Raw genomic sequence first — 260880 nt, forward strand, 5'->3', positions numbered from 1 at the left:
AGACACTTGCAGACCTGTGAAGCAACTTCCCTGCAGGTCGAACCGGGATCCTTAAGCCGGACCTTGTGCTTTGCATCATGTGCGCTTAACCCGCTGCGCTACCACCTGACTCCCCAACTTAGGTCCCTTTATATCATGATGCAACAGGACCCCAAGGTTCTCTTCCTCCTTCCCTTCCCCAGGGTCCTTTGTTTTGGTTAAGGATACCACATCCAGTCCAAGTTTTGATTTGTGTTTTCTTCTCTCTGGTCCTACTTTTTTTTTTTTTCATAGGACAGAAGTTGAGAGGGGAGGAGGAGAGAAAGATAGACACCTGCGGACCTGCCTCACTGTCTGTGAAGCAATCCCCCTTCCCGGGGGATCGAACCGGGTTTCTTGAGCAGGTCCTTGCACTTGGTACTACGTGCGCTTAAACCTGGTACGCTACCGCCTGACCCCATCTGTTCCTATTTCTTAAGTTCCGTATATGTATATGTATATGTATATGTATATGTATATGTATATGTATATGTATATGTATATGTATATGTATATGTATATGTATATGTATATGTATATGTATATGTATATGTATATGTATATGTATATGTATATGTATATGTATATGTATATACATATATATAGATATATAAGAGAGGGAGAGAGAGAGAGAGGTAGAGGGAGAGAGAGAGAGAGAGAGAGTGAGAGACAGAGAGAGAGAGACAGAGAGAGACCAGAGCACCAAACCAGCTAGAGATAGAACCAGGTGGTCTAGGGCTAGAACCAGGGGGTCTCATGCACCACTTCCCTAGTCACTGTGATGAATCCATAGAGCATAGCTGATCAGAATGTAGCTCTCTATATATCCCTCCCTCCCTCTCTCCGCCTATGCTTCTTTCTTTAACCATCCTCCCCCTTTCTCCCTTTTGTATCCTACTTTCCACTCCTCAGTCTGTCATCTCTAAGGACACTGGAGTTAAGAACAACACTGTGACTGAGTCTGGAGTGTGTGAATTTCAGGGTATCTTAGACTCTGCAGTGTTGACCAAGTGACCAAGGACAATAGCCAAGTGACCATTCTTGGTCTAGGAAGATGTTTCTTTCTCTTTACCCCTTCTCTTAACTTTCTTCTCTTTACCCCTCATTTTCCTTATTCACAGTGTTCAATAGAATCAGTGGATTTTGGAGACTCACCCAAACTGTGAAGATGATAATATCATTTCACTACTTTGACAGTGTCACTGCATTGGTGCATTGGCCCCAGCCCTGCCACCTGAGACAATCATTGAACAGTTCAGGGTAAGTCATCCCTTGTGTTCTGTCTGAGCAAATGAGATAAGCACATTGTGGGCTGGGTTTCTGAGTGGAAACAGGGTAAGATCTCAGAAGTCCTAGCTTGTTCAATGACTGTTATATATAACTTTCCAAGAGACATTGGTAGAAAAGAAACTGGATGTCTCCACAGACAAGTAAGCTCTATTGTGGAGCCGGGTGGTGGTGCACCTGGTTGAGAGCATGTATTACAATGCGCAAGGACCTGAGTTCAAGCACCCCACCTGCAGGGGGAAAGCTTCATGAGTGGTGAAGCAGGGGTGCAGGTGTCTCTCTGTGTCTCTCCCTCTCCATCACCCCCTTCCCTCTTGATTTCTGGCTGTCTCTATCCAATAAATAAAGATAATAAAAATTTTTTTAAAAACAAAGTAAGCTCTGTTGTTGTGGGACCAAAATGTAAATGAAAGTAATGGGTAACTCTTACAGGATTCCCTATGAAATCAAGGGGTAGATCAAACAAGGCTGGTTTGAAAGTTTTGCAGAAAAGGCAGGCTGATGGGGAATCACTTACACACTACCTGAGGGACTGATCCGAAGCTTTCACTGTTAGATGATCGCACGTGACTCTTTGAGGTCATGCTCTTCTTAATAGGAGAAATATAGCTTTCAAACGTCAGCTAACAAATGCATCATTTGGGTATTTTTATCTGCTTCAACTATTGAGGAATGTCCTTGCATGGCAAGATCTTGCCATCTATCTTCTGGCTGTTAATTAATGGCCTTGCTCCAGGGAAAACACATCCTCTTTTCAATAAGATGATAAAAAGCTTTTTATTTAAAGAACAACAACAATAAAAAAAAAATGTATCTTGCATGGGATTACACTTGAAATTGTCCTTCACTTCAAAAGCGTAAGCTATTATTTTAAGCAAAACTATTGTAATCACAGTTGAGGAGGGTGCTAATTCTGTAGGTTCTCTAAATCTAAGTCAGTCACACCTGGGAGATTTTCAGCAAGTGCTTATATCAGAATATAAACGGAAGATGGTATGTTCGTCGTCACATCTGAGCAGTACTCACTCTCCTTTAAGAACTTCGAGAGCGCTCTCCACACATCTCTGGAAAAAATTCTGCAAATCTCTTTCTTCCATCCGTCCATCCGTCCATCCGTCCATCCTTCCTTCCTTCCTTCCTTCCTCCTTCCTTTCTTTCTTTCCTTTCTTTTTTTAACATCCTCATTGAAATTCACTGGCGTTAACTATACAATTTAATAATGGCTAGTACATTTTATGATTCCTTTTAAAAGTAATTACTCCTGGTTAAAAAGCATGTGCTGAGTTTTTTTCTTAACTCTGTGAATCATTTCTAATTCAGGTATTTCGGCTGCTCCTGTAACTAGGTTACTCATTTGTACAGAACTCAGAGTTCTTGCTAGCTATAAGATTGAAAGGTCTGGGTTTCCCTGATGACAGATTTATAACAAATATTTGGTTGGCTCTGTATTGTAATCAGAACTCTGCCTGGCTAATCCTATTTAACATTACAAAACTCTGAGGACAGACATTTGCAATGCTGCTCATGTCTTGTCTTTTGACATCAGGTTTTTTTTTTCCTTTGCAAGGCATTTAGTAGTCATTAAATACATTTTTCTCTGCTCCTTGGCAGATATACAATGTATTGGTCATTGAAAATATTACCATAGTGTGCAGTGTAAAGATACCATGAAGTCTGCATCTTGCATTGGTGTGCTTAACCACTTGCAGCATGTATTAGAGGTCAGCTGATCTGATTTAGCATTATGACAATCTACTTAGAAAATAGAACTGGGGGGCCGGGCAGTGGCACACTGGGTTAAATGCACATAATACAAAGCACAAGAATCCATGCAAGGATACCGGTTCGAGCCCCTGGTTCTTCACCTGCAGGGGGGACGCTTCACAAGCAGTGAAGCAGGTCTGCAGATGTCTCTCTTTCTCCCATTCTGTCTTCCCTTGCCTCTCACTTTCTCTCTTTCCTATGCACTGAAGAAAAAAAAAAAGAAATGGAGAAAATGGTCACTAGGAGCAATGAATTTGTAGTACCAGCAACAAGCCCCAGAAATAACCCATTGGTAAAAAAAAAAAAAAAAAAGAGAGAGAAAGAGTGAAAGAAAAGAAAATAAAACTGTCTGCTTTCAGTCAACATACATTTGATCAATACCTAGGGAGGGAAGAAAGGAGGAGGAAGAGAATAAGGATGACAGGATGGGGCTTCAGGTGGTGGCACACCCAGGTAAACAAACACTTTACAATGTGCAAGGACCCAGGTTCAGGCCCCTCATCTGTACCTGTTGGGAGAAAGCTTCATAAGTGGTGAAGCAGGGTTGTGGGTGTCTCTCTGTCTCTTTTCCTACCTTCCCCTGCCTCTCAATATCTCTGTTTCTAACCAATAATAAATAAATACAAACACAATTTATTAAAAAGACTAGAGGCAAGGAAAGAAAAAGTGAACGCCTGGGAGAGAAACAATTATTTGACAGTAGTACTTAACTTCTCCCATATGTAGGATGCTCCACTTCCCAGTGGAAGCTCTGTAGGAATACTCAGCACACTCCTTGAAAAAGAAAACACTATTGAGAGATAAGATCATCAAACATGGGATAATGAAGACTATACAATGAAACACACATTTGAGAATAAATTATACAGAAAGAGCTAAAGGATCAAATAGCTTAGAGAATAAAGAACTTCAGAGATGAAAGATCAGTAAGTATTAGGGGAACTTACATGGAGGAGACAGAACAACAAGAGCTGGACTTAAGGGAGGGTTAAGATTGTTAAGAGAAGGGAGTCGGGTGGTAGCACAGTGGGTTAAACGCACGTGGCTCCAAGGGCAAGGAGCCGCTTCAAGATCCCAGTTCGAGCCCCCAGCTCCCCACCTGTAGGTGAGTCGCTTCAGAAGTGGTGAAACAGGTCTGTAGGTGTCTATCTTTCTCTCCCCTCCTCTCTCCATTTCTCTCTGTCCTATCCAACAATGATGATAACTACAACAACAATTAAAAAAACAAGGGCAACAAAAGGGAAAATAAATAAATATATTTGTAAAATTGGACATATTCTTGTTCATAATCATAATGTTTCAAGAATGACACAAGCTATATTAATATCAAGCTAAATTGCCATAGGAATAACACAGAAACAAAAGACTGTATCCATACAGTTATGTTCAGAACAATGGAAGTGAAAGATATAAAAAGTCATTTGCTGGGATGGAGTAGTGGCATACTTGGTAGAGCAAGTTTATCATGCACACGCCTCCAGACGCCACCTACAGTAGCGAAGTTCCACAAGCCATGAAGCTGTGCTTACAAGCGTCTCTCCTTTTCTCTATCCCCCTTCCTTCTCAGTTTCTGTCTGTTTGTATATATAGAAAGAGGACGGGGTGGAGGAGGAGGAGAAGGGTGCCTGGGGAAGAGGAGGAAGAGGAGAAGGAGGAAAATAAATGGTGCGATGGTGTGCTCCTCTTGCTGGCGAGCCCCTGTGGCAATAACCCTGTTGGCTATTCTCATGTTTCTGTGCGAAAATCGAAGTCCGATTATTTAGTGCTAACAGTTTCCACAAATTCCTGAGATGATATTACATTAGATGCCCTAGATATTAGGAGACTATAGGTCTGAGAAATTATGCTGAAGAGGCCAAGTTGCTTATTTCTTTTCACTTTGCAATTGCTAAACCATATTTTTTATTTTATTTTATTTTATTGTTAAATATTTAGGGAATAAATCAATATGACCCACATAGTCAACGACTGCCACCTCTCTAGATTCAAAGGATGTCTCGAAACTTTACATCAGGCTCAACCTGACGCTGTTGACTGGCTACGGAAGAAGGGCAAACGCTAGAAGAAGAAATTGTTGTAGTTATTGTTAATGTCATCGTTGTTGGATAGGACAGAGAGAAATGAAGAGAGGAGGGGAAGACAGAGGTGGGGGAAGAGAGACACCTGAAGACCTGCTTCACTGCCTGTGAAGTGAGTCAGGGGCTCGAACCGGGATCCTTACGCCTATCCTTGCGCTTTGCGCCACCTGTACTTAACCCCGGGCGCTACCACCTGGCTCCCTTTTTATTCTATTTTTATTATGTGTCTTTTTCCATCAAAGAACACACCTGTGAAGGAATTGAATACTACAGATCAACAAACAGTAGTCTAGAACCAAAATAAATAAATAAGTAAGTAAACAATTTAACTTAAAAATGAGCCCAAATCCTTAGCAGACATGTGATACAGATTGCAAGAAACATGTGAAAAGATGTCCAAATCATGTAACATTATGGAAGCTGAAATTAAAGCAACAGTTAGATATCACTACATATTTATTAGAATGCGAACATTGGCACCACTGAAACAGAAACAGAAGCAAAATCTGGTGATGGTGTGGAGCAAGGGCAGCTCTAACTCACTGCTGGTGGGAGAATAAAATTATAGAACCGGGAGTCCTGCGTGCCATAGGGCAGTGGGTTAAGCGCAGATGGCATGAAGTGCAAGGACCAGCGTAAGGATCCCGGTTCGAGCCCCCGGCTCCCCACCCGAAGGGGATTCGCTTCACAGGCAGTGAAGCAGGTCTGTAGGTGTCTATCTCTCCCCCTCTCTGTCTTCCCCTCCTCTCTCCATTTCTCTCTGTCCTATCTAACAATGATGGCATCAATAACAACAACAATAAAACAACAACAACAAAAGGGCAACAAAAGGGAAAATAAATAAATATAAAAAATTTAAAAAAAATTAAAAGAAAAAAAGTTGTAGAACCACTCTGGAAGGAAAACAGGCTGGCTGACAGTTTCTCCTCTTCTCTCCTCTCCTCTCCTCTCCTCTCCTCTCCTCTCCTCTCCTCTCCTCTCCTCTCCTCTCCTCTTTTCTTCATTCTTCTTTTGTTTTTTAAAGATAGAAGAAGAGAGAGATAGAGAGAGAGATCAGCATCAAAACTTCCTTCAGTACCATGGAGGCTGGGCTAGAACCTGAGTTGCATACATGACAAAGCAGCACAATATTCAAGTGAGTTTTTTGCCAGCCCCAGTCTAGCAGTTTCTTACAAAAGAGGCTCTAGAAATCTTACTCCTTGGTGTTTATTCAAAGGAGTTGGAAATGTATATCCATGCAGAAACCTGCACACAGATATTTGCAGCAGCTCTGTTTATCACTGTCAAACTTGAACACAGCCAAGATATCCTTCAGCTGGTGAATGGATAAATAGCTTGTGACACGTAGACAATGGAGTGTAATGTGTCACTAAGACAAGAAGAGCAGTCAGGCTACAGTCTTGGAGCAACCAAAACTGCACGTTACTAAATGAAAGAAGTGAGTCTGTAATGGTTATATTCTGTGTGATTCCAACAATTAGACACTCTGGGGGTAAAAAAAAAAAAAAACTATAGTGACTGGAAAAAAAAAATCTGGACCTGAGCAGTGCTCTGGTAAAAAAAATAGAGACTTTTTTTGGGGGGGTGGGAGGTAGATAGATAGCATCATGGTTATGTAAAGAAACTCTTATGCCTGAGGCTCCAAAAAAAGTCTAAAAAAATCAGTGATTGCCGGGAGTTGGGGAGCAGGGGGTAGGGAGAGACAGATGACTAGGCAAAGCATAGGAGAATTTTAGGATAGTAAAGCTACTGTGAATAAAATTATAATGGTAGCTGCATGCCATTATAAGTTTGCCAAAGCTCTATGACAGCAAGAAGGGTGATTGATAATGCTGTGTCAATGTTGGCTTATCACTTGTAACAAATGGACAACTTTGGTGCAAGATGTTGATAATGGTGTGTGTGTGTGTGTGTGTGTGTGTGTGTGTGTGTGTGTATACCTGTCTAGATACTTGGGTATATTGGGAAATCTCTGTATGGTCCCTTCAATTTTATTGTTATACTATTCTAAAAAATAAAGTCTATCAAAATAATCCATGCAAGGGGATATTACACATTAGTGAGATTTGGTCCACATATATATTCTGTTTGTTACTCTATATTACCTGTTTGGCACAAAATTTCACTATTAAAACAACAACACAGGAGAGAGTAGGGACATCAAAATAGCTCACTAGGATAGTGATAGTGGATAGTGTATTGTTTTGTCATGTGTGAGAACCAGGTTCGAGGTCCATCTTCACTGCATTGAAAGAAACTTTGGTCCTGTGGTTTCTCTCACTCATTTTCTCTCTCTCAGTCTCTCTCTCTCTCTCTCTGCCACCTCAGTTTCTAAAAAAAAATAAACAAATAAAAATAAATAAAACAGGAGAAGTCACTATCAAGAGCTGCTATGTGTCTTGCACAAGTCCCCTTGGCTAGGCTAATGGCAGTGGGGTTGAGGAAAACATGGGATGTCTCAACTCCAACCTGGTGTGTCTCCTACAGAGATGTACTTTACACACAGATGTTAAACTCTGAAATCCTTGAATGACAGGTGAACAGACTAGAACCATTTACATCTGAAGTCGAGAGAAAAAGAAAATAGGAGCCTAAAGCACAAAATACTCGTGGTCATATTTAAGTAATTTTTTTAAAAAGTTATGAAACAAGTGATTTATGGTTTTTAAAATATAAGGGGAGCCAGGGGGTAGCACACCTGGTTAAGCACACACACACACTACAGTGCACAAGGACCCGGGTTCGAGCCCCTGGTCCCCACTTGTAGGGGGAAAGCTTGCTTCAGAGTGGTGAAGCAAGGCTGCAGGTCCCTCTCTATCTCTCTATCTCCCCTCCACTCTCAATTTCTGTCTTCATCGGATAACAAAGTAATTAATTAAAAATATATATAAATCATTTCAGTGCATAGAGATGATCCCAATACAAATGTGTAATAATTACTCATTCCATAAGGTTATCTGGTTTTCACTTTAACCAAACAAATCTGTTCATTCTCCTTAGATACTAATACACTTTTATCTCTATTCCTTCCTTGAAATAGACATTTTAAAATATCATGGTTGAATGCAGCATATGGGAAAAGACTGATTTTAGCCAAACATATTTCATCCACAACTTTCATTTTTCTTTTTTCTTTCTTTTTTTTTTTTCTTTGCATTTTATGGGGCCACTTAGTGATTTACAATATGGTTGCTGGCATGTGGACACATCAATACTTGATGACCCTTTTTTCATTCTTTCCCAATCCCTCCTTCCCCAGAGTCTTTGCTTTGGCGTAATACCTCCTGCCCAATCCAAGATTCTCTTTGTGTTTCTTAAATTCCACTTATAAGTGAGTTCATCTGGTATCTGTCCTTTCTTTATTGAGTTATCTCACTTAACATAATACCTTCAAGTTCCATCCGGGATTGTTTGCATTGAATTTCTTGTATTCTGTACAAGTTTGTTCTTTTGGGACTTTTAGATTTCATTCCTTTTTAATGTCTTTAGCTGTCTAGAGATTCTTATTTTACAATGTCTATCCAGTTCCACTCTCTGAAGTTCCTGGGAGGGAAGCTATTCCCCTTATTTATTAACCTAATGATTGATTATTACACTGCTTGTACTAGTTCCTGGAAAGTTTCACAGCTCCCAATTATGAGTTTATCTACAGTGGGGTTTTGATATTTTTTGTCATTGGCTGAGGAAGGTCCCTTCAGAGAAGTTTGCCAGTTAAAACTGTTTTGCTGATTTAAGTAACTCTGGACCAAGATGAAGTAAAAATTTTAAACTCAATTCTATCTCATTTACTTTATGCTAGGACAGTATTGTTATTATGATTATTGATTTAAAATGTTTTTACAAAATAAAGGACATCATGGATATAGCTTAACACATACACACACACACACACACACACACACACACGTATATTTCACTGTACCCATAGGTCAGGTTTTGTTTGTTTGTTCTGTTACTAACCCATGTAATTAGGTAGATTTTTCTCCAATCCACCACTTATTAAAGGTTGTACCTCTTGGAACATATCTGTTTGATCCAAAATTATCAAAAGATTCATCACCAGCCCCACTGGATATTACAAATCCAATTTCTTCTATTCCTGAAGCTGATACCCATTTTCATTTGTCAGGGTTCGTGTTTCTCTTTCTTTGATTGTAGCTGATTTCTCTCAGAAGAAAGTATCATCTAACTGATGCTTGTTATATATTATCAGTGTTTCTAGTACCACACAACAAGGGGGTCTTGGAGTTTCTTGCTTACCAGATGGCCAGAATCAAATGCGTTTTAGCCTACACTGTACAGTTTCTATTGGACGCTGGGTGAGGAGCTCATGTTGGTGACATTTTGTTATATGTCACTTGACCAACGCTATGAGTACCATTTTTTTAGTACTAACGTTTTATTTTATTTTAAGATCTTATTTATTTACTCATGAAGAAGAAGGGAGACAGAATGAACCAGACATCACTCTGGTACATATGCTGCTGGAGGTTGAACTCATGCTTCAGAGTCCAAATGTTTTATCTACTGTGCCACCTCCCAGACCACAGTACTAACTTTTTACAGTTATTTTAGAAGGCACAAATAAATCATAGACATCTAACACTCAAGGAGCCTACAAGTATTTTTAAAGCTTATACAGTGGGGCTTGGGGGTGGTGGGGTGGTGCACCTAGTAGAGCGTACACATTACATTGCTCAAGGACCCAGGTTCCAGCCCTGGCTCCCCACCTGCAGGGGAAAAGCTACACAAGTGGTGAAGCAGGGCTGTAGTTGTTTCTCTGTATCTCTCCCTCTCTCCCCCTCCTCTCTTAATTTCTCTCTGTCTCTGATAGAAAATAAATAAATAAATTGATTGATTGATTACTGTGGTCTGAGAGGTAGTGCAGTGGATAAAGCATTGGACTCTCAAACATGAGGTCATGAGTTCAATCCCCAGCAGCACATGTACCAGAGTAATGTCTGGTTCTTTCTCTCTTTCTTCCTATCTTTCTCATTAATAAGTAAATAAAATATTTAAAAAATGAATGTTTTCTTTAAAAGCTTATATAGCTGGGGGTCGGGCAGTAGTGCAGTGGGTTAAACTCACATGGGACAAAGTGCAAGGACCAGCTAAAGAATCCCACTTCGAGCCCCGGCTCCCCACCTGCAGTGGAGTCGCTTCACAGGTGGTGAAGCAGGTCTGCAGATGTCTATCTTTCTCTCCCACTCTCTGTCTTCCCCTCCTCTCTCCATTTCTCTCTGTCCTATCCAACAATGATGATGTCAACAACAATAATAATAACTACAACAACAATAAAACAAGGGCAACAAAAGGGAAAATAGTAAAAAAAAAATTTAAAGCTTATATAGCGACATGATTTTCTCTTTGTTTCTTTCTGTTTTTTTTGGGGGGTAAGATAAGGCAGAGAGAGATTGAGAGAGGAGGGGGAAGCAGAGAGAGAAAGAGAAACACCTGCAGACTTAATCCACCACTGGTGAAGCTTCCCCCCTGCAGGTGGGGAGCAGGGGCTGGAAACCAGATCCTTGTGCATGGTGCTGTGTACATTTAACTGGATGTGCCACTACATGACCTCCAGTTAATGTTTGAATTTTAATTACCTATATAAAAGGTTAATACAGGATTAAAGGGAGTGTGTGTTTTAAACCTTAAGGGAAGGAGGCAGACTAGAGTGAAGAAAGAAAAGGGGTGCTAAAGAGAGAGGAAATGCTTTTTCTTTCTTTTTTTAAAATTAAATTTAGTTTTTATTATTGGATAGAGACAGAGAAGTTTAGAAGTGAGGGAAAGATAGAGAGACACTTGCAGCCCTGCTTCACTACTCATGAAGCATTCCCCCTGCAGGTGGGGACCAGGGGTTTGAACCTGCATCCTTGTGCATTGTAATGTGTGCACTTAACCAGGTGCGCCACCACCTGGTGCCAGGAAATGCCTTTTCATCTATTGTGCCTGACTTTTTTTTTATTTTAATTTTTTATTTAAGAAAGGATTAATGAACAAAAACATAAGGTAGGAGGGGTACAACTCCACACAATTCCCACCACCCAATCCCCATAACCCACCCCCTCCCATGATAGCTTTCCCATTCTCTAGCCCTCTGGGAGCATGGACCCAGGGTCGTTGAGGGTTGCAGAAGGTAGAAGGTCTGGCTTCTGTAATTGCTTCCCCACTGAACATGGGCGTTGACTGGTCGGTCCATACTCCCCGTCTGCCTCTCTCTTTCCCTAGTAAGGTGTGTCTCTGGGGAAGCTGAGCTCCAGGACACATTGGTGGGGTCTTCAATCCAGGGAAGCCTAGCCAGCATCCTGGTGGCATCTGGAACCTGGTGATTGAAAAGAGAGTTAACATATGAAGCCAAACAATTTGTTGAGCATGTGCCTGACTTTTTAAAAATCTTTATTGATTTATTATTGGATAGGAGCAGAGAAATTGAGAGGGGAGGAGGAGATAAAGAGACAGAGAAACATCTGACACCCTGCTTCACCACTCTTTTTTAATATTTATTTTATTTATTCCCTTTTGTTGCCCTTGTTGTTTTATTGTTGTAGTTATTATTGTTGTTGTTATTGATGTCATCATTGTTGGATAGGACAGAGAGAAATAGAGAGAGGAGGCGAAGACAGATGGGGGGAGAGAAAGATAGCCACTTGCAGACCTGCTTCACCACTTGTGAATCGACTCCCCTGCAGGTGGGGAGCCGGGGGCTCGAACTGGGATCCTTAGGCCAGTCCTTGTGCTTTGCACCACATGCGCTTAACCCTCTGCACTACCTCCCGACTCTCTTTTTCTTTTTAAAGATTTTATTTATTTATTAATGAGAAAGATAGGAGGAGAGAGAGAGAAAGAACCAGACATCACTCTGGTACATGCGCTTTATCCATTGTGCCACCTCCCACACCACTCTTTTTTTTTTAAGATTTTATTTATTTATTTTTATTTTTTTATATTTAGTTATTTTCCCCTTTGTTGCCCTTGTTGTTTTATTGTTGTAGTTATTATTGTTGTTGTAGTTGTTGGATAGGACAGAGAGAAATGGAGAGAGGAGGGGAAGACAGAGAGGGGGAGAGAAAGATAGACACCTGCAGACCTGCTTTACCGCTTGTGAAGTGATCCCCCTGCAGGTGGGGAGTTGGGGGGCTCAAACCCAGATCCTTACTCTGGTCCTTGCCCTTTGAGCCACCTGCACTTAACCTGCTGCGCTACCACCCAACTCCCAATTTTATTTATCAATGAGTAAGATAGCAGGAGAGAGAGAAAAGAATCAGATATTACTCTGGTATATGTGATGCTGGGGATTGAACATGGGACCTCATGCTTAAGGGTCCAATGCTTTATCCACTGCATCACCTCCTACATCACCTAACCTTCTTTTTTTTCTTCTTCATGGGGCATCACTTTTCCAGACCTTTTTTTTTTTTTTTTTCAGACAGAGAGCTGGAAAGAAAGATGCTGGGAGTCAGGTGGTAGTGCAGTGGGTTAAGCGCAAGATGCTGGGAGTCAGGCGGTAGTGCAGTGGGTTAAGCGCACGTAGCACGAAGCGCAAGGACCAACTGAAGGATCCCGGTTCGAGCCCCCGCTCCCCACCAGCAGGGGAGTCGCTTCACAAGTGGTGAAGCAGGTCTGCAGGTGTTTGTCTTTCTCTCTCCCTCTCTGTCTTCCCCTCTTTCCATTTCTCTCTGTCCTATCCAACAACGATGACATTAATAACAACAACAATAATAACTACAACAACAATAAAAAAACAAGAGCAACAAAAGGAAAAATAAATAAATAAATAAATAAATAAATAAATTTAAAAAAAGAAGGAAAGATGCCACTCCATTGAATGTTCCTCTAGTGTTATGGGGACACGGCTTGAACCTGTGCAGAGTGTATGATATAGCATGTGCACTGATCCAAGTGCTCTGTTCCAAGCACATTAATTCAGTTTCCAGGATTATTGCTGGGGCTCTGTGCCTAGACTATAAATCCACTGCTCCCGGAGGCCATTTTTTCCCATTCTGTTGCCCTTCTTGTTTTTATTGTTATTGTTGCCATTGCTGTTGTTGTTGTTGGATAGGACAGAGAGAAATCTAGAGAGGGGAAGACAGAGATGGAGAAAAGAAGATAGACACCTACAGACTTGCTTCACTGTGAAGTGATCCCCACCCTCAGGTGGGGAGCTGGGGACTCGAACTGGGGATCCTTAAGCCAATCCTTCCACTTGGGGCCATGTGCACCTATCCCGCTGCACTACCGCCGAGTCCCCTAATTCAGATATGTTGCTGACCACCCAACCTTGTTGTTTTTAGTCCTGTATCCTTTACTAAGTAACCTTAATCTAATTTTATAGTTGTAGTTCCCTGATATACACTGGAACTACCTCCTCTACCCATTGGATATCATCTAGATGTTTTATGGGCACTTCAAGAAAAAAATTTTTTTTTCCAATTTATCTTCAAGACTGGCCTCATCATTTCTTCTCCCAAATGACTTCCTCACGTATGTTTCAGTCTATGTGGCAGTAATAACTTCTTAATAATTCAAGCAAAAATATTGGCTATCACTCTGACTCTTTCCTCTTCCTCAAATACCAAGTACTATAATTTTTATCTCCTTCAAGCCTCATTTTTTTTCTCTCTACTGACAATTTCCGAGGATGTGTCAAATTTGCACTTTATCTTGAGTATCCAAAGTTCTTCAGAGTAAAGACTCAAGTGGCAAGGATAATAGATAAAGTCTTCAAGATCACCTTTGGTGTTCTTGCTCTTACCCTTCACCCTTATTCAAGTGCTGGGCATCTTGAAAAAGTCTTCCTTGGGAGTCCGCAGTGGGTTGAGTACACATGGTGCAAAGCACAAGGACCTGTGTAAGGATCTTGTTTCGAGCCCCCGGCTCCCCACCTGCAGGGGAGTCGCTTCACAAGTGGTGAAGCAGCTCTGCAGGTGTCTATCTTTCTTTCCCCTTCTCTGTCTTCCCCTCCTCTCTCCATTCTCTCTGTCCTATCCAACAATGATGACAACAGCAGTAGCAATAATAACTACAACAATAAAAAACAACAAGGGCAACAAAAGGGAATAAATAAATATTAAAAATTAAAATATATATTAAATAAAAAGAAAAGAAAGAAAAAGACTTCCTCTTGGTATTTTATTCTTGAGTTCCAATTACTTACCAGAGCTGGAATAAGCCATTATCTCTCTCGTTCATGACTTTACTTATGTTGATTTCTTATTTGTTTATTTATTAGAAAGATAGGAGGAGAGAGAGAAAGAACCAGACATCACTCTGGTACATGCGCTGCTGGAGATTGAACTCAGGACCTCTTGCTTGAGAGTTCATGCTTTATCCACTGCTCTACCTCCTGGACCACCTTTTGTTGATTTCTTTTAATTTAAATGACCTTCTCTTCTACCTCTGGCATTCTACCCTTTAAAACTTTGCTAACTCTGAACCTTCTTTCATCTGTTGTATACAGCCATCATCTCCTATAGTAAGCTTCCCCAGACCCCCCCTCCCTTCCCCCAGTTTCACCTCTATCTTTACTCTCCATTCCTGGTACTTATTGCAATTAAGTGGTCTTGTTCCCATAGTGACTGTAGATCCCTCTCTCCTGAGGCTATTAGTGTCTCAGTAGAAAGAGATTGCATACATCAGGATAACTCCAGGAGGCCAGTGAAAAGTGCAAGACAATTTTAAGGGGTAGGGCAAGAGCCCTAGGTCAGTAACAATGGAGTGGGGTACTCATTCTAACTCTAAATAGACAATGAAAGAGAGTGGTTATCAATGCTGGACAGAGAAAATAAGGTAGAATAAGTTACCAGGAGAGTAACAGTGGTCTGTATTTGAGACTGATTAAAGAAATCTTCCAGGGAGAAAAACATAACTATCCTGGCTTCATTCTCCTTTCTTCTGCTCACAACCATTCGAGGTTTCTCTATTGATTAGACCAGTCAGTGAACAGATGATACAGAAATAAGTGATCTTATAGCTCTGTCTGTCGACTTGTAAAGGTATAAAACTATAGAGTCAGTTTAGATAGAAGGAAATGAATTTTATCTAGGCAATTACACTTTAATGGAATTGTCTCTTTGTTCATTGGTATCCTTCATTAGACTGAGACTGTGGTCCCCTCTTATCTAAGTTTTCTTTTCCATAGTGTCAGTCAACTGTGGCCAACCACAGTTTGAAAATATTATCTACAGAATCAAATTTTGAGAGCCCACATTCACATATTTTAATTATAGAGTCATGCATATTATAATAATTGCCTTATATCATTATTGATATTAATCTCTTGCTGTCATAAATTATAAATTGAACCTTATTAAAGGTATACATGAAAGAAAAAAATATTCTGTATGACCTAGTAGTCTCCATGGTTTCAGGCATCTACTTAAGATCACAGAGCACACCCCCACCCCATGGATAAGAGGAGAACAACTATAGTTAAAGAGAGAATGCTTCCATTACCTTTGCAACTTTAGGATCTAATATATATGTGGACTGGGTAGTGGTGCACCTGGTTGAGCACACACACTACCATGTGCAAGAATCTGGGTTTGAGCCCCTGGTCTCTCCCTGCAGGGGGGGGAAGCTTCATGAGTGGTGAAGCAGTCCTACAGGTATTTGTTTCTCTTTCTCCCTCTTTATTTTTCCTTCCCAATTTCTCTCTGTTCTGTCAAATACAAAGAAAAGTAAGGGGGCAAAAAAGAAAAAGAAAAAAAAAAAAGGCTGCCAGAAGCCATGGATTTATTGTATACCAAGCCCTAGGGAAAACCTTGGTGGCAGTTAAAAAAAAAAAAAATATATATATATATATATATATCAGTTAATAAATGTTTATTACTTGATTCAGAGAATATGGTGAATTGGAGATTACTTTGAGTGCTGTATTTTCTAATTTTTCCACTAGCTTCTTAGAGTCTATGGGACAACACAGAACAGGACGAGTTCTGTAAGTTTCATTTTCTGATCAAAAAGAAACATTGTTTGGCCAAGGAGTTCTTTCAGTGCCCAAAAGAATTGGAATCAGTTATGTGACTGCCTTCCTAAGAGGCACTCAACTGCATTTTCACCAACAGGAAATGACAGGTGTAGAAGTATGTTTCATAGAGAGATTCAAAAAATATATTAGTCCTTGATAAACAATGACATGTTATTAAAAGTAAACCAAAGGTGAACTGAGCTAATGTGGCATACTTTGACTCATCTTGCAACATCTGAGCCCCAAGTGGTTAAGCTGTAGACTTTAAGCCTGATTTCCTCCAAAAAAAAAACACAAAAAAACCAAAAGCCTCTTCAGTTAAGACCTCCCCAGATGCACCACTCTTTCATGAGTCAACAGAGGAAAAAGGATCAATTGAAAAATTCAGAATCACTGAGGGATCATGGGTCCACTAGAGACTAGAAGCAGATCCAGACTAGAGACTGTGGAATCAAGCTTTCTTCATCCAATTCAAGCAGCTATGCTGGGAAGAACAAATACATCTTCTCTGTCAAATCTTTGAGATCTGTTAGGTTTTATAGTAGCAATTATTTCACTTTGATGAATATAGGTAAAATATATTCTAGATTATACAGCTGAATTTATTTTAACTTCTAGCATCATGTCATGTCTGCCATGATCCACAGCCTACACCACGTTCAGCTATTTTCATAAAAGTCCTTTCCAGGTTGAATTATGAGTCATTTTAAAATTATTATATTATTGTCTTCCACTGGGGAGATATTGCTTGGAGTGCTTCTTGGTTGGAAAATGACAGAAAATATGTCAAATTAATAATGTGCGAAGTCTTGTTTCAGGCATTAACTCTTTAGAGTGTCCCAGCAACTCTGAGAAATATGGACACAGTAGCCTTGATGTGGCAGGTGATGAAACTAAGTAGATTAAAATATAAAGTGGGAGAAACAACTAATATCCGAAGTTATTAGAAAATTAGGTGGAGGCCAGACACTGGTGCACCTGGTTAAGAGCACGTTAGGATGCTCAAGGGTTGAGTTTGAGCCCCTGCTCCTTATCTGCAGGGGGAACTCTTCATGAGCAGTGAGCAGGTCTGCAGGTATCTGTCTTTTTCTCTCTCTCTCTCTATTTCCCCTCCCCTCTCAATTTCCGTCTGTCCTGTCAAATAAAAATAGAAAGAAGGAAAAAGTGGCCACTGGGAGCAGTGGATTTGTAGTGCTGACATGGAGCTCTAGCAACAACACTAATGGCAAAATAATAATAATAATAATAATAGTAATTATTTAAAAAGGTGGAAGAATAATTCAGCCTGCCTGGCATTTGGTTTTAAGTGTTTAATTTTCTTTTTCTTTCTTTTTTTATAATTTCTACTTTTTAAAATATATTTTATTTATTTATTAATGAGAAACATAGGAGGAAAGAGAAAGAGCCAGATATCACTCTTGTACATGTGCTGCTGGGGATTGAACTCAGGACCTCACGCTTGAGAGTCTGATGTTTTATCCACTGCGCCACCAGTGTTTAACTTTCTAACTTTCTTATAACTTATGTCATTTTTTAAATTTTATTATTATTATTATTATTTTTTTTACTAGAGCACTGCTCAGCTCTAGCTGGTGGTGGTAGCGGGGATTGAACCTGGGACTTTGGAGCCTCAGGCATAAGACTCTCTTTGCATAACCATTATGTTATCTACCCCTGCCATAAATTATGTCTTTATACATAACAAAGCATTTTATTTAATTTAAGACAGTAGCAATTTAATTTAAGACAGTAGCAATCATTTATTGTGTTCACAGAAATTAGACTGTGAAAACACAAACAGTTGGGGGTGAGAGTAGGACTGGAGCAATCAACTTCTTTAGGTTTCTCTCTGTAGTTTGATCTCTCTCAATGACAGTCCAGGGTAACCATGGCTGCTGAAGATTTCTAGAGTGGAGAGACGGACGGAAGGAGAAACTATTGCCTTATCACCTAACCTTGGAAGAATGCTATGGAGTGTTAATTCCATATCAGTTTCTTAGATGCAAACCGCTCAAAACCATTCATATTTATTGGAGAAACTGTAGACTCCATTTGCCACCAAAGCTATTGTTGGGCTTGGTACTTGTATGAGGATCCACTACTACAGGTGACTATTCCCTTTCTCCCCCTTTTATTTTTATTTTATTTGATAGGAAAGAGAGAAATTGAGAGGTATAGGAGAACTAGTGAGGGAGAAAGAGAAATACCTACAGCATTACTTCACAAGCACACTGCTTCACTACTTGTAAAACTTGCCCCCTGAAGGTGGGGACCAGAGACTTGAATCCAGGTCTTTGCACATGGCAAAAGGTACACTCTACAAGGTGCACCAGTACACAGTCCCTTGGGTCTACTTCTTGATTTGAGTTTTCAGAAACTGTTTGAAAATGCTACATTTCCCCCCACTATAATGGTTTTATCTTAATTAGCACACTCACAAAGCTCAGTGGTGAGTGACACATCCAAAGTTATTCAAATGCTGAATAGTTCTCTTAATAGTAGATCCCAAAACTGTGATTGTCTTTTCACTACCCCCAGGAAATCATCCAAGAACAGCTTGTCAATAAGGGTAGGTAAGACATATTCATCTTTAGACAAAGTCATTCTTCCTCTTTGGTGTGGACTTACTGCGTAGGAAAAATATCACCCAAAAAAGCAGTTATCACCCAAAAAAGCAGTTATCCATGAGCACTTTCCAAATTCTCCCCAACATCTGTGGTTTAGACCCCCTCCCCTTCTCAACAGATGTATTCATTTGCATTTTCTGCAGATGAATCATTTTTTTTCTTGTTATTTTTGACTGTTTTTCTCATTTCCTAAGATCCTTTTGTATTAATTCTCAAACCCACTACTTAGGCTAACATCATCTCCCAATTTGGAGCCTTTCCTTGATTCCACCATCATGAATTCATACCACTTCTGTGGGTCATTAAATAAAATATTTTTTTTAAATGTATTTCATTTTTTAATGAGAAATACAAAGAGAAAGATACAGAGAGAGACCAGAGCACTGCTCAGCTTTGACTTATGGGGGTGCTAGAGATTGAATCTGGGACCTTAGAGCCTCAGGAATGAATCCTTCTTTGCATAACCATTATGCTGTCTCCCCAGCCCTAAACTGTTCTCTAAGAGAACAGTCTGATATTGCTACCCCTCATCTTGGATGGAGCTTGAAGGAATCATGTTAAGTGAGATAAGTCAGAGGAGGAGGAGGAGGAAGAGGAATACGGGGTGATCTCACTTGTAGGTGGAACTTAAATGAAAACAGGAAGGGAAAATACAAAGTAAAACTTAGACTGGGCTTGGTGTATTGCACCAAAGCAAAAGACTGCGGAAGAATGGCAAAGAGGGAGTGGGGGTGGGGATGGAGGCTTTTGGGTTCCTGATGCATGATGGTGGAAAAGGAACTAAATTAGGGGTGAGAATATTTTGCAGACACCTATCATGGTGAGATGAGAACTTTTACCAATGTGTCAATAACTACTGTAAATAAACCATTACTCCTGCTCAGAAAATGGATTAAAAAAAAAAAAAGACAATCAGACAAATGGTTGGAGAAGCACATTTTTTCCCTCCTAAGATGCCAAAATCTCTATGGTTTAAAATATCTGTTGAACCAGAAAGAGTTTAAATTCTCTTGCTCTAGACAATCTGGGAATTTGAACAGTGATGTACATCTAAACTCTCAGCAAGTTCACAGAAATAGTTTAAAAAAAATATTTTTTATGGGGGTCGGGCGGTGGCGCAGTGGGTTAAGAGCATGGCGGTGAAGCAGGTCTGCAGGTGTCTATCTTTCTCTCCCCTTCTCTGTCTTCCCCTCCTCTCTCCATTTCTCTCTGTCCTATCCAACAACGAATTGCGTCAACAAGGGCAATAATAATAACCACAACGAAGCTACAACAAGGGCAACAAAAGGGGGAAAAAAAATATGGCCTCCAGGAGCGGTGGACTCATGGTGCAGGCACCGAGCCCAGCAATAACCCTGGAGGAGGAAAAAAAAAAGAAATTTTATTTATAAAATGGAAACACCGACAAGACCATGTGATAAGAGGGGTACAATTGCACACAATTCCCATCACCAGAACTCCGTATTTAATCCCCTCCCTTGATAGCTTCCCTATTCTTTTTTATTATTGTTATTTTTTATTTATAAAAAGGAAACATTAACAAAACCATAGGATAAGAGAGGTTCAACTCCACACAATTCCCACCACCAGAACTCCGTATCCCATCCCCTCCCCTGACAGCTTTCCTATTCTTTATCCTTCTGGGGGTATGGACCCAGAGTCATTATGGGGTGCAGAAGGTGGAAGGTCTGGCTTCTGTAATAGCTTCCCTGCTGAACATGGGCTTTGGCAGGTTGATCCATACTCCTAGCCTGTCTCTCTCTTTCCCTAGTGGGGCAGGTGGGATTCCAGGACACAATTGTGGGGTCATCTGCCCAGGGAAGTCAGGTTGGAATCATGGTAGCATCTGGAACCTGGTGGCTGAAAAAGGGTTAAGAAATAAAACAGAGTGGTCCAAGAGGTGGCGCAATGGATAAAGCATTGCACTCTCAAGCTTGAGGTCTTGAGTTTGATCCCTGGCAGCACATGTACCAGAGTGATGTCTGGTTCTCTCTCTCCCTCTCTCTCTCTCTCTCTCTCCCTCTCTCCCTTCCTGTCTTTCTCATAAGTAAATAAAACCTTTAAAAAAAATTATAAAGCAGAACAAATTGTTGACTAATTGTGAACCTAAAGGCAAGAGTATTGCAGATGAACATTTGGGGTCTCTGTTCTGGAAAAAGCTAGTAGATCTATTTTAGGTATCTATTTTCAAGGGACCCATGACTTTACCAGAGAAACTGTTTTTATAATCCTAGGTAGCAAGGTAAGAGTTTGTCCGTTTGGGGATCTACAGTAGTCCCTACCAGATTTTATTCGTTCTGTTCCCACAGATTCCCCGTCACCAAAGGTTTGGTGGAAACATGGGGTAAGACAAAAAGAGAAAGGATCTAGGCCTCCAGCCACCATGGAGTTTCTGAATAGAACAGCACAGTCCTAAAACCTAAAATGCAAGCTAGATAGGCAGCGGGAGATTTTCCAAGAACCACATTCTGAACAGGGAAAGCAGGTAGGTTAAATTTAATGATGCGTTCTAGCACTATCATTTGAGCATGTAGTTAAAACACAAAGAGTCACAAGGTATTTTTCACTCTATTTGAGTACTCTCTTGGAAGTCAATGTGTTTTGCATACACTTCATGAGGAGCTAGCCACATGTCAACTCATCAGTGGTTGGATACCTTGTTGGCTCAAAGCCTTTGTTGCTTCCTTGGATCTGTGAGACCCCTGTCCTTTCTTCCCTGGTTGCATACTTTACCTTTCAGAGCTCAGCTCAAAACACGTGACCTGGAGAGTCACTCCACCCATCTAATCCAGCCCACCCCCACTCCCCAGCTCTTCGTTCTCTATACTGCTGTCTTATTTCATTGTCTCTGTAGAACTTGTCTTTTCTTTTTTTTTTTTTAATATTTATTTTATTTATTTATTCCCTTTTGTTGCCCTTGTTGTTTTTTATTGTTGTAGTTATTATTGTTGTTGTCGTTGTTGGATAGGACAGAGAGAAATGGAGAGAGGAGGGGAAGACAGAGAGGAGGAGAGAAAGATAGACACCTGCAGACCTGCTTTACCGCCTGTGAAGCGACTCCCCTGCAGGTGGGGAGCCGGGTTTCGAACCGGGATCCTTATGCCGGTCCTTGTGCTTTGCGCCACCTGCGCTTAACCCGCTGCGCTACAGCCCGACTCCCTGAACTTGTCTTTTCTAACTATGATCTCATTTGCTTACTCGCTTGTCTGTCTTCCCCACCAGGACTTAAGTTTCACGTGGACAGGTACTTAAAAAAAAAAAAAGACAAAACTGTTTGGGCTCTGTGATTTCTGCGTGCTTAGGACTGTGCCTGGCTCACACTCACACTGGACGTTCATTACACCAGGAGTCACATTTCTCTTAACATTCAGCCCAAAGGGGCAGAATAGCGGCGTGTCACAGGTGGGGCGCCCCCGCAGCAGGCGTAGGTGTGTGCGGGGGTGTGCGCGGTAGAGCGCGCCAGCGAGCCGCGAGCGACCGGGGAGGAGCCGCGAGCGCTGCGCAGAACCAGCAGCACCGCCCGTGCACTTCGGAGGTGGGTGGGCCACAGAGCTAGCCCGCCCGCGGGGTCCCCATTGGCCGCTCGCCGGTCGCCCTCCGCCCAGAAGGCGGTGAGGGGCTCGAGGGGGGCTGCCTGCTCCGAAGTGGCATCGGGAGAACCCGGCCGAGCCGACGCCTGGGCGGACTCGCTCGCTCCCAGCGCCCCCGCCGCCGCCCGCCGGTCTCCGGCGTGGCGCCCCCGGTCGGGCTCCGGAGGGACGCGGGCAGCTCCCGGGCGCCCGGGTGAGTGGCCGCGCGCGGCTCGCAGGCTTCTCCCGGGTCCCGCCGCCTGCTTTTGCTTTCGCTGCCGCCGCGCGGTGGGGTTTACCCGGGTAACGCCGGGAAGGCCAAGGTGCGGGGGACTTGATTGCGAGGGTGGGGTGGAAGGGGGAGAGTGGGGGCCACTCCCACCCAGAAGAAGCCCCTGGCCCTGCGGGCCGGGTGGGAACAGGTGGCGCTGGCCAGGCCGGGCGCTTTGTGTTAGGGCATGGAAACTGCGAGCCGGCGGCCGCGCCTCCCTCGGCCGCTCCCTTCTCTCCCCTGCTCCCCCGGGTGGCCGCACGCCGGGTCGACCGGGTAACGGAGCGGGAGTCGCTTGGAATGTGCCTCTGGGGACAGCCTGACTCGAGGGAGGAGGGGGGTGACCACGACGGCCGAGAGGTGCGGGATCCTAGGGGTGGCGCGAGGGCTGCACCGCAGCCGCAGGCTGGCGAGGGACGCGATGCTATTTCGGCCGGGCGCGCTCCGCCCGGGCGAGGGCTTCATTCTTCCGCCGCGCCCCTGGAGGTGGGGAGCTGGGTGGGCGTGTGTGCAGAGAAAGGGGGAGGCGGGCAGGCCAGTCACTTCCGGAACTGGTTCTGATCCGTGGCTCAGCGCGCCGCTTTCCGCGACCTGGACCCCTGGGTGCGGTGAATTAGACCCCCGTGGGCGCGCCCCTGCCATGCGGGCCTTGGGCGACCCTGACCCGGGTTTAACAAAGGGTGTTCTTCCCCACCCGGCGGGGAGGGAGGGAATGCGACGGCCTGGTCTGCAGCCTTGAACTCTTAGCTCTGGGGAGGTGCTTCCTTTAATGGCTTGCATTATTATTATTATTATTATTATTATTATTATTATTATTATTAGCATTGCTTTTAATTATTATTAATTATTATTATTATTATTTTTGTAAGGTCTAGAGACTGATGTATGAGGGGCCCACGGAAGCGCAGAAACGTTGGTGATGGTTTGGAAAGCGGAGCTGAAGTGCGCTGGGCTTTGGTGAGACTTGACAGTTTATCATGACCGTGTTCAGGCAGGAAAACGTGGATGACTACTATGATACCGGCGAGGAACTTGGCAGGTACTGAGAGTGTCTGAAGCACAAGCTACTGGGTTTGCGGGGATGCATACTATTGGGAGTAGTGGGCGGTAAACAAATACAGTTTGAATCAGGCATCTCCTTAGTCCTTCCAGGAGATGAGCAAATTATAGAGAAAAGAGTTACTAATTCTGCCCAGGATAAGGACCAGAAATAAACCACATAACCCAGGGAAGTGGGAAGTGGAAGGGAGACGGGCTTCAACATTAGAGTATGATACAGAGTGTATTGATCAAGAAAAACCCTTAGACAAAAAACAGATTTAGTAGTCTGCAGTAACTGGTCAGCTCTTGCCTTTCCAGACAGCTGACAGTGTCTTAACAGAAACTAAGACACAACTGCAACTGAATTAAGGTGAAAGTTACACATAAAAATACAAACTAAATGACTTTTAAAATCCTAGTACCTTTATCTTAAGGTTCAAAGTAGCATGAGCGATTGTTGCTGCTGTAGGTCATAAATGGAGGGAGACTTGCCAGACTTTGATATTGCATTGGAGATTTTGAAGCTTCCTGGAATTTAATTGTCCATTTGGTGTTAGTGACTGCCTTGTTTTCATTCATTATGTTGATTGAGGGTCTAATATGGCTATCTGGATTCAAAGCATACCTTCCATTGCTGTGCAAGCTGTATTTCTGACAATGTAAAGTCTTTCAGTTTCTGTGTGAACAAAGAATGGTTTCTTTAGGGGCTCCTAAGGGATGGATGGGTTCCCCTTAGACTGGTTATTTAACAGGATGTATGGAGTTCTGGTCGAGTCTTAGCCAAAAGTACAGTTTCACACTTAAATTTAAATTCAGCATAAATAATATGTGCTTGTGCAATGAGTATATTTGTATTGTGAGTAAAGTAGACAGAAGGATGATTGAACAAACAAGTAAAATTATGTGTTTATGTAAGTGTATCAGAATAGGTATTTTTCCACGCATACCTGATAATCCAGATTCATGGCTTCATGAAAAGGAAATGAAGGAACACCCACACCTTAGAGTACTTCATCAGAATTATGAAAGTTAAGCTTAACTAAGAAGAAAAAAAAGTTCAATAGTAGTATGGAGTGAAAAAAAATCACTGTGTCAGAATATTCCTGTGTATGTATAGTAAGGACTCATTCTCACTTGGGGATCTGTGTTTAGAAGGAGCTTCGGACTTATTGAAGATTTACTGAGTGAAAAAGTGAGAAGGAAAGCTCTCAAAAATCATATTTTATGGTTATGTTTAAGGTTAAGGTTTAAGAGTATGTGGTAAAGATACTTGTTTAACTAGAAATTAAAGTTCTTTGGTTCCTGTGGTTTTCAGTATGAAGAGTGGTAGATGGAGCTTTCCTTTGGGAATAGGGAAAAAAAAACAGTTAGGAAATTCTGGATCTTGGTTGGTAGCACACCTGGTTGAGTGCACATGTTAACAGTGCTCAAGGACCTGGGTTTGAGTTCCTAGTCCCCACCTGCAGGGGGAAAGCGTTGCAAATGCTGAAGCAGTGTTGCAGGTGTCTCTCTATCACCCCCTTCCCACTCTATTTCTGGCTGTCTTTATCTAATAAATAAAAGAAAAACTTCTTAATTCTACCTGCATGGTGTGACCTGTTCAAATATAAATTGCCTTATAAAAAGAAATTGGATGTGATGATTGATTGATAGATTAAGTAAATTTATTTTCATTAAGATATTTTGGTAGAATTATGTGCTAAAAGAAAGGAAAAGTGGAGAAAGAGGAGAGGAGAGGAAGAGAAACTACATGGCTACATGGCTAGTGAGTTTGTGATCTTTACGTCGTGAGCATGATGTCTAACCCGTTGCCTCCTAAGAGGGTTGGGGAGCTCATTTGTCATTAGCATTTTCCTCTGATTTTGGTTCTATTTATATTTCCATATATAACCTTTCTCCCCCCCCCTTACACCAGACAACTTGACAGACTTATTGAATAATTTAATTTATGTGACCTGTGAATTTGAATTCAGGAAGTGCTTTGAAAAAAAAAAAGCAGCTGGGAGTTGTGATTTTCTTGAAAAAAAATACACATATCTGTCTATCTGGTATCACTGCTCTTCTTTATGTCTAAAAATGGGGTAAGTGGTAGATTTGGGGGAAGTTTTCTTCAATTCACGGGACTTATGTTTTGCCATTACCTGAAAGTAAGTCTGAATATAGGGTAGGCATCTAGGAACCATGTGACTTGTGCCACTGAGAGAAGACTGGGAGAAGAGGCAGGAGTTTAGTGGCAGAAAATGGAAATGGGCAGGCAGATGCTCAGTGTCCATGCAAGGCGGTTGTAAGACAGTAGTTATAAGTAGATAAACATCTGGAATTGAAGACTTTACCCACTTATCTTTAGTAGTCATCTAAATAATAGCGCCATTCTTTATAAGTGCACTTTAACAAAGTCCACAACCCAAGGAGGGAAGGCGGATTTTTTAAACAAGCCAAATACATCATTTCTGTTATTGTTACTTTACATTTAGGAAAACAGGATGTATGTGCAAGTGTGTGTGTGTGTGTGTGTGTGTGTGTGTGTGTGTGTACACGTACCCAGGACTGCAGTCAGCTATGAAGAACTTCATTCTGGGATATTCTGATGAATTTAGTAGTGATAGGACAGACTACTGCACTAAAATACCCTGCCCAGATTTTGACTCTGTAACTTGCGAGCTTTATCACCATCTGCAGGTAGATCATTTACCCACTCTGACCCCGAGGCGGATCTTCATCTATGAAGTGAGAGGACTTGTGTTTATTTCATGGCTCTTGTGAACATCAAGTCATCTAGTGCATGAAGAAGTATTTTATCTACAGCAAAGAGTTAAAAAAAACAAACCTAGATCTCATCAGAAGACTGACTGAGACGTGTGGGTGTTCCAGGCAGGCTATTAATGTGTCCTGAAACTCAATATTCTTTTAAAGTTTCTGTTTACTAATTTTGGAGAGGGAGGCCCTGTTGTGGGGAAAGGGTCACCGGGAAGCCAATGCTGACAGGACTGGTCTCCACTCTGATTCTCCATGATGGAGCTCTGGCCTTGAAGCTGCTTACCCTGCAATGGGAACTCAGTCCCTGCAGTAAACAAGACCGTCTTCTCTTTTGTATTGCCTGCCATCTTCAGGGTCCTGCTGTGAATCCCTAGAGGCTGAACAAAGAACTGCTTCCATCAGTCTAGGTCTCTGGGAGGATTTTTTAGAAATGCAGATTTTTTTCCCTTTGCTGTTTAACTTGGGCCCTCTAAGTGCCCCAGGGAGACTTAACTTCCTTATCAGTTGGCATATGGGCCAACTGCCGGCTGGTTTGTCCCACAATCACTGCTCTTACAGGGACAAGTCAGCCTTGGCTCAAGTTCAGTCTAACCTGTGAGACTTCTGAGCACCTTTCTGAACAGTCTTCAGCTTGACTGAAGACTGACCTTTCCTCTTCTGCAGTCTGCCCTCACATGATCCTAAGAACTGTGTCCTACCTCCTAAAAACATCTCTCTACAGTGATTTCTCCCATTAAGAATCTAATAATCTGAGTCATTCCCATGGTCCTTGATAAGTGCCTCGCTGCTTTCCTGCTTTGTGTTATTAATCTTTGCTCCTTGCAGCCAGTTTAAAAGTTCCTTTAAGGGATGCTCTGTGGACCTCTAGCCCAGGGTGTGTACTATGTTAGTGTTAGATAATGCTGGGCAGAAGTTTGACGGAAGACTGACCACATTACTGCAGGCAGGCAGGTGCAGTGTTCAGAACAGAATGGATGCAGATTCTGATTCTAATAGGGAGGCAGTATGTTGTGTGGACAACCAGAGCACACTCATTTGGGAAGTAGGGAGACATCTACCTTTAGAAGGTGTTGTGAAAATCAGAAACGGTGTCTGTAAACATCTGACGCATAGTCACTGCCTAGGATATTGTCGTATGCTTTACATTGGCTTGTTCTAGCCCTCCCCCTCCAAGAGAATTGGATGAGTCCTGTTAATTTCGCGGGCCTGCTTGGCCCCGCCCCAAGGGACCCTGGGAGAGGGTTCCGGAGTCCGAGAGTTCCTGAGTTCCCCAGTGACAGAGTTCCTGGGTTCCTGAGTTCCCCAGTGACAGAGTTCCTGAGTTCCGGAGTTCGAGAGTGCGAGAGTGCGAGAGTGCGAGAGTTTCTGAGTTCGAGAGTAAGGGAGAGGGTTCCTGAGTTCCAGAGTAAAAGAGAGAGTGCTTGCGCCGCCGCAAAGAGACAGCAGAGTTCTGTTTGGTGATTAGTTTGTCTTAGTTTGTGAATCGTTGTTCCTTAATAAAGAAATACAGCTGCCCTGCCCAGCCGTTGTCTCCGCGTCTCTGTTCACCACCGTGAAGCCAGCCCGGCCAGCTGGAGCCGTCCGGAAATTTTAACAACAGGATATTATTTTTAATGACCTGTTTTCTCCCTCACAGCATTTATCACATGACATAGTCATTATTTGTTTGATTACCTGCTTTTCCCACAGGTTGCCACAGGATTGTGACCTTGGACTTGCTCATTATTATTATTACTATTTATCTCGTGCTTGATTAGATGCATGGTACTTAGTAAGTGCTCAGTATATGATTGCTGGTTGAATAAATGGTATAATGTATGTAAAATATCAGGAATCCACATATGCACAGGTATCCAGATGTCTCTATACATATGGCCCTTAATAAACAGTGACTCTGGTAGAAGTGTACTTGGGATATTCGAGACTACAGTCATACCAATAAAAGCTGCGTGTGCTTTTGTGGGACTGAATGATATTGTTCATAGCAGCCAAAATTTCCAAGCACAAGATCCCTTTTTTAAACACAGCATGGTGGCACTTTAAATATTTTACGTTGGTTTGGATGTTCGCTGGGAGCTAATAATTCAAGTTGAAAGCAACTTTTATTTTGGCATAAGATCCATAGGCATTGTAGTTGAAGAAAGGAATTGTAGTGGGCTCTGGAAGTCTAAGCCCATCTTTTCAGTTCGTTTGCTGTGGATTGCAGAGGTGAGTCCCAAGAATAGTGCAATCAGGTGCAGATGGGAGCAGGAGAGGCTTTCAGCTTGTTTTCTTTTTGGTAGTGTGAATCCGCAGGCTCACGAGGTGGACTAACGGACTAATGAGGTCATCCTGGATGGCTGTGTTGATTGTGATTTTATTCTTTGCATTTCTGCTTCCTCATACCCTCAGATGTTTCCTTCGATAGGAAGGGCTGCAAAATTTTAAGAAAGATAAAGCTCAAAATATATGTATTAGAGCTAACGTCAGTGAAGTTAAAGTCCTGTGCGTTTTGGGAAGATCTACAGCCTTCTAGGATGTAAAGGCATGATAGTTGTGAATGGTAGTTTGATTAGTTGCTTGTTTTCTAGCATTCACCATGTGTCTCTGGATTTGTGGACAGGTATAAGCTGGGTTTCATGGGGCCAGGAATGCTGGGGGTTGAGATACTTAAGAGACGGGGAAGCCAAGGATCATTGAACCTGACTTCTTGGGGCTCCTATTTCCTTTTAGACTTATGTCTCATCCAGTGACACAGAGACCCCTGCAAAACCATAAATAACCTGCGGTAAACTTCGTGGAGATGAATGTTCAGGTTAATTTCATTAGTTCCATGTAAGTGTTCTAACAGAAGAGTCTACACTGTCAGACAGGTCTTCTTGTCTCCCCCACAAAATTGTGACTTCTTGAAGACAAAGATAATTTTCCTTCCAGGAGGTGAAGGGATGGAGAAGCAATAATGTTTTCTGCTGGGAGCTCTGGGAGATGGTGTGGTGGGTCAAGGTCAAAGTTACCTTTGCCTGACCATTGTGAAAATCCCCTGGTTTCTTGCAGGGAAATGTACTAGATGTTCTCACATTTAATTTAAGCCAACTGCTTTGTGTTCCTTACCTAACTGGGGATATTGTATAAAAGGAATAAAAGGTGATTAAAAATCATTTATTTCTAAAAAAAAAATCATTTATTTCTTTTTTATTAAAAAAATATTTATTTATTTATTTTTGCCTCCAGGGTTCTTTCTCGCTGGGGCTCCGTGCAGGCACTATGAACCCACTATTCCTGGGGGCTGTTTTTCCCTTTTGTTGTCCTTCTTGTGGCTGTTATTGTTGTTATAGCTGTCGTTTTTGGACAGGGTAGAGAGAAATGGAGAGAGGAGGGGAAGACAGACAGGAGGAGAGAAAGATAGACACCAGCAGATCTGCTTCATTGCTTGCGAAGTGACCCCGCCTGCGGGTGGTAAGCTGGGGGCTCGAACAGGGATCCTTATACGGGTCCTTACACTTTGCGCCATGTGTGCTTAACCCACTGTGCTACTACTGCCCAGCATCCTAAAAATCCTTTCTAAGGGGCCAGGTGTTGGCACACCTGATTGAGTGCACATGTTAAAATGCACAAAGACCCAGTTCGAGCCCCCGACCCCACCTGCAGAGGGAAAGCTTTGCAAGTGGTGAAGCAGATCTGCAGGTGTCTCTCTGTCTCTCTCCCTCCCTATCTCCCCCTTCCCTCTTGAATTCTGGCCGTCTCAATCCAATAAATAAAGTTAAGAAAAATGAAAAAAAAGAAAATTATTTTTAAAAAATATTTTTATTTATTTATTGTCTTTTGTTGCCCTTGTTTTCTTGTTGTAGTTATTGTTGTTGTTGTCATTGTTGGATTGGTCAGAGAGAAACAGAGAGAGGAGGAGAAGACAGAGATGGGGAGAGAAAGATAGACACCTGCAGACCTGCTTCACCACCTGTGAAGTGACTCCCCTGCAAGTGGGGAGCCGGGGGCTTGAACCGGGATCCTTATGCCGGTCCTTGCACTTAGTGCCACCTGCGCTTAACCTGCTGCATTACCGCCCGACTCCTGAAAATAATTTTTTTATATTGAGAGGACAGAGAGAAATTGAGGGGGTAGGGGAAATAGAGAAAATCAGATACCTATAGCACTGTTTCACTGCTAGTGAAGCTTCCCCTCTGCAGGTGGGGACTGGGGGCTTGAACCCAGGTCCTTTGTGTGGTAACATGCTCAACTAGGCATGCTACCACCCAGTCCCCATAAAATGTAATTTTATTTTATTTGTAAAAATATTTTATTTTAATGAAGGAAGGGGTGGGCAGAGAAAGGCGGAGGCATCCTGAGACCAGAGTATTGCTCAGCTCTGCCTTATTGTGGATTGAACCTGGAATCTTGGAGCAGAGCCTCAGGCATAAAAGGCTTTTTTTAAAAAAAGAATTATTTATTTATTTATTCCCTTTTGTTGCCCTTCTTGTTTTCTTGTTGTAGTTCTTGTTGTTGTTATTGATGTCGTTGTGGTTGGATAGTACAGAGAGAAATGGAGAGAGGAGGGGAAGACAGAGAGGGTGAGAGAAAGATAGCTGCAGACCTGCTTCACCGCTTGTGAAGCAACTCCCCTGCAGGTGGGGAGGCGGTGGCTTGAACCAGGATCCTTACGCCTGTCTTTGCACTTTGCGCCATGTGCACTTAGCCCGCTGTGCCACTGACTCCCAAGGCTTTTGTATAACTATTATGCTCTCTCCCCACCCGTTTCCTGGTCATGAGACAAAGTCACCCACTAGTGGGAGGGGCGTGACTTCTTTGGGTAAAGAACAGTTTAGACAACTAGAAGCATGAATGATCAAGTTTTCCTTTCTCATTTCGTTCGTCTGGCCAGTGTTTAGACTGGCAGGTGGCTTTCTTCATGCAGCTGGTCAGTAGGTGGCCAGAGCTGGAGGGGGAACACTGGACAGGACTGTTTTCGTTTTTGGTCATTGAGTTCTCTGCACTTACTTAATGATTTTCCTTTCTTTTTTTTTTAATATTTATTTTATTTATTTATTCCCTTTTGTTGCCCTTGTTGTTTTATTGTTGTAGTTATTATTGTTGTTGTCGTTGTTGGATAGGACAGAGAGAAATGGAGAGAGGAGGGGAAGACAGAGAGGAGGAGAGAAAGATAGACACCTGCAGACCTGCTTTACCGCCTGTGAAGCGACTCCCCTGCAGGTGGGGAGCTGGGGTTCGAACCGGGATCCTTATGCCGGTCCTTGTGCTTTGTGCCACCTGCGCTTAACCCGCTGCGCTACAGCCCGACTCCCAATGATTTTCCTTTCTTGGAAGCCAGATAACGTTGCTCTTCAGGAGAGATGATTTGGACAGCTATCTAATGTCTCTCCATGTCTCTATCTGGGCTAGAGAGAATGGTTAGGAATAAACAATAATCACTTTATGGAAAGTTTTGATTTTCACCCTAGCCCAGGGCTAACACTTGGAGCAGACACTTGATTACACACGGGACCTTCTTGCCTTTTCCAAATGGCCCGCACCTTGCAGTTATGAATGGTGCTAGTCTACACCACAGTTGCTCCCCAGTCCCAAAGTTAATAATTTAACTTTTTAGAAAGTTCACAGAACACACTCATTATTATTTAACCTCTGAGTAATGTAACATGTAAAAGTCTTGGCTCTGCTCAGTAGGACCAACCCCCCCCCCCCCATGATAAAAGTTTTCTGGGTTTGTTAAGTGGCTCTAGTCTGTCTGGTTTAGGGCCAGTGTGTGATGGGTTGTGACTTTGTGTCGATACTTGACTATTCCTGCTTTGATTTGTTGTAAATGATCAAAACGAAACAACATCTTTCAGGCTTGAGGGAGATTATGTGAAAATATAATTATAGTAAATTTATTTTATCACTGTTAACATTCTAAATCAACTTTCTTAAATTTGCAGTTAGTAGAGGGAAAAAGACTGACAGTTCAGTTTTTCTGCATCATCTAACTGAAATGGGTTTTAAGTAACTTTGTCTAATTAATCTTTCCTAGGGAAAACAAAAAGTGTACAAAAAACAGAAAGCTTTTGTTTCATACAATTTGAGCTTTCATACGCTAAAAGGGTTTTTACAATGAAAACCGGTCTGACACCTAAAATCGTTTGTGTCTTATTTTCAGACCCAGTCCAAAACAAGACAAAGAAGACCCAGTCATGTGCTGGTAACTAATTTCCACTGGTAGCTGGCAGGTGTGATCCTCAGTGACTTTTGTTTACCACTTCTGCCTTTTTTAGGTGACACTGAAGGCTTGTGTAGCTTTCCTGAGTACCCAGGTATATTATTGCTTAGCTCCAAGAAGTGCCTCTGTGATATCCCTCTTTGATGCATGGTCATTTCTGTTGGGAGTTTGAAAATTTTTATTCAGTAACCTCTGGTGTGGTCAGAGATGTAAGGAGGGGAAGCAAAAGGGCTTTTTTTTTTTCTCTTAGTAAAAACACCTTCAACTTTAGATGAAGATAATGTTTGAACAGATGTATGCTGTACACTACTGATCACTGATGTTTGGAAAGTTTGGATTGAGTAGTCTGGGAGAGGTAGCACAGTGGATAAAACATTAGACTATCAAGCATGAGGTCCTGAGTTTGAGCCCCAGCAGCACATGTACCAGGGTGACCTGGTTCTTTCTCTCTCCTCCTACGTTTCTAATAAATAAATTTAAGTTAAAATTCTTAAAAAAAAAAAGTTTTTATTGATGGTGCTTCTCTAAGCCTAATGGATACTGCCTGGGAGATTTGATGGTCTCTATTTTGAGGATGCGTTTTGGTTTCTATCAAAACTTTCCAATTATTATTTTGTTTTGTTTGTTTTTTGGACCAAAACACCACTTGAGTTTGACTGCTGGTGGTGCAGGGGATTAAACCTAGGAGTTCCCATGTGTACATCCTGCGTGTTATTACTGCACAATACTCTGGCTCTGATTTACATTTCTATATAGTGTGACTAATGGGCTCGGTTTTTTAAAATATCTCAGTATTAGTTGATACTTAAGTTTTTACCTATAGCCAATGAGCCAATTTCTACCTATTTATTATTATTTTTTAATATTTATTTTCCCTTTTGTTGCTCTTTTTTGTTGTAGTTATTGTTGTTCTTGATGTCGTCGTTGTTGGATAGGACAGAGAGAAATGGAGAGAGGAGGGGAAGACGGGGAGAGAAAGATAAACACCTGCAGACCTGCTTTACTGCTTGTGAAGCAACTCCTTTGCAGGTGGGGAGCTGGGGGCTCGAACCGGGATCCTGAGGCCGGTCCTTGCGCTTAACCTGCTGTGCTACCACCCAATCCCTCATTTCTACTTCTTTGCTTTTGCACAATAGTTATTTCTGTAGTTCCTTACTTTATACTTTGAAGGCATACACACTGTCCCACTTATTTGTATTTATTTAATGTTTATTTTTTAATTTTTTAAATATTTATTTATTCCCTTTTGTTGTCTTTGTTTTATTGTTGTAGTCATTATTGTTGTTGTTGTTGGGTAGGACAGAGAGAAGACAGAGAGGGAGAGAGAAAGATAGACACCTGCAGACCTGCTTCACTGCCTGTGAAGTGACCCGTCTGCATGTGGGGAGCCGGGCTCAAACCGGGATCCTTTTTTTTTTTTAAATTTATTATTTATTTATTTATTCCCTTTGTTGCCCTTGTTCTTTTATCGTTGTAGTTACTATTGTTGTTGTTGTTGGATAGGACAGAGAGAAATGGAGAGAGAAGGGGAAGACAGAGAGGAGGAGAGAAAGATAGACACCTGCAGACCTGCTTCACCGCCTGTGAAGCGACTCCCCTGCAGGTGGGGAGCCGGGGTTCGAACCGGGATCCTTATGCCCGTCCTTGTGCTTTGCGCCACCTGTGCTTAACCCGCTGCGCTACAGCCCGACTCCCGAACCGGGATCCTTATGCCTGTCCTTCTGCTTTGCGTCACCTGCGCTTAACCTGCTGCGCTACTGCCCAACTCCCTAATGTTTATTTTTGAGAGGGAGACCTAGAACCTTCCTCAGCTCTGGCATATGTCAGGCTGAGTATTGAATTTGGAACCTTTGGGACCTTAGACATGCAAGTCCTGTGCTCTAACACTGAGATATCTCCCCATCCTTCATTTTTCCTTTACAGCCAAGGAACCATATTATTTATTTATTGATGAGATAGAGAGGAGGGAAGGGAGAAATGGAGCCTTAGCATCACTCTGGTACATACCATGCCTGGGATCAAACTTGGGACTTCAGAGTTTGACAATCCAACACTTAATCCACTGCACCACCACTGGGGCTACCTACCACTTTCTCTTTCTCTCTCTCTCTCTCTCTCTCTCTCTCTCTCTTATTTTTTTGCCTCCAGGGTTATTGCTGGGGCTCACGAATCCACTGTTCCTAGAGGCCATTTTTCCCATTTTGTTGCCCTTGTTGTTGTCATTATTATTGTCGTTGCTGTTGTATAGGACAGAGAGAAATCGAGAAAGGAGGGGAGACGGGGAGAGACAGACAGACACCTGTAGATCTGCTTCACCGCCTGTGAAGCGACCCTCCCCCCTTGATGGTGGGGAGCCGGGGGCTTGAACCGGGATCCTTATGCTCATCCTTGCACTTTGCCATGTGCGCTTAGCCCACTGAGCTACCACCCGGCCCCCCACTTTCTCTCTCTCCATTTTTTTTTGTCTCCAGGGTTATTGCTGGGGCTCAGTGCCTGCATCATGAATTCCTGCTCCAGTAGGCTGTTTTTTCCCTTTTGTTGCTCTCGTTTTACCGTTGTTGTGGTTATTGTTGTTGGATAGGGCAGAAAGAAGTGGAGAGAGGAGGGGAAGACAGAGGAGGAGAGAAAGATAGACACCTGCAGACCTGCTTCACTGCCTGTGAAGTGACTCCCCTGCAGGTGGGGAGCCGGGGGCTCTAACTGGGATCTTTACGTTGGTGTTCTTGGCTTTGCGCCATGTGCACTTAACCCACTGAGCTACTGCCCCACCCCTCCCCCCACACACTTTCTCTTTTGATCTTAAAAAGTTGTCAGGAGTTTTGAGACTTCAAACCTTTGTGCTTTTATTTTGGGCCCTCCAGTGTAGAATTTTTCATTTGAGAAGAAATGTGTGGAAAATTATCAATTTTTTTTAGGGGGTAGGTCCCTATTTGTCTGCCTGTATGTCTTCCCAGCAACTTGTATGTCTGTTTCTTTCTGATTTGACTCTTGTGTGTGAAAGGGTAGGTATATGTGGTGCAAGAAAAGCTGAGGAGTTGGCCGGGACAAAGACAGAATGGCTTGATTTGGGGTAGAATATGTCAGTGCTGACTCCTCTCTAATATTTCTGGAGCTCCTCCTAAATTGTTTCCTTTGTGTAAAGCTCAGGTTTATTTATTTCTTTTTCTTTTTTTTGGTGATCTGTGGCTGACGGGTAAGCTGCAGAGGTGTTTGTCTTTGGGAAAGTGATGAAAGGCGGCAACTTTTGGGACATAATATTTAATAAGCTAGGAGTTAACAAGCTGCTTCATTTCCCAAAAGCAAAACTATGGGCACTGTGGATATATGGGTACTGTGGAGAGTACAGCTAACTGCTGATGTTTGTAATGCTGAGTTGCACATGACACACAAAGGAGCTGTTTTCAGAAAGTTCGTAAGGCAAAAAAAAAAAAAAAGCCCTGAGAGGTTATTTGTTGTTTTACAAATACTGTTTTATTGGTATATGAATCAGTCTAATTGAAAACAGAAAGCTTTCAGGGGTTTCCACTGTATGCTGGGATGACAGTATAGAAACTTGTCTATCTTATTTATTTATTTATTTATTTATTTATTTATTTTCTCTTTTGTTGCCCTTTTTAAAAAATTGTTGTTGTGGTTATTGATGTCATCGCTGTTAGATAGGACAGAGAGAAATGGAGAGAGGAGGGGAAGACAGAGAGGGGGAGAGAAAGACAGACACCTGCAGACCTACTTCACTGCCTGTGAAGCGACTCCCCTGCAGGTGGGGAGCCGGGGCTCGAACCGGGATCCTTAATGCTGGTCCTTGAGCTTAACCCGCTGCGCTACCGCCTGACATTCAGTTGTCTACCTTATCATTGTCTTTGCCAGTCAGGGCATTTATAATTAGCATGGGAACCACTGTAAAGCTGAAAACTTTCACCAACTTTGTTCTCAGGGCCCTCTGGTTTCTGATCATCTCAAGTTTGTTCTTTCCAGCTGCAATTTATGGAGGGACCTCTTTCCTGACCGACTTATGCTTCTCTGTCGTCGAAATGCATGGTCATCACAAGGCCTGGCCCACTTAAGGCACTTGCGTTCTTTCTTAATAATGCTACTTTGCCTGGTTTTACATTCGGAATGAAGTGACGTCCTAACCTCTTGTCCCATTTGGTGGCAAACCCCTAAAAAAAAGACTGCTTGGTACTCTATTCTCATCATTTCTTTGCACTGTAATTCAAACAAACATTGGAAAGGAAGGGCGACGTTGTGTATAGTTTTTCCATTCAGAGGGTTTCCACTGACGAGGGTTTGCTCTGAGCACCACCAGATATTCCTGTCACATGTAGCTTCAGATAGTAGATTCAGTTGTTTGGTCGAGGAAATGAATTAGTCCTAGTGGAATATTTTGCCGGATGCAGCTTTATCAGTCTGCACTTTTCTCCACACCCCTCCTGTGGCACAAAGAGATAGGAAAGCTTGGCAGATAGAGGTGGACAGGTGAGGTAATGCTAATGTTTTGCTAAGTGTGCTTCAGGCCCTGAATAAGTACATTTTGTTTCATAAGCATTACTGATTAATATGTACCATCCTTTCTAGAGCTCTTTTTTTTTTTCAGAAGCAACTAGGGCTGTGATTGGACTCAGGACTTCACTCTTGCAAGTCCTGTACTCCATCACTGAGCCACCTCCCCATCCATGACACCCTTTCTTAATGCAGATAATTAAAAAAAAAATCCACACTAGGGAGAAGTTATGACATATATGAAGCAAATATAAAGTGACCTAACCAGTTAGAGCCTGAGGCCTTCTCTGGAGCATGTCCCTTACCTAGTCCAATGTGAAGGACTTAGATATTGTATCTAATCACAATGTGGGTTGAGCAGCTTGCCACTTCTGTGACAGCTGACTTAGGCACATGGTTCTTGACTCTACTGATCGCTAGTTTTCTGAGAGCAGAGAAGATGGCTTTTTCTGTCTCCTGTGTTGGATGGAATTAAAAATTAAACTAATTGAAGCATAGGTTAAAAGTACAGAATCACCTCACCAATGTCCCCTGGAACCTCCCCTCCCCAGAGACCAGCCCCACTAAGGAAGATAGAAACAGGCTGGGAGTATGAATCAACCTGTCAACGCCCATGTTTAGTGGAGAAGCAATTACAGAAGCCAGACCTTCCACCTTCTGCACCCCATAATGACCCTGGGTCCATGCTCCCAAGGGATAAAGAACAGGAAAGCTTCCAGTGGAGGGGATGGGATATGGAACTCCAGTGGAGGGTGGTGGGAAATGTGTCTAATCACAATGTGAGTTTTGCCCCTCTTATCCCTTGGTTTTGTCGTTATTTTCTATTTTATAAAACAAAATTAAAAAAAAGTACATAACCAAAAACTAGAATAGTCAACACTTTTAATCCAACTCACTGATCCCATGATGCGTTTGCTGTTACTCTGGAGGAAGTCGCTTGACTATTGTAAAGCTTAGTTTTCTAGCTTGTAAAATGGGGAGACCATGGGGCCGGGTGGTGGTGCACCTGGTTGAGCGCATGTATTACAATATGCAAGGATGAGGGTTCAAGTCCCCGGTCCCCACCAGCAGGGGGAAAGCTTTTTGAGTGGTGAAGCAGTGCTGCAGGTAACTCTCTGTTTCTCTCCCTTTCTGTCACCTCCTTCCCTATTGATTGGATAGAGACAGCCAGAAATCAAGAGGGAAGGGGGTGAGAGAGATGGAGAGAGACAGAGAGATACCTGTAGCCCTGCTTCATCACTCACAAAGCTTTCTCTTTGCAGGTGGGGACTGGGAGCTTGAACCCCGGTTCTTGCACATTGTAACATGTGCACTCAACCAGGTGGGCCACCACCTGGCCCCTGCAAAAAAGTCTCATATCTGAGGTTCTGAGGTCCTAGCACCACCATAAGCCAGAGCTGAGCAATGCTCCTCTTCCTCTCTCTCTGTCCTCCCCCCTCAAATAATTAAAAAATTAAAAGTACCTGTGCATTCAAAACTGGGCTGTTAAGTTCTCTGGGAGGTGGCATAGTGTGTAACAAACACATCAGACTTGTGTATGTAAGGTCCTGAGTTTGATCACTGGCATTGTGTATAGTAGAGAGATACTCTAGTTCTCTTCCTCTCTCTCATCAATGAATGGATAGATAAATCTTTTTTATTATTTATTTATTTATTTATTTTTTTGCCTCCAGGGTTATCGCTTGGGCTCGGTGCCTACACTACAAATCTACTGCTCTTGGAGGCTATTTTTTCCCCTTTTGTTGCCCTTGTTGTTTATTGTCGTTGTTATTATTATTATTATTGTTATTGCTGTTATTGTTGCTGGATAGGACAGAGAGAAATCTAGAGAGGAGGGAATGACAGAGAAGCAACCCATCTGCAGGTGGGGAGCCAGGAGCTCGAACCCAGATCCTTCAGCTGATCCGTGAGCTTTGCGCCATGTGTGCTTAACCTGCTGCACTACCGCCTGGCCCCCTCGACAAATCTTTTAAAACAAACATAAATAGGTTGTTGGAGATAGGATCTATAAGTGTTTTATCATCAAAATCCATCCAGATGCTATGGGGAAAGGGAGAAAGACCCTCATATCAGGGAGGGCCTGTCTAGGCAGAAAGGGAGGCCTTCAGGGAAACCAAGATTGCTAAGAGCTGCACAACAGCCTGGGGGTAGCGGCGCAGAAAAAGATGCTCGGAAATCCTTGGAGGGATGGTCTTCCTGACACTGCAGAGAAACTGAGACTGTCAGCATATAAATCCACGTCTTCAGATGGTGCACTTTAAATTCCTGAAAAGTTGGTTTTGTTGTTCGAGCTGCTTTTTAAATCAAAAATGATGTAAAGTAGCCAAGTAAGACTCTAGGAATTTGATGAGAGAAACAACAATTACTGTTAGGACTCTTGATGGAGAAAAGCAGCTGAAATGAGTGTGTGAGCCCCTAAGCTCCTGATCAAGATGAGATTGCTGCAGAACATTGAGAGAAAAAAAAAGGGGGCAGATCTGAGCCTCTGTTCGTTTCTGACACGTACTGATTTAAGATGTGAAAATGAATGTTTGGCCAAGCCAAAATTGCCCGGGCCAAGAAAAGCCTATTAGGTTGGTGGCTGAAAGGCTGAATTGTTAGGATTTACTTAATGGCAAGACTCTGCCAGCTCTGTGAGTAAATGCCCACTCCATACATTGGAGTGCCCGGCTGTGTTCCCCTCGACAGGGCAGTGTTTGTTCAAGGAACGTGGCTGCTCACGAGAGGCCCCTTGTAAAGGATGCTTTCTTATTTTTTGGGCCCACTGAGTGAATATCTTCAGTTTATCATAGTAACATTAGACATTGACAGATTTGTAGAAGGAAATGACTGGGAATTGGGCTTCTAAAGGTGAGTTCATGTTTCTTTCCTTCTGTCATCTCTTCCACTATCCATTCATCCATTCTGGTCACCCTCTCTTAATGCGTCCCTGCTTTCCTGGGTTTCTCAGTTCTAGTGGAGTATGATAGGAGTCCAGTTTCTTCATTGTAGGATGTTTACCATCATGCCCGACCTCTACCCTCTGGATGCCAGGTGCAATTTCTCTTCCTCTGAAGTTGTAAAAACCAAAAATGTCCCCAGACGTTACTATATGTTTATTGAGGACCGTTCCTCCCTGTGGAAACCAATAGGAAGATGGGAGTGTTAACTAATAGACCTGGTAGTAGGCAAGGAGGATCCTGTACATTGTGGGAAAAGAAAATTCCCCTGAGAGAAGGTATTGATCATGAGTGTTCCAGCTGGAGAAGAGTGGGCTGTGGTATTGATCTGGCCTTTGTATGCTGTCATGTGGAGTGGTTGGGTCTGCTGTATCTCAAGTGACTTGGGGTGGCACAGACAGTAAGTAAGAACTAGAGATTTCTGGATGTCACGTGTTTGGGTGTGATAAGCCGCCATGTCTGACACCACAGCTCAGTCTTGCCTCATCCCACTGATCAGGCTGCTGTGAGTCACAGCTCAGAGCTGTGTTCCCATCACTGCTCGACCTTGGTCCACCCTGCTCTCTCCCAAGGGTGACCTTCTGTTGCTGTGCTGATGACTCTGTTTTTACCCTGTTTAATATGCTTAATATCTGTGTTTTTTTTTCTCCATGCTGATTCCTAATTTTTAGTCAAGGCTAGATAATGCCTTACTTTTTATTCCCTTTTCATTTTCTTAGGCCTGGTTTCTACTTCTCCGGGAGGCTAGATGGCATACCATGCCGTGCTGACATGGTGCTTCCCATAGCTTAGTTACTGCTTCAGATATTTCCTCCTCCTGGGGTGGAGGAAAGTTGAAAGGTAAAAGACCAGGTCCTGGGCACCCCGATAGGAATTGTGAAGAAGGCTTTCAGCTCTGTCCCCAGCTCCTTTGTGGTAGGAGCACTTTTATAAATGTCAGTTGGGACAGCTGGTTAGTGGAAAAGGGTGGGAGAGAGGAAACAGACTGATTTGGAAAAGAGGCATGTGTCAGCCAGGGAGGAAACAGATCTACTCCTGATGGAAAGGTGACAGGATGGCCAGGTGTCCCCTGTGTCTGTGTATTTGATAGCAAGTCTGGGATTGACTTGGAGCCACTGAGGGATGGCTACTGTAACACGCCACATTGGAGAAGAAAAATGCTGACTTTGGGGGCCAGGTGGTAGGGCACTTGGTTGAGCGCACATATTACAGTGCATAAGAACGGGGTTCAAGCCCCCACCTGCGGAGGGAAAGCTTCATAAGTGGTGAAGCAGTGCTGCAGGTCTCTGTCTCGCTCCTTCCCTCTCATTTTCTGCCTGTGTCTACCCAGTAAAAAAATAAAGATGAAAAAAAATTAAAAACAACAACAACAAAACGCTGACCATTCTCTTGTTTTAACCTCCCGTTAACTACCTCCACGGGGTCAGATAGTAAGGCACGAGAGGGCATCTTTTTGCCAGGCAGAGAAGAGTGGGCCAGACACAGATTATGGAGAATAACAAGGGTAGAGATATCCACTAGTAATTTGCTAAATCCTTTCTTATTTTCCATTCCTTTTCTTTTTTTTTCTTTTTTTATTTAGAAAAAAGTAAACCAGGTTACTAATTTGAAACCTTAAGTGTTTAGACTGAAGAAACATATATATATATATATATATATATATGTTCAGAACTGGGGTCTATGCATCAAAAAGTTTGAGATGTTTAATCTATTTTTTTTTTAAGATTTTACTTACTTATTATTGAGAAAGACAGGAGAGAGAGAAAGAACCAGACATCACTCTGGCATGTGTGCTGCCAGGTATCGAACTCGGGACCTCACGCTTGAGAGTCCAAAGCTTTAATGCTGTGCCACTCCCGGACCACACGTTTAGTCTGTTTTTCCCCTCTCATATTAGTTACATAATTAAATAATGATTTATAAGACTATAAGGACTTAAGGGGCTGGGAGACAGCATAATGATTATGCAAAGAGGCTTTCATGCCTGAGGCTCCAAGGTTCCTGGTTCAGTCCCCAGCCCCATCATAAACCAGAGCTGAGCAGTACTTTGGTCTCTCTTTCCTCTGTCTGTATCTCTCATTACAATAAATAAAATGTTAAAAAAAAAAAAAGAGTTTATAGGAGTGTTTATTAACACCATTCCCTCTACCAAAGGTCTGTGTTCCTACCCTCACCCCCTATAGTGAAGCTGAAAATCTACCCTCAATCTCCCCTCAGAGTTTTTTTTTTTTTTTACTTTGGTGCAATACTCCAAACTCAGTCAAATTCTGTTTTCTTAAACCCTCTCTTAAAGCTTCGCTGAGTTTTTCTCCGCCATTGCCCACCCCCACCCACCCCAATGTAGAAGCAGTTGATTAGAATCTATGCTATTATGCTAATAGATACTCCATTGGAATATCTATTCTGAATGCTGGGTTTTTATTCCCTTTTCTCCAGGAAGTCACCACTGACCATTCCACTTCATAGTGATGCTCTCTTCTTATAGAAACTGAGACACTGCCAGGCTGGAGTAGTGGCCCAGCCTGTAGACTCTGAGACAGACAGACAGGGTTTTCAGGTTCAAAACCTGTCCTTCCCTGAAGCTGGCGATTCACTGGAAAAAAAAAAAAAACTGTTAGGGAGTTGGGCAGTAGCGCAGTGGGTTAAGCACACATGGCACAAGGCGCAAGGACTAGAGTACGGATCCTGGTTCAAGCTCCCGGTTCCCCACCTGCAGGGGAGTCGCTTCACAGGCGGTGAAGCAGGTCTGCAGGTGTCCGTCTTTCTCTCCCCCTCTCTGTCTTCCCCTCCTCTCTCCATTTCTCTCTGACCTATCCAACAATGACAATAACATCAATAACAACAACAATAACTACAGCAATAGTGAAAAAAAAAACAAAAAGGGAAACAAAAGGGAAAATAAATATATATAAAAAATTAAAAAAAGAAAAGAAACTGAGGGTAGTTCCTCTTTGCACACTCATCTAGCATCTAGAGTTCCCTATTCATTTCAGCGTTGACTTTTTCTCTTCCTCTCTGCATCTTCCCTAGATGGCAAGCCCCTTAAGGTATCCTAATTTCTTTGTTCCGAGAGACTATATTTGAGAAATCTTTGATGTTTAACTGGGCATAATTGCACAATTTTGAAATGAAGAACTATAGTGATAGTTATTATGAGTTTAAAGGTAATCACTACAAATTCCATTAAGATGCAGAGTATTGAGCTGGGAAGATAACACAGTGGTTATGTAATAGACTTTCGTGGCTGAGACTCCGAGGTCCCAGGTTCAACCTTCGGCACCATTTTTAAAAATATTTATTTATTTATTCCCTGTTGTTGCCCTATTTTTTTGGTAGTTATTATTGATGTCATCGTTGTTGGATAGGACAGAGAGAAATGGAGAGAGGAGGGGAAGACAGAGAGGGGGAGAGAAAGAGAAACATCTGCAGACCTGCTTCACTGCCTATGAAGTGACTCCCCTGCAGGTGGGGAGCTGGGGGCTCGAACCAGGATCCTTACGCCTGTCCTTGCACTTTGTGCCACCTGCGCTTAACTCACTGCGCTACCACCTGACTCCCTAGCAGTGCTTTTCTTATAAAAGAAAAGTAGTAACAACCAGGTTCTAGCAGAGGTGCACTTAGTTGAGTGCACATGCTACCACACACAGTGAGTTGAGTTTCAGCCCCTGGCCCCCACTTGCAGAAGGGAAGTTACACAGGCAGTGAAACAGTGCTGCACCTCTCTCTCTCTCTCTTTCTTTTCTTTTCTTCTCTCTCTCCCCTCCTTCCTTCCTTCCTTCCTTCCTTCCTTTCTTTCTTTCTTTCTTTTTCTTTCTTTCTTTCTTTCTTTCTCCTTCTCTATCTTCCCACCCTATCCTAATTTCTATCTGTCCTGCCAAGTAAAATAAATAAATATTAAAAAAACAACCGTGTTACAAAAAGATGCATAGCATTCATTTTATTCTTGTAATAATACTGCGATGTGAAAAACCCATCCAGGTGTAAAATGAGCCCAGTAGCACCCTAGAGGCTGCACCGAGTAGGATATGGCGAAAGGGCTGTGTTTATTTCATTGCGGTGCGCCCAGATCGACTGGTACCTTTCACCGTGTTGCCTGTTTCAGTGCCACTTACATTTGAGTCTTTTCCAACCTGGTGGTGGAGACACAGGAGTCTGGTGGGAATGACTGGAAATGAGATGTGACTGACCTCATTTCATCTGGTGAAGGGGAAGAAAACAGGTAGCAGAGATAATAGGCACCAGATACTGATCTGCCTGGTGTTGCAGCTAGGGTGGTCCTCGGAGAAAGTGGCACACCTCTCAGACTGCACCTGTGAACAGAGTGGACCCACAGCACAGCTGTTGGCCCTGGGATATTTGCAGCTTCAACACAAACACCTTAGGGACTTGATATTAAGCCTTCTTGCTGTCTTGCATTTTCCCAGCTGTCAGTCAGTTCTGTCAGATTTGCTTCCTCTCTCCCCCCCCCCTCTTTCTCTCTATTTCTCTGATTGAAAATTGGGACTTCAGAAAGGAAATAGGAAGTCTTAATATAGATTTTATTTCTCCCCTCTCCCCCCAGCAAATTATACTTGCTTCTAGCATATGAAGAAAGGTGTACCTTGTGTTCAGAAAGAATGGGACTTAATTATGGTTTCAAATTAGTTCTATAGAAAGTGCATGGAGTTGTACTCAGAGAGAAGAAATAGAGGATCCAGTAGAATTGGGTCAGTGGCTTGGTGGGAAAATCAGCTTCTCTGCTCTGCTGCGCAGGAGCATTGTCAAGACTGCAAAGGGCCAGCCAGTTTCTTGCACTCAGGCCAAGGGGAGTCCCTGCAGACTGAGTGGAGAGATGATCCCTGTTCACAGAGGGACAAGGACAGGGACAGCTGGAGACAGAGGAGCTTCCACCGGGTGCAACCGTTGTCCTTCAGTTTGCATCTTGTTCTTTGTTTTGGGATACTAAGAGGTTAAAGGCATGAGAACAAGTGATTTGAAGGCAGATGAAAATCATTGAGAGGGCTGGCAAGAATAAGGGTATTACTAACAAACAGGATTCCACTTTGTTTTTGACTTCGTAGGTAGGTGGGAAGTGATTTTATTTATTTTTTTTGCCTCCAGGGTTATTGCTGGGGCTCAGTGCCTGCACTATGAATCCACTGCTCCTGGTGGCCTTTTTTTTTTTTTTTTTGGATTTTTTTGGGTAGGACAGAAATAAATTGAGAGAGGTGGGGAAGATAGGGAGGAAGGAAGAAAGACACCCGCAGACCTCTTTCACCGCTTGTGAAGTGACTCTTCTGCAGGTGGGGTAGCCAGGGGCTCCAACTGGGATCCTTATGCCAGTACTTGCACTTTGTACTATGTGTGCTTACCCCAGTTTGCTACTGCCCCCCCCCCAGTGATTTTCTTTTACTTTTACACATTGGGAAACTAGAGCTCATAGAACTTAAACTGGAGACAGCAGACTTGTATTCAGTGTGTATGTATATACACAAATATATAAAAGCTGTATAAAATAATTTACAAATGACAGCATAGTCTTCATTGGGGCTTTGTGCCTGGGTGATTCCACTGCTCCTAGAAGACTGTCTATCTCCTTTCTCTTCCTCCCTCCCCTCCTTCCTTACCAGATATACAGACGGAGAGGAGGAGAGAGGAGGAGAAATAAGAGACATTGCAGTATTGCTCCAGTACACAGGAAACTTTCTCTGCATGGTGCTTCCATGGGGTGGTTGGGGGCTCAAACCTGGGTTCTCAAGCCTGTTAAAGTATGAACTCTGTCTGGGTGAGTTATCCCGACCTCCAATCCTCAGACCCTTTCTTGTACATTCCTTGTAGCTAATTGAGTGTCTCAGAATGTTTTCATTGATTTTGCTCTGCCTGACCTGTGACTGGTACTGTGCTGATAAATGGAGTTGTATGCCAATGTGCTAATACTTTTGCAATAAATCTATTGCCATGGACACTGTAATGTGATTTGCTCTTACTATTGTATAGTTACTTTAATAATACTGACCTCTCAGTTTCAGGACAGCTGGGTATAGTCGTGCTATCTCTTTTTTAGCTTTTGGTGTCATTGCACGATTAGAACGTTGCTTTCTTTCTTTTTTTAAATTTTTTATTTATAAAATGGAAATATTGACAAGACTATAGAATAAAAGGGGTACATTTCCACACAGTTCCCACCTTCAGAGCTCCATACCCAATTCCTTCTCTATTCTTTATCCCCCTGGGAGTATGGACCCAGCCATGGTCATTATGGGGTGCAGAAGGTGGAAGATCTGGCTTCTGTAATTGCTTCTCCACTGAACATGGTGTTGCCAGGTCAATCCATACTCCCAGCCTGTCTCTTTACTTAGTGGGGCAGGGACCTGGGGAGGTGGGATTCCAGGACACATTAGTGAGGTCAGGTTGGCATCATGGTAGCATCTGGAACAAGGTGGCTGAAAAAGAGTTAAGGTATAAAGCAGAACAAATTGTTGACTAATCAGTCATGAACTTAAAGGCTGGAATATTGCAGATGAAGATAGAATGTTGCTTTCTTTTTTTAAAAAAATATTAATTTTATTTATTTATTCCCTTTTGTTGCCCTTGTTGTTTTATTGTTGTAGTTATTATTGTTGTCGTTGTTGGATAGGACAGAGAGAAATGGAGAGAGGAGGGGAAGACAGAGAGGAGGAGAGAAAGATAGACACCTGCAGACCTGCTTCACCGCCTGTGAAGCGACTCCCCTGCAGGTGGGGAGCCGGGGTTTGAACCGGGATCCTTATGCAGGTCCTTGTGCTTTGCGCCACCTGCGCTTAACCCGCTGCGCTACAGCCCGACTCCCAGAATGTTGCTTTCTATCGTATTTAACAGTGGTTGTACTTAATAAACAGTTCAGAATTCTTGCAATATGAACATTGGGCTCTTGGGAGCCTCCTGGGCAGAGCACATCACCATCTTCACTGTTAGGGTCTGGAAAGACTCATTGTTGAGCCCACCGCAGGGACGATGGTGCAGCTGAATCTGTAGTTAGAGACTGAGAATTTTGGTGACATGTACGAGTTAGGTTTCAAAGCTGAGACGAGAAAACTAGTTTGTGGGACAGTTCATGGTGCTTAGTGAGGAGACTCAGGGAAGTTGGGGTGCCTCCTGAGAGACTGTCAGAACCCGGAGCCTTGTTTTCTGGTAGGATTTTATCATTCAGGCAGTGTGACACAGTGGAGAAGCCATCACCTCCTTTGTTGCCTACTCTTTTTCAGCTTTATTTATGTTTCCTTTTCTTTTAAAAAATATTTATTCCCTTTTGTTGCCCTTGTTGTTTTATTGTCGTAGTTATTGTTGTCGTTGGATAGGACAGAAGTGGAGAGAGGACGGGAAGGCAGAGAGGGAGAGAGAAAGACAAGACACCTGCAGACCTGCTTCACCCACGGGGAGCTGGGGGCTCGAATTGGGATCCTTGGTCCGATCCTTGCGCTTTGCACCACCTGAGCTTAACCCGCTACACTACCGCCTGACTCCCATGTTTCCCTTTCTTCTAAGAAAGACCAAGTCTTCATTTATAGCAGTGTGGTGACTGCTGGTTTTGTCAGTACCCACCCATAGGGGAATAAGAGAGTCATATCCCTTTATGTCATCTAAAAATTAATAGATAGTACAGTAACATGACATAGAACTCGAGGAGAATATGCAGGAGAAAGTAGGTCCCTCCTGCCTTGCATCATCAGATTGTCAGCTTCTCAGAGCTCCTTCCTGAGGTAGTCTATTTATACTTACATATGTTGTCTCATAAACGTCATGTTTTCGTTAACGTGGTACCACCTTCATTTCACATATCCTCTTATAGCACTTTTAATGATTTTTATTTTAGTGACGCAACAGTGGCTTTTACAAGATCATAAGGCTTTCAGGGCATATTTTCTTTCTTTCTTTTTCTTTTGCCTCCAGGGTTATTGCTGGGGTTTGGTGCTTGAACCACGAATCCACTGCTCCTGGAGGCTATTTTCCCCCCTTTTGTCGCCCTTGTTGTTTATTGTTGTTGTGGTTATTATTATTGTTGTTATTAATGTCCTTGTTGTTGGACAGGACAGAAAGAAATGGAGAGGAAGGGAAGACAGAGAGGAGGAGAGAAAGGTAGACACCTGCAGACCTGCTTCACCACTTGTGAAGTGACTCCCCTGCAGATGGGGACCCGGGGCTCAAACCTGGGACCTTGTGCACTATAACATGTGCTCTTAACCAAGTACACCACCACCTGGCATCTGGACTTAACCCTTTAAATTTATATTTTCTCAGAAGATGAGGAAAGATTGGAATGATGTAGAAATTGAGTTGAATCATTGCATATACACCTTTGACCATTCTTTCTAATTTAGTGCATTTGAGATTTATCTGTGTTGCAATATAGTTTATCCTCCCCCCCTTTTTTTTTTAAGTTTTTGAGTTTTTTTTTTTAAGTTTTGGAGGCTGTAGGAGTGTCCTGGGCGAGTAATAATGTGGGAAGCATAAGGACAGAGAGAATGCTTAGAATTTCAATTTCCATTTGAAAACCTCTAGAATGCAGCAGCACAAAGAGGACTAATAACTTTTGCATTCAGTGGCAAAGGATCTTGCAGATAAGACCTTAGCTGAAGGATCCTTTTCCCATCCTAGGATCCCCCCCCCCCCCACTTAAAATGAACGCTTCAAAGGGCAAGCATTTTAAATGTCACTCCCCCAAAAAAGAGGATGTGAAATGATCTCCTGAGTGCTCAATAATTCAGCCAGTAACAGCTCAAAATGTAGCTCTGAGTTTGGAAATGGTCCAAAGAAAACATTAAGTTTGTGTTTTGATATATTGAGCTGCCACAAAATTCATGATGTTTGTATTCTTTTTTTTTTTCAAAATTTATTTATTTATTTATTTTCCCTTTTGTTGCCCTTGTTTATCGTTGTTGTTATTGCTGTCATTGTTGGAGAGGACAGAGAGAAATGGAGAGAGGAGGGGAAGACAGAGAGGAGGAGAGAAAGATAGACACCTGCAGACCTGCTTCACCGCCTGTGAAGCGACTCCTCTGCAGGTGGGGAGCCGGGGGCTTGAACCGGGATCCTTATGCCGATCTTTGTGCTTTGCGCCACCTGCGCTTAACCCACTGAGCTACGCTCGACTCCCGATGTTTGTATTCTTTTTGCTTTTCTACGTAAAAAAATGCATCACTTTTCCAACATGTCACTGTTTGTTGCTAGCAAATAGATACTGCAGGGGGCCAGACGGTGATGCACCTGGTCAAGTGCTCACATTACAGTGCGCAGGACCCAGGTTCGAGCCTGGTCTCCACCTGCAGAGGGAAAGCTTCATAAGTAGTGAAGCAGAGCTGCAGGTGTCTCTCTTCCCCTTCTATCCCCATCTCCCCTCTCAGTAGTCTCTATCCAATAATAAATAAGTAAATAATATTTTAAGAGAAGTTAAAAGAAAATAGTACTGCATACACATGTACTTAAGTGACTTTTAAAGATGTGAGGAGTCTCTTTCCAGATCACCTTCTCTTTCAGGCCTGAATTCAGAAGATATCAAAGCTGTTTCCTCAAAAGCTTGCTTGGCGGGGGTGGGGGGGTGGGGGGGGTGGGTGGGTGGGTCGGGTAAGCTCCATTTGCAGTCTGTGAGGGCCAGCTCTGACAGCCCAGACTTGTCACCCTCAATACTAGGGAAGCAGTAACAGAAGTTCAGGCATCCCCATGGCAGTATGCTGTCATTTCTAGGCTTACAGATCGAACAAATGCACAAAACAGTTACATACTAGGGTTCTGATGGTGAGATCAGAGTCAGAGATCCACCTCGCCTATCCCCCTCCAAACATCCCATGTTTGCAAAGATGAAATGGAGGCAATTGGATGAGGCCAAGAACACACAATACTTGAAAGTACACAAGGCAAGGTCAAGATTCTTCAATGTCACTCTTGGAAATTTGTTTATTTATGGGGAAGCCAACACCTAAGGAAGCAGAGGGTCACCTGAGCCTGTCAGTAAAGCATGCAAACATCAATTCTCCTCACTGGAGTGTGAAATTGAACACCAGGCTTTGCTCTCAAAGAATGTTTACGGAATTCTGTTTCCATCAGCTCAGGAATTACAGACAACTAGCAACATCCTCTGCCTTCCACCTTTCAGGCTTCCAAGTTCACAGCCGGACCAGGACTGAAATTTTGGGCTAAGTCTTTCCAGCACCTCTGCCTTGGTCTCTCCCTGTTTAAGAGATGGGCCTCGGCCAGCCTTTGAAGCAGAAAACGGCATATACACAGGCCCTTTGTAATATAACTAAAATATGCCTACTAGCGATCTACGAAACAGAGATCCCCCTCCCAATTCTTCATCTGCACTATTCTAGCCTTTAGGTTCATGATTAGTCAACAGTCTGTTTGGCTTTGTATATTAACTCTTTTCAGCCACCAGGTTCCAGATGCTAGCATGATGCCAACCAGACTTCCCTGGACAGACAACCCCACCAATGTGTCCTGGAGTTCCACTTTCCCAGAACCCCGCCCCACTAGGGAAAGAGAGAGGCAGGCTGGGAATATGGATCGACCTGTCAGTGCCCATGTTCAACAGGGAAGCAATTACAGAAGCCAGACCTTCCACCTTCTGCATCCCACAATGACCTTGGGTCCATACTTCCAGAGGGCTAAAGAATAGGAAAGCTATCGGGAGGGGATGGGATACAGAGTTCTGGTGTTGGGAATTGTGTGGAGTTGTACCCTTCTTAATCCTATGGTTTTGTCAATGTTTCCTTTTTACAAATAAAATTTTAAAAAAATGAAAAAAAAAAAAAAGGAAAACGGCATACAGAGACAGTTTAGTTTGGTGTCTGAATTTTCAAAGAAATGCTTTTATACCATTTCTAATTGGCTTCAACATCAAAGAAGGCCCAGTCACTCACTCAGAAGAGAGGGAGAAAGACACCTGCAGACCTGCTTGTGAAGTGTCCTCACCACAGGTGGGGAGCAGGAGGCTTGAACCCAGATCCTTGCATGGGTTCTTGCACTTAGTATGCATAACTGGGTGTGCCACTGCCCAGCTTCCAGCACTTTCCTTTTAAATATTTATTTTATTTATTACTTAGCTGGACTGAGAGGAGAAAAGTGGGGGCACATGTACATGTTCGTTCCCCCCTCCCCCCAGAGCACCTCTCCAGCATTTGTGCTAGGGCTGAATCTTGGTCTTAAGAGTCCAAGCCATTTCTTCAGTTGATCCATTTAAAAAGTTAAAAAAAATTATTTATTTTCCCTTTTCTTGCCCTTTTTGTTTTTCATTGTTGTAGTTACTGTTGTTATTGATGTTGTCATTGTTAGATAGGACAGAGAGAAATGGAGAGAGGAGGAGAAGACAGAGAGGGGGAGAGAAAGATAAGACGCCTGGAGATCTGCTTCACAGCTTGTGAAGCAACTCCCCTGCATGTGGGGAGCCGGGGGCTCGAACCGAGATCCTTACGCTGGTCCTTGCACTTTGCGCCATGTGCGCTTAACCTGCCGCACTACCTCCTGACTCCCTGATCCATTTTTTTTTCATCCACTGCACCTAGCACTTTCATATGTATTCTAACTTAACCTCACTCTCACCTTTTTAAAATCTAAGTTTCCTCAGTTCTGTGACTCTTAGGTAGAAATTTTTGTCTTTTTTTAAAAATTAATTAATTAATTTTCCCTTTTGTTGTCCTAGCTGTTTTTTCATTGTTGTAGTAGTTATTATTGTTGTTGTTATTGATGTCGTCGTTGTTAGATAGGATAGAGAGAAATGGAGAGAGGAGGGGAAGACAGAGAGGGGGAGAGAAAGACAGCTGCAGACCTGCTTCACCACTTGTGAAGCAACACCTGTGCAGGTGGAGAGCCGGGGGCTCGAACCGGGATCCTTATGCTGGTCCTTGAACTTTGCACCATGTATGCTTAACCTGCTGAGCTACCCGACTCCCAATCTTTGTCGTTTTTTGTCCCTGGCAGTTAGAATTGAGACTGACAACCTAGAAGGCAATAAAAAACAAAAGCAAACAAACAAAAAAACCGAAGTGAATGCATGCCTACATGAACAGATGCATGGCTTTACTTTTCTTCTTGATTAGCGTTCCCATTTTTTTAAAAAAGTTTTATTACGTTTCCTTTTTTTTTTTTGAAGGTTTATTTATTTTCTTGTTATATTTATTTTTCCCTTTTGTTTCCCTTGTTGTTTTTTATTGTTGTTGTAGTTCTTATTGTTGTTATTGATGTTGTTGTTGTTAGATAGTACAGAGAGAAATGGAGAGAGGAGGGGAAGACAGAGATGGAGAGAAAGACCTGCTTCCCTTCCTGTGAAACCACTCACGGCGGGGGGGGGGAGGGGGGCTCGAATTCCCTTCTTGATAGCAAAACAGAGGGAAGGCCTAGGTTTCATGGGAGGAGACAGCTTTGCTAACATATGACCCAAATTCCTTTTCCTGTAGGAACAGGATTCCCTAGGACAGAGCTGCCTTCAGCCCCAGGAGGGTTCAAGGTAGCCTAGCGGGAGCCCATGAAGATGGTTCCTGGCTACTTGCTCCCAGGGCAGGTCAGATCCATCCCTTGGTGCTCAGATGTGATCTCCTGTAAATCTTCTTGTCATTCCCGGCCTTTTAAATTTGGGATTACATATAAATGCTTGGTCTGAAGGAGTATCTTGTGCCTCCCAGAGTCCCAGCTTCTTTACCTGCAAAATGTGATCATAAGAACTGCCTTATAGATCTGTGCGCATCAAATGTGCGAATATTCATAACTTCTTATTGCTATGCTATTCTTAATTGTAAGCTCCCCCCCCTTCCCACTACCATCTGCTATTTAGAATTTAAAAACGCGGCCTGACTTTGCCATTTTTCTCTTCTCCCCAATAAGATCCTATGTGGTTCCTCCTGTGTGCTGTCGTTATCATCCTTTCATTGCATTTCATGACATAGCAACATGATTTTTCCAGAAATTAACTGAACATTGAGACTGCCACTTTCCTGCTGTCGTCAGAAATTTGGGAAATGCAGTGAGAGCGCTTGTACTTTTACTACTAACCTCAAAGATACAGTGTTATCAACACAGGTTGAATGATGCTTTTTTTTTCCTTTTCCCCTCTCTGTAGGCTAACCTTGGGTTGTGTGATTTTTCCATTTTCAAGTTGTTTCCAAGCTTGTTTTGTTTGCACAGTTTATATTTAGCTCTTTGACCTCAGTTTTTCTGACACCATTTTGAGATTAGAAGAGAAAGCTAACATGCAGCTGCATACATTCCTTTTTAGTTTTTATGGTGGATGAAAAGTTCCTGCATTCTCTAGACTTCTGAATTTACCCCCTAAACAAATTTTACTCTGTTTGAGGAGTGTTAATGAGAAGAGTAAGCATACTCTTTAATTTCAAACTCCTTTTTGTGGCATTCTCCTATTTTGGGGGGCAGGTTGAAAAGATATTTCTTATAGCCACTTGACATAGGGCGAGGCCACTTGAACAAGATGCACAGAAGGGGCCTTATTATCACCAGGGAACTGACATCCCAGGAAATCCCCAAGGGACCCTTTTGAAGGTCAGTCTTCCTGGAACAAAGGGCCAGACCAATCACTTCTTCATATTCATGCAAGTTTCTTCTTCAAAGGAGGTTTTTAAGTAATTTCCTTCCCCTGGGGACAGAGCAGCTGTGAGCCAAGGATTAGCAATCAGACCTTTTAAAAATAGAGACTGATTGTATTTAAGAAATGCTTATCTTTTGGAAATACAAGTAGTGGTGTGGGGTGGATGTATTTTAAAGTATCTATCTAGCCCTTTTTCTTAAAGGAGAAGAGTGGAAGAAAGAGAGCCAGGGAGGGGGAAATGTTGGAAGGAGAGAGAGAGAGAGAGAGAGAGATATGGGGGATTGGACAGGCACTATTTAAGGGAAGTGAGAGAGAAGAGTGGAGACGGAAGAGAGAAAAAAAGACTATGAGAACCCTTTGTCAGTAACATTAACTGGGGAGAAATGATTTGCTCTCTTGGTGCTGCATACAAAGAGCCTGACTCAGAGTGCTTTTGATTGCACCCTACCACAGTTCGTGACTTGTTTATAAGGACATCTCTATGCATGGTCCCTTCCCTTAGGGTGGAGGCCTGTGCCCCTATGCCCTATCCCAGGAGTTGGTTGAGTTTCACTCATTCCTGGTGACCCTGTCCTCTGGCCTGGTTATTCAAAGAAGGATACTGATCTAATTTCCCCTTTCACCCTTCTTGCTTTTTTAATTTCTTTATTGGAGGATGAATGGGTTACAGTGGACAGTAAACATACAGTCATTTGTACATGTGTAACATTTCTCAGTTTACCACATGACAATTCAACCCCTTCTAGGTCCTCCTCTGCCATCATATTCTAGGGCATGAACACTCCTCTCTACCCCCTTTCTTGCTTTTTAATTTAAATTTTTTTCATTAAGCCTGTATTTGTAATTAGGAAACAACAGAACAAGTAGTTGATACATATTATGTATTTATTTATTTTTATTATCGGATAAAGACAGAGAGGAAGACACAAAGCACCATTCCACCTTGTCTGAGGTTCTTCTGGTGCTGTCCATGCTACTTCCATCTGGTGCTGAGATCGAGTCCAGGGCCTCACATGCTGTAAGGCATTTTCCTTTTTGCATCATCTCCCAGCCCCTCCCCCACTTCTGTTTTCATATACCCTGAATGTTAAGAATGTTTTTTCATACTTTTAAAGGATTGGAAAGAAAATAGATTCCTTGACAAATGGAAATGATGTGGGATTTACATTTCAGTATCCATAACATCTTACTGGAGCATGGCCACATCCATTTGTTTATGTTTTTGCTCAGCCTGCGTTCCCACTACAGTGCCACAGAGTTGAGTGGTTCTGACAGAGACCCGCAGTCCTCAGAGCTGTAATATTGTCTATCTCTCCACAGATAAAGTTTGCCAATCTCTGATTTACAGCATCGGGAAAGCATATGTCACAATTATCCTGTATTGTTGCTTATAAATTCTGAAATCTGAAATGTGTGAAATTAGTTCCATTTATATTGTAATTTAACCAGTGTTTGGAAAGTACTTCCTGTACTCTTAAGAGTATCTGAAAATGCCAAACACTGTGAGAATGTTTATAGTATTGATCATACACCAGGCATCCATATAGTAATCTTCTGATGGTTTACGAGAGAATGGACCAGTTCCTTTTTTTCTTCCTTCTTCTTTTCTTCCAGAATCCTGTTATGAAAACATTTCAAATACACAAGAGTTGATAGATCCATACAGTGAACAGCGGTATGTTTACCTCCTGAGTTTCATATATTTTTTTTTACATTTTTTTTTCTTTGATCTCATAGGTTACTTATGGACAAATTTTAAGACTTGGCATTTCCCTTTTTAAAATATTTATTTATTCCCCTTTGCTGCCCTTTTTGTTTTATTGTTGTAGTTATTATTGTTGTTGTTGGATAGGACCAAGAGAAATGGAGAGAGGAGGGGAAGACAGAGAGGAGGAGAGAAAGATAGACAAGTACTTGCAGACCTGCTTCACCGCTTGTGAAGCGACTCCCCTGCAGGTGGGGAGCTGGGGCCTCAGACCGGGATCTTTACGCAGGTCCTTGCTCTTTGCATCATGTGCGCTTAACCCACTGTGCTACCGCCCAACTCCCAGTTGTTAATATTTTTTACCTTATTCTCCCTATTTTATTTATCCAACAGTCTATCTTATTTTTGATGATTTTGAAATAATTTCCATTTATAAGTAACTGTCAACCATGAGCTACGCTTAAAATTAAAAAAATAATTTATTATTTATTGGATTAGAGACAAAAGAGAGAAATCAAGAGGGGCAGGGAAGATAGGGAGGGAGAGACAGAGACAGAGACAAACACAGACAGACACACACCTGTAGCACTGCTTTTGAAACTTTCCCCCTGTAGGAGGGGACCAGAGGCTTGAACCTGGGTCATTGTGCATTGTTGCATGTGCGCTCAACTCACTGCACTACTACTTGGCCTTCATGAATTACTTTTCTGTCCATGGTTGAGTAGGCATAGCCTGGAAGGTGTGGGTTATTTTTCTTTCTGGAATTAAATAGAAGGGGTATTACATACAGAGAGGACAAATAGGAAGGTATTAAGTGGTAGTAGAGGCTGGGTTAACACACGCACACACACACACACACACACGCACACACACACAGTGGGGGTGCACGAGGTACAATGCCCATGTTCAGGGACCTGGGTTCAGGTCCCCCAGTCTCCACCTATATGGAGGGAAGCTTCACAGGTGGTGAAACTACTGCAGGTGTTTCTCTTTCTCCTTCTCTGTTTCCCCCTTCCCTCTCAATTTCTCTTTGTTTCTATCCAAAATAAATAAATAAGTTATTAAAAATATCCATGCTGTAAAATGTGTGCATGTGCTAACATTATAAAGTGTTTGTGTGTGCACACTCATATGCACATGGGTCTGATTTCATATACATGTGTGTGTACTTGTATGTCTATTTATAATACAAAGGGAGGAATTTGTTCATGAACCAGTAAAGTCTTCTTTTCTCGATCGTTGGTACGTCTAGAATTTTAACCTACTGATGTAACTTCCACATATTAGCAAAGATACTTGAAGAAACATGTGCACTTTATTTTATTTTTTTAAAATTTATTTTATTTTTTTAAATTTATTTTTTAAAGACTTTTAAAAAATACTTATTTTCCCTTTTGTTGCCATTGCTTTTTATTGTTGTAGTTATTATTCTTGCTATTGATGTCATCGTTGTTGGATAGGACAGAAGGAAATGGAGGAGGGAAAGACAGGGAGAGAGAGACACCTGCAGACCTGCTTCACCACCTGTGAAGCGACTGCCCTACAGGTGGGGAGCCGGGGGCTCGAACCGGAATCCTTGCGATTTACGCCACATGCTCTTAACCCACTGCACTACTTCCCGACCCCCCAGTAAAGTCTTTTAAAAAAATTATTCTCCTTATTTATTTATTGTATAGAGACAGTCAGACATTGAGAGGAGAGGTGGAGATAAAGAGGGAGACAGGGAGACACCTGCAGCACTACTTCACCACTCATGAAGCTTTCCCCCTGCAGGTGGGGGCTGGGGGCTCAAACCCCCCGGGTCCTTGTGCCTTGTAATGTGTGCACTTAATCAGGTGTGCTACTGCACAGCCCCAGTACAGTCTTTTAAAAAAAATTATTGCCACCAGGGTTATTGCTGGGGCTGAGTGCCTACATGACAAATCCTCCACTCAGTGGCCATTTTCTTTCTTTTTTTGCATAAGGACAGAGCAATTGACAGGGAAGGGGGAGAGAGCTAGGGAAAGAGAGACAGTTTTGCTCCACTGCTCGTGCTTCTTCTCTGCAGTTAGGGACAAGGGGCTTAAACCTGGAAATGCGTATTCTCTACTGGGTATGCCACTGCTCACCACCTGCCCAACAGAGTCTGCTGAAAGCCACTCAGAGGCAACTTTGAGGAGAGAACTCCAGTCTCATTTGTGGCCAGACCTATGGCTTTGCCAGGGCAACCCAGACTTTCCTGCATATCACGGGCAAATCTTCCAGAAGTCTGAGCACCCCCCACAGTTATACTGCTGAATTTATTTGGCTCTACTTCATGAGAGCATCCAAGTACTGGAAAGACATAGAAAAAAAGGGGGTGTCTGAGTGCCCCAGATGGCTTCCGATGGGCAGAGAGGTACCTGCAAGACCAGAGACTGGGCCAGCCCAGAAGGTGTTTGTTCCTTTGGTGTGTTAGAGCAGGGGAGAGTTAGAGCAGGCAGGGTGAGGTGTTGCTTGAAATGCATTAGATATCCTGCTAGTCAGAATTAACAGGGGGACCTTTTGATGATTGTGGAATCCTTTTGTGATAGGAGCACTTTTTTCTAATTGATCCTTTGTGTCTATTTTTTTCCTGTAGTATTTCTCAGTTCTTGGTCCTTAAGGGCCATTTAAGTGCATAGTTATGGAGTATTTTACTCTTCAAAACACTTTTAATGGTTAATATTGACCCCCCCCATTATGTTTCTTTTTCCTTTTTTTTTTGGTCTTCCAGGGTTATTGCTGGGCCTCACGAATCCACTCCTCCTGGTGGCCATTGTTTTTCTTTTTTATAGGATAGGAACAGAGAGAAATTGAGAGAAGAGGGGAATATAGGGAAAGAGAAAAGACAGACACCTGCATACCTGCTTTGCTGCTTGTGAAGCGACCTCCTGCAAGTGGGGAGCTGGGAGGTTGAACTGAAATCCTTCAGCAAAAGAAACCACTACCCGAACAAATGGTAAAAGATCTTTACGTGTCATATACCAGACAAGACTTGCCAAACTCAACAACAAGAAAGGTAGGAAGGAAGGAAGGAAGGAAGGAAGGAAGGAAGGAAGGAAGGAAGGAAGGAAAAAGTGGTTACCAGCACTGGGGTGTCAGAGTATAGACTGGTATAAACCTACCTACTAAAAAATATGCGAACTTAGCTATAAGGTGAATCAAATCTCAGAACCTAATTTAATTATCATGGTGATGATAACTGAGGACAATCATATGATACTATTAAAATTTGCTAATAGAGCAGAACTTAAAAGTTTCTCAGCAAAAATGAAATGCAAACTCATTTGGTCTCTGTTAACTACAATGATGTAAGTGAATAAACAAGTGATAAAGAAGTGTGATCCATTTTTCCTCTGTTCCCTGTGTTTCTAAATCCTACTGTAATGGCCCCTGTGTTACAGTCGTGGTGGCTTAAAAGCTGTAACACAGTCGCGGTGGCTTAAAAGCTGCATTTCCATTAGCATCCACCCGCCGCCCCCTTTCTGGAGTTGCTTGCCCTTAGATTATCATTCCCTTAGCAGAGCAGCATCCAGTGGGGAATTAGCTCAGAGATGCTTTTGTACATGCTGTTATCGCTGCTGTTCTCAGGTTTATTGTAACATTCAGTTGTAATGTTCTATGTTTAACTGCTCTGTCTTGGTATTTAGTTATGTAAAAATTATAAGCCCTGCTAAGTTTTGAATGTCGTTAAAAAGGACCGTGTCAGTTTTAAATGGCTCTTACTTGAAGTCAGCATTTTATATCGTAATTGTATAGACACAGAATAGCTTGCACGGTTCAGCTGTTCCTTACTTGGTGCTTTTATGATTAAAGCTTTTTCTCTGATGCCAACTATATTTTGCCTTCCTTTTTTTTTTTAATTCATTTGTTTTTATTTAAGAAAGGAGACATTAACAAAACCATAGAATAAGAGGGGTACAATTCCACACAATTCCCATAACCTGATCTCCATATCCCATCCCCTCCCCTGATAGCCTTCCCATTCTCTATCTCTCTGGGAGCATGGACCCAGGGTCATTGTGGGTTGCAGAGGGTGGAAGGTCTGGCTTCTGTAATTGCTTCCCCGCTGAACATGGGCATTGACTGGTCGTTCCATATTCCCAGTCTGCCTCTCTGTTTCCCTAGTAGGGTGGGGCTCTGAGGAAGCGGAGCGCCAGTATACATTGATGGGGTCGTCTGTCCAGGGAAGTCTGGTTGGCATCTTGCTGGCATCTGGAACCTGGTGGCTGAAAAGAGAGTTAACATACAAAGCCAAACAAATTGTTGAACAATCGTGGACCCAAAGACTGGAATAGTGCAGATGAAGTGTTGGGGGGTACTCACTGCAAACTCTAGTGTACTACTGCTTTCAGGTATATATTTTTCCCCTAGTTTATGGGCAAGTGTGAACATATGCTCTATCTCAGGGGACCTGGACTATATCTAGGTTTGGGGACTTTTTGGGGCGTGGACCACCTGGAATGGAATTAGCAAATACTATGAAAGGAAAGGTCTCACTCGAGTGATGAAGTTGAAGGGTTGTCATTCCACACCTGAAGTCTCTGGTCATAGTCTGAAGTGAAGCATGCTGCGGTGGCACTCTTTGCGTTGATTAGGTTGCGATCCGCGGATGCAATATTATTTGATTTGAATTGAGAGCAGCATGCAGAAAATTCGGCCCCACCCTAAGGTTCCAGGACTGGGGAAAATATAGGCTCTATAGTGGAAATGTGAGGTTCCTGCTGTCTTAGGGTTCAAGAAGACAATGGATAGTTATTGTTATTGTCACATTATTTGGTGATAGGGTTAACTTTGAAAAGTTCCTTTGTTAGGGTTTGGGGTATAATACTCAGCATCTTGTATATAGCTGTGCTACCGGTTGCTTCTGTTGCCTTCCTAATAGGATATTATCTACAAATGATTTTTTTTTTCTCTAAAAGAAGGCTATTGTTTCTAAGTTAATTTATACTATTTCATTTTTGACCAGAGTGCCACTAAGCTTTGGCTTTAGGTGGTGCCAAGGTTCGAACTAGGGCTCTTTCACATTCAAATCCTGTGCACCACCACTGTGCTGTTCCCCCTGAATTTGTAGCTTCTATAAAAAGACCTTCATAGTTTTATTATCCTTTACATCACAAGAACATGTGTCTAGATATCTCAGAGAATTTCCACATATAGGCTTTCTTCTTCAGTTCTTTTACACAATATTGATCCAATATGTTTTATTTTTAATAAAATAAATGTTTTAGTAGATGATCTTTGCCCAAGACATAACGGTTATGGCTACTTGTATTTGGTATGAGGAGGGGCAAGATTAGATATACAGACCAGGTGGCTTATCTTTTGGCAGAAAAATGACATCTTGGTGATTTTCATGCGTCTCTTACTCATTTCTACAAGTTCCACAATAGATATTTTATGTTGATAGTTTAATCCTTCTTGTTAGTTTCTCCTTTCCCAAGTGAGGGAGAGTTTGCATGATCCAACCTGCCTTCCCTCCTTTGCCATTGTCAGGGGCTTCAGCACTCCACATGGACTTTTTCAGATTGAGAGACAGAGCTAGAGATTGGCAGAGGGGGGAAGCACACTATAGTGCTGCAGTTTCCTCCAATGGGATGGGAACTGGGCTTGAATCTCGGTCATGCACATTGTAAAGCAGGTGCACTGTTCAGGTGAGCTGTTTATGTTGCCCTCTTTTAAAACTGTAGTGAGTTAAAATTGACAAAATTTTAACATATGGAAGTGTACTTTGTGATATTTTGATATGCATATTTTTTCTGAATGATTCCTCCAATCTACTTAATTACATCTCTGTGTGTATATGAATATATATATATATATATTTTCTTTGTTCTCTAATAATTAGAGAAAACATTTAAGTTCTACTCTCAGCTATTTAGTGTTATTAGTTGTGGTCACTACTTGAGTGTCATTACTTGTTTTTTTTTTCCAGAGCACTGCTCAGCTCTGGCTTGTGGTGAGGGTATTGGGGTGGGTAGGTGGGATTGATTCTGGGATGTTAGAACCTCAGGTATGAAAGTCTTTTTTGTATAATCATAATGCTGTCTCCCTCACCCCACCACATAGGTTTTATCTTAAAAGTTCTCCATCCTTGTGTTGGGTAGGGCATTGCTTAGATCATCCTGGGAGCTCAGGAATATCAGTGTCGCCCAAGTGGTCCATTGGCAAAGACACTAGTAGGGGAAAGACTTAACGGCTTGGTGGGTTTGCTAAAACTCTTTTTGGCTTATTCGGGAAACAGGGTAGTGCAGAGACAGTGCCTAGGCTTTGGGTTTCCCTGCACATGTGTTGTTAGCATGAGTGTAGGTAGGAGATGTAAGTCATAGTGAATTGCTGTTTTTTTTTTTTTTTCTTTTTGCCACCGGGTTATTACTGGGATTCAGTGCCTGCACAACTACGACATTCCTAGTGACTGTTTTTTAACAGAGGGTGAGAGATAGGGAGAGAGAGGGGGGTAGGCTAAAGAGAGAGATTTGTTGTACTACTTTATCAGATTGTGAATTTTTCCCCTGAAGGTGGGGACTGGGGCCTTGAACCCGGTCCTCATGCATAGTCATATGTACACTGTACTGGGTGAACCACACCTGGCTCCTTTCAAAACATTCCCCCCCCCCCCCCTTCAGCTAAGATAGCAGAAGAGCTTATTTATTGTACATGGGAGACATTCAGCCACAAGGAGAACAGAACTAATCCAGAGTGTCAAGTCCAAGGCAAAGGAGCAAAAGGGATGGGCAATGAAGGTGACTCAAGATGGTCGTGTAGGATCAGATGGTGATGAGGTTCTAGATCCGTTGAAACAAGTTCTAGGCCGCAGCACAGAAGTCCAGTTTGTACCAGTGCCCCTGGCCTCCATCATCCCTTCTTTCTGCTCCCGTGGCTTCCATTGGTGCACAAGTCTACTTGGGCCTCTGCCTCATCTTTCTTCTTTTGTGCTTCAGCCTGCGCATTCGCTTCTTCCTCCACTTGTCTCTCATCGTGCAAAGGATTCTAGGAAGATGGCGCTAAGGCTAAGAGCTAAAAAAAACCCCATTTTTTAAAGGTACAACTTGAATGAAAATGTGACCCAACAGTCGTTAAGTGACACAGATTCATTTGTGCAGAGAAATGTGCCTAACTAAAGCTTTTATCTTTTTGTTCTGATTATTTTAAAAAGCAAGAGCCTAAGATTTAACGGCTAGATTAGTTAGTTGTTTTTTTTTGTTTTTTTTTTTACAGACTGTAAGGAGTAGTTAATATCTGTTTTTTTCCAGCCACTCTTTCCTCTTGTTGCCCCCTACCCATGTCATTTAAAAAAAAAAACTTTTATTTATGTATTAGTGAAAGAAATAAGAGGAGAGGGGCCAGGTGGTGGTGTACCTGGTAGAGTGCAATGTTACAATGCGGAAGGACCCAGGTTCAAGCCCCTGGTCCCCACCCGTAGAGGGAAGGCATCACAAGTGGTGAAGTGTCTGTCTCTCTGTCTCTCTCCCTCTTCCTCGCAATTTTCTTATTATTTTCCAATAAATAAGTAAAAATAATAAAAAAAGAATTTGTTAAAAAAGAAAGAAAGGAAGGAAGGAAGAGGAGAGAGAAAGAGAATCAGATATTACTCTGGTTCCTGCACTGTTGGGGATAGAACTCAAGACTTGATGCCAGAGAGTCCAACACTTTTATCCCTGTGCCTCCTCCTGACTGCTACCCAAGTCAGTTGTACACAAAACTAGTTTTATGCTGCAGTCAGTTCATTGTACAGGTTAGTGCACTTGCAGCTACTCTTCCACATGCCATTTAGCTTTAACGCACATGGTACTGTCCCTGAGAGGATTTTACTCTTATTAAAGTTTTATGTTGTATTGAATCCATGACAAATTTATTCAAAATTCAAACTGGGACATGTTCTGCATGTACAAATTATTGTATTTACTGTTGAATGTAAAACACTAATTCCCCAATAAAGAAAAAATAAATAAAAAAGAGAAAAGAAGGCAGCCATAGAAAAACGGAAAAAATCTAAATATAGTCACAGAATTAATAGTCAACCTTGAGAGAACTACTGCAGTTTTCCATGGAAAAAATAAAATTTTATTCAAAATTCAAATATGGGAAATGATTTTCATCACCTTGCGTCTTTTACATGCTTTTTGTAGTGGCAGAGCATTGCTGGTTTTTTGCATATGGCCAGTAATAGATAAGTTAAATTAGATTTTGATTTGGAAAGCTTTATTGGACATGTAAGGTTTTATTGTGTCTGGAAGACCTATTTAAGTAGCGTATGAGCCCCTACTTTGAGCAGCATCTTGTCTTAGCTCAGCCTGTTGGTGAGGACAGATATCTGGGGGTATGTTTCTGGGTGTGATACTGTGTGTTTATGTGGTGCATGGAATGTGTAGAGAATGTTTTGTGTCTGTGTGGTGCAGTGTGTTAACGTAGTAGATGATGTGCGTGAAGCGTTTATATCTATACATGGAATGTGATCTGTGTGTGTGGAATGTGATCCATAGTTGTGTATACTTAGAGATACGTAGCATTTGCTTGTGTCTATCTGGAATATGGTTCCTGTGAGTGGAGCTTGTGGTGTGTATGTGTATATGTGGATACATGCATTTGTGTCAGTACCCGTCGTGTCTGTGTGGACTGTGTAATGTGTGTGTGTAGAGTAGAGAGGGATCTGTGTAGTGTTAGATGAAGTTTGGGTTTTGTGTGCACGTGAAGCATGTGGTGTGGACCTCAGCGTGTATTGTGGGGCTGCATATGGTAAGTGACATATGCTGGTATATGCATGTATATGTGGTGTGTTTGTAGATTGTGGTGTATACATACTGTGTGCATATGGATGCTTTATGTGACATAGGCTATGCTTGGCATGTGTATACGGTTAATGATGCGTGGCCTGTGCTTAAGTGTATGTAGAATGTAATGTGTGTTGTATGCAATACATGTGGGGTGTGTGTGTGTGCATTTTCAGAAGGAGCAGTGGAAACCACAATGAAAGATTCATTTCTCATACTCCACTCATTCTGAAGGGGAAGATTTTCTGCAAGCAGGCAGATGGTATGAAATGTGCAGCTGTAGAGTTAGGAGAAAATCTTGGTGAGGACCAGATTGGTTCTTAGGTCAGGAAGGAGCTTCGTCAATAAAACCAACCTCCCAGAACTGTAAACATCCGGTCACAGAGCAGGCGGGCCACCCAGGGCGTTGAGAGGAGCTGAAATGTGTTCTCCTCCATTAAGGCAGTGGGCTGCCAGAGTTTTATCCACAATCCCAAAGGAATTACCATTGTTTTATGGTCCAAAATGCATTGTAATTCAGCAGATGGCTGAAGAGTTCAGTATCTTCCCATTTTTACTTTATGGTTGAAAGGATTCTAATTAGAACTAAAGCTACAATCTCAATGCCATTGTTTAAATGTGTTCACCAAGCTATAGTTATGGAATCGTGATGTAAAATGTTCATTTTTCATGGAGGGAAGCATGTTAAAAATTAAGCAAAGTAGTAACCGTGGAGAATGATTCAGGGATCAGCCCTCTTGGGGTGCATTTCTCAAAAGAAAGATTTCCCACCCTAATTATAAAAGTAGTAGGTGGTCATTGAAAAGAAAAAAAAAAAAAAAGAACGAAAAAAGACTCCTGGGCCAAATGGAGAGTGGGACAGTGCTAGTTTGTGGTGAGGGTAAGGTCCTAGAGAGGCCCAGAAAAGGGCCAGCAAGAAGTCCAAATATATTTGTGATTTTTCTACTTTGTTCCATTTGGACTTTGTTGTTGTCCTGTTGTAGCTTGCGCGTCAGAGAGAATCTTTGCTCACTTTATAAAAGACGTGCTGAGACACCCAGGCATTTGTGCTGTGGGTAAGAATCATGGGGTTTGTAAGTGTCAAGTTCTGAACTCAGTCCCTAGCCCCCTATATGGACATATGCCAGAGTGATGCTCTGGTTCACTGTCTCTTTTTCTCTTCCACTTTCTCTCACTAATCTTAAGAAATAGAGGCTATCGGAATAGCTCAATAGAATAAAATGGGTTTTGAAGACATAGAAATCAGCAGATTGATTGGATCCTAAACTTAAGCTCTTACAATACATTCAGCTCTGATAGGAAATAGTCAGGGATTTAGTTAGAGAAAAATAACTTACAGGATTTCTTTAGGGTGAGCAAACTGCACACTGATCTGTACCTATAAGACTTCATAATGATCTGTCTCACTTTGATTCCAGATTAACTGTGAAAATGTAATATTGGGTGGGAGTATAGCATAATGGTTATGCAAAGGGACTTTGAGTGCCTGAGGCACTCAAATCCTGGGTTCAATCTCCCATACCACCATAAGCCAGGGCTGAGCAGTGCTCTGGTCAAAAAAAAAAAAAAAGGAATATGTAATAATTGTGTTTTCTCATATATGAAGTTTACTTATTCATAGTAGGTACATTTGCTGCAAATAAGACAATACTTTCAGTAGATTATCCCATAAATCATCACAACAACCCTGGGAATGTTCTGTTATGACTATTGTACAGGTGGGCAAAATGAATTTGATGGGCTAACTTATTAGTCCATAGTCACAGAGAATAAGGGAGAAAGAAAGCCAGGTCAGGAGCCCAGGTATGTTAATCTCTCTTGACACTGTGTAACTTTGTTGACAAGCCAGCATAAAACTGTAAGCAGTCTTTATGACTTTAAGATGGAAGAATTTGAGCTTGGTGTTTTGGTCCTGTCCTGTCCTGTCTCTTCTTTCCTTAAGACATTTATTTTACTTTAATCATTTCCCCCCTCAAGTCATTTTATGGGCTGACAGGGGATGGGGAAGAGGATCAGGGTTCACAGTTCAATTGGCTAACACACGGGTACAATTTTTCTTCTTATGATAGCTTTCTGCACAACACTCTTCTCCCCAAGTTGGGCCATTTTCCAACATAGTGCACAAAGATTTTTTAAACATAATTTTTATTAGTGATTTAATAATGATTAACAGGACTGTAAGATAACAGGGCTACAATGCCACACAGTTTTGACCATCAGAGTTCTGTGTTCCATCGCCTCCACTGGAAGCTTCCCTATTTTCTACCCCTCTGGGAGCCTGAACCAGAGTTCTTTTTTTTTTTTTCAAAAGTCTTTATTTTTTGGATAGAAACAGCCAGAAATTGAGAAGGGGAGATAGAGATGGAGAGACACCTGCGGCCCTGCTTCACCTCTCGTGAAGCTTTCCCCTTCCCCCTGCAGGTGGGGACTGGGTACTTGGACCTGGGTCCTTGTGCACTGTAACATGTGCACTCAACCAGGTGCGTCACCACCCGGCCCAACCAGAATTCTTTATGGGGTGCAGAAGGTAGAAGGTCTGGCTTCTGTAATCGCTTCTCCGCTAAACATGGACGTTAGCAGGTAGATCCATAACCCAAGCCTGTTTCTATCAAAGATTTAAAAAAATATTTGTTTATTTATTCCCTTTTATTGCTCTTGGTTTTTTTTTTTTAATTGTTGTAGGTATTATTGTTGTTATTGATGCCATCGTTGTTGGATAGGACAGAGAAATGGAGAGAGGAACGGAAGACAGAGAGGGAGAGAGAAAGATAGACACCTGCAGACCTGCTTCACCACCTGTGAAGCGACTCCCCTGCAGGTGGAGAGCCGGGGGCTCAAACCGGGATCCTTATGCCGGGTCTTGAGCTTGGCACCATGTGTGCATAACCTGCTGCGCTACTGTCCGACTCCCCAAGATTTGTTTTTATGAGAGTGAGATCACAACACTGCTCTGTTCTGGTTTATTGTGTGCTGGGGATTGAACCTGGCCTTCTGGGAATTTAAGTTCAGTGTTCTAATGCATCAAACTGTTTTCCTGGCCCTAGAGCTTGGATTTCATTAGCGCAGTTAAGTCTCTATTTTGTAAGGGAATTGAGTATTTTTACCTCGGTAGATTTAGTAGGGCTTCACTTAGTCGCTCAATATAAACCAACTGAATTCTAAAGTTAAGTACTGTTAGTACAGTAGGTACTGTACAGTTGGCTTATATTGTGTGACTAAGTCTCACCGACCTACCTGAGGTAAGATTCACTTCTGGCAAGCAAGATAACTGGGATGGTGCCTGTCCTACTTGAGACCCAACTCCCACCAGACTTGCTGTGAGCTTTCTTACATGCTGTTGGGTCTTCCTCTTTCTCTGTCTCTCTGAAAGAGTCTGCCTGGCTCTGAAAATCAATCCCATTTCAAGGATGAAGACCTTCTGATTGGGGGGGGGGCGGTGGGCAGGAGGTGGCAGACCAGGTCATTTGGCCTCCTGTATCCTGGCCTCTTGTAGTGGCATGAATTTCCCATGCATTTCCTCTTAAAAGAAAGACTGTAATAGACTTTAACTTTGCTCATTGTGTTAGAGGATTGAGTCTATCTGGAGTCCGGTGAGGGTAGCTTGTGTATGTGTTCAATTTTTAAAAATATTTATTTATTTAATCCCTTTTGTTGACCTTGTTGTTTTATTGTTGTTGTTATTGATGTCATTGTTATTGGAGAGGACAGAAAGAAATGGAGAGAAGAGGGAAAGATAGATGGGAGAGAGAGACACCTGCAGACTTGCTTCACCGCTTTTGAATTGACTCCCCTGCAGGTGGGGAGCCGGTTTGAATCGACTCCCCTGCAGGTGGGGAGCCGGGGGCTCGAACCAGGATCCTTAACGCCGGTCCTTGCGCTTTGCGCCACCTGTGCTTAACCTGCTGCACTACCGCCCGACTCCCTAGTATGTGTTCAGCTTTTAACATTTTGCAAAACACCTCCTCTGAACTGAGTGCTGGGTGTCGTGTATCATTTTTGGGTCACACCAACCGTGTAGAGCCCTGTCAGGTAATCCTGACCTTCTGTAGTCACAGTCTCAATTAGCTTTCAAGACCTGTTCCTATCTTGAAGATAATTGTCCGCTTCCCTCGTACTTGGTATGCAAGAAAGGACAGACGTTGTCAAACCACCTGCCGAAGTACTAAACATCTTTTATTTAGAAAACCAGGGACCTGCAGTACCGGGCCTTCCTACTTCTGATTCTGTACCCTGATGAGGTGTTAGGAAATGCTCAGCTTTAGAAATGCTTCTTGAATTTATTAATAATCTCAGCTCTGGCACTTGGGAGGCAGAGATTAATAATCACTGCTTTAATTAAAATGTAATGCCAGAGGGCCATTAGCAGACCGCAAACAAGATTCTGAACCATTTCTTAGTTTTATTGAGTTTTAGATGAATATGGAATGGACTGAAAAGTCATAGCGGACAGGTGACAATAAGAATGTTTGGTTAATGACCTGGTTAAGCACACACAGCAAGGAACGGAGTTCACAGCCCCTGGTCCCCACCTGGAGGAAGGGCTTCATGAGTAGTAAGGCAGGGCTGTCTTCCTCTCTGTCTCCCCCTGCCCTCACAATTTCTCTATCCAATGATAAATACATTAAATTTAAAAAAAGAAAAATTTTAAAAGTGTTTAGACTCATAGTCTAGCATCAGGTATAGAATGGGGGTTTATCTGACCTTTACATAGCTAAGTATGAGTAGTTTTACATGGTCCTGTATGACAGAACACTTTGTTGTAGTCCCCTAAATATAGACACTTCTCTCTCTTGTAAGTACTCAAACATTTTTAGTGTTTTCCACAGCATAGTTGAATAACACAATCCAACCCCTTGACAGGGAAATTGATTTTCAGGTCAATAAATGTGACGTTCCCTCTGGCTAGGGATGTGGTGGAGTGAAACAACATGGAAATATGGGTTTTAATGTTAATCAGAGTTGGTGAGGCCCTCACAGCTCTAGAGACTGTTGTCGCTGAAAAGACACTTTGTTATCCACAGTTCTCGGGGAAGGGGTGTGTGTGGGCACCTTAGCGTTCAGAGTTTGGAAGTAGTACCAGATTGAATCAGGAAGTGAGGGAGAGACTTGAATTTGGAAGTAAAGGATGTGAGTCAGCCAGCATAAGACTAGTAGTCAGTTTGAGTGGTTTCAGATGATTCTGGAGCCTGAGAGTGTGGAAGTAAGGGGAAAGAGGTCTGCAGTGTCAGAACCTCTTGAAGAGATGTGGGCGTATGGATTTCAGGTCGGTTGACTCGCGTGGGTACAATGGACAGGGGAGTTCTTTACTCTGTCTAGGGACTGGCCAACACTAGATGGGACATGCCTTCTAGAGACAGCAAGAGCCCAGATGTTGAACCATCAGAATACAGAACATGGAAGGGGACAGTTTGCTGGCTTTGCTGGACAGAGTGCATGACCTTTCTCATTCTTCCTGTACCCTGTCTGTCTCTGTGCATCCTCCTCTCTTTGTTTCCTTACCTTTTCTTTTATTATTTTTTAATATTTTATTTAAAATGTATATATTCATTTTTACTTATTATTGGATAGAGACAGAAGTTGAGAGAGGAGGGGGAGGTAGAGATGGAAAGAGACTGAGAGGCACCTGCAGTCCCTACTTCACTATTTGTGAAACTTTCCCCCTGCAGGTGGGGCCCGGGGGCTTGAACCTGGGTCCTTGTGCAGTGTAATGTGTGCACTTAATCAGGTGCACCACCACCCAACCCCCCAATTTTTAAAAATTATCATTGTTTGTTTATTGTATAGAGACAGCCAGAAATCCAGAGGGAAGGGGGTCATAGAGAGTAGGGAGCAAAACAGATGCCTGCAATGCTTCTTCACCACTTGCAAAGCTGCACATGGGGACAGGACGGGGTGAGGTGGGGTGGAGTTGAACCCAAGTCTTTGCACTTTGTATGTAACTTGTGCTCTACTAGGTGTGCTACCACCACCTCTATTTATTTGATTGGAAGGAGAAAGATACAAAGAGAAAGAGAAGGGCAACTAGAGAATGGTTAAGGACTGCTACAGAATGACTTCAAACATACACGCAGAATGCAGGCACTTAAATATGCAAATATGAAAAAAAAAACCAAAATGTCAACCTGTTTTCAAGACTGGGAAACTACAGTGCTTATCTATGAAGGTGGGGGTGGGGACACAAGACCTTCATTTATGGGAGTGGTGAAAAAATAATAAAAAAGAAATATACTTTGTAATCTTATAATCTTGTAACCTAATATTAACCACAAATACAAATAAATAAGGAAAGAAAGAAAGACCCAAGCACTGCACAGCTCTGGTTTATAATGGTGATGGGGATTGAACCTGGAACCTTGGAGCCTCAGAATCTTGGAGGCTTTCTTTTTTAAATTGTTGTTGTGGTTGTTATTATTGTTGTTATTGATGTCGTTGTTGTTGGATAGGACAGAGAGAGAAATGGAGAGAGGAGGGGAAGACAGGGGGAGAGAGAGATAGACATCTGCAGACCTGCTTCACTGCTTCTGAAGCGACCGCCCTACAGGTGGGGAGCTGGGGGCTCGAACTAAGATACCGGGATTCTTATGCTGGTCCTTGTGTTGGAGGCTTTTTGTATAACCATTATGATGTTTCCCCAGTATGACCTTTCCTTTTAATAAAGGATTACATTCAAAGCAGAATAAGGTTACTTTGACTGGAGCAATCTGCAATATATATATTTGCTTAATTAATAGGAAACTGATTAGTTCTTAATACTTGTTGTCGTGGTTGCAGTAATATTACCAAGAGGGGGCTGGGCGGTGGCACCTGATTAAGTGCACATAGTATAGAACATAAGGACATGCACACAGATCCTGGTTCGAGCCCCGGCTCCAGATCTGCGGGGGGGGGGGGGGGGGTCACTTCATAAGCAGTGAAGCAGGTCTGCAGGTGTCTGTCTTTCTCTCCCCCTCTCTGTCTTCCCCTCCTTTCTCCATTTCTTTTTCTCCTATCCAAATATATATATCCCAGGAGTAGTGGATTTGTAGTGCAGGCACTTAGCCCCAGTGATAACCCTGGAGGCCAAAAAATACCCACGAAAGTAATAATAACATTATTACTAAGAGCCACACCACCCTCTTAGCAAAGGTTGTACTGATGAACCAGTGACATTCTAGGGAAAAGATTTACTTCTTTCTCTGGACCGGGAGCGTCTGGCAGAGCTCCCTGTGATGATGGAAGTGTCCCGCATCATCACTGCATCAAACAGGAGCCACTTGTGACCGCTGAGCGTTTGAAATACCGTCGGTGTGACTGAGGAACTGAATTTTTCATTGAGCTCATCTAAAGTTTAATTTGAATAGTCATCCTGGCTAGTGCCTGCAGTACTTGGCAAGGCAGGTCAAGAGATAACCTGTCAGTTAAGTGCTAAGGCTTATTCTGTGAACTCTGCGTGGTGGGGTTCCGTCAGATAACTGCTATATTTATTTATTTATTTTACATCCTCTTGTAAACATTCATGAAACCCAAAGTAGGCTTAAGTTACTTGCCTGAGGTCACACAGCCAGTAATTAAGATTGACGCACAGGCATCTGATAACTCCCTTAGCTTTATAGGGTGAAAATTATAGGTCTGCGTTAGAACCCTAGATCTGCCCCCTTAAATGTTGATGTGGTGTGTGAGTCATTATACATCTGTGGACTTCAGTATCAGCATCTATAATGTAGGAGTGATAAATTTCTTTCCAAAGTCTCCTGGATTTAGGGAAAGAGTGGGAGGTGGGTGGGGGTAGATAGCGTAAAGGTTATGTAAAGAGACTCTCCTGCCTGAGGCTCCAAAGTCCCAGGTTTAATCCCCTGCCCCCCCCACACCATAAGTCAGAGTTGAGCAGTGCACTGGTAAAAATAAAAAAAATAATAATAGATAAATACATACATAAATAAAACGAAAATAGGAAGATCTTGACATTTTGTTTTTCTTTTCCCTCTCATTCTGAATTTTGTGAACTTGATTATTTCTTTTTTTTTTTTAACTATTAAAAATATTTTGGGTTAGAGACAGAGAAATAGAAAGAGGGGGAGGGGAGGAGAGAGAGACCTGCAGCATTATTTCACCACTTGTGACGCTGCCTTCCAGAAGACGGGGACTTGAGCAAACCTGGTCCGTTTGCACTAGCATGTTTGCACTCAACCAGGTGCATCACCTTGTAGCCCCCATTTTTCCTACTCTTGTGTCTGTTCTGGAAAATGTAAGCCCAGTGACATTATCAATAAAAGACATCTGGCAATTAAAAAGTTGGATTGCTTTGCATCATTTTTTTTCCCAGTATGGAATGGTTTCCTTAATTCTACAACAGAAAATAAACATATTTAAAGTTACTCCAGGAGGAGAACATGTTATTGTTCTGATCTTATTTGTTTTTCCGAGGTAGTGGCCTCATTGGCTGTTGGCTTTGGGAGTAAGATACTGACTTCCTTCCTGGTATGCATGTTCTCACATGTCCAGCAGAGTCTTTCCATTTCACTATCTGGTTTTTACTTAAGGGGCTGCTGTCAGTGCTGAACCTTTATACCAGGTTGTAAAAAAAATGCACTTTTAGGGAACTCAACACTGATTCTAAATTTAACTCTTTTTTTAAAAAATATTTATTCCCTTTTGTTGCCCTTGTTGTTTTATTGTTGTAGTTATTATTGATGTTCCTTGTTGTTGGATAGGACAGAGAGAAATGGCTAGAGGAGGGGAAGACAGAGGGGGAGAAAGACACCTGCAGACCTGCTTCACTGCTTGTGAAACAACTCCCCTACAAGTGGGGAGCTGGCTTGAACCGGATCCTTAGGCCTATCCTTGCGCTTTGTGCCACCTGTGCTTAACCCACTACGTTACCACCCAACTCTCCTAAATTTAACTTTTTTTTTAAAATATTTATTTTATTTATTTATTCCCTTTTTGTTGCCCTTGTTGTTTTATTGTTGTAGTTATTATTGTTGTTGTCGTCGTTGTTGGATAGGACAGAGAGAAATGGAGAGAGGAGGGGAAGACAGAGAGGAGGAGAGAAAGATAGACACCTGCAGACCTGCTTCACCGCCTGTGAAGCGACTCCCCTGCAGGTGGGGAGCCGGGGTTCCAACCGGGATCCTTATGCTGGTCCTTGTGCTTTGCGCCACCTGCGCTTAGCCCGCTGCGCTACAGCCCGACTCCCTAAATTTAACTTTTTAAAATATTTATTTTCCCTTTTGTTGCCCTTATTGTTTTTTATTGTTACTATAGTTATTATCGTTATTTATGTCATTGTTAGATAGGACAGAGAGAAATGGAGAGAGGAGGGGAAGACAGAGGGGGAGAGAAAGATAGACAACTGCAGACCTGCTTCACCGCCTGTAAAGCTACTCTCCTGCAGGTGGGGAGCCGGGGGCTTGAACCGGGATCCTTGAGCCAGTCCTTGCACTTTGCGCCACGTGTGCTTAATCCACTGTGCTACCACCTGACTCCCTAAATTTATCTCTTATGTGGTTGGTTGGTTTGAATTATCCTCAGGGTATTTCAGAATAGTCATCTCTGAGATGAAGACAAAAATACTTGATACTAACCATGCTTTAAAAAAAAAATTTTTTTTTTAATTTATTTTTCTTTTTTGTTACCCTTGTTGCAATGCTTTGTTTTTAAATAAGCATCTCACAGAACTAAAGTTATTTTTATCAGTAGGTTAGTGTGGGAAAACATTTTTAAATTTTTAAAAATCATCTTTATTTACATATTAGATAGAGACAACCAGAAATCGAGAGGAAAGCAAGGAAGAAAGACAGACACCTGCAGCACTGCTTCATCACTTTCAAAACTGGCTTGAATTTGGGTCATATACATGGCAAAGCAGAATAGTTGTTTCTGAGGAGTGGAGTAGGGAGTAGGGAAGGTGGGTGGGCTGGGGTGTGTGAGTGATGATTGATACTTCTATGCTTGTGATCTTGGCAAGTATTTGGAGTTTGTGACCAGAAGAAGGTAAGGGATAGCAAACTAAGCTGAAGTGCTCTTATATTTGAGATAGAAATTGAGGGAAAGAGGGCCTTTTTCGGGCTAAGGAACAAAATAGGGGCACAGTATGGTGATGACTGAGGGGCTCCCTAACTAGGATGTGGTCCACACAGAACCTAAGGAGTTTTGAAGATGTCCAGTAGAAACTTAGAAATCAGTAGATGATAGTAGATGATAGTGGGTGTTCCCTGGAGCTATACAGGAGGAAAGGGGGGCTAGGGAAGAAGACTGCCTGCCGTGCCTCCAGACAAGCAAATAGTGTAGTCTGATGCCTGTGTCATTCAAGGACCCCGGACCAGGAGCAAAGATGAGGTGTTTTGACACCCAGAAACAGCAGTATCTAGGAAAACAAGAACCAGAAAAGTGGTGCTATGTTTTTATATTTAATAAAATACAAATAAATACAAGCCCTCTTAGGTGGGGCAGTACAATCTGGTGCCCAAAGTAGACATCATGGGGATTTGGGGTGAAGAAAAGTACCTCACCGCTTTGGAACCCAGAACATCAACCCTAAGGATGGGGACTTGTCATCTTGGGTGTATGCTTAAGGTCTTCCTCTCCAAGCTAGAACTCCAGCTTGTAGGTCCACACATCTCCTTTGGGCGGGCAGTAGCCTCAGTTGTCATTGGGACAATAGTCCAACCAGAAGGCAGCAACCAGTGGTCATAGATCTTCCTCCTTTTCTTTCTCTTGTTTTCTCCCCTTCCCTGCCCCACCTCTCCACTCTTCTCCCATCCTCTGTTTGTCTTTTCTCATTCCTTTTCCTTCCCTTTCCTTCCTGCTGGGCTAGCGTAGGGGTGCCTCTTACTGGGTGTATATTCTCTGGGTTGGAGTGAACAAGACTGGAGCCAGCCTGGGCTGCTGCTCACTCAGCGACACAGGAGAGAGATGACCCAGGAACCAAGCTTGTGGCGGCGAGGCAATTCAATTCTTTATTGATCAGAGAGCCAAGGCTTTTAAAAGGCAGACCTGGAAGTGGCAAGTCGGAAACGGAAATGGCTTGACATGGTTTGGAAAGGGGTGGAGAAAGGCAAAAGGGGGCTGGGAAAGGTAACTTCCTTAGCAACTGTTGCGAGGGTTTTAACTGGTAAAATAAATAATAATACCCTGGAGACAGGGAGGGTCTTGAGGGTAGAAAGAAGATAGATGAAAGGAATGGAATGGGTGGGGATCTTTCAGGCAAAACAACGATTATGTAGAAAATAAGGGAGCAGGCAGGCCATAGTATCAGGAATACAGGGTGCTTTGTGAGGCAGGGAAGATGGATGTCCCCTCAAGTCAAACCCTGCCAAGCTCAACCACATCCTCACAATTTCCTGACACCTTCCCTTTCCTGCCCTGCTCTTTCCCTTTCCCTTTCCCTTTCCCTTTCCCTTTCCCTTTCCCTTTCCCTTTCCCTTTCCCTTTCCCTTTCCCTTTCCCTTTCCCTTTCCCTCTCCTTTCCCCCCCCCTCCCCTCCCCTCCCCTCCCCTCCCCTCCCCTCTGTTGTTGGAGTTTCTCTGCCCCATGCTGACTTTTACTGATAGAGAGACAAAGAGATACCACAACATGGAAGCTTCCCTGCAGTGTCATGGGGGTTCGGGGCTCAAACCTGGGTCACACACACTTGAGAAAAACAGGCATGCTCCTAAATGAACTATCTCCCCAATGCAGATCTCCTTCTTAAAACTCCTTAAAATTCTTGTGCGCACCCCCCCCACACACACACACCTAAGTCAGGATCTGTAATTCTCTCTGTTAAATTAGTGATTAAATCCTAAAGACCTTTTTAAAGGGCTTTTTATCTGGGACATCTAAGGGGGAGGGGCTGGGGAGCTTGTCCTGGTCCTTAGATCTGTGGCTGTAGCTGCTGAAGCACAGGAAAGCAGATGGGGTCCCTCATAGCTGTGGAAAAAGTGGGAGAGAAAGGGATCTGGACATCTCTGGGGGCTTTTTTGGGTGATTTAATAATGATTGACAAGATTGTGGGATAAGAGGGGTACAATTCCATACAATTCCCACCATCAGAGTTCTGTATCCCATCCCCTCTGTTGGAAGATTCCCTGTTCTTTATCCCTCTGGGGGTATGGACTCTGTTGGCCTTTTTAGTAGGACTCTCCTGCACTGACCAAGAGGAAGTGATCTTGATCAGTAACGTGACTTCTTTCAGGGCAACTCGGGTCCTGACACATCAGCACAGAGAGGCTGTAGTAGTCACAGCAGCCGAAGGATGATCTTGAAGATAATTATCCACACAGCGAGAGCACTGCTATTATAGACATGCAAGCTCATTGCAGAAGCGAGTTTCAGATCCCTAAGTGATCAGTGGGTGAATCTAGATGAAGAACTGCACCCTGATAATCTCAGTAGCCAGTTAGCCTTCGGCTTCATGAGTGTGGAGTGTGATAACTGTGCTCAAATTCTGAGACAACCTGAGGGCCATGCAACTCTCCTGACCAAGCACCCCCACTAGGGTGGCTCACTTTTCAGGAAATGTGATGCGGTTTGGGCCTCCCTTTCTCTAACCCCCAGCAGGGAACCAGGAAGTGAGCAGGAGCTGCTGTGGTTAGTGCATCTGCTTTGCCATGTGTATGACCCAGATTCGAGCCTGGCACCCACTGCATTGAAGCAAGCTTTGGTGCTGTGGCGTTTCTTACTTGTCTCTCTCTCTCTCTCTTTCATTCTGGTAAAGTCAGTCCAGAGTGTTGAAGTCTTGGTGAAGGAAAATAAAGTAGGAAGCCCATTTAATTTGTCCTCATATCTACAATAGTGAATATTGGGCCTGGCGTATACAGGGTTGAGTATTTCTTCTCCTTCTTCTCCTCCTCCCCCCCTTCCTCCTCCTTTCTAAATTTCCCATAGATAAGTATGATGAGAAGAGGAAGAGAAGCAAAAGAATAGATAAGCTCTATAATCAGTGGATGGAAAGAGAAGGAAGCACCTGAAATGCATGCCGCCCACTGAGTTTTGACATGTTCAGTGCATCAAAGGAATTGAATTGGGACACTTGGTTATAAATTAAGTAAACTGTGCACTTAACTTTTTGGGGGTCATGCTTTAGCTGTAGATTCCTTTCTAAGAAAAAATGCCTTCAAATACTTAAACATAGAGTCCAACATTTATAGTCCAACATTTCAGCTATCTTAGTCCTGTTCCAAGGTATAATATTTTTATTTCCATTTAGTAGCTTCGCTCATAAAGAGGTCCTGATTATAATTTTATACCTGGTTTTGTCATCAGTAATCCCTTTAGCAAAGGCAAGCAGGCTTAATTCTTGGTTCTATTATACTGTTTTGTTTTGTTTTTTCTTTGCTTCCTGGGTTGTTGCTTGATCTCCGTATCTACAGGATGCCACTGCTCCTTTTTTCTTTTCTTTCTTTCTGGATAGTGAGAGACAGAGACAGAGACAGAAACAGAGAGAGGCACTGTAGCATTGTCCCATTGCTTACCAGCTTCTCCTATATGGTGATCAGGGGTTTAAGCCTGGGTCCTCACTCATGGTAAAATATGTCCACTGCTGTTGCTTTTAAGGGTTCTTGCTATAGACTATACTATACTGTTAAAAAAATTTTTTCTTAAAAAATAATCCTAGGGAATCCAGCAGGAAGCTCCTGGAAATTATTAAGCAATATAGTAAGGTGACATGTTACAAAGATCTATAATCTCCAAAGCAATTTTAAGAAAAAAGAACAAGACTGGAGGCATCACGCTTCCAGATCTCATACTATATTAGAATGCTTATTGTAATAGACACTGCCTGGTATTGGAACAAAAATAGGCAGAGTGATGGAATAGAATTGAGAACCCAGAAATAAGCCCTCCCTCTCCACTTCACACACACCTATGGTCATCTAATTTCGATAAGGGGGCCCAAAATACTAAGTGCAGTGAGTCTCTTCAACAATGGTGTTGGGAAAATTGGGTTGAAACACACAGAAGAATAAAACTTAATCACTTCATCTCACCACACACAAAAGTAATCTCCAAATTGATCAAGGACTTGCATGTTAAAGCAGAAACCATCAAATATTTAGAGGGAAACAATGGCAGAACTCTTTTCAGTCTAAGTTTTAAAAGTGTCTTCAGTGACTCAAGTCCATTAACAAGGAACATAAAAATAAATCAATGATACTATATCAAATTGAAAAGCATCTGGATGGCAAAAGAAACCATCACTCCTTTTTGTCATAGAAGTTTTTAAAAAATTTTTTATTAGTGATTTGATATTGATCTACAAAATTATAAGATAACAACTTTCCCACCACCATAGTTCAGTGTTCCCATTCCTTCCATTGGAAACTGCATTAGTTTTCCCAAGATCACAGATATGGGTTGACTATTATTTCTATATTTTTATATATTTGCCCATTTTTTTCTATGGTCTTGCCTTCTCTTCCTTTCTGAGTCACACCTACTACTTCTAAGTGTGTCTCTCCCCCCCTCCCCCTTTTCTTCTCTTTTCTCTCAGAGTCCTGATGGAATTGGAGTTCAGAGCCCTCTGATCATCTTCCCCTAACATTTACCCTTCTGGGAGTATGGACTATAATTCTTTTTGGGGTGCAGAAGTTCTGACTTCTATAATTGCTTCTCCATTGGACATGGATGTTGGCAGGTTGATCTATACCCCCAGCCTGTTTCTATCTTTCCCTAGTGGGGTTGGGCTCTAGAGAGTTGAGGTTCCGGGTCACATTAGTGAGGTCGTGTGCCCAGGCAGTTCAGGATGCACCTGCAACTTGGTGGCTGAAATGCTGTAAGATATATAAAGTGGGACAAAAGGATTAATGAACAGGAACCACAAAAAATGGAATAGCGCAGATAGGAATAGGGATTTTAGTGTGAATAGAATTTAGGAAGTCTATTTCAGGTGTGTTCATAGGGCCCCTTGGATGTGGTGATTATTGGTGGAGCTTAATAGCTACCATGCAGGTCAAGTAAAATTATTGTCTGGGAAGATGGTGTCAGAATCGAGAATAGGACCAGAAAGCTGGATCAGAGGAGAGAGTAGCTCCCAAACTTGAAGAAAATATATAAATACAATTAGCTATTTACCAAGTCAATCTGACCCAGGGCCCTTACCTATTCATATTTCTCACCTCCAAGTCCCTGTCAGTCTGTGTTCACAGTCCATGGTCACAGCTTCAAACATCTAGGCTGCACTCATTGCAGTACCAGTTTTACAAAAGTGGCAGAGTAGAATGACCTCCTTTCAGAAAGTGGGGCAGTCCTTACCATTGGCAACTTATAGTGAGTGTATTGTCCTGAAGAAGCCCACAAGAAGTCTTATAATGACATTCCTCATGAAGTGGCGATGGTGGAGAGAGGGATCTAGTAGAGGTCTAGGCTCATTGAATCTATGGGAGAGTCCAAGAATTCCCTGACAAAGGCCCCAGGTGATGGAGTGGCCTGGCAGTGACCTAGTTGGCCATCATTAAGTGAGCCAGTCTCTTGCCCTTTTTCAGCTTTTGTAGTTTCTTCTTTACCTGACAAGCTTAGGCTTAGGAGAAGATCTTTTTAATGCCATACATCAGACAAGAGTTTAATAACCAAAATAAAGAGATCGCCAAAGTCATTAACAAAAAAACAAACGACTCCATCCAAAAGTGGGGAGAGGATAATAGACTGAATATTCAGCAAAGATGCCATCCACAGGGCCAACAAACATATGAAAAAATGCTCCAAGTCATTGATGTCAAGAGAAATGCAAATAAAGAAAACAATGAGATACCACTTCAACCCTGTGAGAATGTCATACATTAGAAAGGATAGCAACAACAAATGCTAGTGGGGTTGTGGGGCTAAAGGAACCTTCCTGCACTGCAGGTGGGAATGTAAATTGGTACAACTCCCATGGAAAACAGTCTGGAGAACTTTCCCAGGGATATAGCCTAAGGAACCAAACACATTCATCCAAAGAGATCTGTGTTTATCTTTGTTCATAAGAGCACAATTTATAATAGCCCAAACTATTACAGAGCAACCTGTGTCTGAGAACAGATAAGTGGCTAGGAAAGTTGTGGTATATATACGAAGTAGACTACTACTCAGTTATTAAGAATGAATAATTCATCTTCTTCACTTCATAGTGGAATTGAAGGAGTTGAAGGAATCATGATAAGTTGAGATCAGCCAAAAAGAGAAGGATAAATATGGGATGATCTCACTCGTGGGCAGTAAAACTTAAGAACAGAAAGGGGAAACACAAAGTCAAACTTGGACTGGTTTGACCAATTACAGCAAGTCAAACGATTCTAGGGAATGAGGACCAGGAGAGGGGTTCTGAGAAGCAGTGGGGGAGGGGTTTCAGGCCTTCCATGATGTTGGAAAGGGATCTGCCTGGGGTTGAGAGTGCTTTGCAGACACCTGTCGTTAAGGTTCGGGGCTCCAGCAGGCCGGGCTGGCTTTGCGGTGGTAGACAGAGATGACCAGAGACACACGGCTGAGCTGAGAAGCTATCATTCTTTATTCACGAACAACGATTCATAAACTAACCCAAACCAATCACCACACAGATCTGTCCTGCATCCTTCTTCTCCGGCCGCCGCGCCAAGAACTCCGGAACTCTGTCGGGGTTCTGGGGGCGGGGAGAAGGGCGCTCGCAAAACTAGCAAGGGCCAAACCAATTCTCCTGGCGGGGGGAGAGCGAGACCAAACCAGTATGAAACATACCAACAATTAACGACAGACACCTGTCAAGGTGAGATGAGAAATTGTACCCATGTGCCAACAACTGTATGGTGATTCATCAACACCCCCAATTCTTCTTCTTCTTTTTTTTTTTTTTAACCTCCAGGGTTATCATTGGGGCTTGTGAATCCACTTCTCCTGGAGGCTATTTTTCCCATTTTGTTGCCTTTGTTGTTACCCTCATTGTGCTGTTATTGTTGTTATAGCTGTTGTTGTTGGATAGGACAGAGAGAAATGGAGAGAGGAGGGGAAGACAGAGAGGAGGAGAGAAAGCTAAACACTTGCAGACCTGCTTCACTGCTTGTGAAGCAACCCCCCCCTGCAGGTGGGTGGGGACCTGGGGGCTCGAACCAGAATCCTCATGCTGGTCCTTGTGCACTAAACCTTCTGTGTTACCACCCAGCCACCACCACCCCCCCCCCCCCCGCCACCCAAATTATTCTTATTTTCAGCTTTGGCAAGGCCTCCACCCCAAATAGCAATTGTTAATTTGAATAATTGTGAAATACTGGAAGTCATAAAATTAAGATGTTGCACTCTAAAAAAGTCATTTTTAAATTTATCTGGGAAATTCCATTGAAAGGAAAACATCTGTCCCTGATGTGACATGTGACTAAAGCGGGATGCTCCCTTCCATTCAGCCTTCCAGGACTGTATACTGAGTTATCCCACTGACATGTGACTAAAGCGGGATGCTCCCTTCCATTCAGCCTTCCAGGACTATATACTGAATTATCCCACTGACATGTGACTCGGTGCTCACCAAGCTCCCTTTTCTGGCAAGTGTCAGTTGGCTCTGGGAGACTGCTGATCTTCGTGGCAACCTGGACCCAACCAGACAAAGACCAGCAGTTGTTAGGTGGGCTGGAGGCAGCCTGTCCCCCCCCACCCTGACTTCTGAGCCAGCTAGTATACCTAGAACAGGGATTTTCTGTGATCTTCCATGAGGATTTTTAAAAAGAAGTCCTCCTGGTACCGGGACAATTTCTTTGTCTCTTCCTGCAGTGAGGTTGTGATGACGGCTCTGTGAATGATCCAGTGAGCTAGAATTAAGGAGAAACCATGGACTGTCTCATGGAGTCACAGCAGAGCACTTAGGGGAATACTTTGTGCCTGGGAAGTCTCAGCATTATGACTTTTTTTTTTTTGTGGGTATTACAACTTTTAATAACTTTACCTAACATCCCTTTTCTCAGCAGAGTTCGTTATTTCTTAACTTTATCCTCCTAGAGGACCTAGTTCCTGATTTCTCTGTCCTGTTAGAACATTTCGTAATAATTTCATATCCTGTATTGTAGATGTCAAATCAGGAAGCAGTGAGGTTAGAATGAAGGTTGGTTTTGACCTTTTAAAGCAATACATCTGTCTTACCTTTTGTTTTCTGTCATCCTTCACAGACATAGGGAGAACATGGGAATCATGCCTTGGGGTCACCTAAGTAGGCTTCCTTAGGAAGAGTTAGTAATACAAAAAAAAATAAAACTCCCCAAACTTAAAAACTGATTCTTAAAAGCACCCCAAACTTACTACTAAGCACAAAATATGCAACCCTGTAAGAGTACCTTATTAAAAAGCTTGGTTTCGGGAGTTGGATGGTAGCGCAGCGGGTTAAGTTCACATGGCGCAGAGTGCAAGGACCAGCATAAAGATCCTGGTTTGAGTCTCTGGCTCCCCACCTGCAGGGGGGTCGCTTCACAGGTGGTGAAGCAGGTCTGCAGGTGTCTGTCTTTCTCTCCCCCTCTCTGTCTTCCCCTCCTCTCTCCATTTCTCTCTGTCCTATCTAACAATGACGACATCAATAACAACAACAATAAAAATCAAGGGCAACAAAAAGGGAAAATGTGTGTGTGTGTATGTTATATATATATAGATATAGATATAGCTTGGTTTCCTACTAATGTGAGAAAAAGGGTTATTTAAATGAAAGAGGGAGGGGCTGGGCAGTGGCGCACCTGGTAGAGAGCACATGTTATAGTGCTCAAGGACTTGGGTTAAATAAAGCCCTCAGCCCCCACCTGCAGGCTCCTGGGCTGTGAAGCAGTGTTACAGTCCTCCCCCTCCTACCACCCTCTTCCCTCTCAGTTTCTTTCTGTGTCTATATTAAAAAAAAAATGGATGGAGTTACTTACTGTAGGAGCTCCTGCTTTATTCTTTTTTTTTAAAAATTTTTTATTTAAGAAAGGATTAATGAACAAAAACATAAGGTAGGAGGGGTACAACTCCACACAATTCCCACCACCCAATCTCCATATCCCATCCCCTCCCCTGATAGCTTTCCCATTCTCTAGCCCTCTGGGAGCATGGACCCAGGGTCGTTGAGGGTTGCAGAAGGTGGAAGGTCTGGCTTCTGTAATTGCTTCCCCGCTGAACATGGGCGATGACTGGTCGGTCCATACTCCCAGTCTGTCTCTCTCTTTCCCTAGTAAGGTGTGTCTCTGGGGAAGCCTGCTTTATTCTTAATAAGTTCCAACTGGAAGCTTACATCTCATGAAAGAAGTAGGAAGGAGTAGTTTATTTTGGTGATTTCATTTTTCTTAGATGGTTCTGTAAATGAACTCAAAGCCCCTTACATGGGCAAAAGCCACTGAACCTTCCTCATGGTGGGGTTGGGGGTGGGTGAGTGGGGGGAGAACAACAGATACAGGAAGGAAAAGGGAAGACATCTAAAAACTATTCCACCATGGTCCAGGAGCTGGCACAGTGGATAAAGCATCAGACTCTCAAGCATGATTTCAGTCCCTGAGTTCAATCCCTGGCAGCACATGTACCAGAGTGATGTCTGGTTCTTTCTCCTATGTTTTTCATTAATAAATAAATAATAGAATCTTAAAAAAAAATGAATAAAAACTATTCAACCTTTCATGAATTCCATGGTGCTCCCATGAGGTGTTGGGAATCAGACTCGGGCTCAAACGTAGTAAGGTTAAGGTATGCGCTTCATCTGCTGAGCTATCTCAGTGATGCATTGAGTTCATGCATCTCAGTGTAAGAATGTATCCTTATATGCATTCTTATTTTGGTCACCGGAACTCAACAGTTATTTAGATCTCCAAAACAGGAGAAGGCATTTAGTGTGTGTAGACATTTCATCATTAATAACTTACGTGATTGAACACCTGTCTGTGTTGGACATTGTGCAAAGTCTTTTTTTTTTTTTTTGCCTCCAGGGTTATCACTGAGGCTCAGTGCCTGCACTACCTATCCACTGCTCTTGGAGGCTATTCTTTCTCTTTTATTGCCCTTGTTGTTTATCGTTGTTATTGCTGTTGTGGGATAACACAGAGAGAAATGGAGAGAGGAGGGGAAGACAGAGAGGGGGAGAGAAAGACAGACACCTGCAGACCTGCTTCACTGCTTGTGAAGTTACCCCTCCCCACTCCCCCCCTCCCCGCAGCTGGGGAGCCGGGGGCTCAAACGGATTCTTTTTTTTTTTTTTATTGTTGTAGTTACTGATGTCGTCATTGTTGGATAACACAGAGAGAAATGGAGAAAGCAGGGGGAAGGTAGAGAAGGGGAGAGAAAGATAGACACCTGCAGACTGCTTCACCACCTGTGAAGCGACTCCCCTACAGGTGGGGAGCCGGGGGCTCAAACCGGGATCCATATGCCTGTCCTTGTGCTTTGCACCACGTGCGCTTAACCCACTGCGCTACCGCCTGACTCCCTGAACTGGGATTCTTGTGCTTCACACCATGTGCGTTAACCCATTGTGCTACCACCTGCTCCCCCCACCTTTAATGTCTTCTCTTTTTTAAATTGTTCTATTAACCCTGAGGCAAGTTCAAGTATTCAGAAACTGAGGCATGGAGAGGTGAAGTACTTTGCCCATGCTTCCCTAGTCAGAGATGGTAGAGATTGTTGTGCTGCTTGTGTGCTTATAACTATGCTTATAACCAGGCTTTTCCATTATGGCTTTCCATTTGCTCTTTGGTTCATTAATTTATTTACCAGACATTGTTAGAAAAGCAGCCATGTGCTGGTCAGTATTCTGAGGATACAAGAATGAACGAAACAGTCAGTCTGACCTGATGCTTATGTGTGGTGGAGTGGAGGTGGCTATCAAGGAATGGACTGGCTGGGACTGTGCTCTTCTGCCAGATGCTGTGAAACAGGGAAGGGAATTTTGGTTTTTCGGGGGTGAATTGATTTGCTTGAGGCTGGGTAAATTTGGAATTTGGATCCTTGCCTAGGTGTTTTGACTCTTTGGCCTGAGGATTCAGTAAAAATGATGGACTACCTAGTCAAGTTATCATATGCTTTGGGTATCCAGGACTTGATCTCTGGGGAGACGCAATGAATGGTGTGACCAGGGAAACAAACTTCTTAAGGGACTAGACCGATTCAGGCCTGGGAACCCTCTGGACAGCTGAACAGATTCAGAAAAGATAAATTGAGAATCCAGAGGAGAGAAGATTGCTAAGAACTGGGTTCCACATAGCACACGCACTGCTGACTAGGGGGCCAGGCAGTCTAGCCTGCAAGTCTTTGGCCATCAGTTAAGTCTAGGAAAACAACTTGGGTGTTAGTCCTGAATTTGCTGCTTACTCTAGCCAAATGGATCATTCTTTGCATTTCAGGGTGAGGATTGTCTGTAAGATGACAATCTTCTGGTCTCATGATTCAAACTTGGGGAGGACTGTCAGAGGAATCAGGCAATAATATAGTCCTCTAAAACATAGGACTGCTTAAAATAGCCATTTTTCCCCCTTTGACGTAGCAGTTAGAGATCATTCTGTGTTCATTTTTTTTCTTTTTTCAGGAGCATGAGTAGAAGGAATGCTACTATATTAAACAGGTCCAGTGGCTAAAATTATTTGGAGATTACCATATACATCCTGGCTCCAAGATCAAAGCTAACAGAGCCTCTGCTGCTTGGAAAATTACAATCATTTTGGGAGTTGGGGGAGAGAGTGACAAATTGGGAACTGACCTTTGAAACCAGAACAAGTACTTTGGTTCACATTTTAGGGGCCAAATGAAGTCACATAATTAGTTATTCCAAACTTGAAAAGGGCACAGTGTGGGGGATATCATCCTACCCTGTGTTGGAAGGACCCAGAAATAAGTGAGAAGTGACACTGCCGTGGAAGTTATTTTAAAGAAGAGTTATGGTTTTACAGATAAAGGATTCAGAACTGATCATTTGCTTACCCACAGCGTCTATGCTGTTTATACCTGAAGAAAGTTAAGATTGCCCGTCTGACCTCTTACCATATTATTTTGCTTAATTTCAGGCACAATGTCCAGAAGGTAATAAATTTTGCCAAGTCTAATTCATAAAATGATAACATGTCAGCTGCCCAAATTAGGAAGACAGATTGAAATAGCAGTCTGCTGTTACTGCAGACCAGAAACAATTTGCTGTATATTGAACTCTGAGAATGTTTTGAAGAGATTCTGCCCAGACATGATTTGCGCTGATTTTTATTTATTTATTTATTTAAACTCAGTGCTGGCCTCTTGAACTTCTTTACTTTCTTCATGACAAATGACTGGATTTGGAATGAAGGTTGGGAAATGGAAGGAGAAAAACAACTGCCTGGAGATTTCTTCTTGGTGAATTTTCAGGACAGATGCCCTTTTGTGAAAGGGCCATTTTCTATTCTGTCTTCTGGAAGATTTTTTTTTTTGTAAGCAAAAGAGCTCTTGGACTTTCTCTTGTAAATTCCAGTCCCTAAGGTTATAAATATGTACATTTATGAGAATTTACTGTATCCACATGAATTTATTGAACACTACTGTATAAAGGACCATTGGGGTTTGAAGTTAAATATGACTTTAGTTCTTTGAATGCTTTTGAATTAAAAGGGCTCACAGATATACTGAACTTTTCAGTGACAGTATCAATTTCCAGTCCAGGGTACATTGTTATATCCATGACTCCCTGTGACACACCCTTTGGCAGCTTGCCTGTTTTTGCCCTCCTTTTAGGATGGGTGCTGACTTCTAACTTGACCTGGCCAGCAGAGTCCTGGAGATGGAATGTTGTGTGCTAATCTTTGCTCACTGGGAATACTTAGCTGTAACATAAAAACCACTTGTGTAGCTTCTTGGTGAGTGAGAGGTACATGATATGAGACTCCCAGCATATACCTACTTCCAGACCTATGTGCAAGACCACTGGATGCAGCCAGTCCTGGCCAGTCCTACGCAACTGCAATCACAAGAATGAATCGGCTCAATACCATCAGGAGTGGACCACCTCCATTTGAGTTCAACCCTTATTACAGTCCACAGAACTGTGAGTGAGTCAGTAAATGTTATTTATACTGTTGAGTTTGGGATAGTTTTGTGTCCAGTGATTGTTGTCTACTTCCTGCAATTACTCTCTGTGCAGTTTCTGATTCAGTACATGAGAAAAGGGGACCAGGGATATCATTTCTAATGTGTTCCCACAGCCCACCCACAGAATATAAACCACATGGGGCAAGAGAGGTGAAGAGGAATGACATAGATTCTCAGTAGTTCTTGAGGAAGGATAACAGGGATAGATGGTAACAGTCGTATTATTGGTCATACGGTATAGAAAATGGCTAATAAACTACACTGATTAATTTTTTAGCATAATTTTAATTTTTAAAAAAATTTTGGATAGAGGTCAAAATTGAGAGCAAATAGAGCCGGAGAAAGAGAAGAACCTTCAGCACTGCTTCACCACTCATGAAGTCTCCCCCCTGCAAGTGGGGATTGGAGGCTTGAATCCGGGCCTCTGTACATGGCAACATGTGCACTCAACCTCGTGCACCACCACCCCACCCCTTGACTGATTCAGTTAGTGGTGCTCTGAAGAGAAGTTGTGAAAAGAGCTACATACTTATTGGAAAGGCATGTTCTTATATAAGTTCAAAATTTTAGCTATTTGATTAGGGAGATGCAAATTTGTAAATACTGGTCACATTAAAACTAGGTTGTATCATTCTTGGGTGATTGTGCCAAGCACAAAATACAGAGGCAGAACAAATTTGTAGAGCTATGTTCTGACAAAGGTCAAGAACATTGGCTTGGCTTGAAGTAGGATGAAGGAATGAAGCTAGACATACTTAGATTAGCCTTATTTGAAAAGAGCAGTGCACTGCTGAACTGGAACTGTAGTCATAGCATACTTAGGTCTGCAGCGTGCCTGACAGTATCCTACCTGGGACAGAGCCTTGTGGCCAGTGTGGGAAGAGAATGAGTGGGCAATTTTGCATTTTGGGTGACTGATTAGAAAGCAAACTAGCGTGAGAAGTGCCCTAGAATTCTTGTTGGCGCTGCATCTGAAATCTGAATACACAGTCAGACTACTTACGAAATCTATTATTTCTTCCCAAACAAATTACTATGAAATCACAACATATATTCTTTTTATTGGCAAAGTAAGTAAAGGCAAAGTTGAGGGGATTTGGTGGACTTTAGAAATGCTTGGCATCCCCTCCTGTGCTTAATGGTGCCAAGTCAGTCTGTAGCTGCGCATTGTCTTGAATATGCGCTCAAATGAACTGTGTAGCAGGCCATCTGCTGTCTCTTCCAGACTTCAGTGATAGGCCCTGGAAAAGGGAAATTCTGCCAAAATGCAAATAGCCTACGAAACTGATAATATAAAGAAAGGCAGGACCTGTGGGGGGGGGGTGGGGAAGGAAGAGAGAACTATCTTAGAGAATTATCTTCCCAGCCTCTCTGTGTTTTCCCTTTTGCTTTTCTTTCTGTTAAAGAAAGACCTGGTTGAATCCGGAGACCCTCACCTCAGTTGGGAGAGAAAGAGAGACACCTGCAGACCTGCTTCACAACCTGTGAAGCGACTCCCCTGCAGGTGGGGAGCCGGGGGCTTGAACAGGGGTCCTTGCGCTTTGCGCCATGTGTGCTTAACCTGCTGCGTCACCACCCGACTCCCTCTTTTTTTTTTTTTTTAACTCAAGAAGTGGAGTCCTCTTGCTTTTCTCTGATGGGTTTGCTGTCATAGGAGTCTTCAGAACTGCACTCTTTTAGGTGCTGGAACTGTTAACTCTGTCTTCATCTTCAAGGTCCTACAACCTAAACTCCCCAGGTTGTGATTGTTTTAATCCATGATCCCAGCCCCACTGAAACTGCCCTTGTGATGTTCGTGTCCAAGCATAACTCAAGTTTTGAGCTGATTGGACAACTGCCATTTACATGTGTGGACTGCTTTGTAGTTTCCAGATGCTTTTATATTCACATTCTGCTTCGATACACATAAGCATCTCAAGAGGTCATCGCTGTACAGTTGGAATAGTGATGTCAAAGGAACTAAGTGAGAACATGGTGACCATCCACTCCATTCCCACAAGGGTGATAAAAGAAGTGTTTGCAAACTCAGATGTATGTAGTATCTCTGTAGGGAGAAGCACCAGTAAAACTAACCAGCGTTAAGGCAATAGGAAGTGGTCTAGACAGTAGCGGGCCATCCAGAGGACAGATATTATTCACGTTGCAGTTACTGTATGCGAGGATGTTGGCCCTTGCTTCCAGCTCTTCCTTGCTTAGGTAATGCTGAGAATTACAGTTTTTTTTTTTTTTTTTTTTTTTTGCTTCCAGGGTTATCACTGGGGCTTGGTGCCTACACTACGAATCCACTGCTCCTGGATGCCATTTTCCCCATTTTTGTTACCCTCGTTGCCATTATTGTTATTGTTGTTATTGCTGCTGTTGTTGGATAGGACAGAGAGAAATCAAGAGAGGAGAGGAAGATAGGGGGAGAGAAAGATAGACACCTGCAGACCTGCTTCACCGCTTGTGAAGCGACACCCCCACCCCCGTAGGAAGCCGGAGGCTCGAACCAGGATCCTTATTCAGGTCCTTGTGCTTTGTGCCATGTGTGCATAACCCACTGTGCCACCACCGAGCCCCCGAAAATTACAGTTTTAAACTACTGATGACAGATTCAGTTCTTTTCAAATTCTCTTTTGTACAATTCTCCAGTTTTGATCAGTGGATTTAACACCCCATGGTGAAGGAGGCTTAGCTTCTTAGGGGAAGACGTGCATTTTGAAAGAGTTTGCTAAAGTAATTTGGTCTCTGATTAATACAGCCCACAGAGGAGCTGGTTTTTCATCCATGAATTTTGTTGTGCCTGCTCTGGGTTCCCATGCTTAAGCAAGTCTCTCCACTGAAGAGAGTGAGAAGGTGACATTCAGTGTGTATGTTGTCATCTCCAGATTAGCCACGCCCCCTCCCCTCCATTCTGTCTGTATAGGCTTCTTAACCTGTGGTTAAGAAAGTGGTGGGCCCACAACGACCCTGGGTCCATGTTCGCAGAGGGATAGAGAATGGGGAAGCTATCAGGGGAGGAGGTGGGATACGGAGATTGGGTGGTGGGAATTGTGTGGAGTTGTACCCCTCCAACCCTATGGATTTGTTAATTTATCCTTTCTTAAATAAAAAATAAATAAATAATAAAAATAAATAAATAAAAAAGAAAGTGGTGAGCCACTCAGATGTAGAAGGGAATATTTACCCATAAATTCAGAAGTTCTCATTTATTGTGACCCCAACTTTCTTGGACCCTGACAACAAGGAAAACAAGTATAGCAAAAAAGTCCAAATACTGTTTTATTCAACTTTGGTTAGGATTGTTCTTTCTTGGACCCTGGCAACAAGCACAGACAAGTATAGCAAAAGCAAGTCCTCACATAATACTGTTTTATTCAACCTTAACCTTGATTAGGATTGTTCTTCTTTTTTTTTTTCGTAGTTGTTACAGTGAGACAATGTTATTCCAGTACTTTGAGTGATGACAAAGAAGTAATTAAAAATTATTTTTCTGTGGTCTGGGATGTGGTGCAGTGGATAAAGCATTGGACTCTCAACCATGAAGTCCTGAGTTCGATCCCTAGCAACACATGTACCAGAGTGATGTCTGGTTCTTTCTCTCCTCTTGTCTTTCTCATAAATAAATAAAATTAAAAAAAATTTTTTATATTTATTTATTTTTCCCTTTTGTTGCCCTTGTTGTTTTTTATTGTTGTAGTTATTATTATTGTTGTTGTTAGATAGGACACAGAAATGGAGAGAGGAGGGGAAGACAGAAGGGAAGAGAAAGATAGACACCTGAAGACCTGCTTCACCGCCTGTGAAGTGACTCCCCTGCAGGTGGGGACTCGAACCAGGATCCTTACTCCAATCCTTGCACTTCGCGCCACGTGCACTTAACCCACTGTGCTACCGCCCGACTCCCAATAAATAAATTCTTAAAAAATAAAAATATATATTTTTCTAAAAATCCTTGAAAAATGGGCAAGTTTTATAGTTTTGTGATTCATGCAAAACAGGTATGCTTTTAAATTGCACTTTGCATTTATTTTTGTGCTCTGTGTTGGAAGAAGGAACTCTTCATGAGAAGAACTCACTTTAGACCTGAGTTGCACTGTGGACTGATGTAATGACCAGGTTTCACCGTGAGAAGGGAGTTCTAGAGGAATGTGGATTTTCGCTCCTGAGATAAAGTAGCAACTCAGCAGGAGTGATTTTGAAAATATCTGGGGGTGAGAGCCTTATACATGTATATAGGTGTGAAATTATAACTATACATTTCTACAATACTGTAAACCTATTTTAAATCAATAAAAACCTTTGAGGGACAGGAGCTAGGCATCCTGTTTTGCAGAGGCAGCACTGGTTGGCTTGGGCGTGCCCCTGTGGTTGCCAGCTGGTCAAAGGTCCTGTGAACTTCAGAAACTGCTGCTACTGGGTCTCAGCCTCAGGTTTGGTTTGCTTGAGGTCTCTCTGGCTCTCTGCTTTTCTGTGCAGTTCCTTGCAACTCAGAGAAACTCTTTTTAGGTCTGAATTGCCAATCTTATCTCACAAAATCACGTGAGAATATGTTACTATTCTGACTATACACATTATGTGACCCTGCTCCTGCCTGTAGTCAGAACCTAGGGGAAGGCCTGGAATCTGCATATTTAAAGGTGCAGCCGCCACCTTTGCTCCAGGTGATTGTTGGCTTAAGCTGTGCCCTCTCTACACACTCTGTAGACACCCACATCTAAACTCTCTCTTTGCCTCTATGGTGCTGGCACTATGAATCCACTGCTCCTGGTGGTCATTTTCCCCTCAGGGTGATCATCCCCCCCCATTTTACAGAGAGAAATTAAGAGGGGAGAGGGAGATTGAGAGGGAGAGAGAAATATAGACACCTGCAGACCTGCTTTGCTGCTTGTGAAGTATCCTCTCCTGCAGATGGGGAGCTGGGAACTTGAACCCGGATTCTTGCGACGATCTTTGCGTTTCATACTATCTGCGCATAACTGCACCCCATCTCTCTTTTTGTGTGTGTTGGCGACTAATAAATAGAGACACTCCAGTGTCTCATTTTGGCAAAGCACTTGAGAGGAAAATAGGTTTCCCAAAAGGGATGTCAGTTAAGCCTCTAAAACTGTGATTGTCTAAATAATTCTTCGCTGCTGGAGCCGATAGGAGGGGACAGGTGCAGACTGGAATAGTCCAAGCCTGTGGGAGCTCTCTTATTAAACTTAGGCTTTTTCTACACGAGATCTTCCAGCCCATTGATCCTGTGTCATTGCTTCCTGTCTATAATGTTAGTGTATAGAAATGGTGCCAAGCAGCTGTCACTGCAAGACAATGGGGGAGTAATTTGTCCTCTTGTTTTGTTCTTTTTAAGATTCCAGACAGCAGATTTGGCCAATGTGGTGAATTAAGTTTTAGTTTCTTTCTTTTGGGTAAAGAAATCACCATCAGTGGTCCAGGAGGTGGTGCAGTGGATAAAACGTTGGTCTTTCACGCGTGAGGTCCTGAGTTCAATCCCTGGCAGCACATGTACCAGAGTGATGTCTGGTTCTTTCTTACTCTCCTATCCCTCTCATTAATAAATAAATAAAATATTTAAAAAATCATCATCAAATATAACTTGGGACTCTGAATGCCATGATTCTCCTCCTGACAATAGAGTATATGTATTTTGGGGTCTTAGCAGTTTAGAAGAGTTTACCAAACATAGTTCCTCCCATCTGATTCTGATACCCCCTTATCTCGAAGGTTACACTGCCTTTCTAGTGTTGGTCTTTGTACAACCAAGCTACTTGCTAATATTTGTTGTTGTCGCTTTGTGATAAGAGAAGAATGTCTGTGAGTTGTAGTTCAGGAAAGAGAAGGTACAAACACTGCTGATCAAACATCACCTAAGCTTGTGTGAACTCTTAACTTTTCCTCCTATAATCTACAGGAGTCGCACTTCATTCTGTTAGGACTCTCTCTGTCTCCTAGAATTTTCCTTTCTAATTCCAGTTTTACCTAACTATGAACACTGAGAGATATACCACACTGTCAAAACTGGGGGGGGGGGATTATTATTGAGGAACTAATTATATCTCAAAATGCCTTCAATATAAACTTAGTAGATTTGTCTTTCTGTTGTCAAATAATTTTCTTTAACTCCCCTAGTTAGACCATGGTCTTTTCCAGTCTTCCTCTTACTCTGTTATTCAGATAGGGAGTTGCACACCATATGCAGGTTTTTACACTGTGAAGTTCTAAGTTTGTGTGATATTTGTAAGCGGAGGACTGACTTCTGTGTGCAAAAGCCTGCCTAACACTTCGACTTCTCATGTGTCTCTTGATGGGAGGTAGTCATCATTTAGGCAGCCATTTAGAGATTTTGTCCCAAAGACGGAATTTCCTGTGCAAATAGTGGAAATGACTGATTTCCTTAGATTTTAGAGACAGGGGAGAGGAAGAAAAACCATTCTGGAACACATAAGATGGCGGGTATGAGTCTCTGAAGTGTCCTATGTTCAATCTGTTTCCCTTGCTTACATGTGGAACTGACCCTTCAGTGTGCTGATAAGAGAAGAATACGTTACTGAATGTTTTCAGAGCTCGAGGCTGATAGAAAAGTCACTTCGCTTCAGTGAACTGGACTGGAACACGACTCTTTTGTTTGCTGCTGAAAGTTTAGCACTTGAATTTCGGGTTGGGCTGTTCAGTTCATTAAGAAAATGTGGACACCTCATGCCAACACCTGTTTTTTTTAGTCCTTGAGAATGGAAGGCATTGTGTACATACACCAAAAAAAAAAAAAAAAAAAAAAGAGAGAGAGAGAGAGAAAGAGTGAACAGTGACTTACTTGTGTCCTGAGAATAAAAGCTATTACCTGGGGGCAAGATGGGAGGACCTAGGCTTCTGGTCATCTTTCTCTCTGAAAAATCAGCAGCAGAGGAACCTCAGAGCAAATGTTTGAACTATTGCAGATGTTCAGAAGAGAAGCTCTTAGCTCCCTTTGCCTCTTCCCCTCCCTGCCAACCACAGAGACCTTAATCGGGAAGAGGCTGAAAAGGGAAGAGAGGGAGTTTGGTTCCTCCACCCAATCTGCTTGTTCCCCCCCCCCAAAAAAAAAAACAAAACAGCCCCCACTGACACAAATTGTTGGTTGCGTCACGTGGCTGTCCATCTGCAGCTCAGCTTTGGTTAAATCCATCTTAAAAGCATTGATCTCCCCTTGTGCTGTTTAGTTATCTTCAGGCAAGCTTTTCAGCGCAGTGGGAGAATCCAGAGGCATCCCACATTGCAGGTGGTTAGTAAAGGCAGACCTTCGATTTTTCTGTCACACTCATGTCATGTCCCTACCACTTGTTGAATAGTTGTAGGTTTAGCGGAGCGAGGCCAAAGAATTGGCTTCATCCTGGACTTAAGATGGCAGTTTGATTGTTAACCTGAAATCCACAGCATTGAGTTCCCTCATTTTTGTAACTATCTGTTAAGACTTTGTTCATTAGGGAGAATGTTGAACTTGCCAAGGACTGGGAATAATGTGTTTCAAGTAAATAGAATTGCTTCAAAAGTTGAAATTTCTATTCCTTCAGTGGTTTTCTGAAGTTTTCCAAAATATAAGCCTGGGAGGTAGCAGCAGAACTTGGCACAAGTGAGGCCCCACATTTGCTTCCTGGAATCACATGTGGCAGAACTGAGTGGTGCTGTGTTCTTTTTCCTTCTTGTAAGAATGAATGAATGAATTAATTAATATATTAATTGTTATTTGCAAATCTAGCTCAGTGAATTCAGCAGTAGCTTTAGTCCTGGAGGTGGCAAATTGAATAAAATGTTGAACTCTCAAATATGAGGTCCTGAGTTCAGTCCCCGGCATTATGCCAGAGTGATTTTCTGGCCCCTCTCTCTCTATTATTACTAACTTATGGAAGACACAGCTTGTAGGCTGGTATAGTGGTAGGTCCTAGTTTTTGCCTTTTCTAGATCGGTAATGTTTCTAGTTTCAGACCCAAAGACATTTCTTCCCAGTTACAGTGCTTGCCATTATATCTGCCATTGTAATTGCATCTGACAGCTCTCATCGTAGCCACAGCTACCCTGTGTAAAGGTGATACTGCGACCAGAAAGTGTTGCTGTGGAGGAGATGCCGCAGCCTGGCCTTCCCTTGGATAGCTCCACTGGGAGCCTCCATCCTTTTAGACACACCGAGCAAGCAAGAAGACAGCCACTTTAATGGGGTCCGTGTTATGTGCAGTTATTAGCCCTTGGACCTTCTTCTCCACCAGGGCGATGATCACATTGTTACCTTTTACCTGTGCTGGACAATTAGGTGGCCACTTATTAGGGATGTCCCCTTTAGCAGCAGCTTGCTTTTCTTTTTTTTTTTTTTTTCCTCCCCTCCCACCCCTAGCAGCTTGCTTTTCATCCAGACCTTACAAACTCTGTTGCTTCTCTTGTTTGGGTGTGTGTGTGTGTGTGTGTGTGTGTGTGTGTGTGTGCTTTACTTTATGCCACCAGGATTATTGCTGGGGCTCAATTACTTGTACAATGACTCCAGCACTCCCAGCAATTATTGACTTTCCTTTTTTCTTTCTCATTTATGATAAAGACAGAGAAATAGAGATAAGGGTGGGGAGAGACATTTGCAGCACTGCTCCGCTACTCGTGAAATTTCTCCCCTACTGGTGGCTTGGATCTGGCCTCCTGTATGATGACATGCTTCCTCTAGTAGGTGTTCCATTCCTCCTACTCTTCTTGCTTGGCCTTTGTTCTGTACTCGTGGCCCAGCTTGAACAGATGAGTAGCTATTTGAAAGCCTAAGACTTGGCTGAATTCTTCTTTGATTTTTCTTTTTAATATTTATTTATTTTTCCCTTTTTGTTGCCCTTGTTTTTTATGGTTGTCGTAGTCATTATTATTGTTGATGTTGTCATTGTTAGATAGGACACAGAGGAGGAGAGAAAGATAGACACCTGCAGAACTGCTTCACCACCTGTGAAGTGACTCCCTGCAGGTGGGGAGCCAGGGGCTCGAACCAGGATCCTTCTGCCGGTCCTTGTGCTTCGTGCCACATTTGCTTAACCCACTGTGCTACCGCCCGACTCTTTTTTTAACAGGGCATTGCTTAGCTTTGGCTTATGGTGGTGCAGGGGATTGAACCAGAGACTTCGGAACCTCAGACATGAGAGTCTTTTTGCATAACCATTATACTACCTGCTTCCACTGATGGGCAAATTGTTTTATTATTATTATTATCTTTTTATAATTTTTATTTATTGCATCGAGACAGCCAGAAATTGAGAGGGAAGGGGGAGATAAAGAGGGAGAGAGACAGAGAGGCACCTGTAACACTGCTTTACCACTTGCAAAGCACTCCCCCTGCATGTGGGGACCAGGGGGCTCTAACCAGATCCTTGAACCTTATAATATGTGGGCTCAACCGCATGCACTATCACCTGGTCCCTGGATGAATTCTTTAATGGCAGGAAACACATTCCCCTGTCTATAGTGAATGGCTCTTTGCTGCTTTAGCTGAATATATTGGGGCGATTACCCTCTTGGACTGGATATTTTGCCCACTACCAAAATTCTTTTGCCTTTTATCAAGTGGAATTTACCAGCTTTTGGCCTCTAGCTTCTTTACAGTATCAGGGACCAGAGCTGCCTTCTTCCACTTGGCTATGTTTCCTTTGGGCATAATAGGCAGCTACAGTAGAGAGAGAGTGAAGTCCTGGTTGTTTCCTTCTTCTTTTGCTTCTACCCTCCTTCCTCACCCCTTCCACCTCCTTCCCCATTCTCCTCTTTCTTCTTTCCTTTATTTTCCAAAGCACTGCTGAGCTCTGAGTTATAATAGTGCCAGGGAATGAACTTGATCCACGATACTCTCTCTCTCTCTGGCCAGAAATTCTGCATTTCTATCAAACTTTTGAGCAACAAGTTTCCAAGTTAGGGATCACAAAACTTCCCATATCATTAAAACTCTGAAACTCACAACTTCCCCTCTATCTCTGAGATAATGATCTTAACACCCCGCCTTGCTTTTATAAAACAGAGCAAATCGGGGTCCTGAGAACATTTGTATCTTTAAGAGATCTCACAGTGAGACTCCATCTCCCTCTGGCCTTGAGTGCATCCCTACTCTTAAGATTGTATGATTTAACGCTGACTGGCATCATATATTGAAAGGTGTGCACACTTTTGGCGTCTTTTGTGCTTGCAGTGTCTGCATAGCTGCTGATGAACTATTCTGTCTGCTCAGGAGAAGATGTGCCTCACTTCCTGACCATTGCCTGAGCTAGGCTTCCTTCCTGGCGGTTCTGTCACACGCTGCACATTCCTGGGGGTGGCAATGCTGTCTCTCTCCTCAAGATAAAATACTGCTCCCTGCAGAGCCTCTGGCACTTGAATTCTGTCTCTTGTGCACTACCATTTCTTAATATAACATCTGGAGTTGACATGAGGAGAGTAGGAGAGTGGAAGAGCGAGATGAGCATTGAGAGCCGGGGCTAGGTAATTCTGACAAGATCGCATGTTCAAGGTGGTATGGCCATAGACGGGCTAGGTAATTCTGAACGGGGGCTGGCTTGTTTGTAGAGGTGGCAGCATAGCTGGGGGCTTCCCCTACGGCAGCTTCAGTGTTGGTGCCCATCACTGAACTGGGAGACTCAGACTTCTGGAAGTGCTGCTTCTAGTTACAAGCAGTATTTAGAGTCCTCTGTGCTAAAAATTTTGACTTTTTTCATGACCTCTCTGTAACACTAGTAGCCTTTAGTGCTCAGGAGTTCAACAAATTATAGGGAATTGTTGTGTGGTATTTCATCATGTCCTTAATCTCTTATTCCTCTCTTCCTTCCTCCCTTTTTGTTGTTTCTGGAGCGTCACTTTGGGTTGACTTTTTCAGATAGAGAGACTGAGGGCGGGAGAGGGAAAAACGCTGCAGCACTGAAGCTTTCTCCTATGTAGTGGGAACCAGAATCCAACCTCAGGGTCACACACATGGCAAGACAGGTCCACTCTCCAGATGAGCTGTTTTGTTCATTTTTAATCCAGGCCGACCTCTGGAGTTTTGAAGATTCTTTAGAAGTGTTTTTTAATTACTGAATGTTTGTAGTGTGAGTATTGTCCGCATTGACAGGAAACCCAATATAACACTGCTCAAAAACTGTAGTTAAAATAACTGTAGTATAATTACCATCCAGGGTTGATAAGGTGTGCAGAAACCATACTTAGTGGTATGAAGGCATTTTTAAAAATTCTTTTAAATTTTTAAAAATTATGTATATTTATTTATTGGATAGAGACAGCCAGAAATTGAAAGGAAGGGGGTTAGAGAGATAAATAGATAGACAGATAGATAGATAGATAGATAGACAGACAGACAGATAGATAGATAGAAAGAAAGGACGTTGCAACATTGCTTCACCATTTCCAAAGCTTTCCTGCAGATGGGGATCAGGGACTTGAACTCGGTCCTTGTGCACCGTAACATGTGCCTTCAACCAGGTGCATCACCACCTGGCCCTCGTATGAAGGAATTTGTCTTCTTTTGTTATGTTTACTATTTTGAGAATGTTTCTTTCATCTCATGGTCGGATATGATTGCTTGTACTAAATATGTTTTTGTTCCATCTACTAAGAAGGAGCTCTTTTTTTTTTTTTTTTTGAGGGTCAACCTTTTGTGTTGCACACGGTACTTCTGCTTGCATTCTGTTGACCAGAACACATTTACGTAACCACAGCTAAATGTTTACATCACCTTAAGAAAGGCCAGGAATTCCCATCATGTGACCGGATTCCCAGCTAAAAATTGACAATTCTGGGACTCACAGTAATAGAAAAATCAAATATTGTTATAGACCCCTGTCCTTTAGAGGGTGGTAAAGGTCATTTTTAAATGCAGGTAATATTTGCATTAGCTCCAGGTGCTCCTGATGGATGCTTTTAAGCCACTTTATTTACCATATGGGGGTCCTGTTGGATCGCTCAAGCAGTCTTTCAAGAGGAGCCAAAGCTGACCCATATAACTTAGTCAATTAATTATGTGCAGCGCTGAAGAATACACATATGAAGAGAAAGTCTGGCAATAATCAAAGCTAAAAGGCAGAAGACAAGTTCTAAGGATTCACAGTGATTCCCTTGGTGCCATCTTTAGCTTGCTGGTAGACATGTGTTAGGAGACAGGAGATGAGCTTAACAATTACCATAGCACAAAGAGCAAAATGAACCAAGTGTCATCACCGGAAGGAATGTTTGATCCTGAGTTAGCATTGGGTGCTTTCTGGGGGCGTTCTGTAGCTGTTTCATCTTTAGGGCTGTGTGGGTCCTGAGATCCTTATTTAGTAAGCCAGAGGCACTGAACATGCCAGTCTTAAATTTGAAGTGAGATGCCAGTGTTATTCGAACATTGATCACTGAATAAATATAACAGCTAGTGTGAGGTTAAGTGGGCCATATGATGTTTTTCTAGTGTGTTCTGCTTTGTTCCTTGAAAAGACATGGGGTGACTTTTCAGGAGGCACAGAATCTTAAGTGAGCTAACTGCAAGCTACCACACCTCTCCCACTTTATGGCCTAACATTAAGCCACAGTGTTTTACCTTGAGAACAGAATGTACAGGGGGAAAAAGAAAGGTGGAAGAATAAGACTAATTTTGTTTGACCTGAGCATTCCAAACTGGAATAGAATAGCCCTCACATTCCTATGTGTTCTGAAGCTTCCCCCTGGCAAGTGAAACTGGGACAGAACAGAAGTGTAGGTTGAATGTGTGCTCTGTGTACTCCGAGGCACCTCACCACGCCTTGGGAGGCAGTCTGGGAAGATGTTCTAGGTAAGTCCTGAAACCCAAGTAAGCAAATCACATGTCTTTTAACTTTTTTTTTTAATTGTAGCCAGGGCTTTAGCATTCCTGGCTAACCTTTTCAGATACATATTTATATCACAGCAGGTCAGAAGGTGTGGCTAGAATATGTACTCTGTGTTCACGGAGGCACCTCACCATGCCTTGGGAGGCAGTCTGGGAAGATAGTTAAGTCCTGAAACCAACCAAAATAGGCATGGCATGTCTTTTATTTATTTTTTTTCTTGTAGCCAGAACTTTATATTCCTGGCTGACCTTTTCAGATAGAGATGTGGAGGGGGGCTGGAAGAGGAGAGAGAGAGATTGATTGACTCACTTTAGAGCATTGAAGCTTCCCCCCAGTGTGATGGGGGCAGGGCTCTGTAGCCTGGCTCACCTACTCGGTATGCAGTTGTTCTCCTAGGTGAGCTGTCTTCTCTGTCCCGAACCTGACACCATACTTCCCATGGCTTCTTGTTTTGCTCTCCCTGTTTTTTTTTTAATTTTAAAAATTTATTTATTTGACAGAGGTAGAGCAAAAACAAACAAACAAAAATAAAAACCAGAGGTAGAGGTAGAGGAAAGAGGGAGCTAGAGAGATAATTGAAGCACTGCTTCACCTCTCAAAAAGCTTTCCCACTGCAGGTGGGGATTGGGGGCTTGAACCCAGGTCCTTGCACATTGTAACATGTTCTCAGCGAGGTGCACTGCCACTCCTCTCCTGCCCCCATTTTGCTCTATCTCAGGATGTTCATTTAATGCAATCCTTTTTAGAGCTAGCACTCACTATATTCCAGATTTAGGTAGGTTTTTTTTTTTAATTAAAATGCTTTCTTTTTAGTATTTTTTTAAAATATTAATTTATTAGTGAGAGAGAGGGAGCCAGTGAACTCTCACTGGCACTGGTGATTCTGGGATTAAGCCTGGACCTTGTGCTTGAGAATACAATACCTTCTCTACCACATCACCTCCCAAGCTACAAAGCTTTGTTTTTGGTGGTTGTTTTTATTATTTTATTTTATTTTTTCCATTATTGGGGGATTAATGTTTTACATTTGCCAGTAAATACAATAGTTTGTACATGCATAACATTTCTCAGTTTTCCACACAACAATACAACCCCCACTAGGTCCTCTGTCATCACGAGCCTGAACTCTCCCCCACCCACCCCAGAGTCTTTTACTTTGATGCAATACACCAGCTCCAGTCCAAGTTCTGCTTAGTGTTTTCTCTTCTGATCTTGTTTCCAATTTCTGCCTGTGAGTGAGATCATCCTATATACATCTTTTTGTATCTGACTTATTTCACTTACCATGATTTCTTCAAGCTCCATTCAAGATGGGCTGAAAACGGTGAAATCACCATTTTTAAAACTGAGTAGTATTCCATTGTGTATATAGACCACAACTTGCTCAGCCACTCATTTGTTGTTGGACACCTGGGTTGCTTCCAGGTTTTGGCTATTACAAATTGTGCTGCTAAGAGTGTAGGTATACACAAATATTTTTGGATGGGTGTGTTGGGTTCCTTAGGATATATCCCCAGGAGAGGAGTTGCAGGGTTGTCAGGAAATTGTGAGGATGTGGTTGAGCTTGGCAGGGCTTGATCTGAGGGCCATGTCCATCCTGTCAGTCTCTCTCTCTGCTGAGAGGTTGAGCAAGGAGGGACACAACTCCCCCAGATTTGCTCTGTCTTATCAGACTCCCTGCCTCACAAAAGCACCCTGCATTGTTCTGCCTCCGGGAGCCTGGCATTCTTTAAAACATTAAGCCAGCTCCCCCTGCTCCACCCTGCATTCCTGATACCATGGCCTATCTACATAATCACTGTTTTGCCTGAAAGATCCCTACCCATTCTATTCCTCTGATCTAACTTCTTTCTACCCTCAGGACCCTTCCTGTCTCCAGGGTATTATTAATCCTACCAGTTAAAACCCTCACAACAGTTGCTAAGGAAGTTCCTGCTTTTCCCCAGCCCCTTTTGCCTTTCTCCACCCCTTTCCAAGCCATGTCAGGCCATTTCCTTTTCTGACTTGCCACTTCCGGGTCTGCCTTTTAAAAAGTCTTGTCTCTCTGATCAATAAAGAATTGAATTGCCTCGCCACCACAAGCTTGGTTCCTGGGTCGTCTCTGTCCTGTGTCGCTGAGTAAGTAGCAGCCCAGGCTGGCTCTGGTTGCGTTCTCTCCGACCCAGAGAGTACACACCCAGGAAGAGACATCCCCATGCTAGCCCGGCACAGGGTCATAGGACAGGTTCATTTCTAGTCTTCTGAGAGTTCTGCAGACTGCTCTCCACAGGGTTTGGACCGACCAATTTACATTCCCACCAGCAGTGCAGGAGGGTTCTTTGACCCCACAACCTCTCCAGCATTTGTTGCTGCTATCTGTTCTGATATATGACATTCTCACAGAAGTGAAGTGGTATCTCACTGTTGTCTTTATTTGCATTTCTCTGACAATCAATGACTTGGAGCATTTTTTCTTTCTTTTTAAAAAATAGTTATTTATTCCCTTTTGTTGCCCTTGTTTTATTGTTGTAGTTATTATTGTTGTTGTTTTTGATGTCGTCTTTGTTGGATAAAACAGAAATGGAGAGAGGAGGGGAAGACAGAGAGGGGTAGAGAAAGATAGACATCTGCAGACTTGCTTCACCGCTGTGAAGCGACTCCCCTGCAGGTGGGAGGAACATTTTTTTCATGTTTCTCACCCTTTCAAAACTCTTCTGCGGTGAGTATTCTGTTTATGTCCTTTCCCCATTTTTGGATGGGGTCATTTGTTTTCTTGTTGTTGAGTTTGGCAAGCTCTTTATATATTTTGGTTATTAAACTCTTGTCGAGATCCAGTACCAAGCAATTTTGATTACAGTGCCCTATAATACAATTTGAGATCTGGGAGTATGATGCCTCCAGTTCTGTTCTTCTCAAGATTGTATTGGCAATTCTAGGTCTTTTCTGGTTCCAGATGAACATTTGTAGAATTAGTTCTATTCTCCTAAAAAAATGTAGTTGGGATCTTGATGGGGATAGAATTAAATTTGTATATGGCTATTTGTATAGTATATTCATTTTAATGATGTTAATTCTTCCAACCCACGAACATGGAATATCTTTTCCACTTTTTTGTGTCTTTTTCTATTTCCTTGAGTAGTGACAGAGTGACATAATTTTCAGTATACAAGTCTTTCACTTCTTTGGTTAGATTTATTCCTAGATATTTTATTGTTTTTGTTGCTATTGAATTTTTTTATTTTAGTGAAAGAGACAAAGACAGACAGAGAGACCAGAGCACTGCTCAGCTCTGATTTACAGTGGTGCTATGGATTACAATTGGGACCTTAGAGCCTCAGGCATCATAGTGGTCTTTTGCATAACCATTATGCTATTCCATGATGAAATCATTCACACATGTAGACATATTTGTACACATGTAGACATACTTGTACACATGTGTATATACACACAGAAATAGGCAAAATATGCTTGAATTTTCACTAAAGACTAGTTGAGCATATGTTTTGCTATACTAATGCATTGTTTCTTATATTTATTTATTATTGGATAGAGACAGAAATTGAGAGGAGAGGGCAGATTGGGAGAGAGACAGAGAAACACCTGCACCTCTACCACTTATGAAGCTTTCCCACGACAGGTGGAGACGAGGGGCTTGACCCTGAGCCCTTACACACTGTAATCTGTGTGCTTAACCAGGTGTACCACCACCTGGTCCCCGTGATGTCCCCTTCTTTATCTCTACTAATAATTGTAATTAAAGAGAGGCATTATTGAGTTCCATATTTGCTCTTATGTTTTTCTCACATTATCTAAATCTTGCCTCTTCAGGCAGTATATTTGCTTCTAGGAATGATTTCTCTCTTATTTGAGTGTGTGCCTACTCTTGTAGGGAGAAAAGCTAGGACTCGGGCATCTGACAAGCCTTGGTGGCACGTCAGCCTCCACCCCTCCCAAGCTGCTTGTGCCTGATGAATTACCTATTTCCCCTGGACTCCACTTTGTTTTCCTGTCATAGACATGCCGGTGCCCCCCTTACTGGGGGATGAAATGAACTCTAGAGAATGTAAGGAGTCCAGCCCAACTGGACTGGCTCCAGGCCACTGCTCAGTAAATAGATATTTCCTTTGTCTTCTTCAGCAAACAGAACCTGCCAGTAGGTGTTTAGGGAAAGAATCTGGTCTGCCACTAAAATTTATGTGAGGACCTGCTATAGAACTCAAGATCAATGCTGGAAGCTGCCAAGAGACCATTTTTAATGTTCATTTATTTATTGCACAAGGCGGGGTGGGGGGCATCAACCGAGTCCACAATGTCAAAGCTTCCCTCCCTCCCTCCCTCCCTCCCTCCCTTCCTTCATTCCTTCATTCCTTCCTTCCTTTGGGAGAGTTATTACTGTAGCTACTTAGTCATCCAACATTTTTTATTTCAGTATATTTTTTTCTCCTTTACCAGAGCACTGCTCAGCTTTGGCTTATGGTGGTGATGAGAACTGAACTTGGGAACTCAGAGCTTCAGGCATGAAAGCTATTCGCCATAACTATTAGTCTGTTACCCCAGCCTCCAAAGCTTTCTTCAGTGAGATGTGGGCTGGGCTTCCACTTGGCTACACACTTAGCAAAGCAGCACACTGTGCAAGGGAGCTATTCTGCTGGCCCAAGACCATTTCATTTTATTTTATCTTTTATTTTGTTTTTAATAGAGAAATTGAAATAGACTAGAACATTGTCATCTCTGTTGTATGACTGCCGGGCTGAGCTTCACGGGCGGGAGACAGAGACGACCAGGGACTTATGGCTGAGTGGTACGCAGCTCAGTCTTTATTCATGTGGAACGCAGCGCAATCTAAGCTGTCTCTAATCACAGTCCTGTCCTTATCTATTCTGAGGCGGAAGAGTCAGGTCCAAAGAGGATGTACGTGGGATAGGGGGCTGGGGAGAAGGAAAAAGCGCGAACCAGTGAGGATTAAACCAATGTCCCGGAGGCAGGGCTTAGTTAACGGTGGTTATGTAAATAGAACACAGTGCCAAGCAGGGGGGACCAAACCAATGAAACAGAAGGGGTCTTAGCAGCAGAATTTAGAAGCAGACCAACATATGACAGTGCTGTGGATTGAACCTGGAATCTCTGTGATCTGAGTCCAGTTTAATTTTTTTTTTTTTAACCTAAGCTGGTAACTTGCACTTGTTATCATGTGGAGCTATGTGGAAGGAGCCAGGTTCAAGCTCTAGTCCCCACCTGCAGAGAAAGCCTCACAATGGTGAAGTAGCACTGCAAGTGTCTTTCTCTTTTCCTGTGTAGCTCCCCTTTCCCTCTCAATTTCTCTGTTACTCAACAAAAGAAAGAAAGAAAAAAAGAATAGCTAATGAGAGTGAGGATTCATTGCGCAGGCACTGAGCTCCAGTGACAATGCTGGTGGCAGTTCAACCAACCAACCAACCAACCAACTAACCAACCAACACATCTGCCCACCCCAATCCAGAAATGCCCTCATGAATTCTCATTCAGTTAGTCTGTGATAGAGTCCGAACATGGGGGTCCTCTTTTCAATACTTGATGAATATTTCCAACATGCACTCAGTATTGAAATTTTCTTCACTAAAGAATCCCTGTTCTCTTTTCCTGCCTTCCTTCCTTCCCAACTTTTCTTTTTTCTCTTTCTCTTTCATGAACTTCTTGGGGTGAGATGGAGTCATTGAGTAGATTTGTTGGTTGGACTTAGGGTGGCCATCTCTTGTGGCAAGAGTGTTGAAGGATCTGTGTACTGATTGAGACTATTTTCCATAGGCCGCAGGAAATTTCCATCACTTTTGCCTTATTTCTATAATTCTGACACCTTTTGATGGCAGTTTCCTGATTTTAAAATGTGTCACATACTCGTATCTAAAGAAAAATCCCTCATGCTTCCTCCTTCAAAGACTTCATTAATTTTTATTTATTTTTTATTATTATCTTTATTTATTGGATAGAGACAGCCAGAAATTTCGTAGGAAGGGGATGATAGAAAGGGAGAGAAACACCCATGGATCTGCTTCACCACTCGCAAAGTTTTCGCCCCTGCAGGTGGGGACTGGGGACTCAAACTTGTGTCCTTGTGCTCAATCAGGTTTACCCCACCACCCGACCCTTCCATTAATGTTAACAATGATGGGCAGGGGTAGACGGCATAATGGTTATTCAGACAGACTCATGCCTGAGGCTCCAAAGTCCCAGGTTCAGTCCCCTACACCACCATAAGCCAGAGCTGAGCAGTGCTCTGGTTAAAAAAAAATAATAATAATAATAATGTTAACAGTGTTAACATTTAACCAGATTAGTCTCCATTCCCACAAGCATGTTAATATAAAAGTAGAATCACTAGTGTAAATCGTGTATCTTGCTTCTTTTAGCTAAATGTGTCTTATTGATGTTAACATGATTTTCTTTGAGCTCATTGTTCTATGTTGGCACCAGATTACACCGTGTGGATTTTAATTGGTTCAGTGAGTTTCTCTGGTTAATAATGTTCTTTTTTTCCATGCTAAGTTTTAACTATCCTTGTAGATTCTTAATTGTTTTTCTGATTTATTTTTGTGGATTCCTAGTAGACTTATTGAACTAACTGAAAGTTATAAACATTTTAAAAGTTTTTGTTATACACTATTAAATTTGTTTTCAGAGGGTTGTGTGAATATAATTTTTTGAGTTCATTCTTGTTTCCTAGCGCTTTTGCTGGCACTGGTTACTATCTTAAAACTGACAAATAATACTTTTCCTTTTGCTATGGCTTGGGCTCTTGCTGTCTAGCTGCTCTCTGTGAATGTGGTCACAAATTACCGAACGTGTGTGTCTTTAAAATTAGTGATTTAATAATTGTTTACATTTTAGAATTACAGAGGTATAGTTCCATGCCACGCCATGCCACGCCATGCCACGCCACGCCACGCCACGCCACGCCACACCACACCACACCACACCACACCACACCACACCACACCACACCCAAGGTTCTGTGACAACACCTTTCACCAAGCGATGACCACTAGGCTCTCACAGTATTAGAGACAGTTTGCAAGTCCTTGTGTGTTGATTCCCTATATTCTATATGTAAGAAAAAAACATCCCATAGTTGTCTTTCACCTCCTTACTTACTTCACTAAGCATAATCACCTCTGGTTCCATCAAGTTTTTGCCCCATAGGACACTATCATTTTTTTATATTACAGTAGTATTTCATTAACTATAAGCCCCATAACTTTTTTATTACACACACACACACACACACACACACACACACACACACACACACACTTAGTGATGTACAAGAGCACAAGATAATAGGAGTATAATCCCACACCACTCTCACCACCAAAGCTGTGTGTCCTCGCTCCTCTCCCATGGTAACTATGATAGATCTCTCCAGGGGTTGATTGTATATATTTTTTTTCTCTTTTCAAGCCCACTGAATCATATACTTTAATTCTATCAGTTGTTTTGTTGGTGATTTTTTTTTGCAGCATTGCCTTGTATATGTGAACTTCATCTTTTCATTTGTTATTTATTTATTTTTCATTTTGTTACCCTTGTTTTTTATTATTGTTGTTATTGATGTCGTTGTTGAATAGGACAGAGAGAAATGGAGAGAGAGGGGAAGACAGAGAGGGGGAGAGAGAGATAGACACTTGCAGACCTGCTTCACCGCCTGTGAAGCGACTTCCCTGCAGGTGGGAAGTCCGGAGCTCGTACTGGGATCCTTACACCGGTCCTTGCACTTGGCGCCAGTCTTTTCATTTGTTGATGGGCATTTAGGCTGCTTCCACTCCTTGAGTACTGTGAATAATAGACACAGGGGTGCATGTGTCCCTTTGAATTAGTATATTTACCACCTTTGGGCATATGCTTAGAAGCAGTGTTACTGGATCCTAAAGCATCTCTAATTTTATTTTAAACCCAATTGTCTTTATCATCTATCTTTTGGAATCATGTTTGTCTCTATGTGTCACAGCTTTGGTTTGGAGATTTTCATCTTTGATGAAACCTGGAATTTGAGATTATCCAGAATTCCTATCTCAGTTCTCTTGTGGTTTCAGATTCATCACATGGACCTTTTTTTGGGGGGTGGGGTGGGGAAGGAGGTATCCTTTAACCTGTTCTTGCCATGCACACCAACACTTATTAGGAAGACACTTGAGACAGTACTACTAGGAGAACCTTGAGTATATTGTTATTAACGGCGGCATACACAGCATCATTATTGTTAAATAATAACCAAGCATCATTATTGTTAAATAATGACCAAAGTGTATGTCATATAGTGTAAAAGCAGTATGATATCTCTTCAGCTCACACTGTTGCTCTCTCTCTCTCTCTCTCTCTCTCTCTCTCTCTCTCTCTGCTTCAGTGTGTCATGCAGGGATGTCTTTTAGGACCCCTCCTGAAATAACTAGAGACTCTATTTTCTTTGTCTTCCTTGGTAAATGACATTTGATTGGAACACAGACTGACTTTCAATAGTAGATGGTCCTTTCAAGCTGAATGTGCTTTCCTTTGGGTGTGCTTTCCTTTGGGGTACATGAAGAGGTCACACTTATTTCCCCTATCTAGTTTTCACATTCTGAAGACATTCCAGCTTGTTACTTTGGCTAAGCTATATAGATCAAACCAAGATAACACTTTTTAAAATTTTTTTTTTTTTTTTTAGCTTTGGGACCCTCTTGAAAAAACTCAGTTCTGGAGAGCAATGGAGAAGTAGTAGATGATCATTGTTGAAATTCATGAGAGTTTTTCTTTTTAAAAAAATCTTCCCATATTAGGGGCTCTAGTTTTAGAAGTGTACACATCTAACTGTTAGCGTGAAGTCAAACTCAGGGCTGTGGTCTGAGTGAATGATAGCAGAAACTCAGCTGTTGAGTTCCTAGAAATAGACATTATTTGGGAGGCAAGAGGCTCAGAGAAACTAGTCTGGGATGAAGGGCTAAACTCATCTAGGGCAGGTCAAGACTACAGATTTATACTTTCTCTTCTACTTCTCTACAAAGTGATGCCTCCTTTATTACTTTTGGTAGACCAGCTCACTAACTTGACAAAAACAAACTGATGGTTTTATCCCCCAAAGCTCCTGCATGTTTCCGTCCATCCATCCATCCATCCATCCATCCATCCATCCATCCATCTAATAAATCTTTGGACCATATTTCCAATTAAATTTTACTAAACACTGACTACTGGCACATAGATGCTGGTGACTTATGGTTTTCTAAGAAACAACAACTATGTATAACAAATGAGTATGTGTTAAATATTGTAACAGAGCCCTAGAGGTGACACAGTGTAGATCACTGACATTTGCTGACTTTTTTGTTTTTGTTTTTAAACAGGACTATATGGCCAGTAAATAGAGAATTAGACAATAACAAGTCCTTACCTAGTCACAGACAGTGGCTACAGCATGTAGATGGTGATTAGGTGGCAATTAAAGGAAAACCATTAACTGTGGCTAGGCAGACCTCATGGCTAAAGACAGAACTGGCTGCTTTGTCTGTTCTTCAAGAAACTGTCTTTGTTTCAGTTCCTAATTTAAGATAAAGAATAAGAGAAATGATCTTTAGCTCTGGTTAGGTCATTTGGGGGATTTGTAGACTCAGATAGTTACTCCCATGATCTCTTTCTTCTTTCTAATCCTTAAACCTGTGAATGAATTACCTTATATGATAGAGGAATTTTGCAAGATGATCATAGATGACTAAAAGTCTGTCTGTCTGTCTCGCTCTTTTGTTGGGGTGTTCCAATAATCTCAAATATTTTGTACTCACATGTATAATTTCCATTTTTTAAAAAATTATCTTGATTTATTGGATAGAAACAGCCAGAAATCGAGAGGGGAGGGGAAGATAAGAGAGGGAGAAAGAGAGACACATGCAGACCTGCTTCACCACTCGCAAAGCTTTCCCCCTACAGGTGGGGACTGGGGTCTTTGAGCATTATAACATTTGTGCTCAACCAGGTGCACCACCCCCCAACACACCTAAGTGTCATCAGGCTTATGCAATAGCTCACTTCTATGTGTCCTTCTTGGCCATGTGCTTGACCCAAGTTGGAACCCAGTTCCCATCACTTTGAGGGAAGCTTCAGTTCCCATCACTTTGAGGGAAGCTTCAGTACTGTGGTCTCTTTTATTCTTTCTACTTCTCTGTTATCTTTAGAAAAAAAAAAGGCTACATGCTTTAGAAAAGTACATAGTAATGAATTTTGTCCTATTTATCTCTTTCTTCATTGTTATTGTCTTAGTATTTTTTAACCAGAACACCGATCAACTCTGTCTTAGGGTGGTGTCAGGCACTGAATCTGGGGCCTCAGAACTTCAGGCATCAAAGTCTGAAGTACAACTGCTGTGTTCTCTCTCCAGTCCCTTTATCTCTTTACATTTGGATTTTCTTGTGCCACAGTTTAGTTTGTCTCAGATACTGTTGTTGAGCCCTTACTGAGTCTACGGTTAGAATAAGAGTGTCTGCAAGTATTGATACCTGTTCCTATGCTGTCTGATTTTACTCCCTACTGTAGTACTTTCTCCTTCAGCCCTTTGTGGAACTCCCACAGTGATGGGATTGTCCCTGTAGAAGTAGTTCATATGTGCATCTTCCAGGTATGAACACAAAGTCAAACTTCTAAATGAACAGGCTATTCTTAAGTGTTAGGAAGAAACAGTGCTTAGAGAATGATTCTAATAGCAAGCAAGCACATTTAACACGAACACTTGATCATTATTTCAATGCAGTACCTTTATACAACTTGGTGTTGAGTCCTCGTCCCCACCTGCAGGGAAAAAGTCTCCTAAGTGCTGCAGTGCTGCAGGTTGATCAGTTAGTTGGTATGTCTGTCTGTGTTACCTATTTCTCCCTTCCCTTTCAAGTTCTTTATTATAATAGAGAAAGTTGACTCCAGTGTCTTCAGAGGCATTTTTTCTTTCTCCATCTCACTTTAATTTTGAGGTAGGCTTATGCCTACCTCTGAGTGTTTTTGTAGCTAGTTTAGGCTATAAATTAGAATTTCTTTTTAAATATTTATTTATTCTCTTTTGTTGCCCTTGTTTTATTGTTGTAGTTGTTACTGATGTCATCGTTGTTGGATAGGACAGAGAGAAATGGGGAGAGGAGAAGACAGAGAGTGGGAGAGAAAGACAAGACACTTGCAGACCTGCTTCACCGCTTGTAAAATGACTCCCCTGCAGGTGGGGAGCCAGGGGCTTGAACCGGGATCCTTAGGCAGGTCCTTGTGCTTAACCTGCTGCACTTCTGCCCAACTCCCTTGTAAATTAGAATTTTGTTCTTTCTCTAACTACCCCAATTCCCTTTGGCCACTGGAAACTAATGTTGTGTGTCAAAAGCAATATACCTCCACCTGCCTACAAAACAGAGGCAGCCTGAAAACCTGCCCTGATTGAACTCGTTTGGAAACTTAGAGAAGTTCTGCCTAGTGGGGCGAGGGTCCGCTTAGTGGAACAAACCAACAGTTCTTTTTAAAAATTTTAAAATTATTTATTTATTTTCCCTCTTGTTGCCCTTGTTGTTTTTTTATTGTTGTTGTAGTTATTGTTGTTATTATTGATGTTGTCGTTGTTAGATAGGACAGAGAGAAATGGAGAGAGAAGGGGAAGACAGGGAGGAGAGAAAGATAGAGACCTGCAGACCTGCTTCACTGCCTGTGAAGCGACTCCCCTGCAGGTGGGGAGCTGGGGGCCTGAACTGGGATCATTACGCCGGTCCTTGTGTTTTGTGCCACATGCGTTTAACCCGCTGTGCTACCACCCTTATGCTCTTTACCTGGACTGGATCATGAGCTTAAGGGTCATATGTATTTTTAAATATTTATTCCCTCTTATTTTCTGTAGCTTGAAACTCTTAAGGCTTAATGTTGTCAATTTTAACTGAAATTTAGTTCAAACCAAGCAGGCCTCACATATAGAGTTTACTTTGTAAACAAAATAAATAAAAAACTCCAAAGGAAAAAGCATCTAGAAGACCTTCTAAATGATATCCTATGTAAAATAAGCGACTTCATTTCAACAGAGATGTCCTTTGTGCTCTGCTGGAATGTGACCCTTGACTGAGTAACCTCCTTTCTCTGTTCCGTAATGAGCTGGAGTATCTACGAGATCTGAATTACTTGTATGTAAAGCAACACTGAAAGAATTGCTAGAATTTGGGTGACCTTTCTGATTTTACCAAGTAATTTAAAGCAAAGTGAAGTGGGAGGTGTGTATCTGTCAACCTGGGCCACCATAACAGAAGACCATAGGTTGAATGACTGAAACAATACAATCAGCAGCATCATCATGCTTATCATCATCATCTTCTTTTCTTCCTCCTTCTTTAATTGATTTAATTATGGTTGACAAGTCTGTTTGATAAGAGGGATACAGTTCCCACCACCAGGGTTCTACATCCCATCCCCTCCATTGGAAGCTTTCCTGTACTTTATCCCTCTGGGAGCATGGACCCAGGATCATTACGGGATTCTGAAGGTGGAAGGTCTGGCTTCTGTAATTGCTTCTCCACTGACATGGGTGTTGGCAGGTTGAGCTATACTCCCAGCTGGAGAAATGTAACTCTTCTGAGTATTTCCCTAAACTCACCATTGATGGTGGAGGAGGACTTTGGAGGGAGGGGCTAGAGTGTTACATAGAACACAGAAGTTTCACACCCGTACCAACAATTGAGTTTACTGTCAACAGTAATCCATTAATTCCCCCCATAAAAAATTATTAAAAAAAAAAAAAACACTATCGTGTTTCTAAGTGACATAGTTGAAACTGTAGTCACACATTTTAAAGAAAAATACCTGGGACAGATAGTCTGGATTTCCCAGATAAGTTTGGTCTCTGTTATTCTTTTAATAAGGTCAGCAGTCAGATCTTTTGTCTTCTAAAGATTAATGTGCTAAATTAGCGATGATTCGCTTCCTGAATATTCCACAAGTATCTCTTTAACTTTCTTCTGAGACAGTCGTATAGTGACACAACTCTACCATTTTAAAAGTTCATTCAGCATTCTATAAGTCACCTTGCTTAGTTGTTTCCATATGCATTTACCAGATTCCATAGACCTAGTAATGCAAATTATCTAACCGCTCTTTTTTAGTGGTTAGTCAAAGAATGAAAAGCTCACCAGAGAAAATTGGAATTTCAAGGCCCAAGTCTGAACAAATAGATTTATCTACTCAGTTAGCAAACATTAGCTGAAAGAAAGGGGGTATATGGATCCTACCAAGGTGGGGTTTTCCCTCTTCTTTCTCAACATAGAGTTGCATGGATTTGTAGACAAACTCAAATGTATAGATTTGGAGAGGCCAGATCAGGGAGTGGAGTCAGCATCTGATACTGTTATCACCTATTGCCTGATCTAATCTCTTTCACTTTCCACTATGCATTTCCACTCATTGTGAGGTTGTGAGGAATCACTGTCACTTTGGAAAGTTAATCACAAGACACAGATCAATAGATTGTGTTTCCATACAGAGACCTAAAGAAGTTGATGTCAGTATGGATTTTACTTTGGGTTTCAATCTGGAAAGATCATTAGGATAATAGAATTTGGAAAGTGCACAAAGAAATACTGTCAGAGGATGTCGCCTGTCCTCAGCAGTACAGTTTCTTCTAGTTGAACGAAGGGCATAACAAACTAGAGCTTTAGTGGAAAAGTTCAGACTTTTTCAGTCCATAGAAACAGGACATCTTAAGATGGACTCAGTCAAGAGACCATTCTAATCCCTCACTTGTTCCTGATGGTTTGTTTCCTCTTGGCAGCCTTGCAGATAACCAGCCACACTCTTCATGCCTAGAATAAAACCTTCCTGCTCTGCTCTGCTCTGCTCTGCACCACCAAGTGCAAGTGTCACACATGGGGCCCAAGTTTGTACCAGTACGGGAGTGTGTTAGCTGCTTTACCTTTTCTGGGACCCACCACGGTGTCAGAAGTGAGGTCACACTGTGCTTGTGTTGTTTGTGTTTGACTAGAACTACCAAGTATTTCTGTATGAACCACTGTCATGTCAGATAAATTTCTTAAAGACTAATTATAGGGGTGTCTGTTTATTTTCTATTACAGATTTCATTATTCATTCTGTTGGGATAATTTAGATACTAGTTTCTGTCAATAAACATAGCCATTCTTTTTAGACTTGTTATTTTAAAATATGGTGAATGTGCTTTCATCTGATATACTGAAAAATGTCTTGTCTAAGACTGTGCTAAACTTGAGAGCCTTATGGCTTGCCACATGGTGATTCACCATTTTCATCTACAAAAATATCATGAAAAATTGTGTCACTGATCTTGCTGAAATCAAAACATTTTCTTTCTTGTCTTTGTCACTTCCCGTTTCTGCTTGTCTTGTAACCCAGCAGGGGCTCAAGAGCAAAGTTCTTACTGATCTTACAGCCTATTGATCACCTACTGTTTTAATTTATCTGGTCAATAATGTATTCACTCTCTCTACCTCTTTCTTTGCTGGAGACTGCTAGCAAAGTAATTCATCTTCAGGATCCAGTTTAGTACTTTTTTGAATACCGGTATAGCATGACTCCTTAATTGTTGTCCAAGACCACCCACAATGATTTGAGATTGTTTCTACCATACTAAAACTTAAACTTCTTTTAAATGCCTAAGCAGGCAAGTCTTTTCATTATCTTTCTTCTAAATGTATACTTCAGTTCCACTCCAACAATGTCCTCACATCTCTTCCCTCTAGGAAGAATGTAGAACACAAATATGAAAAAATGAAGATAGAATTAGTTTATTGGGAGCTGGGATAGAGCTCCCTGCTTGCATGCTCACCTATGCATGCACGAGGCCTTGGGTTTAGGCAGTGCGGGATGCGGAAGCATCATGGACAGCATGCAGGAGAGCGCCATGGTGGAGTGGTGTTCTGATGTCTCTCCTCTTCTGTATCTCACTTTCCTTCTTTTTCTCTCTAAAATTAAGAATGAAAAAAAAAAATTAGGTTAGGGTGGTGGTATCATGCATGTTTGAGGCCCAGCACTGCATGAAAATAAAAATAAACAAATGAAAATAAAGGAATAAATAGTAGTTTTGTTTCCTCCTTTGCTATACCACTAGCTTTGACCAGCCATACTCTTTTTTTTCTGTTCGCATTCTTTCTCAGATTGAGTTTAAGTTAGGGCCCCTCCTAAAATTGAAGTTAATTTAAACTTCTTAATTTATGCAAATTTATGCTGTTTTGTGTTAGTCTGAAAGATCCCAAGTGGTTCCTTTCCATTTTTCATTCTTGAGATATTTAACATGGGTGGAGTTTGGAGTTTGCAAATTATATTTCAAGAGCTAACTACAGTTGCTTGCTTAATGACTGAAAAATTATTTAAAAAAAACCATTTAAGTTGTGTACTAACCAGGGGATTTACCCAGAGTTATGACTTAAAGTCAACAGTTTATGCAAAATACTAAGTTCCAAGGAGACCTTAGCCCCAAGGAAACTGGCAGAATTTCCTTGTAGTATTCATGCCCACATGAGGATTGCAATGTATTTCTGCTTTTGAAATAAATACATAAGCTCAGATACACTGATTGTAGCCATTGACAACCTTGCAAGGCACCTGGGTAGCACCCAAAGGCCAGTTTACAACCCAGTGAATACTTGAGAAAAGTATAAATTATCAAAGTATAAAAAGTATAAATAAAGTATAAGTGACATGGATTGTCCTGGGGCCTGGACGTTCTTAAAGCAAACTTGTAGAGGGGAACTTCTAAGGCACAGTTATGGAATAAACAGCAGACTTGCTTCACTCTCCCCATCAACTAGACAAAGCAACAAAGATCACCTGAACACTCAGCAAAATGGGACTAGGATTTCTCCAGAAACTAAGCAAGCCACAGGTGGCTTGTAGACAGAAAAAGGATGAGGGCGAGATTCCCAGGACCAAAAAGGATGGCTGATGCCAAATTGGGACATTAGCAACCGAGGCACACCAATACTGGGCTAGAGTGAAAGCAACAACAATTGTTAGAAAAAGAAAAGGGGAAAGAAAAGAAAAGAAATCCCCTAAAAACTCACCAGTTTACAACTGTGACTTAAGTTTCTTATTTATTTACTTACTTTTTTTCCTTTATTTATTGGATAGAGACAGCCAGAAGAGGAAGGGGGAGATAGAGAGGGAAAATGACAGACACCTGCAGCAGTGTTTCACCATTGTGAAGCTTTCCCCCTGCAAGTGGGGACTGGGGGCTTGAACCTGGGCCCTTGAGCATTGTTTATGTGCACTCAACCAGGTGCACCACCACCCAGCTCCCCTTATAAAGTTTCTAATGCTGTTACCCCACAGAGGCTGGGACAACAGTAGGGAGACCCTATATTGACATCAAAAGCCTTAAATTGGCCTGGTGACTCAGGCTAAAATCTCCCCATCTCCACAACTGTGACTTTTTAAGTAACTCAACTTAGCCACTAGTGGGTATAGACAGGCCTTATCCGAAGTGAGAGAAAAGGTCTGAAAACTTAAGAAGCCTTGCTCAGAGGCTGAGGGTGCAGTTTTGATACTTACAGAACAGAGCATGAGGCTGGAGGAAGGCAGGCAGGAATTTTGGAGGCCATAAATCTTGCTTTGTCTTTGAACACTAAGGACAAAGGAATTCTCCAATGCTGTTAACTCCTCCCCAACCACCACCAGAGGCTAGAACAATAGCAGTGAGACCCTATACTGACATCAAAGATAGATGAACAGCGAAATTGAACACCTTATCCACAGCGTCTCCTGCTGGCACAACAACGAAAGCCGCACTAAATGCGGAAACTGAGAAATGCACAGACCGCAATGACAGGACCTCAAAGGACCAGACAGAGACAAATCTAGGAAGAAGTGACAGAGATAGTGTTCAGAAAACTCATCAGGAAATCAATCCAAGAAACTAAACTTAAGATTCAAGAACTCAGGGAGTCGGGCAGTAGTGCAGCGGGTTAAGTGCAGGTGGCGCGAAGCGCAAGGACCTGCGTAAGAATCTGGGTTCGAGCCCCCGGCTCCCCACCTGTAGGGGTGTCGCTTCACAGGCGGTGAAGCAGGTCTGCAGGTGTCTATCTTTCTCTCCCCCTCTCTTTCTTCCCCTCCTCTCTCCATTTCTCTCTGTCCAATCCAACAACAAGGGCAACAAAAGGGAAAATAAGTAATAAAAAAATTAAAAAAAAAAGATTCAAGAACTCAGTGATCATTTTACCAAAGAATTACAAAGTACAGGAAAAAACAAACAAAAATCCCCAAATAGAACTACAAGCCCTAAGGACACTTTTTTTTTTTGCCTCCAGGGTTATTGATGGGCCTAGGAAATCAAGAGAGATGGGGAGACTGAGAGGGGGAGAGAAAGACAGACACCTGCAGACCTGTGTTACCACCTGTGAAGCGACCCCCCCCCCCCCCCCCGCACAGGTGGGGAGCTGGGGGCTCAAACCGGGATCCTTACACAGGTCCTTGCATTTTGCGCCATGTGCACTTAACCTGCTACACTACCACCTGACCCCCATTAAAGGACATTTTGAATGAAGTTCAGGTTTACGTAAGAGGCCTCAGAAGTAGACTCAATCAGGTGGAGGAGGGAATAGTCGTATATTAGCAGATCACTATGAGTGGCATTAAAATTCAAACTCAGTACGTTTATTCTTCTAGTGTTACTTCTTTGGTGCTGAATGTGGTTAACTAGTGACACATCTCCCGTGAGTGCTTAACAAATTGTAAAGTACGTACATAAGTGGATTCTATTCACTTTCCTGGGATGAGAATTAAGTTCTAAACTGTCTGAGTTGGGCTTCTGGCTGTTCAGTCAACACTCCTCTCTGAGTTCACTGTAACCATGAAGCCACCTAGCTCCTGCTGGCACAGATCTATACTTCATACCAAATTCCAGCTGCCCTCAGTTCTTCTAGTTGGTGTAGATCACTGGAAGTTAGCACCTAGAGTGGAATATTGCACACACGGCCTTGGGAGGAACGTGCAACTTGATGTGCTTGCCGAGGACATTGCCAAAGTCAGATTCTTCCTGTTAGATCGTCCCACAGCCATCATTTTCTTTGGGCCTCATTACCTTCTTGGAAGTCCTGGTAGACCTTGAAACTAGGTATCCTGCTTGACCAGTGTGTTTCCACTTGACTACATATAAGCACATGCTTTCTGTCCCAGTGGCAAAAATCAGGGAGGTATTTTGACAGCCTTTCAGCTCTGCAGGGTCAAAAGCCATCATCTGGGGAGTCGGGCGGTAGCACAGTGGGTTAAGCACAGGTGGCACAAAGAGCAAGGACTGGTGTAGGGATCCCAGTTCGAGCCCCCGGCTCCCCACCTGCGAGGGGCACTTCACAATCAGTGAAGCAAGTCTGCAGGTGTCTATCTTTCTCTCCCTCTCTCTGTCTTCCCCTCCTCTCTCCATTTCTTTCTGTCCTATCCAACAAGGATGACTACAATAATAAAACAACAAGGGCAACAAAAGGCAATAAATATGTAAAAAAGTTCCTCATTAAAAAAGAAACTATCATCTGTGTAAGGAGGGGTCCGGATTCCCTCAGCTCCCCCTCAGTGCAGATGAGGAAGTAGAAACAAAAAGCAGAAAGGCTTCTCAATCACATGAACACAGGGACAGATCCATGACCCCCATCTCACATGCAGTGCCTTCCCTGTATGCCTGCCACAGGGTCGTTTTCATCAGACAATGCTCCTGACGCCCCTGTTAGACTCCAAGTCTCTGAACTCAGATTCCATTTTTTGGGGACGTGCAAAGGTCTTTGAGGTATTTCTTTCAGACTGTAAGAGACATTATTTTATGCAGTTTTTCTTTAGTGTTTGACTTAATACCTGATTAGTGATACCTGTTCCTCATCTGTGTATTCTGTCTTCTGGCTGTGCTGTGGTATTTACAGATCTCCCCTGCCTGCGATGATAAGTCTCATGTTCACCTGGGTCTGTTCGCTGGGGTGAGGTCAGCCCACATGGCAGGCTTCCAGGGAGTTCTGCTTCCATTGAGGAAACACTCAGACTTCCCGGGAGCTCTGTTTTCTCTTTAACTTATCGTCTTTCAGTTTTATCTGTGTGGTTCTCTCTTCAGGTAACTCCAGCAGTGACTTTCCCTGCCAGCTTCTCCTCGCCTGGCCTGAAATGACCCCTCTCGATCTTCTACCTGTTTTCTCCTCTCTCAGACTTCCTCTGTGATGTGAGTCTCCATCTGATCAGAGCAGTCAGGGTAGGGTGACTGATCCATGGATTTCATGGGAAAGGGCTTGGCCAAGAGCATTGTGGGAAAGATTCTTCTCAGCTGGGCTTGACAGCCAGATAATCATTGGCTACCCCATTGAAACCTAGGCCTGTGTATCTTGCATCTTCAGAGAAGGAAAACCCTTAGTGGTCTTCATTTGCTGGAACCAGAAAGCCTGTGTACAGCATCTTGCATGAGCATCTGTCTTACAAAAGCCACATAATATCAAGCACATCTGAATTTTTTCAAAGACACTCAGGTCCAAACTCTTCACCAATACAAGATATGACTTCTTGGGATAAGATGAAGGTTGTTCTTCCATGACAGAGGGGAAACTGAGGGTTTCAACCTTGCCCATGAACACATACAGGCAAAAACAAGAACAACAACAAACCTTTGTCTTAAATGAGGAGAAAACATGGAAATATCCAAACATCTCTCTGCAGTGCTTCTGCACATATCTGGGATTACCATATCTGTAGTTTTGGATAATCTATAAAAGTCATTGTAGTGATTGCCAAGTATCACCCATGCCCGTAGATATGTCCAACTTTTCCTTAGTGCTTTAAGGTAGTTATTTCCCGTTATGACGCTTAATATTTTGACAGAGCCTGACTTTTTTGTTGTTGTTGTTGGCCATGGAATAAGGAAATTCAGTTCAGCTCCTTTTTTTCCCCTCCCATGAAATTATATGAAGCTTATTGCTACCTTTCCAAATGCCACCCACCACCATCACCCCAGCATGCTGACTTTAAGAGCAGGTTGTACCTTACAGCTGTGTTAGCCCAGTAGCTGAAAGGAGATTGACTTATGGGGTAGGAGGCTAAGGTTACAGTGACCAGATAAGGGACAGACTCCTCTTAAGTCTCAACTTGGGCCACAGAGGGCTTCTGCAGCTTGTATCTTGTTTGGGGCAGGTTGTCTAATCTCCAGCATCTGACACAGTCACTGGTGACTAAAAGAGAGGACTGATCCTGGTGTGATATCCTTTTTTTTAGAAAGGCATTTTATTCTCCCTAAGACTGGACTTGCAGGGCAAACCTGCTTCCAATGTGGGTTGTGCTATGTTTAGAGAAAGTATTTGAAGTTTTACTGTTTGTTCTGCCCATTTGAAGCCTTGATTAGATTGCATCAAAGGACACACCTTTCTGATACTTTTATTCCTTCCTTTGTCTTATAGCTTTAAAAAATAAAATCAAATAAATGGTGATTAGCACCAACCATGTCTTTTTGTACATGTGAGTTAGGGGCAGAGGTGGTGCTGAGCCCTGCTAGACAAAGTTCCTCCCACCCCTCGGAGAATGAGCCACTGTTTATATGGAAGTGTTAATTTCTGTGGGTCCACGAGTTCCTAAAATCACAGACCGCATCTGAATCACGCTAGTTCAGGTATAGCAATGAGTAACAGAAACCAGTGAACCTGCACCCAGAATCAGATGGGGCATTTATCTTTAGGCTCCTCCAGACTCAGGGAAGTGCCGTGGCAGGATCCACTCTCTGGTGTCTGTGAGATCTGGCTTCCTCCCCGTCACCACCATACTCTTGAGGGTAGTGTCTTTCTAGTCTCAGATGCTACGAGGCTGATTGCAGAACTGAGAACACTGTCTTTGCTTAATTTCGCTCAGCCACTTATAGCCGAAAGAGGCAGAGGAGAACCAGCTTGAGATGATGGGTTGCCCACATTCCCTCCAGGTCGAATGAACTATCTAGTTTCCCAACTCTCTGATGGACCAGAGTCCCCAGAAGGGTCTGAAGCCTTGTGGGCCCCTCCTTATCCCTTTTCTGCACACAACTTCACCAGGACTGCAAGAGGGGCATTGTGAGTTACATGGAACCTTAGTAAATATAACCTCAAGGGGTCCAGTACATTATCATATACCAGTTGGAGCCAGGTTCAAACTCTCAGTCCCCACATGTAAGGTGTTACAAATGGTGGGGCAGTGTTTTAGCTATCTTTGTCTTTCTCTGTCTCTCTTCTGTCTTCTCTCTTTCATCTCCTCTCCCTCTCCCTCTCTATCTCCTCTCTCTCTCCCCTTCCCTCTTCTCTCTCTCCCCTCTTGCCCTCTAGGAAAAATAATGACCACCAGGAATGGTGGATTTATGCAGGTGTACCTAGTCCCAACGATAACCCTGGTAAAATAAATAAATCAAAAGAAAAACCTCCAAATGCAGCTCACTTGAAAATTAAATGCTAACAATATGTACTGTTGTGAAACCAACCATTTAACTGATAGAAAGGACCAAAGCTAACTAAGTAAATTGAAACAAAATGCTCTATAAATGAAACCCCCAGCCCCTCCAGGAAAAACAAACAAACAAACAAAAACCTTGTGGTTAGCAACAGCCTCACATTCTCTGTAACACTGAATGCTGTAACTACATTCACAAGAGCACCCCAAGTCTGTTGAGTTTTGATACAGAAACCGGTTGTGACTCTGTTTACCTGATTTACCTTTAATAGGCACGGCAGCCATGAAACCCTCTCTCCAAGGAACATCTCTTTATCTGGGAGATACCTTGCTAGATGGGTCGTAGACCTTCCCCCCAATGAGGTATTACAGGGACAAGTGAACGTAGATACCCACTGCAGTCTTCTTAATCTTTGTTGCTTTGGAGACCTGACCTTCTCAGGTTTTCTAATTCCTTAATTATCAAGAGGCAACTCAAGCCACCCGATACTCTGTGTATTTGGTTTCTTTGACCCCCTGGCAGCACCAGGCTTGTGCAAGAAGCCAGACCCTTGGGGTCCTGGGTCCTGTCTTCTCTTCTCTCCTCTCCTCTTCTCTTCTCTTCTCTTCTCTTCTCTTCTCTTCTCTCCTCTCCTCTCCTCTCCTCTCCTCTCCTCTCCTCTCCTCTCCTCTCCTCTCCTCTCCTCTCCTCTCCTCTCCTCTCCTCTCCTCTCCTCTCCTCTCCTCTCCTCTCCTCTCCTCTCCTCTCCTCTCCTCTCCCCTCCCCTCCCCTCCCCTCCCCTCCCCTCCCCTCCCCTCCCCTCCCCTCCCCTCCCCTCCCCTCCCCTCCCCTCCCCTCCCCTCCCCTCCCCTCCCCTCCCCTCCCCTCCCCTCCCCTCCCCTCCCCTCCCCTCCCCTCCCCCCCTCCAGGGTTATTACTGGGACTCAGTGCCAGCACCAGGAATCCATTGCTCCTGGCGGCCATTCTTCCATTTTACTGGATAGGACAAAGAGAATTGGGGGGGGGGAGGGAGGGAGGGGGGAGAGAGAGAGAGAGAAAGAGTGAGAGAGAGAGAGGGAGGGGAGAGAGAGAGAGAGAGAGAGCTGCAGACTTGCTTCACAGCTCGTGAAGCTGTGGGTCCTGGTGATTTGACTGCTCTTGGAAGATTGATTTCTCTGTGTGGTCCTGTCCTGTGGGAGGATTCTCTCCCCCAAGGGTCCACCTCTCTGCCTGCTCAGTGTGCCCTCCTGTGGCCCCAGCCTGCCCCAGGCCCAGCTACTCTGTCTCCTTCCTTTCTGAAGTAGGTATTGTTCGGGTTCCCAGGGTGACATGCTGCTGTTTGTCCTCTAGGGTAAACTCTGTCTTTTCTCCCTGTTGGCACCCAGGCATCTTGTAGCAGTGGGTGAACCCTTCTCCAGCTATGTGTCATTTTAGCTTAGCACTGGTAGCAGTTCAGAATAGTTTGTTTTTGGAATGATAAGGTTCATAAATTGCCAGCTTGGCTGTTTTGTTAAAAAAAAAAAAAAGTTTGCCTTTCTGTTAAGCTTTTCAGAGGACAGAAAGAGAGCAGTGCTAAGTGTGGGCTGCACCGAGGAGGCTTTCCAAGGCAATTGAACACAATTTGGTGCAGAAGTCCCCAGTTCCAGTCTTCCTCATCTACTGAAATCTTGCAATGGATGGGTTAACATGGAAGAAGTTTCCACTGTAAAAGAACAAAGTGCTTTCTCTCCATTTGTGTCCCTTTTAAGGGTGATGTTGCTATGATATATGCCCAGAACATCCAGGCCAGTGGGAATGAGGCTTGGGCAGTGGTATATTTATTGAGTCTTGTTGGAGTGTTAAGGTTTGTTTGTTCCTGAGTGGAGTCTGCTTCTCTGTGGAGATGGGGAAGGATAAATAGGGATCAGCGATAAACCCAGCTCAGCCAGAAATCTATGAAGGCCTTTCAGTGAAGAGTATTCTGGGTTTTCTGATGTTGGGTTTTGGTTCTGGCATACAGATCCTTCCTAAACGATGCAGCACTTACTTGGAAGTTGGGTGATTTCTGCAAGATAAGAGTGAAGAACCTGCAAAGTGAACCCACATTAGCTGGAGTGATGAGAGGGCTCATCTGTGTGAACGTGAGGAGGGTACTGTGTTTGAGATGGGACCTGCATTGCTTCACGCCAGACGGATGCTCAGCTTTCAGGAGGCAACCTGGTGTTCTTCCCTTAGCCTTTTGCCTTTAGTGGCCACATCCTTTCAGTATTAAGTACTTGTCACTCCCATTCATCTCTAAGACCTTTTTGGGGTCTTTTCCCTGCCATACAAGTGAATTCTTGTCAAGTGTTAACTAATCTGGAAAGTTCATTTGTAGGAGCTGGATGGTGGAACCTGGTTCAGAGCACATGTTACCATGTGTAAGGGCACAGGTTCAAGTCCTTGGTCCCCACCTACAAGGAACGCTTCATGTGTGGTAAAGCAGGGACCCTTGCTCTCTCCCTCTCCCCCTTCCCCTTCCTCCCTTCCCCTCTCTTTCCCCCTCCCCTATTATATTACTTTCCCTGTCCTATAAAATTAAAAATAAATAAATATATATATTTTAAATAAAAAGTTAATTTCTGTCACCTTGCCTCTTATCTAAGACCTGCAGTTTTAATATTCAAGCAGGATTCAAGCTGCCACGACTCTCTCAGAAATAAGTAAGTGGTCCATAACCCAGCACTAGGTTTGTGCCAGGGGGTTGGACATACGGGTTTAAATGTAAAAGTTGGTTTGTGATAATTAGAAACCTTTTTGTGAAGACTTGGTAAGAGGAGGGAGATGGAATTTATCAACTGTGTGATTTAAGTAAAACTTCCAGTATTAATGTAAGGTATTCACAATAGTTATTGCCATAAATAGTATCCATTATATTCACTGCAAAAAAAAAAAAAAACTTAAACTTTTGATATTTCAAAGCAAAGACAAAATTTTGTGGTGTGTGGGAAGAAGAAAGTGTATGCCATTTCAGTTATCTTTTTCTCGAATCCACACTCATTTTGCTTTAATGTTGGTTTCTGATGGAGGTCAGTAATCAGACCACAAGAACCTGGGTTAGGTGCCAGCCCGCTGTCACATTCATACAGATTAGCTTTCTTCCATTCTGATTGGTGTATGCCTATCTTTTCTTAACCCCAAGTGAGCAAAGTTCCTTCAAGATCTGAGAGTTCAGCGAGTTTATTTTGAAGGCACTATGAAATCGATTAGACCTGCAAAAAACATGCAGTAGGCTTCATAAAAACTGCTTGTTGGGAGTTGGGCGGTAGCGCAGCAGCGGGTTAAGTGCAAGGACCTGCCTAAGGATCCCAGTTTCAGCCCCCAGTTCCCCATCTGCAGGGGAGTCGCTTCACAAGCGGTGAAGCAGGTCTGCAGGTGTCTGTCTTTTTCTCCCCCTCTCTGTCTTCCCATCCTCTCTCCATTTCTCTCTGTCCTGTCCAACAACGATGACATCAATAACAACAACAATAATTAATAACTACAACGAAGGGCAAGGGCAACAAAAGGGAATAAATAAATAAAAATAAATATAAAAATATTAAAAAATTGTTGATCTTGAGAATTATTCTGTGGTTCTCTCTAATTGTGATTGTAGTGTTTCCTGAGCGCATACACACACCCATGTGGTTTTCTTTTTGTTACCAAGTATCTCAAAGCATGGTATTGTGATGGTTTCAGTTAATTAAAATAGGTTCCAAATTTTTAACCCAGCCCCTCTCTTTCTCTTTCCCTTTCCAAAGTCTTGTGTCGAATGCTGTTGGAGTCTTGGCTATAACTTCAAAGGGGAGTGGTTTGCACCTTATAGTGAGGGGAAAATAACAGTACATAGCAACTGAACTTAGTGACGAGGGCTTTGGAGCAAATACACTTGTTTCAATTATTTTGAGGTTATGCAACTTGGTTGTTGAATGATTTTTGAATGGGGCAATTTGTAATAACCTCTTTGAGTCTTAATTTTGATATTGGTAGAAGAGAAGGCAATGAAGTTAATCTCAAAAATTTTTGATGTGCACTACTTGGTATAGAATACTGGTTACAGTTCAAAGGGTGAACTGTAGTTATCAAATTAGTTAGATGAGTAAATCAGGCAAAAGAAATTAGGTGTAAGTTTGTTCTTTACAAAGGGCAACCTTTCCACCTTTTTGGCCAACTTTTTCTTCCTTCCCTCCGCCTGATCCTCTTCATCCTCCTTCTCCCCCTCCCTTTTTTTTTTTTTACTAAAATTTGAATGGTTCTGTCAGTTGTTAGACAAAGACTATTAGTGCATTAAAAATGATAGACAACTGAGCCTCACTTGTAGTGTTATTTAATAAATTCACTGCAAACATGTTATTGGTAAATACCGAAGCTTCTTTCTAAGAGGGGAAAGTGCAGGGCTATGTTCTTGTCCACTGCTGGTCATAACATTTTCTTCAGCTGATCAGTATATAACACTGTTTTATGTGCTCACTGTTTACGGACATCTTATTTATCACATGCAGTCAATTCATTAACACTAAACTCATTCATGGGTAACTGTTGCCTGAAGAAAGCCTGTCTTACTTTATATTTTCCTCTGTCAGGTGCACCATAGCCATTGTTCTTATGACACTGGGCTTTAATACTAAATTTCAGATATATTTGAATGCCGCTTGTTTATATTCTTTTTTTTAATATTATTTTTTCCCTTTTGTTGCCCTTTTTTTGGTAGTTATTATTGTTGTTACTGATGTCGATTGTTGTTATGTCGTCATTGTTAGGTAGAACAGAGAGAAATGGAGAGAGGAGGGGAAGACAGAGGGGGAGAGAAAGAAAGACACCTGCAGACCTGCTTCACTGCTTGTGAAGCAACTCCCCTGCAGGTGGGAAGCTGGGGGCTCGAACCAGTTTCCTTATGCTGGTCCTTGTGCTTTGCGCCATGTGCGCTTTACCTGCTGCACTGCCTCCTCCCGACTCCCGCTTGTTTATATTCTAAGCGCCAAAACAGGAAGACAATATGGCCTAGATTGATGTTAGCTGGAAACACAAGTCCGTTTCACTCTCTGGTGAGCTGTTTTCGCAGCCCACAAATAAATGTGACTAAGTAATCAAATTCACAAACATGGATTTGTCGATATGGGGATTGCTTGTAGTTTTTAATCAAATTTAAATGTCCTACTATACAGGGAGTTTCTGTTTTTCTGTGAAGAAGCTACATTCTCCCATCCATTGAGCCATTGCAGCCATCTGTATCAGTGTCTTACTGAGGAACCTCCTCTGTTTGTAGCAGGAGAGGAGGGCAAAGATGGTGGTGGGCTTGTGGCCGAGGTGGTAACCCTGCTTCTCTGTGTGCATTCACTTTCTTCCTGGCTAGGGGCTCACTCTGAAAGCTGGATTAGTTCTAACTCCAGGAGTCCATGATTTGGAAACCCATGACCCCTCCAAATCAAACAGCCCCCCCCCCCCTTAACAGTTGTAATTAGGAGGGAGGCGATTAGAGATGATGGCCTGTCCCCCAAGTAGGGAAGCCAACTGATCTGGGAGGAAAGGATCTGAGTAGCCATTAACAAGCAGTCCAACTGAAATTAAGCCTCACAACACAAATTACTGTGCTTAGAGGAGAATTTCTTCTCCAAGGAGGCTGCCCGAGGAGATTGCACTGTGGAAATCCTGGCATCCATTTCCCAGCGCACCCCAAGGCCTCAAGGTCTCCCATCAGGCCTCCTACCCGTTGGTTTCCTGGGTCAGGGCTGTAGTTGAGCCTGAGCATTTCCTCTGGGGATAGTTAGGCAGGGGAAGAGGGCAGGAGGATGAAGCGTTGAAGGTTGAATCCAGAGGCCAGATTTCTCAGTTTTACACACTTGAACACAGCAAAATCTGTTGTGCGATATTATATATATATTTCCCTTTCTGGGCTCCTTTGCCCCTTGGCACTCATGAGGGAGAACAGTTAACACAGAAAATCTGGCTGTGAAAACACACTTGGAATTGCCTTCTAACATCTTTGTGGTTCATTTGTAGTTGTTTTTTTCTCCTCTTTGGGTTGACTTTTTCAGAGCAGCATAATTCAAACCACAGGGGCTGCCTTGAATCTTTACATCCTTGAACAAGTTGCTGTGACTATGTAAGAGGTGTATAGGAGCCCAGCCCCTGGGATTATAGATAGGCTGCTTAGGGCTTGAAGGTGCTGGCCTGGGCTCAAACCCTGGCCCCTCTCCATCTTAAGTTCCCTTTCTAGTACTCATGATAATGCTTCTGTGAAGAGGAGACTCCCTCGTCTTGTCTCCATCAACTCCATCTCAGCTGCCTGCCCTTTTCCTACCTACCCAAAGAAGGTCTAGTTTTCACTCCCTTGAGAAATCAGAAAATGGTTTTGTAATAAAGTACTAACATAACTGTATAAGGTGGTACTAACATTCTGGCATGATTTATTCTTCAACTGCTCTGCTGTCTTGCTGCAGGAGGGCGGAAGAAGATTTCCATCATCTGCCATGCAGGAATTATGACACAGCTATAAAGATAACATGGGGCCAGGTGGTGACACACCAGGTTGAGTGCACATGTTACAATAAGCAAGGACCAAGTTCAAGCCCCCAGTCCCCACCTGCAGGGGGAAGGCTTTACAAGTGTACAGCACTTTGAAGCAATACCGAAGTGTCCCATATCTATCTATCTATCTATCTATCTATCTATCTATCTATCTTCCCCTTCCCTCTCAATTTCTGGCTCTTTCTATCCAATAAATAAATAAATAAATAAAATAAAAAACTAAAAAATAAAGATGACACTGAATTTTTTTCTTTACTGACCTGCTTCTGAAGAAACTGAGCTGTGTTTTAAAGTTTTTATTCTTTAGCAGCAAAATTTTAGCCCTATTTTATGTTCTTTCATCTTCATATAAAGAGGGAGGATAAAGCTAGCTAAAAATAACTGATGATTCTATTTTTTTAAAAAAATATTATCTTTATTTATTTATTGGATAGAAACATCCAGAAATCATGAGGAAAGGGGGTAATAGAGAGGGAGAGAGACAGAAACACCTGTTACTCTGCTCTACCACTCACAAAGCCTTCCACCTGTAGGTGGGAACGAGGGGCTTGAACCCGGGTTCTCGTTCACTGTAATGTGTGCACTTGACCAGCTGTGCCACCACCAGGCCCCGCTGTGATAGTTCTCTACAGAGCTGTTCTATTGTGGGTACCAGGCACATGTGTAGATCCTGGGATAGATGGGGTCGACCTTGCACTACCCACTCAACATCTCATATGCTTCCATATTCATCTTTTATTTTGTATCAGCTTCTGTTACACTCTTTCATATATGGGTAGGAGGCTCTGACCACATGCTGGGGCAATTAGCGTGTATGGGATACCTTCCTCTGCAAGAAATTACAAACCCAAATCAAATTGACTGTAGCAGTAAAGGGAATTTATTGGCTACTGTTGCTGAAAAACTCAAAAGTTGATGACTTCAGGCTCAGATTGATCTAGCCACACTAACGTGTGATCACAGATCTAGTTGCTTTCCTTCTGTTGCTTCTGCCTCTGCAGTGGTTTGCTTAGAACCTAAAGCGATTCCCCTGATGCCCCTGAGGTATACACTATCACTTTTTTTTTTGATGGTGTGTGTGTGTGTTTATGTGTGTTTCTTTTTCTCCACATTCTTTGAAAGATTGTTGTTAGGTCACATGTCTATCACCTGGGCTAGAAGAATAGAGTGCACTGATTTGCTCAGTTGAGGTCATATGATTTGTATCTGTAGTTGGGAATGGAGCCAAACTTTCTAGAAGCATAGAAATTCCTTGATAGGGGGCCAGGCGGTAGCGCAGCGGATTAAGCACACATGGCACAAAGCACAAGGACCAGCCTAAGGTTCAAGCCCCTGACTCCCCACCTGCGGGGCGGGGCGGATGGGGGAGGAAGAGGTTCACTTCACAAGTAGTGAAGCAGGTCTGCAGATGTCTCTCTTTCTTTCCCCCTCTCTGTCTTCCCATCCTCTCTCGAGTTCTCTCTCTCCTAACAACAATAACAACAATGATAAACAACAAGGGCGACAAAAGGGGATAAAATAGCCTCCAGGAGCAGTGGATTCATAATGCAGGCACTGAGCCCCAGCAATAACCCTGGAGGCAAAAAAAAAGTACAATAAATCTTAAAAAAAAATTCCTTGATATCGATCTTATTGGATAAGAGGAGAGAGGTGATGTACTAGAGAAATAATCAGAAGTTTATATATATATATATATATATATATATATATATATATATATATATATATGGCTTAACAGTTCCCAAAGTATGAACAAGATAATAGCTTTTGGGAGGGGCCTGGGGTGTTTAAATTGATAAATACTGATGGTAGAAATACGTCATCAAAGGCAAGTTTCTGTACAGTTTCCTTTGGAAAGAAAGACATCCCCCCCTCCCCCCAAGGGAGCTCTTCCCTAATGTCCTGAATCTGAAATGGGAAGGAAGGACAGGAGGAAAGCACAGAAAAACAGAGGCATTATTATCACCCACTCAGCAAAATGTAATTTACAAAATGTCAATTCACATTCTCTGCAAAGTTATGCCTAAAGAAACAGACTTAATGAAACTCAAATATAGTAAGACACACCACTATTTAATTTACTCATCCGTCACAGTTTGGACCCTTCAAATAGCAGTGAAGAGTAAAGAAAGTAGAAGTGCCTTGTGTGACTTAATATCTCCTCTCTTCAGTGGGCAGTTTGCAGTTGTGAAGAAATGCCGTGAGAAAAGCACCGGTCTCCAGTATGCCGCCAAGTTTATCAAAAAAAGGAGGACAAAATCGAGCCGGCGGGGCGTGAGCCGTGAGGATATTGAGCGGGAGGTCAGCATCTTGAAGGAGATTCAGCATCCCAATGTCATCACCCTGCACGAGGTTTATGAGAGCAAGACGGACGTCATCCTGATTCTGGAACTGTGAGTGCTCTGTGGTTGTCTGGGGCAGGAGGAAGGTGGGGTGAAGTCAGCCCACAATTTCCCTACAACTGCTTTGGCAAGTTCAAGAGTAATGGTGCTCCCTACCCCAGCACCTCACTGCAGTTACCTAATCTCATCCTGAAGTTCTGTTTCCACTACCGTGGGTCTCCCGATGCAAGAGGGCCCTGCAGTCTTAGGCGATTCTCTCTGCCATCAGATCATCTGTGCTCCCAACTTTGTGTTGGCTAAGCTTTAGGCCTGTGCTTTATGTTAAGCTTTACGTAAAGTCTCTGCTCTCATACTGTTCATTTCCCTTCCTTTGCTTTTCCTTCTTGTCTTTTGTTTTCTCTTTTTTTTTTTCTCCTTTTATCTCCTCCTCATTCTCTCCCCTCCCTCTTTTACATGCTCTCCCCCTTTTAAGTGGAGGAACTGTTAAATTGAATTAGAATTGATTAGAGGTGATGATAGCACTTGTTTTTGAGGAGCCAGGTGGTGGCACACCTGGTGAGTGCCCATGTTACAATGTGCAAGTACTTGGGTTCGAGTCCCCCTTTCCCACCTGCAGGGCGGAAGCTTTGCGAGTGGTGAAGTAGTGTTGCAGGTGTCTCTCTGTCTCTCACCCCTATATCACCTACTGTTCCCTCTTGGTTTCTGGTGGTCTCTGTCCAACAATGAAGTAAAGATAATAGAAAAAAAATGTTTCTTTTTTTTAAAAAAATTTTATTTGTTCACTTTTGTTGCTTTGTTGTTGTAGTTATTATTGTCATCATTGTTGGATAGGACAGAGAGAAATGGAGAGAGGAGGGGAAGACAGAGGGGGAGAGAAAGAGAGACACCTGCAGACCTGCTTCACCGCCTGTGAAGTGACTCCCCTGCAGGTGGAGAGCCGGGGTCTTGAACCGGGATCCTTACACCCATCCTTGCGCTTTGTGCCACCTTGCGCTTAACCCGCTGCACTACCGCCCAACTCCCGAAATTTCTCTTTTTTAAATTCTAAGAACTTAAAGGAAATATTTAATCATCGGTGAGATCCTCCACTTCATTTTATCTTTCTTATTTGTGCTAAGAAACAGTAATGACTGAGGAGAGAATAACACTGAACAAAGTCTTAGAAACTAACCTTATAAATGACCTATAGTAATGGTCATTCATCAGAGTAGTTGGTTTTATAATCTTGGAATCGGTTTGCTTTTCTAGTTTATTAGTTGGTGATAAACTCCATGATGAGTATAAGTTCCTCTGGGCTGATTGGTAAGACTTGTTTTTTCCTGTCTCCACATGTATGTATGAGCTTCTGCCTCCCAGCTCCAGGCCTGGCTTTATTAAAATAACACTTCCATTATCTTAAAATTTTGTAAATTAATATTAAATCACTCGTAAAATAAAAATTAAAATAAAAAATTTATCTCTTGGAGGCTGGTTGGTGGCTTGGTGGTAGCACATATGGTTAAGTGCATGTGTTACAATGCACAAAGCTCCCAGTCCCAACCTGCATGCAGGGGGGAAGCTTTGCAAGTGGTGAAGCAGGGCTGCAGGTGTCTCTCTGTCTCTGTCCCTCTCTTATCTTCCCCTCTCTCTTGATCTCTGGTTGTGTCTATCCAATAATAAGTAAAGATAATAATAATAAAAAAACCCCTAAAAACCGTTACCATTTTAGTTACTATTTTATGAACTATCTGCAGTAACCTAGCTGTGGTGCGGGATAGGTATGTTGTTTCCCTGCCTTTTGTACAACAAAATTCTTTGGAGTCTGCATGAAAGCCATATTTGTTAAATCTTAGTCAGGAATCTCTCCTTTAAAATTTTTCTAACTCTTGAAAACAAATTAAAACTTTAAAGAATGACTGTTCAGCCCTCCCCACCACCACCACCCATACTTGTTTCTCTGGAAAGTAGGTTTTTCACAGTTGATCTGCTGTTACAGTTAAGCATTGCATGCACACGAAGGAGGCATATGTGATGTTTTTAAAAATCATGCTTTCATGCTCTCCATAACCCATTGGTCTTTAATGAAGTCGTGCCGATACAAAAATCCCTTTACTGTGCTCCCTTTACTGTGCCTACCCACACATGGTTGCACCTATACAACCACAGTTACAGCCACTATAACAATTTGATTTTTCAGCGCTTGAGTCATTTCATAACTTGGTGAAAAAGTGAGACTAAACTCTCAGAACTTCTAGCCTGTGCTAATCAGAGACACTGCTTTCTAGAAAACTTGCTGCTCATAGATAGCCAGTATTTAGGATTATGGATACACTTCCTTTGTTTCTAAACATAGTCTAAACCTCAATGGCTTTAGGAGTCTGGCAAATGATGGAAATGAGACAGTTTGGTCTGCGCATGGCTTCAGTATCAGGGAGGCCTCCAGGAATGATGGCGAGCAGAGCTAATGGATACTTACAAGATCTCCCTCATAGGAAATTTTGGATCTGTTGCCAAGTCTTATTTCTGCCCCCATAGAATGTGTGCAATGTAAGTTAATGTTAGCATACATGGACTTATGAACAGGCAAAATAAAATGTGTCTGAAGGCCGCATATGACCTGCCTCAGCATCCAAATTCTAGCCTCTTTTATGTAAGTAGTCAGTGTTTTTGATCACCACCATCGAAGAAGCAGTGTGATAAGTATAGTCATAAACTTCTTCAAAGAGACTTGGAAGGGCAAGACACACACTGGAATTACAAAATGATTTTGGGGGGAAGGGGAATAACATATATATGGTGTGCTTGCTTGAAAACAGTTGTCCTCAACCTTGAGTGTGCATTAGAGTCTCCTGGAAGGCTTGTTAAAATAACACATTTGAAAAATAATAATATTAATAATAACACATTTGACTATACTTCCAGAGTGCCTGATTTAGTGTGTCTGGAGTGGAGCTCAGCAGTTTGCATTTTCGACACATTCTCAGGTGATTTGGTCTTAAGTATGCACTGTTTGAGAAGCTGTTCTAGACAGAATTGTGTTTCTCTGCCAAACGAATGATAAGTCCTAATACTCACCACCTCAAAATGTGACCTTATTATTCCAGATGAGGTTATGTTTGGAGTAGGGTGAATGCTTTGTTCCAGGTGAGCGGTGTCTTTATAGGAACAAGGGTAAAGTCAGAGATCCAGGAAGAGTGTCTTAGAGAGTTGCTGTGATGGTACTGTTAGGACCACCTGGAACTGCCTCAGAATCATGATCACTGACACCTTGATGTTGGACTTCTGACCTTTAGAAGCATGTGGCAATACATTTTTGTTATTTTAAACCACCCGGTACATACTTTCTTACTTTTTTTTAAAGATGAAAGGCCAGGACATCTTTTTTTAAATTTTTATTATTTTTATTAATTTATTGGATAGAGACAGCCAGAAATTGAGAGGGGAGGGAGAGAGACAAGGAGATAACTGTAACACTGCTTCACCATTCCCTGCAGGTGGGGACTGGGGGCTTGAACCCTGGTCCTTGTGCATTGTATTATAACATGTACTGAACCAGGTGCACCACCACCCAGCTCCCACTACATACTTTCTTACAGTAGCCCTAGAAAGCTAATTAAGAATTGCTAATTGGTTAATAAACTTTAATTCCTGCACTGAGAGTCTGCTTTCTTGCAAATCTAAAATTCTGTTAGCAGCCAAACATCTGATCAAGTCAGTTTTATCCTGCAGTGAAGAAACAGTGTGTTCCATGATCTTACTGTCTACAAAGGCCTGGGCGGAGCAGTTTGGGAGGGAGTGGGCAGTTCTGTTTCTGACTCAAGACAGGAGAGGCTGTCACTCCATCACAGCCTGCTTCAGAAGTGTCATCTCCATAGCTTAGGATCACTTGTTTGAAAAGTGAGGATGCTAAAATTTCCCTAACTGTTGGTTGGTATGTTCAACTGCCTCAAGGAAGTCAAGTCAGTTCGGTCTCTCCATCTCCCCCCTTCCCCCACTCTTATCTGTTCTAGTTGGATTTTTGAGTTGATCTTTAAACTAGAGGAAACCTTTTTCTTTTTCTTTTTTGAATATTTTTTATTTACTATTTATTTCCTTTTGTTGCCCTTGTTGTTTTATTGTTATAGTTATGATTGATGTCATTGTTGTTGGATAGGACAGAGAGAAATTGAGAAAGATGGGGAAGCCAGAGAGGGGGAGAGAAAGATAAACACCCGCAGACTTCATGGCAGAGTGTGCTTTGTGCTAGGTGAAGCCTCACTTGCCTCCCACCCCCATTTTAATAATTCAGTGCACAGTAATGTTAGCTAGATGCTCATCATTGTGCAACAAGTCTCCAGAATATTTTCATCTTGCAAAACTGAAACCATGTCCCTATGGAGCAACAACTCCCCCCTTAAGGTTTCTTTTTGACTTTGGCTAAGTTAATAATTTTTTTTAGAGTTGAGTTTGTTCATTCCAAACAGCTGAGTGTGTATTCTGAGTTGTATTCAAATGTTTGTGCAATATTAGATCACCTTACTTAAGTAGGATCATTGTTAAGTTGGCTCACTCTGTCATTACCAGGCATTTTGAAATGTAAAATAACAAGAATATCAATTTTCTTCTTCTTTTTTATTATTTTTAAATATTTATTTATTCCCTTTTGTTGCTCTTGTTATTTTATTGCTGTAGTTATTATTGATGTCGTTGGATAGGGTAGAGTGAAATGAAGAGAGGAGGGGAAGTGAGGGCTGAGAAAGACAGACACCTGCTGACCTGTTTCACCGCTTGTAAAGCAACTCCCCTGCAGGTGGGGAGCCAGGGGCTCGAACCTTATGCCGGTCCTTGCGCTTTGTGCCACCTGCGCCTAACCCGCTATGCTACCACCTGACTCCCAAGAATATCAATTTTCTTCACTGTATGTCTGCATAGTGGATGCATGTGGATAAATTTTCTGCACCAGTGAACTAAAGAGTCATAGAACTTTTTTTTTTTTTTAAGAAACAAATGCTAAAGTGATAGTCTCTCAAACTATCCTGAAAGCAGCAAAATTTTGCTAGGTTGAATGCAATGGCAGGGGCATAAGCAATGCTGTAAGCTAGGTGTATCTGATGATGGAGGTCTTTTAGTCCCCACCATATCAATCTTGGCTCCTTCCCTGATCTTCAAAAAACACAAAAGTACACTAGAGCTATTTAAAGTGGGTTTTCTTTCTTTCTTTTTAAAAATTCTGCTAATTTGTTCTTTTCTTTGAGCTCAATCCAGCTCTTTTGACTTTTTGAACTTTTGTTTTTATTCACAAAGGTAATTTTAAGAACTGTTCTGCCTTACACTTTTTGGCAGCTGGCTGCTCAGATATCTACTGTTAGGCAAGAACAGAGAACTGAAGTGCATTTGGCCCCAATCCCTGCCTTTCACAACAGAACTAAATCATGTGGAATAGGCTGTTTTCCATCCAGGCATTCTTGTGAGAAATCAAACTCTGTGTGTATGTCCCTCCACATCTACTTCTTTTTAGCTGAGTGGATATAGATTTTCCTCAGTGTATTTTTCCTCTCACTTTATATGCATTTGATTTCTGGATAGTCTTAACACATGTGAAATAATGGAAATGGTAAAAGTATCCACATGTATTTGTGAGCATATAGACTTGTAGTTTTAGTGATCTGTTTGTAATTCTGATATCTGGTTTCATGTTCTCTGCTGTACATACGAGTTACTGATAAAAGGTAACTGAAATCTTTGCTTTCCTCCAACAAAGAGCCATAATCATTAAGTTTTGGTAAGCTGGAGTTAGATTGCTGCTTACAGGCTGTCTGTAGGTACTTCATAGCTCTAGTGATTGGCCATTCTTAGACTTTCTCCAAGGACCAAAGGTATATGCTCTAGGATAGTTCTATTGCTTGGGAGTTGTTCATACTTCCTCTTGAAATTTTCCCCTCCTCTCCCCTCCCCCCTCCCCTCCATTCCCCTCCCCTCTCCTCCCCTCCATTCCCCTCCCCTCTCCTCCCCTCCATTCCCCTCCCCTCTCCTCCCCTCTTCTCTTTTCTTGCCTCCAGGATTATCACTTAGGCTCAGTGCTAGCACTATGAATCCACTGCTCCTGGAGGCTATTTTTCCCTTTTTTGTTGCCCTTGTTGTGGTTGTTATTGTTGTTATAGCTGTTGTTGTTGTTGTTGGATAGGACAGAGAAAAATTGAGCGAGGAAGGGAAGACAGAGAGGAAGACAGAAAGATAGACACCTGCAGACCTGCTTCACTGCTTGTGAAGTGGGGAACTGGAGTCTCGAACCGGTATCCTTACACCCGTCCTTGTGCTTTGCGTTTTGCACCATGTGTGCTTAACCTGGTGCGCTACTGCCCAGCCCCCACCATTGAAATTTTTAACCATTTTTCATAAATTCTATCTTGGTCAGCAAATTTCCTGCCCAGTGCTTGGAATGGATGTAACACATGGCAGCTCTGTAGAATTGTGACTTAACCGATCTGAAGCACTCTGGTTTCTCCCCTCTTGCTTCATCTCAATAGTTTTCATGGTAACTTGATTTATATGCATACAGGCGTTTCTGCTGTGCGATTTCTTACCTCCTCAAAATATATGACCCTGCCATCATCCCAACAAAAGCACCAAAATCCATCCACCAAAGTGTCCAAATAGAGCCCATCCTCCCTAAAAAGCGCCCCCCCAACACTGTCCCCATTGTTTACCTCAGTTCTGTAGGTTGAGCTTATGAGCTTTATTGGGCTTTACTTGTTTTCCTGGCTTTGCTTGCTTAGCCTCTCTGGGTGAGGTCATTCTATATTTTTTTATTTTATATAAATCCCTTCTAATATATGTATTTTGGTCCCTTCAGTATTTTTTATAGGTCTGGTGTAGTGGTAGTAAATTCCTTTAGCTGCTGATTATCTGAGAAGTTCTTCCCATTTCCATTCAAAACTTTGAATATGTCCTGCCACTCCAGTCAGCCTTTAGAGTTTCTGTAGCGAAATCAGCTGCTAGTTGTATGGGGATTCTTTGAGAGGCAACTCTGACTTTCTTGAACAACCTTCAGAATCCTCAACAGTCTTTGATCTTTGCCATCTTATTATTATGTGCTTTGGTGAACTTAGGTTTGTATTCCTGGGGGGCTGTCTGTTTCTCTTTAATTTGGGGGGAAATTCTCAGTGAATATTTCTTCAGCTATGAATTCTGTCCTCTTCTCCCTTCTCCTTCTTCCTGTCCTTCCCTTACCCCCACATTGGTATGAATGGTGTTCTTCTAGAGATAGTTTCATATATCTCTTATATGTTTAAGAGCTCTTTACATTTTTTGTTGATTTTTTTTTTTTTTTTTTTTGCCTTTAGGGTTATCACTGGGGCTTGGTGCCTGCACTATGAATCCACTGCTCCTGGAGGCCATTTTTCCCATTTTTGTTGCCCTTGTTGTTATTGCTGTTGTTGTATAGGACAAAGAGAAATCGAGAGAGGAAAGGAAGGTAGAGTGGGAGAGAGAAAGACACCTGCAGACCTGTTTTACCGCTTGTGAGGCAACCCCCCCCTGCAGGTGGGGAGCCGGGGTCTCAAACCAGGATCCTTACGTAGGTCCTTGCCCTTCCTGCTATGTGCGCTTAATCTGCTGCACTATCGTCCATCCCCTGTTTTTGTTCATTTTATGGGAGAGAGGGGTTGGTTGGTTTCCTCTACTTTATCTTTTTTAAAAAATATTTTGGTTTATTATTGCATACATAGAGAGAAATTGACAGGGGAGGTATACAGGGAGAGAGATAGAAGGACCCCTGCAGCCCTGCTTCACCACTCGTGAAGCTTTCCCTCTGCAGGTGGGGACCAGGGGCTTGAACCTGCATCCTTGCGCACTGCAATGCCTATGCTCAACCAAGTATGCCACTGCCTGACCCCTTCTTTCTGCTCTCCCTTCTGTCTTTGGCATCTGTTTTCCAATAGGTATTCCCCTTTGATGTGTGTGTGTGTGTGTGTGTGTGTGTGTGTGTGTGTGTGTGTGTGTGTCCAATCACTACACTCTTTGTTCTTCTGACTACTCTATGGAATTTTCCTATCATCTCCCATATTTCTCTGAATTGGTTGTACTCCTTTCCATAATCTTCTCAGTCTGATGAGCTTCCTTAGAACTGTAGCTTTAATTTTTCCCATCAGGTGGTCCATATAGCTATTGAATTTGGTGTTTCCTTCATCTGCTGTCTGGACTCACCATTGTAGTCGCTTTGCTGTCTTCCCATTATGTTTTATTCTTCATGAAGAGCAGAGCCAGCAGTGCTGAACAGGACTGGATACCAGGGACTAATAGTCACCAGTGCCTGGCTAGTGTTAAATTATCAAGGCTCTGCCAAACCTTCCACAGGTTGACGGGATGCACCAGTGTCATGCATGTATCTCTGTGGCTCCACCCTCAGGGGCCTACTGGTGTGGAGACTTGAGCCCCACAGTTTCTTACAACTACCACATGCTTACAGCTTTTGTTTACTTTCTTCTTTTTTCTTTCCTGCTATTGTGAAGTTCTGAACAGAGTTACAATACACAGAGTGACCCAGGTTGGGCAGCATATACAGCAGGGAGTGGATAGCAATGGACAGCAGCAGGGAAGATACATACCAGCAGCAGTTGGACTTCATTGGGCTGTTTGGGTGTTGACAGTGGAGGTAGGCAGCTGGCAGCAGACAATGGTGTTAGAAACCTGGCCTGGGCAAGCAGCAACAGCGGCAGAACTAATCAGTTGGGCTGGATGGACAGCGGTTCTGAGGACCCAATAGTGGCAGGAAACTGGGGCTCAGTGTCTGCACCACCGATCAACTGTTCCTGGAGGCTACTTGTTTTCCCTTGTTGTTTTATCATTGTTGTGTTTATTATTATTTTGTTATTGATATCATTGTTAGTGGATAGGACAGAGAGTACTGGAGAGAGGAAGGGAAGACAGAGATGGGGAGAGGAAGATAGACACCTGCAGACCTGCTTCACCATTTAGTGACCCCCTCCCCCCCCCCCCGCAGGTGGGGAGCCGGGGACTCGAACTGGGATCCTTACATTGGTCTTTGCGCTTTGCGCCATGTGTGCTTAACCTGCTGCATTACTGCCCGAACTCCTTGAACCGCCCGACAGTTGTTCTCAACTGTCTCCAAGGGGGTAAGGAATAAAACTTGTAATTTGACATAGCCTACATCCTCTCAGGTAGCCAATGGCACACATACACAGGGGCATTTGAAGATCATGCAATGAAAAGATTGTTAACAAAGGCATTTCTAGGAATGGTAGAAAACAAGTGGTGGGGTAAAACCTTAGGAATGGTGATAGCAAGGAGTCCCTCCCCATTTTCCACAGTCCCAAAGGATTAGCAAGGGGGAGTACCTGGATTGGATAATGTCAGAGAGACCTGCCTGGCATATCTCTCTCTCTCTCTCTTAATAGAGGGACTTTGCCAAGCCATGGTAACCTGGACAGGACAGCAGGGTTGACCAAGTCAAACTAGGAGACAGTTGACAAGGGAACCTTTTGGTTTGGTCTCTGAGCCCTCTCCATGGTTACAGAACTGGATGAAGAAAGGTGAAGCACGAGTCTGGTGAAGTAAATAGAAAATAATCTTCTCATGTCCGGGAGGTGGTGCAGTGGATAAAGCATTGGATTCTCAACCATGAGGTCTTGAGTTCAATCCTTGGCAGCACATGTACCAGAGTGATGTCTGGTTCTCTCTCTCCTTTCTCATGAGTAAATAAACAAATTATTTAAAAAGGAAAGGAAGAAAGAAAGAAAGAGAGCGAGAGAGAGAGAAAGAGGAAATAATCTCTAGCTCACTGGGTAGAGGGCTCGCATTACCTATCATGCAGCACAGGTTTTGAGCCTTGGCACCTCAGGCAAGGAAGGTGGTAGGTGCTGTGACTATGGAGGAAGCTCTGCTGTTACTCTTTCCCTCTTGCTGTCTCTGCCACTCTTGTCTCTGTCTCTCCTTTTTTGAATGAAAAGTGGTCCAGAATGCTGGTTTCATGTTTGTGAGCATGAGGCTCTGGTTCCACTAGTAGAAGGAGAAGGAGGAGAAGGAGAAGGAGAAGGAGAAGGAGAAGGAGAAGGAGAAGGAGAAGGAGAAGATTATCATGATGGTAGACTTCTCTCTTTTTCTTTTTCCAAAAGCAGTTACTGGGGAGTTGTTCAGAAAGTAGAACCCGTTTCTTAGATGCTTGAGGCTCTGGGCTTGACCCTTGACACCATATGATAGAGAGCTGCTCTAGTTTCAGTGAATGAATGCATGAAAGAAAACAGCCTTACTTTGGATTTAATGAGATTTCTCTTGCTTCTTAGTTCTTCTGACACAATCCTAACTTCATGGTACGCCTTTTCTTCATACCCACCTGTCTCCAATGAAATCTTTCTCGAGTTGAAGATTGAAGACATAATTCGTCACTGAGCTTTTGGATGGATCCATTTCCATCTCATGCTCTTCTTTCTCTGGGTTTATCACATATTCTTAAAAATAAAGTGCATGGAGGTCGGGCGGTAGCCCAGTGGGTTAAGTGCACATGGCACGACGCACAAGGACCGACATAAGGATCCCGGTTCGAGCTCCCGGCTCCCCACCTGCAGGGGGGTCGATTCGCAAGTGGTGAAGCAGGTCTGCAGGTGTCTATCTTTCTCTCTCCCTCTCTGTCTTCCTCTCCTCTCTCCATTTCTCTCTGTCCTATCCAACAACAGCGACAGAAGTAACAACAACTACAATAACCACAACAACGATAAAACAAAAAGGGCACCAAAAAGGGGGAAAAAATATAACCTTCAGGAGCAGTGGATTCATTATGCAGGCACCAGGCCCCAGCAATAACCCTGGAGGCAATAAAATAAATAAATAAATAAACAATAAAGTGCATTATTCAAGCATGCACATCCCCCACCATTATTTTTCACTCTTGAAATCTATACAGAGATGGAGAAATGGATGACCAGAGTTAGAAGTCTTGGTTCTTTGGCAGACGGTAACTTTCTGTTGTGAGGATGGTTTACCAGTAGTGCTGTGCTCATCTACCTCTCTTATCCTTTGGGTACTGCATCCTTCAATGAAGGGGTGGGCGTGGTCTTTAATCTCTTTGACATCCATATGTTTCCATGGATATGAGAAGCAATGTGTATCTGTTTTGACTCTCATTTCTTGAATCTCATTCTTTCTTCATTTTAATACCTTTCATCCTTCTACTTGCCGTTAAAAAAAAAAGACTCCTACTGAAGCTTGCTAAATTGCAACACATATATATACACGCAACTTTTTAATATATATGCAACACGTATACTTACTCCACCATCATCTCCCAGTCTATTGATAATCCTTAAAGTTCCTTCTCGAGGTCTCTCTAAAACCAAACCCACACAGTTTTCTAGTTGCCTATTCAACACCTCCATCTGAAAGGATTCCTTAAGTTACCTCAAACTTAATGTGTTCTAAACTGAACTCACAGTGTCTCCTCCTCATGCTGCACTTACCCTCTGCTTCTGTGGCATGACTCAGGGTGTGGCCATCCTCTGGTTGCTCAGAAAACTTCGGCAGTCTTGGCTTTTACTCGCCCCTACTAGGCCATACAGTCAAGCTTTCGTTAAGTTCTGTGGGATTTAATTTTGAAAGAACCCTGTAGCCCCTCTCCTTATTGCCATTTTCACATAATTTACCCTGGTTCAGGACCTCATTGATCTTCCCTGAGTTATTATATCTTTGCTGTTTTTTTTTTTTTGTTTGTTTTTTATAAACTGTCTGCATTTCAGCAACCGCCCACACCTAATACAAAACAACTGCTTCATGGGTAGGGAGTGTGCTTTGCCATGTGTTTAGCTCAGGTATAAGCAGTGATACTGAAGGAAACTCCAGTGTTCTTGTGTCTCTTCTCTCTGTGTCTCTCCCTCTCACTCCCAATGACCGATTTGGCCCAGGAAAAAAAGAAATCAAGACCCCCACTTGACACAAGAAAAATTAAAATAAGGAAAGCCTAGCTTCTTCTGCTGCTTAGAAATCTTTGGTGGATGAGCTTATGAAAAGATGTTCAGTATATCATTAGTCATTAGATACCTCTTCAAATCAAAATCAGAATGATGGCTTATGAAATAGCATAGCTTTGTCATGTGGGTAACCAGGTTTAAATTTGGCTCCTACTGCAGTGAAGAAAACTTCGGTGATGTGGTCTCGTTCAATCTCTTTCTCTCTTCTTCTCTGTCTCTGTCTAAAAAATAAATTAAAAAGAAAAAAAGCAAAGCAGGGAATCGGGCAGTAGTGCATTGTGTTACGTGGCGTGAAGCATAAGGACCGGCGTAAGGATACCTGTTTGAGCCCCCGGATCCCCACCTGCAGGGGAGTCGCTTCACACGTGGTGAAGCAGGTCTGGAGGTGTCTATCTTTCTCTCTCCCTGTCTCCCCCTCCTCTCTCCATTTCTCTCTGTCCTATCTAACAATGACATCAATAGCAACAACAACAATAAAAAAACAACAAAGGGAAAATAAATAAATAAATAAATAAAAAGCAAAGCCATCATAAGATACCATTTCACATTTGCTGAGGTGATCATAATAAAGACAGAGAACATCAAGTTTTGATTGAAACATTTCTCCGGAATATTTCATTCTAATGTAATCACAGTGTAATATAATGTAATTACAGTGCTGGTGAGACTACCAAAAGAAAAAAAAAAAGTTTAGCTGCTTTGGAAAGTAATTTAGCCATTCCTCAAAATGGTCAATTTAGGGTTACCCGACTTGCCATTTCCCCTCCTTAGTGTATTCCCAAGAGGAGTGGGAATGCATGTCCGAACCAAGGAGATGACTCATTTAGCTTCCATGCTTTGCAAACCTAAAGTTCTAGGTTTGATTCTCAACAGTGCACATAGCCAAAGGGTACTCTGTTCTATCTGTCTTTCTGCCCCCTCCCTCTCCTTCACACACACACACACACACACACACACACACACACACACACTCTGAATAAACATAGATATTAAATATAGACGTATACACAAAGTCTGATATGTGAAGTCCATGGCAGCACTGCTCACAATAATCAAAAAGTGGAAGCAACTCAAACCTACCAACTGATAAAACTAAAATCCAAGTATGGTATATCCATGCAGTGGACTATTTATTATTCGACAATACAAGGAATAGCATTTATATTTGTATGTGCTGCAATATGGACGCACCTTAAAAAACATTCTAAGCAGCTAGCTCAGAAGAACACACATATATACTATTTGACTTTTAGGAAATATCCAGAATAGGCAGATTTGCAAAGACAGAAAGTAGATGAGTCGTTGCTGAGACAGGGGAGTGATTGGAGGAATGTCTACTAATAGATTCACAGTTCTTTCTGGGATGATGAAAATTTCTGAAATTATATTGTGATGATAGTTGCTCAACTCTGTGAACATTATTAAAGAAAAAGAAAAACACTTCTCACTGAATTATATACTTATACAATGGATGATATGGTATATGAGTGATATCACAGTAGAACTTTAGAAACTAATCTGTGAACCTCTCTCCTGCCTATAGACTGAGGCCTATCAGCCAGAGAATATACATAATCTTTAACCCATGTCCCCTGTTCTTACTATTTCTCTTCTTAAAATTTTGATTTTTTTTTTTTTAGTCTTACTTTTTATTACCTTTACTTATTGGACAGACACAGCCAGGAATTGAGAGGAAGGGGGGAGATGGAGATGAAGAGGGAGAGAGACAGAGAACTTGTGAAGCTTTCCCTCTACACATGGGGACTGGCGACTTGAACCCAGGTCCTTGTGTATTGTAACATGTACACTCAACCAGGTGCGTTGCTACCTCCCCATTTTTTTTTTTTAAGATACTGGTCTTAATTTATTTTTAAGATACAAAGAGTCAGTGAGAGAGTGAAAGAGACCTTAACATCTAAGCTCTCTTCAGTGTGATGGGGACCAGGTGGAACCCGAGTTGTGTGCCTGACAAAGCAGCAAACTACCCTAAAGGCAAGAATATATTGCAGATGAAGATTTGGGGACTCCATTATGGAAAAAGTTAGTAGGTCTATTTTAGGTATATTCCAAGGGGCCCATGACTACTAATTTTTGTTGGCTGGCCCTTCTTACTGTCTAACCCCCCCTCTCCCCTGGCACTTCACTCCACAGAAAACTTCTTGCCAATACTGGGTGGTGCCCTGTTTTTTCTTAGGCACTGTAAATCCATTTTTTGATAATGTACTCTGCCTAGCATGTCAAAGCTTATCCATCTAAAGACTTCCTACTCATCTGTTAAATCTCAACTCATACATTACCTTCTTCCCTGCATCGTCTTCCTAGCCACTGACCTCAGATTTAATTAATTCTGTGTATTTTTATCACTTTTTAGAAAGATGGTGATTATAGCATTTACTGTACTGTATTATAAATTTTCATGTGTATCTCTTGTCATAGAATATGAGCTTTCCAACAGATGTACCAATGTTTTATTTATTTCTACTTCTTTTTCAAGTGTCTAGGGATGGACATGTTACTACCACATAGTCAAAGGTCAGTAAGAGTGTTTGAAAGTTGGGCGGAGGGCAAATAGCATAATGGTTATGCAAACAGACTCTCGTGCCTGAGGCTTCAAAGTCCCAGGTTCAATCCCCCGCACCACCATAAGCCAGAGCTGAAAAGTGCTCTGGTTAAAAAACTTAAAGAAAAAAAAAGGAGTGTTTGAAAGTTGACATGAGCCAAGGAGACAATTTGGGATATTAGCAGTGAGAGTCTAGGCTAAGAATTATGGGAATGAGAAAAAATAAAGGAAAAGAAAAATTGTATAATTTGTGATCTGCTGAAATGAACAACAAGAACAAAAAACAGTTTACCACCTTGACTGATTTCTTCCATCATGAGCCTGGAAGGGATAGGACTGAAAACTTTGTTCAGTTGGGTTATTGAAACAGAGAGAAGAGCCAATTGATGGAGTTCTAAGGAATCAAAACCAAGAACCTACTGCATGCCCTCATTATGATATGAAAAGCCAGTGATTATCAGAGCCAGGTGACTAAAATTAAAACTGCTGATTATCACTGGCAACCGCAAGCACCCAGTCACATTAACAGACACTTAATATTTATGCAAAGGAATAAAGAAAAGTGAAGTCTTGAGGGAATCAAAAGTCACTGTTGCCCATTTTATCAATAGCACACTACATGAAGACAACCCTGGCGTGACCCCAGGCTAGCTGTGCTACTGAAAAAGAGATCCAAATCTCATTCCTGTCTTTCTTACAGGCCTTGGGGAGGATAGCTCTTTGCTTCACTTCCAACAGAATAAGGGTTCTTTGCCACCTTTTCTTTTTCCTTCATCTGAAGTACTAGAAGGAAGTGTTCTACTTTGTGCCCCCTCTTTTTCTTGTAAGTCCTGTCTTCTGTCAGTGGTTGGATCCTTTGGAGCTCAAAGGGGCAAAACTGAGGTAGGAAGAGATCTGACATCCTCCATACCCGAATAGAGAGAGAATAACAACTCTGCACTTTTTCCATCTCTTACAACCATTCTTTCTTCTTTCTCAGCTCCATCTTCAGTCTCAAGGAAGGACCACTCTACTTTAAGCCCATTATATCTAAGTCTTTTGACTTTCAAAATATTTATTTATACGCAGGTGGCACAAAGCCCAAGGACTGGCATAAGGATCCCGGTTTGAGCCCCTGGCTCCCTCCCACCTGCAGGGGAGTCGCTTCACAAGCGGTGAAGCAGGTCTGCAGGTGTCTATATCTCCCCCTCTCTGTCTTCCCCTCCTCTCTCCATTTCTGTCTGTCCTAGCCAACAATGATGGCATCAACAACAACAACAATAATAACTACAACAATAAAACAACAAGGGCAACAAAAGGGACTAAATAAATACTAAAAATTATTTATTGATAAGAGAGGGAGAGCGATAAACCCAGAGCATCACTTTGACAATCTGGATGCCTGGAGAATTGATCTCAGGAGTCTCATGCTTGCAAGGCCAATGCTTCATCCACTGTTCCATTTCTCAGGCTGCTAAACCCTTTTTACATCATAGTTTTTCTCATCTTGGGAGAGGAGACTAAGGAATGGGTAACGCCATCCTCTGACGAGCTCCTTATCTGATGGGCTAGTGGTTTTCCATCAGGGATTTCCAAGACACAACAATCTGCACCTTTCTTTTCAGCCCTGTGGGCTGGACTGTCTGAGAGAATAAACCCCCTCAACGAGTGGGAGGGGATGGGTACTTTCCCAGATGATAATCATTCCTTGTTTTCAACTAGACAAGACAGATTGATTTTTTTTTTTTTTTTTTTTGGATGAAACCTCTGTGTATGGCTGTCCTAGCTTGATTTACTTTTGTTCTAGCACCAGTTAGAATGATCCAAGCTGAGAAGATGTCTGGCTTGCTCCAGCTTTTCTGTTTGCCCACTTTTGACTGGCCTAACTCTTTCTGTGGGTCACCAATGCTTGGACTGAGGCCACTAAAGAAAAAAGAGGCCCAGCATATGCTTGGTTAGTTTTACTGTTAAGTCTTTTCTTTTTTCTTCGCATGAGTCCTTTCTGTAGTTCAAGGAATCTACCTGAGCCAATGGGAAGTAGTTTGTCTCTTAGCCTCTATTCTACCTGCCACACTCACACAGAATATCTCCCCCAGCAGTGCTTTTCTTCTTCTTGGTCATCTCCATGCCAGTGCGCAGTGCATGTGACTGTGTTTTTTGGAGGGCTGGGCTAATTGACTAGGCTGTATATGGCTGAGATGACCACATGAAGAAGTGTCTGACTACACTTCTGAGCCCCCTTTCAGACCACTGAGGGCAGGTACCCACATGCCTCTCCACACCTGCACTTCATTTTGATAGCCCAGCTGACAGACTTGGGATTGAACTCAGTAAAGTCATGCCCAGAACACCCATGTAGTTTTTACAGTGGGCTTCCGGCTTAAACTACCTCAGTCCACAATTCTGTTCTTGTAGCCAGCTGCTCCCAGTATCACTGCCTTTCCTCACCTAAGAAAAGGAGAGCCTGTAGCATCAACCTTAGTTATATCAGCCTTGTTGTGGTGGCAGTTCCTCAGTATTCTCCTGTGACTAACTGCAGTATTTGGGATGTTAACTGATAGCTCCTGGTATTTTTTTTTTTTAACTTAATGCTCTTTATTAGGCTCTAAAGCAACCGAGTCTACAAGTAGGGAGCATGAAGAGGACACACAGGCCTTAAGGAGAGGACCTGGACAGATGAACAGACAGGTCCGAGGATGAGGCTGGGATCATACGCAAATGGACAGAAGGACAAAGAGATGGACAGGCGGACAAAGGGATGGATTGACTTCACCACAGATTACTAGCACAGGCAGCTAAAGATCTACTCTGGCCCTCACTTTGCCTTAGGCCATACTAGCGATTGCTTTTTTTCTTCAGAATTTGCATATAATTCAACCTAATGTGGACACTTTGATTCTCTTGCCACCCCCTAAACCCCCCCCCCCTCCGCCTATTAGAACCAAGGTCTTCAACTTGCCAGTCCTTTCTTTCATGTCATTACCTTTCTCCAAGTGCATGCTTTTGGTTCATAGATTTCTTTGGGGAGGCATATATTGAGCCTCTGTATTCTGTAAAGGTTTTTTATTCATTCTGTCTTATGATTTTTCTCTGAATTTTTCTGACGGACTCCATTGTTTCCATTTCTCGAGGCTTCAAACTGATTTTTACCTGTTTGAAATATTTTCATGTTATCTCCCATCCATGCTCCTTTCCTACATTTCTTTTTTAATATAGAAACAAATTCAAGTAGAAAATGAGTAAGGGCTCAAAAAGGGGGTGGGTGGAATGTGACTTTTGCTCATCTACTGTAGGTGATGACCACCTACGTAAGACATCCTGTAGGTATGATGTGTCATTGAGCAGCAGGCCTTGATCGCTTGAAAAACAATTATTGGGGGCCAGGCAGTAGCGCAGTGGGTTAAGTGCACGTGGCGTGAAGACCAAGGGTTGGCATAAGGATCCCAGTTTGAGCCCCTGGCTCTCCACCTGTGGGAGGTTGCTTTACAAGCAGTGAAGCAAGTCTATAGGTGTCTGTCTTTCTTTCCCTCTCTGTCTTCCCCTCTTCCTCAGGTTCCTTCTGTCTTATCCAACAGCAAAAAAAAAAAAAAAAAAAGGGAAAAAAATGCCTCCAGGAGCAGTGTATTCACAGTGCAGACACCACGCCCCAACAATAACCCTGGGGACAAAAAAAAAAAGAAAAAAAATCAACCATCAAGACATTTTATCCAGAGAACTGGTCCTAACAAACCAAGTGTGCGAACCAATAGCCTATTTCCTGCAGCTTTTATTCTTCCCGTCTCTTTAACGGGCAAAAGACAAATAGATTCTATTCTGTTTCCTGAAGAAGAAAGAGAGGAAGAAAAAAAAGAATTGATTTGGGTTTGCTTGCTTTACAACTGTCTCATTAGAGTCTATTTAAAATATCTTCATTTAAAAATAGTATTGAAGGTTTTTTTGTTTTTTTTTTAATACCGTGTCTCCTTGAGAATAGCAGACTCCCGTTGGAAATCTGCCTCAGCAAACTCAAAGTCCATCTTTTGGCCATGGATTTGAGCATGCAGCTATTTAAGTGAGGAAGTTGGATAATAATATCAGGAAGCCATTTGGACTGTGGCACAATTGCTCATTATGCTTTGCCCAGAACTACCGCCACCTTCTTAACAGCTGGATACTGTGGCCTGGTCCTACAGCAGTGTGTCGGCTGGTATTCATAAATCATGATGCATTTTCTATTTATCAGTTCAGCATCTTGTTTCTATCTTGGATTCTGAAAGAAACTCATGATTCTGCTTTTTTTTTTTTTTCCTCTTTAATGAATGGAAGTGATTGCTTTAAAACCTTCAGTTTCCTGGAGACTAGGGTTTACAGTAATTCTCCACAGCAATCCTTCCTGATGATAGAAGCCCAGATTTTAGAGTCCAGGGGCCTTTAGGGGATCCCAGTTTATTTCCACTTATGGATCTTTTTATAAGATGGGAATCTTCCTTTTCTTGCTGCAGTCAGCAGAGCTAATAGGTTTATAAGTAGGTGTATATATACGTTTCTTCTTTTTTTTTAATTTCCTTATTGGAGAATTAATGTTTTACATTCGACAGTAAATACAATAGTTTGTACATGAATAACATTTCCCAGTTTTCCATATAACAGTATAACACCCACTAGGTCCTCTGCCATCCTTTTTGGATCTGTATTCTCCACCCACCCACCCCAGAGTCTTTTACTTCGGTGCAATATGCCAATTCCAGTTCAGGTTCTACTTGTGTTTTCTCTTCTGATCTTGGTTTTCAACTTCTGCCTGAGAGTGAAATCATCCCATGTTCATCCTTCTGTTTCTGACTGATTTCACTTTACATGATTTTTTTCAAGTCTCATTTGTTGTTTCTGCATTTCTTTTCTTTCTTTTTTTTTTTTTTAATTTATTCCCTTTTGTTGCCCTTGTTTCTGCATTTCTAATGACAATTCTTTCAAACTCTTTACTCACTCCTGTGATTATTTCCTTAACTAGTGTTTGGATGTTGGCCTCATTCTTTTGTGCTTCAACCTTTGGGGGGATTTTAGCTGGACTCTTGTCCTGGTTCATTTCTCCAATATTTCTTCTTGTTGGTTTAACCATTCTATGTAGTATGATATGAGGTCCCTCTCTGAGTACTTTTCAAATTACTGATCACTCTTGCCTGGATTGACTTGTGTCTAAGTAAATCACCCAAAGGGTTGACAGTTGTGTTAATTAACAGTTGTTTCAATATTATTTCAATCCTTGAGTTGGAGCACAGTGGCTTTAAAAGCCTCTTTTAGAGTTCTTTTCCTTCCCTGTAGGCTATGGGAGCCTGAGGGCTTTTAAATTTTAAGTAGGCTTCTTAGCTTAATCCCTCACTCCTGACCACAAGATAAAGCAGGGTGGGAGAGAGATAATACAGTGGTTATGCAAAGAGACTCTCACACCCCAAGGATCCAAAGCTCCAAGCTCAATTCAGCTTCTTTGCCAATCCAGGCAGCATTGCTGGGTCCTGTGAATTTCTAAACAAGTCCCATTTATAGTCTGCAAATTCTGAGGCAGCTATTTACTATGTTCTCATCAGGAGAACAACATGGAAAGGCTCCCACCACACAGCCCCACCGCTAGGCCACCAAGGTGGAGGTCTTCTCCTGAGTTTCCTGGCCAGTACTTTGTCCCCCAGTGTCTACACAGGGCCTCCCCCTGATGATCCAGCCTCTGAGGGCAGTAGCAGTGGAAACTGACAGTTTGGTGAGTCTTAGAGGAGTCCTCTCCTCCCTTCAGCAGTTGGTAAAACAGACTGGAGGTGCTGCCTTAACTGCCGGACTGTTACCAGCCACTTAATCTCTCCCTAGACTCCTCTGTTCACAAGCCACACGTATTTGCACTCACCAGTGATTTGGTGGGTTCCTGAAGTCTTTCTAGTCCTGCCTTGTTGCGGTACCAGATGATCTCCTTTGGTATTCCTAGTTGACCCGGGAAAGGAGAGGAGAGGAGAGAAACACAGCCACAGCTGTTCTGTAGCCCTGCCAGAAAGAGACTATATACACGTTTCTAAGAGCACACAGATCAGCTCCTACTTTTTTGATGCCATTTAAAAAAATTGTTTTATCTTTATTAAATAGAGACAGACAGAAATTGAAAGGGGTAGGGTGAGAGACAGAGAGACACCTGCAACACTGCTGCACCACTTGTAAAGCTTCCCCCCTTCAGTTGGGGACCAGGGACCCAAACCTGGGTCCTTACGCATTGTAATATGTGCGCTCAAACAGGTGTGCCACTATCTGGCCCCACTAATTTCTTTCTTTTCTTTTTCTTTTTTTCTTTCTTTCTTTTTTTTTTTTTACTTCTGTGTAAAATGTCTTCATTTTCTGCAAAACACTCTAACCCCTGCCTAGATCCGCCTCCACCATTATGAACCAGAAGCTGAACACCCCATCCCACAACCTCCCAGTCCTTTACTTTTCATTTGCCACATTGCACAGTGCTCCAAAACTTGATGATTTAAGATGGCAGCAGCCTTTGTTTTGATCTTGCATCTTTAGTATGGACGGGTCAGATATATATTATTTTTTCTCTTTAATTTCCTTTTTCTTATGTTTGATAGGACAGAGAGAAAGAGAGATAACTGCAGCACCGCCTTACAACCTATAAACCTGTCCCCCTGCAGGAGGAGGCCAAGGTCTTGAACCTGGGTCCTTGCTCTAGGTAGGATGTGTGCTTAATCAAATGTGCCACCGCCTGGTCCCTGATCTTCACTGGATCAGCTTATCTTGGCTTCCTGTAGCTTTAGCTGGGATTGGAAGATTCCCCTTGTAAGTTGGCTCTCACTCTGCGGTGTGTTACTTGACAGTCTGCCAGGAGGAATTCAGTCAGGGATATTGACTCCACTCCCCAGGTGTCTCTCACAGAGCAGCTTGGGCTCTCTCATAGCTTGGTAGCTAGTTCCTGGGCAAGTATTTCAAAGAAGATGTGGAAGCTGCCGGTGTGTCAAGACATAGTGGAATATCATGTTTGTTTTGTTTTTATTTCCTATTGGTCAAACACAAAATTTGCTCATACTACAGATGAGGAGGAAAATACCCCAACTTTTAGTAGTTACTGTCAACAGCTTTGCTGCTTTCTTTATCTTACCAGACTTAGATGGGTAAAGTGCCACCTAAAATATCACTGGTAGCATGTTCCCTTTTGTTCTGCTTCTTCTAGATCCAGTGACGCTCAAGTTGACCAGAGTCCCTGACTGACTGATGGCCGGCCTTCCTTCCTTCCTTCCTTCCTTCCTTCCTTCCTTCCTTCCTTCCTTCCTTCCTTCCTTCCTTCCTCCCTCCCTCCCTCCCTCCCTCCCTCCCTCCCTCCCTCCCTCCCTTCCTTCCTTCCTTCCTTCCTTTTATCATTACCTGGGCTTATACTATCATGCTTACCAAAGCTACAGAGACCCAGTGTGACAGGTTCCAGAAACATTTCCTCAGTCACTTTTAAAATAAATTTATTTAGTGATTTTGCCACCAGGGTTATTGCTGGGAGTGTTATGCCTACAAGCTAACCCACTGCTCTTGGTGACCATTTTTCCATTTTTTTTTTCCCCATTAATTTTGGAGAAAATGGTCACCAGGAGCCACGGATTTTTATTATTATTATTATTCAGTCTGATTACCAATTTGAGGGTTTTTAAAAAATTTTTTTATTATCTTTATTTAGGTATTGGATAGTGACAGTCAGAAATCAAGAGATAGGGAGAGAGACAGAGAGATATCTGCAGCCCTGCTTCACCACTCATAAAGCTTCCTTCCCTGCAGGTGGGGGCCAGGGGCTTGAACCCATGTCCTCGAGCACTGAAATGTGTGCACTTATCCAGGTGCACCACCACCTGGTCCCCTCCCCATTAATTCTGATAGAGACAGAAATAGGAGGAGGAGGAGGAAAAGGAGAGAGAGAGAGAGACTGATGGAGACCAGGTGCTTGAACCCCGGGCATTGTGCCTTCCCAGCTCCCTCCTCAGTCACTTTATCAGTATTTGGAATTGACAAACAACAACAGATCTTGTCAGAATCCGAGACTTGAGGAGAAGAGAGACAGACACATTTAATGTGAGAACCACTTTCAGAAATGGGAAGGAAGATCCTAGGTCACATTGTGGCTCGTATCTTGTGACCCGTGTTGTTTGTGAACAGGGATTGGCTGGTGGGCCAAGGCTTGTCACCTGTGGATGTAGAGTCCTCAGGAAAAGAAAATGCGCCTATAGTTTTAAATGGTTTAAGATAGAAGCATGATTAGGGTGGGGGTATAGCATAATGGTTATGCAAAGAGACTTTAATGCCTGAGGCTCTCAAGTCCCAGGTTCAACCCCCACACTACCATAGACCAGAGCTGAGCAGTGCTCTGGTAAAAAGAAAAAAAAAAAGATAGAAGCATGAAGAAAATGTAGTAATCAGGTAATTGCTGTGTAGACCGTATGGTCCACAAATCAAGTCATAGGAGAAATTTGTTAAAAAGAAAAAGGGTGGGAGTCGGGCTGTAGCGCAGCGGGTTAAGCGCAGGTGGCGCTAAGCTCAAGGACCGGCGTCAGGATCCCGGTTCTAGCCCCCGGCTCCCCACCTGCAGGCAGGTCCCTTCACAGGTGGTGAAGCAGGTCTGCAGGTGTCTGTCTTTCTCTCCCCCTCTCTGTCTTCCCCTCCTCTCTCCATTTCTCTCTGTCCTATCCAACAACAACGACATCAATAATAACTACAACAATAAAACAACAAGGGCAACAAAAGGGAATAAATAAATAAAAAATAAAAAATAACAAAAAAGAAAAAGGGTTTTGATTTCTTGTCTAGAAAGCAGAGTTAAGACCTGTGTCACTAGAGCTTGATGTCAGTTCTTGTGTATGAAGATGTTCTCTAGCTTGACTTGTCCATTTGTAGGAAGAACAGCTTTCATTTGAGGGTTATGCAAATAAATGACTGCTTAATATACCAGAGGTTGGTGGTGTGCTGACAAATACGACAGTCGCCTCAGCTGAGAAAATTTCTGAATTCTTATAGAATCATTATACTGGGAGTCAGGCTGTAGTGCAGTGGGTTAATAAGCACATGTGGCACAAAGCACAAGGACTGGCGTAAGGATCCCGGTTCAAGCTCCCAGCTCCCTACATGCAGGGAAGTCGCTTCACAGGCAGTGAAGCAGGTCTGCAGGTGTCTATCTTTCTCTCCTCTATCTCCCCTTCCTCTCTCCATTTCTCTCTTTCCTATCCAACAACGACATCAACAACAACAATAATAACTACAACAACAAAACAAGGGCAACAAAAGGAAATAAATAAAAAAAGCATACTGGTGGCTTGAAACAAGTATAACAATATATACCAATTATTCCTCTGTGGAAAAATATATGTAAAAGATAGTTATTAAATTAATTTTACTACATTTAAGCTAATCAATCAATATTTTATTATTTTTTTAAATTTTTTTATTTATGAAAAGGAAACATTGACAAAACCATAGGATAAGAGAGATATAGCTTCGCATAATTCCCACCACCAGACCTCTGTATACCAACCCCTCCCCTGATAGCTTTCCTACTCTTTAACCCTCTGGGAGTGTGGACCCAAGATCATTGTGGGATGCAGAAGGTTGAAAGTCTGGCTTCTGTAATTGTTTCCCCACTGCACATGGGCATTGACAGGTTGATCTATACTCCCAGCCTGCCTCTCTCCCTAGTGGGGAAGGGCTCTGAGGAAGCGGAGCTCCAAGGCACATTGGTGGGGTTGTCGGTCCAGGGAAGTCTGGTCACATCCTGCTAGCATCTGGAACCTGGTGGCTGAAAAGAGTTAATATACGAAGCCAAACAAACTGTTGGACAATTATGGACCTAAAAACTGGAATAGTGCAGGTGAAGTATTGGGGAGGGGGGGTCTTCCATTTTGTAGATAGCTAGTAGGCATATTTTAGTTATATTTCAAAGGGCCTGTAGCTATACTAGTGTTTTTTTTGTTTGTTTTGTTTGTTTTTTTGCCTGAGCCTGAAATCTGATATGCAGGTGAATCCTAATTATTGTCTGGGGAGATGATGTCATGGCTGGGAAAAGGACCAGAAAGCTGGATCAGGGAAGAGTGTAGCTCCCTAATACTGGAAAGGAGTATAAATATTACTGTAAACCCCATCAATTTGATGTGATCTGGGGCCCATATTCAGCTTAGGAGCCTGTGTGACCTCTACATCCCTCTAGATCTGAGTTCACATTCCGTGGTCATGAGTAGGAACATTCCAAGCTGCCCCAATATCAGGACCCATCTTCCTTAGGTGTAGCATAGAGTATGTCATCCATCCTTCCTTCGGAGGATGGAACATTCTCTACCATTGTTGATCCAGGTTGTGGGCAAGGTCCTATGGGGGCCCACAAAGGGGTCTATTTTGTTGTTCCTGATAGAGATGACCGGAAACAATGGAGAGGGATTTATTTCAGGTCTAGGCCCATCAAGTCTGTTTGGTAACTTAGGACTCCCCGATTAGGGGCCCAGCTGGTATCAATCAGTATTTTAACATAGTTTTAATAAGTAATCATTTGAAAATACAATCTGTTTTGTTTACTCATGATCATTGTAACATTGCTCCGAAGAACTCTTTTTTTAAGTAGATTTTTTAAATTATTATTATTACATTGGCACGTGCTTTTGCCTCTGTTTTGTTTGTTTTTGTCACCAGGGTTATTGCTGGGATTCAGTCCCTGAGTGAGAAGCCTAACTGTTCCTGGTGGTTGTTACTATTTTAAATTTCCCCCCTCTTTTCTTAAAAGAGACAGAGCAAAATAGAGAGGAGAGAGATGAAGAGAGAGACAAGAGAGGAGAGAGACCTGCAACACTGCTCCAGAGCTTGTGAAGCTTTTCTCCCTACTTGTGGGGACCAGGGGCTTGATCCTGCATTTCACTATCTGCCCACATGAACTTAAAAAAAAAAACAGAATCAATTAAAAATAATGACTACTGGGAGTCGGGCGGTAGCGCAGCGGTTAAGCGCAGGTGGCACAAAGCACAAGGACCGGCATAAGGGTCTCGGTTCAAGCCCCCGGCTCCCCACTTGCAGGGGAGTCGCTTCACAGGCGGTGAAGCAGGTCTGCAGGTGTCTATCTTTCTCTCTCCCTGTCTCCCCCTCCTCTCTCCATTTCTCTCTGTCCTATCCAACAATGAAGGCATCAATAATAACAACAATAATGACTACAACAATAAAACAACAAGGGCAAAAACAAAGGGAAAATAAATAAATAAATAAATATTTTTTAAAAAGTTTAAAAAAAATAATGACTACTGTGAGAAATACAGACAGGAGACTTTCTTTTTGTTTTGTGTTTTTTTAATTTTTTGTTTGTAAAAAGGAAACATTGACTAAACCATAGGATAAGATAGAGGTACAACTTCACACAATTCCCACCACCAGAACTCTCTATCCCCTCCCCTCCCCTGATAGCTTTCCTGTTCTTTATCCCTCTGGGAGTATGGACCCAGGGACAGTATGGGGTGCAGAAGGTTGAAGGTCTGGCTTTTGTAATTGCTTCACCACTGAACATGGGCGTTGACAGGTCAATTCATACTCCCAACCCTGACAGGAGACTCTCAAGACTTCAGTTATATAATGCTCTCTGGGGGAAAAAAAAATTATATCAAGTTAGACCAAAATCTGTTGAAGAGTAGGAATGGAAAATTGAGTTCTCTCCGTCTCCTCACCTCTCTCACTCCATCTCTCTCTCTGTTCCTTCTCCCCCCACCCCCAACCCCCTCCACTTAAAAAATGTTCACTTATTTTAAGAATTGCCTTTATTTGTAGTGTAGTACTTGTTTGTTTTGGAATGTGAATTTTACCACCGCTCATTTCCAGCCTTGACACAGTTGTCACTTGAAAAGGTGGAGTTGGGAGGGGATGGCACATAGTTGGCTCTGAGCAGTCCAGCTTGCTTTTATGGTAGGCTTGGGAATAAGCCTAATATAATCTTGCTCTCAGGAAGCTTCCAATTTAGAGGGATATACAGGATTAAGGAGGAACAGCACTATTGGAAAAAATCTTTGGAAGTTCTATCTGCATCTCTGGGTTCACAGAAAGATTACCTTATTCTGAATCATACAGATGCTAAACCCCACCAACTATCTGGTGTAGAAAATTTTGATTTCTCCAAAGAAAATAAGTTTGAATCTAAATTTAGAACATCTGTTTAACAAAACATCACTTTCAGTGAATTTAAAAGGCAGATGACAGATTAGGGGAAAAAACACTTGAGATATGGAAGAGAACGAGGTTTAGTACTGAGAATATGTAAGAAACGCCCTTCAGTCATTTAAAAATGAAAAACAATAACATTATAATAAAAAATGGGCAGGGGTGGGGGGGCGGTAATACTGCGGGTTAAGTTTTTGAGGCACAAAGCACAAGGACTGTGGTAGGGATCCTGGTTCGATCCCCTGGCTCCCCACCTGCAGTGGAGTCGCTTTACAGGTAGTGAAGCAGGTCTGCAGGTGTCTGTCTTTCTCTCCCCCTCTCTGTCTTCCCCTCCTCTCTCCATTTCTCTCTGTCCTATCCAACAACAATATCAATAACACCAATGAAAAACAACAAGGGCAACAAGAGGGAAAAAATGGCCTCTAGGAGCAGTGGATTCACAGTGCAGGTACTGAGCTCCAGCAATAGTCCTGGAAGCAAAAAAGAAGAATAAGAAGGGAAGAAAAGAGAAGGGAAGGGGGGAAAAAGGGCAGTGGATAGCAGTCAGTTGACTTCAACTCAAACCCTAAGGCTAATAAGCGTGAGATGATCATTTCAATATGAAAGAGCATCAGTCTTACAGTTAAGCTAATGTTTCTTATCAGATTAGCCCAGAATAATAATACCAATACATGAACCTGTGGAATCAGAGATTTCCCTCACATACAGTTAGAGGCTTATCACTTGATTACTAAAAAGCAAAAGTTGCCTATGACCCTAAAATTCCACATTGGGTCTAGAACAGTCTCTCTTACTTTGTGATGATCCTCACACATTCTCCCCGCCTCCCCGACCTCCTTTCTCTCTCTCACAGCCTTGTACTTGAGTTTGCAAAGGAGTGTTCCAAGTAAATTTATCTAGTGACACCAGGCACCAGTGATGGGATTATGCAAGAGCTCTGTGCTGAGAGTTATTGCCTAAGGGATATTGCAGAATTATACAGCTTGATACTATATATTTTTAAATGTACACAAAATCATACTATGTCATTCACAGATCCTATAAATATTCTGGAAAGCTAACATTATATTCACTGAATTATATACTTGGGGGAGCAGTTAGAGGAGAAAATTGTGGCAGAGGTTTCATGGTCCAAAGGACCAACTCCTGTGGAGAGCAGTCTAGAGAACTCTTAGGAGGCTAGAAATGGACTTACCCTATGATACTGCAATTCCTCTCCTGGGGATATATCCTAAGGAACCCAAAACACCCATCCAAAAAGATCTGTGTAAAGTAGAACCCGAACTGGAATTGGCATATTGCACCAAAGTAAAAGACTCTGGGGTAGGTGGGGAGGGGGGAGTACAGGTCCCAAAAGAATTCAGAGGGCCTGTTGGGGTTGTATTGTTATATGGAAAACTGAGAAATGTTATGCATGTACAAACTATTGTGTTTACTGTCAAACGTAAAACATTAATTCCCCAATAAAGAAAAAAATTTTTAAAAATGGTGAATTCACTGTTTTCAGCCCATCTTGGATGGAGCTTGAAAAAAATCATATAAAGTGAAATAAGTCAGAAACAGAAGGATGAATATGGGATGATCTCACTCTCAGGCAGAAGTTGAAAAACAAGATCAGAAGAGAAAACACAAGTAGAAGCTGAACTGGAGCTGGTATATTTGCACCAAAGTCAAAGACTGGGGTGTGTGGGGGGGAGAATACAGGTCATGGAAAAGGATGACAGAGGACCTAGGTTGTATTGTTATGTGGAAAACTGAGAAATGTCATGCATGTACAAACCACTGTATTTTCTGTTGACTGTTCTACAATATTTTTAATAGGCCAAACTAAAGTTCAGTACCTTTCCAAATAGAGTGGCTTCTAAATGGCATGTGCTGCTTTCCTGATTAAGGTCGTCCAGGTTCGAGCCTGAGACTTCATTCTTGTGTCTTTTGATGTGGCTAATCCGGGTGCCGTGGTCTCTTTGACACATGAGAACGAGTACTCACTCTAGTCCCCGCTGTCACCTTTATACTAGCCTCAGTGTCTTTTGGCCTTATTTCCTGTTGCACAATCTGAGAATGGACAAAAAAATAAAATTAAGTAAGTATTGATTTAACAAGAAGGAACTTAAGTGAATGGTGTTGGGGTTGGAGTTGCCAGCACCCACTCACTATTATGGGAGCTTATCACTTTACCTAACTGACTGCTCTCAAAGTCATCTGGATTCCTGTATGTCTAGAGCCAAGTAAATATTTGAGAGAGAGGTGTTCTTGTGTCCATCTTCCAGATTATTTATTTCATATCCAGACTCTACCTCTTTCTTGGATTATGGCCTCCACGCGTATCCATGCATTTTTGGGGAAACCAGGCTGTTTAAACTCAGATATGTGTGGTTTTATTTTATTGCAAATATGACTGCCACGTCCAAGTCCCACACTGAAAAGTAGCATCTGGATAAGAGATAGCTTAAGGGGTTTTCCCACCCAGATGTCTGTAGCTACAAGAAGACCAAAGACAACTGCCTGGAATGCTGGGACACATAGTGCCTCAGAAGGTGACTTAATCTCTCTGAAATCACAGAGGTTGAACTTCAGAATCCTTGGCTCCTGTGCCTTTGCCTTCTGTGTGATATTATGCACTTACGGATTTAACCCTAGAAACCTTTAGAAGATTTCTCCTTGCTTTATGCAGGCTGCTGAATTTTAAAAGCTGTGCATGCTTTTTCATGGGAATCCCCAGAATTTGTTTTACTCTATTAACTTCAATTTGAAGTAGAAATTAAAAAAGAAAAAAATTGGGGGGGGGTGCAGCATTTTTACGTTTAAGGGCAGTAGAGTTAATTCAGAGGCAATGTGACTATCAGGAACTGTTTATATTATTTAATTTAGGGTCTCTCTCTTCCTCCTTTTCTCTGTACAAAGCATCGTATTCTCAGACTACTAGATTGACTTCTTTTTTTTTTTTTCCCACCTCCAGGGTTATTGCTGGGGCTCGTTGCCTGCACCACAAATCCACTGCTCTTGGAGGCTATTTTTTCCCCCTTTTTGTTGCCCTTGTTTTATCGTTGTTGTTGTTTTTATTATTGCTATTGATGTCATTCTTGTTGGATATGACAGAGAGAAATGGAGAGAGGAGGGGAAGACATAGAGGGGGAGAGAAAGATAGACACCTGCAGACCTGCTTCACCTGCTCATGACTTGGACCCCCCCCCACACACACACACAGGTGGGGAGCCAGGGGCTGGAACTGGGACCCTTAAGCCAGTCCTTGTGCTTTGCACCATGTGCACTTAATCCGCTGTGCTAACGCCGACCCCCACTAGATTGACTTCTAACCTTAAATCCACACTATTTCACAAATTTGAAAAATCACTTTCCCCTTTAGTTTTATAATTTTCAAAGTCCTAATTACCTCAGAAATTTAAATGATAATACAAAAGATGAGAATGTGAAAACCCTTCAGGACTTCACCTAGATTAACAAGAAAGTACACTCAATGCATAAAGATGATCATGGAGACCAAATTTTAATTTTTGGCATATTTATTGGCAAAGTCAAGATGGGATTAGGTACTTCCACACCTTCACATGACATCCACCAGGTTGGTTGCACTTATGAAAATGTATTATCTCTAATACTTGGGAAATTATTTCAGGACACAACCAGACTTTCTCACCCACATTTTTATGACATGAATTAAAAAAAAAATCAACTTGGATTTTTTCATCAGTGAACCCTTCCATGCATAGGACAGTTTGAACGTAAGTTTGACAAAAACAGACAAACAAACAAAAAACTTAAAGCCAAAAACACTAGTGGGTTTTAACTATTTTCCCTTTTTTTTGCTTTTTATTGCTTTTCTTCTTCATCTTGGTATATGATGGATTATTATCGTAATCCTATAACATTTTGATTGCAGTGCAGCTGGTGAGTGGTTCACCTGTTGTTGGGTGAATTGAGTTCCCCCTGGTGACAGGCCTTCCTCAGAAATACCAACTTATTTCAAGCTGAATTGAGTTGCAACCTTGCATGCTCCCAGGAACTCTTATCACTCCCTTAACTACTAGAAGAATCTAAATTGGAAATCTTACCCAGAGTTAAGGGTTATTACCAGGAAATACTTTTTAAAAAAAAATCTAAATAACCTATCAATTTGAGAAATAGTCAAGAAAAGTGGTAGGGGGGATCTCCTCCCTTTTTTTACACCCTGAAAATAGATGTTGCAGTCCTAATTCCTAGTACCTCAAAACGTGACCTAGTATCTAAGACAACCCTCCCAAAACAAACAAGCCAAAACTACTTAGCAGAAGTACCCAGTTTAAAAATAAAGCATTAAGGTGGATCCAATCTAGCTGGACTGATGTCCTCAATAGAAAGGGGAAATTTAATGACAGCCATGTACAGAGGGAAAATGATGTGAAGAGATGTGGGGAGAAGGCCGTGTGAAGGTGGAGCAGAGTCTTGTAGTGGGGCACCTAGAAGCTAAGGATTCAATGCCAAGATTGCCCACAAACGACTAGAATCTAGGAAGAAGAAGCAGAGAATTTTCCCTATAACTTTTAGAGAGAATTTAGCCCTTCCAGTGCTTGAATTTTAGACTCCTTGTCTACACTGTGAGACAATACACTTCTGTTATTTGAAGCCATCTAATTGGTTAATACAACCCTAAAAATCCAATACAACTACCTCTTATTAACTCTTATTAACATTAGACTTTCCAAATATGACTGCAGCATTGTCTTCTGCCCTACCTGTTTGTCTTGATCCTTAATGTTCCCCTATCCAGAGGTGCACTACAGAGCCTTTTCCCTTGAATACGGATCAGCTGTGGCATAGTTATTTCTTTATTTTTAATTTCTTTATTGGGGGATTAATGGTTTACAGTGACAGTAAATACAATCGTTTGTACATGCATAACATCTCTCAGTTTCCCACATAACAATACAACCCCCACTAGGTCCTACTCTGCCATCATGTTCCAGAAACGGGGGTGGGGGGGGGAGAGGGAAGCTCATTTTTTAATGCTGACATCTGAGGCAATTTCTGCCCTACATTTGGAACTCACAGCTGACACCTCACATGTCTTTAATCATCCCCCATGCTGTGAGGAAGTCCAAACTAGCTAGCCTAAATGGAGAGACTTTGTGGAGACACGAGTGAGACTCAATGGAGAGATAATGTCCAGACAGCCCACCCCCCCAGACTCTTAGCACTTATGTAGTTTCAGTATTTGCCACTGTCTAGGCGCACTCCATGGCAGGGCCAGTGTCGGTCTCCCACCGAGCCGTGCCTGGATCCACAGAAACCTTAAAAGATAAAATGATTGCCATGTTTAAAGCTACTACTATCTGGGGAGATCTGTTATACAACAGTAGGAAACTGGAATAGTTAGTACATTCTGTGCTTTGCATTGGTTGCTTTCTTTGAGTTGTTATTTTAACTGGATTGTATAGGACTAGCAAAAGAGCTCTGATCGTGAGCCTATTTTTTTCACCCTATTGTATTGAAGGGCGCTTTGGTGTGATGATGTTTCCCCACCTCTCCCCCATTACTGTTTAAAAAAAAAATCATCCCTGTAGCTAAATCCTGAGGTAACTAAGATAAAAAGGATTATATAATGATAATTAAAATTAATGAGATTTTAAATCCTTTGATTAAATAGATTTCTATAGAGACCAGATGGAATACAACTGCAAAAATCTTACTATTTTTTTTTTTTTGGCAAAAATCTTAATGACTTGACATACCAGGATTTATTTATCACTCACCAAAAGTTCCATGTGACTGTCACAGACTGGGTGACTTTCTTCTGAGCATCGTTCTTTTACCTAATGTCTCTGTTGCTCCATGGTCTTCCTGAGAGTCCTTTTCTGGGTCACCTGTGACCAAAAGAGAGAGGTGGCCATAGAGAGGAGAATCTGATTGTGCAGGATGTTTTAGGGGTAGATGAAGTCATTTTGGTCCACAATGTACTGCAGACTAGTAGTCCTGAGCTTGAGGGGTCTGGGAAATACAGATTATCTGTGCATTCTGCAAGGAAAGGTACAAGTAAGTGATAGTGAGCATAGTAGAAACCCTGTCACGTGAGCACACAGGTTCACGGAATTCTAAAATCTCAGAACTTGATAGATGAATTTCTCTGTGAGGTTCACTGGTGTTACTTTTGCCCACGTGACTTGCTGTGGAATGCAGATTAAGGACCCCACATACTGAGTGCCAACCTTAGGAAGTGAGTTCTAGCAAAATGCATTTGTATTAAATTTTCCCAGATAGATGCACTGAGGCTTCAGAACTGCTTAACCTAGTTGGTCAGCCGTCTCACTTTGTAGATAGCAATGGTGAAGTCCAGAGAACTGATGGAACCTTTTTACACTTTCCCTACTGTCACCCACAATTGAGATCTGAAGGTGTGGGGGGCCTGTCTGCCAAGGCAATCTTGTCCTCTTACTGAGTCATATCCCATTTCTTAGTGTAAGCCAGTGCCTAAGGGTATGTCCTGGGAGAGCACACTCAGTTCCTGAATTGTTTTATTGGCTCTTAATACATCAAGCACCTGCTCTAACTGTGGCACTGAGTGGGAGAAAATCCGACCAGGAAGAATCACAACATCTACTTGGAAATATCTCATCCGATAACTTAGAGCTCTAACTTACAGCTTGTAACCAAGAGTTCTCTGTGGTTTAGATGGTGGCCAGATCTAGTCCAGAATCAAGTTCTGTTCTGTCTTGGACGAATGTTAGCAAGAGCTAGGGATCATGAATAGTGTTTTTCAGTTTAGACACTGGGAGCCTCTAATGATTTCTGTTCTTTTACTCTGAAGAGTAAAAGAATTGTTAAAAGAGTAAAAGAGTTGTTTTCCTTTGTAAAACTGTAACGTGTCCTAATTATGTCTGTTACGGCTCATTTTTTTTTTGGGGGGACACTGTTGGTAGCAAGCAGTCAGAGGCACAGAGAGGGAGCCATCATATTTTCTAGTTCTCTTGGTGAGAACAGCCAGAGCTTTTCAACATGCATTTTATACAATTTCCATGATAATGCTAAAATTTAAAACACTGACTCAAAGACCTAATAAAGGAGGCGAGGCTTGCTTTCTAAATTTATTGCACAGATTGCTCATCTCGCCTCCCATCAGTCTTTCTTCTCTACAGCAGAATGTAAAATCTGGAACAAAGAGTGAAAACAGGAATGCTTTGACTGATTTCCTTGTGAACAGTATTCTGCTATTGTAGTTCTCAGAGGCATTGGCGTTCTAAGTTCTGAGAAGGTACACGAATGTGCCTGTGTGGAAAATTAAGTTTTCAAGTCACTCTCTACATTTTGCGATGTGTGAGGGAGGCTATCTAGAGGGTGCAGATGATCAAATGATGCTTACAATGCCTCAAAGCCTTTCTGGAAATATTGACTTCCAGTTACTTTGATAAATGACTAAAGGTATTAAAAGTAGCGAGCGGTTTTGCCCAAAGCATCTGCCTTCGATATTTGTGTGAAGGAAGATGAGTATAGATGTAGGACCTCTCTATGTAGTAAAGCAGTTTTAAAAGCTATGATAGGTGTGCATCTTGCAAGATGAGGGTTCCCTGGTCTCCCTAATGTCGGGCTGGACTATTTTCTGGACAGGTAGCAGTGTAGACCTCATCATGACTATCCTGAAATTGAAACAGCCTAGGGAAGGCTACATGGAGAAAATTAGAAATGGCTTGTGCCTACTTTTCCCCAGTTTTGCTCAGGCTTGGCCTATTTGCAGGCTGGTTCTAGAGTAGAGGTGAGCTTTAGTAGGCTGAGAGCTGACCTGATTCTACTGTCACCAGTAGGGCTACCAGGTCCTCCCAAGTGAACATGGGTAGTGTTCCTGATGGCCACCATAGTGAATACAAACAACCATTTCATTTTTATTTTTTTTGCCCCCGGAGTTATTGCGGGGGTTCAGTACCTGCACCATGAATCCACTGCTCCTGGAGACCAATTTTTTTTCCCCTTTTGTTGCCCTTATTGTTCCATCATTGTTGTGGTTATTATTATTGTTGTTGCTGTCGTTGGATAGGACAGAGAGAAATCAAGAGAGGAGAGGAATACAGAGGGGGAGAGAAAGATAGACACCTGCAGACCTGCTTCACCACTTGTGAAGCGACTCCCCTACAGGGGAGCCTGGGACTCGAACCGGGATCCTTATGCCGGTCCTTGCGCTTTGCGCCACGTGCACTTAATCACAGCGTTACCGCCCAACTCCCACAACCATTTCATTTTATGCACAGATTTTTGTAACGGGAATTCTAGAAGGGGTCATATGGGCTTGCCTCTGTGATCCTGGCTAGGTTGGTGGGTTTGCTTCTAAGATTCCTTCTTTGTTCTGTGCTCCTCAACCTCTTGTTTTCTTTATGAGACAGACATCTCATCCTATTGGGTTTCTTCACACCACAGAGTAGTTTCCAGATAACTGAATTTCTGGCATGTTGTCTTCAAGAAGCAGGATGTGGAAACCACAGTCACTTCTGCTCTGCCTTATTGGTGAACTGTGTCAGATTCAAGGTTGCATTACAAAAGAGCACACAGTGTGGCATGCTGTTTCGTCATCTTTGGAAAATACAAAATGCCTTACTGGGCCAGGTAGCTGACTTATCCAGGTTGCAGATCTGCTTGTATGTCTGTCCCACCTTTGAGGTCACTTTTACTGCATATTTGGTTTAAAGTGACCATGGTGGGGCAATGACCCCTGGGGAATGAATGGGTCTTGTCCCACACTAACTTTAGAGAGCCCATTGTTGAAATGAACCAGGAATTTTTACTTTGAAACTATATGGAAAGAAAGATAGAATACTTGTTGAACCCTGAGGGACTCTCATATCCTGTAACAACTCAATGGGGTGTGATTGGTCTTTATTTTATAGAAGAGGACTCTCAGATGCAGTGGATAGGTAGGTAAGATCTGAATCATGGTCTTCTCAGTCTCTTCAGTCCTTCCTTCAGCCCTGGACTGGAGCCTGGAGCCCTCAGGAGAAGAGAGTCTACTCTTGACTAACCTGAAGGAAACACACTAGACACAGGGAAGGAAAACCAACCAAAGGAGAGGAATAGAACCTGACCTGCAACTTCCAAATACAGTGAAGAAGCAATTCCAGAAGCCAGAATTAATTTCCTTCTACACCTGATAAAGAATTTCGGTCCATACTCCCAGAGTAAAGAAATGTTAGGGGAAGATGACCAGAGGGCTCTGAACCTCAATTCCATTGGAACCAGAACCGTTTGTTACTAGGGTCTTTGTTTTTATACTATCTCTGAAAGGGACGAGAATCTGGAGAACACCAGAGAAAGTCAGACATTGTTTCCCTTATTTGAGAGGAAAGAGGAAAAAGGAAGGACACTTGGAAGTCATAATAGGTGTAGGTGTGATTTAGAAAAGAAGAAAAGAAAGTTAGTATATTTATATGGATAGATAGGTAATCCTGTCTGTGACCTTGGGAGAACTATTGGAGTTCTTGCTGGAGAAGGATGGAAATACTGAACTCTGGTGATGGGAATGGTGTGGAATTATACCCCTACTCTCTTGTTATTTTGTAAATCATTATTAAATCACTAATAAAATATTTTAATAAAAAAAGAAAATCCTGACCTGAGGTGATGGTGGGCTTCCTAGGAAGGTCTCTTGCTGCCGTATTCAACAACTTGTTTGAATGGTGCAAAACTCACCCCCACCTCCAAATATCCAAACCATCACCTTTCTCATTGTCAGGAAATTATGCTTGTTTAAAAGATCAAGTGGTGTGTGTGAGCAAGAGGGAGTGAAGAAGCCCCTGGTGGAAGGGCAGAGGGAGGAACATGTAAACTGAATATTTATAGTGACAGGAGCAGCCCCCTCTCAGAAGTGCCAGCGTTAGACTAGACCACAGGATTTTAGGTAGGGAGAGGAAAAAAGAAGGGAGTTTCTTGTAGGCATCTTCCCTGGGGTGGGGGCAGGGCATTCCTTCAGAATAGTATCCGGACTGCTTACTGGATGTCAGCCTTCTGCCTGACCTACCAGGGCACTTCACCTATATTAATTATCTTGCATCTTTAACTGCCCTGAAAGAAATAGATTCTGTTGTTCCTCTTTGAATAGAAAAATGAAGCTACAGTTAAGAAATTGCCTGGTTGAGCACGCATGTTACAGTGCACAAGGACCCAGGTTCGAGCCCCCAGTCTCCACCTGCAGGGGAAAAGCTTCACAAGTGGTGAAGCAGTGCTCCAGGTCTCTCTCTCTCTCTCTCTCTCTCTGTTACCCCCTTCCCTCTCAATTTCTGACTGTCTCTGTCCAACAAATAATAAAAAAAAAGATAAACAAAAAAAGAAATTGCCTTCCAGCTATGGAATTTAAAGAACTGAGAAGGTTGCTTGACTCTAATTGTTGGTTCAAGGTTCTATATCAACTAAGTTCAAGGAAAAAAGATGACTGCACCTTTCTCATTGTTGGTGGATTTGCCCCCCCCCCCTTATTACTACTTGTTCCCTAGAATCAAAGAATTCGTCTCTGTATCATGTTCCATTTTAAGAAAAACAAGAACACAGAAAAGTAACACAACAGGCTTCATGTTGAGTGTGGAGACAAGTGCAGGCCATGCGTGGCTGAGGGTCCTGTGGAGACAAGTGCAGGCCATGCATGGCTGAGGGTCCTGGGGTGAGGGCAGGTCAGCGAGGCCAGAGGGTACAGGCGGGAAGGCCAGTGGGAAGACCACTTCTGGTGCAGGGTTGGTGCTCACTGCAGGCCTTTGTCCCCTTAGGAGGCTCTGGCATTTCACAGATTTCATTTGAGCTCAGGCCCCATGGATGTAGAGTCACCTTACAATCAGGACAAACATCTGGATGTACATAAGCAGAGGACAAACTTATAGTAGGAACATGTTGATTAAGACACTGGTAAAGGACCCTCAATTTTTAGTGTGTTGAAGTGCTAGGTAGAAATGCTTTTTCCTGAATCCTTTTAAAGAAGTCTCAGGCAGCTGGTTAGCTGTTTGGAAGCAAGGCCTAGAATATGCAATTTTTATTTGTATTTTTACTGCCACCAGGGTTATTGCTGGAGCCTGGTGTTGGCACTATGAATCCACCGCTTCCGATGGCCACCCCCGCATCCCTTTCTAATGTACTTGATAGGACAGAGAGTGGGGACCAGGGCCATGAAGCTGGATCCCTGTGCATGGTAACATGTACACTTAACCAGGTGTGCCACTGCCAGACCCCAGAATCTGCATTTTTAAACCACCCCAAGCAGTTCTGATGCAGGAAGGTTTTGAACAAGGTTAAGAAAAACACTGACTTAGAAAGTGAAGTATAGCATCTGAAACTGTTTTTTGAGAACACCCGTCACCATTACTGCATTGTTTAATCGTAGGAGCATCAGTTTTATTCTGGCTGTAGATGTGGTAGGTATAGTGTTTACGGAGTTGTCTTGCCAAAAGGAAGATAATGAACACAGTAGTTATGTGCATAATTACAGTTAATTACTATGTTGTGAATATATAGTTAAACTTGATAAAGATTAACTTATTAAAACTCATTAAAAGTTCACTATTATTTACTATTAATCACTACAGTGGATTTTTAGGGAATATTTTTTATTTATTCATATATATATACACACATATATTTGTATATATATATATATATATATATATATATATATATATATATAAATACATGTCTGTGGCCTGGGAGGTGGCACAGTGGATAATATTAGTTCCTCAAGCATGAGATCCTGAGTTTGATCCCTGGCACTGCATATGCCAGAAGATATTCTGGTTCTCTCTTCTCTCTTTCACATTAATAAATTAATAAATTTATTTTTAAAATGTCTTGAACACTTTGTGAGAAGGTAGATGGCACTTGGCTAGAAGCTAATTGGAATGTGTGTGTGTGTGTAGGGTGTGTATGTGGTGTGTGTGTGTATGGTGTGTGTGGTGTGTGTGTAGGGTGTGTGTGTGTGGTGTGTGTATGTAGGGTGTGTATGTGGTGTGTGTGTATGTGTGTGTGTGTGGTGTGTGTGTGTGTGGGGGGGGAGGCAGGAAAAGTTGTGCCACTGACCTCTGCCCTGCAAGGATTTATAGATTTGTTAAGGAGACAGAGTGAATTAATCCTTAACCGTGATGTAGTACATTTGGTAAAGTGCACACATTGCCATACATGAGGATCCAGGTTCAAGTCCTGATTCCTACCTGCATGTCAGATCTCCACATGTTTCCCATCCCTAGAGCTCTGTGTCCCCATTCCCTCCATTGGAAACTGCATTAGTTCTCTCAAGGTCACAGATATGGGTTGACTATTATTTCTATTTATAACTACCTATCTATATTTACATTTTTCTATGGTTCTGCTTTCTGTTTCTTTCTAAGTCATACCTACTACTTCTGAGTATCCTTCCATTTTTTTTTTTGTTTGTTTTATTCCTCTTCTCTTTCTGGGTCCTGATTTTACCCCTCTGAGAATATGGGCTAGAATCCTATATAGCGTGCAGAAGATGGAAGGTCTGGCTTCTGTAATTGCTTCTCCACTGGACCTAGGCACTAGCAGGTCAGTTCATACCCACAGCCTGTTTATATCTTCCCCCAGTAGGGTAGGGCTCTGGAAAGGTGAGGTTCTGGGACACAATGTTGAGGTCTTCTGGACAACAGAATTTTCATCCAATGGTGAGAAGCACAGAAAATTCTGTTTTAGCAGTTCCAGCACATCTTTAAACCATTTTCTTACCTGAAATTTGAGTGTGTTCATGGTCTATGAAAATATAAACCAATATAAAACAGAACTTTAATCAATAATTTGTTTTCTGGTGTTTAGTGTTGCAGGTGGTGAGCTATTTGACTTCTTGGCTGAAAAAGAATCTTTGACTGAAGAGGAAGCAACTGAATTTCTCAAACAAATTCTTAATGGTGTTTACTACCTGCACTCCCTTCAGATTGCTCATTTTGATCTTAAGGTGTGTTACTAAGTGTAACTAGATAAGTGTGTACTAAGACAATTGAAACAAAAAATAAGAAACATTGGGAATAGTTACATGTATTTTTTTTTCTTTAGGTTTAGCAAATGAAATTATCAATATGAAAAAGTAGGTAGGGGGCTAGATGGTGGCACACCCAGTTAAGCGCACATAGTACTAATTGCAGGACCCGCTCAGTGATCTGGGTTTGAGTCCCTGGTTCCCCACCTACAGGGGGGACTCTTCACCATCCTCAAAGCAGGTCTGCAGGTGTCTTTCTCTCTCCTTCTCTGTCTCCGCCTCCCCTCTCAATTTCTCTCTGTCCTATCCAATAAAATGGAAAAAAAAATGGTGGCCATGAGCACCAGCAATAACCCTGGAGGCAAAAAGAAAGAAAGAAAGAAAGAAAGAAAGAGAGAGAGAGAGAGAGAGAGAGAAAGAAAGAGAGAGAGAGAGAGAGAAAGAAAGAAATATAAGTATAATGCATACTTGCTTCAAGGATTCCTAACCTTTTTGTGAGGTAGAGCCTTAAGATTAATCATTGCATTCAAGAATCTTTAGAGGAGGAATCATGGGCTCTTCATCAGCCAGGTCTTCAAGGAGGGGAACTTCTCTTGGTTATGTGTTATCTGCCTGGAGTCTATCCCCTTGTGACTATAGGTCAGCAAATGGAAAGCACCTTGATCTCTATGTTCTTTTTTAATGTAAGGGCTTCTCACCGTGACTCTGTCACCATCAATTAGTGAAATAAAACTCTGGCTAATTTACGTTTTGTTTGGGCAAAGGCCAAATATTCTGGGAACTAATCAGGCACATTATACTCTCAGCTGTCACAAGAGTTATGGTCTCTGGGAAAGTAGACATGTGCATGAGCAACAGGAGGTAAAAATGTAAGCTTCAAGGTTGTCACAAAGCAGTGTGCCCACTGAATGGGTCCAGCTCAGCGGTGCTTGGCTCTAAGAGTTCAGAAAGGCTAAGATTTTCAACACTTAGTCTAGCAGAGCTGACAAGTCCCACTTACACTGTCAACACTCAGATAACATATACTCTTAAAGACTGCTACAGCAGTTCTGGCTCAGACATTTGGTTCCTTTCTTTTTATTCTTTATTAGTGATTTAATAATGATTAATAAGATTGTAAGATAACAGGGGTATAGTTCCACACAGTTCTCACCACCAGAGTGCCATACGCCCTCTCCTCCATTGGAAGGTTCCCTATGCTTTATCCCTCTAGGAGTATGGACCCAAAATCTTTATGGGATGCAAAAGGTGGAAGGTTTGGTTTCTGTAATTGCTTCTCTGCTGAGCATGGACGTTGGCAGGTCGATCCATACCCCCAACCTGTTTCCCTAGTGGGGTAGGGCTCTGACATTTGGTGTCTGACCCTGGGACCGGTGATGCTTAGAGAGTAAATGCCCACAGAATCAGCTTTTAACAGTGGAGGATAAACATGGTACCCTTGTGCTTCAATTGGAAAATACTAAGAGCTAATCTTTTTCTTGACGTTCTCTAGAAAGATTGTACTTCAGGGACCTCTACCTTGATAAGCTGTCTTCTATGGTTTCATTTTTAAAAAAATTTTATTTACTTTATTATAATGAGAGAGAGAGACTAAGAGAGACTGACAGAGAAAGAGACAGCAGAGCACAACTCAGCTCTATCTTACCGTAGTGCTGAGGATTAGACCTGAGACCTCAAGAGCCTCAGGCATGAGATTCTTTTGCATAGCCATTATGCTATCTCCTCAGCCCTCATTTCTCTTATGGCTCATGTCTATATTTCTCTATTAATTTTTCACCAGCATGTCTTCCACATAAACCAGATGGGCCTGAATCCTTGTTGTAGGTCTACATCTTGGTAAACCAATAACAAAATAGCAATTTTTTTTTCTGGTACCCTTTTTTATCCTTATTTATTGGATCTTGTTGCTGTTTTGCCATTTTGTCCTTAGGATACCTTATGGGTAGCTTTTAAACATTTTGTTGTAAAATAAACACAAAAAGAAAATGGCTACCTAACCATTTCTAAGTATACAATTTAGTGACATAAAGAGTAGTCACATGTTGTACAACCATTAGCACCAACCCTTTGTTGAACTTACTGATATTTTCCAACTGAAATACTATACCCATCAAACATCAAATTCTTCATTCCTCTCCCCCCTATTCTAGCAATCAACATTTGACTTTCTGTTTCTATGAGTTCACCTATTCTGGGTATTTCATTTAAGAGAACTGTATTCGTACTTTTGGCTCTGTATTATTTTACTTGGCACAATGTTTTCAGAGTTCATTCATGTTTCATGTGTTAGAACTTCTTTTCTTCCATACTCCCAGAGGGATAAAGAATAAGAAACCAAAAAAAAAAAAAAAAAAGAATAAGAAACCTTCCAGTGGAGGGGATGGGATTTGGAACTCTGGTGGTGGGAATTATATGGGATCACACCCTTCTTACCCCACAGTCTGGTCAATCATTATTAAATCACCAATAATAATAATAAGAAGAAGTTCCTTTCTAAGGCTGGTATTTTATTTATGCATTTATTAGTTGAAGGACATTGGATCATTTCTACCTTTTATTTATTGTGAATAGGCATTGATTACTGTCCTTTTTCTTTTTTTTTTTTTTTTTCAAGCCTGAAAACATAATGCTTTTAGATAGAAATGTCCCTAAGCCTCGGATCAAGATCATTGACTTCGGTTTGGCTCATAAAATTGACTTTGGCAATGAATTTAAAAATATATTTGGGACACCAGAGTTTGTTGGTAAGTTTATTTGCTTCCAGGGTCTTTTTTTTTTTTTCCCCACAAATACCATGCTAGCAAAATTCCCCTTGCTGTAACATTTCCTTGCTATCTGTTTATGATTTCACCGTGAAGATAGAATCTTATAAAACTAATCTTTTTTCATTAATTTTTTTTGACTAGCTCCTGAGATAGTCAACTATGAACCCCTTGGTCTTGAGGCAGATATGTGGTAAGAAATATATTCTATATATGTTTTAATTTATCTGGTTTTCTTATCTACTCTTCTAATGTTTATTTTTACTTTGTTTCGTGTGTAGGAGTATCGGGGTAATAACCTATATTCTGTAAGTAACAAATTCCCATAATTTGTATTTTTCCCTCTTTCTCTAAGGTCATGTTTTGTTAACTATTCTGTGTATCATATTAATCTCTTCAAAGTAAGCATTCTTTTTATATAAACATACTCATTTTACACCCTCAGACTCATTTAGTTTTTACTAATTAGACATTTTCTCTGACTTTGAAATGAGTCATCAGAACCCTCAGTGCCATCACTAAAGAAAGCTTGAATGTCCGGCATTGTTGGGGGAAAAAAAAAAAAGTAGGAAAGGGTTGTTTTGGTTTTCAAAAAACACTAGATGCTATTCCAAATTGGCTTTTTAAGTTTGTCCTCTGTAGCTGTCATTTTTTTCTTGCTAAATTTATTTATGTATTTATTTTATAAAGACAGATAGATTGCGATCAATTGAAAATAGGCAGGAAGAGAGAAACACCTGCAGCTCTGCTTTACCACTTTTCAAGCTTCCCCCCCATCATAGTTCAGGGGTTTGAGCTTGTTTCTGTGCATGTTAACGTGGACACTTTACCAGGTACACCACTGCCCAGCCCTGCAGCTTTTTTTTTTTTTTCCTCCTCATGATAGTTAAATTCCCAGTAAATGATATTGACTCCTAAAATATCAGCCTGGGTACCAGGTTGCAAATTTGCCCCCCACTCCCTTTTTCAGTCTCTGTAGGAACAGCGTGACGACACGAGAGGTAACTAATCATGTTCTATGCCCCACTTTTTTTGCAGCCTAAGTGGAGCCTCCCCATTTCTTGGAGACAGCAAGCAAGAAACGTTGGCCAATGTATCTGCTGTCAACTATGAATTTGAGGAAGAATACTTCAGTAATACCAGTGCCCTGGCCAAAGATTTCATAAGAAAACTCCTTGTCAAGGATCCAAAGTAAGTGTCCATTCTTCCTGAAAGATGCTCAGTAGTGACTTCAGCTAGAGTAAGGTTTGTACCTGTGGCCTTGCTTATGAGACCTTGGTTGTTTTCACCTGGCAGAGAGAAGCATGATGTGTGAACTGCCTGAGAAAAGCTGTCAGACTCCTTTATATCTGCTTAATCAGTCCCTGCAGGCATAGGGAAATAACCATAATAAGACCAGTATTATTTGGGGTTGCATTCTGTAAAGTAGCCCCTACATTGCATTTTCCAGCTCATCTCCTTGGTAAGCCCAGTTGGCAAGGGAACAACTTCATCATTTACTTTTCTGATCATAGTGTTTTGTTTTTTTTTCCTTCTCTCCTTCTTCCCACAAAAGGAAGAGAATGACAATTCAAGATAGTTTACAGCATCCCTGGATCAAGGTAAGTTCCATATTATGATTGGTTGGGGGTGAATCTGAGGCATCCTGGCATTTATTTTTCCAAAGCTATCAAGAGCTACTGTGAGTTCTTACCATAGATCACATTGGAGTACTGTGTTTGCTCTTGGTGCCATATTTTAAGACATTTGACAAATGAGAGTATCCTAGTGACAGTGAGTATGAAGAAGAGTACGTTGTCATGATTCAGGACTGGAAGTTAGGAGAACTAAAGGTCAGGTCCATTTAACATGCAATGTTGGCTTGACCTGTGGGATGTTGGCCCAAGCTATCAAAATTTTATTAAAATTTCTGGTTCTTCAATGTCACATCAAATCTGGATTCCCGGCTTCTTTTGAAACGTCTGAAGATCTGCCAGCACATCCTTATTCTATATATATATATTTTTTTTTTCCCTTTTGTTGCCCTTGTTATTTAACATTGCTGTGGTTATTATTGTTGTTATTGATGTCATTGTTGTTGGATAGGACAGAGAAATGGAGAGAGGAGGGGAAGACAGAGAGGGGGAGAGAAAGACAGACACTTGCAGATCTGCTTCACCGCTTGTGAAGCGACTCCCCTGCAGGTGGGAAGCCGGGGCTTAAACCGGTATCCTTACCTGGTCCTTCCACTTTGTACCACGTGCTCTTAACCCGCTGCGCCACCGCCCGACTCACCACAATCCTTATTCTTTAAATCCAGTTGAAACTCACTATATATATTTCTTTGCCAGGGCCTGAGGCCACCCCTTGGCATATTACAGTCTTTATGTTATCATCCTATTGCCTATCAGCATTTGAATGAAAGAACTGAAAGTTCCTTGAGTTAGAGCAGAAAGGACTAATTTAATGGTGGGGGAATGTGGCAACTGTAAGGGGGAAAATCGTGGAACCAACATGTGAATTTTAATGCAGTAACTTGATTCACACAAGTATGGTTGAACACAGCTGTCATGTTTTTTTCGTTTTGTTTTTGTTTTGTTGTGTGAATTTCCATCAGTTTCCTGGGTGTCCTTAGCAGGCGATGGTGTCTTCTTCTAGTAATAGTAGAGTTAAATGGCTTCCTGCAAACGATTCAGTAGAAGAGATTCTAATGCTGTTGATCTACTGACCTCAGATCACATAAATTGAAGAGCAGTCACATTTAAATGTCTCCAACATGGCCTTATGAATCTCTTCATTCCCAAACTCTCAGAGTAAAACATTTTATAATTAGGTTTAACTCCATGCTCTACTTTTCTCTAAGATCTAGTTTTCTATTTTGATTTAAAAAGTCCTTGACATAAGAGTTAGCTTTCAGAGATGAGGTTTCTAGATCTTGAATATATTCAGTATTTTTTTTTCTTTTTTATTTAAGAAAGGATTAATTAACAAAACCATAGGGTAGGAGGGGTACAACTCCACACAATTCCCACCACCCAATCTCCATATCCCACCCCCTCCCCTGATAGCTTTCCCATTCTCTACCCCTCTGGGAATATGGACCCAGGGTCATTGTGGGTTGCAGAAGGTAGAAGGTCTGGCTTCTGTAATTGCTTCCCCTCAGTATTTTTTTTAATTAAGATAAATTTATACATAGGAAATAAAGAGGAATTTCTAATAGTTGCCATGTAGCTTATTTCTGTACTTAGCGAGCTCTAATTTTTCTCTTCTATTTACATTCTAGCCTAAAGATACCCAACAAGCACTTAGTAGAAAAGCATCGGCGGTAAACATGGAGAAATTCAAGAAGTTTGCAGCCCGGAAAAAATGGAAAGTAAGATGTCTTATTATAGCAGGCTTAGCTGATCCTGTTTCTTCAGTGCTGCACCCTTCTGTCAGCGCTCATGCCATCTAATATTGGCAATACAAAAGTGGACCCTTAAGTTTTGTTTTCCTCTGTACTCTGCAATTACCCTATTTTCAAAGGCAGGTGAAAATATTTCAGACCAGTTCAGTTTATATCTAAAAAATGCACATGAAGATAGATATAAATAGAACTGGTCTGAAATATTTTAAAATTAAATATATTTTATATATTATTTAAATATTTTAAAATTAAAACTATTCCCAGAGCAGTTTTTTTTTTTAAACAGCTCAATGAAAGAGTACTAAGGTCTTTTCCTAACTGCAACAAGCTGCATGTCAGATAATTTTTTGTCTTTGTGGTAAGCAGGATGGCATGATGTGTATTCCATAACCTGTTTAAATGATTATTCTGTGTCCACTCTTTATATGTTGTTGTGAGGGCACTGGGCTGGAGTGTGAACATTTTCAGTATTGTCTCTTGTATGTTAGAGCCATCTTTGAACAGATGTCATCATGAGAATGAGAAGGACCGCGGTACTAGGTTACATGAGATTTAACTCTCAGACTCAGAGCAACTCTGAGTAAGCCTTAACATGTAGAGTGAACCACTGTTAGTTTCTGTCTCACACACGCATGTAGGTATATGTTCTTTTCCTTTTACACCAGCATTGGAGAATAAATGCTGAGGTATGTGCATCCTGTAGGCTGAATCCCCCAACTTTTCATTTCCAACAATATAATTACCATTACCAACTTGTCTAACACAGTCGTCCTTGGATAAGTCCTTTGCCTACCATGAATCCCTGAGGGAGATGTGGAAGGGGTTTGCTGGTGTGTGGTGACCTTCAAAGAGTAGAGAACGAAATACTGAGACAGAAGGGATGCAGGGCTTCCAGTTCTGTAATGCGATTGAAATTTAAGAGAATTTACTTTTTTACATTGTCCTGATTTCTGAGACCTTCAAAATTATTTTTTAGGAAAGTACAATCAGGGGCCAGGTGGTGGTGCACCTGGTTAAGTGCACACATTAGAATGCACAAGGACCTGGGTTCAAGCCCCTGGTCCCCACCTATAGGGGGAAAGCTTCACAAGTGTTGAAGCAGAGCTGCATGTGTTCCTCTGTCTCTCTTCCTATCTCTTCCTCCCCTCTTGATTTTTCCTCTGTCTCTATTCAATAATAAATAAAAGAAAATAAAAAATTTTAAAAGAAGATAAAAATCAGTGCTGTGTTTAGTGAAATAAAGAGGTAAAAGACAGCTATCTGATGGTTTCACTCATGTGTAATCTAGAGAACTGAACACATGAACTTGTAAAGAAAGAAAGAGAGGAAGGAAGGAAGAAGGCTTTCAAAGTAAACAAATTGTCTCTAAGACTTTGAGAGAACTATGGTGTTTGTTATTGGGAAAGTGGGGACACAGAACTTGGGTGGTTGACGTAGTATGAAACTATACCCTGAAATTTTACAATCTTCTGAACCCACTATGAATCATAATTAAAACATGGCTTGCAAGGGGGCTGAGTAGTGGTATACTTAATTAAGTACTCACATTACCATGCATAAAGACCCCAGTTTGAGTCCCTGCTCCCCACCTACAGGGGGGGGGAAGCTTCACAAGCAGTGAAGTAAGTACTTTGTCTCTCTCCTTCTCTGCCTCACTCCTTTACCTCTCAGTTTCTCCCTATCCCATCAAGTAAAGGGAGGGGGAAAAAAGCTGCCAGAAGCAAAGGATTTGTTATGCAGGCATTGAGCCCTACCAATAACCCTGGTTGGGGAAGGGAAAAAAAAAAAAAAACCCAACCTTGTGGGGGAAAAAAAAGATAATCAACCCTACTTTTGGAATCTCCACCCTGAATACATGCTATCATTAGTGAATGGTGTCTCAAGGATGTTGTCATTTGGACTAATTGGGGGTATTAATACATAAGCTCATTCTATTTGCTTTTTCTCTTTTTCTTTTTAAGCAATCTGTTCGCTTGATTTCACTGTGCCAAAGATTATCCAGGTCATTCTTATCCAGAAGTAACATGAGTGTTGCCAGAAGCGATGATACTCTGGTAAGCAGATCTGTTTGCTTGGTCAGACTCTTTCTTTACACTGTATTTAGAATATCAAAGTTACCAGATTTGTTTAACAACTCAGAAAACCTGAAACTGGGGAAATATCAAGCTTATTCTTTCTCTTTACAAGGTAGGAAGTTGGGATGCCTGATTTAACATAATTCTCTTCTTTTTTCCTCTTTGTTTTGATGGGCTCTGTGCCCACTCTTACTCCAGCTACCTGTAATGCTTCCATCTCCCTCCTGCCCACTCCCACATTCACAGTTTCAGAAAATGTGAACTAATAAGAAAGATAAGAGTCTAGGTTTTTAGGCACTAAAATTAGAGTCTTCTTTTGCCCTGGCCTTGAGGGACTTTTGGATTATAATAGTATAAAAGGAGCAGAGATCTCCCCCCTCCCCCCATCCATCTATCCACTAGAAAATCAGGGGAATGCAGTAGGGTTAGCTTATGGAGTATTTAGTAGACCAGAAGGTTAAACCTGTGTGCTCCATTGAGATTGTGTTGACTGTCCATGACTGTTGAGAAAACTCCATAAATTCTTCCCCTTAATTCAAATTGCAACCTGATCACAGATGAACTCTTCTGATATGACAGGACACATCTGAATTGAACAAGACTTTTCCCCTGACAATCAGACAACAGAGCTTTGTGAACCCTGGAGGTAAAGGGGACTCCATGAAAGGCAGACGGGGTGATTCTGTGGGAACCAGCCTGCTTCTGTAACTGAATATTCAGCATTTCCGGAGTGGAATCTGGAGACTCCCAATATGGGATCACACTTCAGTAGATACTAAAGCTAGTTGTTTCACTGAGCTTCAGGTTTAATTTGGACGGTGGATAGACATAGGAAATGTTAAAGAAGGAAAAAAAAATAAGTAGGAAAGATGTAAGTTACGAGAAAAGAGATAAAGAGAAGACAGACTGGATTTGGGAATTGTTTGAAGATGGCAGTAGAACTAGAAGATATATTTTTTTTTTAATTTGGGAGTTGGGTGGTAACGCAGCGGGATAAGAACAGGTGGCTCAAATGCAAGGACCGGCATAAGGATCCCAGTTCAAACCCCCAGCTCCCCACCTGCAGGGGAGCTGCTTCAAGCCATGAAACAGGTCTGCAGGTGTCTATCTTTCTCTTCCCCTCTCTGTCTTTCCCATCTCTCTCTATATCTCTCTGTCCTAACCAAGAACAATGACATCAACAAGAACAATAATAACTACAACAGTAAAACAAGGGCAACAAAAAAGGAATAAATATTTTTAAAAATTTAATCTGAATAAGATGATAAAAATAATTAAATATTATAAATTAAAAATTGCCTTACATGATTCATCAGCAAAAAGGATGTATGATAGTGACAAATTTGGGGCAGAAGAGAAATCTAGGCTTGTACAGAAGATTCACATGGAAAGAGTCCTTCTTAAAATTGTAATCACTTAAAGAATAGGAAACCTATCAGGGGAGGAGAGGGGATACAGAGTTCTGGTGATGGGAACTGTGTGAAATTGTACCCCTCTTATCCTATGGCTTAGTCAATGTTTCCTTTTTATAAATAAAAAATTAAATAAAAGAAATTGTAATCACTTAATTTCAGTGCCCTACTGACCTTTTGGCTGTCACTTTTGTGCAATTGTCTCTTAGTCATCAACTGGAATAGTGAAAGGAAAGGAAATGGCAAAGACATTCTTAAACATGTACTTTCTGCAAGTGTTATTAAAATGTTTGTGAGGTTTGTGTGAGTTCAGGTCTTCAGTGAAGATAAAGCAGAGTTCAGGCTTCTGCCCTTCCACTCCACAGGCAGGGATGCAGCTTCTGGTAATAAACTTTGCCAATTGGAATTTCAATAGCCACATCTTTACCATAGGTCCAGAGATTTTTGTTGGGGTTTTCGGACATATCCTTTGGCTTAATTTACTGCATTTTGGACAAATAATACTTTGAAAAAATTGGCAAAAATTTAGCAGACTTGCTCAATATTATATTTTTAACTTCTGTAATGAGAAATGCATCCATTTTCCTGTGTAATGAGAAATGTATCCATTTTCCTGGCCTATATTTTAATCTTTATTTCTCTAAGAGCCTTCAAAAATAACTATTATTAATTTTCAGAGAATTTTATCTTGTTATTCTATATGTAGAAAAGGACTGATTATCAATGATCAAGAAAAAAAAGTACATAAATGGAATTACGAGTTGGGTGTCTCACTCAAAAGTTGAAACTTTTTATTTGTAGAGAACTACACCTAAAATTTTTCACAGTGATTTCCAGGACTATATTTTGAAGGATTCCTAATGTAAATGGCAGTTTATTGTTAATCTTTATTTGTAACCTGAGTCTTGAAAGCCGTTTGATCTCTGGTGTATAATCCAAGTGACATTAAGTCACAAGTGAGTTCTAAGTGATACTAGTTTTCAGTGTGAATGTGGCCAGAAGAAAGTTCTATTACCCTTCATAACCGTATCAACTTTGGAATTCAGTGGATACTCTGGTGTTAAAGCTTCTATTAACAAATGACCATTTGGTTTATTTTTTGTTCATTAAGATGATCATGCTCCAGTAGGCTTATTCTCCCCACCCTTTTTTTTTTTCTGTCTCTCTTAAGGATGAGGAAGACTCCTTTGTAATGAAAGCTATCATCCATGCCATCAATGATGACAATGTCCCAGGCTTGCAACATCTCCTGGGTTCCTTGTCAAACTATGATGTTAACCAGCCCAACAAGGTATGATACCACTTTTTCATGAGTAAAGGGTGGGGGGGTGTGGGGACTGAGGGTCACAATGATAGGACATCTCCAAGTTCAAAATCACAAGACCTCAGTCTCTTTCTCCATTCCTGTTGCAAAACGCCACATTGTTGGGGGTGGGGGTGGTTGGTTATCATTTATGTTTTAGAGAGTAATTGAATTAGAAATAATGATCTTTTTGATAGTCATTCTCCATGCATATATTATACCTGTACCCATGGAATTTTAATTTAAATGTACTCATCCTGGAAATCAAAGATTGACATTTTAATTGAATCAAAGATTCAGAATCCAGAAACACAAAGGCTGTTGTGTTTTTCCGAGATCAGACAAGATCACCATAGACTGTTATGTTTTCATACTGAATTTCTCTTACCTAGTAGCTGAGATTTTAGGAGGAGTGTGGGACAGAAAATATTATTTGGGCATTTCTTTTCCTTCCAAACCTAAAATAATTTATTTTTCCTTACCTATTCCAGCATGGGACACCTCCGTTACTTATTGCTGCTGGCTGTGGGAATATTCAAATACTACAATTGCTTATTAGAAGAGGCTCGAGAATCGATATTCAGGATAAGGTCATAATTCTGTTTTTATTGAAAATGATTAACTGCTTCTAGGTGTCTCCTAATTGTGGAGGTAGCAGAGAAAAATAATATGAATGTCTTATTTCATTTCTCAGTTTCATATACAGGAAGATGAACTGCTTAGTTAAGTTGGTCAAGTTTAGCATACATCATAAAGAAAAATAAACATGTCATATTTTTAAAAAAATTTACTAACAGTTATCAGAATTGTGTTTGCCTGCGTGTTGATTAAGGCAACACAGTAAGGGTGATAATATTTAGAGTGTTAATCTTTATTTCTCATTAGAAGTGAGAAAATAGTTGACCATCGTCGTTTCAGTGGATCTGTCGTCTTCTGTAGTTTTTCAATAAAAGTGTAAATGGACTACATCTGACCCTACAATGCAGAAATTTCTAACCAGAGATCAAAATGAATGTTTTGGAAAAAAGAAAAACAATTTTTTTCATTTTGAAATCACTGTATACACATTTACAAAGATTCTTCAGACAGCTCTCTTATCTTCCTTATCCAGCTTCCTGGAATGTAACCACAGTACATTTGTCTGAACTAAAAAATGAAATGGAGGTTCTACTTCTCAGAAGTTGCTTTTTTATGATTAGTCATCACATAGCATCAGGAATATGGTGATGAATGCATCTAGATCTGTGAGCTCTCTGGAAATGTAACTCCATGTTGGTTTTTGTACAGGGCGGGTCCAATGCCATCTACTGGGCCTCTCGCCATGGCCATGTGGATACCTTGAAATTTCTTAATGAAAACAAATGCCCATTGGATGTTAAAGACAAGGTAAGGTTGGTGTGCTTGTTTGTTATTTCTTTCTCTCTCTCTATCTCTCTCTCCCCCCTCCGCCCCTCCCTCCTTCCTCTTTTTTCTCTTCATCTTTCCTCTCTCTTTTTTCTCCCTGTCTGTATCTCCCCTTTTTTAATGTAGTGTCAGAGAATAAAACCAGGACCTAACACATAGGCAATACCACTTACTGAACTGTCTTCCTTTGGTCAATTTTTATTCTATGTTTATTACAGAGAAAAAAGAAACAAAAGAAAAATAAAATGGAAGGGAAAATACGGAAACAAAGAAATAGAAAGAGCTCAAAGTAGTGTCCCACCGTCCATGAAGTTCCCTTAATGTGGTCCGGGGGATTCTCCTATGGTGTTGTGGATTCTTGAATCCAGGACCTCACACATGGTGGGCACAGTGTGCCTGTTACCTACTGAATCATCTTCCAGTCCTGGCATGCTCTTCTTAAGAACAGGAAGAAATCATAAAAGGCTGCATTTGAGAATTGATGTGTTAAGTGCACGAGAACCAAAAGCATGAGGATTCAGTACCAAAAGTCTTCCTACGGAGAATTTAATATAGAAGTATATGAATGTGCTTTTATCTCTTTTGCTTTCAACACTGACAATTATGACCCACTAGGAGGATTAGTGAGACAACGTATTTTAAGTAAGAATATTTTTTAGGGGCAGAGTTTATAAAATGTATTGGTTTAGCAAGATACTTACTTTTTTATTTCTTTTTAATTTTTTTTATTATCTTTATTTATTGGATAGAGACAGCCAGAAATCAGGAGGGAAGAGGGTGATAGAGACAGAGAGACTCCTGCAGCCCTGCTTCACCATTCATGAAGCTTTCCCCTTGCAGGTGGGGACCAGAGACTTGAACCCGGGTCCTTGTGCATTGTAATATGTGCGCTCAACCAGGTGTGCCACCACCCAGCCCCCCAAGATACTTACTTTCATATGTGCATGTTTCATTCAGTCTACATAACAATCCTGTGAATTGATTGACAGTGATGGAACCCTGTCGCCCCCCAGAGTCTTATCATTTCATCCATTATGTATTCTACGAGGTAACCCTTTTGTATCTCAAACACCCACAGACTGATTTGTTGTGTTCTCTTAGCGCTGCTGCTGCACATAGTTGTATGGGTTGTGGACTATACACTAAGAACAACACAGCAGAGTCACAGAAATTTACAACAGCATGTTTCTGTCAGGTGTCAAAGCATCTTGCTTTATAAAATCAGTTTATCCTGACAGTTGGGGGTGGGGTGGGGGGACAGGTCTAAGTAAAGTTCCATGATATCCTATGCCAACTCACAGGATATTGTATGGGCTACCCGTGAGTTTTTTTTTTAAAAAAAAAGAATCTCTGAAAATGTAAAAAATAAGATTCTAAATAGAAAACTAAACTAGAATATTGATTCAAAAATAAATAAAACTGACAAAGCCAGATTATGGTGTACCTGACTGAGTACTTGTTACCATGCGCAGAGTTCAAGTCCCATTACCATTCGAGTTCAAGTCCCCACTTGGAGCAAGACGGTTTCACAAGTGGTGAGGCAGTGCCGCAGGCCTGTCTCTTCCTTTCCCTCTCTCCTTCCCCCACACATTCCATCTCAGTTTCTTTTTGTCTCTATCCAACAAATGAATAAATAAAAATATTTTTATTTTTATTATTTTTTAAATTTCTTTGGGGGGGGATTAATAGTTTACAGTCGGCAGTAAAATACAATAGTTTGTACATACATAACATTTCCCAGTTTCCACGTAACAATTCAACCCCCACTAGGTCCTCCTCTGCCTTCATGTCCCAGGACCTGAACCCTCCCCCCATCCCAGAGTCTTTTTACTTTGGTGCAGTACATCAGCTCCAGTCCAAGTTCTGCTTAGTGTTTTCCCTTCAATAAGAACATTTTTAAAATAAATAAAACTGGGTAAATATACTGTTGAATGTAAAACATTAATTTCCCAGTAAAGAAATTTTTAAAAAATTGGGTAAATAACTGCTGTCATGCACTTAATAATAAAGGGAATGCTTGGTTTTTCAAAATATCACATGATTTAGACAGACCAATATGTAAAGAAAATGGAGACTAGTTATCACAGACAAGGGGGATGTTTTCCTTGGGCAGCTTCTGAGAAACAGCATTAGCCACATGTGTGCATTTAATACTGGCTGTGTGGTCGCTCAGCCATGCCTTGTGCTACGTTAGAGTCCTCGACTCAGTCACTGAAGGGACCACTGACCTTAAGGGCCACCTCTGTGCTGCATTAAAAGGAAGGAAGGATGAGATGCAGGTAGGGGATGGGAAATGGGCCTCTGGTGATATGTGGCTTAGTCCCCACAGTCTGCTCCCAAGGTTCTCTGACACGTTGACTATTTCTTTTGCAGTCTGGAGAGACAGCTCTTCATGTGGCCTCACGCTACGGCCATGCCGATGTGGTTCAGTTACTGTGCAGCTTTGGCTCTAATCCCAATTTCCAAGACAAGGTGGGTCATGGTAGTTGTTGTCTTCCCTTCCTGTTCTCTGTATGGATGGACAGGCAGGCAGATGACATCCTCACTTTCTTTGGTGTGGACTTATCTACAGACTTTCTGCTTCTATTACAATAGATGAAGATTCCAGCAGAAACACTAAACATTCACTGACTCATTTGCTCCTCTTGGTAACCCTCTGATTCTCATTTTATAGCTGAGGAAACAGAAGTTAAGTGATTCAGTCACACAGCATCTAAGTGGTGGACTGGGGGATCAAAATCAGCATAGATTTTAGCATCCATGTTTTTAACTGCTATATGGTCTCTTGTAAAAATCTGTAATTTCTCATAATGATGACCATGAATAGCTAAGCCTTGCGGTCTGAGTGGCTAGCACTTTCTTTGATGTGTTAAGCACATGTGTCTTGGTTACGTCATAACTAAAGCAGCAATGCAGTATTTATGCTTACTGTACACAGAACATAAATCTTGGGGCACTGTTATTATTAGAAGGATTATTGTATATGAAATGTCTCGGAGGAAGTAAGTGAAGGCATTTTTGTGAGAAAGAAGCTAGCAGTCCTCCCACACTAGATCTCTGTTATTCAGAAGAGTCTTGCTGATGATTCCAGTGCAATCCTTAAAGCCATTTGTCAGTTATTGGCTGAGAAAACTAGATTTATTTGGTGTACAAGTACCAAGGAAAGTAAACTGAGGTAGGAGAGACAGCTGACGCGTTATTTTAGATTTACACTTCACTCTAAGAGCTAAAAATGTTCTCTCTGCTGCTTTGACTTTATTTGGTTTCCAATTTAGTAAAGACTTTGATTATGCTTTCACTTCCTTTGATATTATTATTGCATTCCCCCCATCTTCCCCATTTGCTTATTTCCTTGGCCAGGAAGAAGAAACCCCCCTGCACTGTGCTGCCTGGCATGGCTACTACTCGGTGGCCAAAGTCCTCTGTGAAGCTGGCTGCAATGTGAACATTAAGAACAGGGAAGGAGAGACGCCCCTTCTGACAGCCTCTGCCAGGGGCTACCATGACATCGTAGAGTGTCTGGCTGAACATGGAGCTGACCTTAATGCCTCAGATAAGGTGCTTTGTGTGTGAATATGTCAAACACAAAAGAAGTGATAGGGGGTGGGAAGAAGATGGCTGAGTGACGTGACACCTCTCAGTTAGCTTATATTCAATAGCAGATTTGATTGTGGCAAATTGCAATTATCTCTGCTCTGTTCCAAGGATTCTGTGAACTGTTGTGGATTCTGTTTAATAATTAATAATCATTTGCAGATATAAAAAAAAATCAATGAATTGGTCAGAGTTTCTGCTTTATTTTTAGCCCTCTTTAACTTCAAGTTATACAGTGATGACCACTGAACTTAGTACAATCCTTGTTTAGGACTAAAATCAGCAACACATTCTTAATTTGTAGATAAGCAAAGAAATAGGTGGTTTACTTGCTTCCACCATCAGCTATTGTGTTGAAAGACAATAAGCCACTCATATTTATCTGGCCATCTCACTTTTTAAACAAGGCATTCTTTTTAAAATTAAACAAATGTAACATAATCTCATTTTTGTTGTGAACTTGTGCTTAAGATAAAGGTGTGAAATTACTATATGTAGTCATATTTGAAACACTATATTGAATTATACTTATGCCGTTTGTGGAATGCCATTTTCTTGGTACTGAATAGTAGCTCTGAATTGGGAGCAGGGATTCCTTTTCCCCAGGGGACATTTGGTAATGGTATTGTGGTAGGGGGAGGGCAGGGCTATCGTCACACTAAGGATAATAATTACTGTATCTATTCATACAGTAGATAGAAATCACTTTTAAAAAAAAAATCGTTTGAACACCCTGCAACTAATGGAATAGGCTTAAATTGTCTCTAGTACTGAGTTTGAGAAATCCTAGAACAGATAAGTTATAGGTAATATTTCTTTTCTTTTTTATTGTTGTTCTTGATGTCACCATTGTTGGACAGGACAGAGAGAAATGGAGAGAGGAGGGGAAGACAGAGGGGGAGAGAAAGATAGACACCTGTAGACCTGCTTCACCACCTGTGAAGCAACTCCACTGCAGGTGGGGAGCCGGGGGCTCGAACAGGGATCCTTACTCAGGTCCTTGCGCTTCACGCCACCTGCACTTAACCCGCTGTGCTACCGCCCGGCTCCCATAGGTAATATTTCTAAACTCTTCTCGCCTCCTGAAACTCAGCATATCTGTTCACTCTGGGTTCTATAATAAGTGAAATAATTTTTCCGGGCTAGTCTATGTGGGATATAGAAGTTTGGCTTGTTATATCTTCCTCTCATGTTATATGACAACCTTGGAACAAATCTTATCACTTACTCAGTTTCCTTTGGTGTAAAAGAAAATTCCAGGCTTTTTTTTTTTACTTGGAATATTAGTAAATGTCACTGATTACATGATTTTCAAACAGTTGATGAAACAGGCCATTGGAATACCAACTAATTTAGAGACAAGTCCTATCAATTCAAAACCAAAGGGAAATGTAGGTTTGTTTTGTTTTGTTTTCTGTCTGCTTTTTTGGCCAAATTGAGCTTATTCAAGCTGATGGTCAGTCTAAACTGTAGATTAGTCATAGGGGAATGTACAAAGAGTCTCTCCCAACCTCTAGGACCAAAGTTTGAAACTTTTCAATGCTTTATTTGTCTTTGCAATACCAATCCCAGCAGCAATGGGGAAGATCAGTGGCCAAGTCTATGTGCCCATGTGACAGTGCTCATAGCCCCCTGATGGTTTGTTGCAGGATGGACACATCGCTCTTCATCTCGCTGTGAGGCGTTGTCAGATGGAAGTTATCCAGACTCTCATCAGCCAGGGGTGTTTCATTGACTTCCAAGATAGGCATGGCAACACCCCTCTCCATGTGGCCTGCAAAGATGGCAATGTGCCAATTGTGGTGGCCCTCTGTGATGCAAACTGCAATTTGGACATCTCAAACAAGGTAAACCCTGGAGGGAAAGACTCCTGCAGAGTCCCACAATGTCTAACAACCCATCTGCTTCTGGGTGGGGGCCCTGCCTCTTTTTGAATCTCTTCATTGTTCAGAGTCATTGTTAATCATATAACCCTATACTTTTTTTTTTATAGGAATCTTCATTTTATGTCATATATCTATGGCTGTTGAGTAACCCGAAATAATCACATTAATAAGTACTTCTTGCCTAGACTATGCAGAAAAGGAAAAATAGAGTCTGTGTGCATAGATGTATATCTGTTGATTTCTCTTTATTTATTATTGGATAGAGACAGAGAGAAAGTGAGAGGAGAGGAGAAAGATAGATAGAGAGAGAGAGAGAAAGAGACAGAGAGAGACCGACCAACCGACCGACCTAGACCTGCAGCACTGCTTCACCACTTGTGAAGCTTTCCCTCTGCAGGTGGGGACCGGGGGCTTGAACCTGGATCCTTATGCACTGTAATGTGTGTGCTTAGCCAGGTGCACCACCACCTGGCTCCCAGTAGCCTTCACTATACAAACGATCCTTTAAAATCAGCAGGTTGTCTAAGAATTCAGCTCAGTTCAGCTCAGTCTTGATATGTCTATCTGCAGCTGGTATCAGACTCTGTAGGTAAAGGACACATTCTCCTGAGGCAGGCCTCCACTTCAGAACTCAGTCACAGCTGGCTACATATGAGAGGTTCACATAAGCCCCTTCTCAGGTTTCAGGTGACAGTTGCAAGCCCAGGTTATTTTCTGTGCCTTTGACCAACTGACAGTACATGACTCCTTCCTCAGGTTCTGTTAATCTTACAGCTGTCTCATAGCCTCGCTACATTGCCCATTACTACGAAGAATGTAATTTAGGAACAGTCATAAGGAAGAAATGCATAGAACAAAGTGTAAGGAAAAGATACAGAGCGTCCATGCTCTTTGTAGGCCTGTGATTTCCCTCAAATCTTGACACTGACCTACCTTCTGAAGCCTGCTTCTTTACATCGTTATGGACACTTTATTCCGTGGGCATAATGGAGAAAGTCATTGATTGCTGGCGATTGAAGTAAACTTGTAGCCCCTCTAGGTCCTTACTCTGGCATTGGGTCTTGAAGTGTCAGCTCTTTACGCTCCTAAGACTCAACCTCCATTATTAGATACTTCCAAAAACCACTTCATTCATGCACATAACAAGGTTATCCGTCACCCTTTAATACTTGGGAAATTCCAAGACATTGCGGGGAGCTGTGAACCAGGAACTATGAATGGAAGCCAAATACATATTGAAGAACCAAAGAGAAATGTTTCTTATAAATCATATGATACGGTTTAGACAGAGGACTTGTTGCAAATTGGGGCATCTTTCTGGAGCACTGAATCTTTAGGAAAATAGCTAATGAATTCAGATTTGCCCTACATCCAGATCTCTTCTAAGATGTTAGCTTTCTCACTTTGAGAGTTATCCCACTTTGGCCCAAGTTCCCAACATCTTTCTCACATAAAATCAATTTGGTGAAAATAACTAAAATTTGATAAGATAGAAAGAATGCTATACATTTGACAAGTAATTATAAGAATAAGTAATAGTTACATACTTTTAAAATCTCATTGTGTTGTCTTCTAGAAGTTGGCTAAGAGCTTCCCTTTTCCCTTTCTACTGTCTAAATTTTTAATTACCAAGTAAGAGAAAACTGTTAGGTATTCATGCAGTTTCAGTATGAAAGGCACACATTGCTTTGCAGTGATTAACTTAAAAGTTAAGGTAAAATTATTTTTTTTATTGCAGTAAGTGTTTATTTATAAGTGGCTTACATGATGCCCTCAGAATTTTATTATAGGGAAAGAATTAGTATCTGAAATAGCTGGAAATCCATACTTTTACAAAAAATGTATATTCCTCTTGCATATTGCATGATTAATTCAAATGAAAATTGAAATTGGTTATCTTCCTATTTTGGAAACATGAAAAGGCAGTAAGTACTTTAGGGCTTAGCCATTAGCTGTTGATTGTTTTCTTAGTTTATCCCATTCTAATCTTGCCAAGTTGATTAGCTGTGTAAGTAACTGAAGGATAAAGCCAAGTCTAATATTAAGTAGCATCTAGACCTTGGCTTTCTTTCCAGGAGTCTTTAAATGAATAAACAGTTGCTTCAGAGAACATTGTGACATTCTCGAGTACTTTTAGATATGACCAGTCTACGCACAGCTGGCTTACTTTATGACCAACACCCAGAATTATCTCCTCTCTCTCTCTCTCTTTCTCTCTCTCTTAACCAGAACACTATTATATAGTTCTGGCTGATGGTGGTGCGGGGGATTGAACCTGGGACGTTGAAGCCTCAGGCATGAGAGTCTGTTTGTATAACCATTATGCTATCTACCCTCCACCCTGAATTAGCTTCTCCTGTGAAGGTAGAGGAGCCAAGTGTCTCATGCTGTTTGGCCCTAATTTAGAGAAGAAAGTGCAGAAATTACACCTGTTATATACGCTGTGAAGGGCCAACAGGGTGGCTTACCTGGGAGGGTGCCTTTGCCTTGTATTCAACCCAGTTTGGAGTTCAGGACCTACCATACTTGGAAAGAGCTTCAGTGCTATGGAGTCTTTCCCTCTCTCCCATGGTCTCTACCTTTCTAGCTGAAAATGTCAGCCTCAGAGCAGTGAAGCGCTGACAGTGACAAAGAACAAACAACCACCACCCCCCTCCACCCAAAAAAAAAAACAAAACAAAACCTGTGTGAAGTATGAAATACACAGCAAAAAAACAAACAAAAAAAACCCCTTAAACTTCCACAATCGAAAGCAATTGGTTTGGGGTCAAGCAGTGGCGTAGCCTGTAGGACCCACATATTCCCATGCACAAAGATGGTGGGGCCAGACGGTGGAGCAATGGCTGAGTGCACATGTTACAATCCTCAAAGATGCAGGTTCAGACCCCCAGCCCCCACCTACAGGGGGAAAGCTTCACGAGAGGTAAAGCAGGGCTGCAGGTACTCTCTTTTCCTCTCTATCTGTATCTCTCTTCTTTTCCCTCTGAATTTCTCTGTCTGTATCCAATTTAAAAAAAAAAAAAAAAAAAAGACTGGTTCAAGCCCCTGGCTGCTACTTGTAGAAGGGAAGCTTCCAAATGGTGTAGCAGTGTCGCAGTCTCTCCCTATCTCCCCCTTCCTTCTCAATTTCTCTCTGTCTCTTTCTGAAATAAAATGAAAAGAAAACACAACTGGTTTATTAAGCAGGTAAGTCGCTACATTTTCCAAACAGTAAGTGGCCATGGTAATTCATAAATGCTGACATAAATTTGTGTTTTTACTATATACAGCATAGCAAAGGTACAGAGAGGGCATTCAGTAGATGATTTCTCATTCCACTGAGCTCAGCTGAAATGAAACACATTAGTTCCATAATTCTAGTTTCTTAGAATCTGCAGCAAAGTTCAGTCCATTTTTCAGAAGCTACCTGGAGGCAGCAAGCCGCTAATACACGACTGTGTTCTCTTACCTGCATGTGGGCTCACCAGTTCGGCTTCAGAGACTCAGGACACTCCCTCCACGTGGCTCTCAAGCCCTCTTCGGAGGAGTCAGCATCAACTTCGTTTTCCTGCTCTTCTTGTTTTGTTTTCAGGAGAGATGATAGGTCTAGAGAAGCTTAAAAGATGTGAAGAAAAGGGAGTCAGGCGTTAGTGCAGTGGGTTAAGCGCACATGGCATGAAGCACAAGGACCAGCGTAAGGATCCCAGTTCAAGCTCCAGGCTCCCCACCTGCAGGGGAGCCGCTTCACAGGCGGTGAAGCAAGTCTGCAGGTGTCTATCTTTCTCTTCCCTTCTCTGTCTTCCCCTCCTCTCTCCATTTCTCTCTATTCTATCTAACAAAGAGGACACCAACAACAATAACTACAATAACAACAAAAAATGGGCAATAAATAAATATAAAATTTTTTTTAAAAAGATGTGAAGAAAAGTAAGGATAACATGCTATTTCCTTTGAAAGCACATCTGACTTTCTGTGGACTCCTTTTTGCAACTAATTGTCAGCTTAGATGTAGCATAGTGACAGCCCATGTCCCAGAGGGAGACTGTTACTCCTTCCCGTAGTGTGTCCTGAGAGATTTAAAAAAAAAAGCTTTTCAGACTCTACCCCTGTTACCAGTATCTGACAAGTATTTAGCTTCTCTGGCAATATATATATATATATATATATATATATATATATATATATATATATATATATATATATGCAAAATAGATAGAAGCATTACTTGATGTAGAATAATACACAGGCTTTGTTTCTTTCTGGATGGGGTTGTCTTCTTTCTTTTCTTTTTTTTTCTTATTCTCTTTATTTATTGGATAGAGACAGCCAGAAATCAAGAGGGTGGGGAGAGAGAGAGAGACACCTGTAGTCTTGCTTCACCACTCGTAAAGCTTTCCCCCTGCAGGTGGGGACCAGGGGCTCGAACTAGGGTCCTTGATCATTGTAGCACATGTACAACTAGGTGCGCCACCACCCGGCCCCTGGACTGGGTTTGTTTTTTTTTTTTAAATCAATGAAGATGCACCTTCACACAGCCCCTGGCTAGTACATGCACACATACGTGCCCATCTGGGAGCGTGAGAGATTATTCCATGACCAGCAAAGTGCCGTGCCAAGCTCGGCATGAGGGAGCATGTAGATTGCAGAAAAGATGGCTCCCACCTTCAGGTTCTTTGTAGACAGACACACAGGCACTTCAGTGTAATAGCATCTCAGGTTGCAGTCACTGCAGTGGTAGAGGCCCAGCTCTTATGGACACATGCGCATCTGGGTGTTACAACCCAGGACCATGTCTCAGGTAGGGTTATTTTAAATGAGAACTAGGGCAGATTCAGGAAAGTGTATGTTTTGGAGCACTGTCTGGATGCTCCTGTAGCTTGCTGCTTACATTTGGTGTGGGGTTGAGGGAGAGGGAGAGGGAGAAGGAGAGAGTTTGGGAAAGAGAAGAAAAATGTACCAGAAAGACACATTGGTTCCAGAAGGTAAAAAGTTCCTGAATCTCATCCTAAGAAGTCTGCCTTTTGCTCTATTCAAGTGTAAAAGTTCTCATTTCTTTTCTTCATTCCTCTCACCCTCTCTATAAAACTACACATTCTATATCCAAGATATCTTCCAAATGCAATCACTTTATCCAAATACTCCAGACTTTTTTTTCCTCTCACTTTAACGCTAGGATACTTAAATACTTTCCACTTACCCCCCGCCCCCCATTCTCTTTGGAAAACAACAGTAGCCAAAGCATAGATACGTGCACAGGCTACAGTGTTATAATAGCTGAGAATTAGAATGACTGCAGGTGTCCATCCACAGCACAGTGGCTAAATGAATTATGACATGTTCATGTATTATTACTCAGGCATTCAAAGGAATGTCAGATTCAGTTACATGTGCATGGAAAAGTATTTGTAGCCTATCATTAAGTCAGCAAAGCAGATGCTAGGATAGGTGGAGTATGACCTTTCAAATTGTTTATTTCCTGTTAATGGAGGAATTGCACAAAAGTGCTAAGTAGGGATTTTTCTTGAATAAAGGAACTTGGGAGGAAATAGAGAGTAAGGAAAGAAAACTTTCATTTTCTACTATGTATTCATCTGTATTTTTGGATATTCTATAAGGCATGTTGGCTTTGTAATAAAGCCCTACATTTGCGGTCTTAGGATGTAACTCAGTGGCAGTACATATGTTTCACATGAATGAGGTCTTGGGTTTGACCCCCTGCACTGCAAAAACAAAACTAATAAAAACATTTTCAAATAGCAGAAAACAGAGACACCTTAAAGTCCTTAGTTATTACATATTAGTCTCAATAATTTTGTTCCTGTTTCCCCTAAGACAAAGAAAATACTTAATAGTTCTGTGTTGTTGTTTTTTTAAGTAGTTTAGTCCAAATAACTCAGTATGTCCAAAAAAAATTTATAGCTATTAGGGAAAATAACCCATGTAAGGAAACAAATGTTTCTCTTTAATTCTTTTTAATATCTATTTATTTCCTTTTGTTGCCATTGTTTTTTTATTGTTGTTGTTGTTATTGCTGTTATTGATGCCATTGTTGGATAGGACAGAGAGAAATGGAGAGAGAAGGGGAAGACAGAGAGGGGGAGAGAAAGATAGATACCTGCAGACCTGCTTCACTGCTTGTGAAGCGACTCCCCTGTAGGTGGGGAGCTGGGGGCTCGAACTGGGATCCTTAAGCCGTTCCTTGTTGCTCTTTAATTCTTAAAGAACCATAGTCACACTAGTGGGATATGAGGTGCGCCTATTGGCTTCTCACCACTTCTTAAACCTTGGATTCAGACTAGACACTCCACCCTTATATTCTGCTGTATTGGTCTAGAAAGTACATGGACGTTTTTCAAGATACTTACTGGTTTCTTATTATAACAGTTGCCAACCCTTTGCTGTGCTGTCATCAAAACAAAAGTCAGTCTAGTGTTAAGCTTCTCAATTTCCTGGAGATAGTGGTTCACCTTTTGCTGGTTGATGAATATATAAAACATACCCGTGGCTTCACTACGCTACCTTAAGTTGCTTTGGTTCACAACTTGGGAAACACTGGCATAAAGTAGTGGGCATGGCCTTGGATTTGGCCCTTTATTACTGTGTCCTCAATGGCTAAGCTTCTGTCCCTTTCCCCTTGCTGCTTCTAAATGTGAACTGTGGTGCAGATCTTACTGGAAACTGGAGGCCCTCAGGCCTGACTCATACCTCCTTTCTGCTTTCACAGCAGGAAACTTTATTTAGTTATCTTATGATAAGCTTCCCACTCTTTCAGCCTTTGAAGTCACTCTTTTAACTGAAAAAGTACTTGAGAATGTTCTGTTTGGCTCACTTTCTTTCCTTAGACAGCAAAGCTTCTAGAGAAAGACCACACCTCCTACTGCTAATGGATCCCAGATCCAGTACACAATGATGGCCCTCTGGAGTGAAGTCCTTGAATGTCACCTTCAGCAACAATTGTGAGAGGTCTCTTGGGTATGTTTGTCTCTTCTAGTATGGACGCACACCCCTGCACCTTGCAGCCAACAATGGGATCTTGGATGTGGTCCGCTACCTCTGTCTGACAGGCGCCAACGTGGAGGCTTTGACCTTGGTGAGTAGCACTGCTTTCTAGCAGGAGAAACGACTGAAAACTTTGTAGGCCTCAAGGGCACAGAGGAAGGTATTGCTTGGCAACTGCATTTTAAAGCAGACAAGCTGCTATTAGGCTTCAACTCCTCCACTGCAGTTACATAAACATTAGCCCACACAAACCCAGGGTAATATCTAGTTAATGTTTCATCCTCTTCTCACGCCTCTGGGCTTGCGGTGCCAGGAATGCCTACTGTTTCCCACTGGCCTTTTTTGTTTTCCATGTTACACAACAGTGCCTTTGCATTTATTAGATGTGTATGCTTCCCTTTTTCGAAACACTCACCCTCCTCTGGGGGGGGGGGGGACTCGGGGCTTTTGGGGAGGGATGTGGAAGGGACCCTGGAGTGTGGGGAACAGTTGCTGAGAGCTGTTCTCTCCTGTTTAGAAAGTCTTAACTTTGAGTACTGAAGTGTGTGCTTTGCCATTGGCAAGGCTTGGGTTTGACCCGTGGCATCACTTGGGAGTGTCACAGTACTGGCAGACATTGGGTGATAAGGTGTCTTTTCCTCTGTCCTCATCTTTCTGCATCTGAAAAAAAAAAGTCACCTCACAAGTGGTAAGAGCACACATGTGTGAGGCCTCAGTGCTGCAAAAGAGAAAAAAAAGTTTAGTTTTTTGTTCTACTTAATAATAATAATAATTTCTTACAAGTCATTTTATTGGGTGGGGCAATAATAGTTTACATCACACTTGTTGACATTATGAAACAAAAGATATGGATGATAGTAAAGATTGCTTAATTATTTTATTCATGTTGTAATTGCCACCAGATTTATCCCTGGGACTCTGAATTGCAAATTCACTGTTACCTGGGGACCTTTTTTCCTCCCCTCTCCCTTTTTCTATTTGATAGGACAGAGAAATTGAGAGGATGATAAAAAGAGAGACACCTGCAGCACTGCTTCACAGCGTGTGAAGTTTTTCTGGGGACTCCTGGCGCTTGCACAGTGCAACCAGGTTCACCACTACATGCCCACCCTCTTGCTGGGTGAAATATTATTATGAGACACTTTTGTAAACCATGGCAGGTCAAGAAATAGAACTTTGTTTCAGAAGCCTTCATGGCTTTTCGCAGTTGCTGTCTCCCTTACCGTGGGATAATCTCAATCTCTCTCTTACCCTGGGATAATCTCTCTCTCTCTCTCTCCCTCTCTCCCTCTCTCTCTCTTCCTTTCCCTCTCCCTCCCACTCTCTGTCCCCTCTCTCCCTCCCCCTGCCTCCTTTCTTCCCTCTCTCTACATATATATACTTTTTAATGAAATCAAGAGAGAAAGATACAGAGAGACCAGAGAACTCCTCAGCTCTGGGGACTGAACCTATGATATCAGAGCCTCAGGCATGATTTTTTTTTTTTTAACTCTATTTCCCCAGCCCTAGGGATAATCTCCACTCTGATTTCCTTTTCTACCTAAGTGCCAGCAGCTCTTTCAGTCTCTCTGGGACTTGACATTCTGTTGACACTCTGTCCTGATTTGGATGAGACTGCATGTTCCTGCTTCTCCTGCCTCTGCTTGCCCTCCTGCACTGCTGTTCAACAAAATATGGGAGCCAGTGGCCACATCCTACCTAGGATTTTATTGTGCTCCCATCACTCCGTCCTCCTGCCTCCACTGGCATTTCTGTATCACCTCCACAGTTACCAATCTAGAAAACTCAATTGCTATGCACTCCAATTTTATAGCTTTTGGGGATTTCATCGCCTTCAGGATGTGACTGATCCCCATGGTTCCCAGACTTGATTGTTCAATCAAAGGAGTGCAGTGGGAGGGAGATCTTTCTGAGATAACTGATATCAGAGTTGCCCCCTAGACTGATGGAAGCAGAATCCAAGCAGTAGAAATTTTTAATGAGCCTCAGTGATTCTAGTGTGCAGTGGATTTAGAGGAACTGCCAAATTAGGATCTTTTCTTACCATGTCAATAAAGGGAATAGGCAGTTTGACATGAGTCCTTTGTTGGAGATGTGGCATCTGACGTAATACTTAATTACGTCAAAAGGAAAGCCTTCTCCTTCTCCTTGGAGACATTTTTGGATTTTTATGGGGCCAGAGGGAGTGAGCTGTAAAGCATACCTCCTCTGGATAGTCCTCCATGCTTCCAAGGCAGCCAAAAGCAGTGGTTCCCTACAGAGGAGATTTTGCTCCCAGGGAACATCTGCCATGCTTAGAGACACCGGGTTGACAAAGTTGGGGAAAGGGAAGCACTACTGACATCTAGTGGTAGGTCAGTGAATGCTACTAAACACCCTGCAGCAGCACACAGGGCAGACATGAGTTATCTCATCCAGAATACGAATAGCGCTTGAGGTTGTTGTAAAGGTGCATTTTATGGGAAGCCCTGGATGGTTCACATTGTGACTTGAGTTGAAAAGTTGAAAGATGTGCCGTTAAACAGGTTTGAACGTCTGTAAATGTCCATGGGAATGTGTATGTGTTTGTTCATTTCTTCCTTTTGGCATGTGAACCTCCATGGTTCCTGTCTTCCCAGGTATAAGCTAATGGTGAGTACATGCTAAGCACTCAAAACTGACTCAGGCCCTGGTAGTTAGGATGCAGTCAATAAATGTTAGTCTTTATCGGCATTTCCATGGCATAGAGACAGATATGAATTCATCAGGTATAAAACTATAGCCCTGGGAGTCGGGCTGTAGCGCAGCGGGTTAAGCGCAGGTGGCATAAAGCACAAGGACCGGCATAAGGATCCCGGTTCGAACCCCGGCTCCCCACCTGCAGGGGAGTCGCTTCACAGGCGGTGAAGCAGGTCTGCAGGTGTCTATCTTTCTCTCCTCCTCTCTGTCTTCCCCTCTTCTCTCCATTTCTCTCTGTCCTATCCAACAACGACAACAACAATAATAACTACAACAATAAAACAACAAGGGCAACAAAAGGGAATAAATAAATAAAATAAATATTAAAAAAAATTATAGCCCTGAAGAAAGGGAGAAAAACTTTTACATAAAAGCAACCCTGAAGTGCTAAAGAGCCTTATTTCCTCTTTCTGTGTTCCCTGGAAATATTTCTTTTTTTTTTTCTTTTGGATCAAAATGGTCTGTAACAGCTAAGCCCTTTCTTTGAAACGCACAGTAATTACTAGTAGTTAGCTTGAAATGACTGTGGAGATTTGCCCATGAAAGGATTTATGACACTAGCTTGCACTAACTAGAATTTGGCATCTAATGACATCTTTATTGTCTTCCTAATTGGAAAGAAATTCAGAACACTGAGTAACCCACTCACTAATGAGGTGCCTGTGGGCCTTGAAACATCATACCAGTGGACCCCAAGACACTAAGGCAGTGCCCCACCCTGCTTCTTTTACTGAATAATCAATTGTAGTATTCTGTTGGAAGGGAAACCATCCAGGACATGTTTCCCCCCCACCCCCACTCTGTGTGCTTCTGATGACTGTTTCGCTTATTCCTGCTTCAGATGAGGAACAGAACTCTCTGTTGCAAAGAGAAAAACTAATGAATTTTCTCCCAACAGGATGGAAAGACAGCAGAAGATCTTGCTAAGTCAGAACAGCATGAACATGTAGCAGGTCTACTTGCCAGACTCAGAAAGGTGAGAAATTCTTTTTATCAGTCTGAAATTCTGATTGCTGTGTTTTTTCTTTCTATGACTTCTAAATTTTATTTCATGTGAGATAGAGTCTCACCCCAGAGAGAGACACACAGACAGACAGACTTCAAAACACCCCACTTGTGTACATGTAGCACTGAGGTTGAACAAGGAACCTCAGATATACAAGTTCTCGTGCTCTGTCAGCTAAACTGTTTCCCTTGGCTGGTTCAGTGTTTTTATTTTGTTTCCTAAATTATTTGTTTGAATAGTTTTTCTTTTCTTGTTACTAAAGTAACTTATTTAATTATTTCCTGTTTTTTTTATTGGTTTAATAATGATCGATAAGACCATAGGATAAGAGGGGTACAATTACACACAATTTCCACCACCAACGTTCCATATCCTATCCCCTTCCTTGAAAGTTTTCCTATTTTTTATCCCTCTGGAAGCATGGGCCCAGGATTATTATGGGGTGCAGAAGGTGGGAGTTCTGGCTTCTGTAACTGCTTATCAATTACAATTGCAGTTTGAGCCACACTCCCAGCCTGTTTCTATCTTTCCCTAGTGGGGCAGGGCTCTGGAGAGATGGGGTTCTAGGGTAGACTGGTGAGGTCATCTGCCCAGTGAAGTCAGGTTGGCATGAAAAAGCCATAAAAGTTGGTGTCTGAAAAAGCATTGATATAAAGCAGGACAAATTGTTTAATAATCAGGAACCTAAAAGTAATTCTGTGAAAACTTATGTCTTTTCCCTAAACTATAAGAGTGTACAAATGAGAGTGTGGACACACAAAAAGTGTTCCTGGTCCGTGTTGTACTTATCAGTTTGCATACATACATGACTTACCATTCAGATATTTGTATTAGGACTTGGAAGTCACTTGACCTTTTTACGGTTGCTATATGTGGGTGGTTTCTCTCTGTAGTAAGTGCACCACTATAGAGAATAAGTGGAAAAGCTAATGCTTAGTTTTGTTCATAGTGGTGGAGCTATAGAGCATATTGCATATGCTCTGGCTAATCAAACATCACTGCTCTAATGTGGAAGGAAAAAAGACAAAAAAATAAGTAAATGGAAGTGCGTGCCTTTCAAGCCTATATCCTAGTCTTGTGTATCAAGTGACTTCCAAATAATATGTTTTACACTTTATCCTAAAGGAGTAAAAGAATAGAGGGGATGAATGGGAGGTGTTACGCACAAGCGGAGGTAGATAGCATAATGGTTATGCAAAGAGACTCTCATGCCTGAGCCTCCAGGGTTCTAGCTTCAATCCCCCACAACTCCATAAGCCAGAGCTGAGCAGTGCTCTGGTAAAAAACAAAACAAAAATGAAGATGTCATGCACAAAACTATTCAGTACAATACACTATTTACTTATTGTAATAAAGAGATCCACAGACTGAGAGATCAGAGCACTGCTAATTGCTGTCTTATGGCAGTGTTAGGCACCTGTGAGACCTTGTTGTCTCAGGAACAAGAATCTTGCATAACTGGTATGCTATTTCCCTGGGCCACAATAACCTTTATAATAATATAGTAGTAAAAATAGAAAACTCAGTTGACCAGCAGTGATGTTCAGTAAATTATCATGCAGCAATAGAGTAGAATGCTTTTTGGCTATTAGAATAGTTTTGAAGAGGTCTTAGTAACAGGCATCTATTATGCAAACATGGAAAATATAAGTGGGGGGCCAGGCGGTGGCGCACCTGGCTAAGCGCACACACTACAGTGTGCAAGGACCCAGGTTCAAGCCCACTGGTCTCCATCTGCAGGGGGAAAGCTTCACAAGTGGCGAACCAGGGCTGCAGGTGTCTCTCTGTCTCTCCCCCTCTACCTCCCCCCCTTTCTCAGTTTCTCTGTCTCTGTCAAATAAATAAATACATTTTTAAAAAAGAAAGGAAAAAGAATGTAAGTGGTATTTTGCAACTATAATTATTTACTTCTTTTAGTATTGTTGCATTTTTCCACATTTCCTATAATATAATATCATTATAATTTCCCCCCAAAATAAATACATTGAAATATAAAAATATGGGAGTCGGGCTGTAGCGCAGCGGGTTAAGCGCAGGTGGCGCAAAGCACAAGGACCGGCATAAGGATCCCGGTTCGAACCCCAGCTCCCCACCTGCAGGGGAGTCGCTTCACAGGCGGTGAAGCAGGTCTGCAGGTGTCTATCTTTCTCTCCTCCTCTCTGTCTTCCCCTCCTCTCTCCATTTCTCTCTGTCCTATCCAACAACGACAACAACAATAATAACTACAACAGTAAAACAACAAGGGCAACAAAAGGGAATAAATAAATAAAAGAAATATTAAAAAAAGAAATATAAAAATATTTATCTAATTTAGGTGCTTTTAAAAAATCTATTGTCAAAAATAAGCTCTTAGACATCTCTCACAGAGGTTCTATCATTTAACCAGAAATGTTCCTAGGTAGGGAGTTGACAATTAACTTTCACTTTTCAGTTTCCAGTTGACACATGGTCCTGGTTGAGTGGGGTGGGGGAAAGGACATACTGTGTAAATAATTCCTTTCCTGGTTCTGAAGCTGACCTGCAGTGATAATTCATCTTCACACCCTTACCCTTTGGAATCTGTGAACCTAGCCACAAGGGCGCTGGCCAGACTGATTTCCACAGTGACTGCAGGGATTTAACCTCTCCCTTACTGGGGCTACTCTAGGAAAAAAAAAAATGTCTTTTGCCTTTTTCACACATTCTTACAGGAAATACATAAATCACTTGCGGGCTTTGTGTTTCTCCTTCCTTTGCTACCATAAACTGTCTCATTGTGAGCCAGAATTTGGACTAAATAGACAAGGAAAACCCCAAACGAGGTAGGCCCTAGATTACTTTCAGCCAGTCTTAGCAGTATCCTCATCTTTAAATTCTCTCCGTTTGAAGTGACCTGTCAGTCTACGGCCATACCATCCTGAACATGCCCGATCTCGTCTGAAGTGACCTGTCAGTCAAACAAAATGCAATCCAGGCCAAATTAGTTCAGAGGCCACCAGTTTGTAGCCTCTCACTCTTGCTGAACTTTATAGTAGAGAGCCCTGTATTTGAGTGTAGTTTTATGCATATAATCAAAGTATTGAGTTAGAAGGACAGATTTAAACCACCTATTAGAAGTGTAGCATTGATGCTGATACTGATAATGAAAAGAAATTGAAATGCAGTCTGCCCTTTGCACCGATTTCATGAGTATCCATGGAAAGGGTTAACTTGACTGTTACTTATTAAGATTCTGTTTGATCCACTGCTTAAAAAAAAAAAAATCATTAGGACTAATACCTTACTAGGCCTAAGGCATTTCTGAATCGGGTGTGTTCAGGTTTCCCAAAATCCACAGAGAACTTCAGCCTATATACCAGTCCTGGTGCCTTCCTTTTAATCTGCGCACCAGCCTTATTCTTCCCAAGTGTTTGTGAGCAAAGCAACATAACGGATGACTCTTCTCCCAACTATCGAGTTGTAGAAAATCCAGTTACCATATTCTTTTTTTGGCTGGGAGTGTTGCTTACTTTCTTTAAAAAAAAAAAAAAAAAAACTGTTAGACCAGTTTCCCATGTGAAGGTGCAGCACTCTGACCCAAAGAACTCCTTAGTACTTGGGGACAAATCTGTATGTCGGTCAGTTACAGTGACAGGTCTAGAATAGTGAATAAATGCGCAGAACAAACACTGAACGCACACCCAACATGATAGCTAGAGTGGGACTCAGTTGCAGTACTAGGTAGGGGTTCTGCTGGATTGCTGGATGGGAGACTTCTCAGTCTGTCATCTTTTCTGTGTTACGTTCTTATTATTTCTCTCGAGAGCAATAAATAAAAGAAGTTTGCTCGGGTGATACTGCCAGTTTCAGGAAAAGGGAGGCTATTCCAGTTTTGGTGTCTAAACTGATTGCATTCTTGTCCAGCCCTAGTTTGGGATTTTCTTTATTTTCTTCCACTTTTTTTGGCCCTCTGTTTCTTGGTGCCTGGATTTTAAAAAGAAGGTTGGGAGGAAAGAGTATTAGTTTGTATTTTACAGATGAGCTATAAGTTTTCTTTAAAGAGAGGTCAAGGCAAAGAAAAGTCATTTTTATACTTTTAATTATAGATTTTATCACCCAGAATCCACTCAAAAGATTTCTGTCAATCTTCTTCTTTTTTTTTTTTTTTGGAGAGGTAAAATATATACGATAATGGTTGAAGTCACAAACTTAGAAATCAGATGACTTGGTTCCCAGTTATTCTACTTTCTAGCTGGGTGAATTAGCAAACTGTATCATTGCTCTATGCCTTGGTCTTTCATACTCACTTAGGGAGAGTATAATGCTACCTCACAGGACAGGTTGATTTGGATGTTAGAATGGTATCTGCATGCAGTAACCACTGTATGGTTGCTGTCACTGGCAAACTATAAGTCACTGTTTTGCATCCTAGGAAAGTTTTCTGGTCTCCAGTGGTGACTTCTCCTATGACGTAGCCTTCTCCTTTGTAGAGCAGATGTTGGGGTGTCAGCAAAGGAACTGTGGTAGGGTACCCTGGAGAGTCATTTTAAGTAACAGCCACTATGCAGTCCTTAATAATGTGTTACAGGCAGTGTAATTTCACAGCATCCTTGACATGGGAATGTTCCTGTAGGAAACCCAGACTCGGTGCAGTTAAATAGTGTGCTAATTAGTGTTGAGCTGAGATTCATCCCTGAAATAGAAATGTTTGCCTTCAGTGCTCACTTAGTGGGCTTGTCAGCCGGGTTCTGTCCTTTCCTTAGGTTGAATTCACCTACTCTGTGCCATGGAATAGATCAACACCGTGTGTGTGTGTGTGTGTGTGTGTGTGTGTGTGTGTGTGTGTGTGTGTGTGTGTGTTGGTATTGTTCCCTCTAGCTGTCTTCTAGATTTTGTGTTCACTAAGAACTGATCATTTGTTTGTCTTAGTCATTGTTAAAGAGATTGCATCTCAGCTTCTTGACGAGCCAAGAAGGGAGGAGTTGTCTGCCAAGTATTTCTAGCCACAGCCCATATTTGACTGAACAAAGTCCTAAGATAAATGACTTCTTGGGATTTGGGGGTACCTGGTACTGGGATTGGTTCTGGAAAATGACTGAGGTGTATAGTAGCATCTGTAGAGAGTGCATTGGCGAGGGCCTGTAGTAGGTTGCCTCCGAAGCTGGTCATCACTGTAGAGGACATCAGGAAAGTAGATTTCTGTGTGAGTGTAACATGGATCATCTGTGGGAGAGATTTACACAGGGGAGGAGGAAAGGCACAAGAGTAACTGATACTTAGGAGCATCTCATCGCCAGTTTTCCTCCTAGTCATTTCTCCTTGATTATTACTCAGTGTTTCTCATTAGGTCACTGCCTGCATTTTCTGTTCTTGTAAGACTGACCCAGTTCAGCTCACTGTGATGTGGGGAGAGTGGTGTGCTAGAATCCCATGCATCTCCTCCATGTGTATGTTCTGCGCCATCTCATTGAGAACTTGAAATAAGCCTTCAAAGCATTCATATCATAGCACTCAGCAAAATACGACATTATCAGGACCCCATGCCCTGCAGTGATTGGGTTTACCACACTATTGCTTTGGGGTTCTGAAATCCCACAGCTACACTTTGGGTTCTAAGTACCAGCTTCTTGAAAAGGGGAGCTTCCTCCATCTGTTTTCCCCTGTGTCACCCCTCACCATTAAAAAAACTCCAGCCCTGCCAGGAACTGCGCTGTTGCTTAACCAAATGCGGTTTTCTCTCTGGGTTAATCAAGGGAAGGAATTCTTGTAGTGACTCGTTGGAGGGGATTGCACTTCGCTTTTGCATCAGCACACGTTTTTTGTTATCACTGCTATCTGTTTTTATCTGATTTTATTTTGTTTTATTACCACCAAGGTTATTGCTGGGACTCAGTGCTGGCACTACAAATCTACCACTCCTGGCAGCCTTTTTTTTTTTTTTTAAGCTAGGACAAAGAGAAATTGAGAGAGAACTAGGATATAGAGAGAGGGAGAAAAGATAGACACCTGTATACTTGCTTCACTGCTTGTGAGGTGAACTCCCTGCACGTGGGGAGCTGGGGCTCAAACCTGAGTCCTTGCATTTAACTGGGTGTGCCACCACCCAGCCCCTGCTACCAGTTTCAGGGGGGTTGGAAATTGGCTCATGCTAATTTTTTTTCTTCCTTTTTTTTTTTTCCGCCTCCAGGATTGCTCCTGGTGGTCATCTTTTTCCATTGTTGTTGCTGCTGCTGCTGCTGCTGTTGTTGGATAGGCTCATTCTAATCGTATTTGACTGTCCTTCTAAACAAATTTTCTATAGTCTTATGTGAAAAAAATAAATGTTTTTCCTAAGCCTCGGGGAGAATGTTGAAAGGTCTACATAAGTATTTGTGAAATGAGACAAAGTTGTGAGTTTGCCCAGAATTTAAAATACCACCAGTAAACTGCATTTGCATATCCAGACTTCCTGTGCCACCCTTTCTGTTGCTAATTGCTACCAGCCAGTCGTCTCTCCAGGCTCTTGTCCACCTTCCCCAGATTGCTGATGTTCTGCCACCATGGCTGATGGGAAAGCGAACAGGAAGGGAGAAATCAAGCATTCACTCACTCAAGGAATGTCTAAATACAATACAATTACCAGTTAATCCTCATCTTAAAGTTTTCCGCAGGGTATATATATCCCAAACTGCTCTAAGTACCAGAGAGACCATAGTGTACAAAAAAAGGCAAAACAACCCCCACCCCCGAAATCTAGAAGGTGGCAACCACTGGCTTAGGAGCCAAAAACAACCTGATTTTTGTAAAGAAGTTCTTATTACAGACACACCCCTTCGTTAACTATTGTCAGTCACTGTTCTGGATAGTCACAACAGACCACCCTAGACCTTTCTAGAAAGTCTTACAGCCTTGGGTAAAAGTCCAGGAGCTTCAAGAAGGGTGAAATGAGAAAAAGTGTGCAAGAGGGTAGCAGTTCCTTTCCATTGGCTGCTCAAAAAATGTGTCTCTTCTGAAAGAACAAGAGAGAGGAGCCCAACAGAAGAAGGTCTGAGGGATGGGTAGAGGCAGTGGTGAATGCAAGAGGAGAGAGATTTGCACAGGAGATGATATCACAGAATGATTCCCCAGTTGGTACTGCAGTGAAGGTCTGTTCCAAGTTACCAATTTAATTATCATTTCCAACCAAGTGATTGAACAGTTGCATTTTAGGAAAACTTGACATGTGTGAAAACTTGCCTTCCAAGAATCCTCTAGATCATATATAAATATGAACACCAATAATTCTTAAACTCAGACTTTTTGTCTTATATAAATGTCAGCAGACAGTAAGAAGTTGGGGCAGACCCAGGAGAATTCTTTTTTTTTTTTTTTTTTTGCCTCCATGGTTATTGCTGGGGCTTGGTGCCTGCACTACAAATCCACTGCTCCTAGAGGCTAATTTTTTTCCCCTTTTGTTGCCTTGGTTGTTTTATTGTTGTGGTGGTCATTATTATTGTTACTGATGTCGTTGTTGGATAGGACAGAAAGAAATCGAGAGAGGAGGGGGAGAGAAAGATAGACACCTGCAGACTTGCTTCACTGCTTGTGAAGCAACCTCCCTGCAGGTGGGGAACTGGGAGCTTAAACTGGGATCCTTTCACCAGTCTTTGTACTGGTCCTTGCGCTTTGTGCCATGTGCGCTTAACCTGCTGTGCTACCGCCCGACCCCTCCAGGAGAATGCTTACCTCTCTGACAAGCTTGGGGACACCTAGCTGTCACTGTCAGAAGCCTCAGTATCAGAAACTACCAAAAAAAAAAAAAAAAAAGTTTGCAGATTTCCAAAATGCCCACAAAGGGACAATGCTGTTCCTCTTAAAGAAGGCAGTTCACCTTTCAGAAACAGAATAAGGGGATAGGAAGACTGGCCCCTTCAGGAAAGTCACGAGTTTGTTTTGTAAGTTACCTGGGTACTTAGTGGAAAGGTAACAAAATAGTGATTCAGCCAGAAAAGACTTAGAACTGGAAACCGGCCCGTTTAGGGCTGGGATCACATTGAGACATGAGGCACGCATGTCCCTCTACACTGGACACCTGTGAGTCTGGTCATTATGACAGCTTCTTTTACTGAGCATCCTCCTCAGCTATGTTGCACACCTGGAATGAATAGAATGTGGTGTATCAACTGTACCTCAAAGTTTTTTAAGAGAATGTATTAGTGAACAGGCACACATGAGTGTACATACACACACACACACACACACACACACACACACACATTAAAAGCAAGCAGAAAGGAAGTGGGCCTGGATTTTAAAAAATTTTTATTTATAAAAAGGAGTCGGGCGGGTTAAGCACACGTAGCACAAGGACCAGTGTAAGGATCCTGGTTCGAGCCCCAGCTCCCCACCTGCAGGGGAATAATCGCTTCACAAGCAGTGAAGCAGGTCTGCAGGTATCTGTCTTTCTCTCCCCCTCTCTGTCTTCCCCTCCTCCATTTCTTTCTGTCCTATCCAACAACGACAACATCAATAACAACAACAATAATAACTACAGCAGTAAAACAAGGGCAACAAAAGGGAATACATAAATCAATATTTTTTTAAAAAAAAAAAAAGGAAATGTTGACAAGATTATAGACTATAAGAGGAGTACATTTCCACACAATACCTACCCCCTCAGAATTCTGTATCTAATTCTCTCCCCTGATAGCTTCCCTATTCTTTATTCCTCTGGGAGCATGGACCCAGGATCATTGTGGGTTGCAGAAGGTGGAAGGTCTGGCTTCTGTAATTGCTTCCCCGCTGAAGATGGGTGTTGGCAGGTCAATCCATACTCCCAGCCTGTCTCTTTCCCTAGTGGGGCAGAGTTCTGTGGAAGCGGGGCTCCAGGACACATTGGTGGAGTCCTCTGTCAAGGGAAGTCAGGTTGGCATCATGGTAGCACCTGGAACTTGGCTGAAAAAGAGTTAAGATATAAAGCAGAACAAATTGTTGACTAATCATGAGCTTAAGGCTGGAATATTGCAGATGAAGATTTGGGGTGTCTGTTTTGGAAAAAGCTAGTAAGTCTATTTTAGGAATATTCCAAGCGACCCATGACTTTACTAGTTTTTGCCTGAGCCTATCAGCTAATATGCAGGTGGACCCAGGTTATTGTCTGGGTAGATGGTGTCATAGTTAGACAAAGGACTAGAAAGCTGGATCAGGGATCAGGTGGCACACCGGGTTAAGCACACATAGTACAAAGTGAAAGGTCCTGCACAAGGATCCCACTTTGATTCCCCCAGCTCCCAAATATGGGGAAAGTATGTAAATATTGTTAACTGTAAATCCCACTGATTTGATCTGGGGCCTATATTCTGCACAGGAGCCTTTGTAACTTCTGCATCCCTGTAGGTCTGAGCTTGCTGTCTGTGGTCACGTGGGCCTGGATTTTAAGCCATGAGAACCAGCATTTACAGTTGAATTGGGCCTCTCTCTTTCTCTAACAGGCCCACTGAAATATATATGATTTAGGTATAATTCCACACCATTCCCATCACCAAAGTTCTTTGCCCTTACTCCCATCTTATAGTACCCACCGTAATTCTCCCAAGGTCATAGATAGGGTTGTATATATATTTAAGTCTTTGTGTTTCATTTATCTATATTCCACTTATAAGTGAAATTATCCCATAGTTTCCTTCACTTCCTTCCTTACCTCACTAATGATAATCAATGCAAGTCCCATCCATTTAGTCCCAAAGCCTAACCTTAACCCTGTTGAATAGTACTCCACTGATTATATGTCCCATGACTTCTTTTTCTTTCTTTTTTGTATTTATAAATCTCAAAATAGTCAATTTTTTTATTATATTTTTAAATGCCCTACCCCACTTTACTTATTTTTCATAGAGGTCCCCTCCCCAGTATTTTAACCTTTTTTTTCTTTTTTTCTTTTTCCTTTTTCTTTATTGGAGGACTAATGTTTTGTACATGAATAACATTTCTCAGTTTTCCACATAATAATACAACCCCCACTAGGTCCTCTGTCATCCTTTTCCAGGACCAGTTGCCCCCCCCCCCCCGTATTTTAAACTTTTAATCAGGAACATGAAAAGCCACACACCAGAGAAGCACATGAGCCATTTGGGCAAAGACGGTTGTCCCCATGTGTAAACTGATGCCCGGTTTATTAACTTAGATGACCCTCTTTCCCTTCCTTTCTAAGCCACACCTATACCTATTACAGGGTGCCTTTCCTTTCCCTATTCTTTCTCAGATAAGGCACTAACTGGCTTTCTTTCATCTGTTTTCAGGATACACACCGAGGGCTTTTCATCCAGCAGCTGCGACCCACACAGAACCTGCAACCAAAAATCAAACTGAAGTTGTTTGGCCACTCGGGGTCTGGGAAAACCACCCTGGTAGAATCTCTCAGGTGTGGGCTGCTGAGAAGCTTCTTCAGAAGACGGCGGCCCAGGCTGTCCTCCACCAATTCTACGAGGTTCCCACCTTCACCCCTGGCTTCCAAGCCTGCAGGTAGGCAGCTTCCAGCCCACCTCTGTCTCTGTAGTGGGTTATTTGTTTTTTGTGTTCTCTTTGCTCAGGGTGTCGGGTGAGTGGTGATGTCATTTTGGTTGCTTGGGTTGAAGCAGTCTGGATCTACTATCACTGGTGGTAAGTTCAAACCCGAGTATGGACCTTATGTTCATGTTCCCTTTTGACCAGAAATAACGCTGGTGACAACAATAAAGTAAATAAAACTTTTCACTGATGTGCATGGAACAAGCCCCTCTAAACATTGACTGAAAGATGCTGTTATATACAATGTACTTGATAACTATTCTGGATCTAATTTGATCAAGAATCTCCTTCTGGATTCATCCAGATGAGGAGAATTGAGCAGAGGAAGACTAATGGAAATATTTTTTCCTGAAGGGTATGAGTGAGCAGCTGATAAAAGAAAACTTTCCCTTTGGGAGTCGGCCGGTAGTGCAGCAGGTTAAGCACACATGGCACAAAGCACATGGACTGGCGTAAGGATCCCGTTCCAGCCCCCGGCTCCCCACCTGCAGGGGGTTTCGCTTCACAAGCGGTGAAGCAGGTCTGCAGGTGTCTATCTGTCTCTCCCCCTCTCTCTGTCTTCCCCTCCTCTCTCCATTTCTCTCTGTCCTGTCCAACAATGATGAGATCAATAACAGCAATAATAATAACCATAACAACAATAAAACAACAAGGGCAACAAAAGGGAAAAACTACCCTTCGGGGGCAGTGGATTCGTGGTATAGGTACCGAGCCCCAGCAATAACCCTGGAGGCAAACAAAAATAAATAAAGAAAGAAACTGGTCATTGTGCGTGGAAATCCACACACTCTACCGAGTGTACCACTACCTGACCTGGAGAAGTTTCATTTGTATATATTTTTTTAACTTCTAGTTATTATTACTATTACTATTACTATTACCACCAGAACACTGCTCAGCTCTGACTTATGGCAGTGTGAGGAATTGAACCTGGGGCTTTTGGATCCTAGACATAGAGGCATGAGAGTCTGCATAACCATTATGCTATCTAACCCCACCCTATTTTTTTTTTATTTTTACTATTTTATTTATTATTTGTTGTATAGAGACAGAGAAACTGAGAGGGGAGAGGAAGGTTGAGAGGGAGAGAGAGAAAGAGAAAGAGTGATGCCTGCAGAGGGTCTGGGTGGTGGGGTGGCACACCTAGTTGAGCACACATGATATATTGCACAAGGACCCAGGTTCAAGCCTCTGGTCCCCACCTGCAGAGGGAAAACTCACAAGAGGTGAAGTGGTGCTGCAGGTATCTCTCTTTGTCTTTCTCTATCTCTGTCTCCCCCTTTCTCTTAATTTCTGGCTGTCTCTATCCAATAAATACATAAAGATTAAAGAGAGAGAGAGAGAGAGATACCTGCAGCACTGCTTCACCACTTGTGAAGTTTCCCCCTTGCAGGTGGGGACCAGCGCCTGGGACTTGGGTCCTTGAACGTTATAACGTGGATTAAGCCAGATGCGCCACTGCCCAGCCCTTAGAAAAATCTCCTGTACAGGACAGTGTTCCTTTCATTAGACCAGGTGAATCACCCTCACTGTCATCGGCACAAAGAACAGCCATTTCTCATGGGGTGGCTGCTTCTAGTGTTTACGCAGCAACCAATTCCAAGGTGCCTTTCTGACTCAGCTATCAAATTCCTATGGAGAGGCAATTTGTTAGCAGAGAGCTGTTAAGGAGGAAATTGCTACTTTATTTTTAAATCCCATGCAGCTCAGTTCTTTAGGATCACGTTAGTATCCAGAGCATGCGGAGTTTGTTACCAGAAGCAACTAAAAGGAGAAAACCTTCAAAATATCCTCACTTGTGGGATCTTTGTTTTCTCTTTCAAAAACTTTGTTGTCTGTGGCTACTTGTCTAATACAAAGTCTGGGGATTTATAAAACAGGAGACACCACCAAATGCTGGAAAGACCAGAGAGAAGGAAGAAGAGAGGGCTGGGGTGATAGCATAATGGCTATGCAAACAGCCTTTCGTGCCTGAGACACCAAAGGTCCCAGGTTCAATCTCCAGCACCACCAGAGCTGAGCAGTGCTTAGGAGACTCATAGGGCTGTGGAGACAGAGTTAGAATCAGACCTTCCTCCTTGTTTATAATCTTGACCCTGTGATAGAAATAGCATTACAACAGAGCTTGTGACCCCGTGTTTAAGGTCACTAATACTGAATGTCAGGGGTGAAATTCAGCCCCAGAGTTGTGTGATCCAAACCAGGAACAGACCAAGTTGCTTAATGCCCAGTGGCACATCTACTCTAAGGTACGGATGAAGTTTTTGACAGCTCCTGCAAAAGATTCAATCTGCCGTTAGATCCAGACCTGTCAGAGGCCAGAGAAGAGCCAGGAGCTGTGTTCAGAAACTCTGCCCTTTTCTTGCCCAGTTTGGGATAAGCTAAAGGATAAACCACTAGCAGAAAGCAACTCACTGGCCACTTCATGGACCTCGTGAGTCAGCATTTAGTGAATTTTTGACCTAATAGAGGATACTAAAAATCGGGCTCAGAGGTATCATGCTGAGTGGGAGAAGCCAAAAGGAGAAGAATGAATCCCAGGTGATCTCATTCATAGGTAGAAATTAAGAAGCAAGGGCAGTAAGGTGAAACTTAGACTGGGTGTAGCGTATTGCACCAAAGCAAAGGACTCTGAAGGCGGGCAAGAGATGGGATGGGGGGGTAGTAGAGTCATAGGACATTGATGAGCTTAGGGAAATATCTTGCAGACATCTGTCATAGGGAGATTAAGAGGTTGTACCTATGTGTCAACAACTATGCTGTAAGCCATTAACACCCTTCTCCTGTTTCCTCCTCTTCTTCCTCCGTTTTCTTCCTCCTCCTCCTCCTCCTCCTCCTCGATAAAGCTGGGAGAGGGCCACTGGGAGAGATGGGACTGGAGGAACACATGACCTCTAGGAAATCCCATGGATGGGAGGGATGGATACAACTAAATCGAAAGAGAGTGTTGCTTTGTTTTGCCCTTGGAAGTGTCTAAGAGGAACTTCTCTTGCCTGCTCTTGCCTGAGAGAAGCAAATGAAGGAAGTCTTTTCTGACCCGGATGCAGTAGCCGTCTTCCTCAGGGCTTGCCACTTTTCACCACTAGGGGCCAGGATTTAACAAAAAATTTCTTCCTTCTATGATTCTATGCATTCCTGTGAAATTGTCATTTTACATTTCAGTGCTTCCCAAGTTTTCTACTTCTATTTAATAATCTATTTAAAAAATTATTTATGCATTTGTTTTGGATATAAGCAGTGAAAAGTTGAGAGGGAAATAGGTAGATGGGGTGGGGGGAGACCTGTAGCACTATTTTATCACTTGTAAAGTGCCCCCCGTCACACACACACACACAGACACACACACACACAGACATACACAGACACACACACACACAGACACACATACACACACACAGACACACACACACAGAGACACACACACACAGACACACACACAGAGACACACACACACACAGACACACACAGACACACACACACAGAGACACACACACACAGACACACACACACAGACACACACACACAGACACACACACACACAGACACACACACACAGACACACATACACACACACACACACACACACACACACACACACACCCGTGCAGTGGGGACTTGGGACTTCAGTCTGGGTCCTTGTGCCCTATACTCTATGTGCTTAACCAGGTCTGCGACCACCTGACCCAAATTAATTTATTTTTTAATGAGAGAGAAATAGAGAAAGATACAGAGAGAAACCAGAACTCTGATCCCCTATGGCTCATGGTGCTGGGGATTGAGCCTGGAACCTTCAAGCCTCTGGCACGAAAGTCTTCTGCAGAACTATTATGTCTCCTTGGTCCTCAGTTTTCTACTCTTTTTACTCACTAAAGTAAATGTATTTACTCTTCCTGCTTTTCTCCTTCTTGGTCCATTTCCTCAGTTATTCCCGATGCCTATGTGCTCGAAACTACGATCTTTGATCTTTAAAGAATAATCTCTACCAGGCTGGAGAGTAGCTCACCTGGTTGGCCACATTCATTACCATGCATGCAGACCAGCTGGGAGCCCTGGAACCACAGGAGAGTTGCTATGATACAGAGGAAGTTCCAGTGCTATAGAATCTCCCTCTCTCTCCCTCTCTCTTTCCCTTTCTCACTCCCCCTCTCCCTCCCCTTCCATCCCCATCTCTGATTTAAAAGCCCTCCCCGAGTGGGAAGACTGTCCATGTGCAAGGTCTGAGGGACCAGAGTAAATAAATCAAGGTTGACTTTTGTGTTTGGATCACCCGTTTTAAAAGTCAGGGGTAGACCAAGGGAAATAATCACTTCTTTAGTGCCCTGTATTATCTTTTGGTATTAACTGCACATCTAAGGTACTAACAGAATGGTAGAGTTGAGCTCACCAAGTCAGTCACCTGACATACTTCTAGAAGCCTCCACCTCAGTCCATGGAGTCCTTACCCAGAAGCTGACACACCAGCTCTGCCTTCACAGTGCTATGCAGAGAAGGGTGAGGAAATCACAGTGTTAGTGTAAGCACAGGGACTTCTCTCTTCCCAGATGCAGTTTGGGGAGCCTAAACTGATTCAGTTTTTTTCCACTCAAGTTCTGCTTTTTATTTTTTACGTAGTATTTCATTTTTTTCCCCCCAACAGATAGGCTTCTTTATGTCCTTTTAAAATAAATCAGTTTGAAAATTACATCGAGACTAGAGGACAAGCTCACTGGGTAAGGTGTGTGCTTTGCTATGCCAGCAGCTCAGGTTAGAGCCCCAGTACCACATGGAATGGTGTGATGGCACCAGAGGAATCTCCTATTCTGTAGCGTCTCTCCTTTTGTGTCTCTGTCTGAATGAAAAAGTGGCCCAGAGTAATGAAGTTGCACATGTGAGGCTCCAACTCCATAAAAACAATAGCAAATCACTAATATCCCTAGTATAAACGGAAAACCAATTCCACTGCCATAAATCAAAATGAATGCATTGGACAACAAACAGTGTGACTCTGGCTCAGTTAACACGAGCCACTATTCAGCCCCTCTTGTTTAGAAGGGAAGATTATCAAGGAAAGTTGAGATACTAACTACTTAGTGTCACACATGGTGATTTGCCACCGAGACAACTGAATCTTCTTCAAGGAAATCCCTTAAAAAGAATAACTTGGGGAGTTGGGTGGTGGTACAGCGGGTTAAGCTCAAGTGGCGCAAATCACAAAGACTGGCGTAAGGATCCCAGTTCGAGCCCCTGGCTCCCCACCTGCAGGGGAGTCACTTCATGGATGGTGAAGCAGGTCTGTAGGTGTCTTATCTTTCTCTCCCCCTCTCTGTCTTCCCCATCTCTCTCCATTTCTTTGTCCTATCCAACAACGACGACATCAATAACCACAACAATGTTAAACATCAAGGGCAACAAAAGGGAAAATAGATAAATAAATATAAAAAATTTAAAATAAAAACACAGGAAAAAAAAAGAATAACTTGGAGCCAGGTGGTGGTGCACCTTGTTAAGCACACATGTGCTCACCTTCAGGGGAAAGGCACTGCTGCAAGTGTCTCTCTGTCTCTCTTCCTCTCTATCCCTCTCGATTTCTGACTGTCTATCCAATAAATGAATAGATAATTTTAAAAATTAAAATACATATATATATATATAATAGCATAAATTTCTCACTGTGTAGTGTAGTTCAGTATTATTGAATGCCACAAACTTCTTGTGTCTTAAATTGTGTTACATTCAACCCAGAAGCATTTCTCAGGGCCACAGTAGGGATTTTGATCAAAGTTCAGAGTTATGGACACAATTCAGTGGAATATGTTAGAGTTGGCGAGACATCTAGGGGCTGGGGCTGGAGGAGACTCTTAAGTCAGAGATGCAGCTGGTATCCAGGAAGTAGCATGGACAGAAAAGTGTCTTCCTACAGGCAGTGGAGGGTATGGTAACTTGCACACAGCATATAAATGTGTGAAATTATGCCTCAGATATCTTATGGCTATCAAAGTGAACATGGATTGGGCATGTGTGTATTGTGTCAAAGCAAAGGACTCTAGGGAAGGAAGAGGAGGTAGAATAGAATTGTGGGGTTCTGGTGCATAATGAAATTATATTCATATGCCAATGTCTGTACTGTAAAGCATTAATCCCCTTTATGAAAAAAAAAAGTAAAACACTGTTGTCACTAATAATAAAAGTTGAATTAAAGATTAAAAATAAAGAAAAGTGTCTTCCATGGGTTAAGGCTAATGAGAGGCAAGTGGAGTGCAGTCCTGCAGGTGGGATCAGCTTCTTGGAGAAGAGAGCAAAGAGAGATGTGGGGCAAATAGAAAGACACGCTGTCCCGGGAAGCATTGCACACACAGGAAGGGCACTCACAGAGCCCCAAGCTGAAGCAAGCGTGAGTGGGACTGGAGAGCCGGTTCGAAAAGGACAAGGATGGGAGGGAGAGCAAGCCAATGCCGCCTTCCACCAGTTCTGACCTGCTTCCTCTCTGCCCCACAGTCTCTGTGAGCATCAACAACCTGTACCCGGGCTGCGAGAACGTGAGCGTGAGGAGCCGCAGCATGATGTTCGAGCCTGGTCTCACCAAAGGGATGCTGGAGGTGTTCGTGGCTCCATCTCACCACCCGCACTGCTCTGCCGACGACCAGGCCACGAAGGCCATCGACATCCAGAATGCCTATCTCAATGGTATGGCCCACCCTTCCCGAGTGGAGAGACCCCAAAGGTTCTAGTCAGTTTGCTAAGGGAACCTGTGCTGGCAGCGTCAGCCACAGCTTCACAGAAGATGGCAGGAGAGCGAGCCCACGGTGGTGCTGGGAGTGAGTCAGGACTGAAGTGCTGGGGCTGCATGGTGGTGCACCTGGTTGAGCGGACACATTGCCATCCACAAGGACCTAGGTTCAAGCCCCTGACCCCCACATGTGGGAAGCAGTGCTGCAGTTGTTTCTTTCTCCTTCTCTGTTTCCCCCTCCTCTCAAGTACCTTAACTATTATCTTTTTTTTTCCTCGTTTTTTTTTTTTTTTTTTTTTTTTTTAATTAACAAAACCATAGGGTAGGAGGAGTACAACTCCACACAATTCCCACCACCCAATCTCCATATCCCACCCCCTCCCCCGATAGCTTTCCCATTCTCTATCCCTCTGGGAGCATGGACCCAGGGTCATTGAGGGTTGCAGAAGGTAGAAGGTCTGGCTTCTGTAATTGCTTCCTCGCTGAACATGGGCGTTGACTGGTCGGTCCATACTCCCAGCACTATTATCTCTATATCTCGTTCATATCTATTTATAATACTAACACACACACACACACACACACACACACACACACACATGCATGTGTATGCACACTATGGAAAGATAGACATGTGTGAGTATACAGATACTTAATTTTCTTTCTCAAATATTAACACAATCCCTGTGAAATTGTAAGCTTAACTTTGGTTAAATGATGACTAAACTCAACTTCCTCAGGTGAGGAGGAGACTGTGTGGGCTGGTCAGAAAGGAAAGGCTGCCTCTTACATAATGATATAGTATCCGGTTAGTAGTTTTTAAAATATATATATGTATTTATTTATTCCCTTTTGTTGCCCTTGTTGTTTTATTGTTGTAGTCATTGTTGGATAGGACAGAGAGAAATGGAGAGAGGAGGGGAAGACAGGGAGGGGGAGAGAAAGACACCTGCAGACCTGCTTCACTGCTTGTGAAGCAACTCTCCTGCAGGTGGGGAGCTGAGGGCTCGAACCAGGATTCTTAAGCGGGTCCTTGTGCTTCACAGCATGTGTGCTTAACCCGCTGCCTTAGCGCCTGACTCCCTGGTTAGTAGTTTTTTATATGAAGGACATGGATAAGGCTATGAAGAAGTGAAAGAGCCCTGAGGCCCCTGGCAAAGGAAGAGTTAAAATAGGTTTCAAATACTTGGAGGGGGGCGGCAGATGGCACCTCAGGTCTTAGATGAATTCTGGGACACAGAAGCAGGCCCTTGAGTTTCAGGAACTGAGAGTCACGCCTGGGGCACAGAGGAACAGTGATGGGGGCAGGGATAGTGGGAGATGGGGACACACCTCATCACTGTGAGTGCAGGCTCGGCTTGCTCCTGGAGCTCTGAGAACACTCACCTTTTGGAGACTCGAATGTGCCTGGGATTTGGTTCTAACTATTCAGACCAGCGGTTCTCAATGTGGGGTCCCTGACCAGCAGTAGTAGCAGCATCTAGACACATCCTAGATCTGCTGATGAGAAACCCTGGGGTAGGGCCAGGAGCCCCTTTACAGAAGCCTTCTATGCAATCTGCATTCGTGCTGGAGCTCAGGAACTATGGCTTTAGGGAACAGACACAGTGGGTTCAATACAGTAAAGAGACTTCATGTGAATGTACCCAGATGGTATTTTCTGAGTGCCTGCCTGAGCCAGACCCTGCACCAGGCCCTTTAATAAACACCAGCTTGGAGGTAAGGTGGAGCACAGTGGGTTAAGCGCACATGGCACAAAGTGCAAGGACTGGCATAAGGATCCCAGCTCCCCACCTGCAGGGGAGTCGCTTCACAGGCTTCAGGTGAAGCAGGTCTGCAGGTGTCTTTCTCTTTCCCTGTCTTCTACAACAATAAAACAACAAGGGCAACAAAAGGGAATAAATAAATATTAAAAAAAAAACACTACTAACCAGCTACTATATCATTATGTAAGAGGCAGCCTTTCCTTTCTGACTAGCCCCCACAGTCTCCTCCTCACCTGAGGAAGTTGAGTTTAGTCATCATTTAACCAAAGTTAAGATTACAATTTCACAGGGATTGTGTTAATATTTGAGAAAGAAAATTAAGTATCTGTATACTCACACATTTCCATCTTTCCATGTTAGTGTGCATACACGCACGTGTGTGTGTGTGTGTGTGTGTGTGTTAGTATTATAAATAGATATAAACAAGATATAGAGATAATAGTGAAGGTATGTAGGTATGTAGGTAAATGAATAATCAAATTCAGGTACCAGTAGATTTATAGTTATAAGCCTAAAAGGCATGGAAGTAGAAACAGGTCATAGGCTCATAAAATGGACATAGGGACGCACTGCATATGTGCGTCTACATTTCCGCAGGTGTACAGATAGATGAATGCTATGGGTGTCCCTCTCACTAATGCCAAGAGAAATGATACTTGCAGTTTGGTAGATGCTTCAGAATTGTAATCTTCACTTTTCTCTGCAGGAGTCGGAGACTTCAGTGTGTGGGAGTTCTCTGGGAATCCTGTTTATTTCTGCTGTTACGACTATTTTGCTGCAAATGATCCCACATCAGTCCACGTCATCGTTTTCAGTTTAGAAGAACCCTACGAGATCCAGTTGAATCAAGTGATTTTCTGGCTCAGCTTTCTGAAATCTCTTGTGCCCGTTGAAGAACCCATAGGTAAGCTAAGATGTGTGAGGGAGCTCCTTTCCTACTGCCCTTCACTTCCGGTTTTGCTCAAAGCCCGCAACTTGCAGCCAACAGCTATAGCTGCCTTTCTCCTTTGTGGTAGAAAAATCTCCCTGCTTGATATTCCTTGAAGCTCAGGTGTTGTTTTTATACCAGGGGATTACTTTGTTTTATTGTTTTTGTTTTTCCCTCCAGGGTTATCACTGGGCCTTAGTGCCAGTACTACAAATCCACTGCTCCTGGCAGCCTCTTTTTTTCCCCCCTCCATTTTATTTGATAAGACAGAGAGAATTTGAGAGGGGAAGGGGAGTTAGAAAGGGAGAGAGAAAGACATCTGTAGACTTGCTTCACCACTTGTGAAGCTTCCCCCCTGCATGGGGAATGGGGGCTCACACCCAGATCCTTGTGTGGGTCACTGCACTTAGTACTACTGTGCTTGACCAGTGTACCACTGCCTGCCCCTCCAAATGTAATCACATTTTTCCTGCTACAAAGACCCAGTTCTGACTCATTCCTGGAAAGCTACTTCTCACTTTCTTTCTACACTTTAGAGCTGAGATCACTTTTGTTGTGTATAGAGTAAGATGATGACTATTAATGACTATTAATTAATTAGCCTTTGCCTAATAGGCACATAATCAATCAGCAGAATGAACTCTCCTACCTATAGTAGAGAAAGAAAGAAAGAAGAAAGAAAGAAAGAAAGAAAGAAAGAAAGAAAGAAAGAAAGAAAGAAAAGGACCCTTATAACTGAGTGCATGGTTTTAACTTTATTCCTAGAGAAGATGATATGGATAAACTTAACACAGATAAACTTTCTTTGCTCTTACAACAACAACAAAAAAAGCAGCTTTCTCTGTAAATACAAAACAACAGTCAACTTTTTTTCTTTAAGAAACATAATAATAAAATAACTTAAATGTAACACCCTTCAAGTACTACCTACCACTGTGCCTTTTTCATTTTTTTTCTAATCCTTTCTCAAATGAAAGGCTCTCTCTATGTGGATTGCAGATATTTCTCTCCTGACCCATTCTTACTACCTTCACTGCCCTTGCAAAGGGTGCCACCTCGCCATGTCGAAGGCTAGATGCCCCCTCGTGCAAGTATCAATAGAATCTGTTTGAAGAAGTCAAGAAACTGCCTTGAATTCTGTGGTTCCTTTTGGTTCATTTTGAACAGCCTTCCTTGGGACCTTTGAAACATGCTGCTCTGTTGTCTGGAGCTTCCAAAGGTCACACCACATAGCAGACATGATCCCCTCAGGTCTGTGGGCAGGTTGTACCTTCCCCAGAGGGACCACCAGTTTCTGAAACACTTTGCTCTCTGCTCCCAGCCTTTGGTGGCAAACTGAAGAATCCACTCCATGTTGTGCTGGTGGCCACCCATGCAGACATCATGAATGTACCTCGTCCAGCTGGAGGCGAGTTTGGATATGACAAAGACATATCTTTACTGAAAGAGGTCAGGAACAGGTAAGGGTGACCAATGGGATAATCAGTCAAGGTTGTGACCCAGAGGCAAGGAACTAGAGAAAATAGAGACCTCTTGTTGGTTGCCATTATTATTATTATTATTATTATTATTATCTTTTTTTGCCACCAGAATTATCACCGACATTACTGCTACGCTGCTCCTGGTGGCCATCTTTTTTTTTTTGTATTTATTTGTATTTTTTTTTAGTATTTTGTATTTGATTTTTTTTTTTTAATTATCTTTTTTTATTTCCTGGATAGAGACAGCCAGAAATCAAGAGGGAAGGAAGTGTAGAGGGGAAGGGGAAGTGAGACAGAGAGACATCAGCAGTCCTGCTTCATCACTTGCAAAGCTTTCCCCTTGCAGGTGAGGACCAGGGGCTTGAACCTGGGTCCTTGTGCACTGTAACATGTGGGCTCAACCAGGTGTGCCACCACCTGGCCCCCTGTACTTTGTATTTTCTGTTAGAACAATGAATCTACATAACAAATCAGACTGAAGCAGAAAGCACAAGAAAAAAAAAAGCAACAAACTAGTTTCCCAACTATAAGGATCAATACCTGGAGATAATGTCACTTAGTTGCATTAGGTTATTTTTCAGCTTTATTGTAGAATCATTGACAGATAGTAAGACAGATAAGTAAACATTACAATTATTTAATATCATATGAATTGTGAAAAGATTCTCACTGTAGATTAGCATACCCATCACTGCACATTTGAGTTCACCTCTTAGACAATTTCATGTTTGTAATTTTGTGTTGTTACCCTGTGACACATTATCAATTATCACACAATTATCAGTTCTCTAGCTGGTTCAGATTCGGTTCTTTTGAACCAGAGGCACCAGCCCATCTGCATGGCTCAGAGAGTTTGGTCTCACCAGGACTCTACACCATGCAGGGAGGGGACCTCTGCAAGGTTACTAGAATGTCCCAGGAGCCAAGCAGCCTTTTGGGTCATTAGGAACCTGATGCTGAGTTGAAACATCTGGTGAAATTGAATCTCTGATAAGCTTTCATTTTTCCCTTAGGTTTGGGAATGATCTTCACATTTCAAATAAACTGTTTGTTTTGGACGCTGGGGCTTCTGGCTCTAAGGACATGAAGGCTCTTCGCAATCACCTACAAGAAATACGGAGCCAGATAGTTTCTGTGAGTAAATGTGGAATGGGCAGGGATTCCACCATTGCTTCATCACCCACTGATCTTGGGACCTGGAAAATTTTTGATGATGCCTTTTCTTCTTGCCATCAGGGTTATCACTGGAGGTCAGAGCCTGCACTACAGCTCTGCTGTTCCTAGTGGCTTTTTCTTTTTCATTAAAAAAGATTATTTTGAGGATGAGATGGAGGGAGTGATAGGAGAGACACCTGCAGCACTATTCCACTGCTTTTGAAACTTCCCACCTCCAGCAATTGTCTTGAGGTCTCTCCTCTCTCATAAGTCTGGCCCCTGCTTTCTCATGATAGGCCTGAAGGAAAATAGTCACAGCAGTCCGTGAGCGACTGTTAGGAACAGTCACCTCTGGAGGATTCTCAGAGTCTCCCCCAACGAGGTGGAAGTAGGGCCTGTGCTTTCTATGCTATAATGGCTTTCCACATGCAGAGTTAAGAATTAGATGTGGTGTGATCTCTGCTTCACACCCTTCCAGACTCAAATCCCAGCAGTTCAGCAGCTGAAACCCAGAAAATAAACTACATCTCTGAAAATAATGTTTTCCGAATATGGAGTGGAATTTAGCTGACCAAAAAAAAAAAAAATTTTTTTTTTTTTAATTTGAGAAGGGATTGACCAATTAATAATGCCGTGTAGTATATGACTGACGAGATATATTTATTGTAAAAGTCTGTAACATAACCTCTTTCATTTAACCAATTAAGAGAATGGAAAGTTTATCTAAGTGACGACTAGAATTAGTTGGATTTGCTATACTATGTCAACACCATTCCCATTATTACCAATGTGAGTGGCTTTGTTTCTGCCTGATGTCTCTTGAGCCCAAGGGTTCACCGTCCTGTCCTTGTGTTCTAGGTCTGCCCTCCAATGACTCACCTGTGTGAAAAAATCATCTCCACTCTGCCTTCCTGGAGGAAGATCAATGGACCCAACCAACTGATGTCGCTGCAGCAATTTGTGTTTGATGTGCAAGACCAGCTGAACCCCCTGGCCAGCGAGGAGGACCTCAGGAGCATAGCCCAGCAGCTTCACACTGCTGGAGAGGTAAGAGATCCCTCCACCCACCTAGGAGCTCGAATGGGATTCATTTCTGTATTAGTTTCCTGCATCTTGAATGTGGTCTGAGCGTGGGGACGGTGGAATAGAGAATGCCCAACTCTCCCTGATAATTTTTTATTTCCACACACAACCTCAGGTGATATTCTGAACTCTGGCTTTCTGCTTTCCTGTTGACCTAGGAGTTACTTTGATTTGGTTTATTGTTTCCAGCCTCTAAAAGTTACGGAAGATAGTTCCCCCTGCAGTTGGTGGATGGGATTCTATTATTAGCAGTAGTATTAGTATTATAGTGATTTAATAATGATTAACAAGATTGTAAGGTAATAGGAGTATAATTCCATACAGTTCCCACCACTAGAGTTCCATGTACCATCCCCTCCATTGGAAGCTTCCCTATTCTTTATCCCTGTGGGAGTATGGATGGACCCAGGATCATTATCAGGTGCAGAAGGTGGAAGGTCTGGTTTCTGTAATTGCTTCTCCACTGGACATGGACATTGGCAGGTTGACCCATATCCCTAATCTATTTGTCTTACCCTGCTGGTATAGGGTTCTGGAAAGGGGAGGTTTCAGGACACATCAATGAAGTCATCTGCCCAGGGAAGTCAGGGTAGGATGATAGTAGCATCTGCAGCTTGGCGGCTGAAAGGCGGTAAGATATAAAGCAGGACAAAATGTTACTAAACAGGAACCTAAAGATAGAAATAGAGAAGAGTAAATTACGAGTTTTCGTGTGGGAAGAAGCTAGGAAGTCTATTTTAGTTATGTTCCAAGGGGTCCCTTAACTAATTTTTGCCCAAGCCTGGTAGCTAACATGCAGGTAGACTAAAAACATTGTCTGGGTGGATGGAATTCTTGTCCTTCCCATGATAGCTCTCAGAGTGTCTCCTCTATCCACGGGGTATTATCTGCTCTAAACAGACCACCTGGTTCACACAGTTAAGAAAGACAGTAATAGGCTGTCTGTAGACACAGAGTCACAGCAGTGATTCCTAGAAATGACCAAGAACTAGGATTCTTTGTTCCTGTGTGTGTTACGTTGATGACCAAATGTACAATTTGAGAACCAGTGTGATTTGAATCACATGTCAGTCCCCAGAAGGAAGTTAACCTTGCAGTCCTCATTCATGAGTCATTAAAACACAAGTTAGCCTGGACCATGAACCAAAAGTTTTGAATATTCAAAACTAGAAGCAGTTCTGAGAATTTTATAAACCAGAAGACTGCTTTTCAGGTCTTGCCTGCCATATCTGACCCTGTGGCCAGTTTGTATAGACTTGAAATTAAAAACTTAGTCCAGGAGTCGGTGGCCATGAGAACTAGATTGTCTGGCTATGACTGTGTAGCGTTTAAGCTGCTCTGAAACTACTGGTTAGTCTCCTAACCCCTTTGCAGTATGTGAGATGATGGACTCCAGGGAGCGTGGTAAGTGAGGGATTGAAGCTCCCAAGCTGTCTCAACCATAATAGTAAAGTCACTCCTTTGGCACAGTGTTTTCCTACTTTTGGTGTTTGACTTAACTTTGCAAATTGTAGAGTTCAGTGCCCTTTATTTGCCACTATACCTCTCCTTGTTCTTGAGATTTTAGTAAAAGAGTGAAGACTTAAAAGAAGAGAAGTAATGAATCAGAAGGGCCCTACACTGATTGACTGCCAGCCTCTTCTTAGTGTGATTACTGATGTACAGTTCTTATTCAGATGTCACAGCTGTCCTAATATCCTTTTTCAAATCTGAGACCCTACATTACACTCCTCAGTCTCTTCCACTATGGGACAGTTTATCAGTCTGTCGTCCATGACCTGAAATTAGCATGTAGGACTCAATTACAGATGACGTGCCGGCAAACTTACTATGAAATAGAGGGTTAGGCAGATAGTTCAGGGTACAGCTCATACCTTGCCAGCGTAGGGGGCCATCTTTGATGCTTGATGCTTCATACCATTGTAAAATGTCTGAGAAGTCCTCTATTCTCGCTCAGTATTTCTTTGTCATTTCCCCCCTCTGGTGTGTAGGTAGGTGCACGTGTACAATAAAATAAAGGCCACCTTCCAGGACTCTTCAGTCTAAAGAACTTTAAAGAGAATTACATACAGGTGGCATTTTAGAGATTGAGCCAGATTTAGGGTAGAAGAGCATTGATGTAAGCTCAGCGTCTGTGGAGGGTAGCTTCCGGTTTGGATCAGTATTGTTTGTAGAGCTATCCAAAATCCTAATGCAGAAGAAGAAAGTTACATGTTTCCTCCTGCTACATTTGTTTTCTTTTTAGAGAAACAAAGATGCCAATAAAATTAAAATGTTCTGGGAGTCCGGGGCTAGCACAGCGGGTTAAGCGCAGGTGGCACAAAGCGCAAGGGCCGGCGTAAGGATCCCGGTTCCAGCCCCTGGCTCCCCACCTGCAGGGGAGTCGCTTCACAAGCAGTGAAGCAAGTTTGCAGGTGTCTATATCTTTCTCTCCCCCTCCCTGTTTTCCCCCCCTCTCTCCATTTCTGTCTGTCCTATCCAACAACAACAACATCAGTAACAACAAGGGCAACAAAAGGGAATAAACAAATATTAAAAAAAAAATTAAAATGTTCTCTGGCCACCACCTCTTGCTTCAGTCATTTCTTTCACTACTCAGGACCAACCACTGCCATGGTGGAATTTATGAGAGAGGGAGAGGGAGAGTGGGGGGAAGAGAGGGAGACTGCAATAAAACTTGACATAATAGGATCAGATTATAACATTCTACCCTTTTTGGATAGAGGCTTAGGGATAGAGAATCCTCTTATACTTCGCAACTAAATTAACCACTTGTTTACATGACACTGCATTTGTTGTATACCTCTTTCTTCTGTTTGTCTTTACTTTTTTCTTGACAGTCCTCTAAATGATTTAACCTGCAGTCTCCTATAAAAATATTCACCCACATAGTGATAATATAGTTATCACATTCCAGAAAGATGATACTGATATGCTATTATTAAATTTCTCATGCTTACTTGGTGTTTCTCATGTTCCAGTCCTTTCTCTTGGAGCTGGGTTGTTTTTTTTTAAACTCATTTATGTATGTATTTTGGGATTCAGAATTCATTCAGAAACCACTCTTTGCATATTCCATCTCCCTTTAAAATTTTTCATTTGGCTACCATCTCTCACGTTTATATTTTTTCTTTGATTATATTTATCTGTCTTTGTACCACGTGTACTTACCCACAGCACTACCACCCAACTCCCTACATTTATCTCTTTTAAAAGATGAAGGTAGTTTCTGTGGAATCTTTCAGGACTTTCTCTAGCTGTTTTTTGTTTGTTTTGTTTAGGGGCTCAGTATTTGATTATTTTTTTTTAAATACATACACACACACACACACACACACACACACACACACTCACTCACTCACACTCTCTGGGTCATTTCCTGAAGTGTTTTCAAGTTAATAACAATCAGACCCTTCAGTTCTCTGAGCCGCTGGTGCATGAGTTTGTGTCCCTCTCATGACCCCTTCTCTCCCCTGGCAGATCAACATCATGCAGAGTGAAACGGTCCAGGACGTGCTGCTCCTGGACCCCCGCTGGCTGTGCACCAACGTCCTGGGGAGACTGCTGTCTGTGGAGACGCCACGGGCCCTGCACCATTACCGGGGCCGCTATACCATGGAGGACATCCAGCGCCTTGTGCCCGACAGTGATGTGGAGGAGCTGCTGCAGATCCTAGATGCCATGGACATCTGTGCCCGAGACCTGAGCAGCGGGACCATGGTGGACATCCCCGCCTTGATCAAGACTGACAACCTGCATCGTTCCTGGACGGACGAGGAGGATGAGGTGATGGTCTATGGCGGAGTGCGCATCGTCCCCGTGGAACACCTCACCCCCTTCCCGTGCGGCATCTTTCACAAGGTCCAGGTGAACCTGTGCCGCTGGATCCACCAGCAGAGCACCGAGGGAGATGCAGATATCCGCCTGTGGGTGAACGGCTGCAAAATTGCCAACCGTGGAGCAGAGCTTCTGGTGCTCCTGGTCAATCACGGCCAGGGCATTGAGGTCCAGGTGCGCGGTCTAGAGACGGACAAGATCAAGTGCTGCCTCCTGCTGGACTCGGTGTGCAGCACCATTGAGAATGTCATGGCGACCACACTGCCAGGCCTGTTGACTGTGAAGCACTACCTGAGCCCCCAGCAGCTGAGGGAGCACCATGAGCCTGTCATGATCTACCAACCGAGGGACTTCTTCCGGGCCCAGACCTTGAAAGAGACCTCGCTCACTAACACCATGGGTGGCTACAAGGAGAGCTTCAGCAGCATCATGTGCTTTGGGTGTCATGATGTCTACTCACAGGCCAGCCTGGGGATGGATATCCATGCGTCAGATCTGAACCTCCTGACCAGAAGGAAACTCAGTCGCCTGCTGGATCCCCCCGATCCCATGGGGAAGGACTGGTGCCTTCTGGCCATGAATTTGGGCCTCCCTGACCTAGTGGCAAAGTATAATACCAACAGCGGGGCTCCCAAGGAGTTCCTCCCTAGCCCGGTTCATGCCCTGCTCCGGGAATGGACCTCCTTCCCCGAGAGCACAGTTGGCATCCTCATGTCCAAGTTGCGGGAGCTGGGGCGCCGGGATGCAGCGGACTTCCTCTTGAAGGCATCCTCTGTGTTTAAAATCAACTTGGATAGCAACGGCCAGGAGGCCTATGCCTCAAGTTGCAACAGTGGCACGTCTTATAATTCCATTAGCTCAGTTGTGTCCCGGTGAAACTAGTAACCTTTAGAATGGGCAAGGTCTCTTCAGACTACAGAGCAAGTGGGATAAGGTCCATCTTTTCCATCCAAGGCTCAGGGTGCATCCTCTTTTCTGCTGTACACTGAAGGCTGCCACCCTCCTTCCTGCTCCTCCTCTGCCACTACCTCCCTCCTCTAACACATCTGTGGGTGTCTAAATGGTCTTTATGTTTAAGAGCAGAATATGTCCACTCCTTTGGCTGTCAGACAAGCTAGTGCACCTCCTCCCTATCTCTTGAACACCATCTCTAATCCTTTGTTATCTTGCTTCTTACTGATACTTTTACTGGAATTCCTGACTTTTCAATGAACTTTTTTAACTTCTGTATCGATTATCCTTTTTTTAAGAAAAAAAAAAGTATACATGAGTATCAAATGTGTATTTCTTAGACACTGTCCTTTGTCATATCATGTCTTTTGGTTTCTGTCTTTTCGAGTAGTAGGAAGACTCCCATGTATGGTTTATAAACAGACATATGTGAGTGCCTTTTGCAGAAGAGGGTGTGTTTGAAGTCATCCTAGTCAGCCAGGAGCTGGTGTGAAGTAGGTGTTCCCTCTCTGTCTCTTGCTGTATGCTGGTCATCATCGCCAGAGGTGCTTTGCCCAGAATCCCCACCCGCCCACCCCTGCCCCTAGCATATCTGTGTTTCATTTGGCAAGAGAGGAGTACTCCTCTGGAGTGATTTCATGACCAGTGTTGTTGCTACAATGCAATGTGTTTGCCTTTGCTTCTATTTAAATGTCAGTGTGAGCCTCCATATGAAACGGATACATTATCAGGTCTGTCATTCCCTCTCATCTCAGGTAGATGGTGGACACAGTTGTATGGTAGTATTGATCTGTGTGAGAATTCAGGAGACCCCATACTTAATGCTTCGTGGAAGTCTTTTGTCCCTTGTGCATAGCGATGGCTTTTCCATATTTCAATCCTGGCTTCATGACGTCCTCTATGAAGTCTGAAAAAGGAAAGTGAATTTGAGTTGTGATAGATTTAAAAGTTGGTATGAGGGGAAAAGTGTTCTAATTCTCCTGTCCTGGGAAGCATGTAATTTTAATGTTATATCATATGTATATATGATGTGGTATGTATATACATATATATTAATACAGGTATTTTTACTTAATCTATAAGATGTAGAAAAACAGTTCTTTGTTTTTCTTTTCTGATTGTTTTTTCTCTTTTATATATATATATAAATAAACAGTTGCTTGTTTCATTAGTATGTTGGCCTTTAATTCAAAAAGAATTTTTTGCTTTGTTTTCACTTGTCAGTACTCCTGAAACAAACTAGTCTGAAATCCACAAGTCATTAACATTAAAGTTACGGGAATAAAAACCATAGTTTATTCTTGTGTTTAATTATTGGTAAAATTGAGAATCGTTTGGGGAATTAAAGAGAACCAGGTGATTTTCCCATTTATCATTGCTTTAGAGATTGGGTTTTTTTGTTTTGTTTTGTTTGCTTGTTGTTTTTTCCCTGAGGTAAACTAAAAAGGCAAATTAAATTATTCAATGTTAGTAATAGAGAGAAATGGGAGTGGGACTTTTTGTCTCCTTACAAAGATGGAGTGAGTGGCGCACTGCAGGAACAAGTGAGAGCCTGTGGCCAACAATGCATCTATTTCTGCTTTCTTTATAGATTAACTATCCAGGGCCAGCAACTTCAAACTCTAGTGTTGACCTACCTGTAGCTATCCCTAGGTACAAAATGCAAACCCGCATTGCCCTGTTTCTAAGATGGCCACATGGACAAATGCATCCCAGGGACCAAAAGCTTCTGCCCCGTGCGCTAGGAGACATATCAAGGACTTGTAATTGGTTCACAGATCTCAATCCCATTCCCTAGGTGGGAATTCTGGTAGATTTTTCTGTAAAAAAGGTTGATAGTAGAAATAACTAGAATTCCTGAAATCATCATCTGGGCCCCCATCCAGTAGACTGATAGGACCTTAGAAAAGCCATTGCAAACTGAAAGACCTAGATTGGCTGGTCTGGCATCAATAGCAGCTGGCTAGATGCCCATCGGCCTGCAAAACTAGGAGAGTGCTCAGGGAATCTAAGCTTTCATTCTGATGTTAAAAAGGGAGCGTAAGCTCTGCGGATGAAAAAATATTTTGGAGATGGATGGTGGTGATAGATGCATGACAGTGTAGGTGTCCTTCATCTACTGCACTGTGCAGTTAACAGTGGTTAAAGCGATAGGGAGCCAGAAGGTAGAGCTCCTCAGTGCACAATGACCTCGGTAGGTTCAAGCCCCCAGTTCTCCACAGCAGTGGGAGAGATTTTACAAGGAGTGAAGCAGTACTGTAGGTGTCACTCTTTCTCCCTGTCTCTCCCCTTCATTTCTATCAGAGAGGATTTTTAAAAATTAAAAATAGTAATAATAAGAAGAAGAGGCCTCGAACAGTGGAGCCATTGTGCAGTTACCAAGTCCTAGTGATAACACTAATGGCAGAAGGAGGGAGAAAGAAGAAGAAAAGAAAACTCACTATTGAAAAAGAAAGAACTAAAAGTGTCCATGTAATAGTAACTTTACAGAGAAATGTATGACACTGCCCATGGTATCTAGAGCAGCACCACGGAGGAGGAGGACTTCCTAAAAGAAAATACGATACCTTGCTTTTTAGGAAGAACTTAAGATTAAAAAAGAAATTTTTTTTTAAATAATGATTAACAAGATTGTACAATAACAGGGATACAATTCCATACAGTTTCCACTACCAGAGTTCCGTGCCCCATCCCCTCCAATTCTTTATCCTTTATCCAAAATGATAAAAATGGAATCTCTAAAAGTAGTCCTCCTAAGATGTAAAAATGCCTTCTTTCATATTTGTTGTTCCACTTTAATTGGGGTTTAAATTTATGGGAAGGAAGATGCCATCATCTTTTCAGGAACTTAGGATTCTCGAGGAATTAACCAAACTATTCATGCAGAAGCGTGTGCTCTGATTCATCCCTCCCAGACATTTCTAAGTACTCCTTAGGGGGCACCAGCCTCTGGGCTCATGGGGACATTGGTCTCAGTAGACAGACTCCAGCTCACTGAGGACTTTGCTTTCAGGGGTCAATTTCAGGGCTTGGGCCTGTGCTTTGGTGGCTACCTGGGGATGAAGTCAGGTTTTATCTATAACAAGTAGCGTACAGTGGTCAGTGGCTTGGGTCATGCCAAGTTGAGGGACCTGAACTACAAATCCCTCAGGTATATTTCTCAACAGCTCCCAGGTCTACATCAAGTTAGGGACAGGAGTCTGTGTCCCAGCTGAACACTTGATGGACCAGAGAGATGTCCCTGAAGTGGGATTTTTTTTTTTAGGAAATGTTCAACTCTTTCCAGCTGAAAATCTTAGGAATGTACATCAGAGTGGGAAATGTTGGCAAGAAATTGCTGCTCATCCTACCAGAACGATGCAACCTTGGATGGTTGCTGACACATGACTGTTGGTCACAAGGTCAGTTCTTTGATCAGTAAGTAATGAAGTGTGTGGGCATGAGGAGAAGCTGGAAAAAAAAATCTTTCAAATATCAACAACAAAGATCTTCTGCATCAGAGGTGATATGCTATCACTCTCAGGGCTGATGCTTGCTTCTGGCTGATGCTTCGTAAGAGATGCCTCACACAGAGGCTTGTGACAGCCTGTGGAGCTCCTGTCAAGGACAGAGAAAGGATTCAGACAAGCATTTGGTGGGTGACTCACCTTACCTCACTGTGGTACAATGTGGGGGTGCTGATTCTTTGTTTAGCAAGGTAGAACCACTCAGAAACAGCAATCACTACTCAAGTTGTCAGGAATCCTTGCTAAGACTGTGTAAAAACATTACAACACCAAAATAGTAATAACAGTAATGATAATAATGACGACCAGGGGGATTCTTAGTGGTAGAGTATAGGACTTGCATACAGAAGTCCCAGATTCTATCCCAGGTACCGCATATACCGGAGCTGAACAGTACTCTGGTCCCCCTCATAAAAAACAAAAGTCTGGAGAAACTCATTTGGATAGAGTGCTACTTTGCCATGTGCATGGTTCAGTTTGAGCCTGGCCCTAACTGTATTGAAGGAAGATTCAGTTCTTTGATCTCTCTCCCCCTCCCTATCTAAAAATAAACAAAGTAGAACAAATATGTAATAGGAAAGTTCCTGTCTTAACAGACATTTCCTTCCATTTAATTTAATAATTCAACCTTAAGTAAAAATGTCATCCAGTGGTGTTATTTATTTACTTCCACTTCACTAGAATAGTGGCCAGTTTGTTGTCGAAGTGTGGCTTTAAAGTCTTTGTCAGGCTTTGTTTGTCCTAAGCCTTTTTTACTCTTTTCTGGACACAGGGAAAGCCCCACAAATATCCCATGTCTGTACTGATTTCATCCCTTAAATACTACAAACGGTATTCCAGGAGGACCCCATTTGAGGCAGCACAGTCATTCTGGCTGGTCTTAAAACAAGGTCACTGGATCTCAGCTTTAAGAGGAAACCTGGGTGAGTGAGGGTTACAGTCTGGTCAGAGTCAGTCATTGCTGCTGGAATAGTCCCAGGATAGAGCGTTAGAGAAGTTGTTGGTTTTTGCTTTTTTTTTTTAATCAGTGTCTTTTAACAAGTGCTGCCTGCGCTTCTCATAGTTTCCTTGTCTTCCAGGTTGCAGAGAAGTCTTTTTTTTTTTTCCTCCAGGGTTATTGTTGGGGCTCGGTGCCTGCACTACATAGGAATCCACTGCTCCTGGAGGCCATTTTCCCATTTTTGTTGCCTTTGTTGTTATCATTATTATTGTTGTCATTGCTGTTATTGTTGTTGGATAGAACAGAGAGAAATCAAGAGGGGGAGAGAAAGACACCTGCAGACCTGCTTCACCACCTGTGAAGTGACCCCCTGCAGATGGGGAGCTGGGAGCTCAAACCAGGTCCTTAAGTCAGTCCTTGCACTCCACACTATGTGCCCTTAACCTGCTGTGTTACCTCCTGACCCCCACAGAGAAGTCTTACTCACCCACAATAGCCGCCTAAACAATTATTTAACAGTAATTGTGCTGTTTGCTGATAATATTCATTTCCTAGGAAGATAAGATAATCCTAAATCAGGATGTAAAATATGTCCACTCTTTTCTATTTATTTACTTATTTGCCAAAGGGTTGTTGGGGCTCAGTGTCTGCACAATGAATCCACTGTAACAGGCTGTCTTTCTCTCGCTCTTTTATTTGCTAGAACAGAGAGAAACTGAGGTGGGAGCAGGGGATAGGGAGAGAGAAACAAATACCAGCGGCACTGCTTTACCGCTGGTGAAGCTTCCTGCAGGTGTGGCCACCCCTGTTTCTAAGGAGTTTTTGGAAACAGATAAGACACTTGATTTTAGTTTTCCCTCCAGAATTTTTGCTGGAACTTTATGCCTACATGATTTTACTTCCAGTGAACCTTTTATATTTTCTTTCCAGATGTAGGATGACAGAGGGAGAGAAGGATAGAAGCTACACTATTGCCCACTTACTCATGAAGCTTCCTTTTCACATGGTGTTCCCAAATAGTAGCCAGCAGATTTAGCTTAGGTTCTCACAGGTCGTAAATAAAATGTGTGCTTTTCTTTGGGGAGTGTGCAGGGGGGTGAACAATCTCAGTTCCCTTGAAAGAATATTCTCTTCTTTTTGGGGTTATTGCTGGGCTCAGTGCCTGCACTACAAATCCTCTGCTCCTGGCAGCCATCTTTTTTTTTTTTCTTTCATTTTATTTGATAGGACAGCAAGAAATTGAGAAGGGAGGAGGAGATAGAGAGGGAGAGAGTAAGAAAGACACCTGCAGACCTGTTTCACTGCTCGTGAAGCATTACCCTTGCAAGTGGGGAGCCAGGGGCTCAAACCCAGATCCTCACACGGATCCCTGTGCTTCTTACTATGTGTGCTTAAATGCATGTGCCACCACCAGGCCCTCAAAGGATATTTCCTCTATAAAGTCTACTTTTTATTGAAAGTCAGTGACTACAAAATTCAGTTGAGGGGATTGGGTAGAAGCACAGCAGGTTGAGCAAAGTGCAAGGACCGGCGCAAGGATACTGGTTCAAGACCCCGGCTCCCCACCTGCAGGGGAGTCACTTCACAGACGGTGAAGCAGGTCTGCAGGTGTCTATCTTTCTCTTCCCCTCTGTCTTCCCCTCCTCTCTCCATTTCTCTCTGTCCTATCCAACAACAATGATAACAATATAACTACAATAATAAAACAACAAGGGCAACAAAAGGGAATAAATTATTTATTTATTTATTCCTTTTGTTGCCCTTGTTGTTTTGTTGTTGTAGTTATTATTGATGTCATTGTTGTTGGATAGGACATAGAGAAATGGAGAGAGGAGGGGAAGACAGAGAGAAGGAGAGAAAAACAGACACCTGCAGATCTGCTTCACCGCCTGTGAAGTGACTCCCCTGCAGGTGGGGAGCCGGGGGCTCGAACCAGGATCCTTCCTCTGGTCCTTGTGCTTAGCGCCACCTGCGCTTAACCCGCTGCGCTACTGCCCGAATCCCGGGAATAAATATTTTTAAGAAATTTAGTTGGGACCAGGTGGTGGTGCACCTGGTTGAGTGAACATGTTATAATACACAAAGACTCAGGTTCAAGCCCTGGGTCCCCCCCACCTGTAGGGGGAAAGCTTTGTCAGTGTTGAGGCAGTGCTGCAGGTGTCTTTCTGTATCTCTTAATCTCTATCTCCCCTTTCCCTCTTGATTTCTGACTGTGTCTATCCAATAAATAAGTCAATATATAAAAAATAAAGAATTCAATTTAGAAATTCAAAGCATGTATGTTGGCCCTTTCTTTCTATTTCTCCTTTAGTCAGTTCTTAACTAAATCAAGATTCTCTCTGAAAATTTTTGAAAACAATTATCACCAAATCATTCAATTAAATATTTAATGGAGATGGGCAGGTGGAGGATCCATATCAGAAATTTAACAAGAAATGAGCATTTCCCCCTTCATTTCAAATTGATTTATTTTCCTCACCACATCTGAAATTAAGGGACTCAGAGGGAAGGGGAGTAAATTAGTGTTTGGTGGCAAATGGAGTTTAGTTTGAGAGGATGGAACATTTCTGAGATATTTGATGGTGAATGTTGCTCAGTGTTAGTGATGGACTAAATAGTAATGATCAAAATGTATTTTGCTATATTTTGCCAAAAAACTTGTTCTCCGGTAAACAGGTAAGTAAAGCAAACTTTACCACATCAGAGTGGTTAGAGAGACTCCAGAATTTCCTCTAAGTGTCGTCATTCAATCTTAAGAAATTTCCCCCATACATTAGTAGAGAACTATAGGCCACAGGGAACATAGTGGAGAAAAATATAAATGGAGAGAGTGGCAGAAAGTTCAGGATGATAATGACTCTGTGAGTAGGACCCTGGGAATGGTGAAGTCCCAGACTGTTGTCAGTTATAAAGCACTAACTTTGGTCTTTCTGTTCCCTTTCATGGTTTCTAGTGACCCTCACCTTCAGTCTATCTTTGGTGCAGTCCTGCCCATTGCTTTCTGGCTTGACCAGAATTTTACCTCTGGCTTCCTCACCAGCTGAGGGATTTACAAAGTTTCTCCAGAAGAAGTCAAAGATAAGTTAACGCTCCCAACTTCAGGAATACACCTGAGGAACAGTGTGACTTGACTATTCATAAGCTAGATAGCAGGCGTGACTGATTGTCCCATTTGATAAATACGTACACACTCTAGATCAGTTTTACAATGAATGAATGCACAGATCATTATATTTGGATTAGGATCTAGAAATTCTCATATTTTAAGACAGCTGTTTGCTCATGTTCCCGAGCAATTCTAGTTTCTCAGGACAAGTTGGAGGCTCAGCTGGAAGTCAAGAATATTGGCTATGACTGAGGACCTTTTCTGAGGAGATCCAGTAGGAGAGGAGGAAGGAACAGCAGCTTTCTAGATGAATCACTGGTTAGCAAAGTTCACTGTGGCGTGAGATTAGGGAAAAGAAAGGTACAACTTGCAGGATGCTCAGATGCTCGCTTTCCCCTTCTACACTCCAGCCTTGTTGCCTCAGGAGGGAGTCAAGGAAGCCTAGGTAGCTCCCTCCCACAAATCAATCAGTCAAATAAATTAATAAGAAAGTTTGCTTTACTTACTGGAGAACAAGCTTAACTTTTTCCAATTTTGGCAAAATATAGCAAAATACATTTTGATCATTACTATTTAGTCGATGACTAACATTGAGCAACATTCACCACTACATATCTCAAAAATGTCCCATCCTCTCAAACTAAACTCCATTTGCCACCAAACACTTACTCCCCTTCCCTCAGAGTCCCTTAATTTCAGATGTGGTGAGGAAAACAAATCTATTTAAAATAAAGGGGGAAATGCTGTACTGAGCTTTTTGTCTCTATTTTGCATTTCTTTCTTTTTATTTATTTATTTATTCCCTTTAGTTGCCCTTGTTGTTGTAGTTATTATTGATGTCATCATTGTCGGATAGGACAGAGAGAATGGAGAGAGGAGGGGAAGACTGAGGGGGAGAGAAAGACAGACACCTGCAGACCTGCTTCACCTCTTGTGAAGCGATCCCCCTGCAGGTGGGGAGCCGGGCTATTTTGCATTTCTTCTCGCCTAGAATGGGTCTTCTGCTCCAAGAGATAATATGTAAGATAACATGTGCTGTTCAAAAGACATAAATTGTATTATCTTGCATAGATGTTAACATATGCCTCATAGGTAAGTGTCTTGCTACTTTGAATGTGATGTAAATTTCTCCTCTTTAGCTGATAGATGCATCTCTGCCCCAAATTGGGTTGAGGAAAGCTGCAATGAATTCCTGCCTTGACCTTTACTCCCAACAGAAATGTAACACCAATTCTGAAATTAAAATAAAAGCATTTTCCTTCCATGTCATCATGGTAATTTTATGGTAGTTAATATCACTAACACCAAGCTCTGGGCTCAGCTTTGGATTTCATTAGATATTATGGATTTCATTAGATATTATGGATTTCATTAGATATTATGCCTTCAGTTTATCTGTTTCAAGTACATCAAGACTACTAAGGGAATCAACAGCCAAAGAAAGGCAGGTGAAAGCTATCATGATGGAGGGGCTGAGTGGTGGTGCACCTGCACAAGGAACTGGGTTCGAGCCTCAGGTCCCCACCTGCAGGAGGAGTGGTGAAGCAGGGCTGCAGGTGTCTCTCTTTCTCTGTTCCTCTCTATCTCCTCCTTCCCTCTTGATTTCTGGCTGTCTCTGTTCAACAAATAAAGATAATTAAAAAAAAATTTTTTTAAGCTATGATGGAAGCTGGCTTGATTGAGAAGCTTCAAGTGTATATGTCCTCAGACTTAAAGTGCATGAACCCCCTAGATCTCAACGACTTGTTAAAGGTCATGTTGCCTTTTGCGTTGTATAACAACCCTAACCCTAACATAGTGTTACGTCTTAAGTTATGACACCAACAAGGATGTTTGATAATATCAAGGGCATTATTGAGTTCCAAAACATCACTGGGAATTATAATAGTAGTTATACAGTAGAGACTGTATATTAAGCACCACATAATTATCCCCTGGAATCCCTACAATTCCCCAGAGGGAGTCATCTTTTAATCTTCTTTTGACGGGTAACATAATGAGGCTCTCCCAGGTGAGGTCACTTGCTCAAGGTTACATGACTGTTGGTTGGCAGAACCAGTGTTTGAATTCAGAATTACTTAAACATAGCACTCGTAACTACAGAGTTATTTATCGACTGTCTTTGCCTGTCAGCTATCATATATTTCACTCACCTGACATAGCGGTCCTGAGTAAATATTTGTTGAGTGAATCAATCCTATATTTTCTTCAAGACCTAAGGATCTAAGACATGGGTGTGGAATGCAGATCATTGTTTGTTTTATAATTCACTGAAATAGTTGCCTTGTGGCCCATAAGGAATTCAACCATCTCTAACACCCTGGTTAAAAAAGGGGAGTGGGTAGGTGGATGGGAACTCTTTGTTGCATTGCAGAAAAGACTTTTGTAGGATACCTTTATTTTTTTCAAATATGCTAGGTGCAAGATCACTCCGTTCAAGTTGTTCTAGCAGTGGGCTGGCTAAGACAGCTCACCTGCATGGTGAAACTGCTTTGCTGTGTGCACAACCCATATTCTAATCCAACCCTACAGCACCAAGGGAAGCTTCAGTGTTGTGTTGTCTTTCCATCTATAGATGTTATTTCCCTTTCTATCTGGAAAAGTGAGCCTGGAGTGGTAAATTCCCAGGGAGAACAACAAAAGCTTTACCTGAAAGTATCAATTGTTATAGGGCCTGGTTGATCACACACATTGTCATGAGAAAGGACCTGGGTTCAAGTCCCTAATTCCCACTTGTAGGGGAAGAGAGAAGATTCACAAGTGGTGAAGCAATGCTGCAACTCTCTCTCTCTTTTTCTCTCGCTCTCTCTCTCTCTCTCTTTCCCTACCCCTCTCAATTTTTGTCTCTATTTCAAATAAGTTATAAATCTAAAAAAATGGTAGTTATACAACAACAATAAAACAACAAGGGCAACAAAAGGGGAATAAATAGTTTTAAAAAACAGTTGTTATAAAGCTTGGGAATCTGAATTTAGTAAAATATGAACATCTTTCTTTCAAGGGGGTAATGTACATTTAAGCTCAAATGGGAAATTTCACCCCAAAATATCAAAATCTTTAAAGAATATTTCTGACGTTGCTCCTCTTATAGACAACTAAAATCATTTCTACAAGCATTGCATTTTTAATAATATAAAATCACTCCCTTCTACAGCCTGGTCACCCATTATCAGCCCTTCTCTTTACTCCTTTCTGTTAAGTTTATAAAGCCCATCTACATAATGTCCTTTCTCATTTGCCTTCTTCCTTTCCTCAGCCCACTCACCTTGCTCCTCTGTCTGTTCAGCCCATCTTCCCTGGGACATTCGGGCCGTACTGCACAGAAGATATCTCCACCTCCATCCCTTTCTCCTGATTGCCCTGTGTTTCTAGAAACGAATGCTAACAAGAAAACTGCTCCTCAAAACTTAGACTAAATGTTCTAGACACTGCCTTTAGTCAGCATTCCAGAAAAGGCCATCAGTATCCTGTCTCCCAGAAGCACTCCACTATGTAAGACATTGTCAATGAAACACCAAGGCCACTTAAAAACAAACAAAAAAATCACTTTATTGAGAGAAATAATTACTTTCAAGACAGTTGTCACAGAAGTATAGTTTCTGATTTCCCTGTGTTAATTGTCTGCACCATTCCTACCATCAAATGCAGTCTTCTTCCACCATCACATCAAGGCCACTTCTAAAGACACTTGGGGAAAAAGACTCATGTCTTCCTCTGGCTGGTGCTTTTCATTGGGAAAAATTCACTGTCCTGTGTGGATTGTTGGGTTTCTAAAACTGTGTTTGAACATTTCTTCCACTCAGGCTAGAACTGCTGAATTGTTAAGGAGGCATAAGTGAGAACTGTTAGAAGATACAGATGGTGGTCCGGGAGGTGGCGCAGTGGATAAAGCACCGGACTCTCAAGCGTGAGCTCCCAAGTTCAATCCCTGGATGCACATGTACCAGAGTGATGTCTGGTTCTCTCTCTCTTCTTCTACTTTCTCATAAATAAATAAAAATCTTAAAAAAAAAAAGAAGATACAGATGGAAGTGGAAAGGCCTTGTGGGAACCCTACCTATGCTGTCTGCAAGATGAGAAGTTCCCTCCTAAATGCAGGAGATAGGACAGAACAGCAGGGCCTGCACCCTTATCCACAAATCACAGGACAGAGGAATTATCCATCTGCCTACAAGTCAAAAAGCAAGTTACAAGTACAGGAGGTATTCCTGCACCCTTAATCTTGCCCACCACCCAAAACAGAAGCTCTGAATGGTGTTTGCAAGTTGAGAGACCAGGAAATTAGTCAAATACTTTCTTCAAAGTCAACATTTTCTGAAAATGTTAGCACATCCCCAACTCACAATGAGTCATTACAGTCCACACAAGGGCGCTGCTTCCTATGTAGAGTGGCGTAGATGCTGTGTAAAGGGACGATATTTATGGCAACTAAAGGGGTAAGATTAAAGGAATGAGATGCACTATGGTATGTAACCCAATGACTGCTTCGTGCCACTTAGGACAGTTGTTTGTATTTCCATTTTTTTTTTCTTCTCTAAACCAAGACAACTTCTTATCACTGAGAAAAGTAGGAATGACATTAACTATAATCATCAGCCTCCTGCCAAAGTGGTCTAGCCAGTCACTAGAACAATTCTAGTAGAGGGGGAATAGTAGTAGCGTCTCAGTGTACGTGAGCTCATTACACTACACTGAGGGATGCTATTGCTGTTGGTTCTGTTGTAATTTTCAACTGTGTCTGAGATCTTTGCCAGAGCTGGCAAACCCAGGGTTAAAAAATGAAAAGCTAGGGATTTTGGAGGTGCCTCAGTGGATAAAGTGTTGGACTCTCAAGCACGAGGTACCGAACTGTATTCCAAGGGAATGCTCTAGCTCTCATAAATAAATAAATAAATAAACATACAAATACATAGATAAATGCTAAAAAAGAAGCAAATGCCCAATGTGGGGAGACAGCTCAGCCTGTTAGAGCACCAACTTGCATGCCCAAAGCTACAAAGGCCACAAGTGCAATCCCCAGTGCCATCTCATGCCAGCTATGAGCAATGCTCTGATCCCCTCTCTTTCATAGATAGGTAGATAGGTAGATACATACATATATACGACCCTCCACTCCCCCATTTTTTTAATGATAAAATGAATGCTATTAGATGTACCTCTAAGAGAGGTTAGAAGCAGCAAGAGAGGGAGTTGGGCAATAGCTCAGTGGGTTAAGCGCAGGTGGCACTAAGGGTAAGGATTCCGGTTCGAGCCCCTGGCTTCCCACCTGCAGGGGAGTTGCTTCACAGGCGGTGAAACAGGTCTGCAGGTCTTTCCCCTTCTCTGTCTTGCCCTCTACTCTCTTATTTCTCTCTGTCCTATCCAATAACTATAACAATAAGAAAACAACAAGGGCAACAAAAGGGAATAAATAAAATAATAAAAAAGAAAAAAATTTAAAAAATAAAATAAATGAAGTAGCAGGAGAGACTGCCTTAGGTAAGTCAATATTTCTTTGATAAAGTGATCTAACCATAAAAGTAGAGTTAAGCAAACTCATAATTCCAGACATTTTCACACTGAAGCCAGTGAACTCCACTGAGTCCTACTTCTTCCTTTTACATGTTTCTATATTTGAACTGAAGAAATAGAAGGTCATAGAAAGGTTCCATAACTTAACACATTCACCCAGATTGTTGGCGGTGGAGTGGGATTTGACGCCCAGACCCTGTGTCCCCTTAGTTTACTTTCCCATCTTTCCCAGAATATTGAAACTGTGACTGTGACACATTTCGTGTTGTCATGGAGCAATTCACAGGCACAAAATATCTTGCAGATAAATTGTTCTTGAATTTTTGATACATCTTCATGTGGTAGGTAAAGAAAATATTGATTCCATTTTCTTATTATAACAACAGAAGTAAAGGATGTCCAAACTGCTTGAGGGCACACAAGTAATTCATTGTCTTATTTTCCAATTATCAATGTAATTGCACACTTGTCGCCTAAAGAATTATAATTATAGGTGTAATTATAAGTAATTGTAAGAATTAGAAGTACTAAGAGTTATATGTAATTTTTACCTCAGAAGGCTGTAAGGAATGCATTAAATCAACAATTCTGTGTACACCCCCTGATAACTACTGTTCTATCCATGATTTATGTTGATGACCATGGCAATAAACATAATGGTTAAAAATATCATTCTTTGATTTTTATAAAACTAGAGTTGAAGTGACCTTTGAAAGAGAGTATAAGTTCTTATATATTCCAGGAGAACTGTCTGAATGGATGATCTCCATCTGTGAATGTCCAGTACTCACACAAATTAAACCAGTATTAGAAAGGACTCCTAAGATGATAGTGATATCACCAGTGATCACCATCATGGAGACAGTGATGATTTGATGATATTCCTACCTAAGCAACATTCGAGTGCCAGGTACTGCTCTGCGCCTTTCAAACTCACCCTTTCATTTACTCTTCTGAAAAACCTTATCACAGTGGTTCTCAAACTTAAGTTTGTGCCGCTGCTGATATTTCTTTACTGTATTTGATGTCCTCTCACTTGCTACATGGATAGATAACATCTGTACTAAGACAATCACTATTCAGTGTCCCTTTTTTTTTCTTACTACTTTTTTTTTTAAACCTGGAGATATAGATTACCTAGTAAAAGTATGGATACACCTGCCTTTTTAAAGTTACCATTTGCTTGTGGGATTATTTTCCAACTGTTTCTATGAGCCAGTATCTCCTAAGAAGTTTTCATGTTCCCTTTGGTAACAAAGTTTAGATTTTGATGACTGTGTCCTAGTTTAGGTTTTCATCACTGAGTCCTTTAGTTGCTCAGTGTCTTCTATAATTGGCGAATTCAGAATGATCACCACTTTATTTTTTGTTTTGTTATTGCTCTTTTTATTCTTATTCTTTTTTAAAAATATTTATTTTATTTATTTATTCCCTTTTGTTGCCCTTGTTGTTCTATTGTTGTAGTTATTATTGTTGTTGTCATTGTTGGATAGGACAGAGAGAAATGGAGAGAGGAGGGGAAGACAGAGAGGAGGAGAGAAAGATAGACACCTGCAGACCTGCTTCACCGCCTGTGAAGCGACTCCCCTGCAGGTGGGGAGCCGGGGTTCGAACTTTATTATTCTTAAGCAAAAAAAAAAAAAGAATTGATTTACATGAGACAGATGTAGAGAAAGAGAGCATATACTCAGTGCTGGTATATTGTAGTACCAGGGACTGAACCTTAGAACTCAAGTCTGGTGCACTGCCACTGTACAGCCTACCCAATTCTCCTAATATTTTCTCCTCTTTAACATCCTTGTGTATTATATCTTTTCTTTCATGTCCAGTTTAATTTTCTTCTGTAGATAATAAGTTCTATACTGGCAACCAACTAGGCAATCAGTCTTTCAGTGGGACACATTTTCACTCTTCTCTTCCTTCCATATTGCTGTCAAATTTTGCTGTATTACTATTTCCAGATGAGATCACTTTTCATTTTGTAGGAGTTTCTTTAATATTTCTTGAAAGACTGGTTTAGGGGGGAGTGAGTTGTTTTTTAATTCTTGTTTATCTGTAGATCTTTCTTATTCAAAAATAGTAGACTGGAATTTCTTAGTTGAAAAATCCTTTCAAAACTTTTGAGTAGTTTATGCCATTTCCCTCTGCCTTGTATGACTTCTGTTGAAAAAAATCATGGATATTCTATCTATCTATCTATCTATCTATCTATCTATCTATGTATATGTGCATATATATACATATATATATTAGTTTTACAAGGGCTATTGCTGAGACTCAGTACCTGCATGAATTCCTCACTTTCAGTAAACTTTATCATTCATACAGGATGAGAAAATGAGACGGGGAGAAGGAGTGGGAGAAGGAGCAGGGAGAGAGATGCCTACAGCACTGCTTCGCCACCCATGAAGCTTTCCTTCTATAGGTGGGACCTGGGGCTCGAACCTGAGTCCTTTCACATGGTAACACATATTCTCTACTGTATGAGCCACTGCTTGGCCCCCATGAATAATTTTGTAACGTTTGCCTTACATGTAGTTCATTTCTCTCTAAATCCTTACATTATTCAGTTCTTTTATTTTAAAACTTTTCATGTTTTGGCATATGTCTATTGGGTTTATTTCATCTGTTGTTCTTTGAGCCTTTTGTATTTGGATGTTCAGTTCCTGCTATAAAGTAGGAACACTCAGCTATTTCTTCAACCATGGTTTCTATTTCTCTCCTTGCTCTGGAGTCCCTATAGTGTCAATCTTGTTCATCTTGATATAAGCTCATGAGCCTCCTAAATGGTTTTCACTCTTCACAATTCTATATTCTTCGAGAGTTATTCCATGTGAGAGAAGGAAAGAGCAATCAGGGTATAGTTCCGGTTCAGTCTATGCAGTACAGGAGCCTCATGTGTACAAATCCTGTCATCTGTCCACTGAGACACTTTCTCAAAGGCAACTCATATCCTTGTTTCTGCACTGTATCGATTTTTTAAAAAATTTTATTTATTCATTATTGGATAGAAGAAATTGAGAAGGGAGGGGGAGCCATAGAGAGAAAGAGACAGAGAGACACCTGCAGCCCTACTTCACCACTCAATGAAGCTTCCCTCACTGTAGGTGGGGACCAGGGGCTTGAACCCAGGCCCTTGTGCACTGTAACATGTGTGCTTAACCAGGTGTGCCATCACCTGCCCCCTGTGTGGACATTTCCGACAACTATACTTCCCAACTTGTCAACTCTTTTGAAGACGACTTGTTTACTCTTAAATCCCTCTATTGAACCTTTTGGCTCAGGCACTGACTTTTTAAATCCATTATTTCACTTGAAACTGTGAATTATTTTCTCTTTCCTTGTCACCTTCTTCTATTGATTTCTTTTTTATTATTTAATGCTGTTACAGCTGTGATTTTAAACTCTCCTTCGGGAAAGCTACTCAGTTTCAGTAGCTTGAACTTTTCTCTCTAGGCATTTTTTTTTTCTATAACTGTCAACAATTCTTATTTTTTCACTTTGTTGAAGATTTTATCTTCACTTTTCTCTGTTGAGAGAAATGTTTTTCCAACTCTAAATAGTAGGCTAAAATCTTGGGATACTTACCCAAGGATAGATACTATAGTGCCTTTAACTTTATATACTGACACTAATGCATCCGTTAAGATGACTGGAGATTGAGTGCCAACACAGGTTAGAAAGGCAACACAGAGTAGAGAGGTTCTATTGGGGGGGGGGGGGTGGAGGGGTATCATACACCCAAGCCTCCCAATATGCCGGAGTCGAAGGAGGCGATATTTGCAGCCATGTCTCACCCTGGCCACTTATCAAATCCAGGCTTTCCCAGGCACTTCAGGTTATCAGTTATCCTTCAGCTGCGGTCTTGTCCTCATCGAATTCTGTTGCCTTAACCTTTCACCTGGGATGCAAGCAGGAGCAGGGTGATTTGAGAGCTGTGGTTTCAGACTACGGGCAAACTGCAAGTCTCTGGCTTCTGACTAGAATCAGAAATCACTGGGTGTGAATACAGTGTTAGCAAAGGTATAAGGTGTGGATAAAACGAGCACTCTGCACAACACACATCGCATTACACAACACAAGGCCCTTTTGATGAGGAGTCGGCTGGAGCTCCTATAGCTCCCAGCAAGCTCCTCAATTCAACCCATTCCAGGCTTGAGCAGCAATCACAAATCACAAATGGAAGTAACAGATTCAAGTTGTCAGTCCCCACCCAAGATACTCAAAAGGCAATCACAGGAACTGTCCTATGACCTCAACCACCATTAACAGCAGGGCTGGAGGCCACTGGTCTCCCCTTCAGCCTGGATCCCTTAACCATTTCCTGGCCCTCTGCTGGCATCATTGTTAGCATTTCTCTTCACCAGCACTCAAGTGTCCTTGTGTCTCCTAGGGGAAACCCTCCATGTGTGTGGTTCCTCCTAACTGTGCACACTCCCCTCCCAACCTCCTGCACCCCCCATTATCAGAGTCCTTAATAATGGGTGTGAAGCCTTTAGTCTCAAAACAATGCCTCCAAATTGCCCTCCCTCTCCCTTGCAAGTCATGCTATACTGGGGGCACATAGGTTAATCTTATGTTATTCACATACAGTTATTTCTACGCCTTCTGTCATCTCTTGCCCCAAATCCTGAGATGGCACTGCCTGGGCCCTTTTTCAGGGACTGTGTTTCACTGCATTGACCATTCCAAAGAACCAGTTAGCCCCATTCAGGACTTTTAGAGCTGTTTGAAGTTGTTACTTTTCAGCAATCTCAGTAGCATCCAAAAGCATTTAAACGTTCCTCTTGAGTAGATTTGTAGGGTGACTTGTTCAGTGGAATAAATCCATCAAGGCACGAGAGCCACAAAGACTCTAAAAATATGACTGTTTTGGACTGAGGGACAGAGTATTCAAGCTAAAAGTAGTCTTTAGATCTCTTCTACTTAGAGGGGAAGACTTTAAATTACAAACCCAAGTTACATTATCTGTAATGTTACTTATAGGAAATATTACAACCATCTTTTATAGGAAAGTAAAGATGATTCAAAGGCAGGAAGAGTTGGAGGACAGAATTATGATGGCAAGGAGACTTATTCCTGTGCAAGAATAGGACTGAGACCTATAAGATATGTATTTTAAATATATCCCCAATGACTTTCAGAACTGCTATGCCCAAGTGACTCCTATCTGTTTCCCCTCTCCCCATGTTTTAGATAGGAACACTTACAGTAGTTACCCCATTCCCAACCTTGTATATCACATGAGTGAAAGGCAAATACTTTTGTTTTTTCACATCTTCAGATTGTAAGGAATTTATCATAAGTAACCCTAACTCCATCCAGGCCTGATTCTGATAATGAGATCCTGGATTTTTAAAGAGAGATTCTTTAACTGAATGAGACCTTTAAAAGGTCTTGAGGAAAGATGAATATGCACTGCAAGTGGACAAGGCACAATTCACTGGGAGCTGGGCAACAGATTGTGGTGGTCCAACTCCAAGCGGGGCCCCACGCTTTTTTTTTTTTTTTATCTCCTTCTCCTTTTGCCTTTGTATATTTCTAGCCAGAAATGATCAAGGCCTATGCATGAAACCCATAGAATATTACAGACATAACGTTTCCCCAAAATTGGTGTCAGTACATTTCACCCTTCCCCAAACCATCCTCCCTCTCCCTTTCTCTTCCTCCTCCTCTTCCTCCTCTTCCTCCTTCTCCACAACAGGGGCTCAGATCCCCAACTTCCCCTTAGTGCTAAGAAAAAAAAATTTTAAATCCACTCTAACTTCTTGGATAATTCTTATGAACTCCCATCTCTGAAAATGAGGTATGAGTAGACTTTTAATATGAAGATTTATGTTCGTTCAATCTCAGCTCAGTGAAAAGAGCCCTCTTGAGTTCAGAGCATTCTAGTGCCTTCACTGAACGGGAGGCCTCATTATTCTATTGGTCTCCACCTCAAATTATGTCTGAGTGCACACTGGCTGGTTTCACCACAGTGCACATGGTCTGGTTCTTCCCCAAGAATCCAACTAGAAAACAAGGCATCTCTTTCAGCATGGCCATCCCTCCTATACACTCTATCTTGGTCACATTCCATTGGGGGTACACCCTGTACCAGCTTCTTCTGGTTGGTAAGCCTCTCCAGATCCACTTGTCACAATTATAGCACAATTCTCTACTCCACTCCTACCCTCATCCATGGGTCCCTATACAACCCTCCTCTTGACTGCGTGCTCTGCAGGGCTCTCAGAAAACTCCTTGCAGATACGTGGCACGTGTCGGGATACCTCCCCCACCCAGAGGAGCTGATTAGCTCAAGTTGCTGACTGTTGCTTTCTCTGTGTCCATACATGCTGCACTTCCACCTGGAATCTAACAAAGTCCCTCCCCCCGCTTCAATAATTACAAAAGGGAAGCAGAGTTAAACTTGGCTGTCTGAAACATTTCTGCTCTGTCCTTGAATCTCTGATTGCGTTTCTTTTCTCCTGTCAACAAGGAGTGTTGTTAAAATTCGGCGGCTCTAGCTGGCCGGGCTAGCTTCGCGGGTGGGTAACAGAGACGACCAGAGACATACGGCTGGGCAGGGAAGCTGTACTTTTTTATTCAGGAACAACGATTCATAAACTAACCCAAACTAATCACCAAACAGAACTCTGTTGCCTCTTTCCCCCAAGGCGGAGCCAAGCACTCTCTAACTCTGAAACTCTGGAACTCTCTCGGGGTTCCTTGGGGCGGGGACAAGCGGCCTGCGAAACTAGCAGGACTGAACCAATTTTCTTTGCAGGGGGAGAGCTAGAACAACCCAATGTAAAGCATACAACAAGGGAGAGCATGTAAAGCAAAACAGAAAAACAGCTGGGTTAGGAGACAAAGCAATGACAAAAATAAGACATGTCCTGCTGAAAATAGCAGCCTGAGAGAGGTGACGAGCCAGAAAGCACTGAGTGCAGCTGTAAGTCAAGATGTGTGTGTGTGTGTGTGTGTGTGTGGAGGGGGGAGAGAAACAGAGAGAGGCTGACTTTAGTGTTATGGGAAAGAAACAGCCTTATATTTGAGGCTAAAGACCAAGATGTCCCTTTGTCCATTGGACTTATAACTAGCACAGTGGTGATAGTTTTCAGTGGAGTGGTTTAAGGGAAAAAGCCAGGAATGGGGTATGAGGGTGGGAAATAAAATGATAAAGATAGTGAATGCAAACACTGCTTTCAAGAAATCTGACTCTGAAAAGTGAAACACAAAGGAGACATGACAACTATGGGAAAAAATTTTGTGTGTGTGTGTGTGTGTGTGTGTGTGTGTGTGTGTGTATGGGGAGAATGTGGCAGGCATAAGTCAAAGATAGATGGTAGGCAGCTAGCTGAGAGTGAGAGTGAAGATGAGGTGATTTCTTTTCCAATAGCTTTTGTCTTTCTCTGTGGAGCAGGAGTGAAGCCATGCCATCATCCCCATGTATGGTATAAGGTGCCAGGGTCACAGGATGGGAAGAAGGGGGATGGGAGTGAAAAGTGCACCCTCCTTTGTTGGAAAGGACAAGAGCATCCACATGTTCTGTTTGATGCCCTGGTAACAGCAGCAAACAGGAATTTGCTAAGGCAGTGACCTCAGAGGGGGTGTGTGTGTGTGTGTGTGTGTGTGTGTGTGTGTGTACCAGTCATCCTTGAGCAATCACAGTGGATGTCAAGCTTCCACCCTGGGAGATCACATCACAAGGGTGCCAGGTCATGTGTTTCACCACGGACGTCAGGGAACAAGTTTGCCTGGATGGTGAACTCCTGGAAGATGTGGTGGTGGTGATGACAATATGTGTAATAACTGAAAAGTTCTTCAAAAACTCGTTGAGTTGACTGCACTACTTTTTATAAAGCAAACCTAGATGGGAAGACGAGGCAGGAGTCAAATGAAGATTACCAGAGGCTCAACCTTCCTTGGCACCCAGGACCACACCTCTGCCCTCTGGAGACCACAAGCTGTTGCTTTGGCTTCTTGGGTGAGGGTTCAATTTCAAAGGACAATTTCACTGAACATTGGATTAAAATTGTCAAAATACTTGATTTTTTTTTAAAGCAACATCACCTCGCCTAAATGATTTCCTAAAACAAAACATACATCCGAGAGTGGCGTGGGGGTCTTCCAATATGACACAGATTGGGCTTTCCAACAACTTGTACTTCTATATTTAGACAAAGCTGACCCCGCCCTCCCCCGCCCTCCCTCGCCCTCCCCCGCCCGTCACTTAATATGACGTCAAATTAGCATTTGGATACCCGTAATTCTGAATGATGCCAGCAGAGGGCAGCATACACCACTGTATGCCCAAATTTATCCGCTACTTGGAATGAATGAAATTCATGTGTGATTAATCATCCTTTAAATAGCTTCCTTAGCAAACAAACACCAGGCATTTGTTTTCCAGTTGATTTACACTTCTAAGTATAGTTAACCTTGTTAAGTCAGTAGTGGAGAAGTGATGGCGAGGTAAGTAGAAAATTTGCCAGAGTTGGATCTGAACAACTAGGACTTTGTAGAATGAATGAATGCCAAGCCGCATCTATAAACTAAAAACAGAAAACAGAGTCTTCTGAGACCACAGGAAAAGGCGAGGAGCTCAGTTTTTAGAAAATTTAGTAACAGATTCATTGTTTGGTATTTATAATAAAGCAACTGCTCTAAACATTCAAGGATATATGTGTAACAGAATCATGTTCAGTGAAGTAGCAATTCCATCTTCAAGGACTTGACATTGTCCAGGGATATTCCCTACCACTCCTAAGGGGGGTGATTTATCCTTTATTTTAACCTACATGGCTAGAATGGACATGTTCCTGTTGGCTATTGGAAATTAAATCAGCCATTCTGAAAATCTAAAATTAAACAATATGACTTAACAGGAGCGTTCATAATTGAAGGATCTGGAATCTTACATTTCATTATTGCTATGGAAAACCCACCTTCAGCTGTTTGTGAACAAATACACTTTGATGGTTAACAACAAGTTAGGTCAGCCAGACTGCAAGGAGTTGGAAACCAGGACTGGGTACATGACGTTATCTCTATTTATGGGTAGGTATTCATTCTAGTACATTAAAGGGGCACACATTTTAAATTTCCAGGTGCAATGCTGATTCTTCCCATGAAAGAATTCACTAGGAGTCCTAGACCACTAACCTGACCAGGTGTTCCAAATCAGCGTTCCTCCACTGCCCTCTCACCATCTCCCTTTCTGTGAAAGACTAGCACACTTGGCTGGGGCATCTCAGCTAGACACACATTAGAATTATAGTGGTTTGGAAGTGATTTTTTTTTTTTAATCTCCACAAATTTCTGAGTCATTGCCCCTGAAGGACAATGTCCCCTATGGAGTTTCTTGTCAAAAGTGACTTGCTCAGGTGTAGTGCAAACTCACCTACCACAAGGGGCCCTCACCATGTGGCTCCCACTTGAGCACTGCCCCTCACTCAGCCCCCACACCTCCAATCTGACTGCCTTTCTCTGACAGAACTCTCCTTTAGGTCAGCACTGATTTACCAGCTGGTAAGTCAGATGCTTACCTGTTGGTCTTGATCTTTTTGACCTGAAGTCTTAGGGACAGTATAGCTAACCGGTTTGTCCCTTCTTGAAGTTGTCTCTCCTTCTCCCTCAGTGGTCACCTTCTGGTCCTCTGGCTGTGTCTCAGTTTCTTTTGACAGCATGTTTTCCTTCTCTAAACCCTTTAAGTGTTAAACTCTACAAAAGTTCTGCATGAACTACTTCTTTTCTCTCTCTCTCTCTCTCTCCCTTAAGGGTTATCACTGGGGCTCGGTGCCAGTACTATGAACCCACTGCTCCTGGCAGTCATTTTTTTTCCATTTTATTGGATAGGACAGAAAATTGAGGGGGGGGGGGATAAAGAAGAGAGAAAGATAGACACCTTGCAGACCTGCTTCACTACTTGAGAAGCATCCCCCCCTGCAACTGGGGATCGGGGGGATGATCCTTGCGCACTTAACCAGGTGCACCACTGGCCATACCTGCCCCCATTTTCTCTTCTCTATGCTCTCCCTCAGGGGTCTCGCCTACCCACACGGTTTCAAATAGACGCACCAAGCCCCATTTCCTATTTCTAGTCCGAAACTCTGCTCTAGGTTCTAGACCCCCAGAGATCACTGCTTTCTTCACGTTTTCTGTATCTCACATAATCTCATTTTCAGCAGCTTCACAGCCAAACTCATAGTCCGTCTCTTTCTAGCATTCACGTAACCCCTTCCTGTTCATCTAGCCCATCTTACATAGTGACATCTCTGTTGATACAAGTTCTTCATGGCTTTAGGCTGGCACTCTGCCTTAACACCTGCTTACATGTGCACCTGTAAGTGGTTGTGCTCTACGGATTCTGTCTCCTGAATACATTCCAAAGCCCACCCACTTTCTCCCATTTTTGCTCTCCCTTTATCCCCACACCAAGGCATTTGTAATTCCTACATATAACACTACCTAAAAACACCTCCCCAGGCACTCACCTGTTGGCCTTTAGGGGCCATTCACAGACTAGCTAGTAGTAAGAACACTGGTTTAGATTCTTAAATCACTGGAAGAACAAAACAAAACAAAACAAAGCAAAGCATGGTTCTCACCATGGTATTCACCCCAGTGTGACCTGCCCTGAACCTTCCTGTGTTCTTGTCTCCACTTCACCTGTCCTTGTGCCCCCCTCACCCCGCAAAAATCTGCCTCAGACACATGGTCACACTTCCTATCGTCCTGGGCTTCAAGCTACCTACAGAGTGGGTTTGTCCCATGTCTGTTTCTCTTTTATAGCTTTCATCTCCTGGTTAACTTTATTATTGTTTTTACTTTCTCCTTCACTTAAAAGGTATTATTTCATTAACTCTCAGCTTTATTTTACCCTTACAGATCTGATTAATGCTCCTACCACTGACAATGAAGGGATGCTTTTTCTTTGGGGGAGAAAAAAAAAACATTGATCCAGACAGCCTAAAGAAATTCTTGGGGTACTACTTCCTCAGGATGCCTTCCAAAAAAAGAAACACAGCAGATGCTTCTTTAAAAAAAAAAAAAAAAAAAAGAGCACTGCTCAGTTCTGCCTTATGATGTTGTCGGGAATTGAACCTGAGATCTTAGAACCTCCTTAACATACCTCCAGAACCCCCAGAAGCCCAGGATCTACAGCTACAGCACTCCAACATTCAGAGCAAACCAACCTGTGAGATTCTCTCCTCTCTGGTCACCCACTTCTAGTGATTAGGTCACTGCATTTTCTCTATTGCATGTCCTTGATTCTTTTCAATCATAGAAAACTTGCCTTCCTTATTTCTGTCAGTGCTATAAAACCATCAGTGACAAGAGCGTTGAGAACTGCTATGTATTTTACTCCCTAGTGGACTGGTCACCTTTTAGAAGTCAAAGAAAGCAATCTATAAAAGCTGAACTAACTTCTTTCCATCTCTAAGCACAGGTTCTAGTTTGCCCCAGAACTCAGGCTCCCTATATGTACACAAAAATAGCATCACTACTACGAGAGAACTATGGATTGAGAAGAATCAGGGTAGGAAATCTCTGAACACAGTGCCTTCAGCATTGGCAGTTATGGCCTGAGGCCTGGGCTAGATTGACACTGGTAAGTGACCCTTGGATGGGACATAGGCTCCTGCCCTGTATGGATGGGGGGTGAGGGTGCGGTGGGAAGACTACTACTACTATTTTGTTTTTTATTGGGGGGGATTCATGATTTAGAGTCGACAGTAAATAAAGTTTTCTGCATAACACTCTAATCTAGGTCTTCCTCCAGCAACATGCACCGGGACTTGAAAGTCACTCGCCTACCCCGCCCAAGTCATTTACTTTGGTTCAGTACACCAAAACACAGTCCCAGTTCTGCTTAGTATTTCCCTTTCTGTTCTTATTTCTCAACTTCTTTCTATGAGTGAGATTATCCCATATTCATTCTTCTCTGTGGCTTATCTCACTTAATATGATTCCTTCGATTTCTGTCCAAGATGAGGTGAGAAGGTAAATTCACCATTTTTAATAGCTGAGTAGTATTCCATTGTGTATATATACCACAACTTGCTCAGCCACTCATCTATTGTTGGACACCTGGGTTACTTCCAGGTTTTGGCTATTACAAATTGTGCTACTATGAACATAGGCATACACACATCTTTTTGGATGGGTGTGTTTGACTCCTTAGGATATATCCCCCAGGAGAGGAATTTTGCGGGGTCATAGAATAGGTCCACTTCTAGCCCTGTGAGAGTTCTCCTGATTGCTCTCCATAGGGCTTGGACCAATTAACATTCCCACCAGCAGTGCAGGAGGGTTCTTTTGCCCACACAACCTCTCCAGCATTGGCTGTTGCAGTTATTTCTGATCTATGACATTCTCACAGGGGTGAAGTGGTAGCTCACTGGCTGCCTTTATTTGCATTTCTCTGACAATCAATGACTTGAAGAGATTACTAATATAACAACTGACCTTTCACGTGCCACTTCTTTTTGAGATTGTCTTGCAAGATAACTTCTGCACGCCACAACAAGTTTGTTACAGACAGAATTTACTATTTGTCCTTTTATATGAATAAGCCCTGTGTTGGACAGGACATCCTTAAATGGGCTCCTTTCTGGGCTTGCATTTCTGCCTTCTTCTGAATTTTCCCAAACTGCACTGGGTGAGGAGGTAATTGGATAGATGACACCCTTCACTGGCCATCTTCCTTGAGGAATTATTTTTCACTGCCCATCCATTTCTGAGCTTCAGTTTTCCCAGTAGAGGCAGCTCTACTTTTAACCAAGTCTCTGCTCTGTGCAGATAATATAGGATTGTCCCCTTCCTGGGAATTTTCTTGCTTCTGTGATCAATCTGTTGAAATAAATGCTTTTCCCCTTTAAAATTTTTCAGAAAGAGAAGGGTGGTTTTCTTTTGTAATAGAGTCTGGGAAGTCTTGCTCCCAGGTATCTCCACTAATGCTGCATTCTAAAGAGGAAAAACTTCTTCTACCCCAGTACACAAGGTCTTTCTGCTTTAGGGCCCAGAGGACTTAACATTCTTTGCAGCTGGGGTGAAATTCTTACCCTGGCATCTCCTTCAGACATAATTTGGTTCAACCCCTGTTACCACTGCAAGTCAGAGCTGAGCAGTGGTCTGATTTAAAAAAAAAAGTGCTTTGGGGCCGACCCAGGGTTCCTGCTATTGCTCCTTGTTGACCTCACTGTCCTCCAAATGAACTTGTGGCGCCGACGGTGCTTTCACGTCTCCACTGGTGACAACCTGGGCATGAACCAGTGAGACCCTGTAAGTCAAGCTGAAGTAAAGGACATGGCTGAGGGTTAACTTTGCTCCCTGCTTTCCAAATTAAGCTCATCAGATAGCTGATGATTTCAGATCTTGGGGAACTAATATTTTTGGTGGAGTGGGGTAGGGGGGGTCTACCCAGTGATCACAGTTTCTACTTGACTTTTTCACAGTTATCATTTGGGAGCTTCCCGACTTACTGGTTATCAAGCTCTCACTGACTGTTGGTTGAAGTACATTGAGTTGCTCCACCCTGAGTATCTCCTTGGTCATATGGGACTTGGGAGAAGTTTCGAGTCTCTATTCTGTAGCATTCCGACTTTGTCTCTGGGACCCATATTCTCATCCTCTGACTCACATCTGACCCTGTCTGGGTAACTGTTCAGGAGGGACTACCTCAGATGGCAGATCTCTGACTTGCTTTGCCTGTGAGACTGTGCTGACTATGTCTACCATCCTTAATTCTCTGCAAATTCATGGTTGACAGCAGTTGTGCCTGTCTCCAGGCATACTGTCTTTCCCTCCTCACTGATAAGTGGCAGGAACAGGATGATTCAGTACTAAATTTTCTAACCCCTCTAACCACCCCCCCACTTATGTCCCTGAAGAGATTTAGAGTTTCCTCTAAGGGGCTCACAGTCACCAGATTTGGAGTCTTCATCAATAATCAAATTCTGTAGGGAGAGAAGGATGAAATGGGATGAGGCATCTTTCAATTTAAAGATCTGTATAGACTCAAAGACCTTCTGGGGGAAGATCCCATATTAGCCTCATATGAAACCTTTCTCAACATGGACTTTTTGTTTGGCACTTTCTCAATACGGAGCATCTGTTGGGCACTGTAGTCAGTGAAGGAAGGCTACTGAAAGGTACTTAGTAATCCATCAAACTAGACAAATTTCTTTGCCTTCCTGGAGTCCACTGGAATTTCTTAGGAAACAGCAATTAACTGCATGATTGCACTCAACAAACTATGCACAGTGCTAGGACATTGACCCTGACTGATTTCCTCAAACATCATACTCAAAATGCACTTTGGGGATGTTTTCAAGTTATATTTTGACATAAACTCTTCTCCAAGACCCTTGAGCCTTTCCCCGAGAGACTCACCATGTCAGTGTTTTTTTTTTTTTTTTTTTTTGTCTTTCTCAGAATTAAACCCTATTTATGTAGAGCTCATCTTGTCACTAAATAAGTGATTTTTTTTTGGGGGGGGGCTTCTCACTGGCTTATATCCCTGTCCCTTTCTTCTAGCCTTCTCTGAAATGCTCCTGACCCTTTCAATGTATCGATTAGTTCCATCTACAATGTAGATGTTTCCTTTTCTGACCCATAAGAACAGTGTGTCCCTGCTTGCACATTGACTTGGTTATCTCTGAGAGATTGTCCAAAGGCATCCTTAGTAGTAGAAGCTTACAGATTCTGTAAAGCAGATCCCACTGGTTTGAGAATAACCACTTTCAAAGGTGATCCTTCCTGTTAAGCAGAAACTCTCTAGTGAAGACATAGACTAATCATGGGTGCAGAGGCCAGGCATTGGGGAGATCTGGGCCTTTAGAGCCAAAGTCTTCCTGAGAGCTATGGACACTGGAAGGTAAATGATGCAAACTACTTTGTTGCTTTTGCAACATGTGCCATTCCTGGAGTTAAATGTGAGACGTGTTAAAGACTTGATTCACTGGGGAGGTCAGTGAAAACACTCCACAGATCTAAACCTAGGGTAGAAGACCTTGAATCCTGGCACTGGGGACTGGAGAGGGACCTGGGATTGAACCTCTGTGATGGGGAGGACCCGAGACTATGACCGGGTTAGAGAAAATGGTAGAGGCTGGCTTTTAGGCAAGGACAGAGGTGAATGAAAGTACTGGGGTGGGGGTGGGGGGGTTCTTTGAACTTTGAAGGAAATTCAGGATTTTTATCAAAATTTCAGACCTGAGGACAGTCAACAAAAACCTGGGCATCGGAGAGCAGAGACTCAATGCGGAGAAATAGGAGTCCTCAGAAGATCAGGGTACGTTTCATCCATAAATGATGTCCCAAGGCCTCAGGATGTGCAGGGTGCTCATAAAGCTACATTTCATTTGATCTTCCCCAAAGGAAGAAAAACACTCAAGTTGTGCTTGCTAGCAATTGGTCCTAATGATTTCCTTGAAGAGTTTAGTTGGTATTCTGCCCTCAATTAAATTCAGAAGAATACTTGCAGATTTTCATTTTCCTTCCCTATTAGAAAATCTTTCCTCTTATGGACTTAACTTTCTAGGAGTGCCAGGACCCCAAGACTGAAAAGCTAAAGGACTGCAGGGTCTCTCTTGCAGTCAGATGTCTCAGGAAAAAAAAAATTGAGGGCAAAGCACTCTTGGTTGAAACCACACAGGTGGCAAAGTGGAGGGAAGCAAGACTGGCATAAGACTGCCCTTAAGGGAATACTGAAATTGGCAGTCTTTAGCGGTTAATATCTGTGATTACTGAGACATAAGTGGACAGCCCTTTAAGACTCTCTGGAGATGAATTCTCTACAACAGGCTTTAGTAGGGCTGACATTGATTTAGACCGAGTTACAGTTAAAAGCGTAGTCTGGTGTTAGTGAAACAGCCAAGAGTTGCTGGTGCAGATAACAAGTGTGTGAACCAGTGAGATTCATTTCCTGGGACAGATCTAGTAATGAGTTGATATCTCAGGAAATTTGGGATCAATTGAGAAGAAGCTGTTCAGAGACAAAAGGGCCCCAGCTGGAGAACAGAATCCAATGTCTGAGTGTCCTATCCTGGGAGATGGGGAAAAAACAAAGGGTGAGGTGGGGTTAGTTTGCTGGAAATTCAGAATCCAAGAAAGGATGATGACGCTAGTGCTAGCAAGTAGCCTTGTGGTGAGAGTGAAAGAAAGTCATCCAAAGGGTTATTTCTTTAGGGAGAAATAGAAATCATTGGTGAAGAAAACAAAAGCACAGGGGTAGGTAGTTAGGTTTCCTGGAAAGACTGTTGAGATGACTGGGAGCTTAGGGAACACAGATGCAGTCACAGGGACAGCGGAGGAAGTAGCATCTGTCAGGACTTCCAGGAACAACTGATATTTACCTCAATGGTTGCTCTGTCAGAGCAACTTTCGAACCACAGTAAAATCAAATCAGAAATCATAGCAGAAAAGTCACATAATAGTCACAGAAATGTCCCATTGTTTGAAAAATAAGCACAATATTAAAACGTTTCTATTTATTTCTTCTTACATTGATAATACATAGCAAAAACTGAGAGGAGAGAGAGAGAAATAGACTGAAAGAGATGAAGAGAGACATCTGCTTCACCATTTGCAAAGTTTCCCTCCTGCAGGTAGGAACTAAGGGCTTGAACCTGGGTTCTTGTGAGTGAGGAGTGATAGTGTGTATGCTCAGTCAGGTATGCCACTTTTGATCTAACTATAAGTCAAAAGAAGAAATAAAAGCTGAAATCCTCAATCTAGTTTGAACTGGCTGACTAGGAGACATTGAGAATTTTGGAGTTTCGCTAAAGCAATACTTTGTGGGAAATTAATAACGTGAGATGCCTCAACTAGATAAAAAAAAAAATGATGAACGTATCAAAGGCCTGGAAATCTGGTGTGCAATCACTGTGCCATCTCCCCAGGCTTAACTTAGGTTTCTTAAACAGAAAGTTAAATGATCGACTATGAGAATGAATAAAATTGTGTTCAACAGAGTTCAGTACTTTTGATCTTCTAAAGGCATTGTGCTTTTTTTTTTTAAAGAAACACATACTTTCTTGAGGAAGTGCTGTTTTACAAGACTCCACCCCTTCCGAAATATGTTAGTGCACCTCACCCTTCATCAAAGTGCTATGCTCCCCTTCTCTGTACACAGCCTTCACAGTCCCCACCCCCGATTCAGTGTCCACAGATATGCTACAGAAATCATGTTTATTAATTTTCATCCTGTCTTTTCCCTTGATTTATTTCTTAAACTCCAAAATATGAGTGAGATAATCTGCTACTAGTCTTTCTCTATCTGCCTTCTCTCACTTGTCTCAATAAGACAAGTCAATGACTGGAGATGATTTCAAAACGTAGAGCCAACAAGAAACTTATATCCGGAATATGTAAATAATTCAACAGTTTGGCATACGACAAGTTAGGCTATTTCAATAGGCAAAATCTTTCATCCTCATAGAAAATGTTCTCCTCACAGAAAATAAGATGGATAATATAGCACCTGAAAAGACAATGATCTCAACAATAAGAAAAGACAAGCTGAAACTTCAGAGAGACTCCACTACACACCCACTAGAATGACTACAATTAAAGAGAAGAATAGCTCACTGGATAGTGTGCTGTTTTATAATGTGTGTAAACCAGGCTGGAACCTGGTCCCCATTGCATTGAAGGAAATTTCAGTGCTGTGGCATCTCTCTCCCTCCCTCCCTCTCTCTCTCTCTCTCTCTCTCCTGTTTTTATCTAAAAATAAAACAAAAAAGGTAGAACTCATTTGTGAAAATGTACAACCACTTTCAAAAATGGTATAACCAACTTTTATAACCAATTCTTATGCTAGACATTTTGGCGATTTCCTAAATATTAGTGCAGGACTGCACTAAGCTGCAGCAATTCTACTTTTGAGAAAAAAGCAATTCTACTTTTAAGAAGTTGAACCAAAAGAACAAAAACCTGTGTTCAAAGACTGGGAAATGAATGTTTTGGGGGGCATCATTTATAATGTCAACATTTGGAAAGAACTAAATATATTACCATGGAAATCAATAAGCTATTCAGCAATGAGAAGGGAATAAACTTATTAATACATGCCACAATGCTTGGATATTGAAATAAGTATACTGAGCAAAAGAAGACAAGAGAGAAACAAGAGGCCTACTGTTTAATTACATGCACAATGCAAAGTAGCCTATAGTGTCCCCCCCCCCAAAAAAAGATTGCTACTCAAGAATGAATCACTAAGAGACATGAGGAAAACTTTGGTGTTGGATGTCAATTACTATATTATTTTGACTGTGGTGGTAGTCTCATAGGTAGTACATATGTTACACATCAGGAAATTAAACACTTAGAGCAGGTACACTGTATTTTATATATGATACCTTAGTAAGGCTGGAGGAAGTGAGCAAAAACAAGAAAACAACAAAGATTTAGATTGTCTTATACTTAAAGGTCACCTCCATAAGGACGACCGTCATCACACGTTATTTTCGGAATCATGAGCCTCACATTCAGAACAATTGTGTGGTTCCTTCAGGAAAATTGCTTCCTACCCAACTAATTCACCAGGTTTTTCAATAATTTTGTTATTTGTCTTGCCAGGTGTCAAAAAAGCAAAAGAACATCTTTTGTTGTTGTTGTTGTTGTTGTATTCTTATTATTTTTAAAATTTATTTATAAAATAAAAAATATTGACAAGACCATAGGACAAGAATGGCACAGTTCCACACAGTTCCCATCACCAGAGCTCTGTATCCCATCCCCTCCCTTGAATGCTTTCCTATTCTTTATCCTGCTGGGAACATGGACCCAGGATCATTATGGGGTCCAGAAGGTGGGAGTTCTGGCTTCTAGGGTGTTGGCAGGTCAGTCCATACTCCCAGCCTTGGACAGAATATTTTATGTGCACGCCTGAAGGATCTCTTCTATGGAAGATTGGATTTTTTTTTTTTTTACTATGGGTTGAGACTCCAGGTGTGTCATTACTGGGGCTACACAGATGTTGAAAGTTTTCTCTGATGAGAGGAGCAGCTATTGAAGGCGGACTGAAGACAGGTTGGTCAGCCGTGAAATCTGGTGAAAAGATAATTTGGCTTTTGCTGTTTGAGAGAAAAGTTTATCCCGACAAAGAGTCGAAAAAATTGGAAGCTACTAGACTTGGTAGGAAAGCATTCTGCTGAAGACATGGGCCAATCCTAAGAGCTGTGCAACCACAACTAACTTCTCTGTCTGCTGTTCCTCCCTCCCTGCCCTGCTACTGTCCCCAACACCAAGCTCAGTACAGAGAGAAGATGAAGTAGATGGAGCAGCCCCACAGACGTATTCCCTGCATGCCAGGTTGTAAATGACACTCTGTACCACTCTTCAAGGGAATTAAGACTCTTTTCCTGTAATAGGGATGGCTGTGAGCTATTTCTCTCTCTCTCTTTTTTTTTTTTTATCTGCAAAAGTCCTAACAGCCCTGGGAAGAAAGAGGTTGCATTACTCAATTCATCAGCCTACATATGTCTGCACCTGGTGTTTCTAGGCGCTGTGACTGGTCAGGTAGCAGCACAGGATGTACCTGTGGTCAGAGTCAGGTGGCAAGACTGGCAGAGTCTACAGGTAAAGCAATTGCTGCTTAACTATCCTCACAACATATGCATCCCACAAGACACCAGAGGCTTTAGATCCAGGAAACACGTCATTGACCAGGCGGATGATACTCCTTGGCCTTAGGAGTCTGACATGTTCATTGTAATTGGGGTTGTGTGGCTCTCACAGGTGCCAGCAGGAGTGGCCTCAGATGGAGCTGGTTAGGTTATGGTAAGTGGGACATACCATCAAGAGTTGATGACATGGGTAATATCTGTGAGTCATCTAATGTGAAATGTCAGTTATCTGAACCAATACAACAAATGTGGTTTCAGGTATACTTCATACAAACACAACTCTGTAGAAATAGAGACGAAGTGTATGAGCTACATTCAAGGAAAGTAAACCTTTCCTAAGCCCCAGATAAAGACAATCTTTCTTAATACTAATCAGGACCAGAAATTAGTAATAAAGACACCACCATCTAACATGTTTTCACTGTTGTATAGTGTACCATGCCTGCCTGACTGTAATCGTTAGGTTATTTTCTTTTTAACCTTCTAAAATACTGGTAGTATAAAATTTTCTGTGTATTTCTTCTAGTATATGTGTGCAAGTTTTCCTCTAAGTAACAGCTGACTGAGAAGTTTCTGGATCTGAGAATTTGTGTGTGTTAAGTTTTAGCAATACCAAACTATTTTTCAAAGTGAATATTGAAAGTTATATTTCCAATGCCACTTTAAAGAGCTTTCTTTTTCATAGGACAGAGAGAACTTCAGAGAAGAGGGAAAGATAAAGACACTTGCAGACCTGCTCCACCGCTTATGAAGGGATCCCCCACAGGTGGGGAGACAGGGGCTTGAACAGGGATCCTTGCGCAGGTCCTTGCACTTTGTACTATGTGAGCTTAACCTGGTGCGCTGCTGCCCAACCCCCTACACTGAGTATTTCTTTACCTTGGGCACGTGTGTGTGTGTGTGTGTGTGTGTGTGTGTGTGTGTGTGTGTACATGAATATGGCTAAGTATTCCTTTGTGTTTCATGAGGTGACCAATTTCCAAGGTAGTCTTGACTCCTGGCACTTAAGTCCACTCCCTAAGAAAGAGGAGCTGGCATCACATGCCGGGGTTCTAGCCCCAGCAGGTTATTAGGGTAACCTGGAGAAGGAGGGCGAAGAACGAAGAATGAGAGACGAGTGAGTTGATGCTGAATCAAGCTCAAGGAGACATCTCTGCCTTACTTATGCAGTACTTTTTTTTATAGTCTCATAAGGCTTAGAACATTAAGACAAAAATCACCAAGGCTTTGACTATTAAAACAAAAATCACCAAGTAAGAACAGCACAGGTAGGGAACACCTCCTGCTTTGAGGGACATGCACATTCCAGGGGCACTTTCCTCCCTAGAGACCATGTCACAGTTTCTATGTTTTTTGTTACTCCTGTATCTGTGTGCTAGGCAGATGTCCTATTAAGATTAACATTCTACCTGTATGTTTATGGCATTCTCTTGCCCCTATGCATCAGAAGCCAATGGTTCGTAGAAAGTTCAAGCTTGTTACGTTTCTAGGGGCTTTAAACAAATGGATTAGCCCATTTTTCATAAAATCTGTTCCATTGTTTGATCAAGGAGTTTTGTTTTGTTCCTTACTGAGAAGGCACCAAGGTGATGCTGACCTGGCCAACCTCTCCATAAAGTTAAACTCTCTAGCTAGAATCCATCTTCTGTGTATGCTCACTATGTGACCTAGGTTCTCGTGTACTATTCCTGCATAAGGAAGT

General features: G+C 42.2%; 1 protein-coding gene across 7 annotated transcripts; it reads left to right on the forward strand.

Annotated features, from left to right (window-relative positions):
• The first annotated feature begins 22180 nt into the window (after positions 1–22180).
• DAPK1 (death associated protein kinase 1) lies at positions 22181–227664 on the forward strand. Of its 7 annotated transcripts, none has more exons than XM_060200469.1 (26): positions 22181–22272; positions 23447–23616; positions 129834–130055; positions 169425–169563; positions 172199–172328; positions 172491–172539; positions 172628–172654; positions 173385–173537; positions 173902–173947; positions 175609–175698; positions 177693–177785; positions 180390–180509; positions 181013–181111; positions 181809–181907; positions 184299–184397; positions 185286–185483; positions 187169–187366; positions 194376–194474; positions 198000–198077; positions 208322–208544; positions 215064–215252; positions 217768–217965; positions 219311–219449; positions 220484–220604; positions 221484–221672; positions 225189–227664. In XM_060200469.1, the coding sequence occupies exons 2-26, from the start codon at positions 23555–23557 to the stop codon at positions 226419–226421; spliced, it is 4293 nt and encodes a 1430-aa protein (XP_060056452.1). In that variant the 5' UTR covers positions 22181–22272; positions 23447–23554; the 3' UTR covers positions 226422–227664. The 7 variants fall into 7 exon arrangements, with proteins under 7 accessions (XP_060056452.1, XP_060056449.1, XP_060056448.1 ...); XM_060200466.1 differs by lacking the exon at positions 22181–22272 and adding an exon at positions 22279–22629; XM_060200465.1 differs by lacking the exon at positions 22181–22272 and adding an exon at positions 22279–22520.
• The last annotated feature ends 33216 nt before the right edge of the window (positions 227665–260880 follow it).

This window comes from Erinaceus europaeus, chromosome 10 (genome assembly GCF_950295315.1).
Source record: "Erinaceus europaeus chromosome 10, mEriEur2.1, whole genome shotgun sequence".
NCBI classification, from domain to species: Eukaryota; Metazoa; Chordata; class Mammalia; order Eulipotyphla; family Erinaceidae; genus Erinaceus; species Erinaceus europaeus.

Bases quoted from the DNA above. Each gene is read 5' to 3' on its own strand.
- DAPK1 (XM_060200469.1), top strand. From the start codon at position 23,555: ATGACCGTGTTCAGGCAGGAAAACGTGGATGACTACTATGATACCGGC. The intron at 181,908-184,298 runs GTAAGGTTGGTG...TTTCTTTTGCAG, and splicing joins CATTGGATGTTAAAGACAAG to TCTGGAGAGACAGCTCTTCA. The intron at 185,484-187,168 runs GTGCTTTGTGTG...GGTTTGTTGCAG, and splicing joins ACCTTAATGCCTCAGATAAG to GATGGACACATCGCTCTTCA.